The following is a 226,024-nucleotide window of genomic DNA, read 5'->3' as shown; positions in this document are numbered from 1 at the left end:
CATGAGGTAATAAGAAAATGGTCGAATATTGGGGAGAAATATCATTCGACTGTCAGGGGGTCATTAAAGTAGGCAGACGATTTTTGTATGTCTCGGCCTTCCCTTACAACACGATTTGTATAATCAGTGTTGCTTCAAGATGCCCGATTGTACTTGTGAGTGAATAGGGACAAGAGGGAAACAAACTTTACTCAAGAGTCTGGCTGGCAGAGAACCAAATTTGTGGTAGTATATTCAGTGGCCTTGGAGATCTTGCAACACCTCTTTCATAGCGATTTATTCTTCCAATTTCAGCTTTATATATATATATATATATATACCTTTTTATATTGTTGATGCAGACTGTGTCCATATTTAAAACGATACAAATAACATAAAAGAGAATGTTAAGGTGTTTTATGTAAAGTAAATCGCCAAGGAATACGTGCTCTGAAGCCACCCATTCCACTTGGAATATGGGTCTCGGGCTTTAACACGATTGCCCTGCACCACCGGCTCTCCCAGGGGCGGTGGAGATGGCAGTAAGGGAAAGGATGTTGAACCCGGGAGATCTACTGTAGGCTGGTCTGCTTGTGTGTATTCCTTCTTCCCCCGCCTTGCATCAACACAACACACACACATACCCCTCTGCTTGCTGATCCTGGAATTCCTTAGTGTGAGAGAGAGAGAGAGAGAGAGAGAGAGAGAGAGAGAGAGTACATGAGTGTACGCTTTGTTGCAGTGCACATGACTAAGGGCCGTTTTCACAGTCGTCCCTAACCTTTTGGGCCCGAACGTGTGCCGGGCCCGAACCAAAGGCACCTTTGGATTTCACAGTCGCTCTGAATGGCTTTCGGGAGCTTACTAACGAGGGGACGTCTGCCTGTGTTGATGCGGTAGGGTTGGTAGTTCTGGGTGGCGAAAACACTTTCCATATGTAGAGAATATTTAGAAATTGGAATGTAATGAATGTGATGAATAACATGGCTGGAAAATCCACTTCACACTGTTCTTACTAATATATTCAGGACTGAAGATATTCGTAAGAATGCAGCAAAAATAACGAATAGGAAACGTCATCGGAATGAAGAGCTAACTAACGGCAACTTCACAACGCTTCTACTTGAAATCGGAAGTAAGCTGAATCTCTGATGAATGCTATGTATTGCAAAAAAGGCTTAAGTAAAAATAACCATGAAGTAACATGTATAACGTCTAATGAATGATGGTGTGGTTTATTAATGGATATAGTATTAATACATGAACATTTTCTTTTCTAAGTGAGGTGTTAGCTACATCAATTTTTACATCGGGCATCAGATATTAGAATTTTCATGAAAATATGCATCAGACAACGATTCTCGTATTTCTTTCGGGTCCGATTGTTGTGGAGGCTCCACCAGTCTGCGAAAGGCTAGTATTCAGATACATAGTAGAAAGTCTCATAAAAATAAACAAACATATATATTGTTTCAATACCGGGTGTTTTTTACCCCAGAAATATTACATTGGATATATAATATTGAAATCTTAATGAAACTATGTTACATGTAATTATTCTTTTACTTTTTTACTTTCGGGACCGACTGTTGGGGAGGCTGCGGGTCCCTCAAGAATGTTCCAGTAATTTGTTCGGGCCGTCCCCAACAGAGGCCTCGGAAGGCTGGTTGGGGGCGACTGTGAAAACGAAAACGTGCGTTCGGAGGCGAGTAGGCTGGGGACTGCATTGGGGACGACTGTGAAAACGGCCCTAAGTATCGTCTCACCTTGTGTTTTTGATGGTGACCTTGTGTGTATTTGGGTGACTCAGTGTTTATTCGTGTGTGTGTGTGTGTGTGTGTGTGTGTGTGTGTGTGTGTGTGTGTGTGTGTGTGTGTGTGTGTGTGTGTGTGTGTGTGATGACGCTGAGACGCTGATAATACGCATTAGTATTTAAATTCATCCTGTTGTTGTTGAGGGACAGGTTATTATTATTATAATTATTATTATTATTATTATTTATTATTATTATTATTTTGGTAAGTACCAGACGATTTTCCAACCAAGGAAATCTTAACAGTCAGTTATTAAAAATTATCACGTTTTAATCTTTCTTCACTATGGAAGTATGTATTATGTAATATTTTGGTTGAGGGAGAGACCGAGGATGAGGTGATGGGATGCGGTGGAGAAGTAGGCTGTACGAGAGACGAGGGTGGGGTTGAGTTGGAGATGAGGCACCCTGATGATGGAGGGCAGGATGACATGTTAGCGATTCGTTTCTAGTCACACCTTCCAGGATTGATGCGCCTGGCTATAGATAGATAGATACTGTAGATAGATAGACAGACATATAGATACTGTAGATAAGATGGACATATTAGATAGATAGATGGACTGACAGATACTGTGGATTAGATGGATATGTTAGAGATTGATGGATTGATTGATTGATTGACAGACATAGAGGTTGTCATATAGACAGATAGATAGATAGGTAGATATATGAACTTTGGCTAACATTAGACTTTGATAACCTAAGTACAATCCCGTAAGACGGCACGGTGATGTCAGAGTCTGCATTTCCTCTACCCCTTAACCTGCATCGCCTCCGAGCCAGGAATCTGTGTACCCTCCATTTCAATTTGGTAATGACCCATTCCTGCATCATTACCCCCACCTCCACCCCGCTCTTAACCGCTACGCTGCTATGATGTTCATTTTTCATACGACTTTTACTACTATAAGACTTTTATCGTCAAATTTGGAAGAACTTCTCTATGCCAGGGCGTAAAGGAAGGTATTATCTGACCTCTCCAGTTCAAAAATAAATAAATAGATAAAAAGAGAAAGAACAGGAAAAACGAAAATGAAAATGAAAAACACAAATTGTATCAGTGAATAAAATCGTTTAGACAACACAAATGTAATAAAAATACGTCCTGGTATTGAAGGAGTTAATGACGGTGCTGCAGAGACAACGACTGCTGCCTGGTGGGGTGGTTGAGGCGGATGATGTGATTGGCGGGAAATTCATGAGTTCTGGTCCGTAATGACTCTGTTGGCAGGGGAATTGATCTTGTTTCCGTGCCCGGGGTCGAGAGGGAGGTAATTGTAATATGAATAATTGTAGTAAGTGAGAACACCCGCCATCGCCTCACTTGATGAAGGGTTACCTTGAAGTGACAAGACAGATTGTTTCCTGTACTCAGAAATAAAAAAAATTTTTACTACGTTAGGTAGTGACTATAATTATCACAAACAAATGGACGTCTGAGAATCTGGTCGTTACTGTAGCTCCAGACAGTTTTGACCATGCTGCTGCTGCTGCTGCTGCTGATGATGATGATGATGATGATGATGATGATGATGAGGAGGAGGAGGAGGAGGAAGAAGAAGAAGAAGGGGAGCTAAAAAGAAAAAGTTCAAAAACTAATTCCCTTTTTCAACCATTGCTATCGACGTTCTCAGGCCCACAAAATCCTACGTTGCAGGGTAAAGCGTTGCACTATAATCCATCAGTTGTCTTCATTTGTCTCTGTCGTCCATTGACCAAGCACATTTCTCGAATCATCCCTCAGTTTTCATTTTCCCGCTAGCGTTTTTTAAGAATCTGACGGGCGTTCATATGTCCCACCACCTGACACTTGTCTATCACCGTAACAGGTTCGTCGACGCTCATTTGTTTTCATTCCATCCTTCTTTCACATGTAGATACTCATTTATATTCTGTTTGCCACTCCACCGTTCTTTTAGTCTTTTATTAACGGTCATATGTTTCCTACAGGCAATTTTATCATTCTTTCACTGTTGTATAGATGCTTAATTTATTTCTTAACGACTGTTCTGTCATTACTCCATGCATATACAGTACAGATGCTCATTTTGATTCCCATTGGCTACTGGATCTATTTTGTGATATTATAGATGTTTAGGTGCTTTCTGCGTCCCTTCTGCTTTCTCTCGGTTTCATAGATGCTCATTTTCTTTTCGGCTGACTATTCTGTCCCTACTTCAGTTTGGTTGATACTCATATGGTTTTACAGGCTGTTTCATCCTTCTGTTACTGGTTCACAGATGCCCCCTATATTCCATTGGTTACCTTGTGCTTCTTGCAATTATCTTGACCCATTTCAACCACCACCATCACCCTTGTAACCACTAATCAGTACCACCACCGTTACAACCACCCACCTGTACCACCACCCATGCAACCACCCACCAGTACCACCACCCTTGCAACCTCCTACCAGTACCACCACCTTTGCAACCACCCACCAGTACCACCACCCTCACAAACACCTGTTTCACCGCCGTTGCATCTATCCATCACTGCAAGCCATACAACCACCACCCTTGCAGACAGCCACCCCTATTACCCTTGCAACCACTTCTGCAATCACCCATCACCCTTGCAGCGACCCATCACTCCCTTGTCACCACCCACATCCCCACAACCCCCCATTAACTCCATCTTTGTTTTGTGTGCAGGACCAAAGAAGTCGCATAGGGGCATCCCTCTCTCAGCACCCACGATATGCAACCACAAGGAAGGTAAGAGTCCCCCAGTAAAAACGACGGAGGAAGGAGAGAGAGAGAGAGAGAGAGAGAGAGAGAGAGAGAGTTCCTCTATGGGATTACTAAGGTTGATAACCGTATGTTGATGTATGTACTGGAGGAATCATATTTACATGGCATTTAAGGTCAGACTGAGAGAAGGGGAAGGAGAATGAAGAGAGGGAGAGAAGATTCACAAGGGAGGGGAGGCGTAATCAGTGAGAGAGTCACTGAGAAGGTTTGAGTCGTCCAGACCATTGAATAATCGGAGAACAGGATTAAGAAGGCCCTATCAAAAAGTGAAAGTTAAGTCGAAGCACCCAAAGCTTGAATTCCTAACTGTAAATACGTGTTTCGTGACCCTAATGTACAGTACGTGATATCAGGGGCAAGACAACATGTCCGACTCATACGGTAGTGAGGGGAAGGACGTCGCCTACCCCTGCCATCATTTTTTTTTTTTTTTTACGAGCCCCCAGAGATGACGTGACTACCTTGAGTCGCCACCCTACCCACAGCTCTACTCATTTTCCCTTGTCGACACATTCTCCTCCGTTATGGACAATTAGATTGACTTTGCTCTGCTTTCTAGACTTTTTCCCTGTAATTTTTCGCTTTTAATCTGCCGGTACCATTAGTTCGTATATTTTTTCGCATTATCAGTTTTTTCTGCAACATTATCTAATTTAAACTTTTGACAGATTCTTCGTCATGGACATTTCGATCCAGATCTTCTTTCCACTGCTTCCTGTATTTTTCTTTTTTCTATTTACGGTATCTGTTTTTTTATCATTTTTTCCCTTTACTTTCCAGCATTGTATGTTTAAGGGTGTTTTTCGATAGATTCATCATTAATGGCACTTTATTAGATCTCCTGTTTACGCTACTTCATTTTTTTCATTTTTTAAAATACGCATTTGTTTCCCTTGTTTTGCTTTTTTTTTTTTTTTTTTTCATTTTCCGTCATCTTTTTACTACTTCATTTTGTAATGTTAATGTTTGCATATATTTTCCCAGATGTTCGGAGTGAGTTAACAGTGGGCTTCTTTGCTGGTCTGAATTTGCTGGATAGTTTCGTGCTCAACTTTCGAAGTTCAAAAATCGCCCAAATTTGATATTGAACTACCATTTCATGTATCTTATTCCGCTAAGTCTTGTCGTTCAGAAAAGTTAATTCCTCACTGAAGTTATATCCTCAGAAGGTTAAATTCTTGGTGTAAAGCTTATTTCTCAATAAACTTTTAAGTACTTTAGAATTCTGACCTTTAGATATAGCCCTTGCATCAGGACTGTTCAGCTACTCCAGAAGTAGGGCCGCATTATCAAACTCAGATTAACAAAAGGGCCATATGTTATTTTACCTGTATTTTTTTCCCACCATCTAAACGCATACACAGAAAGAAACGAGAAATTCATGTTATTTGCGTTTACATTTTCCACTGAATATATGCATAAATGAAAAGAATAACGCAAAACTTTTTGTTTCATGCTTGTGTATTTGTTTATTTTCATTCTTCTGAGTCAGTCAAAGGGCCAAGCAAAGTGACTCAAGGGTCAAATTCGACCCGTGGGCCGCCAGTTGAATAGCCCTGCCTTACCTAGTTGTTTAGATCGCTTTTCCGCATTACAGACTCCTGAAAGAGAGAGAGAGAGAGAGAGAGAGAGAGAGAGAGAGAGACAGAGAGACAGACAGACAGACAGACAGACAGACAGACAGAGACAGAAACGGAGAGAGAAGGGGGAAGGGAATAAGAGAGTGAGAGATAATGAAAGGGAAGAAGACATGACTTTGGAGTAGTGCAAAAAAGATGAGGCATGGGTGTCAGAGGCCAGGGGAGGTGGGTTTTCCTCTTATCTTCCTCCGCTCTTCTTCTCTTCTTCCTCTTCCTTTTTTTTTTCTCCCTCTCTCTTCCTCTTCCCATTTCTTCTTTCCTTATTATTATACCCCTCTTCCTACACTTTTATTTTTCTCCCTTCTTTCTCTTATCATCGTCATTACCATTCTCCCTACAACCTCTCTTCTCTTTCTCATTTTAACTTCCTCTCTTTTACTTCTCCCTTCCTCATTTTTCTTCCTTGCCTGCCTTTCGTCCGCATTTTTCTTCTTTTACTCCTTTTCTTCCCTCGCCCTCTTCTTTATTTCCTCTTCTTCATTTCCTCTTTTTTTTCTCTTCTTTCGCTCCTCTTATTCTTCCCTCTTCTTCCTCCTCTTCATTCTCTTCTTATCCCTTCATCCTTTTCTCATTTCGCGTTATCGTTGGCCACACTGGTAACTGTTCTCCTGGTTTGGTGTTTCTCCCCTTTTTTTCCCTGCTTCTGGAGGCTGTTCACCCGATTTCTGAGGGTGGAAAACAGGGTTAGAATGATGATGATGATGATGATAATGATGATAATGATGATGATGATGACGATGACGATGGCAAAATCCACATCGACGAAGGAAAACGGATGTAGAAAATCCACCAGGGGTATCTCACTAAGCTCATCATAGCGACAACCTAAAAACTCTGTAAGTGAGGGGTGAGGGAGGAGGGGATGAAGCAGGAGAGGATGAGGAATGAGTGGAGTAAGGCAGAAGGGGGAGAAACAGGAGGGAGAGAGGCAGGAGAGAGAGAAGCACGAGAGGGTTAGACAAGGAACGGGACAAAGCGGCTGTGGGACCGTAGGAGGGCCGGTCGGCGGAAGTTGAACAGACATAGACAGACAGTGATATGCGGAAGAGAGGACAGCTGGCCTGCTAGTAAGGCAGGTGGAGGGGATGGACCGTCCCCAAACTCAAACTAGGGTCCTCTCAGGGGCGAATTGGATGTGCTGACGAATGTATAACCATAAATGAGAAGAAATGCACAAAGTCACCAAGTTGGAAGGAAAGAATGGGGTAAAGGAAGTATTAGATGACTAGGAAGTGGATTTCAGGAAGAGGACCAAGTATCGGAACTTATGCCAACATTGTGGGGCAGTATTTTGAGGGTAAGGGGCAGTCACAAACACATACAGGAGTGGCTGACAAGGAAAGCCAGCAAACATTCCCACATACCAACCGTCGATTTAGCAGTGCAGGTACCGATTTCAGTTACGGGTGCGAATAAAGCAGGGTAAAGAGACCCTGCCCAAAAGTCTCCAAATCGACTTGGGAATCAAACCCAGGACTTATTGATTTGGACATCGTGCGTGCTTCCGATTAAATTACCGGCACCCCAGGGAAGATAAGGAACTTTCAAAGTTTATCCAGTTTACGAAGGTCATCATGTTTTTTATTGTTAATATTACCGGTGGATGAGCAGAGACTAGGGAAAATAAACTCGGTGCAGCACTCATGACCGTGACGAGAATAGAACTCGCGTTCCTCATGTGACGAAATGCGTGTGCTAACCAGTGCACCAAGCGGAAGGTGACCTAGGAGGAAAATGACTAAGTAACGACTTCTTATTACCATCAAGTTGTATCTTCATAACGGGTCAAATTAGATTAACCTGAGGCTACTAGTAAGTCACGATGCATCCATAAGCACCAGAAAAAAAAAAAATTATCAGAACTCCGGACGAATTTTTGACTCGGCCATTTAAAAGTGTTATTTCGTCACGGGTCCAATTTGGCAGCATTTTTCTGCGTGAGTGTTGGGTGTTGTGGGAGTGAGTTGAGGTGTGTGTGTGTGTGTGTGTGTGTGTGTGTGTGTGTGTGTGTGTGTGTGTGTGTGTGTGTGTGTGTGTGTGTGTGTGTGTGTGTGTGTGTGTGTGTGTGTGTGTGTGTGTGTGTCCACAGTGCTACATGTGCGGAGCAAGGTCCTGGTGGAATCCTCCCTAAAGATGTCTGATCTGTACTGATCTCAGCTAACCCTCCCATACCTAACCTAATTCAGTTTCACCTAACCCAGCCCAACCTAATCATATCTAAACCGATTTAATTTAAGTCATTCGCACCGAACCTGTCTGTACATGGTCTTGATGAACTCTGCCTAACTACGAATGACCTAATACAACGTAAATTAACCTATTCTAATTTAACTTCACTTCTCCTAACAGTATAAGTATATATATTTAAACTCATATAATCTCACCTAACATCCCCATACCTAACCTAAATTACTCCAGCCTAACCTAACCTAACCTAACGCAGCCTAACCATATCTAAATCGACCTAATCTCACTCATTCTTACTTAACCTAACCATAACTAACCTAACCAAACACAGCCATGTCTAAAATTACCTGATCCAACCAAACCTAACCCAGCCTAACCTAACCTAATATAACCCAACCTAATATAACCCAATCTAAACATATCAAAATCGACGTATTTTAGCCCAGTCTAACCTAATCCGGCTGTACCAAATCTAACTGACCCCATCCCAGCCTAAAATGACCTAATCCAACCAAACCCAGCCTAAACTAACCTAACCTAACTCCATATTGGCCAGTCTTTAACATTTACGTGTGGTGTTTGAGTCTACGGAGATCACACTTAAAGTTTGGCCTGTTCTGTGTACAGCTGGTTTGTGTGTGTGTGTGTGTGTGTGTGTGTGTGTGTGTGTGTGTGTGTGTGTGTGTGTGTGTGTGTGTGTGTGTGGTGTTAACGAATATCCCTAACCTATTTACCTGTCTGCTTTCCTGTCTCTCTATTTTCCTTGTAAATGGATGCACCCCTGTCTTTCTGTCAGTCATTGTGTAATCTTAGCTATCAAACTGTGCAAAATGAACAAACAAGAGAACATATACGTGCCAGATACAAAGAAAAAGGTAAAAATAAATGCAAAATAGAGTTTTTAATCAACAAATACATATTATACAATGAATATAGATAAACTGATGAGAGGTGCCAGGGAAGATCTAAACCCATAATTAACACTCAGGCTCCTATGACTCACACGCAGCTGCATAAAATCGTCTGGCGTTAGTTGGAATACAATACTAGAGTTGTCTCGACCATTAGAGGGTTAATGGTGACCGTATGAACACCCTTAGGTTTATAATTATGACTTACCTGGTGTGTTTGAGTTCGATTCCTAGTCGTGCAGCAATGATTTTTTTCTACACATGAGCCAGCATTGTATGTTTTGTCAGTGTATAGCTTTTTTGATTTTTTTTGATTTTTTTTTTTACTGGAGAGGGACGCCTTCATGTGGTGAGACCGATATGACTGCGTTGGAGCTGCCCAGTTATGCAAACATGCCTCAGACCTCTCCCTGTCCCCCGAAAGGAAGGTGGTAAATTGCAGAAGAAGGATAATTATGGTCTGCAGTCCACCGGGTTAAGACGAGCCTGTAGTTGAGACTAGTAGTGTTACTAATATTAATACCAGTACCAGTACTAATAGTGCCTTTCTTTCATTTTGTAACGAGAACTTTTTTTATTCATATCTGAACTTGTATCTCTGCGTTTTGATCGGGTTATAAAAATATACATTTTTATGAAAATTTATAGTGTTGTAGAAATAATGTTAGGACGTAATCACGGACCGTCTGGGAATACAAAAGACACTCTTTGAATCTCTGGTATAACACTCACACACACACACACACACACACACACACACACACACACACACACACACAACCACGTCCTTCCTTCCGTAGCCACTGTTACATTCACGTCCAACACTTCCCGTTCTCATTTGCCTCGGGTCCACCACTGCCATCTTCACCACCAACTAACCAAAGAGGGAGTAACGGGTGTGTGTGTGTGTGTGTGTGTGTGTGTGTGTGTGTGTGTGTGTGTGTGTGTGTGTGTGTGTGTGTGTGTGTGTGTGTGTGTGTGTGTATGTGTGCGCGCGCGCGCGCGCGTGGAGGAGGGTGGAGAGATGTGCAAGTAGGTGGATAGATGTACGTGTGAAGGAGACTGGGGATTGGTAAGTGGGGCGTCGGTGCAAGTGGACAATCGGAAATGGGGACGTAGAAGGGTTTGGGGAAGGCGTAACGCATAGACCCCCCTTCCTAATATCAGTTATTTTCCATTATAAATGTCATATTACGTTGCATTATCTCCTCCAATACGGTGACATATTTCTCTAGTGTACTCTTCCTGTCTTTAACTGACTTTTTTCACCTTACTTTTTTTTAACTGGATTGAATTTCAGTATTACGGTGCTCGCTGCTTTTCCAGTAGACCTACTGACTTGTGATAAAAGTTCATCCCCTCCCCCTACCTCCCATATAAATACCATAACACAAGATCTGAGTGCGGTATCCCTAGCGTATCACAACAGAGACGGTGGGTATCTGCCCAGTTGCCAGGGGAAGTGTGAAGGCTGCAGAGGACTAGCCTTTTGTTGGTATGTCAGAGTTGCTGTTGGACCTCGATAACGCCATGGGTGAAAGAAAGTGACAGCAGGGGCTAGGAGAGACAGGAAAGATGCCGGAGACAGGGAAGGTAGGGGAGACAGGAAGTATGGAAAATTATGAGAGATCGGGAGAGGTAGGGAAGAGAGGGAGGAAAAATAGGGAAAGCGAGGAAGATGGGAATGGGGGAAGGAGAAGAGATAGAAATAGCAAGGGAGACAGAGAAAAGACAAGAGGGGAAATCTAAAGGAGAGAGAGAGAGAGGGGGGGGGGAGGGACATGAATCTGCATGTGCCTCTGTGCTACAGTGTTCACAGCAATGGTTGGTCATGGAGGCATTGTGTGTATGTGTCCACAAGTAATAACTACCGCAGCTTACCCTTCTTTCCTCCCTCCTTCCTTAACCTCCTCCTTTCCTAGCTTCCTTCGAGACTTACTGTCTCCCTCTCCCCTTCCCTGCTTTCTCTTCTTCCCTCCGTGACTTCCTCCGTTGTTTTCTCCTTCCCTTCCTGTCTCCCCCAATTTCCTCCCAGACTGCCTAACTACCTCCCTCCCTCTTTATCTCTCCCCTTCCCTCCATTCTTCCCTCCTTCACTTCCTCTGTCTGTCAGTCGCATCTGTCACATAGTCCTTCCAAGTTCTCCCTCTAACTTCTTTTTTTTCCCTCCTCCCGTCCTTCACCCTCTCCTTCTTTCCTTCCGTCCTTTCGTCGCACAACTGTTTTCACACACTTCTTACAATTCCTCCTTCAAACTTCCTCCCTTCTTTACTAACATCTATTCTAAGTTCCCTCCTCTATCTCTCCTTCCCTCCTTCCCTCCCCTCCCTCCCTCCGTCCCTCGGTCGCACAAGTTTTCACACACATTCTCCTTCCTACTCCACCCCCTTAGCGGTCTCACCTCGTCCCTTCCTCCAATGTCCGGGAGTTTTGGAGGATTAGGCGTGCAAGAAAATGGTTATTATTAGTGTTTTATTGTTTATGGGTTTGCGGTTGCGGCCATCGGTGTCATAACAGGATTTTGAGCAAACAAAATTTGCACAGGAGCTTTTTTTTTTTTTTTTTTTTTTTTTTTTTGGTTCATCAGATGTTTGCACGCGGTTTTATTTTTCGTTTTTTTTTTTTCACGGATTTTGTTTGTCGTTTTTCCACGACCATTTTGTCATTCGTTGTACGCATTTTTTTTTTTTTTTTTTTTTTGTATCACAGGAGTACTATTTTTTAATTTTTTACACGGATTTATTTCGTGTTTTACACGGATTTCTTTCTCGTATTTACTTGGATATTTTTTTCAGTTATTTTCTTTTTGTATTTTACACAGGGATTTCATGTTTGTTTTTAAGCGATTTTTTTTTTTTTTCGAATCGATACTTTTTTTCGCGACGATTTTATTTTTCATTATTTTTTCAGTTATTCCTTTTTTTTTTTTTTACACAACTTTTTTGCGTTTCGTTTTGCCACCCATTGAGGTAAAACTCTGCAATGACTGTTGTTTGTATGTTGTCTATTCTGTTACTGGCTCACTTACTGCGGTACTGAAAATATAATGTATATGTAGTTAGTTAGTTAGGATTTTTCTTGTCTGGATGTCGAATATTTGAATGATGTGTTAAGGATTCTGTCGCCTGTATACATCGATGGGTATGCATGTTTGATAGTTCCTTTACTTGTGAACTTTTTACTTCTTTGTTTTGGAATCCCACCTCAGCTCATCTTTTATGAGGAGCATGAGGTGTGATGATGATGATGATGTTGATGATGATGATGATGATGATGATGAGGAGGAGGAGGAGGAGGAGGAGAAGGATGCCAGTGAAGTGGAGCCAAGAATCCTGAAAGCTTTAATGAAGAGTGAGTGGATGTGTCACAACGTGTGCCGCTGGGAACTCAGTTGATAGTTTTCCTGTTTTTGTAACTTCCTGTTTCTTTTTTTTTTGGGGGGGGGTCCCTTTGCATCACATTAAATAATAAAAGAATACTGATAGGATGATGAGGGTGAGGGTTATTGTTAGGTCACAGTGAGGAAACTACGTGTACTAAATCAGCATAGTTGAATGTTAAGCACGGTGAAATTCATTAATAGTATGTATGGAGACTTCTTGTTTTATAGAAGTTACTTTTTTATAATCCGTTTGTTGTAAATGTTGATTATTGTAAAATGCAGTTTGAATTGCAGCCTTATATTAGTGTCAAAAGTGCTTCTTGTGATGATCTATGTCTCTGCGTCCCTACCTGTTTATCCGTTTGTACAGTATATCTATCAATCTTTCTCTCTGGATTGATGAGAGAGAGAGAGAGAGAGAGAGAGAGAGAGAGAGAGTTATGCAGCTAGCTGTGGCCAAACGACTGGCCCCTTTGCCCAATACAATAACCACAGAGCATTTCCATCCCTACTCAGGAACGACCACCCCACCCACGACACAGGACGTACATACTAATGTTGACACAGCAGACGCCACCACCACCCGCATGTCTAGGCAGCCCTTCCAACACCTCTACACCAATCCCAATGGCCGTAAGTCCGAGTGTAATTCAGGCGAGAGCAATTCATAGGCGAACTCCGTCATCAGGCAGTTAACACGTCCCCACCACGCACTTACTGGCGACAAGGGGAAGGGGAAGGGGGCTTAGGGGAGGAGGGGGTTATTTGTGTGTGTGTGTGTGTGTGTGTGTGTGTGTGTGTGTGTGTGTGTGTGTGTGTGTGTGTGTGGAGGCGTCACCTTTGGCTAATGATGTTAGGGTGGGGGAGGATATGATAAGGTGGGGAAACATAAGCGGGATGGGGACGTGGATGTGATTGAAATAGATGTGGTTGAGATGGTTGATTGATGTAGGACGTGATTGTGCTAGGAAAGTGGTTATTACTGAGTTAACCGTGGTGGGTAGTTATTTGACTGACTTACGACACTAAAAAGATACCGGCAGCGTAATAAGTCAGTCAGTCAACTACCAGCCACTAATATGGCTGTTGTTGATATGGTTGTGGTTGAAATGGACATGGTTGTAGTAGGGAAGTGGCTGTGGCTAATGCAGCTGAAATGGTTGTGGTTCTGGCAGGATAAGGATGGTTTTGGATATGGATGAAACTGACATGACTGGCTCTGGTATTTACATGGCTGTGGCTGACATGGGCTGTAGCTGAAATAGGTGTGGTTGAAATAGATTGTGGCTGAAATGGGTGTGGTTATGCTTAAATTGGATGTGGTTGAAAAGTTGGAGACGTGGATTGGTTAGAATAGATGTGGCTGAAATGGGTTGTGGTTGAAATGGTTTTGGTTGAAGTGGTTGTGATTGATAGGCTAATGTTGTCGTTGAGACAGTGAGGTGATTGTTCCTGAAGTGGCCATATTCACGTATGTACTATTGAGGGCCCTCGTGCACACCCTTGACTGGTACTGGTTGCTCTACCATATACGCTTGGCTGTGGTTGTTCTTATTGGTGTTTTAGCCCCAGACTCGGGTCAACGTAAGCCCAGGGTACTGCTGGCTGCGGTTACTCTTTTCCTGCAGTTCACCATTCTCCTTTGGGGGAACAGGGGAGGGGATTGAGGGACATTTGTATAGCCAAACATTGGGTCCTCCCAGTTATATGGGTGCCACTGCGTGAAGGCGTCCCTCTCCAGCACTTTGGCTGTGGTTAAAATAGTGAAATGGCTGTGGCTGAAGTAATGACGTAACTGTGACTTCCTGTGTATCAGGAGCTGTTCTGTGCATGTTTTGGAAGCTAAGGAGACTGAAAGCAGTGACGAGCTGTACTTTGCTGTGTTTTTACTTCATTCTTTGTGTTCTGTTCCTGAACTTATGGTTTATTGTACTGTGCTGAGCTGTGCTGTTATGCAGTAGCTGCTGTAACGTGATTACTTGTGTCTGTACTTTAAATGTCGATTAAAAAATAGAGAGAGAGAGAGAGAGGGGTGGGCTGGAAGCAGCGAATACGGACAAAAGAAATATGTATTTACAGTGTGTTGCTGAAATCGATGAGTAAATCTGTAAATATCTCGAAGACATACATTTCCCGTTCATCGTTGGAAGGTAAGAAGGACCGCGTTTGAAAATCCTGGACCGACCACGACAAAGAGGAATTTTTGCCGAACAAAACTGGGAAGCAAAAACACCCACATTGGCAGCAGTGAAAAAGAGCTTTAATATACACTACCAACACGGACACTAACCTGCCGTTGAAATGTACAAGTGTAGTGGTTTTATGACGGCATGGGCAAGTTGCAAGTACCTGTTAAAGAGGAATGTGGTGAGGACGAGTGAGGGTGATTTGAGGTGTGACTTGGGAATTGTTAAGACGTGAGCGGTGAGAGTAGCGGTGGTGTTGAAATAGGGACGATACTATTTGTTGGATGGAAGTGAAAATGTTTAGGTGCTAACAGAGAACGTTGATATCTCTTTGATTATTGTCTGACGCACCATCCTGTGAGGTGTGACTTGGGAAGTGTAAAGACGTGAACGGTGAGTTTTGCGCCTGTGCTAGAACTACGATAGAATAATTTTGGAAGGAAATAAAAAGTTTGCCTATGTAGACGATACGAATGAAAATTAAGTTTATATATCGCTAACCACTCACACTACCTAACGGTGCGTCCTGTGAGGTTTGCCTTGGGTATAATAAAGACGTGAGCGGTGAATGTCAAGGTTGCGAACAATGGTAGAATGTTTTGGTAAAGATATAGAGACTAATATGGATTTTAAGAATTGATAAATATGCTTAATATATCTCTGACTGCTAGCTGACGCATAAATGTAGATAGATTGATAAATAGATAGATTAATTGATTGATATAGATAATAGTTAGCAATGCTCACCCCAATAACTCCCTTCCGACACAGCAAAGACACGGTTGGCTTGAGGAACTCGAGAGCCAGATACGTCCGCTCCATGTAGAGGGGGTGGGCAGCATGGCATAGCTGGGTACTGGCTTGTAACGGGTTGTGTTGCAGGCTGGGTAGCAGGTTTCGCTAATGTGTTTCATCTGGCTCGTGTTCCTGTGCCACTGCAGTGTAGTAAGGTAGAGTGTGAGAACTTGAGTTTATTTATCTATCTAGCACTCTGTATCTATGTGGGTAACTGGCTGGCTGGCTGTTGCATATTTTATTGGTTGTTTACCACCTGTGGGTGTAGCGGGATAGTAAATGTCGCTACTATGCTCCATCTGGCTCGTATTGACTTTATTGCGGGGAAAGAAGCGGAGAGGAAATGAGTTTCAGTGTGTTACAATCTATCTAGTGACATATATCCATGCATCTTATTTCATGTAACTGCCATTCCATTATTTGTCGCAGGCGAAGTCGCAGGGTTCAATAAAAATGCTCCTTCTGACTCATGTTCTTGTTCCAGCTTACTTTCTGGAGGAGATAGAGAGAATATATGAGAGTTTCTATTCTCATTTTCCTGTACCCCTATATATATCTGTGCCTATGTCTGTTACCGTCTTACTCGGCCTTCGTTGTGTTGTAGTGGGGTATCAGTCTTACTCATGGACTCCATCTAAGCTCGTCCTTTGTCAATTCACTTTATTGTGCAGGAGATGAGAAAAGAAGGTACAGTGAGTCTGTAGTATTTACCGTAAGTATCTGTCAGTCTTTGTATTGACATTGTCCACCTTTTTTATTGGTCTATCGGTTGTATTCGTTCAACCCATCTATCTAACTACATATGCAAAGAGAGAGAGAGAGAGAGAGACGTATGTACCGGTGCTTATCAGTGTGTTTATCCATCCATTTAACGCCGTATCTCTGCCCTGACGTCATATCCTCTGTTGCTATCTACACTGGACGCCACAACAACAACACCCAAATTATAAACTCTCCTAAGTGTCTTGTGTTTAAGATTGATTGCATATACGTTTGTCTTCGCTCATAAACCTACCAAACACTTCAAGGTAAACCACACTGAAAAAATTGGGAGTATGACAAAACAAAGTGATTCATGTTAATATTTAATTGATATGAAGATGATTTAACCTTTAGAGTTATTCACGACACTTTATGAATTCTTGTACAGGTAAAGTATTTATAAAAGATGTTAACCACTGTACAAAATAAACAGATTATTTCTTTTTTTTATCAGGGGCGCAGCCAGCATTTCGTTAAGGAGGGGACCTGAAGTTTGGCTGTCGTTATTCTTGAGAAAACAGCTGCTTGGAAAGTTTTTTTTTTCTTATAGTATCTAGACTACTTATAAAAACGTATCTGTTGTTAAATACTAAAAATTACCTAGAATAACTCATTAATACGTGAATGTATAAATAAGAGTATAATTAAAAAACGAAATGGCTACCTTCCTGTTCACCTCATTCTCTTAGGAAGGAGTGGGGACAGGCCTCCCCCCCCCTCTTTCTTTCTCTCTTGGCAACGCCCTTGATTTTAATATTCTCGTTAATTTGCATGTTTATTGTTTGGTAACTTGTACGAGTGAGAATAAAAGCAGAACAGGCAATCTTACACGCAAAGTTGAGAGAGTTTATAAATGCGTACACAGTTAAGGATTTCCTGGCGCCAAGCTCACTTCATTCACCTTTAACTCATTCACTACCAGGACGATTTTATTCATTTCTTGGGAGATATCGAAGTGCATGAGGTTAAAGCATTCATTCATTCATTCATTCATTCATTAGTCATGTCATTCTTTACCAGCACGGCCAGTCATTTCATTTTAGTTACTGCCACACCATTTTTTTTTTTTTTTTTTTTTTTTTTTTTTTTTTTGAGGGGGTGGTGGTGGGGAAGACGTATCGAAATGAAGGAAGTTACAGCATTCTGTCATTCACGTGTCATTTATTCAGCACCAGCATGGCTCTTCGTTTAATTCTTGCTACTGTTATATTCATTTCAGGAAGGACGTAGCGAAGTGATAAGAATTAAAATATTCATCCATGTACTCTTTCATTCGTTCACTACTAGCACGGCTTATCATTATTCCTACTGCCAAGAGATTGCATTCATCATAGCTGAACCTCTACTAGTGAAAAGACTAACTCCTTCCCTGTGATTATTGTTATTATTATTATTGTTATTATTATTATTATTATTATTATTATTATTATTATTATTTATATTATTATTTTTATTATAGTTTATTCTTTCTACTTCCTGACGATTATAAATAGTTCAGGGCAGGTCTCTCGTTGTGAAAGGATAGACACAGCCCCAAGTGGTAACTTCACTACGATGATGTGTTTTATACTTACTGTTGCCAGATTATCATCATATCATCATCATCATCATCACCACCACCACCACCACCACCACCACCGTCATTGACAACATCATCATCATCATCAACATAATATCATCATCATCATTAACACCATCCTATTGAAAAAAACACAGATTGACTACTGTCCTCAAGGTATCCACACCTCCATTCACTCATCATTAAGGCTTCTGAAACCATGTATATGAATGATGAAAGTGAAGGATGAGATGAATATGAAGCAGTGCGGCTGGGGATGGCCCAAGGAACTATCGCTGAGTACAGATAAGACTTTTCTTTCAACAGATGAAGTCCCCTTGGAGTGACGTTGAGCAATATCGGTAGAGGATATAAAAATGTGTGTGTGTGTATGTGTGTGTGTGTGTGTGTGTGTGTGTGTGTGTGTGTGTGTGTGTGTGTGTGTGTGTGTGTGTGTATGCATGCGTAGGACGGATGTTGCTTGTGTTGCCCAAGCTTCTGGCTCTTCTGTCGTCTCTGCTTGGCATCGTCTGCCTTGCATGGTCATTGTAACTATACTCACATCCATCTCTGACCTTATGTATGTGTTTGGCAGTGTTTTGGGCAATGTGCACCCTCAAATTATCATTTTGTCCCAATGCTGTGCTAGGGAAAAGCGATTTATTAAGGAGACTTCAAGTTATATTTCGCCTAGACACGGAATTATACACATTATGATCATTTTTGTCCCATGTACAGTATGCATCAGTGTATCCATTTGTTCTCATGTACCCTTCCTGCTTGGCCTTCAGCGACGGCGTTCTCCAGCGTTGGGGCTTGTACTAAATGGTAAAGACAGTAAAATACAAGAAGCTGTGCCAAGGCACAGCAAATCCGTCCCCGGCAGTCATTTTTGTGCTGACGTATAAACAACAGGATGTCTAGTCACATATCAAATTTGGAGTAAATGGGGTGAAAATTGACGATTTTATGCTCATTTGAAATTTTAGGCCCGACCCACCTAACATTGAGTCCCCTACCGCTAACTGGGGGGTGACCCCCTCTAATGTAATGAGACATGTTATTGGATGCAGATTTGAAAGGTACACCTTTAGGCTTTGGTTTCATGTCGGTATGGCGAATTTGAAAAAAGTTATGGCTGAAAAACGATTCTTACCCGTCCATTCCGCCCCCCCCTTCCTCTTTTTTTTTTTTCTTTCTTTTTTTTTACATTTTTTGAGCTTACAGCCTGGGCCTGGGCCCAATTTGGCCCAAAATTTAATCAGGTGATCAGAAGGTCACAGCCATCATCCCTGTAATTTTAGTCAAAATCGCATGAGTAGTTTTCGCGTAAAGTTAACAGAATGACAGACAGACAGACAAACAAACAAACAAACCGAGTGAAAACAATATCCGTCCCCGACCCCCTCCGGGGCCGGGACGGGTAAAAATAAAGCACGGAACAGTAACCCAAGTAGTCCATTGGATGAATTATGCTCGCATATAGACATTAGGTTTATTTTGAGAATACAGCAGTCTCAGTCCAATTTGGAACGTCATCTGGTGGAAGATATAAATTCTTCTATCTTCACAGTGAACACCGTCTCATTATTTATCTGTCTGTTGTCAGACGCCTTAAGGAGTGGCAACAAACAAATCGCTTCCACGTCGCACTGTCCTCTGCCATTTAGCTGCCCTCCCTCCAGCTCACACACTCCTCTCTCATTCTCTCTTCACTCCATCTCTCCATATCACTGTTGGTCTCCCCCTCCTCATCTCCTCCTCCACCTCACTCACATACATTCTTCTAGTCAGTCTTTCATTCTATATCGTCTCCACATGGCCAAACCCTCTCGAAGTATTTCTCCTAACTTTTAGTCAAATTCAGATCAACACCTCATTCATTATGTGAACCTAGTTAAAGCGCATTAATATGAAACACAGCATATCCAGGAGCCCAGTTTTTGTACGTTTTAGTACTCACGTGAAAAGTTCTTGACGCAGCCAATCTGCTTCCTGAACACACATATAGGTGTCGTGCCTGAGGGAGGGAGGGAAGTAGTATCATCTTCATCATCATGATAATAGCAGTAACGGTAGCTGTAGTAATAGTAGTAGTAGCATTAGTAATAGTAGTAGTAATGTAGTGGTGGTGGTGGTGGTGGTGGTGGTGGTGGTAGTAGTAGTAAACTTTTTCGAACAAGAATATATAGGTACCATGGTGGTGCGTTTATATATATATATATATATATATATATATATATATATATATATATATATATATATATATATATATATATACAGTATATAAGCGATTAGAATGATAATTTATTTAAGTAGGCTACCAGTGTTAATTCATTTCATAACCAAGGATTCCCCAGTAAGGTTTCCAAAGCGTATTACCATTGCATAACAATACAGTGACGGAGAATAAATACAGTATGCAAGTTGGCCAATGAGAAGTACTGTAGTTAATTAGAGTACGACACTGACTTTATATAGTACAACAGTGACTCCAGTATATACAGGAAACTCGTCACTTCCATACACTTTACTCACATACACCTTCACCTCATCCTTCATACGCTTCATTCACTTCACTCTCAGACACCTCTCTCTCTCTCTCTCTCTCTCTCTCTCTCTCTCTCTCTCTCTCTCTCTCTCTCTCTCTCTCTCTCTCATACCCACACACACACACACACACACACACACACGCAGCGCCTCTGAAGTTAATATCCGTGGTGCTTTTCTCACCCGGCATGTGATCGAGTCGGGATCCACATTGCTCGATAATGGACACAATTTGATGATCTAATATACAGGCGTCGTGACAATATGGACCGGGGATGTGGCTCAGGTGGGGTTCGCCGTCCCTGAAACACCTGTGACATGCATGGATAGATTAATGATAGATAAGTAAGTAGGTAGATATGTATATATACTGGAAGATAGATGAATTTAGATTGGTAGGTAGGTACAGATGTAGGTAGGGAGGTAGGAAGATAGATTGACAGATACGTTGATAGATAGAGACAAGAGATATCTCGACTGACTGACTAATTCATTGAATGACTGGTATATATATATATATATATATATATATATATATATATATATATATATATATATATATATATATGATCATCATCAGCCGTTTGAGTATACCGGCCTATCCCGACCGAAGTCGGGACGATACAACCAATGTGTCTCTACGAAGTGGCTTGGGCTGACTGGTAGAGTTTGTATGTTGTGTGAGAAGTGCTTGTAAGTGTAAATGTAGTGTTGGAGTGGCTTTGGATGTGTGTGTAGTCTGTGAACCAAGTGTAATCGGCCCGAGCAAGCCGACTGGGTGCAAGCATACTTTATAGTAAGCGACACTGGTTCAACCACAGCACCCCTTATGTCCGCCAATGCAATGCGTGGCCGGGTGAACACTCCCAAAGTTTCTTACCCTGGCGGGGCGCGAACCCTGGCTCACCCGTGTACGAAACGTACACTCTACCACTGTACCAGAGAGGCTCCGTATATATATATATATTATATATATATATATATATATATATATATATATATATATATATATATATATATATATATATATATATAAAATTTCCCTTTCTTCCCTCTTATTTCCCCTCCTCCCCTTCCCTCCCCTTTTCCCCATGCTTTCGTCACTTTCCATTCATTCTCTGACAGTTCCCCTCTATCCCTTCTCCTCCATTTTTTCATTTCCCTTTTTGTCTCCCCTCTTTCCCGTGTATTCCCCTCTTCCCTGTCCTTCCCTTCCATTTTCCCATCCTCCTCATCCCCTCTCCCTCTGTCCTCCTCCGTTGGCCTCACCTCCTGCTGTGTGGTGGCAGAGAGAGTGCCTGTGGTGTTGTGTAGGTGGAGTGTGCCTGCATGGAGATGAACACTTCGCTGCCAGGCACCAGCATCACTCCATCGTGTCCCAGACCAATCAGGTTCCTAGGCTTCTATAGGCTGAGCTGTGAATGGCGGGTTGGAAAATATGGCAGAGCTTGTTATGGCTGAGAAGTGATGGAGATTTTTACACATATTCGTATATATATTTAGATAGATAGATTTATTGATTGAATGATTGAGAGAGAGAGAGAGAGAGAGAGAGAGAGAGAGAGAGAGAGAGAGAGAGATCCTCCTTTCCTTAATACCTAGTGAGTGGAAGGTGCTGAAGGAGTACTCGTCCACCTCAGCATCCAGCAGTACTGTCAGACCCTGCTGGAGGCCCACGCTGCTTGTACCCACAGTTTCCTGCTTTCCTCCAGTTCCTTTTTTCTCTCCTTTCTTCCCTCCTATTCCTTTTTTCTCTCCTTTCTTCTCTTGTGCTCCTTCCCTCTCGCCTTTCTTCCCTTCAGTCTCTTCCCTTTCTCCTCTATCTCCTGTCTTCCCATCTGCTCCTTTTCGTTTCTTCTTTTCCTTCTCACTCACAACTCCCTTGGTCCCTTTTGTTTCTTCCCTTTTCTCTTCTTTATCTCCCTTCGTCTGCCCTTCTCTTTCCTTCCTCTCACCCGTCTTTCCTTCACCTTCTGGGCAGTGGTTGTCCTTACTTTCCATTATGCTGTTGGAAGATTTGATTAACGTTTGGAAAATGTCTGAAGTTGCTTTGAGAACCTTATGTTTTCTTTTCCACTGCAGTTATATATTTTTACTGAATTCACTTAAAATACATAGCACTTTTCCTCTGTATTTTATTTTTATGGGGTTATATTATTTATTTGTTTTTACATTTGACATGATTCAAAATGCTGAAGGCTATTTTTAAATAAGAACAGCAAGCAGGACTTTGAAGAGGTGACCAGAGGTGATAAAATTCAATAAAACAACGAGTTTCAAACAATATAAGAGATCAGGACGTTGATATGGATAATCAGAGGTTATAAAATTAATAAAACTAACAGTCCTAACTCATGCATACTCTTAGATACCGGAAATTATATGAAACATTTTCTAAGAATCCGGAAATATTTACATCGTTACACAACTTCACTTGAACCGCGAAAGGTTTGCGGAAGGAAAACGTCGTGGCTTCATAAAATCCCTTTCACAGGATGTAACTCTACTTGGCAACCGATATTAGAGTGATAACTGCACTAGAGGGGAAAAAAAGCTGAATTTCTCAAAACTACCCGCGATATGTGTTGTATATCAATCTCTGTAGAGCATGCGTATGGTGTGTTTGATCATATACCAACAAGATCTAACTTGGATGTTGGTAGGAAAAGACAGTGGCAACAGGGGAAAGGTTTCAGGGAGTGAATGGAACAGGATCACGACTGAAGTAACTATAATACGAAAATCTTAAGTAGTCCTAGTGTATGTTAGTTGTTGTGGTTTGTAGACAGAACTGTGATGTAAAAACTTTAGTTACTCCTACTGCATTGTATTTTGAGAACGCAGACAAGTATGATGCCAAAAGCATAGTTACAGGTATATGTATATTAGGGACGTAACGTCGGCCTTGGATATTACGTGACACCTCTTCCATTGCGATTAATTCCGCTCATCACACCTTAGTAATAATGTTGTAAGTTGATAATGCATAACATATTGTTAGCATGAAAGAAGGAGATGAGTGGGGGAGGAGAGAGGGAGGGAGTGGGAAAGGAGGTAAGGGAGAGGAGTGGAGGAAAGGGATGGAAAGGGGTGAGAGGATGGAGAGGGGTGGGTTGGACAAGCAGGGGAAAATGAGGAATAGGAGTGGGAAAAAAGAAAGAAGAATGGAGAGAGAGAGAGAGAGAGAGAGAGAGAGAATCCAAACAGTAGCAGGTACACATAACGTACGAGAGAGAGAGAGAGAGTCTTCAGTGCCAACCAGAACACGGCCATGAGAGTGACTGACTTTAGATGGATAGTTACAAAGCAAACCACATCGGGATGATTACTCGTAGTGTATGTTGATGGCGTAGCAGAACCCGTCCCTGGTGGTGATCTGGGCAACGGTGTGGGTGCAGTCTTCGTAATTGCGCCATAAGCAGAACCTCACCATGTCCTGACACTGCCTCGCACTCTGACATCGTGCCATCACGAAAGAAAAATAAATAAGTGAGTAAATAAATAATAAATAAATAAATAAAAGGAAGAAGGCTTTGATACAGTGCCATCATCATCCTTCCCTCGTCTTTTCTACTCTGATGGCTCTGTAGCTATTTCTTCTACTGATAAAGCAGATCTCTCCTCTCAGACTTTCTCCTCCAATTCTACTTTAGTCGAATTAGGTGCTGTTCCTCCATCACTGCCCCCCTCTGACTTCCTCATGGCTGACATTAAAATTTCTTCAGCTGATGTATTTTCTGCCGTTGCTGGCCTCAATACTAATAAGGCATATAGGCCTGATGTTCTCAAAAACTGTGCTTCTGTGCTTACACCCTGCCTAGCCCGCCCCATCCCAACGTTTTCTGGGCAGTGGTACGCCCCAGTCCCGACATTTTTGGACCTTTTTTTTTTTTTTTTAGGCTCAAACATTCGCTTTTGGTGAGAAACATCGAAATTTCATAGAGAAATCGCTCACCTGAGGTTTAAAATACTTGATCCAGGTACGAGTACCTCCTTACCTGACTGGGTTTTCTAACAGGCTGGCACCAAAGAAAACGAGTTCTATGGGAGGGTAACTATTTTATCCACTCATAAACAGTATTTATTTATTTACTTGGTACGAATTTATATGTAGTACAAAAGTATATTGGTTTTCAAACAGTAATATAGGCATTATAAGCATTGTTTCACTCACTAACTCATCACCATTCATGACCTTTTTTTCCCACATTACCTGATCATCATTTCTGACTGCTTCTTCCTCTAATGCTATGTAAACTTTGTCCTCCACATTGTCATTGATTGAGGAATCACTCTGGCCCTGAATGTCTTTATTGGCCAGGTCACTGGTAACAGATGAATTGCCGAGACAATGGCGTGCAGGGGGGGGGTAGAGGTTATGCGGTGTAAGGCATTGTCCCTGCTTGGCATCTTGTAGAGGAATAGAGGAAGGTGTCCCGTGTATACGTGCCAAAAATCACTCGTGAAATCACTCGCGAAAATTAAAAATTGTGCAAATTAGGGACCTTGCAATGTTGCCGCGTTAATTTACGTCTCCAGGATATGAGTGCACATCATGTGAGGACGTGAATTCACGTCTCCGGGACGGGGCAGGCTAGGCAAGCTCTTTCACCTTTGTTTATTAACTTGTACCTTTCTTTCTTGCTGGAAGTTTGCTTTCATTCAGCCAGTCCCAAAGAAGGGTGACCATTCCCAACCCTCTAACTATCGTCCAATTGCTTTAACATCCTGTATCTCAATAGTTTTCGAGTCAATTCTTAATAGAAACATTTTAAAGCGTCTTTCCTGTCACAACCTTCTTTCTGATCGTCAGTATGGATTCCGTCAGGGACGCTCCACTGGCAATCTTCTCACCTACCTTTCAGACTCCTGGTCATCCTCCTTTCGGGACTTTGGCGAAAGCTTTGCCATTGCACTTGATATGTCTAAGGCTTTCGATCAAATCTGGCATAAATCTTTAATTTCCAAACTGCCGTCTTACAGCTTCTATCCTTCTATCTGTGCCTTCATCTCTAGCTTCCTTTCTGGTCGTTCTATAGCCGCTGTTGTAGACGGCCACCGTTCTTCTCCTAGATCTATCAACAGTGGTGTTCCTCAGGGCTCTGTCCTATCACCAACTCTCTTCCTTTTATTCATCAATGACCTTCTAAGCGGTACATCTAACCCTATCCACTCTTATGCTGATGACTCTACCCTTCACCTTTCCATTCAGTTCCCACAACGTCCATCTCAGCGGTTACTTCAACAAACAAGGGATGAGGCTATGGCACACCTAATGTCTGACTTGGCTCGAATCTCTGACTGGGGTAAAAATAATCTGGTTGTTTTTAATGCATCAAAGACTCAGTTTTTACACATATCAACCCGACAAAATCTTCCACAGGTATACCCACTAATGTTCAAAAATATTCAGCTTAATCCTGCATCATCCTTGAACATGCTGGGTTTCATTTACTCGGGACTTATCTTGGAAAGATCATATTACATCTCTTGTAAAATCTGCTCCCAAGAGATTAGGTGTGCTAAGCTGACTCCGTTCCATCTTTACCCCTGCACAATTGTTGACTCTATACAGGGGTTTTATCCGCCCCTATGTGGATTACAACTCTCATGTGTGAGGAGGCTCCCCACATACAGCTCTTCTCAATGGAGTGGAGTCAAAAGCTTTTCGTCTCATTAACTCTCCTCCTCTTACTGACTCCCTTCAACCTCCATCTTTTTGTCGCACTGTTGCATCTTTATCTCTTTTCTATCGCTACTTCAATGGTCACTGCTCCTCTGAACTGTCTGCATGCATTCCTCCACCTCTACGACGGGTGCATAGCACCCGTCTAGCAGCAAACTCTCATCCTTTTTCTGTCCAACTCTCTAATGCAAGAGTTAACCGTTACTCCCAGTCCTTCAATTATGCAACAGGTCAACTCTGGAACTGTCTCCCTCTGTCTGTATTTCCTGCTTCCTATGATCTCCAGTCTTTCAAACGCAATGTGTCCAAGCATCTCGAAATGATCGGATCTTGAATTTGGCTCTCTCTTGTATTTTTTTTTTTTCTCTTGGAAGGAACAACAATTGCAGTCTCGCGGCCTTAGGTTCCTTCTTCCTCGAAAAAAAAAAAATACACAAACATAAGGAGGAGAAGGCGGAAAGGTTACTCCCATCGACTTACACGAGGCCTTTTAAGAACATAAGAAGAGAGGATAGCTGCAGTAGGCCAGTTGGCCAATGCAAAGCTGCTCCCAAAAGAGTAACTGAACTACTAAAATGAGATAAGGACAGCAAAAAAGAAGGCTTTCCCCTGTCCTCCAAACCCTCCAGCCGAAGCCAGCATGAAAAAGTCAGAAGGAACTCCATGCAGTATAGAAAAACTGGCGTGGACATCTTATAGGAAAGTGTGAAAGGAGAAAAGGAGTATTATTGCGTAACCTGAAAAGGAGAAAGAGCAAATTAGTACTGGGTATAAGATTTTTTTTATACCCACCCCTTATTAGTCATATGCTTGTCTAGCGTGTGCTTGAAACTCTCAGTGGAAGGAGCAGCAACTACATCACTAGGCAGACAATTTGACACAAAAATATTATAGCCCTTTATCTGATATTCTGCCAAAAATTTTCGAGTGTCTGTGTTCATCCAAGTTGCAGTAACAATGGCATTGTCTATTTTCTCTGTACAAATTAAAGCCCTCAGTTCATCAATTTTATTACATAAAATGCTGTTTGTGTAGTACATTTTCAGATTATTACGAGTAGTTGTACTTCTGCTTTATGATTTGCTTTTTTTCTTTTTTTTAATAACTGGGAAACTCTTTAATATAACAGTTTTTTGTACTATCACTTATTGCTCATCTATCATCGTTTGTTCTGTCCTTTATCATCGTCTGCTCATTTTGAGGTGCCTGAATGGATGTATTTATTGTAATGGTTAAACCATTCTTCTTACTTTTGCAAGCCTTGATGTATCTATCCAAACCTGGTGATAATGATTTCTGAGTGGAGATGCTGCAACTTCCTGTACATCTAATTCTCAACCTCGAAAAAAAACATCTAACTCCCTACCTATCATCACAGCTAAAACATTAACTCCCTTCTTACCAAGATGAGTCCCATCCCAACTATACATGACACTCCGTCCATAAAACCGGTCCCAGCCGTCTATGTATGGTATTGCATTAACTTTGCAGTGCCTTTTAAGTCGGCAATTAAAACCTACCTCCCTGCTCAACCATCCCCCCCCAACCCGCCTCCTAGGCAAAACACCGAGCACTACAGGGGTCCCTCTCCTCTCCCTAACTTTCTCCAACATATCCTTGCACTGCTGCCACAGTACCTCACTCCTACGCCTACCAATATCGTTGCCTTCTACACTGAGGAAGACAGTGGGTATGTCTCCAGTATCCTTCACGATAATTGAAATTTTTCCTGACACATTACCCACCCTGGCCCCCAGAAGACACACATGTTTAGTGAGTGGAGTATACACTGAACAATTTAGATATCTTACCTGGGAATCTCCAACAGTGACAATATTTTCCTAAACTTTCTTCATCTGAGGATTCTTGCGGGAAGTACTTTCACCATCCTTCTCTACTTCCCACTCTGCCGTCCCTACACATTCGTCACGTAACGTGTCGAATGCTTTTGTGGTTTTTGTCTCCGCCTGTTTCTTAAGGGTGAACTTTGTCGCACCATTGTGAACAAGTGTCCAGCCTTCAGTCTTTTTTTCTCTCTCTCCTTCAGCATCTCGTCCAACAATTCCCTCATTTGTGCCTTCTGCCTGAGAACCTGTACCTCCTGCCTTAAGTTGAGAAGTTTTTCCTTTAACTGAAGATAGTCCTTTTCAAAACTTGCAACAGGGACACAACTCCATAGAGAAAGCCATCACGCACAAAGTCGCACAAGGGTATCGCTGATCTTTACAACACACTAGCTCAACACTATCACAGATCACTAGCACAACACTATCACAGGTCACTACGACACACTAGCACAACACACTAGCACAACCTTACCACAGGTCACTATAACACACTAGCACAACACTGTCACAGGACACAACACGCTAGCACAACATTATCACAGGTCACTACAACACACTAGCACAACACTATCACAGGTCACTACAACACACTAGCACAACATTAGCACAGGTCTATAGAACACATTAGCACAGCCTTATCACAGGTCACTACAACACACTAGCACAACACTATCACATGTCATTACAACACATTTTTTTCTGAGTCTCAGTCTTCCCCTAGGAAACGATCTGTGACAGTCAATATTACATCCAGGTCCATAATTATACCACTGAGTGAACAGGGAATTGAACTTTCAAACTTGAGGGGTTAGAGATAGTCTTCCTTAACCCCTTCACTACGAGAGTCTTTCCTAAGTTGAATAAAACCGTCTTTAAGCAGCAAGAACAACCTTAAGAAGACATCCGCTACTATACTTTCATTTTCACTGATTTGGCCTAAAATTGCCATCTCTCCATCATGAATACAGAATTGTACCGATAGATTAACTGTAGACCATTTTACTAGTTATGAACATGTGCCATGCAGAGGATGCAGAGTCATATCATTTTCTTTTTCTGCTATTCAGCTACATGAAATAAACTGAAAATGGACGAAAATCTGGGTCAGATTAAGTAAAAATGGAATACCAATGCTATTCTGAGTTGCCTGGCCCACTGATGGAGAATATAAATGGAGTAAGATTAATATTATTGTGTTGGTACTCATTCATTCATTCATTGCCAGACGCCAAATATCCCAGACGGGGTGGCCAAGGGCTTAGAGTTAATTGTTTTACAGGGAGGGACTCTAATCCTCCACCAACCCCACTTGACACGTAGGGATGCCAACAGCATCTGGTGTTCCCAGGCGGTCGACCATCCAAGTACTAACCAGACCCAACGTTGCTTAACTTCGCTGATCGGACGGGAAGCGGTGTACTCAACGTGGTATGGCCGTTGGCTCCATTACTTTTAATTATGTATGAGCTATTAAGAAGCATTCATCTTAATTCATTATTAGCTACTTACCACTACCCGTGTGTATGTGTGGAGGGGGTGCTTACAGTATACATACACATGAATACACACAGAAACCTTTCCACGTAAACAAACGCCTGTTCTAACATGCAGTGAGGTGTGTGTGTGTGTGTGTGTGTGTGTGTGTGTGTGTGTGTGTGTGTGTGTGTGTGTGTGTGTGTGTGTGCGCGCGCGCTCAGTACCCTTGTTGTAACTCGCTGTCACTCGCCCCATTTCTGTCCTCTCCAGTGCAAAAGATAACTGATGATCTTAGTCCTTTATATGTGCAACCGGTCATATCTGGAATTGTCTTTTTTAGTTTCTATTTCTAGCCAGTGACCTCCAGTCTTTTAAACGCAATGTGTTCAGGGATCTCGAATGAACTGATTTTTGTTTGGACTCTCATTTATTTATTAATTTTCTCTGAAGGGGCGCCCATTTACAGACTCCTAGCCTTTATTTCTTACTTTTGTATTCAAGATACGTATGTAATATACACACACCTGGTACACACCTGTTTAAGAACACAGTACACCTGCTTGTCTGTAAGCGTGAGTGTGATGTTAGACAGCAGTTCCCACAACGGCTCCACACCAAAGATGTTTTGGTAAACGCCATGAGTTAGTCGCCACCACTCACCGTCATCGTACTGCACGCTGCAAGGGCCCAAAGGAATGAAGTTAATGGGGCGATAGGGGGAAGTAACAAATTATTGTAATGAAAAAATGGGAAGAAGTATGCGGGAAATGGAGAAGTATCCGAAATGGTGAAATTTATGAGGAATGGGTGAAGGCACGAAATGTAGTGGGGTATAAGTAAAACTGAGAGGAAAAGTAGGCTACACACGGTAAAGAATGTATCGCTTAGGAAGGATACGATGATATCCGAAATTATCAGTATAGTTTGTGTAGTACATGGAAAATCAGTTGATTATCATCTGAATATGCATCCAGTAACAATATCAACCAGAAATTGTCATAAGAAACCTATCCATGACGTAATTATGTAAGCACGTTTGACAACAAGGGGGAATAATCACCAAACATGTCTAGAGTCCATCGTCCGTGGCGTCAAATTATTTCGGGCCAAATGTGCACCGATACTTCTTATCGTGTGTAAATGTAATGCGTCCTCCTTTAGAAATGCCTTTGTGCTGCCCTAGAAAAAGCAGTCGAAGGACGCGTCATCCTTTTTATAGTAGATGTGGTGATAAAGTACAGTCGGGATCAGAAGTTGTGTTTGAGAGTCTGTAATGGGGGAAGTACTTTCAGTGCCAAAAGTTGTGTCAGAGAGTCAGAGCTCGTAAAAGGTATGCGTACGTACCGCCACTGACAGTGACTCATGTGTCAGCTTTTGACTCCGACCGTATCTCTGACACAAATATTGACCCCGATAGTACAGTAGCTAAAAGATTGGAAGTGGTAATCGCCGTGTGCCAGATGCGATCCAGGCAGTATCTAGATGGCCTTGATTCGATCCAGGGATAGTTTAACATGTCTACAAACACTGTCTGTAATCGACACGGGAACAGGGCTGCTCGCTTACAGAAACTGCTTATGTCTTTCCACCTCGCTGTGGCACGATAAAATTATATGTAAACAGTTAAGAGTTCTTAGGACAAATACCGTTAGTAGTAGTAGTAGTAGTAGTAAACCCCTGGCTTACCTGTATATTAACATATGTATGTTTTGTCTATCTGTCTCTACGTTTTCTATCTGTTAATCTATCTGTCTGTCTATCTGTTTGTCTGTCTCTCTATCTATCTGTTTGTCTGTCTGTCTGTCTAAACCTTATCTAGCCATATCTCACCTTCCTAGAACGTCCAGCTGAGATGGCGGGTGTCGACTCATAGCCACATGGTTGAACTTGCACAAGACGACCACTGGGAAATCGACCTTAGAGATGGGGTAGTTGGTGATGCCTATGGAAGTGATGGTGGGGTTGCTGGTATACTCCAGGGCGTTGGTGGTGATGTAGAACGCACAGACCGAGAGGGACATTATCCAGCACAGTATCCCAAACGGCCTATAGGGAAAATGGATGCAGGTGAGTTACATAGACGTTTGTCAGGGTTTGGAGTTTAGTCACATAGATAGTGGTAGCCATCGAAACGTGAACCCAGTAGACTGCAGGATGAAGTTGACCTTTATTCCGCAAATCATCATCTTCCTTTTAGGGGGATAGGGAGAGGACTAGGGGACGTTTGTACAGTACAGCCGGGCAACTCTACTGCCTTGTCATATCAGTGCCACCGCGTGAGGCCATCTCTCTCTAGCACCTGTTACATACATACATATATATACATATTGTTACATAGCCTATGATTTCATCATCCTTTGTGTAATTCTAACGTACAGTATACTGCATGTTTGATCACGAGCGTGTTCTACCTCACTCCCCCCGTCCTCCCTTATAGTAGAGTAAGTCGTTCTTTCTGTTGTTCAGAGCAGGATTGTCAACTCTTTGTCCCCTCTGGCTTCATTTGCGCGTCCTTCTTACAAGTTGTATCAAGCTCTGCCGGCCCCTATATAATGAGCTCAGTCTCTACATTAATTGCCACTTAGATCTACTCCTCATTTTGCTCACATCTCTGTCCTCCCCTGTACAGTTATTATTGTGAGTGCTCAGGAAGTCTCCAGCCATCTAGCAGCTGTGTAATTTGAGTATAAGTGCTATTGCATTTTTTCTTGTACTGTGTAGCATAAGGTGTTAATTTGTAGGCCTAGTAACGTTTTTGTGATTAATGTTAAGTTTGGATGTCAGTCATTATTAATAATATTTTGTATCTGTAATAATATATCTTGCATTCACTGAGTATTATCTGGTATTTTCATTTTATCAGGGCTGACTTAGATAAATTTACTCTTGCTAATTTCGTGTTAATAGAGGCTATTGCAGTTAACCATATATTTAACCTGTTTTTTGCCATTACATTATCCTTATGAGTCCTGAATGTTTTGTTGTTAGTTTGAGCATTAAACTTTAACTTGTAATTTTACCTAACTCTTTGTTTTGAACCTGGAACTTTACGGGACAGTAGTGATTTTTTAGTATTCTCACTTAAAGTGTACATTATCTTTCTCTGTTCCGTAACAATATGTACATACATACACATACACACACATACATACACATACATACACACACACATACATACACACACGTACATACATATACATACACACATACATACATACAATTTCAATGTCTTTAGAACAGTTGATAATATTGCTTTACACACTACACTTATTATAAACACAGATCGCATGTCCAACAGATACTAAGTTTTTTGATAATCTGTATGTCGATACCGTTGATAATATCTAAAGCCATAATATTTTCATCACCTTAATGGGATAATTAGGGTCAACACTACAAACAAGGGGTTCAAGTATGAGTACATCGAGATATGTTTCATCTTGACGCATTAGTCGATCCTTACAACAGGGGGTGTAATTTCGACCGCCTACCTACATTGGTAATTTCTGGTCTTTTATCATGTCTTAACTACTTATCAATAGTTTGCTCCACCTCTTCCTCCTGCTCCTCTTACGTCTTCTCTTTCTTCATCTTCTTCTAGAAGAAGTAGAAGGAGGAGGAGGAGGAAAAGAAGAAGATTCTTCTTTACCTCCTCCTATTTCTTTAATACTGTTACGTCTTCTTGTAATGAAGGAGTTACTGAAGGCCGTATATCCAGTCCAAGGAGTTTCAGTGAAGTAAACAAAAATTATCTGAAGGTACCAAGAATGAAATACAGAATACGTCATAGGAGTGAAGGAATTAAATACTTCTCTTGGACCCTTTCAATATACTCGTACTTGCCCATCTGTGAGACCCATTTCTTGCCCATTAGCTCCATTAAGGCCCACCTACACCTTGTTTGAACAGTCATTTGGCTTGTTAGAGCAGCCTGGAGGGGGAGATAGGGAGAGGAGAGGGAGGGCTTGAGATGGGAGGAGGAGAGTGAGAGGGGATGGAAGGTAATAAGGGAGGGATTCAGGAGGGAAGGAAAGAGAGAGAGGGAGGGAGGAGGTAAAGGGGGAGGGAGAGGGGAGGGAAGGGAAGTGGGAAGGGGAGAGGGAGGAGGAAGGAAAGAGGAGAAAGAAGAGTTTGAGGTAGGAGGGGGAGAGGGAGTACAAAGGGGTATAAAGGAAAGCAAACAGCAATTGTCCTATTAGTCCTTTCGAGGCTGTTTGTTACAGGATACGTTATAACTAACGTAACTATTCCATTTGTCAAAGACAAAGGAAAGCAGGAAGGGAAATGGGGGGAGGGGGAAGGAAGAAGAGATGGGAAAGTTTGAGGAGGGATAGAAAAAAAAAATTTATGTTGGGATATGTGAAGAAAGGAGGGTTTGAGGAGAGAAGAAAAGAAGGGAGTGTTTGAGGAGGGAAGGGGAGTGAGTAGAGGACGGCAGCCCTAACCGCTTCATATAACCTATTCTAAACAGCTATACTCTGTCACTCAGCCTATACCAAACAGTTGTTCTCTGTCACTATTATCTGTTTCATCCTTTGTATATTATTGAGAAAATAATAATAAAAGAAGGGAATGGGGGAAGACGAAAGGAGAGTAGGACAGGGCAGCCAGTGGGAAGGGAAAGGGAGAGGGGAAGAGTAAGAAGGGTAGGGAAGGGATGGGCACACCTCTAGTATGTTGTGGGTATATAAACAAGACAACAAAGGGAAAACACTCAACCCCAACACTAACAACAACATATCACGTACACCATACATTCTGTTTCCTGTTGCACCTATATGACCATTCTGATAAAACGTCTTCTCATCCTGCTAACCACTCTGCAAATAAATATATAAATAAATAGATAAAAATAAAACAGTGAGTGGAGGGATGAGAAGTGGAAGGAATTTTGAAAAATTATGAATGCCAAGAGGAGGGGAAAAGCTTGGAAGAGGAAGGGAGAAAGAAGGGAAAGAGGGTGCTAAGGGAAAGGGAGGGTGCGTGTACAGAAGATAAGGCAACTAATGTCTCACACTTTTTCCTTATTTTACATATCTACCACAGAATCTGTGGTTCATCAAAGCACGGTCAAGAACAAAATATCGCCTGATATTCTGCAGCATCTGCGTCACATTTAGGGCATGCCCATCACTTTCTTCCTTGACATAGCATATCAAAGAAAATCATCTGAGGACAGAATAACATATCAAGCCTCCCTCAGGTTTAGAATAGTAATCAACAGAAGGAAGTGTGAAATACAGAAGTTAAAATATTACGAAGAATAAACATGTCTAACTTCCGCAGCTTAAGAATATTATCTAGCAAAGGGAAATGAGAAATGGAAAAAATCCAAATATTAGGACAGAGAAATATGCCTATCCTCCCCCAGCTTAGGAATAGTGAAAATACGTAATATTAGGGCGGAGAAGCATACCTAACCTCCGCAACATAAGAATACTACATTAGCTAGCAGAGGGAAATGAGAAGTAGAAAAGTGAAATATTAGGACAGAAACATGCCAGGCCTCTCTCAGCTTAGGAATATGAACCAGTAGAGAGACGTAAGGCGAAAAGACGTAATATAATATTAAGGCAGAGAAACATGCCCAACCTCCATAACTAATAATATTAACTTGCAGAAGGAAATAAAAAGCAGATAAAACGAAATATTAGGACAGAGAAACATGCCAGGCCTCACTCGTCATAGGAATAATCAACATGGCAGCAAGATGCAGAAGTTAAGTATTAAGCGAAAATTTATCCCCGACTGGACGTGAAAGTGGCTTACCTCCTAGCACTGGATAGATCACGCTTCACAAAGTATTTGATCCCATGGAAAGAGGTCTCCTCGCAGAACTCCCTAGCCACCTGCTCGGGAGTATATGATGTTGCTGTGGGTGTGGTGTGAATGGAGTAATGGCTACCCCACCATTGTTTCTCTAACAAGTTGGTCGCCATATTCCTGTTTGAAGATCGAGGAGAGTGAGACCGTACTGAAGATAAATTAGATAGGAACAAAATACGTCAAGTTGTGGTGGGATTGGAGCAATGGCTGCTTCACAGTTGCGGCGCTTCCATATTGGTTGCCATATTCCTATTATTCTTGTTTAAGGATCGATAAGAGTGATGTTATAAGATGGATAAATTAGATGAGACAGAAAACTACGATAAAATGCATGTGGATGGGGTGGGAAAATGGCTGCCCCACCGCTGCTTCACTTCCAGGTTGGTCGCCATAGTTTTGTTTGAGGATATAAGACTTGGACCCGCATTCACGTCGGTTAAGGAAGCTCTCTAACACCTTTTCCTAGCTATTTATTTTGGCTGTTACATTATTGCTGTCTTTCTCTGAATTATATAATTCCTTCTGGTATCGTCATACTCTGCAGAGTAACCTCCAAATGTATGCTAATCACTAATATCTATAAATAAATCGCAAAGGAAGAAGAGTTAGGGACCTTCCTTAACCGACGAGAATACGAGCCTTGGGGTAGTATTCTAAGTGGAATAGGACGTTTCGTATTAGTTTTGGGGGTAAAGCGAATATACATTATTTTACCCGAACCCCGTAACCTATACACCCTCAGACTGACATAGCATTACACTGACTCATACATCATCCAACTGACTCATACACCCTCACAACAGTTCATAATCTCGTAACAACTCATACATGCTCACAAAGACTCATACATGATCATAGCGACTCATACACCCTCACAATGACTCATACATCCTCACAACGACTCATACATTCTCAGAACGACTCATACATCCTCATAACGACTCATACATCCTCACAACGACTCATACACCCTTACAACGACTCATACACCCTCACAGCGACTCATAAATTCTCACAACGACTCATACACCCTCACAACGACTCATACACCCTCACAACGACTCATACAGCCACACAACGACTCATGCAGACACACAACGACTCATACAGCCACACAACGACTCATACACCCTCACAACAACTCTTACACCCTCACAATGACTCATACACCCTCACAACGACTCATACACCCTCACAACGACTCATACAGCCACACAACGACTCATATACTCTCACAACGCTCCATGCACTACCTCACCCTGTTTTATTTCGACTCTTCTTACTTGACCTTGCTTAAGTCTGTTTCACCCTGTCCGTTTCCCTGTCTGACCCTACATACCTCTGCCTTACCCTACCTTTTCCTCCTCACCCCGTCATGTCTCAGGTTCTCCTAGTTTGCCTCACCCTGTCTACAGTACTCAGTTTTACCCTGTCTTACCCCAGTCTTTCTCACTCTCTCCTTAACTTACCCATATATACCCTGCCTCGCTCTGTATGCTTCACTCTGTCTTCTCCCAGCTTCCCCGTCTGCCTTGTCCTCCCCATATCCCTGCCATACTTTGCTTTACCCTACTTGCCTCACCTTTCCTTACGCTGCATGCCTTACCCTTCCTTACTCTGCTCACCCTATATACCTCACCCTTCCTTACCCTGCATACCTCACCCTTCTTTACCCTGCTCACCCTGCATGCCTCATCCTTCCTTACTCTGCCTCATCCTACATACCTCATCCTTCCTTATCCCGCTTCTCACCTTGGCCCAGTCTGCCTCACCTTGCCAGTCAGCCTGCCTCACCCTCACTGACGCCGCCTCCCTCCCATGTTAGTGTGATCGATAACTCCTCGTGAAAGGCACTGGGCTGTATATTGTGGATGGCCATATTGTAAGTACCGTAACACTTCTTCCTCAGTGAGTTATTCCACATATTCCACTTCAATATCCTCTTGTATATTAATAATGTAAACTACTATATGTCGATATTAAAACAATTTAAATAATATATAAGCGAATAGTTTGGTGTAATGCTATATGAGTGGTTTGGGAGATTTCGTAACACCTCTTCCTTAGAGATTCATTCCACATATTACGCTTCAGTATCATCCTTTTTGTTAGTGATGCAAACTGATTGTATGGCGATATTAAAGCGATGTAAATAACATATATATGTGAATGGTGTAATATGCAAAACAAATAGCTAGGGCAGACTTAGAATACTGCCATCATTCTGAGTGGTAGAAGGCTTCGTAGTACCTCTTCTTCAGTGACTTATTTTAAATATTTTTTTTTTTTCCTTGTACATTACTGATGAAAATTATGTCGATACTAGAAATATATAAGTGACGTAAAGAAGAGGTTCAAAGTGTAATACCTGTATAGGAAATAAATCAAGAAAAATGTGTTACGGAGCTTCCCATGCAAACAAAAAAACAACATGCAAGTGTTCTTTACGAATCGTTTTTAATTCCTTCAGTTAGAGGGGTCCGTTGGTTACTGTATTTTTTTTCTTATTTGTTCTGCCTGTTTTTGTCGCTAAAGTTCTTTCAATTTTTCGAGAATCACTTCAGATATTCTTTTGTGTGTGTGTGTGTGTGTGGAAGGACATAAAAGAACTTTCCATGTCTGTTGTTCACCCTGCAGAAACAAATCTTACGTTGTGCTTTAATTAATTACATGTGCAGCTTACTTGGAAGGACTGCCAGATGAGACGGTGACAAAAATTAATGATGGATGCAGTAGTACCACTCCCTTCCCCGCCCGCCTTGCTGTTGTCTCTTGTAGAAATGCCTCACCTTGCACGAACGAACATCCCAGAGACGAAGACGAACAACAACAACAAAAACAACAACTATTACTACTACTACTACTACTACTACTACTATTACCATTACTATTTACTTATAGTAATTACTTACTTACCTACTTAAAGCTGTCCTTCTACAACACTAAACGACATCTGCAGTACTTTCTAAGTTGGTATGTTTCTTAGTATGTGATGTCAACGTGTGTGACTGCAGACCAGTTCTGGATCTGCAAACTTTGCCACACAGTTGGCATGTCAACTCCGGATTTGCTGTGAGAACTTGTTTTGGTTGTGTGTCTGTCGTGTACGCTCTTCTCTGGCCAGGTTCGGTGCTTCTTCGAGATGAATGGTTCCCCCGCTGCAGAGGGCTCGCCATTGTTTTCAGTCAGAGGCGTTGGTTTCAGGATCTTTTGGTATGACGTTGCATTTCTTCAGGGTTGTCCTTATATGATCTTTATATCTCTTCTTCTTTCACCGTGGGTTGCGACATGCTGCAGGAGTTGGCCATACAGAACCTGGCGGGGTAGGCGGTGCTCAGGCGTGCGAGATGACCCTACATCAGCTACTGCTTCCACTACTACTACTAATAATAATAATACTGCTGCTGCTGCTGTTGTTGTTGTTGTAATGCTGTGTTTTTAAGGCGACTTCTCGTCGTAAAAACACGAGCACTGGAACGGGGTCCTTTTACTAGACCGGATGTAATGCACTAACAAAGGAACAGGGCATAAAAAGAGACAGTACACCGTATCACATCTATTGCTTAAGTCCTACTCATTACAGTGTACATACAACGATATTTAGTACATAGGAGAACAGAGATACAAGATTACACTCAACTGCACAGAATGATCACATATATATTAACATTGTGGCACAGGGAAGTCGTGGATATTCTTTACTGTTACTTGAATGGAATATTATATCACTGTGGTTGTTAGTTTGAATTAATTATTATGTCACTTCAAGATAATAATAAACTGGGGCGTTTCACTTTAGATCACTGCGATTGGGAGTCTATGTCGGGGATATTACTATAATAAAGGTAGGGTGCGGATAGCGACACTCGACACTGTCACCAAGTCGCGGGGACACATACGCTTGTCTTTCGGCTCACTCGCGCACCTACCTCTAGTTTCACAGAAAACTCCCTGGTTCCTTGATGCAGGGGGGACTGAGTTATTTACCACTTTACACTTCTTACCCTGATTACACGAGTTTCTGTTATGCCACTGTTTGATATATCTTCTACATAAACACTGTCACTGTACTCTGGATCACTGTCACTGTCACTGTCTTACCGTTGTTTCCTGGGTTATCAAATCACTGGTACTTACTGTCAGGGAGGCTCCCCTGTCTGGGGCCTCGACCTGAGGGGCGGCTCCTTTCCTAGGGCCGCGCTGGTGGGGTGCAGGGAGGCCCTGTGGTCTGGGGGCCTCGACCTGATCGGGGGCCCTCGGGGCTAGGGCCGAACAGCCGGAGTAGTCGGGCCTGCTTCCTCTGCCTCCGGGGAGTGAGGGAGCCTGGATCTCCGTCGTTGTAGACTGCGGTGGTGGGCCTGGGCGTCCTGGGACTGCAGGTGCTCAGGGGAGAGGCGCCGTCAGGGCTGGGCTGCGGCAGCGTCTCCTGCAGGGCTCCGGCAAGGCTAAAGAACTCCCGGGTGTGGGCGGTAAGTCCGTTATCGGGCCTTGCCACCACTCTAGTGTCTCCTTCGGGCCTATAAGCCTGGATGGCGACGAAGGGCTCCCCGAAGGGAAAGAGGCTAAAGGGAGACTCACGCTCTTCGTGGTTCCCTGAGTGTGTCTATAGGTCTGAGTCGGGGCTTCACTTCCCCTATTGTGCACCTTGGCTATAGCCATGAACTTGCCCGGCGTACGGGGGACACCTATAGGGTGATCGAGGTCGCCCTTTCACCGTGGCAAGGTACCGCCGGCGTGGTGTTCCTCCCGCAGTAGGAGACAAGCCGGAGTGAGGGTCTCAGGAGCCGTACTCTCTCCAATACGGACAGATCCTACCGTCAGGGAATTCTCCACCCTGGTACGTGCCCCGGCCGAAGCCGAGTGTCTGCCCGTACGGAAAGCGACTAACGGATGAACTGGTTCACCCGTCCGTTGCGGCAAGATACCGATCCCAGGACGCCACTTCCGTAATTGGGTAGCGCTACACATACGGTAGCAGGGTCTCTCTACCCTGGACTGTATTCTGGCCGTAGCCAAAGAGCAACTGGAGAGGGATGCACACAGGCAACTCTCTCTCCTCAGCGTGTTAAGGCCGGAGCCTGGGGTCACCTTCCCCTTTAAACACTCTGTCAGGCCGTAGCCTGTGTCTATCTCTCTTTCTCTCTTTAGGCCGTAGCCTTGGGCCTCTTGCCCTTGGGCCTCCTGCCGTAGAGGGTGTAACAAGACCGTCAATATGGTGTTACCTGGGACTGACCTCTTTTCAGTCCCACCCCTGGTCTGATGATCACTACCCCGCCCGCACAGTAGTTCAGTTTGCCTGAACGCCTGGGGTTGGGGCACTTGCGGGGAATAGGGGCTCAGGGTCGGGATGCCCCGATAACCCTCTTGCCCGGAACTACTAACCTCACCAGAGTGTCCTCCTGGGGTGGTGGTGGGGTGGCGGCTCAGTGGTGGTGTGGGGGGTGGTGAGGTGGGAGGTCCTGCAGCGGGCACGGCGGGCATTTTACCACCCTCCGCATCGTTGAAGTCACGGTCCCTTGACTGGAGGTGGTAGGTGGTAGAGGTGGCTGTCTGGTAGGCTGGGGTAAGGTGTTGAGTGAAGCTGACCCAGTGAGTGGTGAATTGGTTGGGCTCCTGGTGGGGGCTGAACGTGAAGTGGAGGGAGGACGGCTGGTTGGTCCGGCGTAGGAGGCATAGCAGGTGGTCGGTGCCTCTGATTCTGTTGGTGGGTGGTTGTATGGCTGCCATCGGACTTTTGTCACCTTCATCTCGGGGAATGGTGCCTGGTGGGGAGATGAAATTTGAATGCTGGAGAGTGATGGGAGGTTGGTGCTTTTATTTGGGCTAATTTGGTGGGAGGAGCGTTGTCCTTTGGGGGATTGGGAGTTGGGAAAGTTCCAACGTGCTTGGTGGAGGGGTAGGGTTATGGGGGAGGTGTTGGGGGTGGGTGGGGATGGTGGATTTTGGGGTAGGTGTGTGCTGGGTGGAGGTGTCGGGGTGTATCTTGCGGGTGGGTGTGAGAGTCGTCCTGATCTGGTGGTGGTAGTGGTTATGGTGGGTTTGGGTGGTGAGGCTGGTTGAGTGCGTGGTGGTGGTGAGGGTGTACGGTGGTGAGGGGGGGGGTTGGTGGTGCGGTGTGGCGTGTATAATGGGAGTGGTCATGAGGAAGGGCGGTGGTGGGTGTGGGGGTGTTGTGACTTTCGGGGGGGGTGGGCGGCTGTGGTGATGAGGGCGGCCTGGGTGGAGTGGGTTGAGAGGTGGTGGGTGGTGGGGTGTTCGGTGGGTGAATGTCTGGTTGTGAAGTAGTGGTGGTGGTATGAGGCTGTGGTGATGGTGTATTGGGGGGTGGGCTGGTAGCTGGAGAGTTTGAGGAGGGGGGTGAGAAGGAGTAGTAGTAGTAGGAGTCTGGGGGGTGATGTTGAGGAAGGTCAGGGTGGCCAGGTGTGCGGGCCGGGGTGGAGGTAGGCTTAGTGCGGGGGTGGGTGGTGTCGCGTGGGTTGAAGGGGCGCACGTGGCGGTTTCTATATGTGCGGTGTTGCCCCTGTTGATCCACGGTGACTTGGTATGGGTTAGGTACTCGCACAATTTTGTAAGGTCCGTTGAATCGGGGGGAGGTCTTCGGTGGGGTAGGGAGGTTTGCAACCACAACAGACTGGCCAGGTGTGTATGGGTTGGAGTGGGTTGTGTCAGGTGCTAGGTCTTGTTTTGAGTGTAGGTGGTGGAGGCGGCGTTTGAGGTGGTGGAGAGGGTCGGTGGTGGAGGGTGGAGTGGGCGGTTGTAGGTGGTGGCGGAGTGGCAGGAGTAGGGGTGGTTCCCCGAAGACTCTCTCGTGCGGGGTTATTCCATCTTCTCTTGGGCACGTATTTAACCCCCATTGTATGATCTTGACGTGTGCAGGCCAGTCTTCATTCCCCGTTTGCATAATGCGTGTGCGGACCTGATTCATAAGGGAGCGATGGCTTCTCTCGCATATGCTGTTGCCTTGGGGCCAGTAGGGGGATGAGTGAGAGATGTTGTATCCGAATATGCTGGCTAGTTCTTCCCAGATTTTTCCCGTAAATTCTGGAGCATTATCTGAATGAAGGGCCTGTGGAATCCCAAAATAAGGGAAAACATGTCTGGTGAGGGTGTCGGCGACTGACAGTGTGGTGTGATCCTTGGCGGGGCAGGAGATGATGAACTTAGAATATACATCCACGAAGGTAATTATGTACTTGTAGCCTGCTTTTGGTGTGAGGGGGGCCGACGACGTCTAGGGAGAGTAGTTGCCACGGTTTTTGTGCTGTGACTTTTCCTGTAGGGCCTGGTGTTCGGGTGATGTCGTTCCCAAGGGCGCATGCTCGGCATGATTGTATGATCTTCTTTGCGATGGTGGATGGGTTTGGGGTCCAGTACATATCGTTAAAGATTTGTAGTAGCTTCTTCGTTCCCAGGTGGATGCCGTTGTGGGCATGGAGGTGGAGCATGGTGTCGTGGGCCGTAACTGGGCTGAGGACAATGTGTCCGTTCGGGTCAAAGAGATGTTCGCCATGTAGGTGGAGTTTAGTGAATGTGGTCTGTGGAATCCAAGTTGGGCGTTGTTTATTATTCCACATTTGGACCAGGTCGGGTTCTGTTTTGATGGCGTAGATTGGGAGACGGGATAGGGCATCGGCATTGGTGTGTAGCTTGCCTGGTCGGTATGCGATTTCGAAGTCATATTCTTCGAGGGTTTCTCGCCAGCGTATCAGTTGGGCATTGTTTGTGTTTGACTGCCGTAGCCACTGTAGGGATTGGTGATCCGTAATGACTACTACGTGGGTGCCTGAGATGTAGGACTTGAAATATTCTAGGGACCAGATGATCCCTAGGCACTCACGCTTTGTGGCCGCGTAGTTTCGCTCTGCCGTGTTCAGGGTGCGACTGGCACAGGCGTTGATGTGTTCTCTCCCATTTTGTACCTGTGCAAGGACAGCTCCTATGGCGATGAGGGACACATCAGTATACAGGCGGAATGGGAGGTTGTAGTCTGGGAACGCGACTACTGGGGCGGTGGTTAATTTTGATTTGAGGGTGGTAAAGGCCGTTTTTCTTGTTTCGGTCCACACAAAAGGCTCACCTTTTTTTGTTAGTTCGTGAAGGGGTTTTGCGATGTCAGCGAATCCTTTGATGAATCGCCTGTAGTACGATGTTAACTCCAGGAAGGCTCTGACTTCGTGCACGTCGCGGGGTAGTGGGATGTCTGCGATGGCTCGAAGCTTATCTGGGTCTGGTGAGATGCCTTCGGCATTAATGAGATGTCCCAGGAAAGACACTGATCTCTCCGCCAATACGCATTTCGTTGGTTTCAGTTTTAGTCCTGCTTGGCGTATGCGGTGAAACACTTGCTTGAGGCGGTGAAGGTGGTCGGTCCATGTACGACTAAAGACAATGACGTCGTCGAGGTATGCTAAGCAAGTCTCCCAAGTTAAACCACTAAGGACGGACTCCATTAAACGGGAGAATGTGGCAGGGGCGTTGCAGAGTCCGAAAGGGAGGACATTGAATTCATAATGTTTGCTATTCGATGTGGAGAAGGCGGTTTTGTGTTTGTCGTCGGGATGCACAGGGACTTGCCAGTAACCTGACTGCAGGTCTAAGGTGGAGAACCATGTCGAGCCATGTAACGAGTCAAGTGAGTCGTCGATGCGTGGTAGGGGTGTGGCATCTTTGATTGTGACATCATTGACTCGGCGGTAGTCAACACAGAAACGCATTGTCCCGTCTTTTTTTCTTACGAGTACCACCGGAGAGGACCATGGGCTAGTAGAGTTGGAGATTACGCCGGCATCTAGCATGTCCTGGACCTGCCGGTCTTCTTCCTCTCGTTGCTTAGGATTTTTCCGTCGTGATGGTTGGCGAATTGGAGGTCCAGTCATGTGTATCTCATGGCTGAGATAGGTGGTATGGCCAAGGTCGGTCGGGCCTGAGGAGAATAGGTCTTGAAAATCCAGGAGGAGTTGTCGGAGGCTGTTGGTTTGGGTCGGGGATAGGTGTGATGGTAGGGCGGGGAGAGTGGGTGGGTCTGGGAGTGGCGTTTGGCATGGTTCGGCTTCTTCAGTATCGCCGATGATGAGTCCTCTTGGTAGGGTTAGTGGTGTAGTAGCGAGGTTGGCGATACGGATTTCCTGGGCATGTGGGGGGAGGAAGGTGGGGCTTACTAGACAGGAAGAGAGTGGTCCGGTGTGGATGGATGGTGAGAAGAGAACGGAGGTATGGGAAGGTTTGTTCAGTTTTACCCAAGCTTCATGGTGTGGTGGAATGGTGATAGAGGAGGCGACAGTGGCAGGAAAAGATGGGGAGGGATGCAGATGATGAGTGGTGGGTGGTGGTGATGGGGGTCTAGTGGTGTGAGGGGCTGGGTTGGGTTTAGGTGTGTCTGTGGTATGGGACAGGTGAGTGTCTGATGGTAGTGTGTGGGGGTGGGTGTTCTTGTTGTGCCTTCGATGTTTTTTTTTTTTTCTTCTTCTTGACTGCTGGTTGGTTGGGGTGGGCTGGACTGAAGTGGAGGCGGCATTGATGGCAGTCAATGGTGGCGTGTAATTTCTGGAGGAGGTCCAGCCCTAAATATCCATCATATTGACTGCATGTTGAGTCGAATATGATGAATGGGTGGCTAGTGGATATTTGCTGATGGGTGTGGGTCTGAAGGGCCCGAGTTTCCCCACGGATAGGCAGGGGGCCGTCCCCCGCGTCGACGAGGTTGGCTGAGGTGGGGAAGAGGGGGCCGAATGCACCCATGTGGCGGGAGTAGAAGTGGGAGTAGAGGCACGATCTGGCTGCTCCCGTATCCACTAGTAGACGTGCCTTGACCCCGTTTAGCCAAATCTTGTCGTAAACTGGGGGTCTGTAGTTCTGTGAGGTGGCCCCCGCCACCGTGGGGAGGTGCGGGGGCGGGCCTAAAAATCCATCTGTTGTGGAGCGGTGTCTTCTTGGTCGTCGCCGTCTGTTCCCGAGAAAGCTTGCGGCGGTGCGTCGTCTTCCTGGGCGTCGTCGTCTAAGGAGGAGACTTTCTTGCGCCCTTGTTGAAAGGTTCTGCGCCTGCTAGCTTTGAGCTGCTCCCTTATGTCGTGTAGAGGGCAGGTGCGACTGCAAGCCGTGAATTCCCAGGGGTTAAGAGTGATGCTTGTTCCCTGGGGTTTGGTCGCTTCTTCTGCGGGTAAGCTCTAGGGACTGTGGGGGGCGGCTCAGTAGTTGGCTGGTGAGGTGGCAGCTTAGGTTTGGAAGGGGGGGTGTTGCCTTGTTGGAAAACGTGTCACCGCATGGAGTGGCTGTGGTGTGGGGCGGGCGGCGAGCAGACGTCGGATGAGTTGTAGGTCATTTTCCATGTCCCCTGACGGGTCGTAGATTGAGAAATGCTCCCTGACTATGCTGGGGAGGATCCTCAATAGAGCATTGAATGTATGGATATCCTGGGCATTTGGTGGTGCCTCAGGATAGGCAGCGCTGACGAGGCGCCTAGCCTGGGTGAATGTGTCATCCAGGTTTCCGTCGTAGGTGAGGGCGTCGAGTTGAGAGAGAGCGACAACTCGGCCTATTGATGGCGTGAATGCCTGTCTCACTATTTGTGAGAATTGGTCCCATGACAGTTCTGGGACGATTTTTGGTGCGACACTAGTGATTATTTTACCCAGGTTAGGTAGTGTGACTGCGATCTTTTCTCTGTCTGAGTCGAACCCTATGTCCAGGAGGGGTTTGACCATGTCCAAATATACGTCTATGTCGCACTGGTCCGGGTGAACCTCGGCAATGGGGTGCTTTCAAAGCTAGTATTCCACTAGATGGCCCTACTGTTGCAGTAAACACATGCCCCGCGCTGCTTAAAAAGCATATTTTTCTTTGTTAAATATCTATACTGTTGTGTGAAAATGTGAATCATGGTAATGTCATATGCCGAAATATAAATAATACAAATATAACACGTATATATAACGTATCGTGAAGTGTTTATATTTATCTTAAACGGAAATTAAAATATCACTGATGGCATGTGATGGCAACCCGTCCTTCCAGTGACCCTATATTATTTAATTTCTGCTAAATTTAGTGCAAATTTGGTTCTTAATACATTGTCTGTTCAGTCTGTAAAGTACGCCTAGTGGGTATCTAGACTCATCCAGTTTCTTTGTGGGCAGAAATTTAATGTTGAGTAAATACTGGCATTCAACATTTTGATCGCTTCCTTCACGCATGCGCACCACAAGACAGTCCCGTGTTTAAGTTTTTTCACGAGGAATGTCAAGTTTCCATGAAAAATTTTATTTTGATGGCGTGTAATGTCACGGATTCACTCAGAGTAGAAACGAGCTATATTCATAACATTCGTCATTGGTTCATAAGTGACTGTATAGGCAGTGTGTTTCACTGAGAGATATCTTTGTGTAATTGTCATTCCCACATCTTGCCTCTCTAGCTGTTAACTAAGCTACGCCCATTTCTCATGTCCCTGTACCCGACGTTGGTTACATTACTGTCGTAAATGGACACACCCACAAACACACGTAGTTCAGTAATGTGAGTTCCTGACTGTTGATCTGAGAGAGAGAGAGAGAGAGAGAGAGACCTTCCCCTGCAGCTTCCTTGCACCATGAGTGAGTCATATTCATATGTATCATTGTAGCTTTTTGTAATGTGTTACAGTGAAGTTTTGTCTTTTTCTGTTGAGAAATAGTGGTTATTTAAATTTTTACATTTCACCAAGTGCCTGCCAAATAAATACCTTAAGGTCATCTTATCATCAATATCACACACATTGCCCCCTCTTGGCAAGTCCCTAATGGTATGGTCATGTGAGAACTGTCTCCAGGCCACCTGTCCACACACACATGTTTGTAAGATCTTCCACTGACTGAGTCAGTAGCTTGTGCACATACCAGTCCTCTTGACCTGGATGCAATCTCACAGGGGGTAGACATTTAAGAGGATGCAGTAGTATTTACTCGTCATGTGTTCTCACGTTTGCATGTGTGTGTGTGTGTGTGAGTATATATATATATATATATATATATATATATATATATATATATATATATATATATTTATATATATATATAATATATAAATATATATATATATATATATATATATATATATATATATATATATAAAATCGTGAATACTGAACTTGACTCCGTGTGAATCTTGTGGATCGTTTGGAGGCGATGTCTTGGCTTGTCTACCTTCCACAGTCGTCTGTCTATCCTCGGTGAGACCAGGCAAAAAATGAGGCGTAAACGATCTTGGTTTTGGGACGGTTCCTCAGACCGGATGATTTATGATGGTGAATGCCAGTATTTACTCAACATTAAATTTCTGCCCACATAGAGACTGGATGAGGCAAGATACCCACTAGGCGTACTTTACACTCTGAACAAACTATGTATTAAGAATCTAACTTGCACTAAATGTAACAGAAATTAAATAATATAGGACCACTGAAATGGCGGATTGCCATCACATGCCATCAGTGATATTTTAATTTCAGTTTATGATACATATAAACAATTCATGATACGTTATATATACGTGTTCTATTTGTATTATTTATATTACGGCATATGACATTACCATGATTCACAATTTCACACAACAGTGTAAATATTTAACAAATAAAATTATGCTTTTTAAACAGCGCGGGAATGTGTTTACTGCTACAGTGGAGCCATCTGACGGAATACTAGGCTTTTCAGAAGCACCCCATTGGATGTGTGGTTTGGCTGCCATTGTAAGTTCCCTTTTGAGTTCCTCCGTGCGTTACTCGGATCTAGAACCACCGCTTGCCACCAGTGTAATGCTGTGTTTTTAAGGCGACTTCTCGTCGTAAAAACACGAGCACTGGAACGGGGTCCTTTTACTAGACCGGATGTAATGCACTAACAAAGGAACAGGGCATAAAAAGAGACCGTACACCGTATCACATCTATTGCTTAAGTCCTACTCATTACAGTGTACATACAACGATATTTAGTACATAGGAGAACAGAGATACAAGATTACACTCAACTGCACAGAATGATCACATATATATTAACATCGTGGCACAGGGAAGTCGTGGATATTCTTTACTGTTACTTGAATGGAATATTACATCACTGTGGTTGTTAGTTTGAATTAATTATTATGTCACTTCAAGATAATAATAAACTGGGGCGTTTCACTTTAGATCACTGCGATTGGGAGTCTATGTCGGGGATATTACTATAATAAAGGTAGGGTGCGGATAGCGACACTCGACACTGTCACCAAGTCGCGGGGACACATACGCTTGCCTTTCGGCTCACTCGCGCACCTACCTCTAGTTTCACAGAAAACTCCCTGGTTCCTTGATGCAGGGGGGACTGAGTTATTTACCACTTTACACTTCTTACCCTGATTACACGAGTTTCTGTTATGACACTGTTTAATATATTTTCTACATAAACACTGTCACTGTACTCTGGATCACTGTCACTGTCACTGTCTTACCGTTGTTTCCTGGGTTATCAAATCACTGGTACTTACTGTCAGGGAGGCTCCCCTGTCTGGGGCCTCGACCTGAGGGGCGGCTCCTTTCCTAGGGCCGCGCTGGTGGGGTGCAGGGAGGCCCTGTGGTCTGGGGGCCTCGACCTGATCGGGGGCCCTCGGGGCTAGGGCCGAACAGCCGGAGAAGTCGGGCCTGCTTCCTCTGCTTCCGGGGAGTGAGGGAGCCTGGATCTCCGTCGTTGTAGACTGCGGTGGTGGGCCTGGGCGTCCTGGGACTGCGGGTGCTCAGGGGAGAGGCGCCGTCAGGGCTGGGCTGCGGCAGCATCTCCTGCAGGGCTCTGGCAAGGCTAAAGAACTCCCGGGTGTGGGCGGTAAGTCCGTTATCGGGCCTTGCCACCACTCTAGTGTCTCCTCCGGGCCTATAAGCCTGGATGGCGACAAAGGGCTCCCCGAAGGGAAAGAGGCTAAAGGGAGACTCACGCTCTTCGTGGTTCCCTGAGTGTGTCTATAGGTCTGAGTCGGGGCTCCACTTCCCCTATTGTGCACCTTGGCTGTAGCCATGAACTTGCCCGGCGTACGGGGGACACCTATAGGGTGATCGAGGTCGCCCTTTCGCCATGGCAAGGTACCGCCGGCGTGGTGTTCCTCCCGCAGTAGGAGACAAGCCGGAGTGAGGGGCTCAGGAGCCGCACTCTCTCCAATACGGACAGATCCTACCATCAGGGAATTCTCCACCCTGGTACGTGCCCCGGCCGAAGCCGAGTGTCTGCCCGTACGGAAAGCGACTAACGGATGAACTGGTTCACCCGTCCGTTGTGGCAAGATACCGACCCCAGGACGCCGCTTCCGTAATTGGGTAGCGCTACACGTACGGCAACAGGGTCTCTCTACCCTGGACCGTATTCTGGCCGTAGCCAAAGAGCAGCTGGAGAAGGATGCACACAGGCAACTCTCTCTCCTCAGCGTGTTAAGGCCGGAGCCTGGGGTCACCTTCCCCTTTACACACTCTGTCAGGCCGTAGCCTGTGTCTATCTCTCTTTCTCTCTTTAGGCCGTAGCCTTGGGCCTCTTGCCCTTGTGCCTCCTGCCGTAGAGGGTGTAACAAGACCGTCAATACGGTGTTACCTGGGACTGACCTCTTTTTCAGTCCCACCCCTGGTCTGACGATCACTACCCCGCCCGCACAGTAGTTCAGTTTGCCTGAACGCCTGGGGTTGGGGCACTTGCGGGGAATAGGGGCTCAGGGTCGGGATGCCCCGATAACCCTCTTGCCCGGAACTACTAACCTCACCAGTGTGTCCTCCTGGGGTGGTGGAGGGGTGGCGGCTCTGTGGTGGTGTGGGGGGTGGTGAGGTGGGAGGTCCTGCGGCGGGCACGGCGGGCATTTTAGTTGTTGTTGCTGCTGCTGCTGCTGCTGCTGCTGCTGCTACTACTACTACTACTACTACTACTACTACTACTGTTACTACTGCTGCTGCTGCTGTTGTTGCTACTGCTGCTGCTGCTGCTACTACTACTACTACTACTACAACTACTGTTACTACTGCTGCTGCTGCTGTTGCTGCTGCTGCTGCTGCTGCTGCTACTACTACTGCTGGTGCTGCTGCTGCTGCTGCTGCTGCTGCTATAGTGCTACAACCTCCCTATCCCTCCCCACCCTCCTCCTTCCATGATCTGTTGTTGTGGAGGTGGTTCTTGAGTCATTTACATGAGCCCAGTGACTGCAGGGTTAAGTTGTCCTGCAATCTCCCATCCACCTTTCGGGGGATAGGGAGGGATCTGGGGCCTTGGGGGACGTTTGTATCTGTATATGGGTGGCACTGTGTGAAGGCATCTCTCCATGATCTGATAAGCTCATACTGGTCGCGCTAGTTAAAACATAGAATGTAATTCTCAGCGATAGGTTTGAGCATTATATGATGGCTGCAAAAACACATTCCTTGGCAGTGACTGAGTACCGCACATGCCTGGTCGAATGGGGTGCTTCTGAAAAGCCTAGTATTCCGTCAGATGGCTCCACTGTAGCAGTAAACACATTCCCGCGCTGTTTAAAAAGCATAATTTTATTTGTTAAATATTTACACTGTTGTGTGAAAATGTGAATCATGGTAATGTCATATGCCGTAATATAAATAATACAAACAGAACACGTATATATAACGTATCATGAATTGTTTATATTTATCATAAACTGAAATTAAAATATCACTGATGGCATGTGATGGCAATCCGCCATTTCAGTGGTCCTACATTATTTAATTTCTGCTACATTTAGTGCAAGTTAGATTCTTAATACATAGCTTGTTCAGAGTGTAAAGTACGCCTAGTGGGTATCTTGACTCATCCAGTCTCCATGTGGGCAGAAATTTAATGTTGAGTAAATACTGGCATTCACCATCAAAAATGATCCGGTCTGAGGAACCGTCCCAAAACCAAGATCGTGTACGCGCCATTCTTTGCCCGGTCTCACCGAGGACAGACGACTGTGGAAGGTACACAAGCCAAGACATCGCCTCCAAATGATCCACAAGATTCACACGGAGTCAAGTTCAGTATTCACGATTTTATATATATACAAATATATATATATATATATATATATATATATATATATATATATATATATATATATATACACACACATGCAAACGTGAGAACACATGATGAGTAAATACTACTGTATCCTCTTAAATGTCTACCCCGAGTGAGATTGCATCCAGGTCAAGAGGACTGGTATGTGCACAAGCTACTGACTCAGTCAGTGGAAGATCTTACAAACATATGTGTGTGGACAGGTGGCCTGGAGACAGTTCTCACATGACCATACCATTAGGGACTTGCCAAGAGGGGGCAATGTGTGTGGGATATTGATGATAAGATGACCTTAAGGTATTTATTTGGTAGGCACTTGGTGAAATGTAAAAATTAAAATAACCACTAGTTCTCAACAGAAAAAGACAAAACTTCACTGTAACACTTTATTTACAAAAAGCTACAATGATACATATATGACTCACTGATGGTGCAAGGAAGCTGCAGGGGAAGGTCTCTCTCTCTCTCTCAGCTCAACAGTCAGGAACTCACATTACTGAACTATATGTGTTTGTGGGTGTGTCCGTTTACGACAGTAATGTAACCAATGTCGGGTACAGGGACATGAGAAATGGGCGTAGCTTAGTTAACAGCTAGAGAGGCAATATGTGGGAATGACAATCACACAAAGATATCGCTCAGTGAAACACACTGCCTGTACATAGTCACTTACGAACCAATGACGAGTGTTATGAATTTAGCTTGTTTCTACTCTTAGTGAATCCGTGACATTACATGCCATCAAAATAAAATTTTTCATGGAAACTTGACATCCCTCGTGAAAAACTTAAACACGGGACTGTCTTGTGGTGCGCATGCGTGAAGGAAGCGAGCAAAATGTTGAATGCCAGTATTTACTCAACATTAAATTTCTGCCCACATAGAAACTGGATGAGTCTAGATACCCACTAGGCGTACTTTACAGTCTGAACAGACAATGTATTAAGAACCAAATTTGCACTAAATGTAGCAGAAATTAAATAATATAGGGTCACTGGAAGGACGGGTTGCCATCACATGCCATCAATGATATTTTAATTTCCGTTTATGATAAATGTAAACACTTCACGATACGTTATATATACGTGTTCTATTTGTATTATTTATATTTCGGCATATGACATTACTATGATCCACATTTTCACACAACAGTATAGATATTTACACAATGAAAAATATGCTTTTTAAACAGTGCGGGGAATGTGTTTACTGCAACAGTGGAGCCATCTAGCGGAATACTAGCTTTGAAAGCACTTCAAAGAATCCCACGAACATGATATTTAAAAAAGAAAATCAGGTTAACCCTCTCCATTCATGACCACTTCCACAGATCCCTGTCATCAAGAAGTACCGAGACTGACCCACCGTAAAGTTTCAAGACTTTTTTACGATAATTTGCTGTCATATCCTTAAGAATGTATAAGTGGTAATTAATAATCTTGATCACGTAATGATTTTTTGCAGTGATTATTATAAGCAAGAGGTACAGATCATACATGCCTTACTACCCATCAGTAAAGAATAAAGTTCAATTGATTCATTAAATCTTCTTATCGCTTACCATTTGATGTTCGTTCTGCTCTCATTTGTGAATGAATTTCCCATTTTCTGTGGCTACTACACTACTCAGCGTAGCGAGACTGCGTGTCATCAACCTCGAGTTATTTTGCTTTTTTCTTTCTCGCTTTCATTCATATGGCTACTTCGTAAAGGACTGACCATTTTCATGGAACAGATGAAAGGAAAAGCTGATGCTTAAAAAGAAAATCATCACTCTAGTACATTAACTTTGGTTTATTTCGATTTTATTATGATCATAACTAATGTGAAGCCAGAGTCGGTGATGCGGTATTGAACAATTGACTCGGGAGGGTTGGCAGCGCGTGGAAGTGTTGGCAGCCTGGTAGTGAGTGATGGAGCAAGATGGCTGTCTCGCCTGGCCAAGTCAGGCTAGAGCAGAGATTAAGGGTTAAAATAGGTATGTATTGTATTTTGGGTCATGTATATGTCTTAGAAGTGCTCTATACTAATTTGAGTCTCGATGGGAGTGAAAGATGTGGGATTGTAATAAGAGAACGGCGCAGTGGGAAGACTTCAAAACGTTTGTTTTGGATGTGATGGTCTGTTTACTGTCTCTGAATGAATCGAGGTGACGTAAATACCTGTAACCTTGTGCAACTTATTACATATCATAGCCACGCCGTGAGATTCCGAAAATCTCTGGGTAGCCTCTTAAAGGGCTGTGGATGAGTGTCGTATTAAACAAACTTTCATGAGTACCGGAGTACCGAGGTGTGACCTAGAAATGTTAGTTACTACCACCTGTTGCATTTTTGTTAACTGATAATGATTTGAGGTGTCCATTCAAAAACTGCTTTTTCTCCAGTATATGTGTTGTTGTGAAAAACACATGTACCACTGGATAGAGCCACTGACTGACATTGTCCAGTAGTTTAAGGTGTTTGTTGTGAAGGGTGATGGATGTTGATTCTTGTCTAACACCAACATTTGAAAGTTTCCCAGGCTTGCCTAGGGAGACACATGTTTGCATATTTCCATGATTTTGTAGGTTCATTTGATAGTCTATATCAGTTTAGTAGATTAGCTTAACAGGGGGCATGATTTCTCTCTAGGAAAACATTCATAGTACCATACATTCAGTATATATGGTGTGTGATCAGTTTGTGCCTTTGTACACCTATAAAATCCAGGGATATGCTTTTGCCAGTCAAGTCAGTATGTATCACTTGGCAATAATGTTTATTCTCAATGAAATATCCTCACAAATGAATCTTAACAGTAGCCTGTTGATATTTATTCTTTAGCCAGTTTCATTTGAATTAAAGGAGAAGCCATGGATGTAATTTGATAAGACAACCACATCTCACAAATTCTGGAGGGTACCATGACCTTTCCATACATCTGGTACTGTCTGTTGTCAGAACTGGTAGCTAATCAGTTTTGCAGGTATACCATGCCCGTTTTGGCTCCAACATGACCTAAAATTATCTGCTCTCCATCTTGAATTCCAAATTGTAACACTAGATTAAAATTTGTAAATGCTGTTAGTTTTGAAGTATGGTATTGCTATGTAAAGGATATAGACCAGTATCATTGTCTTTTGATGCCACTGAGCTGCATGAAACATTCGTGCAGAGTGACAAAAATGTGGCCAGATTAAGGTAAAAGAACTGTAAAAATGAACTTTAATCAGCAATTTTATGTAATTTACTAAGATTTACATCAAAAAAAAGAAAAATGCATTGAGAACTTTCTTTAGCACACTACCAGTAGCTGTACTGAACTTGGTGACTGATAGTATGATATACAGTATAGTACAGTACCATATAATATTAAACTACCCGGTACTGTATATGGTATATGCCTTTGCCATAATGCAACTGCTCTGCACCAGTGTACACCTACTCAACTTAAACACCCAGCTGTCACCATAGATAGTCATTCAACATTATCCCAGTAAAAGATCTCAGAAAGTGCCTCACTGAAGTAGCCAGTTTCCAGCAATCTTTTGGGTTTATCTCTAGATCAGCATGGGGCCACAACAATAGCATAATACAGGCCAACCTCGCATATGATTAAATGTCATGTATAATCGTTCAGGTATGTGATCTTAACATTTTGTCATTTATATATACCATATACAGTATATAAATATGACCACCACTTTCATTTATATGATCACTGTAATGACCTATGAAGCACCATTTTTTGTAAAGAAGATTGCCAGTTTCATTCACATGGTCGCAACAATCCCAGCTATCAGAATACAGTACCGTTGTTATCCACTCGTTTTCCAGAAGTATAATCTAGTCGTACAGTGAGGTTAGCCTGTACTGTTTTTTGTTAAATAAATTGCCACGTAACATAAAATTGATAGCTTTTATTTTTCCTCACAGGTGAAGCTAAAAACCTGCTGGTGAGGAATCATGGAAGCACCGGGCAGCGTGATGTGTACTGTGTTATCTCCCTTGATCAAGAAGAAATATTTCGTTCAGCAGCAGCAGAAAAGACACTTGAGCGAGTTAATGAAAGAATTAGCTGCGGTACATTACTGTATGTCACTTCTGCTCCCGTTGTTTTAGTTTTCAGTAAAATCTGTATGGCATGAAGTAAACTCCCTCTGTATATAACTAAATAAGTGCAAGGAATAGTGGGTCATTATATCTGATAGTTTGTTCAATTTTATATTAATTAGTACAGTGGTCCCTCGCATTTAGCAGTTTAATTAGTCTGGTGAAATCATCGCTAAATGCGAAGTGTACTTTATATGGGAAAAATATCAGTTAGTCTGTGCTTATCCTCCAAGTCATCCTTTTGAGCCCCGATTTCCTACTTTAAGTTCTGAAAATGAAACATAGTGTATTATTAATACATTATACAGATACTGTACTGTATGGTTATACATCCACTCACCAGCGTAAAATGCCAAATGCTGGGCAGTGTGAGAGAAAAAAAGCACCCAAGGTTGCTAGATACTCACAACAATGATAACAATAGCGGTCTGGTGGCGGATGGGCAAGGCATTATGGGACTACATCACGGGCATGGCGTGACATCATGCCCCACATCGCTAAACGTGTAAGACAGTCGCTAAATGCACAGGACTGGTACCTTTTCTAACCTATCACTAAACACGAAAGTCGCAAACTTGAAACATGCTAAATGCGAGGGACCACTGTACTTTTAATTTACAAACCTTTTATATGCCTACCCTAGCTCATTGATACATTGTGGTACTGTAAGTGTTTATATAGTGTTTTAATTTTCTTTGGTTTGAGTACAGTACTGTACAACTCTATATTGTTTACATATGTGCTCAGTATAAATTGCTAAAATCAATGACATTGTATTAAGTACAGTAAACCCTCGATGTACAGAACCCTCTTTAACGAATTTTGGTTTTAATGACCACATTTAGCTGAGCAGATGTTATGTTCATTTAACAGTTTTTGTTTGGTAAAAGAATGGACACGCAGGAAACACCGACCAGCGTGGCACACACACACATACACACAACAGTATCTGGGTGACGAGCATTGTGCGAGGAGCCAGAAATAAAGCATTTATTGAGAGGAAAGTTCCATTGAGACCTAGCTGTATGTAATTGTGTATGACTACATGGCCGAACGACGCTCTGTATTTAACAGTCTTAGTTTGGTAAAAGCCACGATGCCAAGGAAATTATCAGACAACATGGTGCTTGACTTTAAAGTACTATTGGCTTTAATGTTAAGGATCTGGTACCAATGTAGTTCATTACAGTATATCGAGGATGTATTGTATAGTAACACAGTAAAATGAGCTAGATAAGTGGCAGGTTGGTGGTGAGAGTGTTTACACAATGCCGTCACTCATTAGCATCCACAATACATACAAAACCCTTTTCAGTACTGTATATGATGAGAATATTTGGTTGGCTGGGAGATTGGCCTAAGTTGAAATTTATTAACCTGTGGATTGCGCAATTGCCTTTTTTTTTATCCCACCCCGTGGTGTGCAAAAAAACGAAGGATTTTTCTTTTTTTTTTTTTTTTTTTTCTTTTTTTTTTTTTTTTTATCCATCATCCAATCCTACGTTGCCCCATGAGGAGCATAGGAGCCCAGGGCTAGGCAGTTGGTCCTGACATTTAAGATGAGACTGACCAGCCTCACTCATCCCTGAGTTGCGTTATGTGAGTAGTAAACCCCAACCACCCCTTGGATATAAACCTTCACCGGCTTAGTCCGATTGGAGTGCATTAATTAGCCACTAAACTACCAGGCGCCAAAATTTGGATATTTGATTACCACCCAGCGTATTAAATGGTTTCCTGGTGTACAGGAAACTATTCGGCTTGTCAAAAACTCGAAGATACAGTAAACATCCAGGGCATCATCTGCTGAAAAGAAAAAAATCTCTTTGTCTCCGTCTTTGCGTAGGGCCTTGTGCAAGTTTTTGTAAGGGAGTTGTGAAAAAATGAAAAAAAAAAAAAAATTGTTTTAGTTTATTATAAGCCTGAAGATAAACATCCAGGGCATCATCTGGTGAAAAGAAAAAATCTTTCCCTCTCTGTCTCTTTCTCTGTAGTGCCATGTGTAAGTTTTCTTGGAGGTTGAGTTGTTTACAATGCTGCATGGCCAGCACAGCCTGAGCTGTGGCTCGCAGCATGACGCTACACAGCCTGAGCTGTGGCTCACAATCCACTGGTTAAATGGAAGTTCATTATCGATAAAGTTTGCTGTATACTATAGATTGTTTATCAAAGCATGTAGCTTGTGTAGCAAAGAATCATGTTTAAAAGCCTTATGTTCCACTGATATTTTTAAGCTACTGGATACAGATCTTGTGTGTAGTGTTTAATGTACCTGTTTGTAGCTGCCACATAGAAAGATTTTCCTTGTATAGGCAAGTTTTTTTTTTTTTTTTTTTTTTTTTCCATGGTACAGTGAACATTGTAACTATTTTCTTTATTATGGTAGTTTTTTTTTTAATCAGTGGATTGTGAAATGCTTTTCATTAACTGCCCTACAGCCACTCAGCCTTCTTTGGTGAGGAGTTCCAGTTTGACATACCAAGAGAATTTCGGTTCCTGAATGTCTACCTTTATGACCGAGACCGGCCTATGAAAACTGACAAGATAATGGGGAAGGTGTCGATCAAGAAGGAGGATCTGCGCAGATACCATGGCAAGGACCAGTGGTTCACCATTACTCCTGTCGATGCTGACTCAGAAGTCCAGGTGAGAGGTGGATTATTCAGGATCCCCACTTTTCACATTGAATCTGGGTCACATTAAATTTAATCTTGTTACTGGTGTGGCTTGAGGTTCATATACTGTTGGTGTGAAGTCTGTGGATTGAAGGCTGATATTGCCTTCCTCCTTTCAAGGAATAGGGAGAAGTTGAAGGAGTAATATAACAGGACAGTTATGTTGTTACTGCCACATTAAGGTTTCCCTCTCCAGCCCTCTGTTTAATTTGCTGCCACTAGATGAATATAATGAACTTGGGAGAGCTCCCTGGTAGTGATGGCGTCAAGAAAAAGAAATGTCATAAAAGGCAGTTTGGAGCAGAGATTTATTGTTTGAATTAAAAAAAAAATACAGGTTGGATATTTTCCTGAAATGTTTTACTTTTTTTTGTTTTTTTCTTCCCATGACATCACCTCATTTATGAAGGCTCCAACATGCTTGCATGTGTCAGCTTTGGTCACCTAATGGCGGCTGCCCATGCTGCTTGATCTATGGCAGCCCCCTATTCAATCCCTTATTCCTGAGTTCACACTGACTTCATCCCAGGTCTTTTTCTGTCTACCTCTTGCAGCCCTATCCCTAACTTTAACACTTCTCAGTTTCTGCACCCAGTTGTCATCCTCCATCCTCTCCACATGCCCAGACCATCTCGATCTACCTCTCCTCATCACAACACCAATACACTCCAGTCCCATCCTACCTCTTAACTCTTCCGTCGTAAACCTAGCCCCCCCCCCCTCCTCCAATTCCAGGCCTCTCATTCAAGGACACACTGCATATCCACCTAATGATTCTCATTTCTGTACATTTGAACCTGTGAGTATCCTCTTCCTTCACTGCCCAGGTCTCACTACCATACAGCATTGCACTCCAAACACATGCTGCATTTGAAGATCCTTTAGCACAGTGGGAGAGCCCTCTCAGTGTCAGGAGAGGCAATATCTCCCTGAACTTCTTCCAACTACTTCTCACACCGGCCATAGAGCTAGCTCCAGCCTCACCTCCAGCACATGACATGTCTCTCAAGTAACAAAATTCTCACACACTCAATAGACTCACCAGCAAGATCAATCTTTTCACACCTGACAATCTCCACATGCTCTCCCCAACTTACCTCACACATGAAATCAGCATTATCTCGCAGTCTACCCCTAATACCACTACATCTCTAATGTACCCCCCTTATCACAAACACTGCACAAGATGAAATTACTTCCCACACCCATGTGGTGAACCACACATAGCTACTCTCCCTATTCTTTGACAGTACTGCCACCAACCCTTGACATCATTACCTTTGTTTTATCTGCATTTACTCTCAAGTCCTTATACCTTATATCGTCTCTCCACATCCTAAATCTTGCCGCTACTCCCTTTTTATTCTCTGCAATCAGCACCAGATCATTTGCATACAACATCGCCTATGGAAGTCTATTTCTTAAGTCATGTGAGAGGGCTTCAAGCACGTTGATAAAACAACAAGATGCTCAAGACTGATCCCTGATGCACATCAACATTCACCAAAAATTCATTACACAAATCTCCGTTCGCTCTCACCTGGGTGTGAGCTCCTACATACATAACCATAGCCACTCTAACCAGCCACTCCTCGAGCCCAAGCTCTGTCATTGATCACGTCACCACCCTCCTAGGGACTCTGTTAAAGGCCGTCTCCAAATCAACAGAAACAAAGTACATTGAGGGAGGAGGCTGTAACACCGGCTGAACAGGATGGTACTCCTGAGAGGAATGGGAATGCTGGTGATAGGGAGAGCTGGAGCTCCTGTTTCACTAATTACCTAACCATCCCCCTTTGCTGACCTTTTCAGTTTGACACTAACATGGAGAGTAGACCAGCATACTCTCCCAAACATTTCCTCTAACTATCTTATGCACTACACCACATGTGCTTTACAGATCACACAGCATACCCCACTACATTACAAGGGTTGATGCCAGCAAGGGCATATGGTTAGAAAACTTTGTCCCATCTACCTAGTGGCGGACTTTGATCGTGGGTCCGGGGCCAGATGGGGCTCAAACCTGTGCTAGAGGGTACAAGGCATTGCAGTCCCCAGGCTGCCGCTTCCGCCCAATAGAGAGGGGCCCGAACCTGGGAGTTGCGCCCCAGGAGGCTGCCCTATCAGTGGATGTATAATGGCGGGGCAGTTACAGTGCCAAGGCGCACTGGGAGGGTGTCCCTGTAATGGTCCTGGCAGAGTGCCCCAAGGCCACTACACAGCAACTGGTAAGGCTGGTGAGCTAGGGGTGTCAGATCCCTTGCCTGGACCTGGGACTGTGCACTGGGTGGTGCCTGTGGCATGTCTCTCCCCCTTTATTGTTACCAGCAATGACCAGGTACAAGAATAAGTTTCAAAGCAAGCCTGAGAACATTAAATCACCCAGGGGGATGAGAGTGGGTTTGTGAAATGTTGGAAGTTTAAGGGGTAGAGCGGGGGAAGTGGTTGAGGCAATCAGTATGAGGTAAGTGGATGTGGGATGTTTGCAGGAAGTCTGGTACAGGGGTGGATCAGCCAGAAAGATTGCTATCATAAGCTGTTTTGGCAGGGGGGGACAGACGGATGTGGGTGTGTTGGTTGTGGAGAAATGGGTAGAATATGTTATTGATGTTATGAGAGTAAGTGATAGAATATTAGTCCTGTAGTGAAATTTTTGTTGGGTGAAATGATGTTTGCAATTATATTGGCATGTGCTCCACAGGCAGGCTTGAATGAGGTAGAGAAGGATAGATTTTGGAATGACTTAATACATGTAGTAGGTGGTTTGGGGGACAATGAGATAGTGGTTTTGGGAGGGGACTTAAATGGTCATGTAGGTGAAGCAGCTCAAGGATCTGGGAGTTAATGGGGGATGTGCATATGGTACAAAAATGAGGAAAGGGAAAGAATACTTGAGTTTGGGGAGACAGTGAACATGATTGTGTGCAATGCTTATTTTAGGAAAAGAGAGAGTAGTTTGATTACATACGAGTCTGGGGGAAATAGCAGTCAGATAGACTATTTCCTGGTCAGGGGGATTATAGGAGGTTAGTGAGGGATGTTAAAGTTATAGGATGCAAGGAATGTGTGCAGCAGCACAAATTATTGATATGTGACATGCTACTTAAAGAGCGAGTGATAAAAAAGAGGACTTATGCACCTAGGAGGAAAATTTGGAAGTTGGAAACCCAAGCAGTAAGGGATGCTTTCTATAGGAAGATGAGGAGAGTGGTGGTTGAACAGGGAGCCATTGACAGAGGCATTAATGAACAGTACAGAGCCCTCAAGAACAACCTCATGAAAGTTACTGATGCAGTATGCAGTTGGACAAGAGGCCCACCAAGACCTAAGTAACTTGGTGGTGGGATAAGGATGTAGAAGCTGCAGTTAAGGAGAAAAGAAGGCTTTTCCGGGAATGGAAGAAGGGTGGTAACAAAGAGGAATACTTGGCTCCTAGGTGTAGGGCTAAAAGAGGTATGCAGACAAAGTTTGAGTCACAGAGACTTTTATGTGATAACCTAAATCATGTGGAAAGGAAGAATATATTAGTGGTAGGTGGGGGTGCTCACCATCCACTCACTCAATGTAGTGTTGCTTTGGATGTCTACTCTATTCTTTCTTCCTTCCTTCCTCTTCTGTGTTTCTTTCCATCATTCTTTCCTCTTCCTTCTGTGTACAGGTGACTTTACACTCGCTCTTCTGTCTTTCCTTCACTCTTTCCTCATTTTTCCTGCCTGTGGGTGACTCAACACTGAGTGACAAGCCAAATGGTTTCCTGTACACCAGGAAACCATTTACCACGCTGGGTGGTAACCATAAAACCAAATTATGGCGTGTGTTGGTTTAGTGGGTGATTAAAATGCTCCAGTTGGATTGAGCCTGTGTAGGTTTATATCCATGGGGTGGTTGGGGTTTGTTGTTCACGTAATGCCACTCAGGGATGAGAAAAGCTGGTCACTCTCATCTTAAATGTCAGGACCAACTTGCCTAGCCCGGGGCTCCTATGCTTCTCATGGGGCAGCATAGGATCAGATGATGGATGGACGGATGAACTCAGGTGAAGAGGGAGAACCGGGATATTATGGGTGAGCAGTGTCTGAAGAATGATGAAGGAAGGGTAGTGGTGAAAAGTGGGGATATTAAAGACGCATGGAGAGGGCATTATAGCTGGTTGTCGAATGAGGAGTTTGACTGAGACAGGGAAGGTTTGGAGCCAGCAGTTCCAGTGTTTGACCCTTGGCCTTTGACTGACACTGCTACTGAGAGTGAGGCAGTAGGCAGGATGCAGGTGAGGAAGGCAGCAAGTGTGTCTGTGTTGACTGCTGAAATGTTGAAAGCCTTAGGAGATATAGGAGTGAGATTAGTCAATGACATGATAAATATGATTATATACCATATGAGTGTGTTGCCCCAGATGATTGGCTGAAGAGTGTAATTGTAAATGTGTACAAGAGGAAGGGTGATGCCTGGAAAAAGGAACTTATAGAGATATAAAGCTTTTAGATCAGATAATGAAGGTAATGGTGAGAGTTCTAGAAGGTATGATTAGAGAAGAGTGAATATTGATGAGATGTCATTTGGGTTTATGCTAGGCAGGGGAACCACTGATGCCATATTCACTGTTCAGCAGCTTCAGGAAAAATACATAGGAAAGAAAAGGGAACTGCACTTTGTTTTTGTTGATTTGGAGAAGGCCTTTGACAGTCCCTAGAGAGGTGGTGAAGTGGGCAGTGAGAAAGCTTGGGATCAAGGAGTGGCTGGTTAGAGTGGTTATGGCCATGTATGTGGGTGCTCGCACCCAGGTAAGAGTGAATGGAGATTTGAGTGATGAGTTTTCCATGAATGTTGGTGTGAATCAGGGTTGTCCATTGTTGTTTATCATGGTACTTGAAGCCCTCTTATGTGACTTCAGAAATGGACTCCCGTGGGAGAAGTTTTATGCTTATGATTTGGTGTTGAGTGCAGAGAATGAAAGGAGGCGGAGGATATGTTTAGGAAGTGAAGAGATGGTATGGGGCACAAGGGCTTAAGAGTAAATGTAGATAAAACAAAAATGATGGTATCTAGGGTTTGTGGCAGTACTGTCAAAGGAGAGGGAGGGAGGCCATACGTAATTTGTCACAGGGCATGGAAAGTAATTCCATCTTGTGCAGTGTTTGTGATATGTGGGTGCATAAGAAATGTAGTGGTATTAGAAGTAGACTGCGAGATAATGCTGATTTTATGTGTGTGGTTTGTCAGGGAGAGAACTTGGAGATTGTCAGGGGTGAAAGGATTGAGCATGCTGGTGAGTCTGTTGAGTGTGTGGAAGAGTTTTGTTATTTGGGAGACATGTTATGTGCTAGAGATGAGGCTGGAGCTAGCTCTGTGACTAGGGTGAGGAGTGGTTGGAAGAAGTTCAGGGAGCTGTTACCTCTGCTGACATTGAGAGGGCTCTCCGTATATGCTAAGGGATCTTTGTATGCAACATGTGTTAGGAGTGTAATGCTGTATGGTTATGAGACCTGGGCAGTATAGGAGGTTGTTTGCAGGCTCAAATGTACAGAAATGACAATGATTAGGTGGATGTGCAGTGCGTCCCTGAGTGCAAGGCCTGGGGGGGCTAGGTTTACGATGGAAGAGTTGAGAAGTAGGATGGGACTGGAGTGTATTGGTGTTGTGATGAGGAGAGGTAGATTGAGGTGGTTTGAGCATGTGGAGAGGATGGGGGATGATAATTGGGTGCAGAAAGCAAGAAGCGTTAATATTAGCAGTGGGGTTGTGAGGGGTACACCAAAAATGAACTGGGACGAGGCCATTAACTGTGACTTCAAGGTTAAGGGATTAAATAGAGAGGCTGCCAGAGATCAAGCTGCATGGAGAGCCGCCAGTAGGTGACTAAGGCCGACACATGCAAGCATGTTGGAGCCTTCAAAAACAAAATGAGTGGAGCCCCAAGTTTAGCGACATCTTTGTTTGCCGTTGCATGGTTAGTGGTGGCCTGGAAATATTCCTAAACACTGGGTTTTGTGCGAAAACCGCTCTTTTGCAGCGAGAATATGTAAACTAACCCTGCACGGAAAGCAATCATCATTTATTCGCCGCCATTTCCGCAGAAGAGATGCAGCACAGGATTGATGTGTTGCATGGAGAGGCAGAGGAACAGGAGGTTGGAGGTGCCAGAGGTGGCGGAGCACAGTAGCCTCACCACCTGCCCTGGAAATTACACCCCCATCCTTTCCATTAAGCATCTCTCTCCAGCCTTCAGAGTGAATTTCCTTGCCTCCTATGTACTGTGTATTAATACTATTTTCTTTTCAGGTGTGATCAGTAAATTTTACATTGCATAAGTGGGTTTTAGGGAGAGTTGGTATGGGATCTGGAACCAGTTAGCCTATTTCCCATAGGATCAGTGCCCCAACTTTAGCAGTGTCATGGTTCATGGTACTTTTCACAGAACCAATTAGGCGTGAAACGTCGGGCTTCACGTACAGATCCCTTTTCTTTCTTATATATTTTTCCTGAAGTTGTTGAACATTGAATATGGCATCAGTGGTCACTATGCCTGGCATAAACCCAAACTGCATCTCATCAGTAGTCACATTGTCTCTAATCATACCTTCGAGAACACTTTCCATTACCTTCATTATCTGGTCCAAAGTTTTATGTCTCTATAATTTCCTCTTTCCAGGGCAGCATCCCTACCCTTGTACACATTTACACTCACACTCTTCAGCCAGCCATCTGAGACAGCACACTGATATATAATTGTTATTATCAGCTCAGTAACTAACCTCACTCCTATATCTCCCGAGGCCTTCTCCAAAAATCATTTAATACTCTGAGTGGTAACCTTATAACCAACCAACACGCGTTCCCTTCATGTCAATAAATGGGCTGGCGCAGGGTTAGTGCCCCTCCCCGGAAAACAACTAACTAAAAATACAAACAAGAAACCTTGGACCAGGACTGACCAACAAGTTACAACTAGGGACCGAAAAAAAGGACACGACACAGATTGCAACATGGAATGTAAGGGGTGCGAACGATGAGGTAAAAGAGAGAGAGAGAGATTGTCCATGTGCCTGAGGGTGCAGAAGAGGACATATGTGGACTAAATGAGAAGAAATGGAGAGGTGAGAGAGTGGGAGTATGGATGGGGTATATGTGCAGGAGTATGAGAGAATGAGAGGATAAGAGAGGGAGTATGTATTGTTGTGCACAAGAGATGGAAGGAGAATATAAGAGAATATGGATCATTTGGTTCAAGGATTGTGTGGGTAAGATTGAAAGTAGGATTACAAATGTGGGTGATTGTTTGTGTGTGTATGTTCCTATGCAAGATTGTGCAAGCAGAGGGAAAAAAAAGAGCTCTGGGCAAATGTGGAAGCATACTTGGAAAAGTTTGAGAGTAATGAGAGAGTGTTTTTGACTGGAAATGTGGATGGAAAAGCATGGAATGTGAAGGTGGAGGGAATAGTTGGTGAGTGGGGTGTGCCTGCAGAAGTGGATAAGAAGGGCAGTGCTCTAGTGGACATTTGTGCAGGGAGTGGGTTAGTGATAACCAGTACCCTCTTTAGACACAAAATGATCTACAGGTATACATGGCAAGTGATCAGAAGGTTGGGTGGTGAACTGATTGAACATAAGGCAATGATTGATTATGTGTGTGTGTGGATGACTGAATGAAAAAGTAGGTAATGGATACAACAGCATAAAGAAGTTGGGGGAGTGGACTTTCGGACCACCACTTGGTGCTGGTAAAAGCAAGGTTCAGGTGCAATGGAGGAATAGAACGAGGGAAGGACAGGAGGAAGTAGTCCATACAAGGAGGGTAGAAAGGTTGCAAGGGATGGAAAAAAGGCAGAATATAAGAGAGAGGTGGAGGAGCAATTGGGTAGATATGATCTGGAGCAGGTGGAAGATTTGTGCAAGATATTCACAGAAGAAGTTTGTGAGGTGGTGTGTGGGGTGAAGAGAAGACGAAAGGGGGTGCAAGAAACGGCATGGTGGAATGAAGAGGTGAGGCAAGCTGTGGTTCAAAAGAAGAAAGCATGTAATGAGTGGATGGGAAGCAGAGGCATGGAGGAAGTAGAGAGACGGAAGAGAGAGTTATATGTAGAGAGGAAGAGGGAGGTGAAAAGATTATTAAGGAGAGAGTGGATAAGGAATTTGGAAGGAATTTGAGTGTAAAGTGGAGGGAATGTAAAAAAATGTTCTGGAAAGAGGTAAAGAGAGTTCAACAGGGTGATAAAGAAGTTAGTAGGGGAGTGAAAGATAAAAATGATAGATTGCTAGTGGAGAAGGAAGAAAAAGTGAGCAGATGGAAAGAATACTTTAAGGAACTGTTAAACATAGAGAATGAAAATCATGCAAGTGTAAGTGGCTGGGGAATGGCTGGGAGAAAGAGGGTGGTGAGAAAGAAGAGATTAGAAGGATGGAAGTAGTGGAAGCAATTAAGAAAGTCAAAATGGGGAAAGCCCCTGGAATTGATGGAGTGTGTGGCAGAATGCTGAAGCATGGGGGAGAGATAGTAGTTGAATAGATATGGAAGATGTGCAGTTTGGCCTGGGAGGAAGGTAGAGTCCTGGAGGATTGGAAGTCAAATATATTGTAGTCCCTGATAGTACGCGAATTGAACTCATTGTAAGCGAAACGGCATCGAAGAGTGGCCCAAATCCTGGGTTACTCAGAGTACGCGACATTGCCACCCCAAGAAGTGATAACAGTTGCCTATGGTCCGCCCACCTTGTCTTACAGCGAGTGGACGAGGCCAACACAGAGCAGGAGATCGCAGCAGAAAAGCCAGCAACACCAGTGATGGAGAGTGAAGATTTGTCCATGATGGAGATTAGCTGGGTACTGTGTGCCGTTGATAAATTCAAAGAAGAATTCAAAGACATCGAACACTTTCAGTTGCGATTGGAGGAGGTGATGACTTCACTGGACAGAACCTTCTGCTACTACACAGACAAGCACAACCAGGAAGTAAACAGACGGAAGCAAACCCTCATCTCCCGTTACCTGTAGCTTGAAGAAAGTGAGGAATCACTCCCTACAACATCAGAAGAGCCATATCCTGAGGAGGATCAAGAGGATGATGCGATGACTGAGGTGTCAGAAATAGACTTTGAAGGGTTTATGGACAAAGTGAGTGCATTAGCTAGTGAAAGTGTCGAAAGGTGCTGGTGACAAGAGTGGTGAGGAAGGTGGTGTGGCGGGTGATGCAGGAGATGCACGCTAAGTGCCTCATCCAGCCTCAGATCCCCTTCTTACCTCCATCAAGCCTGTTGTCCTCATGGGTTAGGGTGAGCAGCCATATTCTTGTTGGTTTAGTTAAGCCATATCCTTGTTGATTTAGTAAAGCCATAACTTGTTGGTTTACTTTATCTTAGGTAATATGTCATGGATAGTTTCCCTGTAGAGTACAATACTTAGGTCTGAAAGGAGTCTCAAGGGTTGCTCATGAAGGGGGGTGCCGCCCATATGTAATTTTTCCCATAAGTTTATGTATTCTGAGTACGCGAATTCCTAGTACGCAACGTCGTCTGCTGCCCATATACTTGCGTATTATGAGGGACTACTGTTGAAATTATTCCCCTGTACAAAGGAAAAAGGGAAAAGGAAGTGTGTGATAATCATAAGGGCATTTGTCATCTTAGTGTAATAGGAAAAGTATATGGTACTTATTGACATAGTTAGGAAAATAACAGAGGGATTAGTTGGAGAAGAACAGGGAGGTTTTAGGAAGGGAAGAGATTGTGTAGATTAGATATTCATCCTTAGGTCTTTAGAGGACAAGTTTCTAGAAAAGGGAAGGAAGTTGTATGCAGCCTTCATGGATTTGGAGAAAGCACTTAACAGTGGATAGACAAGAAATGTAGAAAATATTAAGAATATATAGAGTAAATAGGAAGTTGTTGAAGGATGTGAAAAGTATGTATGAGGGTGCTAAGGTTGCAGTGCATGTGGACAGTGAACTGAGTGACATTTTCTGTCTGGATGTTGGATTGAAACAGAGATGTTTCATGTGTTCATGGTTGTTCAGTCTGTTTGTGGATGGGATTATAAAAGAGATACAAGATAGGGCAGTGGATGTCGGAGTGACACTAATAAGAGAGGGCAGCGTTTGGAAATTCCCTGTACTGTTGTTTGCAGATGATACAGTGTTGTTAAGTGAGGACGAAGGGGAACTGCAAGGCTTGGTGAATGAGTTTGGGAGAGTGTTTAAGAAATGGAATCTAGAGGTGAATATAGGTAAGAGTAAAGTTATGGTCTTGGATAAAAATGAAGTCACTGAATGTACAGTGAGTTTGGATGATGATGAAATGGAAAATGTGAGTGGATTTAAGTATTGTACTTGGGTAGTGTGATGAGTAACGATGGAAGTTTGGAGTGCTTGAAAAGGTACAACAAGGAAGAAAGGTTCCTGGTTCTTTGAAAGCAGTGATTAGAAATAGGGAAGTGGGCATGGAAGCTGCATGATAGTATTGTGATACCAACTCTAACATATGGAAGTGAAGCTTGGATCTTGTTGGAAGGGCCCAAGTCAAGAGTGAGAGTAGTGGATATAAGTTATTTGAGAGGAGCATGTGGAGTTGCATGGAGAGACAGCCTGACAAATAAGGAAGTGAAGGAGCGTTGTTGCGTGGATGTGGATGTGACGGAAAGTGTTAGGAGGAATGCACTGAGGTGGTTTGGCCTTGTGGAGAGGATGGAAAGCAAGAGACTGATGAGGAGAGTGTTTGTGAGTGAGGTGGAAGAAGGGAGAAGGACGAGGAGGCTGAGGATGAGATGGAGGGATGGAGTGGAGAGGTATATGAGAGAGAGGTGTGTGAGCTCGGAGGAGGGCAGAGAAATGGCAGAGGACAGGGCAACATGGAGCTGTTATTTTTGTGGCTGTCACGAATTCACGAGATCGTGTTTTTTTGGCAATTCATCTATCTATCTATTTATTGCCAGAACTGTATTAATATTATTTGAACAGATGAACATTATTGAAACCCCATAGAACTTCACTCAATCAGTTAACCACTTTAATGTGCATTCAGATTTGGAACAGCTTTTTTTTTTTTTTTCGTGAGTGTCTATGTATAGACAGTAATGTTTCACTGAGCGATATATTTTGTGTAATTATCATTCCTCCACTTTGCCTCTCTAGCCATTAAGCTAGGCCATGCCTACTTCCGGTGATCATGTATTGCATTGTGGCTGGCTTGAGAACATTAGTCAGTTGGTGTAGTGCTGCCACAGGAAGAGGATGTGAGGAACAGTGCAGAGAGGCGAAGACCTTGTCTTAGCAGCTACAGCCTCTAGCAGTTCTACGACTCCTGCATCTCCTCACCGAATTGGTGATTGGCAGCAGTGGACGTCAGCAGTGCGTATCACAGCGGCCTGAGTAGCAGAGCCACCCAGTCTCTTCACAGCCACAATTCCATTTTTGCCACTGACCATTATTTTCTTTCTGTGTTTTCTAAGCTTAAGAGTATTAACAAGTTGTTTGGTTGCATGAGTGAGTGATGAATCGTTTAAGTTATCTTGTAATGTAAGAATTAATTTTGTTTGTAATTAATTAATTTACAGTTCTTTTCTTTGGGCTTGATTAAATTTAAGAGTCGTGTTTCATTTCTCCATAATGTGCTTAATTTAGTTTGCTGCTCCCAGATTGTACAAACTTCTTACATTAATCACGATTGGTAGTTAACCAGTTTTCATATTAATTCATAAATCTGTTTGTGCCAGCCAGGAGTTAGCACCAGCAAGAATCTGTCTTTATTAGTATTAATTATCAGTTATCAGGGGTAAGGACGCTTTCTCAGTGGCCAACAGTATCAGCAGTTCAGCATTCATGAGTGATTAGTCTCCACTGTGTACTGTTGAGAAAGTTTTATGAAATTCTCGTCTTTAGAGAATTGGCGAAGTAAGCCAGAATAAAGTAAAACTTCGTACTTTATTTCATAAGTTGATAGCTCTCGTGTCAGTGGTGACTTTTTTTTTTTTTTTTTTTCTCTCCCATAAGTAGTGGAGATATATTCAGTATATTTCTTTTCCCACCTTGACAACTTATGACATATTTGCAATTTATTCATAATTCACTTACCCCTTTGACAGTGGCCACCCCTTACAGGATTAAGGCATCTGGCAATAGATAGATAAATAGAGATAGAATTTCCTTTTTCCAGGACATCACCCATCCCCTTGTACTTATTTACAATTACACTCTTCAGCCAGTCATCTTGGACTACATACTCGTATATCCAGTAGAACCCCATAATTGCCAAACTCATAATTAACAACTTCACTAATTAGTGAAGGAAGAGTTCCAGAGGATTGGAAGTTAGGTATAATTATTCCCTTGTACAAAGGAAAAGGGGAAAAAGAAGTGTGTGGTAATCATAGGGGTATTTGTCTTCTTAGTATAATAGGAAAAGTGTATGGTAGGATACTTATTGATAGAGTTATGGAAATAACAGAGGAATTAGTTGGAGAAGAACAGAGAGGCTTTTGGAAGGGAAGAGGTTGTGTAGATCAGATATTCATTCTTAGATCTTTAGTGGAACAGTTTCTAGAGAAGGGAAAGAAGTTGTATGCGGCTTACATGGATTTGGAGAAAGCATATGACAGGGTGGATAGACAAGGATTGTGGAAAGTATTAAGAATATATGGAGTAGATGGGAAGTTGTTGAATGCTGTGAAGAGTATGTATGATGGTGCTAAGGCTGCAGTGCGTGTGGATGGTGAACTGAGTGAATTTTTCTCTTTGAAGGTTGGGTTGAAACAGGGATGTGTCATGTCTCCATGGTTGTTCAATCTGTACATGGATGGGGTAATAAAAGAGGTACAAGGTAGGGTAGTGGATGTTGGAGTGGCCCTGATGAGAGAGGGTAGTGTTTGGAAACTCCCTGTACTGTACTGTTGTTTGCAGATGATACTGTGTTGTTGAGTGAAGACGAAGGGGAGCTGCAAGGCCTGGTGGATGAGTTTGGGAGAGTGTGTAAGAAACAGAATCTAAAGGTGAATGTAAGGAAGAGTAAAGTGATGGTCTTTGAGAGAGGTGAAGTCAGTGAATGTACAGCGAGGTTGGATGGTGAGGAATTGGAAAATGTGAGTACGTTTAAGTACTTGGGTAGTGTGATGAGTAAGGATGGAGGTTTGGAGGGTGAAGTGCTTGAAAGGGTACAGCAGGGAAGAAAGGTTGCTGGTTCCTTGAAAGCAGTGATAAGAAACAGGGAAGTGAGCATGGAAGTGAAAAAGTTACTACATGACAGTATTGTGATACCAACTCTAACGTATGGAAGTGAAGCTTGGATGTTGTTGGAAGGGCACTAGTCAAGAGTGAGAGCAGTGGAAATGAGTTATTTAAGAGGAGCCTGTGGAGTCACATGGAGAGAGAGGCTGACAAATGAGGATATAAAGGAGCATTGTGGTGTGGATGTGGATGTGATAGGAAGCGTTATGAGGAATACACTGAGGTGGTTTGGCCATGTGGAGAGGATGGAGGGTGAGAGACTGACGAAGAGAGTGTATGTGAGTGAGGTGGAGGGGGGGGAGAGGAAGCAGGAGGCCGAGGATGAGATGGAGGGATGGAGTGGAGAGGTATATGAGACAGGGGTGTGTGAGTTGGGAGCAGGACAGTGAAATGGCGGGGGACAGGGTGACGTGGAGGCGATTTGTTTGTGGCCACCTCGAACAGGATTGAGGCGTATGGCAATAGATGGATAGATAGACTATTTAGTGATTTCTTCCTAAAAAAGTAGTTGGAAAAAATACAGAAAATGAACTGGAGGAATGCAAATAATTGGTAAGGTCTTTCTGCTGAAAGTTAAATGTACATTTAATGCTCATTCTTTTGTTCATTTTTGTGTTTATATGTGAAAGAGAGAGTATTGGTGCAATCAGTAATGTATTCCATTAACCCCTTAATAACCCCCGGCGTTGAACAACCCTTTACAGTACTGGTGTCAGTGACGTCGAGTTAGCATAAGATAAAAAAAAACTGTGAACAATTATGGGAAGGGAATGAAGGTCAGTGGTATGTTTACATGACTCTACGTTACCATCCCAAGCAGTCAGGCGGTCACTTAATCTCATATGTTTTCGTCCTTATGGCACTTGCACCGTAATTTTATGAATTCTCCTGTGAATTATAGCAAATTACAAGATGGGTTTAGGAACACATTGCTAGGTACACCAGACAATTCTCATCTTTAAGGAAAATAAACTGATTTTAGAACTCTTAAAAAATTGTTCTGGGGCCAGCCAAGGGTGAATGCAAACTTCTGAACCCATGGCCATTGAGGGGTCAAGTCGTTAAGCCATACCTACGTTTATTTGTTTCCAGCGCAATGGAAGAAACTTACTTGACATACTCAAAGATGGATTTTGATTCCCAATTTCCCAACTGTAGGTTAGGTTAGGCTTGATTGAATTATTAGGTACATTTAAACTAGGTTAGGTTAGGTTTAGTTAAACACTTAAGACAGTCCCTTCGGCCATCATAATGACGAATCAAACGAGTTTTTACAGCCGAACAGCTAAAAACAACGGGGAAACAGATTTAACAAAAAATGTTTATTTTTGGGTAATGCATTACAGTATCAGTGGTTCATAGGCTGTGCAGTTAATGGTAAATGACATTTTCAGGAAGGCGTCAAGAATTAGCGAGAGGGTTTGGAACGTAACCCTCGTTTATTTGGAGGGGTTACTGTAATCGTATTTATCAAATCGGTAGCTAACCGCACTCCTATATCTCCTAAGGCCATCTCCAGATTATTTTATTTGGTTTAAGAGAGAAGCTTGAAGTTTCAGGGGTTAGATATAGCCTTCATCTGCCCCAAACCAGTTGCTGTATAGGTCCTTCCAGACATTAAGATAATCACATAGTAGTCACCTGAGTATAATGAAAGGTGATGATATCTAGGGTTGGTGGCGGTACTGTCAAAGACGAGGGAGAGTGGCCATGTGCAGTTTGCCACAAGGGCGTGGGAAGTAATTCCATCTTGTGCGGTGTGTGTGATAAATGGGTGCATAAGAGATGTAGTGGTATCAGAGGTAGACTGCGAGATAATGCTGATTTTATGTGTACGGCGTGCCGGGGTGAGCAGGTGGAGATCGTCAGACGTGAAAGAATTGAACTTGCTGGTGAATCTCTTGAGTGTGTGGAAGAGTTTTGTTATTTAGGAGACATGTTGTGTGCTGGAGGTGGGGCTGGAGCTAGCTCTGTGGCTAGGGTGAGAAGTGGTTGGAAGAAGTTCAGGGAGCTCTTGCCTCTCCTGACATTGAGGGGGCTCTCCCTACGTGCTAAGGGGTCTTTGTATGCAGCGTGTGTTAGGAGTGTAATGCTGTATGGCAGTGAGACCTGGGCAGTGAAGGAGGAAGACATTCGCCGGCTCAGACGTGCAGAAATGACAATGATTAGGTGGATGTGCAGTGCGTCCCTGCGTCCAAGGCCTGGAGGGGCTGGGTTTACAATGGAAGAGTTGAGAGGTAGGATGGGACTGGAGTGTATTGGTGTTGTGATGAGGAGAGGTAGATTGAGGTGGTTTGGACATGTGGAGAGGATGGGGGATGATAGTTGGGTGAGGAAGGTGAGAAGTGTTAATATTGGGGGTGGGGTTATGAGGGGTAGACCGAGAAAGACATGGGACGAGGTCATTAACTGTGACCTTAGGGTTAAGGGACTGAACAGGGAGGCTGCAATGGATCGTGCAGCATGGAGAGCCGCCATTAGGTGACCAAGGCCGACACATGCAAGCATGTTGGAGCCTTTAAAAACGAAACGAAACGAAAACGAAACGTCCATCATCATGGGGAAGGGGTTTCGCTATCATTCAGTAACAAAGTAGTGAGGCTCCCTCCAGTATTATCTTGCTACTGTACTTCTTCCATCTTAACTTTGCCCAGATTTTTGTCATTTTGTAGTTTATTTAATATGACTCAGTGACAGAAAAAGGGCACTGTTGTGGTTGCACATCCTTTTCACAACATTTCTTCATGACCATTATCATATTCTAGTTTTCATTTACTATTACAACTCAGCATAATTTTAGGTCAAGTTAGAGCTTATGATACTATTGCTACAGCTATACTTGCTACTATCAACAGGGGAAGGTGCATGTTGAGGTGAGGATGCTGCTGGTGCAACAGATGAATGATGGCTCCCCTCAGCACATGGTTGAAGTCAAGTGAGTGATATGCATTCTCTTCCTCTGTCTTTGCAATTTTAACTGTTGACTGTGCACTTTGGAAGATTATTTTGATTATGTGATGAGCTTTGCATGCACAGTACAGTATGTCAGGGATGTGTTTCAAAGTATCACAGATTGTTTCAGTGCTGATGATGAAATTTGGAGAAGTGAAAATTCCCAGCCAATTCTGTGGGTGACAGTGGAAATGGATTAATCATTTTTTTCTGTAATTTATTATGAACTTAATAAAAAAAATGTAAATAGATACATAAAAAGGTGACTTGTAGCAAAGATATAGTATATTATATATTTGAGGGCATACCAGTACTTTTGTTTCTCTCTCTCTCCTCCAGGCTCCAAGAGTGTAGTGATTTGGCCATAATTAACGGTTCATGTGACCCTTATGCTGTGGTCACTGTTCATTATACCAACAAGAAGCAAGAGTCAAAAAAGACAAAGGTAAAGAAGAAAACCATCTCACCACGATTTGATGAGACTTTCATATTTGAGGTGAGAGAGATTTGCAGGTATGTTTCATTAGCCCATTCTCTTTCTACTTGGTAGTTTTTGGGGAGGAGAAATTCATACCCATGCACAGTGCATGGGGCATATGTCTTTTTAGTGTAATAGGAAAAGTATATAGTAGGATTCATATTGACAGAGTTAGGAAAATCTGTCTATTTATGTATCTATTGCCAGATGCCATAATCCCATAAGGGGTGGCCATTTGACTTTGAGTTATTTATTTTAAGGGGAGGGGCACTAGCCCTCCACCAACCCACTTGTTGACACGTAGGGAGCACGTATGGTTTGGTTATATGGTTACCACCGAGCGTTTTAAATGGTTTCTTGGCGTACAGGAAACCATTTGGCTTGTCACTCAAAGTAAAGCAGCCTGTAAAGGAAAGAAAAGTAATAATAAGTGATAGGAGAGATGGGAGAAATAGGAAGAGAGGAGGGCAGGCACAGAAGAAGTATGATAGAGGCTTAGGAAAAAGTAGGCAGCACTACATCAAGTGAGTGGATGATAGTCGCCACCACCTACAAGTATTAAGTATGAAAGAAAGGAGATTGGGAAGAATTGGGGTTGACCTCGGCACACGTATATTAGAGTTCCGGGCCACTCCACCTTATTCCATCTTGTCTCCTATAAAAAATGTTTTCCCGAGCTAGACCTTATTAGATAATATAGCCCTTCTAGGTTACTGGAGGGTGCTACCCCTCCGGGAATTGCAGCTACCAAGCATGGTTTGAACTCATAACCCCTCGGTCCCAAGTCCTAGCTCCACCACAGGGAGGTTTTAGGAAGGGAAGAGGTTGTGTAGATCAGATATTCTTAGATCTTTAGTGGAAAAGTTTCTAGAGAAATGAAGAGTTGTATACGGCCTTCATGGATTTGGAGAAATCATGCGACAGGGTGGATAGACAAGGCATGTGGAAAGTATTTAGAATACATGGGGTAGATGGGAAGTTGTTGAAGGCTGTGAAGAGTATGCACGAGGGTGCTAAGCCTGCACTGCGTGTGGATAGTGAACTGAGTGAATTTTTCTACTTGAAGATTGGATTGAAACAAGGATGTGTCATGTCTCCATGGTTGTTCAATCTGTATATGGATGGGGTTATAAAAGAAATACAAGGTAGGGCCTTAGATACTGGAGCGGCCCTAGAGAGAGAGGGCAATGTTTGGAAACTCCTTGTACTGTTATTTGCAGATGATACTGTGTTGTTAAGTGAAGATGGAGGGTAGCTGAAAGACTTGGTGGATAAGTTTGGGAGAGTGGATAATAAACGGAATCCTAATGTGAATGTAGGGAAGAGTAAAGTTATGGTCTTTGATAGAAGTGAAGTCGGTGAATGCACAGTGAGGTTGGATGAAGAGGAAATGGAAAATGTGAGTGCGTTTAAGTACTTGGGTAGTGTGATGAGTAAGGATGGAAGTTTAGAGGGTGAAGTGCTTGAAAGGGTACAACAGGGAAGAAAAGTTGCTGGTTCCTTGAAAGCAGTGATAAGAAACAGGAAAGTGAGCATGGAAATGAAAAAGTTACTATATGACAAGATTGTGATACCAACTCTAATTTATGGAAGTGAAGCTTGGACGTTGTTGGAAGGACACAAGTCAAGAGTGAGAGCAGTGGATATGAGTTATATGAGAGGAGCATGTGGAGTCACGTGGAGAGACAGGCTGACAAATGAGGAAGTGAAGGAGTGTTGTGGTGTGGACGTGGATGTGATAGGAAGCGTTAGGAGAAACACACTGAGGTGGTTTGACCATGTGGAAAGGATGGAGAGTGAGATACTGACGAGGAAAGTGTATGTGAGTGAGGTGGAGGGGGAGGCCAAAGATGAGATGGAATGGAGAGGTATATGAGAGAGGGGGATGTGAGCTGGGAGCAGGGCAGTGAAATGGCGGGGGACAGGGCGACATGGAGGCGATTTGTTTGTGGCCACCCCTTCTGGGATTAAGGCATCTGGCAATATAGAGATAGACTTGTTAACTAGTGTTAAATCCCAGTCAGCCAAACCATCTCAATTTGCACCTCTTGATCATAACACCAGGGCACTCTAGTCCCATCCTTCCTCAACTCTTCTATCTTAAACCTGGCCTCCTGAGGCCTCGCAGTCAACGACGCATTGTCCATCCATCCATCATCCAATCCTACATTGCCCCATGAGGAGCGTAGGAGCCCGCTAGGCAGATGATCTCGACATTTAAGATGAGAGTGACCTGCCTCACTCATCCCTGAGTGGCATTACATGAGCAATCAACCCCAACTATCCCTTGGATATAAACCTTCACCAGCTCAATCCGACTGGAGCTCAATAATTACCCACTAAACCACCAGGTGCCAAAAATTTGGCTATATGGTTACCACCCAGTGTAGTAAATGGTTTCCTGGTGTACAGGAAACCATTTGGCTTGTCACTAAGTGTAGAGTCACCCACAGGCAGAAGGAAAAGGAAAGAAAGACAGAAGAGGGAGTGTAAAGTCACCCATAGGCAGAAGGACAAGGAAAGAATGAAGGAAAGAAAGACAGAAGAGGATGGTAAATCAGTGTCATTTCTGTACCATTAAACCTACAAATATCCTCTTCCTTTACTGCCCAGGCCTTACTGTTATACAGCATTCAGCGTCTAAGAGTATTATCCTTCTTACTGGACAGGGTGGTCAGCGTGGGAGTGGGCAGGACCGGGAGAATACTTACAGCTTGGTGGAGGAAGCAGCCGGGTTCCAGAAGGTTCAGATATCCCTGTGGCATGATTCTCCGGGCGTGTTTGGTAATGTCTTTCTTGGGGAGGTCAAGATTTCTCTTCATGACCTGCCCACCCAGGAGCATGATGCATGGTACATCATATGTCATTTAACTTCCTCACTCCAGTGATGTATTATTATTTTACATTATTTTACATATATATATATATATATATATATATATATATATATATATATATATATATATATATGTATATCTATATATATATATATATATATATATCTATATATATATCTATATATATATATATATATATATATATACACACAGGTGGTCCCTGACTTGTAATCAGGTTATGTTCTGAGAAACTGATTGTAAGTCAGATTTTTCTTAAGTCGAAAATTCATTTTATACTCCTAACCACCCGAAGATCAAGGCCTAACCAAGCCTTTTAAACATGCTTAGAATAGTTACATAAGCCTACAGTTGGGCAGAATCATTAACACAAAGCTTTTTATATAGTAAAGTATTGAATATCTCATGTAATTAATTGAATACTGTACTGAAAGTACAAGATTTTAAAGTAAAAAATTAGTAATTTGACCGTTTGTAAAATGGGGACTGCCTGTATTTATATATAAACAATATATATATGTGTGTATATATATATATATATATATATATATATATATATATATATATGTACAGGTAGGGCCCGTTATACGACCTCTCGATGTATGAGAAACCGATGATATGACCTGGGTAATTTAGGGACTGTTTTCATTATACGATATCGAAAATTCAGTGATTACAACATTCAGTCTGGGACGAGGTGAATGGATTCAAACTCAGTCATCCCAGCAAATGCAATCACCGCCGCGTTCTCTCAACTTTGGAGAGAAATAGCGGTACTGCTCAGCTGTGGCGTTGCCAGATGTGTGATAATTATCACACAATGCGATATTTTGGCACACTTTGTGATATGCGATAGCATGCATGCGGTAGTGTGATAACTTTCATAATTTCATAATCTGAAAAATAAATCAAGGATTGCAAAATTAACAAGTCTACTGTAAGATTAGTACAACAGTAGGATTTAGTAACTCTTACAATAACCAGTATTATAATCTGGTAGGTACTTAACAGTTAAACAAATTCAGTAACGTTAATGAATCACTCCACATATAAATACATTAATTCCACAGTAATTACTGATTTATGTGAAGAAATGCCTTTGTTTATGAGTGATAATTTTGATCAAAAAGTGATAATTTTAATGTGCCGGGTACGATGATATGGGTTTGGGAGTCTGGCTGTGCTGCTCAGCTGGAGACCACAAGTTTTCCACCTCCAGCACATTACCACCTATAGATGAGTGTTATGCGTGTTTTATGTGTTTAATTAATGTGCAGTCATGTTACTTGCATACTATTTGCTCTTTCAGGTTGCTTTCTCTACAGTTCAGTATTATAGATATGATTGTTACATTTGGTATTGTATATTTTAGCTTGAAAACTTACCTTTGATGGGGTCATTGAACCCAACCAATATTTTACCATTAGTTACGTGTTTCGTTATGCGAGAATTCATTATATGACTATGCCAAATGGAACCTAACTGCTCGTATCTTCGGGACCTCCCTGTATATATACAGTGCTCGTCAGAAGTATTGAGTGCCTTGTGTCCCTCCTACGAAACAAACCTTTCAGCATTGAAAAAACATATAAATAATGCATTTTATTTACCTTTAGTGCTTCGTAGGGTATCCTTTACGCTTCTTCACGGACCTGAGACGTCTTGGAAGTGAAAGGGCGAGGTTCCTGAGGTGCTTGAGGGGTATTTTGTCCCAGGAGTCACAAATGGCGGCTTCCAGCTTAGGCAGAGAGCTCACGTCCTTCCCTTGGAGATTCTTCTTTACGAGGTACCAGAAGTTTTCAATCGGGTTGAGGTCTGGGCTATTTCCTGGCCAGTCTTTCATGAATGATACCTCGCAGTCACGAAACCAATTGGTGACCGATTTGGCCTTGTGAGCAGGTGCACCGTCCTGCTGAAACACTCGTGCACCTGTTAGTTCGAATGACTCAGGTAAATGATCACACAGAAGCTCCAGATAAACATCCTGATTCACTCTGCAGTTCTTGGGAAGCACAACAAGCTTCCCCAAACCTTTACCAGAAAAACAACCCCATACCATGAGTGAATCAGGATGTTTAACTGTGCTTTCAACATACCGTGGGTCAAGTGGGTCACTACCTTTGCGCCGGTACACACGTGCTCCTCTGTTACAGGTTACACTAAACGTTGCGTCATCAGACCACAACACTGACAACCATTGCTCCTCACCCCAGTTAAGGAATTTGTTAGCAAAGGCAAGCCTACGAAGTCGCTGGTTACTAGAGAGAAGAGGCTTTCTCACAGGCCTGTGACTTGTGTAACCAAGTTCATGGACCCTTCGAGACACTGTGCGCACAGAAACCTCACCAAACACTTCCGGGTTGGTCTCCTTTATTTTCCTTGCACTCACACGAGGATTAGACTCCACTGCACGTTTTAAAACATTAACAGACCTCGGGGAAGTTTTCCTAGGCCTACCAGACCGCGGTTTCTTTGTGGGAATGTCACCACTGTTTTCCACTCGAAAATGCGCGCACCACCTACGCACTGTCGATCGAGCCACGCCAACCAATTCACTAATTTCCTTCGTTTGGTGGCCTACCTCCTTTAGAGCAATGATCTGGGATATGATTTCACTTGATAGTTCACGGGTAGGTGCCATAACAAAGTGGCGAAAGCCAAAACACTGCGGGACACTCGGTAAAAAATGGCGCAAAAAGAGAGGGAGACGCGGCGGAGTTCCTCTCTCTCAGGCAGCCCGTAGGGAACTGAGGCAGGAACCAACCAGCACGTAGGAAGGCCCCAGGATACCGTGACGTCATGCTAGCGCTGCAAACTTCTGGCTCAGTTTTTACTACCAAAAACGGGTGATTCTTTTTTTGCCATAAGTATTGCGCGCCCGGCCATAGGCGCTCGGTACTTCTGACGAGCACTGTATACAATCTAGTGGTTAGTGGGGGTGCTCACCATCCACTCACTCAGTGTAGTGCTGCTCTCTGGTGCCTGCCCTTTCCTCTCTTCCTTCCTTATCTGTCTTTCTTTCCTTTATTCTTTCCTCTTCCATCTGCCTACGGGCGACCTTACATTTCCTCTTCTGTCTGTCTTTCCTTCATTCTCTTTTCCTTCTGCCTGTGGATGATTATACACATAGTGACAAGCCAAATGGTCTCCTGTACACCTGGATACCATTTACTACGCTGGGTGGTAACCATATAGCCAAATTATGGCGCCTGGTGATTAGTGGGTAATTAAGGCACTCCAGTCAGATTGAGCCTATGTAGGTTTACAGCATTTGCCGGTGTATAAGGCCGACCTGTGTATAAGACTACTCCCAATATTTCCATACGAAATGTGGGTTTAGAGGTATAGTCTTTGCATAAAACGAGCCCCAACTCTTCAGACACTAGGAGCTTGCTGTCCTCAGTAACCCCAGTCCCTTATCAGTCTTCCTACTGACCAGTGAAGTGTTACTATTAACATGTTGCTAAGCACAACAGCCTTTGGTTACGTTTTATTTTAACCGTTTCTTCTATGGGTTTTACAGGCTATCTAGGCTGCATATGCCACCTCACATTTAATATTCGAGGAGAAACTCATACTGTATTAAAAACGAAATCATGTTACCATGAATTTTATACAGTATACTAAAGGAAAGTTACATTTTTATTTTAGTCATCACATCAACTGTCAGTGATTAAAAACCTTCAAAATCAGTATCAGTCACATCTGACGTCATCAGTTCATCAACTTTACCCCGGGTTAAAGTTTGCAATTCTTCGTCGTAAGGATCAGACTCTGAATTCGAAGGTATAGCTTCGGCATTGGCTTCCTTTTCCACATCTGCCCACAAAATGGTGTCTTCTGTGCCATTCACTGAACTGGATATTCCACATTTCTTTAAAGAGTTGATGACTGTTTCCACTGAAATATCATTCCATGCCTTGATAATAAAATCACAGCTCATCCAGACCTGGAGCACGCATATTCCCACCACTTGTATACGACTTTTTACCACTGATCATCCACTCGTTCCATTGCTCACGGATGCAGTTTTTGAATGGTTTATTCAGACAGACATCACATGGTTGTTGGACTGAAGTTAATCCACCACAAATAACAGCAACATTACTGTTGTTTATCTGTCTATCTATTGCCAGACACCTCAATCCCGTTCGGGGTGGTCACAAACAAATCGCCTCCACGTCGCCCTGTCCCCCGCCATTTCACTGCCCTGCTCCCAACTCACACCCCCCTCTCTCATATACCTCTCCACCCCATCTCTCCATCTCATCCTCTGCCTCCCCCTCCCTCTTCCTCCACCTCACTCACATACACTCTCTTCATCAGTCTCTCACCCTCCATCCTCTCCACATGGCCAAACCACCTCAGTGGAAGATGTGCAGATTGGCCTGGGAGGAAGGTAGAGTCCCGGAGGATTGGAAGTCAGGTATAATTATTCCCTTGCACAAAGGAAAAGGGGAAAAAGAAGTGTGTGGTAATCATAGGGGCATTTGTCTTCTTAGTATAATAGAAAAAGTGTATGGTAGGATACTTATTGACAGAGTTAGAGAAAGAACAGAGAAATTAGTTGGAGAAGAACAGGGAGGTTTTAGGAAGGGAAGAGTTTGTGTAGATCAGATATTCATTCTTAGATCTTTAGTGGAAAAGTTTCTAGAGAAGGGAAAGAAGTTGTATGCGGCTTTCATGGATTTGGAGAAAGCATATGACAGGGTGGATAGACAAGGATTGTGGAAAGTGTTAAGAATATATGGAGTAGATGGGAAGTTGTTGAATGCTGTGAAGAGTATGTACGATGGTGCGAAGGCTGCAGTGCGTGTGGATGGTGAACTAAGTGAATTTTTCTCTTTGAAAGTTGGGTTGAAACAGGGATGTGTCATGTTTCCATGGTTGTTCAATCTGTACATGGATGGGGTAATAAAAGAGGTACAAGGTAGGGTAGTGGATGTTGGAGTGGCCCTGGTGAGAGAGGATAGTGTTTGGAAACTCCCTGTACTGTTGTTTCCAGATGATACTGTGTTGTTGAGTGAAGACGAAGGGGAGCTGCAAGGCTTGGTGGATGAGTTTGGAAGAGTGTGTAAGACAGGGTGAATGTAGGGAAGAGTAAAGTGATGGTCTTTGAGAGAGGTGAAGTCAGTGAATGTACAGTGAGGTTGGATGGTGAGGAATTGGAAAATGTGAGTACGTTTAAGTACTTGGGTAGTGTGATGACTAAGGATGGAGGTTTGGAGGGTGAAGTGCTTGAAAGGGTACAGCAGGGAAGAAAGGTTGCTGGTTCTTTGAAAGCAGTGATAAGAAACAGGGAAGTGAGCATGGAAGTGAAAAAGTTACTACATGACAGTATTGTGATACCAGCTCTAATGTACGGAATTGAAGCTTGGACGTTGTTGGAAGGACACAAGTCAAGAGTGAGAGCAGTGGAAATGAGTTATTTAAGAGGAGCCTGTGGAGTCACATGGAGAGAGAGGCTGACGAATGAGGATATAAAGGAGCGTTGTGGTGTTGATGTGGATGTGATAGGAAGCATTATGAGGAACACACTGAGGTGGTTTGGCCATGTGGAGAGGATGGAGGGTGAAAAACTGATGAAGAGAGTGTATGTGAGTGAGGTGGAGGGGGGAAGAGGGAGGGGGAGGCCGAGGATGAGATGGAGGGATGGGGTGGAGAGGTATATGAGAGAGGGGGATGTGAGTTGGGAGCAGGGCAGTGAAATGGCGGGGGACAGGGCGACTTGGAGGCGATTTGTTTGTGGCCACCCCAAACGGGATTGAGGTGTCTGGCAATAGATAGATATATAGATAGTATTCCTCCTAACGCTTCCTATCACATCCACATCCACACCACAATGCTCCTTTATATCCTCATTTGTTGTTTATTACCGTTGGTAATGAGCCCTGCTTCGGATCTGGCAACCCTGCGCTCAGTGGTAAACAACCCAGCCAGTTGCTCTTAGACTGAGACACATGCTGGTGTTCATGGCATGAGCTCAACAGGCTACTCACCTTTCTTATATCCTCATGGCTGTACCCATGGAGATATTTTTTATAAAAATTTGCCTTCATATAGAAAACAAGTTGTGTTTGAAGATGATGTTAGTAATTTAGATGGTTTTTGACATTATATGTACTGTATTCAGGGAAACAAGGGTCAAGGTGAGTGTTTGGCAATGTTCCCCATCACACCTATGGATCCCATAACCACAGGATGTAGACGTTAGGATTTTATACCCAGTGTTTAGGACGGCCCCCAGTTTAGGGCATCATTTTATGACATTCAAGAGTCATTCTATACACCGGCAAATACGGTACATCCAAGGGGTGGTTGGGGTTTATTGCTCACGTAATACCACTCAGGGATGAGTGAGGCTGGTCACTCTCATCTTAAATGTCAGGACCAACTTGCCTAGCCCCGAGACCTTACACTCCTCATGGGGCAACGTAGGATTGGATGATGAATGTATTGATGATATAAATACTATATATATATATATATATATATATATATATATATACAGTAAAATCTCAAATTTCAACAGTTTAGAATTAGATGATTCGTATTTAGATGCATTTTGGAGTGGTCTACCTACCTCACTTTTCAATGCAAAATCGCGAATTTCGATGCTGTCACAGGCTTCATAAGCAGAAACAGTCAAAGATCATCACCTTCAGGCCAGTTACTAGGGTGTTGCAAGATATAATCATCCAAGAGGGTGAGGAGGAAGATGTTGACACTGCAGATGTCCAGATACTCAAAGATGATTTTCATTTTGAGGAATTTGGGTTGGATACCTCCACAGAGGAGGCTACTTCAAGTAAGTGGTCCACCCCTGCCACACACCACCAACACCAGCCAGCCAAGTGATAATATTCCATAACCTAAGGTTAGTACTGTACTTTACAGTGTGCTGTAACTACCGTAATAAAAACTGTGACAGGATACTGACAAACTGTAACAAATTTTGCTGTATTCTACACTGCAGTACAGTGTGGCAATACAGTGCAGAACTACAGTTACTTAACTACATTTATAGTTCATAAAGTTTACAGGGAGTGTGGGCAAAGAATCATGATTTTACATAGTGAAGTTGGGAGGCCCTGGACCCAAATTGATTTTTCCCATAACAAGTTCAGTTTAAATTTCGATGTTTTGAATTTAGATGCGGTTTTTTGGTACATATGTCCATCGAAATTTGAGATTTTTCTGTATATTTATATTTATATATATATATATATATATATATATATATATAGATATATCTATATCTGTCTATATATATATGCAGTATATATATATATATATACAGTCAATCCTCGTAAATCGCATGTTCATAAATCACGGATTCGTAAATCATGGCTAAGTGGCCGTCAGACTGCCGGCTACCTTAAATCGCTGTTAAGTCACGAAAATCGCGGACCTAGGCACCTAAGTGGGCCTTATCTGAGGAGAACCGTAAACCGCGGCAGTCAAACTGAAAATCGCGACCCAACAACCAATCACCACACGTCCCTGGTGGCAAGTGTGCATGTTAATGCCGCCATGTTGTTGTTGTTCTTGTCCCGCCAGTCCGCGCACTACAGATTGTCGCCGTGGAGTACAAGAGCTACCTGCCTTTTTTGTGCAACTTCCCCCTGCCTCCTACCTGCCATGGCCCCTCCTGACCCCCTGATGAAGTACTCTAAGCAGTATGGCGTCAAGAAGCTGCTGCCGTTGTCATACAGTCATCGTTTGGAGCTCATTCGTCGTGTTGAGAAGGGAGAGAAGTTTTCAAAGCTGGCGAAAGAGTTTGGGAAGAACGAGTGCTGAGAGGTTCTAATTCTTCCCAACACTACCCCACTTCATTCACTTACACAACTTCGTCATAGGATTAGGATGAGATCCCTTAACATTGCTTATTTCTATTTAATACATGCACTGAATATTCCTAAATTTGTATGTTTGTGTTTGATAGTGCATAGATGGGCGTAGGTAGGGTGCTGTGGGGGCAGGTTGGCCGAAGTCCAGACCCAAATTAATTTTTCACATAAGAGCTATTATTCACGAATCATGGAATTCGTAAATCACGGCAGTGGTCCAGACCCAAATTGCCGCGATTTATGAGGATTGAGTGTGTGTGTGTATATATATATATATATATATATATAGATATAGATATGCAATATATATATATATATATAGATAGATAGATAGATATGCAATATATATATATATATATATATATATATATATATATATAGATAGATAGATAGATAGATATAGATATGCAATATATATATATATAGATAGATAGATAGATAGATATGCAATATATATATATATATATATATATATATATACATATATAGTGTATATATATACTGGTATATATATATAATGAAGAAAAAGGCCTCTGTTTTTGCTGATTGGATTAACCCCTACACCGCGGGCATGTTTACCAATGTTTTGCATGTGCCGCGGGGTTATTCTGGCTCCGACAGACTCAAAAAATATTTGCCAAAAATTAGTTATTAGTCCTAGAATATTAAAATTACATTTGCTTATGGCACATACCTTCAGCTTTCTCCTGGAATGTTTGTTGAGCCTTCGTCGGTTACCGTAGGACTTGTGGAGACCTCGGAAGTTGGGTAACAAAGTCTCCACTTTACACTTCCCGACAACCCGTAATATGATTACCACAGACAGATATTAACACTATAAACACTACTCTATGATTTTCAAGTAGTTTGGGATCCATACTCCAAAAAAAAAAAAACACTGTGAAAGCAATGAAAATTACGAGCGCGTCTGACCGTCGCACTTGCGCTAGTTCGCTCTTGGTACTCTGTCATTTATTATTCATAAAACCCCTCACACTTTATATTTCTGTCACTATATAACACTTATATATATCTACAGTCTTTATCCAAAAGTTTCCTTCAGTCGTATTAGTTTATTGTCACTGTAGGGATTCAATTTCTTTCAGTAAAATACGTAGCATTCACTTTCTCGTCCTGTATACTAGCATTGAGAGTGAATGTCACTTTCACCTTCACTCTCATAACTAATAGTATTCAGACATGCTAGAGTGAAACTTTCACTCTCATTACTTCTAGGGTATATACTGGTATTCTTATAATACTACTCATTTACATTTCTATTTACGTTCTCTATTTTATTTACGTTATTTACATTTCTATTTTATTTACACTGTGTTATGCACTGTGACTTGAAGTAACTTATAAAACTATTTTCCACTGTTCACGTATATTTACATTCATTACTTTCACTTGCTGTTTACACATTATTTACAATTCCACTTGCACTGTTTTACTCAATAGAAAGATCGTAGTCACTCTTTTATCAATTGTCGGCCCTTTACCTCTTTCCACACGAGGTTTAGTAGGGAGTAAAGGTCACAGGGCCCTTTGCATGGGGGTGAAAAGTCCCTGAAGCTAGCAAGAGCGAACAGACGTACCTCCACTTTGGAAGATGAGAGTGAACTGATAAGGGTGGGCCGGGGTGGTGGCCTACCTAGGGAAATTCATTACTGCCAACGTTAGCCTCTTGACACAGCTATATATAGCAGTGAAATGATTGGCAGGAAATCTAGACAATACATTATAAATTAGGTAGTTCTGGGTGAATGTAAATATCACTTAGGCTTCTCCCTTCCCTCCTTATGTGTATATTTATTACGAAAATAGATTATATGGCATATTTCAAGGGGAAATAAACAGCGAAAATTAGCGAACGAGTTCATGGTAGGTGTTGTCAGGTGATAATTAGCCAATTCCAGGTGTATGGCACTCTCACTTACCTTATTTCTTTCTTGTATATATTATTTGGTATAAGAATAGTGCATAGGGCTTATTTCAATGGATGAAATCAGTGAAAAATTCCAGGGAAGATTTACTTAGCATAGCACGGCCAGGCAGGCGAGAGGATAGGGTATTGGAGGGGGGATAGGGAGGGGAGTCAAGAACGGGGAGAAATGGCTAAATTGTCAACAATGGATGGGAGTACAGATGAGATTAGGAGTGCTGACTAGTGTTGGACATTGGCAGTACTGATAGATGATACAAGCCCCCACTTGGAAGCCCGGTTGAATTCAAAATAACACAGAATCACAAAAGCGACGCCCTGCGGTATGATCCCTTGCTCCTAAGCGTCACGAAAGTGACAGCCCGCGGTTAAGGGGTTAAAGAAGTCCATTTCTAACCCCTAAAGTTTGAAAAGTTGCTCCTCAGTCTGATGAAATCATCTGGAAATGAAAAGTAGCTATCATATCTCACAGGACTGAAAGTGTCAGTTTTCAGTGCATGTATTTCAACAATGGACGTGAAAGCATGCATAATTTTCATTTCCACCAGTTACAGATCTTATAATTGGCTAATAACTTCATATACTGGTAGCCTCTTGTCTCAGGAGACTTGTAGTTATCTCTTGTTGGAATCCAGTTGGTTGTCATGACTGTTTCATTGCTGTATGTTACTGTGGGCATTATTCTTGTGTCCAAAATAGGTACAGTAGAGTCGCAATTTAAGACAAAATGAAACAACGATCTTTCAATTCTATAGGCATTTAATTTCTCCCATAATTACTGAACAGCACGGTAATACCACTCAGTTGCGCGAGAGAAACTGGGAAGTGGTTGCATTCAAGTATTGGATTTCCAGATACAACTCCTGTGTCATGCTTTTGTCGGTCACTGATTGGCTTCCTCGACCTGACCCGACCCACGTGACCCATGTCCCATACCACCTGCCACAGCCTGCCTGTGTTGTGTAGACAGTCACTGTGATGGGAAGTTTATGTGCTTATTTCCTTGCTCCTCATTTCCTCTCAGAACTCTGAACATGTGGTTCCAAAGTAACTTTAGTTATGCCTAAACACCCTGAAAGTGCCATGAACACAAGAAAAGCATTTACTCTTAATGAAAATGTAAAATTGTCGGACAAAGAGGTGTGTGGTGTTGGAGCTTAAATGCAAACGATCAGACATATGAGTTGCGTGTGTTTACGATGTGGATAGTCTTCTTTGTTGGGAAAAAAAAAGTTATTGATGATGGAGCAGTAAAATACTGTACTTGTTTTCACCTTTAGTGCAACGAATGTGGAAAAAAAAAAAAAAAAAAAAAGCCTTGTGCCAGATGTTTGTTATGAACTGACGGTCTTTGGTCGAGAAAATTCGGATCTTATGATATGTGAAGACACTACGTGTTGACATACATAGTTAGGTAAGATAATTATGTGAGTTCAGTTCTTGTGAATTATACAGTACTGTCATACAAATTATACTGCATGGCTGACTTGCTTATTATTCACGATTACTGCATTCATGTGTATCTGAGAAGTGAGAAAAATGCAATCACTCCATGCTGACGACTTCTTTATAGCATTTTTTGTCAGTTATTATTGATGACTAATGGCTTTCAAAAATAGTTTCACACTGCTTTTTTTTTTTTTTTTTTTTTTTTTTTTTTTTTTAACGAGAGCTGAAAGTGATTCTTGGCAAAATATGCCTGATGGTGGGCAGCCATTATTCACGTGTTGTTTAGGTCAGAAGTTTTTTGCTTGACTGGTAATGAGGACTTTCAAGAGGCTTAGTGGCAACCTTTGGTGATTAAAATTTTCATGGGGAGTATGAGGGGGCAAAACTAATCGGTTAGGTTAGGGGGCAAAACTAATCAGTTAGGTTAGGTTAGAATGCAGTATGCACATCTGTGTCCAGTCGGTGAAATCATATCTAAACACACTGTCTTAGGTATCTTAAGGCAGACATATTTGTAATAATCTATCTATAATATATTTTCAGCGAAAAATATAAGGCTCCTAGAACCTATGTATCTATCTATTGCTTATTTTACATGTAAATATGTCATGTTTTAGCGCGAATTTGATTTTGCACGAGGTTCTGCATAACATGTCTCGTGTTGTATGAAGCCTTTACTGCATTATTGTTATTATTTTTTGTGATAGGTGAGGGCGCTCACCATCCACTCACTCGATGTAGTGCTGCTCTTGGGTGTCTGCCCTTTCCTGTCCATCCTTCTTTCCTTCCATTCTCTTCTGTCATTCTTTCCTTCATTCTTTCCTTGTCCTTCTGCCTACAGGTGACTTTACACTCCCTCGTCTGTCTTTCTTTCCCTCATTCTTTCCACTTCCTTCAGCCTGTGGGTGACTCTACACTGAGTGACAAGCCAAATGGTTTCCTGTGCACCAGGAAACCATTTACTATGCTGGGTGGTAACCATATAACCAAATTTCGGCGCCTGGTGGTTTAGTGGGTAATTATTGCGCTCCAATTGGATTGAGCCGGTGAAGGTTTATATCCAAGGGATGGTTGGGGTTGATTGCTCATTTAATGCCACTCAGGGATGAGTGAGGCTGGTCACTCTCATCTTAAATGTCGGGACCAACTGCCTAGCCCCGGGCTCCTACGCTTCTCGTGGGGCAATGTAGGATTGGATGATGATTTTTTTTTCCTTTTTTTTTCCCAGTCAAAGTTTGGTGTTTTCCTGATAGAGAAGGTTCTTGCATATTGTACTCTTTCCTCATATCATAGTCATTTAGTTATTTTGAGGGCATATTTCATCTGTATAAGTTTGTCAGTACAATGAACTTTTTGCTCCTTTTTAGGTATTTCCTACAGCCACGAGATTCGGCAGGAAAACAACAGCGAGGGGACCTTGGCACCCTGCGGCTCAATATCCACTACACTTCTGATCATGTCTTCTCTAGTCACTCCTATGATTCTCTCCGCAACCTCATCCTCCAGAGCACAGGTGTCGAGGTGAGGCTGTCAGTCTATTTAGTTTTCGGCCAAAAATTAAAGTGAAGGCTAGCATGGTTTTTATCTCTATAGCCAGATGCCTCAGTCATGTAATGGGTGGCCACAAACTAATCGCCTCCACACCATCCTGTCCCCTGCCATTTTGCTGGCCTTCCCCCAGCTCACACCCCTCTCTCTCATATACTTCTCCACTCCATTCTTTCATCACATCCTCAGTCTCCCCCTCCCTCTCCCCTCTCTACCTCAATCACATACACTCTCCTCGTTAGTCATGCCCTCCATCATGTCCATGTGGCCAAACCACCTCATTGTATTTCTCCTAACGCTTTCTGTCATATCCGCATCCACACCACAGTGCTGTTTCACTTCCTCATTTGTCAGTAGCAGCTGTGGCTCAGTGGGTTAGAGCACTCTGCCGTGACCGAAGGGTCAGAGGATCAAAGCCACCCAAGGGTCATTGGTAGACATCAGGAAGGGCATCCCATCATAAAATGCTACACGCTCCAACCGAAAGTCCTCTGCCCAGGGGCAGCGCCTTAGCCCTTCGGGGATACCAGGCATAAAACACAGTTGTCAGAGTGTCTCTCCATGTAACTCAACATGTTCCTCTCAGGTAACTGTCCACTGTCTCCACCCTTGACTTGTGTCCGCCCAACAAGGTCCACGCTTCTCTTCCATACATTAGAGTTGGTATTGCAGTAATATCTCATTTTCCTGTTCCTTGTTGCCCCTTTCAGTGAACCAGCAACCTTTCTTCCCTGTTGTACCCATTCAAGGGCTTCATCCTCGAAACTTCCATCCTTACTCATCGCACTCACATTTTCCATTTCCTCACAATCCAACCTCACTGTGCATTATGTGACCTCATACCAGTATATATTTCATCATCTCTAACCCTGCTTTCCTTTAAACAGGTGGAATGGGGAGCTCTAACAAATTGCATTGCTTGATTTTGCTTGGGGCATTCATTTTCACTTGTTTTTGTTTTTTGATGGCTCCAACATGCTTGCATGTGTCAGTCTTGGTCACTTAATGGTGGCTGTCCATGCTGCTCGATCTATGGCAGTGTCTCTGTTTAGTCCCTTAACCATGAGGTCACGCTCAGTTACCTCGTCCTGGTTCTTTTTCGGTTTACCTCTCACTACCCAACCCCCAACATTAACACTTCTCACTTTCTGCACCAGTTGTCATCCCCCATCCTCTCCATATGCCCAAACCATCTCAATCTACCTCTCCTCATCACAACATCAATACTCTCCAGTCCCATCCTACCTCTCAACTCTTCCATCATAAACCTAGCCTTTCCCAGGCAATGCACTCAAGGATGCACTGCACATCCACCTAATCATTGCCATTTCTGTATGTTTGAGCCTGCGACTATCTTTTTCCTGTACTGCGCAAGTCTCACTACGATACGGCATTACATTCCTAACCCATGCCACGTTGATCGTATTAATCACAGGAACAGTTAGTTCTACTTTCATTTCCACTCTTCCTGTATCATAATGATGAGGCTGTTTCCAGTACAGGTTGTAGATATAGGGGTTGCTAACTGAAACCATAGAGGGTTTATAGGTTGTACCTAACTATTACTCCATTTATTTTCCTTTTAGTGATTGGTGAGGCTCTCACCATCCACTCACTCGAGGTAGTGCTGCTCACGTGCCTGCCCCTTCCTCTCTTTTTCCATCCTTTCCATTCTGTCTTTCCTTCCTTTATTCATTCCTCTTCCTTCTGTCTGTGTATGACTCTACACTGAGTGACAAGCCAAGTGGTTTCCTTTACACCAGAAAACCATCAACTACACTGGGTGGTAACCTTGTAACCAAATTATGGTGCCTGGTGGTTTAGTGGGCAGTTAAGGCGCTCCAATCGGATTGAACCGATGCAGGTTTATATCCAAGGGGTGGTTGAAGTTTAATGTTCACGTAATGCTACTTAGGGATGAATGAGGCTGGTCACTCTCATCTTAAATGTCAGGGCCAACTTGCCTAGCGCAAGGCTCCTATGCACCTTATGGGGCAACAGTGGATTAGGTGATGAATGAATGAATATACTGTAGTATACAGTACTAGGAATATATAGGTAGATAGATATATAGATATAGATATATCTGTCTATATCTATCTGTTTGTCTGTCTGTCTATCTATTTATATATCTATCTATCTGTCTATATATATACTGTATTATGAGATCAGTGGAGGAAAAGAGGAAAGAGTGGCTATAGTGGATACAGGACAGGGGTTCAGTTGAAGTAACTGAATATAAGAGCAAGAAGCACATAAAGAGACTAGTGAAGAGGAAAAAGAAACAGGTGAACGATTGTCTAGGAAGAAAAATGCATGCAAATTACTATGAAAATAGGAAGTAATTCTGGAAAGAGGTGCAGAAAAGCAGCAGTGGAAAGAAATGTAAAAATGTGAAGGATTTAAGTGGTTGAATATTAACCCTTGGGGATGAAGTAAGGACCAGATGGAAAGAATAATTTGAAAGTCTGATGAATGGGAATGGAGAGAGTAAAGCAACTGTTAACATGATTGGTTTTGGGGGTGTACAGAGAAGGAATGCAGTACCAGGAGACGTGACACTCGCACAGGTGAAGAATACTGTTAAGCAGCTGAAAAATAGGAAAGCTGGTGGGGTTGATGAGGTGAATGCAGAGATGATTAAGTGTAATGGAGAGAGTGGAACGAAGTGCTTCTTGGAGGTATGTAAGAAAACATGGATGAGTGAAACTGTGCCAGTAGAGTGGAAAAAGGTAGTGATTGTACCTCTGTACAAAAATAAAGGTGAGTGAAGTGAGTGCAAGAATTATCATAAGTCTATTGAGTGTTGTAGCTAAGGTATATCTTCAATTATTATTGTGAAAATAAGACAGATATCTGAAGTCCTAGTGAGTGATGAACAGTGTGGCTTTAGGAGTGGCAGAGGATGTGTGGATCAAACATTTTCAGTGAGACAAATAATGGAGAAGGGTTGTGAGAAGGACTATAAAGTGTTTATGGCATTTATGGATGTGGAAAGGGCATACATCAAAGTAGACAGAGAAGGATTGTGGAAGTTTTTGCACATGTACAGTTTAGATAGTAAGCTGCTAGGTGCCATCAAGAGTTTTTATGATGGTAGTGAGGCATGTGTAAGGACAAATGGGCATCATAGTGAATTGTTCATGATCAGTATGGGCATGCGACAAGGTTGTGTGATGCCTCCATTGATGGGGTGATGAGAGAAGTAAAAACACGAGTAATGGAGAGAGGAATGGTGTTGGTAATGTCTTGTATGCTGATGATACAGTGCTACTTGCAGATACCAGACAAGAACTTGGTAGACTAGTGCAGTGTTTTGTAGATGTCTGTGAGCATTGTACCTTGAGAATAAATGTAGAAAAGAGTAAAGTGATGTTTATTGAGACAGGAGGTGACTCCCAGTGTGATGTGACAGTGAATGGAGAGAGACTGGAATTGGTGAGAGTTCAAATACCTGGGCACAGTGATAGAAAAAGGGAGTAAAATGTGCAAAAGAAATGGAAAGTATAGTGACACAAGGGAGGAAAGTAACTGGTGCTATGAAAGTCTTGATAAAAAAATAGAGGCTTGAGTGTTGCAGCTGCACGAGACTTACATGAAGGAGTGATAGTGCCAAGCTTAACAAATGGATGTGAGACTATGGTGTGGCATGAAACTGAAAAGTCAAGAGTAAGAGCAGTGGAGATGGGACTGCAGAGGAATGTATGTAAGTACGGAGAGTGGGTAGGATATGAAATAATATGATTCGTGAAAGATGTTGAGTGAGGAAGTCAGTGGACACCAGAATCGAAGAGAGTGTACTGAGATGGTATGGTCATGTGGAGAGAGTGGATGACAATAGAGTGGTGAAAAGAGTATATCTGAGAGAATTTGAAGGAGGAGGAGGTGAGGTATGCCAAGAAGAAGGTGGAGGGATATGGTGGATGAGTGTATGAGGAAGAGAGGTATGGAAATTGGTGACTCTAAGAGACTGACAAGAGATCGAGCTGGCTGGATGGATACTGTTCAGAGAAGTTCATCACCAGGGATTTGGCACCCCTTTTTAATGTGACGGCGTTCGGACTGGCTCTGTCAGATAGGTATATGCGAAGCCACAGAACTTAGTGAAATTTTTTTTGGCCATTAGTTGGAACCAGGATTTTGAGGGCTTGATTGATGAGTAAATGGAAATGTGGGCCCATTGAATTTGGCAAACTTAGGCTGTCAGGACGTTACTAGTCCTTATCCTGCCCTAGGGCAGGAAATGAGGTGCAGATGATGATGAGTTTTTTTTTTTTTTTTTTTTTTTTTTTTTTTTTTTTTAAAGAAGAGTGTATATTAAAGGTCAGTTACCCATTGGCATTGGCATTCCTTTACAAGCAAGTGTAATTTCCTCTACTGTGAATTATGTACAGTATTTTTGTCACCAGGACGGACCATACGTTGACGACTAAGGAATGGACAAAGGACATTCTTAGGGTGGGGACATGGAATGAGAGAGGAGTGAATGATGAAGTGAAAGAGAGAGAGATTGTTCAGGTGCGTGAGGATGCAAAAGTGGATATATGTGGATTGACTGAAACAAAATGGAGAGGTGAAAGGGTGAGAGAATGGGAATATGGTTTAGGTATATGTGCGGGAGTTAATGAGAATGAGAGGGCAAGAGAGGGAGTATGTCTGATGACAAGCAAGAAATGGAAGGAAAATATAAGAGAATATGGAATAGTGGGTACAAGGATTGTATGGGTGAGGATGGAAGTAGGTATTCAAGCATGTGCGATTGTATGTGTGTATACTCCAACAGAGGACTGAGTGGCAAGAGTGAAAGATGAGTTTTGGATGAGAGTTGAAGCATGTATGGACAAATTTGAGAGGAGCAAGAGAGAGTTTTTGATTGGAGACATGAATGGCAAAGTTGGGAATGTACGAGTGGATGAAGTGGTTGGTCAGTGAGGTGTGCCAGCTGAAGTAGATGGGAATGGTAGTGCTTTGGTGGACATCCATGCTGGAAAGGGGTTAACAATAGCCAACACCTACTTTCGGCATAAGATGATCCACTGGTATACATGGAGAGTAATGAGGAGGATGGATGGTGAACTTGTTGAACGAAAGGCAATGATAGTCTGCATGTGTGTGAATGAGCAAATGAGGAGACAAGTGTTGGATGCAAGAGTGTGGAGAGGGTGGGGGAATGGAGTCTCAGACCATCACTTAGTGATGGCCAAGATAAAGCTGCAAAGAAAATGGTTAAGGAGACGAAGTGGAAGACAGGAGGAAACAGCTCCTGTGAGGAGAGTGGAGAATTTGCAAGATAGTGAGAAAATGGCAGCGCATAAGAGTATAGTGGAAGAAAGATTGGGAAGGTATGGGCTAGAGCAGATGGAAGGGGTGGACGCCCTATGTAAGATATCCACGGAAGAGATAGGTGCAGCGTGTGAGGTGGTTTGTGGAGTGAGGAGGAGATGCAAGGGTATGCAAGGGACAGCATGGTGGAATGATGAGGTGAAACGAGCAGTGGAACAAAAGAAGAAGGCATATAGTGAATGGTTAGCGAGTAGAGGTAGGGGAGAAGATTAGAGAGAGAAGAGAGAGGTATATGTGAGCAGGAGAAGGGAGGTGAAGAGACTGGTGAAGGAGAGTAAGAAGAAAGTGGATGAAGAGTTTGGGAGGAATCCGAGTGTGAAATGGAGCGAGAGTAAGAAATTGTTTTGAAAGGAGGTAAAGAAAGTAAGGCAGTGTGAAAGGGGATATAGTAGGGGAGTGAAAGATAGGAATAATAGATTGTTGGTGGAGAAGAGAGAGAAATTGAGGAGATGGAAGGTGCATTTGAGGATTTGTTGAATGTAGAGAGTGAGAGCAATGCGAGTATAAGTGGTTGGGGAATGGCTGGGAGAAGAAGAGATGAAAGGAGGGAGGAAGAGATCAGTAGGGCGGAAGTAGTGGAAGCAATGAAGAAGATCAAGATGGGAAAGGCCCCAGGAATTGATGGAGTGTGTGGTGAAATACTGAGGTATGGGGGTGAGATTGTTGTGGAGTGGATATGGAAGTTGTGTAGATTGGCTTGGGATGAGGGAGGGGTTCCAGAGGACTGGAAATCAGGTATAATTGTTCCTTTATACAAAGGAAAAGGGGAGAGAGAAGTATGTGATAACCATAGGGGTATTTGCCTTCTTAGTGTGACTGGTAAAATATATGGTAGAATACTCATTGATAGGGTTAGGCATATGACAGAGGAGCTAGTTGGAGAAGAACAAGGGGGATTTAGGAAAGGAAAAGGGTGTGTAGATCAGATATTTGTTCTAAAATGTTTGCTGGAGAAGTATTTGGAGAAGGGAAAGAAAGTGTATGCTGCCTTCATGGACTTGGAGAAAGCTTATGACAGAATAGATAGGCAAGGTATGTGGAAGGTATTAAGAATATATGGGGTGGAGGGGAAATTGTTGAATGCTGTGAAGAGTATGTACGAAGGAGCTCGGGCTACGGTGCGAGTGGATGGTGAGCTGAGTGAGTTCTTTGATCTCAATGTGGGACTGAAACAGGGTTGTGTGATGTCTCCATGGCTGTTTAATATATACATGGATGGGGTTGTAAAGGAGGTGCAAGGTAGGGCAGTGGATGTGAGGGTGGCTCTAATGAATGAGGGTGAGATTTGGAAGATTCCGGTGTTGCTGTTTGCTGATGATACAGTATTGTTGAGTGAAGATGAATGGGAGTTGCAAGGTTTGGTGAATGAATTAGGGACAGTGTATAGGAGGAGGAAGCTGAAAGTTAATGTAAACAAAAGTAAAGTTATGGTGTTTGAGAGGAATGAAGTCACAGAATGCACGGTGAGGTTGGTTGGTGAGGATATGGAGAATGTGAGTGCATTCAAGTACTTGGGTAGTGTGATGAGTAAGGATGGAACTTTGGGGGATGAAGTGCGTGAAAGGGTACAGCAGGGAAGGAAGGTTGTTGGTTCACTGAAAGCAGTGATGAGAAATAGGGAGGTGAGTATGGAAGTTAAGAAGTTACTGCATGATAGTACTGTGATCCCTACCCTTATGTATGGAAGCGAGGCGTGGACCTTGCAAGAGGGGAACAAGTCAAGAGTGAGAGCAGTGGAAATGAGTTACTTGAGAGGAGCATGTGGAGTGACATGGAGGGACAGGTTGACGAATGAAGAAGTGACGGAACATTGTGGGGTGGATGTGGATGTGGTTAAGAAGATTAGGAGAAATACAGACGTGGTTTGGACATGTGGAGAGAATGGAGAATGAAAGACTGACTAAGAGGGTGTATGCAGGTGAGGTGGAGGGAGGGGTAGACCAAGGATGAGGTGGAGGGATGGAGTTGAGAGGTATATGAGGGAGGGGGGGGTGAGTTGGGGGGAAGGTAGTCAAATGGTGGGTGACAGAGCGACTTGGAGGCGTTTTGTCTGCGGCCACCCTTTGTGAGATTAGGGCGTCGGGCTATAGATAGATAGATAGATAGATTATTGTTTAATTATTTGTTGCAATTTTTTTTTTTTTTTTAATTACCAGGTATATTTTTGTCATTTGTTGCCATTTTGTGCATAGACTTATCAAATGTTATCTTAACAGACATGTATGAAAATGGTGCTGTGCTTCCTGTTAAGGAATACCCCTGTACTGGGGTTAGCCATGGTACAGCCGATGTTTTTATGAACTGGAAGCTTAACCAAGTGCCAAAACCAGCTTATTATTATTTTTTACCAGGTATCTCTCATCATTTGTTGCAAACACAGTATGTGCATATTTTGATCCTTGTTCTGCTTCTTTACTTCAAGCCTATCACATGGAGTCAGGATTTTGGATGCTTGAATGGTGAGTGAATTAGTGTGACTTGTTTCATTGCACATAATATTGATTGGTTCTCCTTTGGCTTTGGTTTTCTATTTTCTTGCCTTCTGGACCCTACCTTACCCTATCATTGTGTGCAAAAATCAGGTCAGAATGTTAATGGCAAAGAATGGTGGTGTAATTTATGACTAGCTTTGATCGTAGGATGATGATAGCAAATAGTAATATGATTTGTAACTAGTAGCAATCTTGGGATGATGATGTAGTTTGTAACTAGCTTTGCCTCGGGATGATCATGATGATGTACTTTGTAACTAGCTTTGATCTTGGAATGTTAATGGTGAGTGGTGATGTAATTTTCTAGCTTTGATCTTCCGAAGGCGATGATTTGACAATTTTTGATTCAGTTATGTTTGTTCCAGCCCATCACTGGTTCTGTGGCGTGGCTGCTGGGTGAGGTGGTGGGCCAGAGGCAGGATGTTGTGCAGCCGCTCACCCGGGTATTCCTTCACCATGGCCAGGTTGTCCCCTTTGTTGCTGCATTTGCCAGACACGAAATATCAAATGTTACGTAAGTTGCTGCCCTCGCATATTCTTTTGAGATATCAGATGTTTCAATAGTTGTTTTCTTTCATATTTCTGCTGGGTTCACACTCAGATGAGCCTGGTGCTATGACGACGACGACTACTGCTACTAAGGGAAGAGGTGTGGCAGAAAGTTGGTGGACGAGCACTCCTGATGTGCCTGTCGCAAAGGCAACTACTCGGGCAATAACCAGAATAAAAAGATTACAGTTGAGAAAAGAGACTTTTAACAATGTTACTTGACAGGAAGCAAAGCAATTTCAAAAGCAAACCATGATTAATACTAGTGGTGTTATACTTGGTGAGTTGCAACTTTTTGAGAGAAGACCTAGAATGAAAAGACCTCAGTTTAAAGGTGTAACAGGCTCTGTGAAGAGTGATGTGCATGATATTGAAGCAATGAAAAGAACTTTGGATGTATTCTTGGGGAGAGTAGATTAACAAGTATCTGTTGACAGTATAAAGAATTGTATTCACAGTGTTTTTAATATTTTTGTAATAAACATTGAGAAACTGCAGATCAGATCAGAGGAGTTCCATGCTTATAAGATTACTGTAAGACGTACGGATAGAGATTAATTATTTAATGGAGATTTATGGCCTGAGGACTTTGTGTTAGACAAGTTTTATGATAAGTCTAAGAGGACCTTAAACAAAGTTTCAGTCTAGATACTTATATGTTTGTTTGTTTTTGTTGTCTAAAACTTTTAATATTTTTATTACCTTGACTTCTATTTATATTTACTGACTTTTTCACCAGTCAATCAAAGCAACATGTCATAAAATCATGTATTTAATAAGATATTGGGTTTTGACCTGAGAACAAAGGTTTATATTACAACCCAGTACACCAAGGACATAACAGTCATATGAAACATAATGCCTACCATACGAAGTGGATAAGTTATAAGAAGACAGTGCCGTAACACAGCTGGGGATAAGGAACACATTCACATAATAAACTGTTGTCTGTTGCAACAGATCACAATATGAAATGAATAATGTTGCATATGATAAGAGTGCATAAAAATCATTATGAATAAAGTACTCACAGTGGTGCCTCCCAAATGATGACTGGTGAAATAATGAGAAATGGGTGCTCTCCAAATCCGAAGTCACTTACCAGCACCGATCTAAGACTGCCCCAGACACCATTCAAATCGAACCAAAGAGGTGGAAGCAGTACCCATAATTCCAAAAAAACATTGAAGACACAGTAAGCATATACACCACTTATGTACAGCAATTTATATATGTACAGTGCATACTTTGGTATATAATGCATATGATAATATACAATGACATATTTGCAGCACAAAGAACTACAGGTAAATATATACAGTTTAACTAAACACACAAAGAGAATATCTAAAACAAGCAACAAGCTTATCTTCAAACAACCACAATACCACTTATATGCAGCAGTTTATATATGTACAGAGCATACTCTGGTATATAATCCTTATGAAAATATACAGTGATATATTTGCAGCACAAAAAACTACAAATTTAACTAAACACATATAACAGAATGTCTGAAACAAGCAACAAGCATATCTTCAAACAAGCACAACAAATGAGGAAATGTAATACATTAATATTGAAAAATTCCAAATACACTAACTTTAGTATTTTTTAACATTACTGGTACTGCATATTTTTCATTCTTTTGCATTTTATTCATACACTAGGGATTTTATGATTATAGAATATCTTAGACTGTATTATTTTATTGTATATTTTTTTAATCGTTTGGTGTTTTACTATACGTGTTTGATATAGATATATATATATATATATATATATATATATATTTATACACAGTATATTTTGGCACCCCTTGTGAGCTTGGCCGCGTCCAGATCGACTCAATTGGATACGCTGTATGAAGCTGCAGAATGTGGTGAATGTTTTTGGCGTATCTGGTAGAGCCAGGATTCCTGGGGCTTGAATGATGAATGAATGGAAGTGTGACCTATTAGGATTGGGCAAGTTTGTGCTGTCTGGACATTGCTACTCCTCACCCTACCCTTGTATGGGAAAGGATGTCCAGATGATGATGATATATATATATATATATATATATATACATTACTCGTCAAAATTATTCAGCGTTGTCTGCCGGGCGCGCAATACTTATGGCCCAAAAAGAATCACCCATTTTGGGGGGTAAGAATTGAGCCACAAGTTTGAGCTCCGAGCATGACGTCATGGTAGCCTGAGGCCTTCCGACGCGCTGGTTGGTTCCCGCCTCAGTCGTCCACTGGCTGCCTGAGAGAGAGGAACTCCGCCGAGTGTCCCTCTCAAATTGCGCCATTTTCTACCGAGTGTCCAGCAGTGTTTTGGCCTTCAAAACTTTGTTATGGCACCTACCCGTGAACTATCGAGTGAAATCATATCCCAGATCATTGCTCTAAAGGAGGCAGGCCACCAGACAAAGGAAATTAGTGAATTGGTTGGTGTGGCACGATCGACAGTGCGTCATTGGTGTGCGCGGTTTCGGGAGGAAAACAGTGGTTAAGTTCCCACAAAGAAACCGAGGTCTGGTAGGCCTAGGAAAACTTCCCCAAGGTCTGTGAATGTTTTTAAACGTGCAGTGGAGTTTAATCCTCGTGTGAGTGCAAGGAAAATTAAGGAGAGCAACCCGGAAGTGTTTGGTGAGGTGTCAGTGAGAACAGTGTCTCGTAGGGTGCATGAGCTTGGTTACACCAGTCACAGGCCTGTGAAAAAGCCTCTTCTCTCTAGCAGCCACAGAATTCGTAGGCTTGCCTTTGCTAATATATATCTAAATTGGGGTGAGGAGCAATGGTTGTCAGTGTTGTGGTCTGATGAGGCAACGTTAAGTGTTACCTGTAACAGAGGAGCACGTGTGTATCGATGCAAAGGTAGTGACCCACTTGACCCACGGTATGTAGAAAGCACAGTTAAACATCCTGATTCACTCATGGTATGGGGTTGTTTCTCAGGGAAGGGTTTGGGGAAGCTTGTTGTACTTCCCAAGAACCTCAGAGTGAATCAGGATGTTTACCTGGAGCTTCTGTGTGATCATTTACCAGACTCCTTCGAGCTAACAGGTGCACGAGTGTTTCAGCAGGACGGTGCACCTGCTCACAAGGCCAAATCGGTCACCAATTGGCTTCGTGACTGCGAGGTATCATTCATAACAGACTGGCCAGGAAATAGCCCAGACCTCAACCCGATTGAAAACCTCTGGTACCTCGTAAAGAAGAGTCTCCAAGGGAAGGACGTGAGCTCTCTGCCTAAGCTGGAAGCCGCCATTCGTGACTCCTGGGACAAAATACCCCTCCAGCACCTCAGGAGCCTCGCCCTTTCACTTCCAAGACGTCTCAGGTCCGTGAAGAAACGTAAAGGCTACCCTACGAAGCACTAAAGGTAAATAAAATGCATTATTTATATGTTTTTTCAGTGTTGAAAGGTTTGTTTCTCAGGAGGGACGCAGGGCGCTCCATACTTCTGACGAGCACTGTATATATATATATATATATATATATATATATCCATCCATCCATCATCCAATCCTACGTTGCCCCATGAGGAGCTTAGGAGCCTAGGACTAGGCAGTTGGTCCTGACATTTAAGATGAGAGTGGCCAACCTCACTCATCCCTGAGTGACATTATGTGAGCAATGAACCCCAACCACCCCTTGGATATACACCTTCATCGGCTCAATCCGATTGGAGCACAATAATTACCCACTAAACCACCAGGCGCCAAAATTTGGTTATATGGTTACCACCCAGCATAGTAAATGGTTTCCTGGTGTACAGGAAACCATTTGACTTATCACTCAGTGTAGAGTCACCCACAGGCAGAAGGAAGAGGAAAGAATGAAGGAAAAAAAGACACAAGAGGGAGTGCAAAGTCACCTGCAGGCAGAAGAAAGAGGAAAGAATGAGGGAAAGAAAGACACAAGAGGATGGATGGAAAGAATATGTATATACTGTGTATATTTTATGTACTGGGCTACAGTTGATTTTAAGTTGATAATTTTGTATAGCCCGTGAATGATGTTAAAAATATCCTAATTGTCCTTAACCCCTTAACCACGGGGCATCACTTTTGTGATTCTGTGTTATTTTGAATTCAGCCGGGTTTTCAAGTGGTTGCTTGTATCATCTATCAGTACTGCCAATGTCCAACACTAGTCAGCACTCCTAATCTCATCTGTACTCCCATCCATTGTTGACAATTTAGCCATTTCTCCCCGTTCTTGACTCCCCTCCCTACCCCCCCCCTCCATTACCCTATCCTCTCGCCTGCCCGGCCGTGCTACGCTAAGTAAATCTTCCCTGGAATTTTTCACTGATTTCATCCATTGAAATAAGCCCTATGCCCTATTCTTATACCAAATAATATATACAAGAAAGAAATAAGGTAAGTGAGAGTGCCATACCTAGAATTGGCTAATTATCACCTGACAACACTTACCGTGCACTCGTTCGCTAATATTCGCCGTTTATTTCCTCTTGAAATATGCTGTATAATCTATTTTCATAATAAGAATATATATAAGATAGGAAGGGAGAAGCCTAAGTGATATTTACATTCACCTGGAACTACCTAATTATTGCAGGCCACCACACTGTATTCTACGCTAAGTAAATCTTCCCTGGAATTTTCCACTGATTTCATCCATTCAAAGAAGCCCTATGCCCTATTCTTATACCAAATAATATATACAAAAAAGAAATAAGGTAAGTGATAGTGCCATACACCTGGAATTGGCTAATTATCACCTGACAACACCTCACGTGCACTCGTTCGCTAATTTTCGCTGTTTATTTCCCCTTGAAATATGCCGTATAATCTATTTTTGTAATAAATATACATATAAGGAGGGAAGGGAGAAGCCTAAGTGATGTTTACATTCACCTGGAACTACCTAATTTATAATGTATTGTTTAGATTTCCTGCCAGTCATTTCACTGCTATATATTAGCTGCTGTCAAGAGGCTGACGTTGGCAGTAATGCATTTCCCTAGGTAGGCCACCCTGGCCCACCCCTATCAGTTCACTGTCATCTTCCAATGTGAAGGTACATCTGTTTGCTCCTGCTAACTTCAGCCACTTTTTCACCCCCATGCAAAGGGCCCTGTGACCTTTACCCCCTACTAAACCTCGTGTGGAAAGAGGTAAAGGGCTGACAATTGATAAAAGAGTGACTACGATCTTTCTATTGAGTAAAACAGTGCAAGTGGAATTGTAAATAATGTGTAAATAATGTGTAAACAGCAAGTGAAAGTAATGAATGTAAATATACGTGAACAGTGGAAAACAGTTTTATAAGTTACTTCAAGTGACAGTGCATAACACAGTGTAAATAAAATAGAAATGGATATAAAGTAAATAAAATAGAGAACGTGAATAGAAATGTAAATGAGTAGTATTATAAGAATACAAGTATATACCCTAGGAGTAATGAAAGTGAAAGTTTCACTCTAGCATGTATGAATACTATGAGTTATGAGAGTGAAGGTGAAAGTGACATTCACTCTCAGTGCTAGTATACAGGACGAGAAAGTGAATGCTACGTATTTTACTGAAAGAAATTTGAATCCCTGCAGTGACAATAAACTACTATTACTGAAGGAAACTTATGGATAAAGACTGTAGATATATATAAGTGTTATATAGTAACAGAAATATAAACTGTGAGTGTTTTTATGAATAATAGACAACACTAGCGGCGAACGATCGGAAGTGGGATGGTCATTCACCCTCGTAATTTTCATTGCTTTCACAGTGTTTTTTTGGGGGAGTATGGATTCCAAACTATTTGAGAATCATAGATTAGTGTTTCTAGTGATAATATCAGGCTGTGGTAATCATATTACTAGTTGTCGGGAAGTGTAAAGTGGAGACTTCGTTACCCAACTTCAGAGGTCTCCACAAGTCCTACGGTACTCGACGAAGGCTCAACAAACACCCAAGGAGAAAGCTGAAGGTATGTGTCATAAGTATATGTGATTTTAGTATTCTAGGACTAATAACTGATTTTTGGCAAGTATTTTTAGAGAGTCTGTCGGAGTGCGAATATGCCTGTGGGAGCCGCAAGTCAAAGCAAAACAAGCCTGCAGTGTAAGGGTTAATTGGGGAAAGTTTCCCCACCCTTGATTTAGAGGAAGATGTGAGGGAGGGCTTTTTATTGAAAACAAATGCTACTTTTAAAGTTAACGTAATATCTCTTGAAGCAAATATGATTATTTTGGAAATGTCAGTGAGAAGTTTCACAATATTACTGGTAAAAGTGTATGTAAAAAGAGATGTTTGGGAGGATACCATCCTTGAACTATATGTAGAGTCACTAAGTAAGTTGGAGCAGGTTTTAATTAATTTTAGTTATGATAATGTGTATATTTTTGGAGATTTTAATGAAGACCCTTTTATAAGTAGAGCATGGAATAATCTCAGCAGTTTTATTGGGAGAAATGACCTGAAATGTTTTGATTATGACATTCTTGATAATAACACATTTACATTTATTCATTACAACAACTCTTACACAAAATGGTTAGACCATATTATAGGTAGATATTCCAAAAATGTGATAATTTCTAATATACAGGTGGTATATTATTTTATGGGATCAGACCATTTACCTATGTCTGTATGTATGCTTGTAAATTGCCCTGAAGAGTGCTTTTGCACATTTACCCAGGAAGAAACAGGTGTTAGTGAGGACTTTTTAAATTGGAACAGCCTAAGTGCGGATGGTATTAAAACAACAGAAAAAGATGTTAGTAACGATTTGACAAGGATAATCGCGCTTGAAACATTCAGTTGCCAGGTTACTGGATGCTAACATAAGCAGCATGTAAAGGACCTTGATATTTTTTATGGCAACTGATATCTTCATTAGCATCTGCTGCTAAGATATATAAGTGTAAGAGGATAAGAAAAAAAAACATCCATCCATCCATCCATCATTCAGTCTTATTGTATGTTGCCCATGAAGAGCGTAGGAGCCCGGGGCTAAGCAAGTTGGTCCTGACATTTAAGATGGGAGCGACCTGCGTCACTCATCTCTGAATGGCATTATGTGAGCAATTAACCCCAACCATCCCTTGGATATAAACCTTCACCGGCTTAATTTGATTGGAGTGCTGCAATTACCCACTAAACCACCAGGCGCCAAAATTTGGTTGTATGGTTACCAACCAGTGCAGCATATGATTTCCTGGTGCACAGGAAACCATTTGGCTTGTCATTCACTGTAGTCACCCACAGGCAGAAGGAAGAGGAAAGAATGAAGGAAAGAAAGACAGAAGTGGGAGTGTAAAGTCACCCTTAGGCAGAAGGATGAGGAAAGAATGAAGGAAAGAAAGACAGAAGAGGATGAAGGGAAAGAAGGGTGGAGAGGAAAGGGCAGACACCCGAGAACAGCACTACGTCGGGTTAAATATAAAATTGTTCCTGGCTGGAACAGGAATGTTAAAACACTATACGAGAGATCACTCTGCGACTACATGGAATGGTTGAAAAAGGGAAAAGAAATAAATTCAGAGGAGTACATGTAGATGGTTGGTAGCAGGAAAGAATTTGAATTAGCATTCTATAAGTGCAAGAAGGAAGAAATTAGTGAAAGATCAAAGGCTGTGGAAGAAAAATTCTCAAATAAGAATATGACATCCTTTTGGAAAGAAATCAAGAAACAAATTAATAAAATAAGGTCATCAAAAGTAGTTGATGGGACCTGTAATGATAAGGAAATAATAAACATTTCAGTGGAAGAATGCTCAAAGGAGTTGATGTTAGTAGTGGTGATGAAGAGGAATCCTTTCTCACAATATTAAAAGAAAGTTTTGTATAAGCATATCTGTTGAAAGACTCTGTATGTTAATTAAGTTATTAAATAAAAGTATAGGGCATGATGGCTTACATTCTGTTTTACTAAAGCATTCATCATTGGAGTTTTTAAGTATTTTAACATTTTATCAACCGTTATTTTTCTCATTGTTATATACCTGTTGAAATGCTAAAGGGTGATATCACTTCCATATTAAAAGATCAGAAGGGTAATGCAGCAGACTCTGCTAACTATAGACCAGTAATGGTTTCATCTTGTCTTAAAAATTTTAGAACTTCATTTTTTTTAAAATATTTTAAGTGAGAAAGTATTTTTTTTACTACAAACTACTGTATTTGGTTTTTGTAATGGAATGTCTACAGGAGATGCATGTTTTTTTATTAAAAGAAACCATTAGGTCTTACACAAAAGGAGGCAGAAAATCATGTATTGCCTTTATGGATCTATCAAAGGCCTTTGATAATGTTAATCATTTTAAATTGAGTCATATTTTACTGGAAAAAGGAGTTCCTCGTGACTTAATATTAATTTTAATGAGATATTTAGGAAATCAATTTGCAAGAATTACATGGAATGGGAGTAAAGGAATGTATTACTGTATATAGTTAATAAAGGAGTGAGGCAGGAAGGAGTTCTCTCTCCTTTTTAAACTGTACATAATGTTTTAAAAATTGATGGAAACTTATATGGTTTGCTGCCTTGGGGTTGTAAGATGGAATGCAATTGCATATGCTGATGACATGGCTTTACTAGCTGATAGTGAAGAGCATATTTTATATTTGTGTGGAATATTTGAACAGAATATTAATAGTTTGAATATAAGAATTAACAGAGATAAATAAAAAAAATTTATATTCCAATATAGTAAGAAACAGGCACAAGGTGTCCGTTATTTAAATTGGTATGAAGTGGTGTTAGGCCATATAATTCAAGACAACTTCTCTGATAATCATGATATTTCTTTCAGACTGAACTCATTTTATGCTAATTTTAATTCAGCAGTTAGAAAATTTAAGAATATTAATGCACAGATGTTACTGTATTTGTTTAAAGCATACTTTGTGCCTGACTATGGTTTAAATCTGTGGAATATGAAAGATATGCTTAGGAGCAATGTATTCAGAAGCTTTGAAAATGCATTTGCAAATGCTCTCAAGAAAATATATAATGTCCCAAGATTAAACCATAGTATATCCAAGGCAGCAGGACTACTTGTACGTAGACACCATGCTGCCCTAGAACAAGGTAGATATTTTAAAGCCTTAAGTAGGAAGAATAATATAGTTTTTAGGTTATTTTATCAGTCCTCTGGCCACCATGTTCCTTGCTTATTGAAATATTTTTATGATAAATATGAGACATATATTGGATAACTCTATGGACATTATAAATGCTAGAATTCAGTGGGTACAAAACCATGAGGAAATAAGGGGTGTGGAGTTAATGTAAATTTTGAATGAGATGGTTAACAGTTAATACTGTATGTGTTGGTATGCGAAATGCATATATATATATATATATATATATATATATATATATATATATACACTATATATATATATATATATATATATATATATATATATATATATATATATATATATATATATATATACACTATATATATATATATATTTTATGAAACTGGATCCACTCCTCAGTGTGATTGTTAAGGATATATTTATTGTAAATATTTTTAAAAATTCAGTTGTTAAAAGATTATCAATAGTAGTTGTGCTGATAAAATGTGGTATATTTTTTGTATCGTGAGATACGAAATAAAGACGATTGATTGACTACTACTACTACTACCACTGCTACTGCTACTGCTGCTGCTACTACTACTACTACTACTACCTTTTTGACAGAGACACCAACACCATCTTCCGTGGCAACACCCTCATTTCCAAGTGCATAGATGAGTTAATGAAGTTGGTGGGCCATCATTACTTGCGCTCCACCCTCAAACCCACCTTGGACCTCATATTCCGCGAGCGAAAACCTTGTGAGATTGACCCCACCAAGATGCAGCAAGGGGAGAGTCGGGAAGTAAACCTCAGTAATCTTAAGGTATGTGGGGCATCATAGGACAGTTGTGTGTGTCTGTTTGTCAAGCAGTTTATCAGTCTGTATGGAACTGTGTCAGTCTCTATCTGTCTACTGTATCTATATCTGTATATCTACATTTGATATGTCTGTATATTTGTGTGACTGTCTGTATGTATGTCTCAGTCTGTCTGTAGCCATACCCCTCAAACCCATCATTTCAGTGACACACACATATATATATATATATATATATATATATGTATATATATGAGGCGTCTAGAACCAAAGGGGCATCGGCGCCAAAATGTACTTTTGAGTTATGACGCTTTAAAGTTGTGTTTATGGCAACGTCATAACCAGAAGGCAATAAACAAACCTTTTATACATCAAAATGATCATCAGCGCCAATGCTCTACATGTAAAGCCAAAAAAACAAAACAATAATAACCGTAACCACAAAATAGGCAGTAAACCAAACCCCCAATTTATAAGTGGGCATAAGAACATATTGTAGGGATTTAAAAACATAGCAGAAAAAACATCAACGAATGTATTAATGTACAAAACTTTATTAACTGAAGATTCCAGTTCACTTAATATTAATAAACGAATAATTATTACTGTAATTTCATGTTTTTGACAACAAAAACTGAAATCAATGCAGTTATTATCTTTCCTCTACCATAATAGATTGAAATAATAACACAAAAAAAAAAAAGTAGTGTAGTGCTTAAGTAAATTGAGAAGGGGTAGTGGGGGGTTAAATGGTGGGGTCGTCATCTAGGAGATCGACATCCAACTCTGCCTCCTCGGTGCCACGCCCTCCCGCTGTCTCCCCTCACCACTCTCTTTTCCTCTTCCTTTCTACCTTTTTCCACTTCTCCACACACTTCTGACACTTACGAGAGGTTATAGGCACCACCTCCTCACTGTAACTATGTGATGAACTCATCTTGTCACCCCCCCTTCAACCCCAATAACAACAGCTCATCTTGTCACCATTAATCCACGATAAATGGGGTAAAAATCCAATACGTAATAATTATACACCTCAGTGAACACGGGAAGGAAGCCTCAACGGCACACCGGGCGGGCCACACGCTTGCTGATTGGCTGCTCTGGGGGAGTGGCAGAGAGTGAGAATGCTGATTAGTTTGGGCTGTGTGGCTTAGATGCCTGCCTGCTCTGATTTGTTCGCCTGGCAGCATGAACAAACCCACATGATTTTGAGCCCCTCTATCACTGTCCAGAAGGCCGAATCTTGTATGGCAACCAGTGCTGTCACTGAGAAGAGGGTTAAGCCTGTTGTCTCCCCTACCTATCTCAAAACCAGTATATTGGTGGGGATGCCCCTTTGGTTCTAGACGCCTCATATATATATATATATATATATATATATATATATAATATACAGTAGTGCACCAACTTTCGCTACAGCAGGATTTGCGGAATCCACTTTCGCGGCATGCACCAAATATTCCCTAACTTCCACTTTCGCTTGAAAAAAATCGATTTTCGTGCACAAATTTTGGGTTTGGGACAATATTTTGAACTTTGAATTTCCTGCACCACCCGCCCGCAACCCACCACCATCTTGAATGACGTCATGTCAACACTCTGTCCACCCATTCCCGCCATTGTGTACGAGCGTGCTAGCTCCATTGTGTTGGATTCTCACGGTTCAATGGCCTCTACTATACCTGGTAGTGTGGGGAAAGGGCCTGGTGGTGTGGGGGGAGAGCCTGGTGGTGTGGGGGGAGGGCCGGGAGGCAGTGGTGGTGATAAAAAGTGGCCGGGACATTCAAAGTCAGGAGGAAAGGCCAAGGCTAAAGGAGAGTATCGTGTTGGAGTGAAGAAACGGCAGTATAATAATGAAATGAAAAGGAGGATAGTTGAGCACATGGACAAGGGCGCAAAAAACAGTGAAATCTGCCGTATATTTAACATCCCAGAATCGACAGTGCGTAGTATGAGGAAACAGCATGGTGGTAGCGAGGCAGCAAGAGGTGGCGCCAATACGTCTGGCGTGGCTAAATAAGCCCGCCATGCGCCTCGGATACTTACCCCCAACATCCATTAAACACCTCAACCTGGTCTCTGTGGAATGTTTCTCCTCATATAATGTGTACTGTACAGTTTTTATTGTTTGTATCTCACAATGCAATGTACAATAGTGATTTGATGTACTGTATTGCAAGTGAAAATGAAAATCTGATGTTACTTTAGGATAACCAGGAACCAATTAGCCTTTTTGCCATAAAGACAATGCCCCAATTTTCGCTAATTCCACTTTCGCGCATTATTTTTGGACCCAATTAGGCGCGAAAATTGGTGCCCCACTGTATATGTATATATATATATATACATATATATATATATATATATATATATAAATATATCTATATATATACACGGAGCCTCTGTGGTAGAGTGTGCGTTTCGCACGCTGGTGAGCATGGGTTCACCTCCTCCCAGAGTTGTAAAAACTTTGGGAAGCATTCACCAAGCCACTTGCTACTTTGGCGGACACAAGGGGTGCTGTGGTTGAACCAGTGTCGCATACTAGTATGCTTGCACCCAGTCGGCTTAAGGCAGGCTGATTACACTTGGTTCACAGACTACACACACATCCAAAGCCACTACAACACTACTGTCACACTCACAAGCACTTCTCACCCTACATACAGTCTCTACCAGACAGCCTAAGCCACTAGGTAGTGATACATTGGCTGTATCGTCCCTGCTTTGGTAGGGATAGGCCAGTCCTGCAGTGGACCTCAACGAATGATGATGATGATGATGATTACTGATATATATATATATATATATATATTTATGGTATTACTGTACATTGTTAAACCGGGTTATGTCTGTACAGTAATCACCCATTTATCTAGACAGTACCCAGACGTGTTCATTATGTGGATACAGGGCTTTGGCTCTGTTAAACCGTTATCCGAATTTACTTGCTATTATCTGTATGTAAAAGTCCCTGAGAACTTCGACCAACCAGCCGACATGCTCAAACACTTGGTATCATGGCCACTGGGCTCGAGCTGTGAGCGGGAAGTAGTCTGTTACCCACAACCAGAGCTAAAATGTCCGTCCATCCCTGCACTGAATGGTCAAAGTCTCGTGCTCGTCCCATCGCTCCCAACGAACCTCCAGCACCCGAGTAATACAACTGTAACCCTCAGACGATGTTAGAATGTCAGTACGCATTCCTCAACAAATGTCTAATGTCATGTGGCCATGGGACTAAGTCTTTCCCAGCTGCCACCTCCATCGAACACAGACCACAAGCCACGAGTACATGTTCGGCGACAGCGGCCGTCTGCCTCTTTACTGAAGGTCGAAAGTCTCCCGGTCATGGTGAATTGTGTTTCTGCACGGCCACACTGCGGCTAACAGACTGCAAGCCACGAGTAAATGTAGGGCAGAAGCGCCCATCCGCCTGTTGACTGAAGGGGGAGAATCCTTCAAGCAGCCTCGTTTCTCCCTCCCGCCTGTCCCTCCTCCATACCCTCCTGGCTCCCCCCTCACTCCAGCAGTCCTTACTTTCCTCTGTGGTGATGACACTGATTCATGAGTTTTCAATTTTTTTTTTTTTTTTTTTTTTGCAATTTATTCGACTGTTATTGGTCATATCGAAATTCTGCAAAGTCCACGAGAAATGCTATGAAATTCTACATCTAGACATCTGCTTAATTCTTGGAAGGTGTTGGTAAAATTTTAAACTAGGATGGTGGGAAGTTATATGAAGGTAAGTTTTACTTCCGAACACTTGATTATTGCTGCATTTCTTTAATTTTACTGATCCGTTTTACCTGTTTTTATTAACTTATCTTATAGTATAAACACCAGCGAAGATGATGGTATACGATTTATACCAATATAACCAATTTACTTCGGCATATTTGGCTGTGGAATTTTTTTTGAGCCCTGGGAGCAATCACTCGTCACAGACAACAGAGTTTCAAACTGTCGTCAGTTTTTGTGTGTGTGTGTGTGTTGTTGTTTATGCATTGTTTTCATGATGTTTAGCATTAATGTGGATAATCCTATGTGTGTTTTGGTGTCTAAAAATGGCAGAGTGACCTGAAAAATTAGGAGGGTTACTGTACATATAGTCATGTATAGATTGGGTGTTTTTTGGTTTTCATTTTTTTTTTTTTTTTTTTCATGGTTTTCTTGGTGATTTGCCTTACTTTGGATATTCCTATGTGTGTTTTGATGTCTAAATATGGTAGATCGACCTGAAACCAGTGCCAGAATTAGGAGTACTGTACATACAGTTGTGTACTGTATAGGTCAGGGTTTTTTTTTTTTTTTTTTTTTTTTTTGGTGTTAGGCATTACTTTGGATTCCTATGTGTGTTTCGATGTCTAAATATGGCAGATTGACCTGAAAACAGTGCCAGAATTAGGAGGGGTATTGTCCATACAGCGGTGTAGGGGTCGGGTGTTTTTTGGTTTTCAGTGTTTTTTTTCCATGGTTTTCTGGGTGTTTAGGATTTCTTTGGATATTCCTTTGCATGTTTTGATGTCTAAATATGGCAGATTAACCTGAAAACAGTGCCAAAATTAGGAGGGGTACTGTACATATAGTCGTATATAGGTTGGGTGTTTTTTTTTTTTTTTTTTTTTTTTTTTGTGGTGGTGGTGAAAATTATCTTGGATAATCCTATGTATGTTTTGATGTCAGAATGACAGGAAAACACTGCCAAAATAAGGAGGGGTACTGTACTGTACATACAGTAGTGTTTAGGTAGGGTATTTTTTGGTTTTTCAGTGTTTTTTCTGCATTGCTTTCTTGGTGTTTAGCATTACTTTGGATATTCCTATATGTGTTTTAATGTCTAAATATGCCTGAATAACCAGAAAACACTGCCAAATTAAGCATAAGTACTGTACAAATAAGTTAAGTATAGGTTAGAGGTGGGTATAGGTAGGGTCTGGGTGTGGTAGGGGAATAGTGTTCATTCTTTGGATGTTGCCACTACCCGGACATGCTTTTGGCTCTATTATGTCCGGATAAATGAGGCATTACTGTATAATATAAATAACACTTTCAGCTACTCTCGTATGATTTCAGTGCAATTTGGGTGCATATTATTTTGTATTGGCAATTGTTTCGGAGAGCCTCAGAGGGCCCAATACCTGCCTAGAGCCCCAATCAAATGGGCTGATTTGCATGGCCATGTGGAATGTGAGAGGTACAAATGAGGAGAGCAAGAGGGAGGAAATGGTGAATGTGTTCAAGAGTGCAAGATGTGCCGTGATGGCATTATATGAAACTAAGATGAAAGAGTGTGAAGTGGAGGAGTGGGAGGGTGTGAAATGTGTAAGATCGGGTATTAATGGGCGAGGAAGATGCAAGGAAAGAGTTGCTTTGTTGATGAATGAGGTTTGGCAGAGTTGAATGAGAGACTACAAATGCGTCAGCTCGAGGGGTATGTATTTCAGGTTTAAGTTTGAGCAGGTGAAAGTGGCTGTGATTGTTGTACAGTAATCCCGCATATTTCGCGGTAGTTACGTTCTTGTAACCCCCGCGAAAATTTAAATTCGCGAATACTCTATTAACAATTGAATCTTGCACTTGTGTCTACCATGCTGCCCATCACACAGTCCACGTCCATACTGATTGCAAGACAATTCGCCGTCAGACAATTCCCCGTCAAAACATGGACGATTCCCCTTCAAAAACAATTCGCACCCTGGACGATTCCCCGCCATTCTATAAATATACTAATCAATACTTTTATCAATACTGTATACTTATTATTAATTAATCAATACTTTAATAACTATATTTCAGGGGGATCCAGAAAAGTCTATGTTCAGTAGCGTAGGTTCTGGATATTATTTACTAGTTGCACCTTTAGTCAATAATTAACTTGTTTCTTCCTCGCTGTAGTCGCCTTTGAATTATATTCTAGCGTCACCCATAGCTATCTTCATTAATGAAGGCGAATTATCTTGTGTTTGTTGTGACTGCGAATTGTTCCGAAACCTCCATACTCATCCCGAAATACCTTCTTACAAGATTGAAAGCACATACTCCATTATGAAGGAAAAACGTAAACACCGTACTGTAATACACAATTATCTACACATTTATTCACAAAACAGTACAAAATGAAAAGATGCATTAACTGGTGATAGCAAACACTCGCACGGTCGCTTCTTAGCTTGTCCAGTAACACAATTTTCTCTGCTAAGGTCATAACTTTTCTTGATCGTTTTGTCACTTTGGAGTTCTTACTAATTGTATTATTAGCCTTTGGTGAGGCTGGCTTACGTCCTGGGGCCATGTGGAAAGCAAGTGGGAGGCAAGAGGCTCATATCATAGTACGGTTACAAGAACACCAGACACGTGAGCCAGTCAGGCGTGGACTGAGGATTATGCGGGGCAGAGAGCAGTGTTGCCATACCCAAACAACAAAATTATGCTAGGGCAGTGAAAAAATTATGCTAGATTGAGCAAATTTGTTCCAAGTAAAAAATGAATTATGCTAACTTGAAGCTAAATGATAAAATTCTATACATATTCATGCTATATATTAATTATGTACTGTTTACTATGAAAATATTAAAATAACCTACATACAGTAAGAGGGTAAATATCGGTTTTCTGCCCATACTGCTTTTTCCCACGAAACTTACGTTTTTCTGATGGATTTTGATGTGATTCATTCGATTTTGAGCATCATTTCCGTCGGAAATAACCAGATTTTGAGATATGACCCCCCCATCCCCCTGCAACAATGGGGGATCTTTGGGGAATCGGGGGTTATAGGGAGGGGGGGAAACACAGAAAATGGTCATTTCCCACTGAAATGAAGCTGAAAATCGAATGAATCACACCAAAATCCATCGGAAAAACCTAGGTTTCATGGGTAAAATACAAAGCTCAAACTTATCCTAACCGAACCTAACCTAAAACCTAACCTAACCTAACCTAACCTAATCCAACCTAACCTAACCTAATCCAACCCAACCAAGCCCAAACTGAAAGTAACCAACTATTCAAACCTTACATCTTACCTTATTCGTCTCTCTCTCTCTCTCTCTCTGATTTGTAGCTTTTATAAAATTATTCCAAAAATATTCCATTCCATTCTAAATTATGCTAGAATGATGCTAAAACTTCTAATATGCTAAAAAATATTCCAGACTCGAAAATTTTATCAAAATTATGCTAAAAGAATAAAATTATGCTAGATAAGGTAACACTGGCAGAGGGGCCGTGGGAAAGGGACAGATGGTGGCGTGAGTTTACCACGCTACAATTGGGGTGTTGCGGGAATTTCAAATTTTTTGTTTTCTGTATATTCAAGGATATTTTAGTTGAACTTATTAATGCTAAGAAAATCCGCGAGAGGGCAAAACCGTAGACAAAAAATCCGCAAAAAATGCGGGATTACTGTATATGCACTGTGTGACGACAGGAGTGAGAGAGAGAGAGATTTTGGGATGAGCTGGATGTAACAGTGGGAGAAATGCCCAGGAGCTATTAAGTGACCATAACAGGGGATATGAATGGAGGAGTAGGCACTGGTCCTGAGGATAGCATAATGGGTTGTAATGGAGTACCAGGAAAAAATGATAAAAGGAAGCGACTGAAGGATATGTGCCAGGAGAGTAGGTTGTGCATTTGTAACTTATTTCAAACACAAAGTTGCACATAAATATACAGAAATCCCTCCAAGATCCAATGTAATAGAGCCAATGGCATGTCCGGGACTTGTTTTTGTCAGGGACTTGCGAAAAATGCCCCAGGACAGGTACTTATAGACCCCTACCCAACCCAAGTTTGAAAGCCACCTAAATAACGCCCTACCGGACATGCACGGCACCTATTTAAGCACCTATTCACACAAATAAGGGACAGAAACCATAAAATAAATGAAAAGGAACCAGAGAATAAGAAATTGGAAGTGAGTATGGAAAATATTTAGCAGCGTACAGGGTACTTACGACACGTCCGTGACCATCGCGAAGATTAACCCGCCTCCTCTATGGCTCTGACAATGGTGAAAGTGCACTTGAAGCACATACAGTAATCCAGTGTTGTGCTGCACTTAATCCTTTGTGCCGTGAATTATAAATTTTTAACACTGCACGTTCTGTTCTTACCTGTGCCATGCCAGTTAACACTGCACATTCTGTTCTTACCTGTGCCATGCCAGTTGCAACATGCCAGTGTTGCATTCTGCACGTAATCCTTTGCACTCTGAATTAAATTTTGTAACATTGCACAACGCTGTAAATTCCCATGTGATCTAGTGGCAAGGTATTGTAATGTATTCACTGTTCGCCACAAAAGCGAGCACGTGGGCAGCCATGTCGACGAGCGTGCAGTCACGATGGTAGGTTGGTGGGAAGTGGGGAGGATTCAGGAGTGCTCTAGCGGACGTCATTGGAACTACGTGCCAATAGTTCGTCACTGTGCAGCAAATTTAGAGTAGAGATTAACACTTGGGGTGTCCGGAACTTGGGCATCCGGGTTTTAAAGGGATTACTGTACGTGGTATAGAGGGAATGGGGATTGTGTTGAAAGGAGCCTGATTGATTACATGCTTGTAGAGAGGCAGATGCTGGTAATGGTTGCTGATACGAGAGCCATGACCATGAGAGGACGAAGTGGAGGTCTGTCAGATCATATGACTGTGGTATGCAAGATCAGGCTGAGAGGAGTGAGATGGACCAGGAGGGAGAGGAGCAGGCAGGGAGAAAGACTGAAAGTTGAGAAGCTGAGGAACAAAGAAATGACAGATGAATACAGGACCAAAGTAGGGGAGGAGTTGGAATCAGTGAATTGGAATGAAATGGATCTGGACAGATTGTGGAATGCATATAGGGATTGCTTAGTCACAAATGCTAAAGCGGTGCATGGTGTGGCAAGAGTAACAACCAAGAAGATAGGTACGGCATGGTGGGATGAAGAGTTCAAGAGAGCAGTGGAGGAAAAGAAGAAGTGGCTAGAGTGGTTACAGGGCAGGGATTCATTTGAAATAAGAACTGAATATATTGACAGCAAGAAGCACAGAAAGGGACCTGTGAAGAGGAAAAAGGAGGAGGTAAATGATGATATAGGAAGAAAAATGAATGCAAATTCTCTGAAAATAGGAAGTTATTCTGGAAGGAGGTGTGGAAATGTAGAAGTGACAGTGGAAAGAAATGTGAAGGTGCAAAGGATGTAAGTGGTAGATTATTAACCCATAGGGATGAAGTAAGGACCAGATGGAAAGAATACTTTGAAAGCCTGATGAATGGGAATAGAGAGCTGAGCCATTGTAAACAAGATTGGTTTGGGGGATATTCAGAGAAGGAATGCACTGCCAGGAGACGTGACACTCGCACAGGTGAAGATCGCTGTGAAGCAGCTTAAAAATGGAAAAGTTGCTGGGGTTGATGAGGTGTATGCAGAGATGATTAAGTGTAGTGGAGAGAGCTGAATGAAGTGCTTGTTGGAGATAGGTAAGAAGGCATGGATGAGTGAAATTGTGCCAGCAGAGTGGAAAAAGGCTGTGATTTTACCCCTCTACGAAAATAAAGGTGAGCAAAGTGACTGCAAGAATTACCATGGCATAAGTTTATTGAGTGTGGTAGGGAAGTTATATGGAAGAATTATTATAGAGAAAGTAAGAGAGACATCAGAATTTTTAGTGAGTGATGAACAAGGTGGCTTTAGGAGTGGCAGAGGATGTATGGATCAAATATTTGCAGTAAGACAGATAATGGAGAAGGCTTGTGAGAAGGACCAAAAGGTATTTATGGCATTCATGGATCTAGAAAAAGCATATGACAAAGTAGACAGAGAGGGATTGTGGAAGGTTTTGTGCGTGTACAGTGTAGATGGTAAGCTGCTAGGTGCCATCAAGAGTTTTTGTGATGATAGTGAAGCTTTTGTGCAGATTAATGGGCATCTAAGTGAATGGTTCGTGATCAATGTGGGTGTGCAACAAGGTTGTGTGATATTCCCATGGCTGTTCAATATATATATATGGATGGTGTAATGAGAGAAGTAAAAACACAAGTAATGGAGAGGGGGATGGCATTGGTAATGAATGGTGATGGATGGAATATCTCAAATTTGTTGTATGCTCATGATGTAGTACTACTTGCAAATACCAGACAAGAACTTGGTAGACTAGTGCAGAGTTTCGCTGATGTTTTTCAGCTTTGAGCCTTGAGAGTAAATCTAGAAAAGAGTTAAGTGATAGTTATTGAGAGAGAAGGTAACTCCCATTGCGATGTTACAGTGAATGGAGAGAGAGTGGAATTGGTGAGAGAGTTCTAATACCTGGGCACAGTGATTTAAAAAAAAAAAAAAAAAAATGAGGAAAATGTGCAAAAGAAGTGGATAGTAGAGTGACACAGAGAAGGAAAGTAGGTAGTGCAATGAAGGTCTTGATAAGAGACAGAGGCTTAGATGTTGAAGGAGTGTTAGAGAGGCTTAGATGTTGAAGGAGTGTTAGTGCCAACTTTAACATATGGACGTTAAACTGCAGTGTGGCATGAAAATGAAAAGTCAAGAGTGAGAGCAGTGGAGATGGGAATGCTGGGGAATGTATGTGGAGTACAGAGAGTGGAAAGGATACGAAATAATGTGATATGTGAAAGATGTGGAGTGAGAAAGTCTGTGGACACCACATTCGAAGAGAGTGTACTGAGATGGTATGGTCATGTGGGGAGAATAAATAACAATAGAGTGGTGAAAAAAGTATATCTGAGTGAATTTGATGGAGGGAGGAGGCGAGGTAGGCCAAGAAGGTGGAGGGATGTGGTGGATGAGTATGTGAGGAAGAGAGGTTTAGAAGTCGGTGAGGCTGGGGGACCACCATGAGATTGAGCTGGCTGGGTGAATTTTGTGAAGAGAAGCGCATGATCAGGGATTTGGCACCCTTTTCAAAGTGACAGCATCCAGATTGGCTCTGTCGGAATCGTTTATGTGAAGCTACAGAACATGGTGAATGTTTTGGGGGCATTAGATAGAGCCAGGATTCCAGGGGCGTGAATGGTGAGCAAATGGAAATGTGGCCCATTGGATTGGGCAAATTTGGGCTGTCTGGACATTGCTGCTACCCACCAACCCCTAGGGTGGGAAAGGAGGTCCGGGTGACGTTGGTGATGATGATTTTTGAGAGAGAAAGAGAGGGAGAGATGCAGCACACCTGTTTAGACCAGTTCATCGAGGGTATGTGTACACACATGCGTGTATGTACATATACTGTTGTTAAGTACTAAGGAAATTATCAGTGTTCAAAAGTTTAACTCCTGAAGTTGGAGTCACTCATCCACCAAATTAATTTTTCTCCATAAGTTATGTGTATCAGTTAGTACGATATCAAATAGTGCATGCTCGCACATCCACCATAAAGAGGCGTTAATTGGGACCAAGGTGTATTTATTCATTATCATCTGGACCTCCTTTCCCTCCTTAGTGCAGGGTGAGGAGTTACAGCATCCAGGCAGCCAAAGTTTGCTCAGTTCAATGGGTCATGCTTCAATTCATTCTTCATTCAAGCCCACGAAATCCTGCTGCCATCTGAAAGACCAAGAAAATTTCACCAGGTTCTATAGCTTCACATATACCTATCTGATGGAGCCAGTCCGAACACTGTCTAGTTAAAAAGGGATGGCAAATCCCTCGTTATGTGCCTCTCCACACAAAATTCATCCAGCCAGTTTGATCTCTTGTCAGTCCCTTAGCCTCACCAACTTTCATACCTTTCTTTCTCACACTTATCCACCATATCCCTCCACCTTCTTGGCCTAACTCATCTCCTGCCTCCTTCAAGTTTTCACAGATATACCATTTTCACCACTCTATTGTCATCCATTCTCTCCACATGACCATACCATCTCAGTACACTCTCTTCGATTCCGGTGTCCACAGACTTCCTCACTCCGCATAGTTCACAAATCACATTATTCCGTATCCTATCCACTCTGTGTACTCCACATACATTCCTCAGCAGTCCCATCTCCACTGCTCTTACTCTTGACTTTTTATTTTCATGCCACACCATAGTCTCACATCCATATGTTGAAGTTGGCACTAACACTCCTTCATGTAGGCCTTGTGCGGCTGCAACACTCAAGCCTGTTTCTTATCAGTGCCTTCATAGCACCAGCTACATTCCTTCCTTGTGTCACTCTACTTTCCACTTCTGTAGCACATTTTCCTCTTTTCTATTATTGTACCCAGATATTTGAACTCTCTCACCAATTCCAGTCTCTCTGCATTCAGTGGTACATTACGCTGGGAGTCACCTTCTCACTCAGTAACCATCACTTTACTCTTTTCTACATTTACTCTCAAGGCACGACGTTCACAGATTTCTACAAAACTCTGCACTAGCCACCCAAGCTCTTATCCGGCATTTGCAAGTAACATTGCATCATCAGCATACATCAAATTTGAGATATTCCATCAGTCACAATTCATAACCAATGCCATCTCTCTCACCATCACTTGTGTTTTTACTTTTCTCATTATCCCATGCATATACTGTGTCACGGGGTTTTTATAATAACACAGCAATTTTAAAATAAATGGTTAAATATTATTTAATTTGATAATAATATTCAATAATATTGAAGAGCAGAGACAATGATTGTCTTGCTACATCAAGCAACGATTACTTTACGCTGACTTGCTAAGATTCTCAAGAACGAGAATTTATAAACTTTCTCAACAGTACACAGCAGAGACTAATTACTCACAATTGCTGAATTACTGTACTGTTAGCCTCTGGAGAAAGTTACATCACCCCTGACAATAAATAACTAATACTAATAATAATAACATCAGGTTCTTGCTGATGCATTAACTCCTGGCACAACGGATTATAAGTTAATACAACAAGACTGGTCTAAGTACCAGTTATGAAAGCAAACGTTTATGCAAGCTAGTAGCTATGTGGAAAATAAGCTTAATTATGGAGAAATGAAACCAGATTTTTACTTTACATTAAGCTCGAGAAAGGAACTGTTAAATTTATTAATTACAAAAAAATAAATTTTACGTTACATTTCAAATCAATGAGACGCACTCACTCACTCTCACACGAGCTAAATACTTACGTCTAAAAAAAAAACACCTTAATTAAACTCTTATAACTAGGAAATACACAAAAGAAATACTATAGTCGATGAATGCTGCGTATCACCAGAGGGGTGGGAGGACTGGATTAACTGTGAAGTGGAGTTTGGGTACTAGCTGACCTCTCACACTGCTAACACAGGACCTTCCTCCGTCACAACAAACACAAGACTGAATTCAAATACATTGTATGGGCAGGACGCAAGGCGTGGCTAACGGTTGAGGGAAGCAGAGGCAAACGATAAAGAAACAATTGTATCGCTCAGTAGCGCACTTAGTGACGTGCATTAAATCGGTCACTTTTTGAAAACGGTGACGAATGTTTTGAAAAGTATACTCCGAAATGGAGAGAGAAACGGTTAACTGAGCGATACACAGTGAGTTTTCCACTAATAGTTCGTGGCTTCTCACAAAAGGGAAATGTCGCGAACTGATTCGTGACATACTGTACATATTGAACAACAGTGGAGACATCACACAAGCTTGTCACACGCCCACACTGATCGTGAACCATTCACTCAGATGCCCATTAATTCTTACACATACCTCACTACCATTTATTTATTTATTTCATCATCATCATCATCATCATCTTCATCATCTAATCCTTTATTGCCCCATGAGGAGCATACAAGTAATTTGAGAGGAACATGTGGAGACACATGGAGAGACAGACTGACAAATAAGGAAGTGCAGGAGCATTGTGGTGTGGATGTGGATGTGATAAGAAGCATTAGGAGAAACACACCGAGGTGGTTTGGCCATGTGGAGAGGATGGAGAGTGAGAGACTGACAAGGAGAGTGTATGTGAATGAGGTGGAGGGGGGGAAAGGGAGGCCAAGGATGAGTTGGAGGGATGGAGCGGACAGGTATGAGAGAGAGGGGGTGTGAGCTGGGAGCAGGACAGTGAAATGGCGGGGAACAGGGCGACGTGGAGGCGATTTGTCTGTGGCCACCCCTTATGGGATTAAGGTGTCTGGCAATAGATAGATAGATAGTGAATAGCTTCACACATTCCTGAGTGACAGTACATGAGCAATAAACCCCAGCCACCCCTTGGATATAAACATGCACAGGCTCACTCCTACTGGTGTGCCTTAATTTATTTAATTTATTTTGTTTTTTCTTTTTTGGAGGGAGAGAAGGACATCTTTATGGTGGCACTGATATAACTGGACACCTCAGCTCTCCAGTTATGCAAATTTCTCTCAGATCCTGCCTATCTTGTCAAAAAGAGGAAGGTGGTCTGCAGAAGAGTAATTCAGCCTGTAGTTTACTTGGTTCTTGTTAAGTTAAACCAAGGGCCACAACAACAACAGCAGCAACTTTTCCTTTTTCTTCGTTGGATTAACTACATATACTTTTTCCCTGCAGGAATACATTAGTCACATACTCAAGACCATCATCAATTCAGCTCTCAGCTGCCCACCGGTCATGTGCCAAATATTCTCGGAACTCAAGGAGTTGGCCAATACTTACTTCCCAAGTATGTATTTTATTTTGTTTAATTAATAGGGAATGATGTAATTTGGCTTTGTGTATGTGTGTGTGTGTGTGTGTGTGTATATATATATATATATATATATATATATATATATGTGTTTTCTTACCTAATTGTTCTAGCCTAATTGTATCTTTAGGGGAATTAGCTTGTACTGTGCCATCTATTAAACCATTTTTATCATACATACTGTTAAATTTATAAATTGTTTTGGCACACGCTATTTCTTTCGGTAGTGCATTCCACTGATCAGTTGCCCTGTTTGGGAAACTGAATATCCTTGCATCTTTATCACCCCTCTTTTTATGCAGTTTTTTTTGCAGTGTCCTCATGCTGATGTTTCCCCATTGGTTATGTACTCATTAATGTCTATTGTCTCCTTCCCTGATGTGCATTTATATAGCATAATCATGTCTCTTCTTTTCCTTCTCTAATTTAGTGTTGGCAGATTCAGTTTTTCAAGTCTTTCTTCATAGGTTAGATCCCTTAAGCTTGGTACCCATATTGTAGTGGCAACTTTTACAATCTTATCCATGTGTTTCTTGAGGATTCCAGACTACTGATGCATACTCCAGGGTATGTCTGATGAATGATGTTATTATCTTTCTCAGCATGTCTTCATTTATGTACAGTATGTGAATGCTATTCTTATATTTGCATGCAGTATATACTGTACATGTTCTGTACCTTCTCACTGATGTGGTCATCCAGAGATAGTCTGTTATTGATAATCACACCTAGGTCCTTCTCTCTTTCTGATATGTAGGGTTTTACTTCCTAACTTACAATCCCACTTTGGTCTTTTTCCTTTTTTACCAAACTTAATTACATGACACTTGTCCACATTGAATTCCACTTGCCATTCATTACTCCATTCATAATGTTTGTTTAATTCTTCTTGTAGCTCCCTACAAGAGTCTGTGTTAGTAATTCTCCTTTGTATTTTTGCATCATCAGCAAACATATTTAGATAGCTTTCATTTCTAGTGTTACTATCTTTGTCATTTATATACACTAAAAACATGATTGATGCCAACACTGAGCCCTACCCTGCTAGTCACTTCCCTCCATGATGAGTAATTTCCCCGTAGTACTGTTCTCATTTCCCTTTTTCTAAGAAAATCTTGCATCAAATAGTACAGTCTGCCTTGGATTCCTCCTTGATGGTACAGTGTCCATAAAAATCTTTGGTGCGGTACTCTGTCATGTGCATTCTTGAAATCTAGATAGTTATGGTCCACCCACCCTTCCTGTTTCTGTAATGTTTCTGCAACTCTGTCATAATAGCTTAATAGATTAGTAACACATGATTTTCCCTTTCTGAAACCAATTGTCTTTCTGTTATTATATTATATTCTTCTAGATGGTTTACCCAAACTTTTCTTATCAGCTTTTCCAGTATCTTACTTACAACACTGGTTAGTGATACTGGTCAGTAGTTGAATGGATTTTGTCTCTTCCCTTTCATGAATAGGGGAACAATGTTTGCTTTCTCCCAAATATCAGGTACAGTAATCCCTTTAATATCCGTTATAATACACCCAAAGGCATGTCCAGGAAGTGGGTTTGTCCGTATACTGGGCTTCTGCCTCCTGGACTGCTACTTATGGACCCTCACCCAGCCTAACTCAGAAAACCACCTACATAACTCCCTACTGGCCATTCATAGCACCTATTTAAGACCCTATTCACACTAATAAAAGACAAAAAGCATGAAATAAATGAAAATGAACAAGAAAATGAGAATTTAGAGGTGAATATGGAAAATATTTAGCAGTAGTCAGGTACTTACACCAAGTCCGTGGCTGTCGCGATGAATAACTCGCCTTCTTTCAGACTCTGACAGTAATAAGGTGCACCTGAAGCACCTCCAGTAATCCAGTGTTGCACTGCACTTAATACTTTCTACTCTGAATTCTAATTTCTTAACACTGCGCATTCTTTTCTCACTTGCGCTCTACTGTACTTGAAACTCACCACTGTTGCACTGTGCACTTAAGCCTTTGCACTCTGAATTCTAATTTCTTAACACTGCGCATTCTTTTCTCACTTGCGCTCTGTTGTACTTTAAACAGTGTTGCACTCTGCACTTAAGTCTTTGCACTCTGACTTCTAATTTTTTAACACTGCTAATTATGTTCTTTACACTTCACAACACTGTAAATTCCCCGTGTGGTCTAGTGGCGAGTTCTTGCTGTTTATTCACTGTCAGAGTCTGAGAGTAGGTGGTGCAGGTGGCTGAGGGGTGCATTGCTGGGACGTGGTGATGGACTACCCACTGCAGACGTCTCTGAAGACAGGCGCAAACTCATGTCCAGTGGCGATTCCATCGTGGTCAATGTGCTGGGCAGTTACTTACAGGTGGAAGGCCTGTCTTGGGGAGGCAGTGGTATCTAAGGCTGGTCATGGTGGGGGTCACTGGCCTAAAGAAACTGTCAATGGTTAATTAACATAAGGAACAGCGATTGATGATGCTCTGCCTGAAAGCGCACACTTCCTCCACAGATCCCAGGGGCCCCATCTCCCTGTCGCTGGGAGAAATGCCCAGGAGCTATAAAGTGATTGTGATGGATATGAATGGAAGAGTAGGCACTGGTCCTGAGGATGATATAATGGGTTGTTTTGGAGTACCAGGAGAAAATGATAATGGGAAGAGACTAAAGGATATGTGTCAGGAGGGGATGTTGTGCATTTGTAACTTGTATTTCAAACACAGAGATGCACATAAGTATACAGGGTACAGAGGGAACGGGGATCATATTGAAAGAAGCCTGATTGATTACGTACTCGTGGAGAGGTCGATGATGGGAATGGTTGCTGATACGAGGGCCGTGAGAGGACATTGTGGAGGTCTTGTCAGATGATATGATTGTGGTATGCAAGATCAAGCTGAGAGGAGTGAGATGGATCAGGAGAGAGAGGAGCAATCAGGGAGAAAGACTGAAAGTTGAGAAGCTGAGGATCAAAGAAGTGGCAGATGATTACAGGACCAAAGTAGAGGAGGAGTTAGAATTACTGAATTGGAATGAAATGGATCTGGACAGACTGTGGAATGCATATAGGGATTGCTTAGTTAGGAATGCTAAAGCGGTGTGTGGTGTGGCAAGAGTAACAACAAAGAAGAAAGGTACGGCATGGTAGGATGAGGAGGTAAAGAGAGCGGTGGAGGAAAAGAGGAAGAAGTGGTTAAAGTGGTTACAGAACAAGGGTTCAGTCGAAATCAGAACTGAATATGTTGAGAGCAAGAAGCATGTAAAGAGACTAGTGAAGAGAAAAAAAGGAGGTAAATGAGGATCTAGGAAGAAAAAAGAATGCGAACTACTCTGAAAATAGAAAGTTATTGTGGAAAGAGGTGCGGAAATGTAGAAGTGAAAGTGGAAAGAAATGTGATGGTGTGAAGGATGCAGGTGGTAGATTAGAATTATCGTGGTATAAGCTTACTGAGTGTGGTAGGGAAGGTATATGGAAGAATTATTATAGAGAAAGTAAGAGAGATATCAGAAGTCCTAGTGAGTGATGAACAGGGTGTCTTTAGGAGTGGCAGAGGATGTGTGGACCAAATATTTGCAGTGAGACAGATAGTAGAGAAGGCTTGTGAGAAGGACCATAAGGTGTTTATGGGATTCGTGGATCTGGAAAAAGCATATGACAGAGTGGACAAGGAAGGATTGTGGAAGGTTTTGCACGTGTACAGTGTAGAGGGTAGGCTGCTGGGTGCCGTCAAGAGTTTTATGATGGTAGTGAAGCTTGTGTAAGGGTTGATGGACATCTAAGTGAATGGTTCATGATCAGTGTGGGCGTGCGACAAGGTTGTGTGATGTCCCCGTGGTTGTTCAATATATATATGGATGGGGTGATGAGAGAAGTGAAAACACAAGTAATGGGGAGAGGGATGGCATTGGTAATGAATGGTGATGGATGGAATATCTGGAATTTGTTGTATGCTAATGAAGTACTGCTTGCAAGTACCGGACAAGAACTTGGTAGGCTAGTGCAGAGTTTTGCTGATCTCTGTAAGCGTCGTGCAATTAGAGTGAATGTAGAAAAGAGTAAAGTGATGGTTATTGAGAGAGAAGGTGACTCCCAGTGCAATGTAACAGTGAATTTAGAGAGACTGGAATTGGTGAGAGAGTTCAAATACCTGGGTACTGTGATAGAAAAGAGAGGAAAATGTGCAAAAGAAGTTGAAAGTAGAGTGACACAAGGAAGAAAAGTAGCTGGTGCAATGAAGGCCTTGATGAGAAACAGGCTTGAGTGTTGCAGCTGCACGAGGTTTGCATCAAGGAGTGTTAGTGCCAACTTTAACATGTGGATGTGAGACTGTGGTGTGGCATGAAAATAAAAAGTGAAGATTAAGAGCAGTGGAGATAGGACTGCTGAGGAATGTATGTGGAGTACAGAGGGTGGATAGGATACAAAATAATGTGATTCGTGAAAGATGCGGAATGAGGAAGTTGGTGGACACCAGAATTGAAGAGAGTGAACTGAGATGGTATGGTCATGTGGAGAGAATGGATAACAACAGAGTGGTGAAAAAGGTGTATCTGAGCGAATTTTAAGGAAGGAGGAGGCGAAGTAGGCCACGAAGGTGGAGAGATATGGTGGATGAATGTGTGAGGAAGAGAGGTTTGGAAGTCATTGAGACTAGAGAACTGACAGGAGATGGAGCTGGCTGGATGAATTTTGTGAGGAGAAGTGCATGATCAGGGATTTTTGGCACCCCTTTTTAACATGGCACCGTCTGGATTGACTCGTCAGATACGATTATGTGAAGCTACAGAACGTGGTGAATGTTTTTGGCGTATCCAATAGAGCCAGGATTCCAGGGGCTTGAATGATGAGTGAATGGAAGTGTGGCCCATTGGGTTGGGCAAATTTGGGCTGTCTGGACATTGCTACTCCTCACCCTGCCCTATGGTGGAAAAGGAGGTCCAGATGATGATGATGATGATCTACATTCGTTTTTTTCGTTTTTTAAAGGCTCCAACGTGCTTGCATGTGTCGGCCTTGGTCACCTAATGGCGGCTCTCCACGCTGCACGATCCATTGCAGCCTCCCTGTTCAGTCCCTTAACCCTAAGGTCACACTTAATGACCTCGTCCCATGTCTTTCTCGGTCTACCCCTCAAAACCCCACCCCCAATATTAACACTTCTCACCTTCCTCACCCAATTATCATCCCCCATCCTCTCCACATGTCTAAACCACCTCAATCTACCTCTCCTCATCACAACACCAATACACTCCAGTCCCATCCTACCTCTCAACTCTTTCATTGTAAACCCAACCCCTCCAGGCCTTGGACGCAGGGACACACTGCACATCCACCTAATCATTGTCATTTCTGTACGTCTGAGCCGGTGAATATCTTCCTCCTTCATATATATATATATATATATATATATATATATATATATATTGAGTAGAAAGCACTTCCAGTATGGAAAGTATGAATGTGGCATGTGTTTGCAAGTGAATGACCTCTGCATGCATTTAAATGGGAATCAGTGTTAAAATGGTGATGATGTGGAGGAATGTAATAGTTTCACTGATGATTATGATGATGATGATGATATACATGAAGATAATCAACATACTACTTCTCTCCCCAACTCAGATGAGCGTGAGGTGAGGTATTCGGTCATCTCTGGCTTTGTGTTTCTCAGGTTCTTTGCTCCCGCCATCCTTCACCCTAAGCTGTTTGACCTCACCACCGAGCAGATTGTAAGACATAGGGTTGTGTTTTAAGTGTCTGTGGATATCATGTATCACCTCTTCATTAGCAGTGTATTCTCAACACGATCCCTCAGTATTCTCATTTTGTTATTGATGCTAACTATATCAGTCTTGAAAAGATACAAATGCCTTACCCCATCTTTGGATGGGAAAAGAGGCCAAGATGATGATGATGATGTGCTGATGTTGGCCTGAATAGCGTTGATGAGAAAGTAAAGTTTAATATGGAAAATAAATAGCTAAGGGTAAGGTGCTACAAAGTCCCCTCTGCCACCTAGAATACAGGTCATACTCTTATTTTTAATATTTTTAAACTTATAGATGGTTGGTGGGGGCGCTCACCATCCACTCACTCAATGTAGTGCTGCTCTTGCTCTTGGGTGCCTGCCCTTTCCTCTCTTCCATCTTTCCATCCTTCCTCTTCTGTCTTTCTTTCCTTCATGCTTTCCTCTTCCTTCTGTTAATGGGTGGCTTTACACTGAGTGACAAGCCAAATGGTTTCCTGTACACCAGGAAACCATTTACAACGCTAGCTGGTAACCATATAACCAAATTATGGCGCCTGGTGGTTTAGTGGGCAATTAAGGTGCTCGGATTGAGCTGGTGCACGTTTATGTCCAAGGGATGGTTGAGGTTTATTGCTCCCATAATGTCACTAAGGGATGAGTGAGGCTGGTCACAAAAATTTTAAATGTCAGGACCAACTTGCCTAGCCCTGGGCTCCTACTCTCCTCATGGGGCAACACTAGATTAGATGATGATTGAATTAAACCCTTATATCAAGAAGACACTTATCATGATGCCAGATGATATGTAGCTTTTTTGAGGCCTTTTTGTAATTATTTAATATGAGAGAGTCTCCATTATCCCGTTCCATACCATCATACATGTTCTATTTTGTTCGTGTTAATAGCATGCCACTCTATTTAGCTTGAGGGAGGTCTCTTGCAGTGAAGAGATTGGAAACAGTCTCCACTACACCCTTAAAGAAAACAGTACTTGTTTCATTGTAGTAAAGCTCATGTGCTTGTACACTGGATGCCCTTAACAATATAAGAGTACAGAAAAGATTTATGTCAGTAATTTTTCGAAATATCACAACTGTTTTCATACAGCTAATAATTTAACCCACAGAGATTGGGGATGTCTTTTCAATTTTTTCTTGCCATCTCTTGACTTTTTTTATTCAGCCTGTGAAAAAATTTCTTAGCTGAAGGGGTTTGAGAAACCCTTATTCATCCCCTTCAGTATGAGAGGCCTTTCCTAAATTGAATAAGATCATCCACTGTCAGCAAGAGTAAACTGAATAGGGTGTCACCCATGTTCAAGAAGTTAAAGTGGGGGAATCTGTCATATTAAATTTGTAGTTATCAGTGAAGCATTAATAAGTTTTTTTTTTTAATTGACTTCCCAAATAGGATACGATGAAAGTGGCATATAACAAGAACATACTCTATTCCTTCACTCAGGACCCATCTACCCAGAGGACCCTAACCTTACTGAGCAAAACAGTACAGAGTGTTGGCAACCTGGTCAGTTCACGCACCTCACATCCGAACTTCCGTGAAAGCTATATGAGGGAGGTGTTTGCACACTGTGTCACTGATAAGCATGTTGAGGGCATGCGCACGGTAAGTTGATTGATTGATTAATTGATTACATTAAAAAAGTTACGGTAGCATATCAGCCAGGGCTGTGGAGTTTCATCCAATGTCTCCACAGGACCAAACCATCTCAGTACACTCTCTTCGATTCTGGTACCCACAGACTTCCTCACTCCGCATCTTTCACGGATCACATTATTCTGTATCCCATCCAATCTCTGTACAGCAAGCTCACACCAAAAGCATTCTTGCCGAACATGCTCGCTATTATACACGGTAAATGCTGAGATACGTATAAGACAACATAAGATTAACCCATCCCATCCGGGTGGCATGTATACATGATGACCTGGGGACGTCCTGGTGACATGTATACATGATGTAGTGTTTTGGAGTATTATTGTTACTGTATTATTATTATGATTGTAGCATTGTATTATAATACCTGTATTATATTATACTATAATATTATATTATAGTTTTAGCTGAGAAGTTATCATTTAAATAACGGTGAGTTTTAAGAAAACACCTCTTGGTGGTTTGGGTGGTGAAAACAACCCCCAGACATGATGGGTTAAAGAACCATTATGAAATCTATAAATTTACGCAAGAGGGGCCTTTGAAAGGCCAAACTCTCGAACATCAGCACAGCGCGCACAGTTTATTTTAATCACGTGATCACCTGGGGGGCCATCTTAAGTTATTGAGTGAGTGAGACATTCCTGAGTACAGTAGGACGTCATCCCGTGCTCCAACTCCTTTGCTCCGAAGCAGGCGTCGGAATGTTGACTATTTTCCACAGTATTTGTAAGTTAAATACTTACAGTACTGTTATGGTAAGTTTATGTGCAAGTTAAAGTACTATTACATAACATTAAAGTGATAAGTAAAGTCTTATAACCAGTTTACCTGATAGGTGTCAGAATATTGCCCTTTTTATTTGTTCGTTAAAGATTTGCTGTACTGCTTCTCCACAGTCCTGTGTTTGTAAGTTAAATATTAACTGTTCTGGTATGTACTTGTAAGTTAAAGCACTTACATAAAGTTAAAGCATTAAATTAAGCCTTGTAACCAGTTAACCTGATTTATATGATTACTGATGATTGGCATTGGAATGTTGCCATGTGTTTACGTATTTGTATGTTGAAATTTTGCTGTGCAGTACTGTATTTGTAAGTTCTACATTAAATAAACCTTCTAACCACTTAAAGTGCTTTATATGGATTACCAATGACAAATAACATCAAAACACCACATTTACAGGGTCTAGGGAGCAAAATAAGGAGTAGTACAAACTTACGTGGTTTCGCGCTGAATGCACCGTGGTTGGAACAAAATCCACTTGTTCGGGGCGAGCTTACTGTACTCCACTTACATTCCTCAGCAGTCCCACCTCTACTGCTCTTACTCTTGACTTTTCATTTTCGTGCTACATCATAGTCTCAAATCCGTATGTTAAAGTTGGCACTAACACTCCTTCATGTAAGCCTCGTGCAGTTGCAGCACTCAAGCCTCTGTTTTTTTATCAGGGCCTTCATAGCACCAACTACTTTCCTTCCTTGTGTCACTGTACTTTCCACTTCATTTGCACACCTTCGTCTCTTTTCTGTCACTGTACCCAGGTATTTGAATTCTCCCACCAAATTCAGTCTCTCTCCATTCTCTGTAACATCACACTGGGAGTCACCTCCTCTCAGTAACCATCACTTTACTCATTTCTACATTTACTTTCAAAGCACGATGCTCACAGACATCAGCAAAACTCTGCACAAGTCTACCAAGCTCTTGTCTGGTATTTGCAAGTAGTACCGCATCATCAGCATTGAACAAATTTCAGATAGTCCATCCATCACCATTCATTACCAGTGTCATCCCGTTCTCCATTACTTATGTTTTTACTTCTCTGATCTCTCTATCCATATGTATATATATATATACAGTGCCTTTGCACAGTGAACGAGTTTATGGGCGGCAGATGAGCTCGTTCAAAGTTAATTCATTCACTGTGAACAATGTATCTTATGGAAAAAAATAGAATTTGGGCGGCACGTCTCCCTCAAAGTCCACTTTTTGAGCCACAGAGATGTACTGAAACGCATACAGTTCAGATGTATAAAATATAAAACACATGGTTATGTGCCTTAAATGAAGCAGATGGCAGTCCTGATTGGCTTGAATACAGGTGGTTCCGAGGCAGGGAGATACACTTAATTTGTCCTCCCCTCATCACCTTCCACTCCCTCGTTCCCGTCACCAGTCTCGCCGTCATCACTGAACCTCTTCCCCACATGCCTCTACCTCATTCACCTCTCCCATAAAACCTTCAAAGTCCAAAGGTGACACCACTGACATCACATCATCATCATCTTCCCCAGGAAATGTAGCAGACAATGTAGAGGCTACTAGTTCCTGTTGTTCTTGAGTTCGATAGTAGCGTGTGATAAGTGTTTGTTTTCTTCTCATGACTTCCATATTGTGCTTTTCAATATAACGACGAAAAGTGGTTTCTACCCCACTGAGCACTTCTTGTGTCCTAAGGTAGCTAGTGTCAAATTGCCTTGACTTCTTCTCTCAGAACATACATTGCCACTAGAATTTTTCTGATCTTAGGCAAATCTTTGTCCTCCTTTGGATTCTGCTCAAAAGGATACTCAGATCTGGCCTTTTGTGCAGTGTCTACTTGGGGGGGGGGTATTCATTATGAGAGATGGCGGTTATGGCCTACTCTTTCCCCCAATTTTGTTCACTCAGGGTTCAAATCGTTCATTATGGTTTTTTTGGACCTGATTACCCCCTGCCTGTTCACTAGGCAAATCATTTACTCTGAATACGTTAACTGTGCAAGGACACTGTGTATAAATATATATATATATATATATATATATATATATATATATATATATATATACAGTATATATATATATTTATATATATGTATGTATGTATTGAACAACCATGGGGACATCACACAATCTTGTTGCATGCCCACATTGATTGTGAACCAGTCACTGAGATGCCCATTTACCCTTACACATGCCTCGCTACCATCATAAAAACTCTTGATGGCACCCAGCAGCTTACTATCAACACCGTACATGTGCAAAGCCTTCCACAATCCTTCTCTGTCTGTCTTGTCGTATGCTTTTTCCAGATCCATAAGTGCCATAAACACCTTATAGTCCTTCTCACTTGCCTTCTCCACTATCTCTTACAGCAGATATTTAATCCAAACATCCTCTGCCACTCCTAAAGCCACCATGTTCATCACTTACTAGGACTTCTGATCTCTCTCTTACTTTATAATAATTCTTCCATATACCTTCTTCCCCTCAGCACTCAATAGAGTTATGCCACGATAATCCTTGCACTCACTTTGCACTTTTTTTTTTTTTTTTTTTTTTTTTTTTTTTTTTTTTTAACAAGAGTACAAGCACCGTGTTCTTCCACTCTGCTGGCACAGTTCCACTCATCCATGCCTTCTTACATATCTCCAACAAGCACTTCATTCGGGTCTTTCCATTACACTTAATCATCTCTGCATACACCTCATCAGCTGCAGCTGCTTTCCCATTTTTCAACTGCTTCACAGTAATATCCACTCGCTCGATGTAGGGCTGCTCTCAAGTGACTGCCCCTTCCTCTCTTCCTTTCTTCTTTCCTTCCTTCCTCTTCTGTCTTTCTTTCCTTCATTCTTTCCTCTTCCCTCTGTCAACGGGTGACTCTACAGTGAGCGTCAAGCCAAATGGTTTCCTGTACATGAGGAAGTCATTTACTGCGCTGGTTGGTAACCATATAACAGAATTATGGCACCTGTTGCTTTAGTGGGTAATTAAGGCGCTCCGATCGGATTGAGCTGCTTCAGGTTTATATGCAAGGGGTGGTTGGGGTTTATAGCTCAAGTAATGCCACTCAGGGATGAGTGAAACTGGTTACTATGTCTTAAATGTCAGGACCAACTTGCCTAGCCCTGGACTCCTACACTCCTTATGGGACAACACAGGATTAGATGATGATGATATGTATATACTGTGTATATATATAGTTACAGTAGATGCTTGATTTAACAAACACTAATTAGTGGAAGCCCTAGATAATGGAATCATATTTTTTCCGGTACAGTAAACTCCCGATATAACGAACTAATTGGGGGAAGGGGTGGGTCGCTATATCCAAAAGTTCACTGTGTATGGGGGGGTCAGTATTTCCGAGGGATTACCGAACTCAGTTCACTGTATAAGGGGAGTTGTTCCATCCTGTGTGCTCAGACATAACCTAAACTAACTCTGTGAAGTTGTACATGGAGAATTCAATGGTTTATGAAGTTGTACGTAAAAATACAGTACCTATAATAAGAATGCAGTATAATATAGTACTGTTACAGTACACTTACTGTGCCGGGAAGGGATGCTGTTGAAGTACACTTACTGTGCCAGGAAGGGCTGCTGTTGAAGTACACTTACTGTGCCAGGAAGGGATGCTGTTGAAGTACACTTACTTTGCTGGTAAGGGATGCTGTTGAAGTACACTTATTGTGTCATGAAGGGTTCTGTTGAAGTACACTTACTGTGCCATGAAGGGTTCTGTTGAAGTACACTTACTGTGCCATGAAGGGTTCTGTTGAAGTACACTTACTGTGCCAGGAAGGGATGCTGTTGTCACTGTGGGCTGATTCCCAGATTTCCCCCTCATTTAGCAACCTTTGTTTGCAAAATCTGGGGGAAGTGCGGTCGCGGCCGTTCGTTATATCCAAACTTCTCAATACCGGGATTCGTTATATCAAGGGTTCACTTTTTTTTTTTTTTTTTTTTTTTTTTTTTTTTTTTTTAAAGGAAAATTTCCATTAAAATGAGTACAATTCTATTAAGGAAATTCCTTTCCAAAAACCACCTAATTACCACTGTAGATCAGGTGCATTATCAAGCCCATACCAGAAACACTCCCCTGACGGACGGTGTGTGGTGTTGCCAAATGTCCCTGCCAAACATGCAGTCTTCACGTGATCCACCAACTGTAAAACAACTGCTCTGTGTGTGTGTGGCTTTGCCTAGGTATTGCAGCTCTTTTTTTTTTTTTTTTCCCAGTGAACCAAAATTATTTTGAACAATGTCTAAGGTTCAGGAAAAGAAGAAGAGGATGAGACTTTCTCTTGGCCAGAAACTGGAAATAATTGAGAAGATGGAGCTCCATCTCTCATGTTCCCCAGCCCCTCTGTCACCACTGTACCACCTGGAGTGCTGATGGAGGGAGACTTTGACAGAGGGTAAACAACACCCAACCCTGAAACAGGTTTGGGGGGGGGGGGTCAGTATGGCTACCTGTGTCAGGCATATTTCTGCAACAAGTGCAGAACCCCTACTTTTAGAGGTATGCCTTACTGTAGTTTACTATCCTTATTTACCATAAATACAGTACTACAGTATTTGGTACACTACTATCCCCTCCATATTCTTTGTGTTTGCATATTTTATAACTAAGTCAGTACTGTATGTATCACTATGAACATGCACACAATAATGTAATGCATTATAGTGGGGGTATTAACCCCTTAACCGCGGGGCGTTACTTTCGTGACGCTTGGGAGCAAGGGATCATACCGCAGGGCGTCACTTTTGTGATTCTATGTTATTTTGCATTCGCCCGGGCTTTCAAGTGGTGGCTTGTATCATCTATCAGCACTGCCAATATCCAACAGTGGTCAGCACTCCTAATCTCATCGGTACTCCCATCCATTGTTGACAATTTAGCCATTTCTCCCCGTTCTTGACACCCCTCCCTACCTCCCCTCCATTACCCTCTCCTCTCGCCTGCCTGGCCACGCTGCACTAAGTAAATCTTCCCCAGAATTTTCCACTGATTTCATCCATTGAAATAAGCCCTATGCCCTATTCTTATACCAAATAATATATACAAAAAAGAAATAAGGTAAGTGATAGTGCCATACACCTGGAATTGGCTAATTATCACCTGACAACACCTACCGTGCACTCATTCGCTAATTTTCCCTGTTTATTTCCCCATGAAATATGCCGTATAATCTATTCTGGTAATAAAAATACTGTATATATAAGAAAGGAAGGGAGAAGCCTAAGTGATATTTACATTCACCTGGAACTACCTAATTTATTATGTATTGTCTAGATTTCCTGCCAATCATTTCATAGCGTACATATTAGCAGCTGTCACCACGCTGACATTGACAGCGTTGCACTCCCCCTAGGCCACCACAGCATTCAGTTTACTGTCGTCTTTCAAGGTGGAACCACGTCGGATTCGCGCCTGTCCAATTCCACCGCTTTTTAGCCCCATGCAAAGGGCCCTGTGACCTCTACCCCTACTAAACCTCGTGTGGAAAGGGGTAAAGGGCTAAGTGACTGCTGTGGAATGTGAACTGGCTAATTTATCAACGAAAATGACGGACAATGACTACAATCTTTCTGGTGACCAAAACAGTGCAAGTGAAAATGTAAATAATGTGTAAACAGCAAGTGAAAACAATGAATGTAAATATAAGTGAACAGTGGAAAATAGTTTTATAAGTTACTGCAAGTGACAGTGCATAACACAGTGTAAATAAAATAGAAATGTAAATAATGTAAATAAAATAGAGAATGTAAATAGAAATGTAAATGAGTAGTAATATAAGAATACGAGTATATATACTAGGAGTAATGAAAGTGAAAGTTTCACTCTAGCATGTATGAATACTATGAATTATGAAAGTGGAAGTGAAATTGACAGATTTGCTCTCAACGCTAATATACTGGATGAGAAAGTGAATGCTATGTATATTACTGAAAGAGAAATTGAATGCCTACAGTGACAATAAACTACTAATACTGAAGGAAACTTATGGATAAAGACTGCAGATATATATAAGTGTTATATAGTAATAGAAATATAAAGTGTGAGTGTTTTTATGAAAAATAAATGACAGAATACCAGCGGCAAACGAGCACAAGTGGGAAGCTGGTACGCACTCGTAATTTTCATTGCTTTCACAGTGTTTTTTATTTTTTTTAGAGTATGGATTCCAAACTCTTTGAAAATCATAAAACAGTGTTTCTAGTGATAATATCAGGCTGTGGTAATCATATTACGGGGTGTCGGGAAGTGTAAAGTGGAGACTTCTTTACCCAACTTCAGAAGTCTCCACAAGTCCTACGGTACTCGACGAAGGCTCAGCAAACATCCCAGGAGAAAGCTAAAGGTATGTGCCATAAGCATATTTAATTATAATATTGTAGGACTAATAACTGATTTTTGGCAAATACTTTTACAAAGTCTGTCAGAGCACGAATATCCTAGTGGGACATGCAAGTCGAGCCAAAACAACTCTGCGGTTTAGGGGTTAATTATGGGCTTAGACTGCTGTGTTTAACATGGAGAGTTAGCGTAGTTTGCTAGGCTTATGTGCGCATTGTCAGGAACTCAGCATGATCATTGGCATCAATGATTAAGCCGAAAATAGCTTGAAATACTGGAAAAATTTCCTTTATATTGAGCCTTGGTTACAGAACTTGATTTAGTGGAATATTCAAGATAACGGATTGGGTGTTGGCTGAATTAGTTCGTTAAATCGAGCATCTACTGTGTGTGTGTGTGTGTGTGTGTGTGTGTCAGTTGTTTCCTTATGCTGATTTTCAAATCATTATGGTTTAATTATAGTGTATACAGTGCTTCTAACTTTTTCTTTCTTGATATTAAGATTTACAATATGAAAGATCAAGCACAGTATAAATGTGGATGGATATAGAACCAGCTGATGGCTAGTTGATGTGGATCATTGTTGGTAATATAGCTTGTCTCTACAGTTCTTGGAGATAATATCATCCATTCCCAATGGAAGTCAAAAAGCATATGACACTCCAGTTATACTTAAGGAAGGGTAAGTCCATTGGCTTTTTTGTTAAAAAATTTCAGTCAGTCAGTATATTGGTACTTAGTGTTCTGTTGTATTTCATGATCTGGTATATTCAAAGTATAGGAAGTTCATAATGCATTCTGTGTAAAATATTCATAAAAAATACTAGTTGTAATGAAATTACAGTGAATTGTGGCACTGAAATTGATGTATTTTTTTATGCTATCATAGGATTTCAAAGGTTGGTTTTTATTTACTAAATGTTTATCTGGGTGAGGGTTTGCATGTGTGTGATTTCTATCAAACTACACTTAGTTACTCCTGTACAGTATCTGAGACAGTACATTTTACTACTTTCACAGTACTTTTAGACATTACTCACTATTGAAATAATGTAAACATCTGGCCTTCGTAAATTTCTACAAGACCACTTACCAGTATGGAGTAAAATGACTGCACTCCATATCAAAGAATTGAATATATTTTCCTCATTTGGGCTTAGAAAATACTCTTCCCTCAGCCATCATCAAGAAAACAAAACTGTCCATGAATTAGGTGTATATTTTATCTCTCTCTCTCTCTCTCTCTCTTGCTACCAGGATGATGATCAAGAGAGCTCAGGGAAGGAAAAAATTTGGCATCAAAAATTTCAAGACACGTTTCTTCAGATTAACCACTCACAATCTGTCATATTCAAAGACAGAAGGTAAGTCATAGAGTCTAATGCAAATAGAAGCATTATGTAATGGTGGATGTAGTGAGAAGTTAATCCAATATGTTGTGCTGAGTAAATGGTGACTTATCCATTTTATCTGTAATATTGTTGTTGTAATTGTAATCTCAATCCCAGGCTCATTTGGATATAAACCCAGTGCACAACAGGATGCCATCGGCTTCAGGTGGTTACCATATACAGACCTAAGTCTTAGTATAGGTCGTGTTTATTACAGTACATGATATTTAGACTCCAGCAACCATGCTGACTTTGTGTTGGTCTTTTCTTTTTATGTCAGCCCTGTGTTTCGTTGTTCTTGAACTGTTTTCCTACTGAAGCCCATATCTCAAAGGTCTCTCTACAGGACCACATCCCATATCTTCATTGGTCCACCTGTGAGCAATTCCTCCCTTCACAGTCATACTTTTGACCCCTCTCAACTAGTCACCTTCTCTCTTCCTTTCAGAATATCCAAACCATCATAACTTGCCAATTCACTCCACTTCTTTGTTATCATTTAGGCCAGGTTCCTCGTAATTCACTGTTCTCGGTTCCATCGTGTGTGAAAACTATTTAATTGAATATCCAGCTCCTCAATCAGTCCACCCAATGTATTGCAGATGGTGACAACATCAGTTTTTATTGAGGTATATAATTCAGTGTTGAATTCTGCAGTATACAGTATAAATTTGGTTATCTGAAATGTCATTGACTGTGTATGCAGATGAAGCCTGAAAATTTTCATACATATACTATATATATATATATATATATATACAGTGCTCGTCAGAAGTATTCAGCGTTGTCCGCCGGGCGCGCAATACTTATGGCCCAAAAAGAATCACCCATTTTTGGGGGTAAGAATTGAGCCATAAGTTTGAGCTCCGAGCATGACGTCACGGTAGCCTGAGGCCTTCTGACGCGCTGGTTGGTTCCCGCCTCAGTCGCCCACGGGCTGCCTGAGAGAGAGGAACTCCGCCGAGTGTCCCTCTCAAATTGCGCCATTTTTTACCGAGTGTCCCGCAGTGTTTTGGCCTTCAAAACTTTGTTATGGCACCTACCCGTGAACTATCGAGTGAAATCATATCCCAGATCATTGCTCTAAAGGAGGCAGGCCACCACACAAAGGAAATTAGTGAATTGGTTGGTGTGGCACGATCGACAGTGCGTCGTTGGTGTGCGCGGTTTTGGGAGGAAAACAGTGGCGAAGTTCCCACAAAGAAACCGAGGTCTGGTAGGCCTAGGAAAACTTCCCCAAGGTCTGTTAATGTTTTAAAACGTGCAGTGGAGTTTAATCCTTGTGTGAGTGCAAGGAAAATTAAGGAGAGCAACCCGGAAGTGTTTGGTGAGGTGTCAGTGAGAACAGTGTCTCGTAGGGTGCATGAGCTTGGTTACACAAGTCACAGGCCTGTGAAAAAGCCTCTTCTCTCTAGCAGCCAGAGAATTCGTAGGCTTGCCTTTGCTAATAAATATCTAAATTGAGGTGAAGAGCAATGGTTGTCAGTGTTGTGGTCTGATGAGGCAACATTTAGTGTTACCTGTAACAGAGGAGCATGCAAAGGTAGTGACCCACTTGACCCACGGTATGTAGAAAGCACAGTTAAACATCCTGATTCACTCATGGTATGGGGTTGTTTCTCAGGGAAGGGTTTGGGGAAGCTTGTTGTACTTTCCAAGAACCTCAGAGTGAATCAGGATGTTTACCTGGAGCTTCTGTGTGATCATTTACCAGACTCCTTCGAGCTAACAGGTGCACGAGTGTTTCAGCAGGACAGTGCACCTGCTCACAAGGCCAAATCGGTCACCAATTGACTTCGTGACTGCGAGGTATCATTCATGACAGACTGGCCAGGAAATAGCCCAGACCTCAACCCGATTGAAAACCTTTGGTACGTCGTAAAGAAGAGTCTCCAAGGGAAGGACGTGAGCTCTCTGCCTAAGCTGGAAGCCGCCATTCGTGACTCCTGGGACAAAATACCCCTCCAGCACCTCAGGAGCCTCGTCCTTTCATTTCCAAGATGTCTCAGGTCCGTGAAGAAACGTAAAGGCTACCCTACGAAGCACTAAAGGTAAATAAAATGCATTATTTATATGTTTTTTCAATGTTGAAAGGTTTGTTTCTCAGGAGGGACGCAGGGCGCCCCATACTTCTGACGAGCACTGTAAATGTATATACACAGTGAGCGCTCACATAACGTGGGAATATTGTCCCCTGAAGTTCCCGCTTTATGAGAATTTTGCATTGTTGGGCCATATGTTTACATGTTAAAGGGTTTTATGGTAGGTAAGCCAGCCCCAAGTTCACCTTTTGGGGCCATGGGTTTGAAACGAGCAAATCGGAACAGATGTGGTAGCGTACACAGCTCTTCCGGTCCTCCCTCCATCCCAACTCTGCTCCCTCCATCTCTCCTCCATCCCAACTCTGCTTCCCCCATCCCTCCTCCATCCCTGCTATGGCTGTTTCTGCCTGGGCACAAAGAAAAAAATTTCCACTGCCAAATTTGCCCTCAGAAATTCATTATTATTGGTATAAATTATATATCATCATCTTTCCTGGTGTTTACACTATAAGATAAACTAATAAAAACACACAAAACTGATGAGTATAAGTGCAGAAATGCAGTGAGAATAAAATTGTTCAAGGATGAAAATAGCTTCAATTTTTTTTTTTTTTTTTTTTTTTTTTTAAATAACAGAACAGAGGAAGGAAAAACAAATAAGTAAAAAAAAATAATCCATACACCAGATTACTAATGTCCTCTGTTCATAAAATATCTGTAACAGTTAGACTTGAACAGTTGTGGGTTGAAATTTGGAGGGAAACAACTCTGGGGAAGCGTGTTCCAGAGAGATGCAGTTCTGAGAATGAAAGAATTCTGATAGGCAGAAGTTCTGCAATATGGCTGAGTGACATTCCAGTCATAAGCGCTACCAGATGCCCGTGTAGCACGAGGGAAGGCATGGAGAAGTGGCACCATGGATGCAAGGGAGGCAACATTCCTTCTTACTTGCAGAGGAGGTAGTTTATATGTAATGGCAGGGTTTTGATTCTAACAGCTTTATTCTGAATTTTGTCTAGTTGTCTTAATGCAACCTCTCCACAACCATTCCACAAGGGTGAGCAATATTCAAGCTGAGAGCGCACATGACTCTTATAAATTATAGCTAACTGCTCATCGGCGAAGAAGTTACGGACTCTGTACAATAATCCAAGTTTCTTTGAGGCAGTTTTAGCAAGTAATCTGACATAAGAGGTCCAGCTGAGGGCACTGTTAAGTGAGACACCAAGAATTTCAATACTTTTGGAGATGGGAATATTAGTAGCTCTGAAGGTAATGTACGAATCTGGCAATATCTGTCTATTAGTAAACTGTATATATTTAGTTTTACTAGCATTAAAAGAGACAAGGTTGTTTTGTCCCCATTCACTGATTGTAGATAGATCTTCATTTATGGAGATGGCTGTACTGAGTTGAGAGGTAGAGATATTAGACTTTGTAAATGGATATCTGAGTGTGATTGAACTATGTAGTGTTGAGTCATCTGCATATGCGTGAATGGGATTGTGGGTGACAGATAAGAGATCATTATTATGAACCAGAAATAAGGTTGGCGCCAGAACTGATCCCTTCGGCATGCCGACATTAATTGAGTGGAAATTGGAATGTACATCATCTACTTTTACCCTTATTTTCCTGTCACTAAGATATGAAGAAATCAAAGGAACAAAAGATGTTAGTCCATAGCAAGGGAGTTTGGACAGCAGGGAACGGTGCCATACTCTGTCGAAAGCTTTAGAGATATCAAGAGCTACTGCATGAGTTTCTCCAAAAAGATCAATTGATTGATGGATGGTATGAGTTGAGATTGAGTATGTCAATGGTGGATCTTTTGTGGCAAAAACCATATTGTCTATCACTAATTAAGTTGTTGGATTCAAGATGTTTAACAATGTGCTTATTAATTAAAGTTTCAAATACCTTACCAAGAGGAGATGTGACAGCTATTGGTCTGTAATTGGAGGGGTCAGACAAACTTCCTTTCTTTGGAACTGGGTGGATATTGGCTTCTTTGCATGAATTTGGGAATAAAGATGTACGTATGCATAGTCTGAATAATTTAGCTAGGACAGAGGCAAGTTCAGGGGAACACTTTTTCAAAACAATTGGCAGAATTCCATCTGGGCCTGGAGCTTTGTTGGTAGGTAAATTGTTTAGGATACGTATCTTGTCTGTATTTTAAGTGGGACAATTTTGGGAGAGTCAAGTTCCAGTACTGTGACATTCTGGCTGGTATCGTCTATGGTAGAGTTTCTGGCAAAGATATCTGCTTTCCCACGTGGGTCATTTGTAACGTTGCCATCTGAAGATTTTAGTGGGGGAATGGAAGATGACTTGTTAAAGTTTTTATTGAAAGAATTAAGAGTTGACCAGAATATTTTATTGTCATTAGGGTTGTTAAGTAATTTTGATGCTTACTTTTGAAGAAAGTTTGATTTAGATAGATTTAATACACCTTTTGCATGATTTCTAGTAATTTTAAATCAAGAGAGTGATTCAGATATTTTTGATTTTAGGTAAGAGTTATATGCTAATGACTTTTGGTCTGTTGCTCTGGCACAGTTGCCATCAAACCATTTTGGAGAGTTCGATCTTTTAGTGAACTGTTGACTTGGTATGAATAAATCCATACCAGCTAGTATTAAGTCGCAAATGTGGGACTGGGTAGAATTGGGATCACTAGAGAAGAAAGACTGCCATGGAACATCAGCAAGATAATTTCTAAATCCATCCCAGTCTGCCCTATCAAAGTGCCATCGGGTCACCCTGACAGGTTCAGAACGGGGAGATGTGGGAGGGTTAACTAATGAGGCTTTGATGAGATTTTGGTCAGAGGATCCAAGTGGTGACAGTACCTCTATCCTGTATTGATCTGGATTATTTGTCAAGAATAAGTCCAAGAGATGGGCATTATGGTCAGGATTATCAGGTATTCTGGTTGGTTGCTTTACCAACTGGGTGAGATTAAACGATTCCGCAAACAGCTCGCACTCTAGACCAGCGTCGTTAGTCCGGGCAGAATCCAATAACCATTCAACATTGTGTATGTTAAAATCACCCAAAATGATAATTTCGGTGCCAAGGGCAGGGTCAAGGTTACTCAACTGAGTGGATATGGAATCAAATACAATGGGTTCCAAAGAAGCATTGGGGGAACGATAAACTACACAAATATATTTGGTAATGTTTTGACAGTTTAATTTATATAATGAGTAATCAAAACTGGATGAAGTGAAGTTTAACATAGTGTCAACTGCATATTGGGATTTGATATAACAACAGGTGCCGCCCTTGTTACGGAAGTTTGTAAGGAGATGGTAACCGGGAAAACAAAATGGAGATATATCAGTAGAGGGTGAGATTTGTGGTTCTGTGAGGAAAAGGGCCAAAGGGGATATGGACTGAAGGAAAAAATGAACTGAGTTTAAATTTGTGGTAAGGCCGCGGATGTTGGTAAAGAATAAGGCCGCACTGTCACTGCTTCGCTGTCGAGCATTCCCGGAAATAGCAACAGTCGCTTGATGGCGACAGGGAGGACCCTGTGCCGCCAGACCTACCCTACAGGTGGTGGCAATCCGAGGTACCACCTTATTTGATAGTAAGATTGCAGTGGCCATTACTAAAGACGTGAATAGAAGGTGTGATATGTTATGCTCATGTAGTGTGGTGTAGACATTTGAAGGTAGAGGTATTATGAGAGCATGCTGGCCTACTCTCTGTGTAAATGAATGCACTGAAAATGTTCAGCAAAGGGAGATAGTCAGTATCAAGTCCTGAGGGCTGGTGAAACGGGAGCTCCATCTCTCCCTATCACCAGCTTGCCATCAACCTCGGGAGTACTGCCCTGTTCGACTGGTGCTACAGTCTACTCCACATAATAATTTCCCAAAATCCTTTCGCAAAATTTTTCCTGCATTGAGCAAGAGCAAAACATATGTCGAGATGCAGAATTTCATGAGGTTTGTTGTGTTTTTTTCAGAATTTTGATACAACCAATAAAATTTGAGTAAGTCCTCAAAAACTAAAAAAATAAAATCACTGGGTGTGACGGGGGATGGAGAGGGACGGGGGGTGAATTGGGGATGAGGGAAGAAGAGGGGGGATGGAGGAAATGTGTGTGTGTGTGTGTGTGTGTGAGATAGAGAGAGAGAGAGAGAGAGAGAGAGAGAGAGAGTGAGTGAGTGAAAACTAAAAAAAAAAAAAAATTCTAGGCATGGACGAGGATGGAGGAGTGACAGGGGAGGGGAAAGAAGAGGGAGGATGGAGGGGATATTATGTATGTGTGTGTTTGTGAGAGAGAGAGAGAGAGAGTGAGTGAGTGCATGAGAGAATGAGTGAGTGAGTGAGTGAAAGAATGAGTGAGGAAGAAAATGAATGAGTGAGTGAGACAGGGTGGGGGGGTTGTAGTTCTTGTCTCTCTCCTTGTCCCCTCCCCCTCCCTCATCCCTACTTGTCTCTCTCCCCTTCCCCCCACACTTGCTTACCCCCACTTGTCTCCCTCCCCTTCCCCCCACCCACCCCTGCCCCCTGCTTATCTCACTGCCTGCGTGTTGTCAGTTGCCCTCAACCACACCTCCCACCGCTTCTTCTTACTGCATGTGATGTTTGATGTCTCATTTTTTAGCTGATGCAATCAGCCCTCTGTTTATTACCTGCCATGTTGTGCGATTTCCAACCATAATTTTATGCCTCGCACTGCGTTCTGTCTATCATTGGCCGCGTAGTATGACTTTGAAACATAAATTGGGGCCTCCCGCCACATTAGGTCCATCATCACCACTTAGTCAAGTCCTGTAAAAATTGAGCAACATCCTCCAACCTCATTATATCTATTTTTTCTGCATTTTGGCTATACAGTAATCCCTCCAATATCCGACATAATAGAGCCATAGGCAGGTCCGGATAGTGGTCCTGTCCGGATATTGGGCCCCAGCTTATGGACTTGTACTTATGGACCCTAACTCTGAAAAACACCTATACAACTCCCTCTGGACATGCATTGCACCTATTTAAGACCCAAATCACACCAATAAGGGACATAAGAGACTGAAATAAATGCAAAAGAACCATAAAATGAGGTTTTAGAGGTGAGTTTATACAATATTAAACATTCTGGGTACTTTTTTTTTTTTTTTTTTTTTTTTTTTTTTTTTTTAATGCAAGGAAGAAGGAACCAAAGGCCATGAGCCCGCAGTAACAGTTCCCTCCAAGAGAAAAACAAAATACAATAGAGAGCCAAATTCAAGATCCGATCATTTTGAGATGCCTGGACACACTGCGTTTGAAAGACTGGAGATCATAGGCAGGAGGAAATACAGACAGAGGGAGACAGTTCCAGAGCTGACCTGTTGCATGAATGAAAGACTGGGAGTAACGGTTAACTCTTGCATTAGAGAGTTGGACAGAAAAGGGATGAGAGTTTGCTGCCAGACGGGTGCTACGCGCCCGTCGTAGAGGTGGAGGAATGCAAGCAGACAGTTCAGAGGAGCAGTGACCATTAAAGTAGCGATAGAAAAGAGATAAAGATGCAACAGTGCGGCGAAGAGACAGAGGTTGAAGGGAGTCAGTAAGAGGAGGAGAGTTAATGAGACGAAAAGCCTTTGACTCCACCCTATTGAGAAGAGCTGTATGTGGGGAGCCTCCCCACACATGAGAGTTGTACTCCACACAGGGGCGGATAAAACCCCTGTATAGAGTCAACAATTGTGCAGGGGTAAAGAAAGAGCGGAGTCGGCTTAGCACACCCAATCTCTTGGAAGCAGATTTTACAAGAGATGCAATATGATCTTTCCAAGATAAGTCCCGAGTAAATGAAACCCCAAGCATGTTCAAGGATGATGCAGGATTAATCTGAATATTATTAAACATTAGTGGGTATACCTGTGGAAGATTTTGTCGGGTTGATAGGTGTAAGAACTGAGTCTTAGAAGCATTAAAGACAACCATATTATTTTTACCCCAGTCAGAGATATGAGCCAAGTCAGACATTAGGTGTGCCATAGCCTCATCCCTTGTTTCTTGAAGTAACTGTTGAGATGGGCGTTGCGGGAACCGAATGGAAAGGTGAAGGGTGGAGTCATCAGCGTATGAGTGGATAGAGTTAGATGTACAGCTTAGAAGATCATTGATGAATAAAAGGAAGAGAGTTGGTGATAGGACAGAGCCCTGAGGAACACCACTGTTGATAGATCTAGGAGAAGAACGATGGCCGTCTACGACAGCAGCTATAGAACGACCAGAAAGGAAGCTAGCGATGAAGGTACAGATAGAAGGATAGAAACCGTAGGAGGGCAGTTTGGAAATTAAAGATTTATGCCAGACTCGATCGAAAGCCTTTGAGATGTCAAGTGCAATGGCAAAGCTTTCGCCAAAGTCCCGAAAGGAGGATGACCAGGAGTCTGAAAGGTAGGTGAGAAGATCGCCAGTGGAGCGTCCCTGACGGAACCCATACTGACGATCGGAAAGAAGGTTGTGATAGGAAAGATGCCTTAAAATTTTTTTATTAAGAATTGACTCGAAAACTTTTGAGATACAGGATGTTAAAGCAATTGGACGATAGTTGGAGGGTTGGGAGTGGTCACCCTTCTTTGGGACTGGCTGAATGAGAGCAAACTTCCAGCAAGAAGGAAAGGTACAAGTTGACAGACAAAGGCGAAATAGTTTGCCTAGGCAGGGTGTAAGCACAGAAGCACAGTTTTTGAGAACAACAGGAGGGACCCCATCAGGCCCATATGCCTTGTTAGTACTGAGGCCAGTAATGGCAGAAAATACATCAACTGAAGACATTTTAATGTCAGCCATGAGGAAGTCAGAGGGGGGAAGTGATGGAGGAACAGCACCGGAATCGTCTAAGGTGGAATTGGAGGAGAAAGTCTGTGCGAAGAGATCTGCTTTATCAGTAGAAGAAATAGCTACAGAACCATCAGAGTAGAAAAGAGGAGGGAAGGATGATGAGGTAAAGTTGTTAGAAAGATTTTTGGCAAGGTGCCAGAAGGAGCGGGAAGAATTCGAGTTGGAGAGTTGAGAGCATTTAGTATGGATGAAATTATTTTTAGTAGAGCGAAGAACAGACTTAGCACGATTCCGGGCAGAAACGTAAAGATTATGTGATTCAGGGGTGGGTTGGCTCCGGTACCTTTTGTAGGCCTTCTCCTTGTTGCGGACAGCATTAGAACAAGCGTGATTAAACCAAGGCTTTCTTGCGTTAGTCAAAGGATATGAGAAAGGAATGTATGCTTCCATGCCCGAGAGAATAACCTCCGTAATGCGCAAGGCACACTCAGATGGCTCACGGCCATGGAAGCAATAATCATTCCAGGGAAAATCAAAGAAGTACTGCCTGAGGGCCTCCCAGTCCGCAGCTCCAAAATGCCAGAGACGACGTTTCCCTGGAGGGTCCGCAGGCCGTACTGGAGCGATAGGACAGGTTAAGGTAATAAGGTTGTGATCGGAGGAGCCCAACGGAGAGAAAAGATTAACAGAGTAAGCTGAAGGATTAGTTGTGAGGAAGAGGTCAAGTATGTTGGAGCTCTCTCCAAGGCGGTCAGGGATACGGGTAGGGTGCTGTACAAGCTGCTCTAGGTCATTAAGGATAGAAAAGATGTAGGCTTGTTCACCAGGTGGATCCGTGAAAGGAGAGGAGAGCCAAAGGTGGTGGTGAACATTGAAATCTCCAAGAATGGAGATTTCAGAGAAAGGAGAAATGGACAGAATGTGTTCCATCGTAGAAGTAAGATAGTCGAAGAATTTTTGATAGTCAGTAGAATTAGGGGATAAGTAAACAGCACAGATATATTTAGTCAGAGAATGACAGGAAAGCCGAAGCCAGAGAGTGGAGAATTCAGAAGAATCAAGTTCAGGAACACGAGAGCAAGATAAGTCGTTGCGTATGTATACACAACAGCCACCTTTGGCTTTGAAATGAGTATAAAGAAAGTAGGAGGATACAGAAAAGGGTTTGCTGTCAGTTGCCTCAGACAGCTGAGTCTCCGTTAGAAAAAGAAGGTGAGGTTTAGAGGAGGAGAGGTGGTGCTCAGCAGAGCGAAAGTTAGATGAAAGGCCGCGAATGTTGCAGAAATGAAGAAGAAGAGAGTCAGACAGTGGTTCCAGGCACCTCGAGTCGTCACCGGGAGAGGGGCAGATGGCGGGGGCATTTATGGTCCCCCCCCCTGGGGACTCCGAGGCTAGGTGAATTGACGCCATTTTGGTAAATTTTGAATAGGAAGTGTAGTGTGTACTGTGCATGTAGTTTGGTGAAGATAGATAGAGAAATTTGTACTGGAGAGCATGCTGGCCTACTCTCTGTGTAACTGAGACACTGAAAAAGTTCAGCAAAGGGGGATGGTCAGGAACTAGTCCTGAGGGCTGATGAAACGGGAGCTCCAGCACTCCCTGTCATCAGCTTTCCATCCACCTCGGGAGTACTGCCCTGCTCGACTGGTGCTACAGTCTACTCCACTTACAAGTCCCTTGCTCCTGGACTGGTTTGAACCGCCAGTTTGCAGTCCACAGTTAATCCTCTGCACTCTAAATTCTAATTTCTTAACACTGCACAACACTGTAAATTCCTGTGTGTTCTAGTGGCAAGGTATTGCAGTTTATTCACTGTTTATTCACAAAAAACAAGCACCTGTGGCTTGCACTGTTATGAGTATCTGCTCTCCATCGGAGTTAAGCTGTGACTGTTGATGTTGGTGGGGTAACAGAGTTGCCAGATCACAACAGCCACATTACCAATCTCCTCAACTTTCATTGTCAAATATAACTTTTCATTACCAAATTCGTAAAGCTAGCATATATTCTTCACTAATTATATATACAAGTGGAAATACATGTAATCACTCTCCTTATAACTAACACCATGTTGATTATTTTCACACTATGTAGGGTAGCAGATTAATCAGAGAGAGCAAACAATCCACCATCTCCATCCTGTGTATCCTCATACATGTGAAAAATCCATTTGGTAATGCATTATTCTAATTCATTACCAAACGAATTTTTCATTACCAAATTGGCCCACACTTGGTAATGAAAAATACCAAATGGCAACCTGACAGGGGAGGGGGGAGGGGGAGGAAGGAAGGGGTGAAGGGACCATGGTGTAACAGCTGTTTGGCGCCAGGCGGGAATTTCAAATTATGGGAGGGAAAAAAGTCAGATTTTTTTCGAATTTTTTGCGGTTTTTGGCCCATTTTGGGAATATTGGATCCCAGGAGGATGTCCGGTTAGTGGGGATGTTCGGATTTTGGGCGTTCGGATATTAGAGGGATTACTGTATTTGGACATCAGAGTTTCGCTATAGGATCGTGCGTTATGTGAGCACCCACTTATATAGATAGATAGATAGATAAATTTGTATGTATGCATACAGGCAGTCCCCAGCTTACGAAAATAATTGGTTAAAGGTCTCTCGTAAGTTTTTTTTCGTAAGTCCATCTCATTCTATACTCTCTCTCTCTCTCTCTCTCTCTCTCTCCAACCCAACCCTGATCCCATAATTACTGAGGTCAAAGTTCTTTTCCTCTTCCCCATTGCTTTTCTACATGATACTTACTTCTGTGCTATCCTCTCTCTCTCTCTCTCTCTCTCTCTCTCTCTCTCTCTCTCCTTCATGTCATGAGTCATTTCATAGCATAGCTGCACAATTTACAACCGCAAAAATGTTTGCTAGCTAATGCACTTCGCATATAACTTTTCTGATTATTGCCAAAAATCACTAAATCATTTGTATCTCTTGGAGTGGGTGAGAATGAGAGGGCAAAAGAAAGTGTGTGTTTTGTTGTGAGTAACAGATAGAAGGAGAATGTAAGAGAGTATGGATCAGTTGGCTCAAGGATTGTGTGGGTATGATTGAAAGTTGGAATAGAAATGTGGGCGATTGTGTGCGTGTATGCGCCAACACAAGATGGTGCAAGCAGAGTGAGAGAAGAGTTCTGGACAAATGCATGCATGGAAATGTTTGAATGGAATGGGATAGTTTTTTTATTTTTTTTTTATTTTTATTTTTTATTTTTTTTTTTAGATAAAGAATGGAGGAAGGAAAAACAAAGGGGAAAAAAATAAGTTCATGTGCCTAAAGGCATCCTCTATTCATAAAATACCCATAACAACTGGACATGAACTGAAGTGAATCAAATGTTTGTGGGAAACAACTCCCAGGAAGCGAATTCCAGAGAAGCAGAACCTCTGCTTTTGATAAGCTGAGGTTCTGCATTGCGAGGGAGAGAGTGTGAATTCATGGGCGCTCCCAGCTGCCCGAGTATTTCGGGAGAAAATCTGAAGCAGAGGAACAATTGAAGCCAGTTCGTCTGAACACTTATGGTGAAAATATCAGTAAAATAATGCTAAAGAAGCAACATCTCTATGTACTGATAATGGAGGAAGGTCTTGCGTGATGGCAGGATGATTGATTAATCTAATGGCTTTATTTTGAATTTTGTCCAACTGCCTCAATGCAACCGCTCCACATCCACTCCACAGTGGTGAACAGTATTCGATCTGAGAACACACATGACTTTTGTATATTGTGGACATCTGAGTGTCAGTGAAGAACTCACAAACTTTGTACATAAGTCCCAGTTTTTTAGAAGCATTTTTAGCAAGGGATTTAACATAAACTGTCTAGCTTAGGTTAAGGTTTAGAGTAACACCTAGGATATCAATTGTAGTGGATATGGGAATATTGACATCATTTAAAATTATGTGAGAGTCTGAGGGATTCTTTCTGTTGGAGAAATTAATGTATTTAGTTTTCTGAGCATTAAGGGAGACCAGATTTGTTTGTCCCCATTGATTAATTTTAGAAAGGTCCTGGTTCAGAGAAATAGCTGTGTTTATTTGGGAATTTATAATATCAAATTGTGTATAGGAGGTACTAAATGTGAAAGAACTATGAAGGGTCGAGTCATCAGCATACGAGTGTATTGGGTTGTGAGTGACAGACAGGAGGTCATTTATATGAATGAGAAAGAGGGTTGGCACCAAAACTGATCCCTGAGGTACGCCAGCATTTATGGAATGAAACTGAGAATAAATACCGTCTACCATGACCAGTATTTTACTATTATGAAGGTAAGAAGAAATTGGAGAAGCCAGTGATGCAAGGCCATAGTGTGACATCTTAGACAATAAGGCCCGGTACCATACTCTGTCAGATGCTTTTGATATTTTTAGTGCCATTGTGTGTGTTTCACTGTGTTGGTCTATTGTTTTGTTGATCTGATGGGTAAGAAGGCAAAGAATGTCTACGGTTGAACATTCTTGTCTAAATCCATATTGCCAATCATTGATTAATTTATTGATTTCTAGATGCTTGCTTATGTGTTTGTTAATTAGCGTCTCAAAAACTTTGCCAAGAATGGAAGTTTTTGCAATTGATCTATAGTTTGATGGATCAGAAGTTGCCCCCTTTTTAGGAACAGGATGGATATTTGCTTCTTTCCAAGAGGCTGGAAAACTTAAGGTACGGATGCATAAGCGGAAAAATTTTGCCAATACAGGAGCCAACACTGAGGAGCAATTTTTAAGTACTATTGAAGGAATTTCATCTGGACCAGTAGCTTTGTCTACTGAAAGATTCTGTAATACAGCTTGTACGTATCTGGTGTGAATCATGAATGGAGGTATTTGAGGGGAATCAAAATCAAGTACAGGAATATTGTAATTTTCTGTATTTAGGGTTGAGTTTGTAGAAAAAATGTCAACAAGAAGTTTGGCTTTTCCACATGGGTCACTTACTAGATTTCCATTGAGGGACTGTAAAGGTGGAATGGAAGAGGAGGTAATGAAGTTAGTTTTGAATGAATTAAGGGTTGACCTGAATATTTTATCATCATTTGGGTTGTTTAGTACAGTAATCACTCCAATATCCAACGTAATAGAGCCATAGGTTAGGTCTGGTTATTGGTTTTGTCCACATATTGGGCCCCAGCTTATGGACTTGTACTTATGGACCCTAACTCAGAGAAACACCTATACAACTCCCTCTGGACATGCATAGCACCTATTTAAGACCCAAATCACACCAATAAGGCACATAAATGACTGAAATAAATGCAAAAGAATCATAAAATGAGGGTTTAGAAGTATGTTCATACATTAATAAACATTCTGGTACTTATGGACCCTAACCTAGCCTAACTCAGAAAAACACATTCCTTCTGCACATGCATAGCTACTAACACCCTATTCACACCAATAAAGGACATTAAAGAGTGAAATGAGGTAAGTATAGTAGGGAAAAAGTACAGTATGAAACATTCTGGCTACTTACAGCAAGTCCCTGGCCACCTCGATGAATAACCGCCTCCTCTCGGACTCTGACAGTAAGAACGATTTCCTGAAGCACTTGCAGTACACTGTTCCTGAAGTCTTGCACTGAACTTAGTCAATAACACACAGAAGTCCGTTCTCTTCACAGTGTTCACTTTTGTCCAAATAATGCTCCATTGTAACTTAGTGTTGCACTTTAACTTTTCCTATTTTTTTTTAATTTTCCAAAGGCAAAACAAACAAGTCTATTTACGTTACATTTTTTTTCTGTTGAGTCTTTTCTCTCACAACTTTAAATCCTTAACACAACACACTGTTTTTTTCACTGCACAACACTCAAAATTCCCGTGTGGTGTAGTGGAGAAGTTCTTGCTGTTTATTCACTGTCAGAGTCCGAGAGTATCAATGGCAGGCGACCTAGGGGTGCATCGCTGGGTCGTGGTGATGGCATACCCACTGCAGAGGACTCTGAAGACAGCCACAAACTCACGTCGAGCGGTGACTCCACCGTGGCTGATGTGCTGGGCTGTGGCTCGGAGCATGAGGGCCTGTCTTGGGGAGGCAACGGAATGGAGCCAGGGCTGGGCACAGCGGGGGTCACGGGCCTGAAAAAACTGTCAATGGTTGATTGACGCGATGACCGATGATTCTGACGATTGATGATGCGCTGCCTGAAAGCACGCACTTCCTCCACGAGTCCCAAGGGCCCCATCTCCCTGTTGCAGTCCGGGTGTTCCAGGTAGTCTAGGACGAACTCTAGATGTTCCCGGAGTGCACTCAGCTTGGGGATGGCTGGAGTAGTGTCCTGGTGAGAGGAGTCCGCATCATCGTCGCCTTCAGCGTCGGAATCATCAAGTTCGGTACTGACACCTGCAACCGAAGACGCGATCTCGATATCAGACAACGTCTGATACCCAGGATTGCCCTCGTCGTCATCCAACCACTCACGAACATCGTCCACATCTACATCGTCGCCGTGTGTATGTAGCCGTGCATGGAAGTCATCCACGTCAAACCCTAGAAAATCGTACTCCACATCCGTTCCGAGAAGCAGACGAGACCAACCATTTTCAAGAGTTTTCACAGGGACTTCCTTCCATGCACTAGCCCAGTTGTACAGCGCAGACTTGATGTTGTAGCGGCGAAGGTTTTCCAAAGTCCGCTTGCCTCGTGTGTCCCGTCCCTCCCTGCGCTCGTCCTCGTCCTTGAGAACAACCATCACCTCGTCCAGGAACTTCCGACGGTATAGGCGCTTTGTTGCCACGATCACTCCTTGGTCCATTGGTTGAATGAGAGCAGTCGTATTAGGTGGCAGAAACATGCACCTAATACGGCCATTTTCAGCAGCCAAGGCCTTGTCGCATGGGTGGGCAGGTGCATTGTCGAGTAGAAGGAGAGCCTTTACCTGGTCGCGCGGGATTCCCAGTGTCTTCGTCTGGTAATGGATGACCTCCTTGATGAAGTGACGGTGAAACCAGTCTTTGAAGATCACAGCTGTGAACCATGCCTTCAAAGAATGGTACCAGATGACAGGAAGGACATCCATCACCCCACGAAGGCACCGAGGCTGCTTTGCGCGGCCAACAACAACGGGCTTAAGCCGGTGCATGCCGTTAGCACTGGCGCAACACAAAGCAGATATCCGTTCCTTGGAAAGCTTGCGGCCAGGTACACGCTTCTCCGTCTCCTCGGCTAGAGTGTTCGTTGGCAGCGAGCGATAGAATAGGCCAGTTTCGTCAGCATTGTAGACTTGACCGAGAGTTAGGCCCTCCCTGTCGATCAAGCCTTTCACCTTGTGCTGAAATTCGTCAACTCCATCCTCGTTAGCGTCCAATGCTTCGCCATGTGCTTTACGGTTGGTAAGGCCATGTCGCAACTTGAACGCGAAGAGCCAACCCTCGGATGCCTTGAAGTCTAGGGCGTCGTGAAGCCTGGCGAACTTCTCAGCAGCAGCCTTCAGCTCCGTTCCACGTACCATCACACCAGCAGCACGTTGCTGTCAATACCAAATCAACGTGGATCGGTCGATTTCTGCAAACTTGGGGGTAAACATAACCTTCCTTTCCACATTGCGTTTGCTTCTCGACGAGAAGTCAGCCGTGTACTGCATGAGTTTGTCTCGGGACCTCTTGATATCAAACAAAGTAGACCGGGCCAGGTTGAACTCGCGAAGAATGCGGGAAGAAGACCAACCCACATCCACTTTCTCCAATATCTCCCTCTTCTTCTCCAGAGTCAGCATCACTCTCTTCCTTTTCTCAGGTGGCAGGGCCATCATCACACACACTAAGAGGAGGTCCGAGAGCAGCAGGAGGCCCTGCAGCAGGTAGGGCACCACCACAAAAGCGATCACGTGGGCAGCCATTACAATGAGCGTACACTCGCGGTGAGAGACAGGCGGGAAGTGGGGAGGATGCAGCGGCGCCCTATCGGACATTGGAGGAATGACGTGCCAAAACAATGCTCTCCCGCGGCGCGCGCGGTAAGTTCAAATTACGGACGGGAAATCCCCCCCCCCCCCCCCCAGGACGATTATGTCCGGGTAGTGGGGATGTTCGGTTATTGGGCGTCCAGATATTAGAGTGATTACTGTAGTTTGTTAGCCTGTCTATGCAGAAAGTTTGATTTAGAAAGATTGATGATAGTTTTAGCATGGTTTCTGATATTTCTGTAATAGTTAAAGGCTTTTTTGGTTTTGGTCCTTGTATAAGTGTTATAGGCTACTGTTTTATGTTCTGTTACTCTAGCACAATTGTGGTCAAACCATTTAGTAGAATTACATCTTTTTCTGTAACTATGATGGGGAATGAATGTTTCCATATCGACTTTAATGAAATCCTGTATGTGGCCCGATGTGGAATTTGCATCTTGGGACAAAAAGGAGGTCCAAGGAACATCCATGAAAAAATTATGGAGTCCCTCCCAGTCTGCCCAGTCGTAGTGCCATTTAGTCACCACGACCTGTTCAGAGCAGGAGGGTGTGGTAGGTGTTAAACTGGTGTCTTGAATCAGACAATGATCCGAGGATCCGAGGGAGGACTTCTTTTCAACACTATAATTATCTGAATTGGTTGTTAGAAACAAGTCCAATAGGTGGGGATTTTGATCGGGGTTGTCTGGTACACGGGTGGGTTGACTGACTAACTGGGTGAGATTAAATGAGTCTGCAAATAGCTCACATTCAAGACCAGAGTCATCAGTTCTGGCTGAATAAGTGAGCCATTCAACCTTATGGACATTAAAATCACCCAGAAGAGTAATTTCTGATGCAGTATTAATGCTGAGGACACTATAGTTGTGAAGACAAAGAGTCAAATAAACTCTGCTCTGGAGGGGCATTAGGGGAACGATAAACACAACAGAAATACTTAATTTTACCAAAAGAATTTAATTTGTATATGGAATAGTCGAAATAAGGACAATTAAATTTAGTAATCTCCTCCAGGGCAATTTCTGAATTAGCAAGGCAACATACGCCTCCATTGGGTCTGAAATTTTGAATCAAGATTTATCCAGGAAAATTCAGTCTAGCTAAATCAGAGGTGGAGCTTACTTGTGTGTCTGTCAAAAATAGCAGATCAGGGGATTCAAACTGGAGGAAATATTGAACAGATTTGATGTTGAAGTCCCCTAATATTGCAAAAAATAATTTTACTGCACTGATGAGCAGATTTAGGGCGCCGCAACACTAGAGGTGGCACAGTCGCTTGATGACGACCGGGAGGGCCCTGTGCAAATGACCCAGCCCTGCCGGTGGCGGTCACCCGAGAAACCACCGCACTAATTCCCAGTATAGCAGCAGCCATGGTTCATTTTTTGGGGGGGAGAGCAGGGATGTGTTGTGAAATGTGTATGATATGTAATGAGAAGATTGGTATTTTATGGAGAGAGGATAGCTGGTTTAAGGCAATGTGGATGTGTGTGTTGTGTAAAGAGGGCAGCCTGATTCCCGCTGATGTTTGAGGCAGAAAGATGTGTAACCAGCTACCAAGACCTAGGAGAGAAAATGGAATCCAGGCTATTCCCTGAGTCTCCCATTACCTTGGCGGTAGTACTTCCCTGGGCGGTGCTGCCTATCCCTGCTGCTAGTGTTTTTGATTGGAGAGGTGAATGGAAAAGTAGGGAATGTGAAGGTGGATGGAATAGTTGGTGAATGGGGTGTGCCTGCAGAGATGGATGAGAATGGCAGTGCCGTAGGGGGTTGGTGATAGCCAGTAGCCTCTTCAGGCACAAAATGATCCATGGCGAGTGATGAGAAGGGTGGGTGTAGAACTGAATGAATGGAAGACACTGATTGATTATGTGTGTGTGGATGGAAGGATGAGAATGTTTGTAATGGATGCAAGAGTAAATAGAGGTTGAGGGAGTGGACTTTCTGACCACCACTTTGTGGTGGTCAAAGTCCAAATGAAATGGAGAAATAGAAGAAGGGATGGACAGGAGGAAGTAGTTCATACAAGGAGGGTGGAAAAAAGGCAGAATATAAGAGGGAATTGGAGGAATGATTGGTTAAATATGTTTTGGAGCAGATGGGGGACATGGAAGGTGTGTGCAAGATATTCACGGAAGAAATCTGTGCAGCATGTGAGGTGGTGTGTGGGGTGAAGAGAAGACGAAAAGGGGTGCAAGGAACAGCATGATGGAATGAAGAGGTGAGAGAGGCTGTGGCACAAAAGAAGAAAGCATATAGTGAGTGGATGAGAAACGGCAGCATGGAAGAAGTTTAGAGAGACGGAAGAGAGATTTATTATGTAGAGAGCAAGAGAGAGGTGAAAAGATTAGTAAGAAGAGAGTGGATGAGAACTTTGGAAGGAATTTGAGTGTAAAGTGGAAGGAATGTAAGAAAATGTTCTGGAAAGAGGTAAAGAGAGTTAGACAAGGTGCAAAAGTAGTTAGTAGGGGAGTGAAAGATAAAAATGGTAGATTGCTAATGGAGAAGGGAGAAAAAGTGACTAGATGGAGAGAACACTTTAAGGAATTGTTGAACATAGAGAATGAAAGTAATGCGAGTATAAGTGGCTGGGGAATGGCTGGGAGAAGGAGGGATGTGAGAAGAGAGGAAGAAATCAGTAGGATGAAAGTCGTGGAAATAATGAAGAAAGTTAAAATGGGGATAGCCCCAGGAATTGATGAAGTGTGGTGAAATGCTGAAGTATGGGGGAGAGACAGTAGTAGAATGGATGTAGATAATGTGCAGATTGGCCTGGGAGGAAGGCACAGTCCCGAAGGATTGGAAGTCAAGTATAATTATTCCCCAGTACAAAGGAAAAGGGGGAAATGAAGTGTGTTGTAATCATAGGGGCATTTGTCTTCTTAGTGTAATAGGAAAAGTATATGGTAGGATACGTATTGACAGAATTGGGGAAATAACAGAGGCATTAGTTGGAGAAGAACAGGGAGGTTTTAGGAAGGGAAGAGGTTGCATAGATCAGATATTCATTCTTAGATCTTTGATAGAAGTTTCTAGAGAAGGGAAAGAAGTTGCATGCAGCCTTCATGGATTTGGAGAAAGCATATGACAGAATGTATAGACAAGGATTGTGGTAAGGACCTGTATTAAGAACATATGGAGTAGATGGGAAATGTATGAGGGTGTTAAGGCTGCAGTGTGTGTGGATAGTGAACTGACTGAATTTTTCTGTTTGAAGGTTGGATTGAAACAAGGATGTGTCATGTCTCCATGGTTGTTCAGTCTGTATATAGATGGGGTTATAAAAACGATACAAGTTAAGGCAGTGGATGTTGGAGCAACCCTGGTGAGAGCGGGCAGTGTTTGGAAACTCCCTGTACTGTTTGCAGATGATACTGTGCTGTTAAATGAAGACAAAGAGGAGCTGCAAGGCATGATGGATGAGTTTGGGAGAGTGTGTAAGAAACGGACTCTAAAGGTGAATGTAGGGAAGAGTAAAGTTATGGTCTTGGAGAGAAGTGGAGTCAGTGAATGTACAGTGAGGTTGGATGAGGAAGAAATGGGAAATGCGATGCGTTTAAGTACTTGGGTAGTATGATGTGTAAGGATGAAAGTTTAGAGTGTGAATTGCTTGAAGGGATACATCAAGGAAGAAAGGTTGCTGGTTCCTTGAAAGCAGTGATAAGAAACAGGGAAATGAGCATGGTAGTGAGAAAGCTACTACAGGACAGTATTGTGATACCAACTCTAACGTAAGGAAGTGAAGCTTGGACCTTGTCAGAGGGACAGAAGTCGAGAGTGAGAGCAGTGGAAATGAGTTATTTGAGAGGAGCATGTGGAGTCGCATGGAGAGACAGACTGACAAATGAGAAGATGAAGGAGTGTTGTGGTGTGGGTGCGGATGTGATAGGAAGCGTTAGGAGAAACACATTGAGGTGGTTTGGGCACGTGTAAAGGATGGAGAGTGAGAGACTGATGAAGAGAGTGTATGTGAGTGAGGTGGAGGAGGGGAGAGGGAGGGAGGCCAAGGATGAGATGGAGGGACCGAGTGGAGAGGTATATGAGAGAGGAGGGTGTGAGCTGGGAGCACGGCAGTGAAAGGGTGAGGGACAGGGCAACATGAAGGTGATTTGTTTGTGGCCATCCCTTACGGGATTCAGGCGTCTGGCAGTAGATAGATAGACAGACTTGCATTTTACCAGAGTAGTTCACAATATATAATAAAATAACACTTTCAGCCACTCTCGTATGATTTCAGTGCGATTTGGGTGCGAATTGCTTTGTACAGTATTATTTAAGAGAGAGAGAGGCAGCAAACCAGTTTAGACCAGCTCACCGAGGGCATGTGTAAACGTGTGCATGTTTGTACGTATACTGTTATTTAATACAGTACTAGGGTAATTATTAGTGTTTAAAAGTTTAACCCCCTAAAGTTGGAGTCACTCATCCACCAAAAGAATTTTTTCCCATAAGTTATGTGTATACAATTAGTGCGATATCAAATAGCGCACACTTGCACATCCACCATATAGGCGCATTAAATGGGACCAAGGTGTTTATACACACACGCACACACTTATCCCCCATTATTCAACAGGGATGCGTTCCATAAAAAGCGGTTGAATAACGAATTGGTTGAATAATGAACCAATCTTTCCCATAAGATTGTTAAAAAGTAGGGGGGTTAGGTTCCTGACCACCTTCGTCACTCAAAAAATATTCAATAAAGATGGAAAAAATACCAGTATAAATGAAGGAAAGTGACATGGATTTGAGGTGATTTCTTATAGACCTACATTCTCAAGGAAAATTATTTTAGTACTACATACATCTCAGATTATTGACATTTGATTTTCGATGAAAAAAATATTGGAGAACAAACGAAATATACCTACTTAGCGGTATTAAAGAAAGCCACTGAAATGCCTTCGATAGCATGTTTATAGACGATCTCGTCGACTGAACTTGACGTCACTGCACCAAACTTAAATGTGTTCAATTTAAAACCTTAAATAGCAGTGGAAGCCTAACTGGAGGCGCTGAAACCTAACTGAGGAGCTTCGCTCTAGGACCCCCCAGTGATCATAACCTACCTAACCTAGTGCAAACTAAGATGTCTATCTATCTATCTATCGCCAGACGCCTCAATCCCGTTTGGGGTGGCCACAAACAAATCGCCTCCAAGTCGCCCTGTCCCCCGCCATTTCACTCCCCTGCTCCCAACTCACGCCCCCCTCTCTCATATACCTCTCCACCCCATCCCTCCATCTCATCCTCGGCCTCCCCCTCCCTCTTTCCCCCTCCACCTCACTCACATACACTCTCTTCGTCAGTCTTTCACCCTCCATCCTCTCCACATGGCCAAACCACCTCAGTGTGTTCCTCATAACACTTCCTATCACATCCACATCAACACCACAACGCTCCTTTATATCCTCATTTGTCAGCCTGTCTCTCCATGTGACTCCACAGGCTCCTCTTAAATAACTCATTTCTACTGCTCTCACTCTTGACTTGTGTCCTTCCAACAACGTCCAAGCTTCACTTCCTTACGTTAGAGTTGGTATCACAATACTGTCATGTAGTAACTTTTTCACTTCCATGCTCACTTTCCTGTTTCTTATCACTGCTTTCAAAGAACCAGCAACCTTTCTTCCCTGCTGTACCCTTTCAAGCACTTCACCCTCCAAACCTCCATCCTAACTCATCACACTACCCAAGTACTTAAACGTACTCACATTTTCCAATTCCTCACCATCCAACCTCGCTATACATTCACTGACTTCACCTCTCTCAAAGACCATCACTTTACACTTCCCTACATTCACCTTTAGATTCCGTTTCTTACACACTCTCTTAAACTCATCCACCAAGCCTTGCAGCTCCCCTTCGTCTTCACTCAACAACACAGTATCATCTGCAAACAACAGTACAGGGAGTTTCCAAACACTATCCTCTCTCACCAGGGCCACTCCAACATCCACTACCCTACCTTGTACCTCTTTTATTACCCCATCCATGTACAGATTGAACAACCATGGAGACATGACACATCCCTGTTTCAACCCAACTTTCAAAGAGAAAAATTCACTTAGTTCACTAAGATGTACATTCCGTAAAACTGGCACCAAAACAGTATTGTGCATTAAGAGCATTCATTAATCATTGGCACAGTCATCACCAGGGTTGTCATTTGGTATTTTTCATTACCAAATGTGGGCCAATTTGGTAATGAAAAATTTATTTGGTAATGAATTAGCATGATCCATTACCAAACAGATTTTTCACATACCTGTATATGAAGATACAGAGGATGGAGACATTGGATTGTCTGCTCTCTTTGATTAATCTGCTAGTCTACATAGCATGAAAATAACATGCTGCTAATTACAAGGAGAGTGCTTATTTCCATTTGTATATGTAATTAGTGAAGAATAAATGCTTGCTTTAAGAATTTAGTAATGAAAAATTAAAATTAGTAATGAAGATTGAGGAGTTTGGTAATGTAACTGAGTTCAGTTCATGCAACCCTGATCGTCACCCGACCATGCAATGGCGAAACACTCATTCAGGTTGGTGAGCACATGACTAAGCTTGACAGGGGTAATAGTAGGGGTCTTGGGTGGAGCCATGGTGGTGCTTTAGTATTCCATAAGGCCAAAAAGAAATGCAGACGGTTGAAGAGGCAACTGATCAGCAGGGATTAGTGCAGGAGACTGGCAGCTCTGCCGGTCTGTCTGGCGGCACGCAGTTTGAATTGTTGAAATGGTGGGGATAACCATGTCGAACAACGAAAAAGGGTAAAGATTTATAAATGTCAAAACAATGAATTGTTGAATAATGATCGTTCGTAAAACGAGGGTTTGGTGTATATGTATATGCTGTATGTATGTATGTATATGTATATATGAGATGGTTAGGCATGTGGAGAGGATGGGGGATGATAATTGGGTGCAGAAAATGAGAAGTGTTACATTAGGGGTAGGGTTGCGAGAGGTAGACCTAAAAAGATCTGGGATGAAGTCATTGTGTGTGACCTCATGGATAAGGGACTGAATAGGGAAGCTGCCAGAGGTCAATCAGCATGGAGAGCCGCCATTAGGTGACCAAAGCCGATGCATGCAGGCATGTTGGAGCCTTGAAAAATGAAACGATTTGTATATTTTCTGTATATTTTCTTTCTGGACCCATCCTCACACCATCTTTAGGTGGGAAAAGTTGCCTGAATGATGCTGATAATGGTGTTGCTGATGATGAAATTTTTTTAGGTGGGGCTTCCTTGTGTGAGATTCCAGTGGATGAGATTCTTGCAGTAGAGAGGGTGGAAGAGTCTTCTTTCAAGATTAAAAATATGTTCCAGCTTGTTCAGCCAAACAGAACACTCTACATCCAGGTCAGATTTTGTGCTGGTTTTGTTCTAGTGTTATTGGCAGTATTGTAGTTGTTGGAAGAATTATGTATGTATAGTCCTTCCAAAATATCCAGATCGTTTAGGCGTTGTCCTTCACGGGAATTCCCCTTCCCTCGATGCTGCCGAATCTGTACCAAAACACACCTCTCTGACTCATGTCAGCTATTTACCACTTCTAAATGAAATTTATTTACAGTATATATATATATATATATATATATATAATTCTCTAATAAGGCTATATAGTGTAAGAAAATGCCAATTGTTTTTAATAAAAACAATGACTTTTTATAAATATCACAACACTTGGCAACGTTGCTTTCCAACACTGTCATGCTTGTAGGTGAGTCAGTGAGGGTAGGTCAGGTGTCAATCCGCAGGTCACTTCCTCTCTAACTGCCATCAAAGATGGAAGCTTTTCCTCAAATTATAATTATTCATAAAACCCTATAGACTTTTTATAGAAATAAATCTCCATAAACTGTAGATTTTCTATGCAGAGAGACAGAGACAGACAGACAGACAGACAAAGTCAGGAGGTTTTTCCTCAAATTCTAATCATTCATAAAACCGTATAGACTTTTTATAGAAATAAATCTCCATAAAATGTTGATTTTATATCCAGAGAGAGAGAGAGAGGTAGTGAGCTGGGAGTGAGGGTTAACCCTTGTCTCCAATCCGAAAATTGGCCCAGTAGAAACTGTGGCAACATTTCATGTAGGGGAATTCCCATGAGGGACAACACCTAAATGATCTGGATATTTTGGAAGGACTAAAGGTGGGCGTGACAAGGGTGTGGCTCCTCTTTTTGAACTTGGTAGTTTACAAATTGAGTGTATATGGCAGGCAAAATGTGTGCTGTTAGTTAGGCTTGTGTGCTTGTACCAGGATTCTGGGGGCTTGAATTATATGTGAATGAGTGTTATGTCTTTAGACTTGTGTGATTTAATGCCATAACTGTGCTTTGATTCATATCGTTATGATATGGGCATGAAGAATGAGATACATATTACACTCTGGTAATACACTACCTTACATGAAGTTGTCAGTATAATGAAAGGATGTGTTCTAAAATTTCATGACTACATCCAGGTGATGATGTAAATTGGGGGAAACTGTCGGGTTCCATATACAGGTAGCAGTGGTCATTTTTTTCTGTAATTTAGTGAGGACTGAGGAAAAAAAGAACATCATAAAAGGTGACCTAGCTATTATGAGAACTAACTGCATTGTGCCCTGTGCAGGCAACCAACTGTGTGGAAGAGAAGGAGTGGCTAGATCTGCTGACGAAGGTGTGCCAGTACAACAGCCATCGCCTCAAACAGTACCACCCGGGTGCATACATCAACTCTGTCTGGGTCTGGTGAGTCTTGGACCCCTATTCTTGTAGGTGGAGGAGGTTCAGGTGGGTGGGTGTCTGCTGTCAACCCTGGGGGAAATACCATAGGGGTGATGTATGGCTACAAGCCTTGTAACTGTCCATGCAGTCATCACAGTTAAGCAGGAAACATTCAGCTACAAGTAAGCTGAGTCCAAATCCAAGCTGAAATTCACATTATGACAAATTGTATTACACATTTCCACCCCCGAGTAGCTTTCACCCATTGTTGGGAGGTGAATAGCTGGTTTTGGTACTTACAGTATTTAAGCATCCAGTCCATAGAAAACAAATCTAACCCCCAATATGTAGATTCCTCAAAAGGAAGCATGGTGTTATTCTTATGTATTTGTGAATCAGTATATGAAGGAGGCTTCCAACACACCATCCTTACAAGTTTATTTCTTCTTATGGTATTTTCTAACCCCTCCAGTTTGAAAGTCTTTAATGCTGTTCCATAGCAGTGTACATCCACTTATGGTAGTTCCGTTTATTTATAAAACTCCTCTGTTTTGAGAAATCAACCCTAAGCAAAAGAATATCATCAGGAGGAAAGAACAAAGTGAAAAAGATCTCAATGCTCAGTTGGTCAAGGAATTACAGTACTGTAATTGGCATCTAATATTTCTTCGTGCTTTTTCCTCAGCAATATATTTTGCACATGATAACCTTAATAATTCTCATGTATATTCCTGATACATACAGTGTCTCAGCAGGATATACAGTACCTGTGTAACATAAATAAAAGGTAAAGTGTAAGATGGAAAATATGTTAGTAAGTAAAATTTCTGTGAATCCTACTATCCTTCTTAAAATACAGCCCTCATGCAGTACTATTGAAATTTATTGTAAAGATTAGCTAAGTAAGAAGTGCTATAAAATCTCCCATGCCTCCCCAAAATAATCCCCTGATATAAAATCTGTATGGTGTGATCCTATAGCTGCAAGAGCACCAGCGAGAGTGCACCAGGATGTAGTGCTGTCTCCAACTACCTTGAATGTGAGCTGAAGGTGCACATCGACAGTGATAGAGAGATGGAACGCCTCTGGTCTTTGTTGATGGAGAATATGTCCAAACTTAAGAAACTCCACAGTATGTATATTTTACTCTAAATCTCCATGTAATACTATATTCCCATTGATTTTTTTTCTCACCTTTGAAAAGGGTACCAGGAGAGAGGTGAAAAAATTAGTAAGAGTAAGAAGAGTGGATGAGAAATTTGGAAGGAATTTGAGTGTAAAGTGGAGGGAATGTAAGAACATGTTCTGGAAAGAGGTAAAGGGAGTTAGACAGGGTGATGAAGAAGTAAGTCTGGGAGTGAAAGATAAAAATGGTATATTGCAGGTGGAGAAGGGAGAAGAAGTGAGCAGATGGACAGAACACTTTAAGGAATTGTTGAACATAGAGAATGAAAGTAATGTGAATATAAGTGGCTGGCTGGGAGGAGGAGGGAGGTGAGAAGAGAGCAAAAAATCAGCAGGATGGAAGTAGTGGAAGCAATGAGGAAAGTCATAATGGGAAAAGCCCCAGGAATTGATGGAGTGTGTGGTGAAATGCTGAAGCATGGGGGAGAGACAGTAGTAAGATGAATATGGAAGATGTGCAGATTGGCCTGAGAGGAAGGTAGAGTCTTGGAAGATTGGAAGTCAGGTATACTTTATCCCCAGTATGAAGGATGTCTCCATGGTTGTTCAGTATATATATATGGATGGGGTGATGAGAGAAGTAAAGACATTGGTAATGGAGAAAGGGATGGTGTTGGTAATGAACGGTGATGGATGGAATATCTCAAATTTGTTGTATGCTGATGATGCAGTATTACTTACAAATGCCAGACAAGAAATTGGTAGACTAGTGCAGTTTTGCTGATGTCTGTGAGTGTTGTACCTTGAGAGTAATTGTAGAAAAGAGTAAAGTGATGGTTATTGAGAGAGAAGGTGACTCCCAGTGTGATGGTAGAGTGAATGGAGAGAGACTAGAATTGGTGAGAGAGTTCAAATACCTGGGTACTGAGATAGAAAAGAGAGGGAAATGTGTAAAAGAAGTGGAAAGTAGAGTGACACAAGGAAGGAAAGTAGCTGGTGCTATGAAGGCCTTGATGAAAAACGGAGACTTGAGTGTTGCAGCTGCACGAGGCTTACTTGAAAGAGTGTTAGTTCCAACTTTAAGAAATGGATATGAGACTATGGTGTGGCATGAAATGAAAAGTCAAGAGTGAGAGCTGTGGAGATGGGACTGCTGAGGAATGTATATAGAGTACAAAGAGTGGATAGTATACAGACATAATGTGATTCGTGAAAGATGCGGAATGAGGAAGTCTGTGGACACCAGAAGCAAACAGGGTGTACTGTACTGAGATGGTATAGTTATGTGGATAACAATCGAGTGGTGAAAAAGGTCCACCTTGATCCCAATTAATGCACCTATATGGTGAATGTGCAAGCGTGCACTGTTTGATACCGCTTTAATTGAAACATAACTTATGGGGGAAAATTCATTTGGTGGATGAGTGACTCCAGCTTTAGGGGTTAAACATTTAAACACTGATAATTACCCCAGTATTAAATATCAGTATACGTACATACACGCATACATATGTACACACACCCTCAATGAGCTGGTCTAAACTGGTTTGCTGCCCCCCCCTCTTATAAATAATACGAAGTAATACGTACCCAAATTGCGCTAAAATCATGAGAGAGTGGCTGAAAGTGTCATTTTATATTATACTATGAGTTACTGTGATAAAATACAAGTGATTTAGTGATATTTTTGCTGTAATAAAAAAAGTCATATGCTAAGTGCATCAGCTAGCGAACATTTTTGCAGATGCAAACTGCGCAGCTATGCTATGAAATTACTCATGACTTTATATCAGTAAGTTTCATAGAAGTAAGTGGCAATAAGTCATTCATGAGGTTTTATAAAGTTTGTAATGATTTTCCTCTTATTGCTACTGTTTCGCTAAATTTTAGCATAAATGCTGTGGAAGATCGTAATAAAACCATACAAGACTGGCTTGATGTGTTTGTTTTTAATTATTACTTTGATTTTTATTGTAAATATTGTGATGAGGTAACTTAGCAGCAACCCTGGTTTGTACGGAAAAAATCATGCGGTTTTGTGGAAATTTCTGCCTCACTGGGCTATTTCCTTCATCAGACAGTCAAAAAAAACTTGTATTCCCTCAAATTGTTCTCCGGGCTTGGAGTGCATACGGACATGCAGTTTGTTGCAAATGATAGTAGAAAGAGTGAAGTTTGTCTGACAAAAAGATTAGCTCTTAAGATTAAGGATAAATGGGGTAAAGCACGAGTTGAAAGCACACCATTTTTTTTCCTATTTCTTCGCACTAAGCACAGTCAGTAGGTTGTTGTCATGGCCGCTGCAGCAAAAGGACCATTAAGTCATCTACAGCAGCCAAGATTCAGCTGATCTGCCTTGTGGAGAGCTCGCCTGGTGTTTCTAGTGTTGTTGGCACCAGTGTAACCTCCTCTTGTGTCACCTCCTGTAATGCATCCTCGATAGATGCTGCAGTAATCACATCTGTGGTGGCCTCACCACCATCGTTAATTTAAGACATTTTGTATATTAAGAGACAGCTCACACTATTTGATCATGCGCTAATTGGGACCTAAGTGTATATCTGAGCGAATTTGAAGGAGAGAGGAGGGGAGGTAGGCCAAGAAGAAGGTGGAGGGATATGGTGGATGAGTGTGTGAGGAAGAGAGGTGTGGAAGTCAGTGAGGCTAGGGAACTAACGCAAGATCGAGCTGTCTAGATGAATGCTGTGAGTACATGATCAGGGATTTGGCACCCCTTTTTAACGTGGCAGCATCCGGATTGACTCTGTCAGATATATTTACGTGAAGCAACAGAATGTGGTGAATGTTTTTGGTGTATCAGATGGAGCCAGGATTCCTGGAGCTTGAATGATGAGTGAATGGGGCCCATTGGATTGGGCAGACTTGGGTTGGCTGGACGTTGCTACTCCTTACCCTGCCCTAGGGTGGGAAAGGAGGTCCGGATGATGATGATGATGATGATGATGATGATGTTGATGACAAAGGAAAAGGGGAAAAAGAAGTGTGTGGTAATCATAGGGACATTTGTCTTCTTGGTGTAATAGGGAAGGTATATGGTAGGATACTTATTGACCAAGTTAGGAAAATAACTGAGGAATTAGTTGGAGAAGAATAGGGAAGTTTTAGGAAGGGAAGAGATTGTGTAGATCAGATATTCATTCTTAGGTCTTTAGTGGAAAAGTTTCTAGAGAAGGGAAAGAAGTTGTGTGCGGCCTTCTTGGATTTGGAAAAAGCATGTGACAGGGTGGATAGACAAAGAATGTGGAAAGTTTTAAGGATATATGGAGTAAATGGGAAGTTGCTGAATGCCATGAAGAGTATGTATGAGGACGTTGAGGCTGCAGTGCAGGCGAATAAGGAACTGAGTGAATTTTTCTATCTGAATGTTTGATTGAAACAGGAATGTGTCATGTCCCTATGGTTGTTTCTGTATATGGATTGGGTCATAAAAGAGATACAAGGTAGGGCTGTGGATGTTGGAGCAACCCTAACAAGAGAGGGCAGTGTTTGGAAACTCAATGCATTGTTGCTGGCAGATGATACTATATTGTTAAGTGAAGATGAATGGGAACTGCAAGGTTTGGTGAATGAATTTAGGACTATGTGTAAGAAACGGAATCTGAAGGTGAATGTAGGAAAGAGGAAAGTTATGGCCTTTGAGAGAAGTAAAGTCACTGAATGTACATTGAGGCTGGATGAGGAGGAAATGGGAAATATGAGTGTATTTAAAGTCCTTGGGTAGTGTGATGAGCAACAGTGGAAATTTAGAGGATGAATTGCTTGAAAGGGTCCAACAGGGAAGAAAGGTTGCTGGTTCTTTGAAAGCAATGATAAGGAACAGGGAAGTGAGCATGGAAGTAAAAAAGTAACTGCATGAAAGTACTATATTGTGATACCAACTTTGATGTATGGAAGTGAAGCTTGGACCTTGTTGGAAGGACATAAGTCAAGAGTGAGTGCAGTGGAAATGAGTTATTTGAGAGGAGCATGTGGAATTACATGGAGAGACAGATTGGCAAATGAGGAAATGAAGGAGCACTGTGGTGTGGATATGGATGTGATGGAAGGTGTTGGGAGAAATACATTGAGGTGGTTTGGCCATTTGGAGAGGATGAAGAGCGAGAGACTAGTGAGGAGAGTGTATGTGAGTGAGGTGGAGGGGGGGGTTGGAAAGGGGTGGGAAGGTCAAGGATGAGGTGGAGGGATGGGGTAGAGAGGTACAGCCAAGTCACCTAAGGTGTGGCTGGTTGGTTCTGGGCCAAGCCTGTGCCATAGAAAACCATGCCATACAAATAACTAAACCTATGGAAAAAAAATGGAATTTGGTTCTGGACATTTGCTCAAAGTCCCCCTTGTCACCCCTTTTTTCCCCATTTTCCCTCACTTTACACAGGGACACAATCAAGCAGTCAGTCAGTGCATGTATTACACACAAATTAAACACTAAATAATAAAGGACTGTAAGGGCATAAAATACTGAACGTACCTAACTCCGACAATGATATTGCTAAAGTGGACGGGGTAAGGTTGGGGGTTCTTAGGCAAGAGGCATGTTTCAAACCTTGCCATGCCCCCGCGCCATAGGTATTATATGTGCGTGGTTCTTCTTCTTCCCCACCCCCCCAGAAAACCGCGGCATAGAAGTCCGCACCATAGGCGACTTGACTGTACATGAGAGAGAGGGGTGTGAGCTGGGAGTAAGGCAGTCAAGTGGTATTGGACAGGGCGACTTGGAGGCGATTTGTTAGTGGCCACCCCATATGGGATTGAGGCGTCTGGTAGTAGATAGATAGAAAAGGTATTGATGTATGTGAATGAGTTTGAAGGTGGGAGGAGATGTGGTAGGTCAGGAAGGTGGATAGATACTAATATGATTAATTATATGAGAGAGATGTATGGAGGCCCGCAAGGTTAGGGAACTGACAAGGGATTGAGTTGGTTGAATGAATTTTGTATGGAGGAGTGCATGGTCAGGTTGGGATCCCTTTTTCAAGTTGGTGGTTTTTGACGTGACTTAGTCTGATAGGTACTGGTAATTATGAAACTTCATGTGGAACGTGTATGGTACCTGTGAGGTAGGATGAGCATGCTGTTGATTAGTTCTCCCACTATCATATTCTTTTCTTTTCCATTGTTTTTGGACACTACACTTTGTTTTTGGACACTACACCCCATCCTTATCTGGGAAAAAGAGACAGGATGATGAAGATGCTCTGAATATGTCTTTATCATTAGTCTGTGCATAGGACTGAAATGAGTTTTTCAGTACAGTAATCCCTCTTTATGGTTTATTATTAGGTCTGTGTGAGAGTGCAACATTATATGATAGAGGTGGTGAAGTCGTGTTAGGTGGGATTGTGGTGGAGAACCCAAGAGTGTCATACCAATCTCTCACTGCCGTCATCAGCTCTGTAATACAACTGCAACAGGAGCACCGCAACCACCAGAGACGTATCCTGCGATCACTCAGATATGGTTCAGAGTATGTATATTATGTTCGTGTGTTTGTTTTTGGTTGTTGTTTTTCCAGTCTCAGCTGAGCATTTGGTGGTCTGAAGGCCAAAGTTGCTTTTTTTTTTTTATTTTTTTTTTTTATTTTTTTTTTTTTTTAAAGGGGGATACAGAGGGAACTGAGAAATATTTGCATAGCTGAAGAGTATACTCACTTGGTTATTTGATGCCATTGTATGATGATTGACTACTTATTTGAGAAGCTACCATCAGACACTTTAATTCAGTTTCCAATGAATATATATACTTTCAAGTGCATAAAAGGGTACAACTGGGAAGAAGGGTTGCTGGTTCTTTGAAAGCATTGACAAGAAATAGGGAAGTGAGCATGGAAGTAAAAAAGTCGCTGCAGTGTAGTACTGTATTGTGATACCAACTCTAACGTATGGAAGCGAAGCTTGGACCTTGTTGGAAGGACATAAGTCAAGAGTGAGAGTGGAAAAAGAGTTATGTGAGAGGAGCATGTGGAGTTACATGGAGGGACAGACTGACAATTGTGGAAGTGGAGGAGCTTTGTGGCTTGGATGTGGATGTGATAGAAAGTGTTAGGAGAATTATGTTGAGGTGGTTCGACCATGTGGAGAGGATGGAGAGCGAGAGACTAACCAGGAGAGTGTATGTGAGTGAGGTGCAAGAGGGAAGAGGGAGGTTGAAGCCGAGGATGAGATGGAGGGTTGGAGTGGAGAGATGTGTTAGAGAGGAGGGTGTGGACTTGGGGAAGGGCAGTGAATTGGCGGGGGACAAAGCGACATGGAGGCAGTTTGTTTGTGGCCATCCATTACGGGATTAAGGCATCTTGTCGTAGATAGATAGAGATAGATAGATTAAATAGTTTAACCAAACCACTGAGTAAACAAGTTAATCTGTCTATCTGTTGCCAGATGCCTAAATCCCTTATACAGGGTGGCCACAAACAAATCACCTCCACATCACCCTGTACCCTGCCATTTCACTGTCCTGCTCTCAGTTCACACCCCCTCTCTCATATACCTCTCCACTCCATCCCTCAATCTCATCCTTGGCCTTCCCCTCCCTCTCTCCCCCTCCACCTCACTCACAGACACTCTTCTCATCAGTCTCTCACTCTCCATCCTCTCCACATGGCCAAACCACCTCAGTGTGTTTCTCCTAATGCTTCCTGTCACATCCACATCCACACCACAACGCACCTTCACATCCTCATTTGTCGGCCTGTCTTTCTATGTGTCTCCATAGGCTCCTCTCAAATAACTCATTTCCACAGCTCTCACTCTTGACTTGCGTCCCTCCAACAACGTCCAAGCTTCACTTCCATATGTTAGAGTTGGTAATACAATACTGTCATGTAATAACTTTTTCATTTCCATGCTCACTTCCCTGTTTCTTATCACAGCCTTCAAGGAACCAGTAACCTTTCTTCCTTGTTGTACCCTTTCAAGCACTTCACCCTCCAAACTTCCATCCTTACTCATCACACTACCCAAGTACTTAAATGTACTCACATTTTCCTTTTTCCTCATCATCCAGGGTCACTGTACATTCACTGACTTTACCTCTCTCGAAGACCATAACTTTACTCTTCCCTACATTCACCTTTAGATTCCGTTTCATACACACTCTCCCAAACTATATCTAACCCCTCCAGTTCATAAATATATCCTAAGCTAAAGAAAAAACAAAAAAAAGTTGTGTGTGGTTATAGCAGTAATAAAATTTAAAATATGTCACCAGGTTGAATGGTTAAATATTTATGCTTATGGTTTATTCTTTTAATTCAAGGTACCACCAGACCGTATGCTCAAGTTAGATCTTCTAGTATTAAAGGGGTTAGTAAAGGCCATATCTCACCCCTGCGGCTCAGGAATTTTGTAAGCTGAATAATATTGTCAATAGATCACAAGAATGAAATAAGAAAAAAAAGATGTTGCCATGTAGTAAGAGTGTCATCTCATCCTAGGATGGGAAAAGAGATATGAACGATGATGATGATAACCTTTGGGCCAGGTCCTGGTTTACACCAAATGTTTGCTGGCACAGGCAGTTGCAGGCAGGACTTTTGCATCACTATAGTCCATACAAGTGGCCGTTCTTGACACAGGCAGGTGCAAGCAAAATTTTCTTGAACTCCTGACCATAACTACAAGCATTTGGTGTTGATGCAATCTTAGAAATCTTAAGGGATTGGTGAGTCCCTAATTTTTCATGAGCATTTATGAAATGCTGTGGTGATTGGTGTGTATCCCATATTGAGTGCTGTTAGCTTTAATGCAAAGAGACCGGACATGTTTTAAATTCGTCACCTTTCTGAAATTTATCGAAAATTTTATGGGTATGCATTCCCCTGTATCATTTGATATAGTTATTATATTTACTTGTTTATTATCCTTTTATACCCAAGAATAATCTCCCAGTTATGAATATGGCATGTTACCATTTTAGCTCATTAACTTATATTGTTTTTCTAAGTGAACTGTAAATATCATGATAAATATCTTCATCATCATGACCTTTACTCCTATCAAAGATGGGGCACGGTAAGATCCAGAAAATGAATATCTTGGTAGATAGGGTTGTGAAATGGGTATGAGTGAGTGAGTTTGAAGGTGAGAACAGACAAGCATGGTAGGTCAAGAGGAAGGTGGATGTGTTATGGTAACTGAGTGTGAGAAAGTGAGGTATGGATATTAAGGTGGCTAGGGAATGGATATGAGATCAAGTTGGTTGGGTGAGGAATGTGCAGAGAAGCACAAAATCCCCCCCCCCCCCCCCTCAACAGATAGATTGACTTTTGTGGCAGGTGTATGTAAAAGACAACCTTCAGAGAAGGAAAGGAGGTTGTGAGTTGGAGGCAGTATTCCAGGCACTTGAATTATATGTAAATGATTTGTTGTCCCATTTTACTGAGCATGCATGTGGCATTCAGTCTTCCTCAGTGGTAAGTTCTCTGTGTTTTCTGGATGATGCTTCATGTTTAGATGGAAAAAAAGGTCAGTTTGGAATTGATGATGTTAGTTCTCCCATGTTTCCTTGTTTTCTGTTTCTTACCTCTTCCCATCTTTGCCCTAGAGAAGGGACAGGATAGTGATGATGATGATAATGATTTCTGAAGTTAGTATATCAGTATATTATTATTATTTATTTATTTTTATTTTATTTTTATTTTTTTACCAGACAAGCACCCATAGGTGATGACAACTACTTACTCTTGGCATCCAGCTTTAGTAAGGTTGAGACCTCTGGAACCAGTGACCCTACCACGCCAGTGAGGAAAACATCAAGTAACCCCTGCTGACTAGTGCATTCTCTTAATGCAAGATTAATACATTGCTCACCACCATGAATTTATTTATTTTTATTTGTATTTTTTTAACAGTCGAAAATTCAGTGCCTGGAAGCTAAAGGAAAACAGATTCCTGATCCTTTGATTTTGAGATACCTGGACATATTGCATTTGGAGAATTAGCAGTCAAAAGCTGGATGGGGAAAGACAGACTGAGAAAGACTTTCAGAATTGTTCAGTTCTCGCCATGATAGGCTGAGCATGCTGCAGTCTGTATGATATCCCTTCTCACAGCTCAAAACTACACATTGTGTTGTTCTGATGTCCAGTTGCAGCATTGCCTGTAAGGATAGGCAGTGGATAATTTGCATTTGTGGGCCAATCTAATTTGGTGATCAAATCAGTGATGCTAGTGCCTTATTTTGAACGTTGATCTTGATGTTTTTGGAATGCCGCCAGTGGGGAGGTCTTTTAAAACTGTGGCCTAGCCTCAGGCTCTTGCACCTTAAAGGGAGTAATGTTGAACTTTTATTATTATTACTGTACTATAATTATTGTTATTATTATTACTGTATGTGATTCTTGTGTTCCCTTGGGCATGTTGAGAAGAAATGGTATTTTTTGTCAAGAAATGTAAGTAAGGTTTGTAAAAAGGCAAGTATCAGACCTATACGAGTAGCAGTAATATTCACCTGCATACTAACTGATGTTGCTTTTAGGTCACAGAAACATGCGTGAGCAGCATTTCTCGTAGTATTATCTGTGTATATGTGTGTGTTTTAGGTAGTTTGTCGATCCTGTTATGAAGAGGAGTTATAGTGTAGGTAAGAGTTGGAAAGCTTACCATCTTATTTTGAAGTAATGAAGACATTAATGAGGGTGTTAAGCCAGAATGATGATAATGTGCAAGTTGTTGGTCAGGTCTTACCCTTAGTTTAATCATCAGTATATATTTTAATGTTGCCATAGGTTTTTCCTTGATGTGGAACTATAGGCACAAGGAAGAATGTTATGTGAATTAACTAAAAAGTTGTGCAAAACCGAAGAACTTAATTAAAAGCACACAAAGTCTGCATTGTTCTACGTACATTATTCATTGAGGCTATGACCAAGAATATTTTGTATTTTAGCTGGTAGTTTAGTTTTGTTGTTAATATGTTATTTTTATTTCCTAGAAAAGTAGCTGTAGTAGAATTGTGCCACATAGCCAGTTTTAAAGTGGGGATGAAAGTTCAAGACCAAGGGTCATGTTATGAGTGGCTTTGGAGATTTTGTAATGCCTCTTACTTATTTATTCTCCACATTACACCTCAGTCCTCCTGAATGTTTATTAATGTGGATTGTATTGAGTTGCTTAGGCCAGGGCCCTTACACTCCTGTTTATACAGGACAGATGGGAATTGGATGATAAATGGATGGTGTTTATATTAAAACAATATAAATATACATCAGAATGGTAAGGTGTAATATGCAAAATAAATTAATGAAGAAGAGTTGCTACAAACTCGACAATACCACCTCAAGTATGGTCTTAGGATTCACAAACAAACTTATGATCAGCGTGCCCTTGTAACTCAGATCTGATTTTGCAGGAAGGGTGAGAAGAGCATAGAATCTTTGCATAGCTCCTCTTCTTTGTGCAGAAACAAATCTTAGTAATGAGAGTAGAATAATCCTGAACTATCTATTGGTTTTGCAGGAAGGATAAGGAAAGGAGAGTGTAGTAATTTCCACTTTCATTCTTCCTGCAAATCAGAGTCTGAGTTATGGTAGGAAAGTAGTTGTAAGAGTGTTCATGAATCTGTCCCCAGAAGTATAAGAGGCTGGACAGCTCTCACGGGTTGGGTATAGATACACTGACTTCCCTCAGGTGTGTGCTTTTTATTTTATTGTTTATAAGATTATGCCCTGTAGCAACCATTGCTAATTAACCTGTGGAATGCAAGTCACAGCTCAGGTTTTGCCAAACAAACCTGCATAGTACAGGTTAATCAAAAATTTTATATTGAGTCAGGAACAATAACAGGAGGGCGACTTATAGAAACTAGTTCCCCCCCCCTCCAGTTTTCCTATTGAGCGTTTGAATAATGACAAAACTAGTCAGGGAAAAAAATAATATCCAAAACTTGAGAGTCTCCTTGCACCTCCCAAAAATTATATATTAAAAATGAAACATTAATGTATACCTACTGCACGTCTTGAAAGAAATTGGTGGCTATGCATCCCAGATGATGGAGTTGTCCAGCCTTGTGTACAAGGTCTACACAGTCCAGGGTGGATGCTGTTGACTCAGCCAAAGTCATTAGCAAGTAGATGCTTCCATGTGGGTACACTGACTCAGCCAGAGTCATGTATTCAAGCAGTCTGTGTCGAGTCTCCTTGAGCACACCCTGGGCTGGACCCCTGGATTGTAAACCTTGTGGTGTGTGATGCTTTCGACTCATGTGCAGTTTCTCCATCTATATTCCGTTTCAGTCTAGTGATTTTTTTTTTTTTTTTTTTTTTTTTTTTTACTGCTAGGCAATTTTATTCAGTTAACCCCTAAAGACTGCAAATTTCTCAGAGCAGTTAGGGTCCAATTTTTTGACTTTCTTAGATTGTAATTTTTTTCTTACAGATTTCTATTTATCTATCTATTGCCAGATGCCATAATCCCATAAGGGGTGGCCATTTGACTTTGAGTTATTTGTTTTACAGGGAGGGGCACTAACCCCCCACCAACTCACTTGTTGACACATAGGGAACACGTATGGTTTGGTTATATGGTTACCACCCAGCGTTGTAGATGGTTTCTTGGCTTACAAGAAACCATTAGGCTTGTCACTCATGTAATGCCACCTGTAGAGGAAAGAAGAGTAATAAAAAGTGACAGGAAAGATGGGAGAAATATATTTCAAGAGCTTGAATTTACACACCTGAAAATGTGTATCTCATGCACATATGTTCAATGGTTACCGTACTAGTGACCATCAAAAATGAAAATAAAATACTACCCCTGAATCTGCCAGAGAATGGCTAGTAACCATACAAACATAACTGTAAACAGTATAATATATATTCCTACGTATAAAACAAGGTGAAATAATGATCATGAAATGAAAGGAAAGTTTATAGTGGTGCATAGCAAAGGAAAGCCCCACATGCCTGGAAACAAAGGGAAAGGATGAAGGTGGAGGAAGTGTGGTGGTGGATGAAGTAAGGAAGGGAGGTGTTAGGGGTAAGGAGGAAGGGAGGAAGTATGCTTGCTCTGCACACCAGCTATGGTATCCAGGGGGTATATGAGGGTATGGGTGGTTGGGGGAGCATAATGAGGAGAGGACCCAGTGGGGCAAAGGTGGGCTGAGAGATGGCAGGGGGCATCACCCCCTCTTCTAGAGACCCAGTCTGGCCATACCCCACCAGATACTGTAGTTCCCATTGGCTTGGTCCCATATATGCCTTAAAAGAGGCAGTGCCACATACTGCCAGTTTTTGGTAGACAATATACCATCGTCAGACATAGGACTTAATGCTACATTTTCCAAAAGTGTCATTCAGCATACATAGGTCTTTAGGGGTTAATGGGTGATGTCTTGAATTGGAGAGGTTGAATTAAGCCTTTGTTAACCTATTTACAGCTAGAAATCCTCCCTGAGGTGGATAAAATTGTCTGGTGGTACAAAAAAAAAAAAGTTGGTGTGAAGGGGTTGAGATTACATAAATTGAATTTGTTTCTTGCCCTCAGATACATTTTTGTGGTTTGAGGAGTTATCGAGTGGTATGAAAAGTTATCCAGTTACACTGTTTTGTATCCTACCACGAGAAAGCTTCATTTTGCTGATTTGTGTAATTGATATGAACTGAGATATGCAGTGAGTTCATCCATGCAGCACATAATTAGTTTTACAGTCTTGGGATATTTTTATATATTTCTTTCAGCCTGTCATAGTCCTCTTCTTATCCTTAGCTCTCTACACATTCAGAGCCCAGTTATTTATTGTGAAGAGCTGACATTGTGTTGTATAAGGATTTAGGATTATGTTGCAAGGCTGACCATGGATGCCAAAGACCAAGGCCGAGTTTCACAGACAAAGCTACAATGAGTTTACTGTCATAAATATGATAACTATATGCCAGAAGAACAAAGAGAGGAGAGTGCAGAAGCTGACCATGTTCCTTGTTGTTCTGCCTGCAGAGAATTCTTAGTAGTGACAGAGAATCACTTGTAAGTTTGTTTGTGAATCTACGTCCAAATTTACATTATGTACAGTTAGTCCTTCTTTAAAGTTGTCATTTGGCCCATTGAGCTCAGGGATGTCTTTTTCATCTCATTCTTGCCTTTTGATGATGTATTAAGCCTAGGATTGCCTTCAAACCTGAGGGATTAGATATGGCATAATTCTTTCAGTATGAGAGGCCATTCCTGAGATTAATTAAAATTATCTGGAAGCAGTAAGAATAAATTGAAAATTATTTACCTGGGATTCAAGTGGCTAAAGTTGTTTTAATTGATATATGTACCCCAATTCATTACTAAAAGGTGTTGGTGATAGTATAAAGTTGCACTGGTCAGAAATGAATGATTTTTATGCTTTTAACTTGTCAAGTTGTGAACTAGATGTTTGTTATTTGATTCCCTCCTCCCCCCACTTAATGTAGTGTATTGGCTACATACATCCCAGACTTTAAGTGAGGACTGACTGTGCTCTGAGGAACAAGGATTGTGTAGTGTTGCCCTGTTGTACTTAACACAGGGATGTGATGCAATGAAGACTCAGGCTTTGTTGTGCATATTTTGTATTGAGTCTTTCTGAGTTAACATTCAGTGAGAAAGCATAATATTACACTCTACCTAAAGTGATACAAGTGCTCCATTATAGAGTAATTCTTCATTATATGTCCCCTTTTTGTTCCTGTTAATTTCACAGTATTTTAAAGAAACATTTGTTGAAGTTTTGAGAGTGTTCTGTGCCATCCTTTTCTAAATCTTGTACTCTAGTCTCACTCATGTAGGAGTTGCTTAGCATTGGCCATCATACCTTTTGCAGTTAATTGTTGTCTTTTCTTATATATGTTTATTGCTACCTGTAATATTGATTTACCAGTTTTCTCCAGTGTACAGCACAAAATTTGCGGGAAAAAGTCTTGGGGGTGAGATTCTCAACATATTTACGAATCGTTTCCTGTCATAACTGATTTGTTTTCCCATGGACAAGGAAAGGAGACAGTAGACTCTTCCCATGTTCCTTGTTCCTTCTACCAAAACATATCTTAGATACAAGAGAAGTTATAAAGTGTTTGTAATGGGCAACATGAATGGGAGAGGAGGCAGTGGTCCTGTGAATGATATAATGGGTAATAATGGAGTACTAGGAGAGAATGATAATGGGAGCGACTGAAGGACATTCGTCAGGAAAGAAGGTTGTGCATTTGTTATGCTTATTTCAGACACAAAGTGCACATAAATAATCATGGTATAGAGGGAATGGAGATGATGTTGAAAGGAGCCTGATTGATTACATGCTTGTGGAGAAATCGGTATTGGAAAGTGTTGCTGATACGAGGGCAGTGAGTTTGTCAGATTATATGATTGTGGTATGCAAGATCAAGCTTAGAGGAGTGAGGTGGACCAAGAGACGGAGGAGCAGTCAGGGAGAGAGACTGAAAGTCGAGAAGCTGAGGATCAAAGAAATGGCAGATGAATACAGGGCCAAAGTAGAGGAGGAGTTAGAATCAGTGAATTGGAATGAAATGGATCCGGACAGCTTGTGGAATGCATATAGGGATTGCTTAGTTAGGAATGCTAAAGCAGTGTGTGGTGTGGCAAGAGTATTAACAAAGAAGACAGGTCCGGCATGGTGGGATGAAGAGGTTAAGAGCGCAGTGGAGGAAAAGAGGGAGAAGTGGCTAGAGTAGATACTGGACAAGGGTTCAGTTGAAATAAGAACTGAATATATTAAGAGCAAGAAGCACGTAAAGAGACAAGTGAAGAGCAAAAAAGGAGGAGGTAAATGATGATATAGGAAGTAAAATGAATTCAAATTACTCTGAAAATAGGAATTTATTCTGAAAAGAGGAGCAGAAATATCGAAGTGCCAGTGGAAAGAAATGTGAAAATGTGAAAGATGTAAGTGGTAGATTATTAATCCATAGAGATGAAGTAAGGACCAGATGGAAGGTTATATTTTGAAAGTCTGATGAATGGCAGTGGAGAGAGCAAAGCAACTGTTAACCCTTCATACACCAGGTGAAGTCAGATGGACCCCAACACATTTTTTAGATGATGCCATGTAGTCCCTTATTGATTTAGGGATCTATAGGGATCTAACAAACCATGGCTTTGTCACAGCCGATTTTATAAACAGATATTTTGGGTGGAAAAGCTCATATAGTTCAGGATTTAAGAGGATGCAACATTCATTAGGAGTCATTTGGTACCCCACCTAGCATTCTCTGTACCTTTTTTTTATTTATTTATTTATTTATTTTTTCCCCTCAGATTCTTGATATTGACCATGTCACTGAATGTTGACATGTTCTACAGTCATTGGGAGAGAATCGAAGAAAATCCTTTCATTTCTGATCCTGATAATGACAGTATTACTGAATGTTTACCGTATTTGTAAATCATTCAAAGAGTTTTCCGAATGTACTGTAAATGTCAATCTTTTTCTATATACAGTATACTGTGAATGTCAGTCTAGTTTACATGATCTGTAAATCATTCAGGGGTTTTTTGAATATAAATGTCAGTCTTGTCTATGTTCTGAACATTGATTTAACCTAATTTTTCAGGTCATTTTATTTTCAAGATTTTTTTTCTTTTCTTTCTATGGTATTATAACTGATAATACATTTATTTTAATATGTTAAGAGCATGGTGAATGAATAAGAATGATGTAACCTAAAAGTATTGCTACATTGTTCGTTACATGTGCATACTTTAAAAGTTTTGAAGAAACAAAAAAATTGTACTAAGAAAAGGGGGGAGGGGGACATATGGTGGATTGGCTGCATGTGCTGTGTCCCAGGCAATGTATGTGGAAATTTTAACATTTGTAACTTGTGTGCATATGGCAGAAAAACACCAATTAAGTTGGGGGTCTGTCAAGACTCCACATGGCGTTCAGGGTTACGAATTTTCACATGGCGTACGAAGGGTTAACATGATTGGTTTGGGGGGATGTACAGAGAAGGAGTGCAGTACCAGAAAACATGACACTTGCAGAGGTGAAGAACGTTGTGAAGCGGCTGAAAAATGTGAATGCAGCTGGGGTTGATGAGGTGTATGCAGAGATGATTAAGTGTAGTGGAGAGAGCAGAATTAAGTGCTTGTTGGAGATATGTAAGAAGCCATGGATGAGTGAAACTGTTCCAGTAGAGTGGAAAAATGCAGTAATTGTACTCCTGTACAAAAATAAAGGTGAGCGAGATGAGTGCAAGAATTATCGTGGCAAGTCTATTGAATGTTGCAGGGGATGTACATGGAACAATAATTGTTGTAGAGAAAGTATGAGAGATATCAGAAGTCCTAGTGAGCGACGAACAGGGTGGCTTTAGGAGTGGCAGAGGATGTGTGGATCAAATATTTTCAGTGAGACAGATAGTGGTGAAGGCCTGTGAGAAGGACTATAAGGTGTTTAAGGCATTTATGGATCTGGAAAAATCATATGACAAAGTAGACAGAGAGGGACTGTGGAAGGTTTTGCACATGTATGCTTTAGATGGAAAGCTGTTAGGTGCCGTCAAGAGTTTTTATGATGGTAGTGAGGCATGTGTAAGGGTAAATGGGCATCTAAGTGAATGGTTCATGATCACTGTGGCCATGCAACAAGGTTGTGTGATGTCCCCATGGTTGTTCAGAGTATACTGTATATGGATGGGGTGATGAGAGAAGTAAAAACAAGAGTAATGGAGAAAGGGGTGGCATTGGTAATAAATGGTGACGGGTGGAATATCTCATATTCGATGTATGCTGATGGTGCTGTGCTACTTTAAAATACCAGAGAAGAACTTGGAAGACTAGTGCAAAGTTTTTAGATGTCTGTGAGTGTCATGCTTTGAGAGTAAATGTAGAAAAGAGTAAAGTGATGGTTATTGAGAGAGAAGGTGACTCCCAGTGTGATGTTGCAGTGAATGGAGAGAGACTGGTATTGGTGAGAGAGTTCAAATACCTGGGTACAGTGATACAAAAGAGAGGAAAATGTGCAAAAGAAGTGGAAAGTAGAGTGACACAAGGAAGGAACGTAGCTGGTGCTATGAAGGCCTTGATAAGAAACAGAGGCTTGAGTATTGCAGCTGCGCAAGGCTTACATGAAGGAGTGTTAGTGCCAGCTTTAACGTACAGGTGTGAGACTGGCGTGGCATGAAAATGAAAAGTCAAGAGTAAGAGCTGCGGAGATGGGACTGCTGAGGAATGTACATGGAGTAGAGAATGGATAGGATATGGAATAATGTGATTCATGAAAGATGTGGAGCGAGGAAGTCTGTGGACTCTAGAATCGTAGAGAGTGTGCTGAGGCGGTATGGTCATGTGGAGAGAATGGATGACAATAGAGTGGTGAAAACGGTATATCTGAGTGAATTTGAAGGAGGGAGGAGGTGAGGTAGGCCAAGAAGAATGTGGAGGGATATGGTGGATGAGTGTGTGAAGAAGAGATATGGAAGTTGGTGAGGCTAAGGGACTTACGTGAGATTGAGCTGGCCAGACGAATTTTGTACAAAACACATAACCAGTGATTTTGCACCCCCTTTTAATGTGACAGCGTTCAGATTGACTCTATCAGATAGGTATATGTGAAGCTACAAAACTTGGTTAAATTTTTTTTGCCTATCAGATGGTGCCAGGATTTTGAGGGCTTGAATGATGAGTAAATGGAAGTGTGGCACTTTGATTTGGGCAAGCTTTCACTGTCTGGACATTGCTACACCTCACCCCGCCCTAGGGTGGGAAAGGATGTCCGGATGATGATTTTTTTTTCCCCTCCCCCTCCAGAAAGGAGGAAAGGAGTGTGCAGAATCTTCCCTTGTTTCTAGCTCTTCCTGTAAAAACTAATATGTTACGAGAGAGAGAATTAATTGGAAACGTGTTCCAGAATCCCACCCCTTATAGCTTAGAATGCATCCCTGATGTAACGAGGACCAGTTGTACTGTCATTGGTAAGTCTTTGTTGAGATGTTCACTTTCTGGAGTGAAGCAACTAGGGGATACTGTAACTAGTGTAGTGTGTGTGTGTGTGTGTGTGTGTGTGTGTGTATTTACCTATTTGTATTTACCTATTTGTAGTATACAGGAATTGAGCAATGCTCGTGTTGTCCTGTCTCCATATCCACATTTATCAAGTCTACCTTTACACACATGAATGTTTTTCTCATGCACCACCTCTTTGTCTAAGTCGTTCCAAATATTTAAGAATATACCTAATTGTGATATACACGGAATGTACTATGCTCGTGGGTTTCCGTCGCTGTTTCTCAATAAGTCGAATTTAACTTTAAACTCGTTTATGTTTTTAGACTGGACGATCTCTTTGTCCAGGCTATTCCATAAGTCTATACTTCTGTAAGGAAAGCTATATTTCTTGATATCCTTCAAGCAGCTTGACTTTTTCAATTTCATTCCATGTCCTCTTGTTGCTCTCTTATCCCATACAAACAGATCTTCTTTGTCAATTTTATCTACTCCCACCATGGTCCTGAACACCGCAATCATGTCTCCCCTCTTTCTCCTTTCCTCTAACGAAGGCAAATCCAGTTTTTCCAGCCTCTCTCTGTATGACAGGTCTGTCAGACTGGGGACCATCTTGGTTGCTGTTCTTTGTATTCTCTCAATCTTGTTTATATCTTTCTTTTTGTGTGGGGACCACACTACCGCTGCATATTCTAACCTGGGGCGGATCATGGCCACTATCAATTTTTTCATCATTTCCTCATCCATATAATGAAATGCTACTCTTATGTTAGTCAAGAGCTTATAAGTCTCTCCAACTATCTTGTTAATGTGCTTTTCTGGTGACAAACTATCTTGGACCAGCACTCCCAAATCTTTCTCTTCTCTCCTTTTTGTGATTAATTCATTACCCAAAAAATAATTCAGTGATGGTCTCCTGGTACTTTTACCCATTTCCAATATTTTACATTTCTTTACATTAAATTTCATTTCCCACGTCCGGCTCCAATTGTGTATCCTATCCAAATCCTCCTGCAGTATTTTACAATCCTCCTCAACCTCTATCTTCCTCAAGATCTTTACATCATCAGCAAACAGATTCGCATAACTGTTCACTCCATCTACCATATCATTTACATAAATCAGGAACATTACTGGCGCCAACACTGAGCCTTGAGGGACTCCACTTGTTACTTCCCTCCATCCAGACATCTTTTCCTTTATTACTGTCCTCATTTGTCTGTCTCTCAAAAAGTCTCTCATCCATTCCAGAAGTTTCCCCTTTAGTCCTCCTATATATTCTAGTTTCCACATTAGTCTCTTATGAGGTACCTTGTCAAAGGCCTTCTCTAAGTCTAAGTACACACAATCCACCCAACCATCTCTCTCCTGTACCACATCAATCGCTCTTGAGTAAAAGCTCAACAAGTTTGAAACACATGACCTTCCACTTCTGAATCCAAACTGACATTCAGCCAAAATATTCATCTCTTCCAGATATTTTATCCATCTGTCTCTCAGGATTCTCTCACACAATTTTGCGACCATGCTGGTTAGAGACACTGGTCTATAATTCAGGGGTTCTTCCCTGTTTCCTCCCTTGTAAATTGGTACCACATTTGCCCTCTTCCATTCTTTTGGCACTTTCCCCTCTTCCAGTGAGCATACAATTAAGCTGTGAATTTTATCCGCCAGTTGTTCTCTGCATTCCTTCAGTACCCAATTAGAAATTCCATCAGGTCCTGGGGCTTTCCTTACATCTTGAGTTTCCAGTAATTTATACACTTCCTGCACCTCCACTTTTATATCTTTCATCACCGGAACATTTCTAATCACTCCCTCCTCTTCCACAAGCTCCTTTTCTTTAGTGAAAACTGACTGGAAACGTTTGTTCATTATTTCTGCTTGCATTGCCGCATCATTAAAGACCTCTCCATCTACTTTCAGCTTGGTGATTCCTTCCTTTTGTTTCAGTTTGCCATTAACAAATCTATAAAACAGTTTGGGTTCATCCTTGCATTTGTCAATTATACCTTTTTCAAAATTCCTTTCTTCTTCCCTACGTATTCTTGTGTATTCGTTTCTTGTTCTTTTATATTCTTCCTTTGTTCTGTCGTTACCTCTCTTTCTCCAATTGTTCCACGCCTTATCTCTCTCTTTTTTGGCTATCATACACCTTCTATTAAACCACTCCTTTTTCCTGTTTTCTTTCCCTCTTACTCTTGGTACAAATTTTTCCACTCCCAAATTATAGAGGTCTAGAAAGATATCCCACTTCCTCTGTATCTCTCTTGTTTCTCTGAATTTTCTCCAATCCGCATTTTCAAAAAGTTTCTCAATCCTGTAAAATTTGCTTTGCCAAAGTTGTATCTTCCCTGTCTATGAAGCTCGTCTCTTGGCTCGACGTTTCCTATTAACATCTGGAACTCAATGACCACGTGATCACTTTTTCCCAAAGGACAGAGATATTCCAATGATTCTATTACATCAGGTTCTTTGGTGAACAGTAAATCTAACCTTGCTGGTGTGTCCTCACCTCGAAACCGTGTCTCTTCTTTGACCCACTGCGTCATCACATTATTCATTATTATATTTAATAACATAGTACCCCACGAATCTCGCCACCTCCCGAGTACCATTCCTCCCAGTTCACCTCTTTACAATTAAAGTCACCCACCAAAATTATATTATTGCTTTTCTCAATTATTTTTTGCAAGTAGCTAGCCATATCTGACAACATCTCATGGTATTCGTCATCCTTCCATGCTCTCGTCTTTGGGGGAACATACACTACCGCCATATCTCTCTTAACATTCTCTCCAGTTTTTAATTTCATATATATCACTTCAGCCCTGCCTTCTCCCATTTCCACAGTATCTACATTTATGTTGTTCTTCACTGCTATCATCACTCCTCCTCCCTTTTTTTCTTTTCTGTCTTTTCTCCACAGTTTGTATTTACCATCTCCCAAATGAACATCAATATCTTCTCTTAATTTGGTCTCTACAAAGCACATGACATCAGGTTCATGTTCTCTCAAGAAATCATTAATTTCGATCCTTGTCGATATGAAACCATCAACATTAGTATATATCACCTTCAAATTATTTTTGACATTATTAATACCCTCTTCTCTCCTACTCTCTGTCCGTACCACTTCCTCAACTTCTGATCTTTCACAACCATCCATCCTAATTTCCTTCACTTCTATTTACTTAAATACCATTTCCTTACTTTCATATCCAATACTCTCCAAAAAAAGTATTACGTTCTTCCTCTGTCCTCTTATCATTTTTTTCCTTTACTTCTTCCTTTAATGATTTTAAAGCTTCTCTTTCTTCTTCATTCAGATCTTTTCTTATTATAATATTTTCCATCCCCCGCCTCTTTGCTTAATTTCCAGGTCACTTTAAGTATCTCATTTATTACACTTTCTGATGTAAACTTGACTCTCATTGGTCTTGTTTCCCCTTTCTTATAAGGCCCTATCCTCCTTACTTCCTCAATTTCTTTTACCCACTTGTTTCCTTCGGGGTCAATCTTGCCTAATATTCCTCTCACCATGTTCGTGTCTCTCTCGAGTCTTGCGAACCTAACCTTTTCTTCCTCTTCCCTGTTTCCAAATACTATCACACATCTGTTCCTTTCTACAGTTTCTCTCACTATTTTCTCTTTTTTCTTCAGTATTTTCACTACATTTTCTTCCATTTCTTTCTTGTTCATTTCCCTTTCTTCCTGGATGATCTCTCTTAAGCTGACCACTTCTTTCTGTTCTTCCTCTACGTGTGCCCACTTTGCTTTGTGTTCTTCTAGTACATTACTCACCTTCTCCGTTTTATTAGTACTCTCTTCAAGTTTCCTCCTCAGTTCAACATTTTCCCGCTTCAAATTCTTAATCTCTTCATTGGCTGTTTCGTTGGACTGGATTAGACTCTGTATGGTGGTTTCCGTATTTCCTGACACATCCTTTATCACTAGATTCTCTACTTTTTTTTCGAGTTCACTAATCCTCATAATTAATGTTTTCACTAGGTCCATGACATTAGTATTAGCATCAAATCCTTGAAATTCCATTCCCTCATTGTTTACATTTTCGGCCATCTTTAACGTACCGATCAAGTACCTAAACAGCTGTTACCGAATAAGCCACAAACATTCATGTATACTATTGCCAACAAATCTTTACATTTTTGGTAGTCTACCAACTTTCATTATTTTAAATTTAAAGAAAGACCCTAGGAGACAGGACAGACAAAATTCCTGAAACTACTCAAGGTCAGGAGCGATGCCTGGGACGTCCTCTCTCTCCGGCTGTTCGTGTGTGTGTGTGTGTGTGTGTGTTTTAATAGCTTAGAGCAGATGGACACACACACAGTGTATTTATCATCTGCAATATGACTTATATCAGTGTCAGAATGTTTTTTACAGCTTGTTGTAGGTTTAAGATGTTTGTGCAATTTTTTATTTCTTTTATTAGAAATTTATGAGTGACTGATCTGAGTGTATATTGTGTTAGTAAGCTCACCTTGATGCACAGACAGTTCACCATTGGCATTAATTTTCCACTTTGCAGAAATATTTACCATATTCAGGAATAGCTTGCCCAAACACAACCAAGTCTTTCATAGCTTAAGCCAGTTGAATGTAATTTGATCCGGTGTACAGTAACTTAATTCATTCGTCAGTAATACTGGAAGTACCCTGTTGTGGGGAAAGACAATTATTGAAGATGTTGAACAGTCTAGATCACACACACTGTGTTGTGGTATGAATTCCAGCATTTAGATATGGGGAAGATGTTACATAGTGAAGAGGGATTTGTCTGTAGAATTTGTTGAGCCTGTGTTTTGTGGTAGGTGAGGACACTCACCATCCTTTCCCTCGATGTAGTACTGCTCTCATGTGTCTGCCCTTTCCTATCCTCCAGCCTTCTTTCCTTCCATGCACTTCTATCTTTCTTTCCTTCATTCTTTCCTCGTCGTTCTGCCTACAGGTGATTTTACACTCCCTCTTCTGTCTATCTTTCCTTCATTCTTTCCTCTTCCTTCTGCCTGTGGGTGACTGTACACCGAGTGACAGGCCAAATGGTTTCCTGTACACAAGGAAACCATTTACTACACTGGGTGGTAGCCATATAACCAAATTTTGGCGCCTGGTGGTGTAGTGGGTAATTGAGGTTCTCCAGTCGGATTGAGCCGGTGAAGGTCTACATCCAAGGAGTGGTTGGGGTTTATTGCTCATGTAATGCCACTCAGGGATGAGTGAGGCTGGTCACTCTCATCTTAAATGTCAGGACCAACTTGCCTAGCCTCGGGCTCCTACGCTCCTCGTGGGGCAATGTAGGATTGGATGATGGATGGAGTGGATGGATGGTGTTTTACTTAAATACCCAGTACAGTAAACCCTCAGTATCCCAAACCCTCTTTTAACGAATTTCAGTATTAACGACCACCATGAGCTGGCCAGACATTGTGTTCACTTAATGAATTTTGTTCAATGAAAGAATGGACGCATGGGAAACACCAACGAGCGCTGCATCCCTAATGCATGCTCGAGCATCTTGGCATCCCATAGAACACCGCATCAATCTTTGAGTGACCAGCATCATGAGAGGAGCCAGAAATAGAGCATTTGCAGTAAAAATCATTCAATCTGACCACCAGTAATCTAATTGTTTCAAGGCGGTGCCAAAATCTAGCTAGCGGAGGGGAGTGGCACCAAGCTTGGGAAGGACGGTCATTTCCAGTTTATACCTGTGCCCAGTTTGACACTCTTTTGATAATTCCACCTGATTTTCAGACCAATAAGTGACTACAACATAGTAGCAATGGCTTCCACACCTACTAGTTTTGGTGGGAAGAAAATTGATAAACAAAAGCATGTCACATGGTAGTAAGTGGTAAACTCGAGGTCTAACCCTCCCGCCAGCCAGCTGAACCCTTGTGCTATCCCCCTTTTCCTGCTCTCCCTCCCTCCTACCTTGGTGTGTTTGAGTTTTTTTCACCCCAAAATATTTGCATTAGCAGATTTGTTTTTATACCATTAGAAAGCTGAGGCTTTGTAGAATAAGATGAAAAAAAAAAATATATAAACCATAAAGTGCCCTAAAGTAGTCGTGAGGAGTATAAGTTGAAGCTGCATAAAAATGTTTATCTCATTTTTTTTCTAAGCATTTTTTGGTCGTTTTCAAATTTTCCCGTGAATGAAATAGTATCACCAAATTGGAAAGTGTTAATGATCATGTATATATTTTTAATGTTTTCAGAGGTCCCTTCCAATAGTCCGAAAAAACTACAGTCAATCCTCGTAAATCGCCGCAATTTGGGTCTGGACCACTGCCGTGATTTGTGACTAATAACTCTTATGTGAAAAATTAATTTGGGTCTGGACTTTGGCCAACTCGCCCCCACAGCACCCTACCTACACCTACAGCATCTAGGCATCATCAAACACAATCATACAAATTTAGGAATATTCAGTGCATGTATTAAGGTATCACACCTTAATCCTATGATGAAATTGCTAAAGTGAATGGAGTGGGGTGGTGTTGGGAAGAACTTAGAACCTCTCAGCACTTGTTCTTCCCAAACTCTTTCACCAGATTTGAAAACTTCTCTCCCCTCTCAACACGACAAATGAGCTCTAAACATTGACTGTACGACAACTGCGGCAGCTTCTTGACGCCATACTGCTTAGAGGACTTCACTGGGGGGTTGGGAGGGGCCATGGCAAGTAGGAGGCGGGGGGAAGTTGCATAAAAAAGGCAGGGAACTCTCATACTCCACAGCGACGGTCTGTAGTGTGCGGACTGGCGGGACAAGAACAGCAACAACATGGTGGCATTAGTATGCACATATGTCACCAGGGACGTGCGGTGATTGGTTGTTGGGTCATGATTTTCAGTTTGAATGCTGCAGTTTACGTTTCTCCTTGGAAAAGGCCCACTTCGGTGCCTAGATCCACAATTTTTGTGACTTAATAGTGATTTAAGGTAGCCAGCAGTCTGACGGCTACCTAGCCGTGATTTATGAACACGCGATTTACGAGGATTGAGTGTAATTCGAAAGACCTTTGGTCCTCTGCCATTCGAATTACAGGATTTTAATTTGTTGTGAAAAAGAGCCATTTAGACCTAGCTGTATGTTTTTATGTACAACTGTATGACCGAATTACGCTCTGTATTTAACAATCGATAAATACCACAATGCCTGGGAAATTACTGAACTGCTTGGCATTTGGCTGTAACGGACTATCGGCTTTGATGTCAAGGGTCTTGTGCCAGTTAGTCTGCTATATCAAGGATGTACTGTATATGGTAGCCAGCAAGAACTTTTGGTGTGTGAATTGCCATCATAGTACTGTTGTTATTTTGATCATCATCTCAAGCAAATCACTGGTCTGCCTTATAGTGAAACTGTGGTATTGAGTCCTAGCCCATGTTTTGCACCCTCAGGGAAAAGTGACTTTTGTTTTCCTGGTGACCGTGGAGACAAACTAGTAGCCTTACATGATGGTTTCTTAAATACGTCTTTCAATTTACTTATGCAGTTCCTAGAAATTGTAAGCTATGTTAAATAGGTTTGTGGAGGAAAATATTCCTCAGATCTGAAAGAAGTGCCACATATAAACTTATTTTTCTTCAACTGATTTTTTTGTCTGACTTAGTGAAGACTTGTGTCGTGTAAGCTGGATTGTTCAGCATCCTCCATCCTTATTTCATTGTCAGTTTGGTGTTGTGTTAATGGGAATATAGTTAAATTTGTTTCATTAGTGTATGCATCAAGTTTTGGATTAATAAATACTGTACTGTATAGTGATGGGTGATTGCTTTGGTAAGCTAGGTTTATATATATATATATATATATATATATATATATATATATATATATATATATATATATATATATATATATATATATATATATATATATATATATATATATATATATATATATATATATATATATATATATATATATATATATATATATATATATATATATATATATATATATATATATATATATATATATATATATATATATATATATATATATATATATATATATATATATATATATATATATATATATATATATATATATATATGACAGGTTAACAGTTATCGTTAATGAATGGTCTTGGCTCCAGGTTGAGTATGATTAACACAGGTATACTCATAACTTGCTGCTGCTGTTGCTGCTGTTGCAAGATGTGGTATAATAACAAATCACCTACTGAAGGTATCAAAGCATTTTTTGTTGTATATGTAAAGGCAGGCTGTGTAGACACGCCCAGTGTTTTCACAGGCTGTCATGAATTGCATTTTTCTTTATATTGTATTGGGCTAATGAATGTTGTTTATGATAAGGTTGATTTTATAGCATACTGTAGTTGTCATCAAAAGTGTTACCTTTCATCCACCTTTTCTGTATGGTTGTACATCTTTGTTAATGTTTGATAACTCAGAAATACCTGGCCATTAAGGGGATAATATATACTGAAAAATGATATTCAGGTAATACATGCAGTGATAATAAAGTACAATGTATGGTTTTAAGCATGTTATGCTGCATCATTTGCAGTAAGAGTTCTTCTGTCACAGTACAGTTAATGAATAGTAATTATCATGAAGCTGTAAGGCAGATGTACTTTCATTGAACATGACAACAAAAAATCACAAATGTCAAGTGTACTTAAATAACCATAATTATAATATACATATTTTTAAAAGGAATTGATGAGCATTGACAGCTAAACTCTGCTTATTTTACACAGATGAAATTTGTACATAGATATTTACAGTCGTGGTGATCAGACACATAGCTCCTCTTGTTATGTTATTGTTAGATATACCTAGATATACCCCTTGGTAAATGAAATGATGCATAATGTGAGCCAAAGTATTGTCTTGATGTTGGAAAGCAAAGTTGATTGACTCCCCCAAGAACTTCCCACAATCCCGCTCCTCCCTTTGTTTAAAGTTTCTTTGTCTTCCATCTGCTACATCTTCGTAGGTAATTCCTTTATGAGTGTGTACAGTACTCTGTGAGTTTTATGTGTCCATTTCTGTCTTTTTGTGTGTTTATCCCTTTCTCTAATTTGTAATTTCATATTAGTTTTGAGCCATTTATATTTTCTTGTGAATGTTATTACTTTGATCTCTTGGGTAGTACTGTACAGTACTGCCTTCTGAATACTGTACTTTCATTTTTCTTCCTACTCCCCCCCCCCTCCCTCCAAAATCCCACAACACAAACAGCAGTATGATATTAGTGTGATATCACTGCCATGCTGGTCAAATATTCAAACATCATTACAATGTGCCAAGATTTTATGAAAGTACTAAATGTTTGTACAAAAACATTTAAGGAAGCCTATTAGTTTGTTGAGTACTTTTCTTTGCATTTGTTTTGCTTATTACATAGGTCTCATAGTTCTGTATCATCTTCTCACTGCTGCTTTGAAAGACAGAATGGCCACCAGATTTTGTATGGTTACTATAGCTGCATGTAAAAGATAAAAGGTGGAGGGCAGCAGTTGAGAAGAAATTTCCTGTTTCCCTGACCCAGCTTTTATACTGTGGTTACATTTTTGCTCATCTCCATAAATCACAGTCTTCTGCTATCAGCTGACTGCATAGTGACATACTTTATTGCTAGAATATGTAATCATATTTTTATACACTTTTCATTTTCATAGCCTTGTATGTCATATGCCTTTGTTTGTGTGTGTGTATATGTATATGTATAAATATATATATATATATATATATATATATATATATATATATATATATATACTGTATATATATGTACAGTATACTGTATACACACACGCACACGCACACAGTCACCGCTCGCATAGTGTTGGAATATTGTACCCTGAAGCTCCCGCTTTATGAAAATTCCCCGTTATAGGGTCATATGTATATATTTTAAAGGGTTTCATGCCACCCAAGCCTGCCTGAAGTTTGCCTTTTGGGGCAATTTTCATTTTTCATTTTTTTTTTTTTTTTTCCCCCCCCAAGACAGTTACATACCAAATCAAGACTTCATTACATATAGATGATTCCCTACCCTGAATGGAAGAGGTTATGGGCTTGCTGTGAGGAGGTGGAGTGGTGTTCCGTGTCCAAAAAAAAAAAAGGAGCAAAGATCATACAGAGCGCGTGTGCAGCCAGATCGAGGGGAGAGGGTAGGCTGAACTGGGGCAGGAATGCTCAATGGACCGTGATGACACCCCACGCAGACACGTGACAGCCATACATCATTGGTGATGCAGCCCATGCTGTGACTATCACTGGCTGCGTTATGTCTGTTCCCACTGCATTATGATCCTATTTTTCCGCATTATGACTGTTTGAACCATAATTACGGGCCTCTGGCTGCGTTATCTCTATCGTCGCAGCGTAGTACGGTTTTAAAAAAATGGCCAGCTTCCTCCACCCACGTTATGTCTGTCATTTTAGCGTTGTTACAATTTTTTGGCCTCAGATTTTGCCTTCTGTATTATGTGAGTTTTACGCACTACGATCGCGCATTGTGTGAGTGGTGACTGTATGTATATATATATATATATATATATATATATATATATATATATATATATATATATGCTGAATCAAAGGACTCTGTTTTGTGATATTTGTGTGTTTGTGCATAAAACAAGAGTTTAGTGCATGATCTCAAGGAGCACTGTAAATTTGTTAATTTTGTGCTGATTATCTTCTTTTTTTGGGTCATATAAGTATGAATTTTATTTTATATGAAAATGATTTTGTATACCTGCATACATAATAGTCAGTGTCAGTAAGTTATGAGGGATTAGCAAGTTCCCTTTGTGTAAAAGTACATTAGTTGATTCATGTGTTGAACCTCCTGTACATTTTTTTGACAGTGAAGCATCGCATACGGTATTATTATAGCTTAGAGAGAGAGAGAGAGAGAAAGATCCTATTTATCAGAAGTTATTCAGACAGTAAGAAACATCATTTAGCAAAAAATATAAATAAATTGTTAAAACACATCATTTAACTATAATGAGTAGATCCCTAATGGAATGAACAGAGGAGGTAAATTGAAGATAATGTCCTGTGACTTGGGATATGCTTAGTTGAAAAAGTACACCACCATGAACCCTTTAGTCCAGTGATGAATTTTTTATTTTAATCAGTCCAACACCAGATATTGAGTGAAGGAGTTAATGATGGTTATATATAAAACCCCTTCAGCTTGAAAACCTCTCATAAACTAAGTAAAATCATCTGGTGAAAGCAAGAATTAAAGTAAAAACACATCACCATGTTGAAATGGTAGGATTGTGGATACATCAGATGCTGACAGTGCTGATTTTGCTGTGAAATTGGGGATATTAATAATTAAAGGGTATCTTCACCTTGATCTGTTGTCGTGGTATTACAGTACCGTATTATTATCATCATCATCGTTATTATTGTTTTGTAATGATGACAGGTACTTATTCATTCATTCATCATCTAATCCAGTGTTGCCCCATGAGGAGCGTAGGAGCCTGGGGTTAGGCAAGTTAGTCCTGACATGTAAGATGAGAGTGACCAGCCTCACTTATCCCTGAGTGGCATTATGAGAGCATTAAACCTCAACCACCCCTTGGATATAAACCTGCACTGGCTCAATCCAGTTGGAGCTCCTTAATTACCCACTAAACCACCAGGTTCCATAATTTGGTTATATGGTTTCCACCCACTGTAGTAAATGGTTTCCAGGTGTGCAGGAAACCATTTGGCTTGCCACTCAGGATATAGTCACCTGTAGACAGAAGGAAGAAGAAAGAATGAAGGAAAGAAAGAAGAGGAGGGAAGGAAAGAATAGAGGAAAGGGCAGGCACCCGAGAGCAGCACCACATCGAGTGAGTGGAGCATCTCCACCTACCACCAACTGCTGTACCTACGAAAATATGAGTTATGTAAAATTTGGAGATACATAAAAACTAATTTCAAAGATACTAATATAAAAATATGTATTCTACTTAAAATGTGCACCAAATCTTACTTTGTTAGTCAGGCACCAAGTGGCGTCTGTGCGGTTCCTGCCTCTCAGTTTGCTTTGTCAGTGCACTTGCAGTTATTTTTGTAGCAGGTGGTATACGGTTGTCTTTTTTGTTATTTTGACCCTCAGCATGTCTCAAAAACAGAAGAGTAATGGTGGTGGTGAGAGCCGCAGCAGGAAACAACGCTTTATGACAGTGGAAACAAGAGTGGACATCATTAAGAGAAAGGAGAGAGGAAGAGTGATGTGGCACATGTGTTTGGCATGAAGGACGTATATAAAGAATCTTCTTACATAAGAGCTGCAGGAATAATTACATTAGTTGAGGAGTACTTGTATTATCTTTTAGCTCATTTTCTTGATGTTGTGAAATTGTTGATTAATGCTATTTGTCTTACTGAATTTCATTGTTGTTTGATATCAAAATCGGTGACAGTGCATGAAGATGCCAGTGTTTTTGTACAGTGCTTAAGTTCTTGTTGATTCTGTATATGAGAGTAATTACCGGCAAGAAAAAATGCGTCGTGTGTACCCGTATCATCTGTGTTATTATTAGTATTATTTTGTTATCATTATTGTTATTATCATTATTATTATTATTATTATTATTATTATTATTATTGTTTTATAATTATTTGTTACCACTTTTGTTGGCCATGTTGCAGTACCCTTTATCATCCATGCGCTGGAGTGGATGATGAATACATGCTGTTTTTAATATATGATTTTGTTTTTCAGCCAAATCTAACATTTTACATGCAGAATTTCTAGTAATGAATTAGGAGTAGGTGTTGGGTGGAGTTGACCCCTTAATTTTTTTTTTTTTTTTTTTTTTTTTTTTTTTTTTTTTCAGGTGCTTCAGGAAGATCACTCATGCTGGAAGAGTTAATGAAAGCTTATCTAACCCTTCCAGTTCCAAGATCTCTCATAAGCTGAACTAAATTGTCTGGAAATAGCAAGAACAAAATATAAAAGCTGTTACCTTATGGGGTTAAAATGATGTCTTTATCCAGTTTATTCTATCCCTGGACAATTTTAAACTTGGAAATGGTCTGGTATTGAAAAGACTAATGAAAGCTGTATCTAGACATTCAGATTGAAAAGTCTCTCCTTAGCTGAGTACCATCTTCTGCGAGTGGGAAGAATAATGTGGAAAATAACCATTTACTGTGCTGGGTGATAACCATATAACCTAATTATGGCACCTGGTGGTTTAGTGGGTAATTAAGTGCTTCAGTTGGATTGAGCTTGTGTAGGTTTATATCCAAGAGATGGTTGGGGTTTATTGCTCATGTAATGCCACTCAGGGATGAGTGAGACTGGTCACTCTCATCTTAAATGTCAGCACCAACTTGCCTAGCCCCGGGTTCCTACGCTCCTTATGGGGTGACATAGGATTGGATGATGGATGGATGGATACATTGCATCATATGGAAAGGGTTAGTGTTCCTTGTTTTAACACTCCAGGGTATAACATTTGCTTGTCTCAGTTCAGTGCAGGTAACCAGGAGTGAAACATTTAATGCTGTAGATAAACAGTTACTGAGGATTGTGATGATAGGGCCATACTGTAAGTGGCTTTGTAGATTTTGTGACACCTCATCATTAGCAGTTTGTTCTTTATATCTCACCTCAGTATCCAGAGGATTGGAAGTCAAGTATAACTATTCCCCTGTACAAAGGAAAAGGAGAAAAAGAAGTGTATGGTAATCATAGGGACATTAATTTTGTCTTCTTAGTTTACTGGGAAAAGTATATGGTAGGATACTGACAGAGTTAGGGAAGTAACAAGAATTAGTTCGAGAAAAACAGGGAGGATTTAGGAAGGGAAGAGGTTGTGTAGATCAAATATTCATCTTTTGGTGTCTAGTGGAAAAGTTTTTAGAGAAGGAAAAGATGTTGTATGCGGCCTTTGTGGATTTGGAGAAAACATATGACAGTGGATTGGCAAGGAATGTGGAAAATACTAAGAATATACGAAACAAATGGGAAGTTGTTAAATGCCGTGAAGAGTATGTATGAGGGTGCTAAGGCTGCAGTGCGTGTGGATAGTGAACTGAGTGAATTTTCCTATCTGAATGTTGGATTGAAACAGGGATGTGTCATGTCTCCAAGATTCTTTAGTCTGTACACGGATGGGGTTATAAAAGAGATATGAAGTAGGGCATTGGATGTTGGAGCAGCCCTAATGAGAGAGGGCAGCATTTGAAAACTTCCTGTATTGTTGTTTGCAGATGATACTGTGTTGCTAAGTGAGGACAGAGGGAAACTGCAAGGCTTGGTGAATGAGTTTGGGAGAGTGTGTAAGAAATGGAATCTAAAGGTGAATGTAGGGAAGAGTAAATTTATGGGCTTTGAGAGAATTGAAGCCACTGAATGTACAGTGAGGTTGGATGATGAGGAAATGGAAGATGTGAGTGTATTTACGTACCTGGGTAGTGTGATGAGTAAGGATGTAAGTTTGGAGGTTGGAGTGCTTGAAAGAGTACAGCAAGGAAGAAAGGTTGCTGGCTTTTTGAAAGCAGTGATAAGAAGTAGGGAAGTGAACATGAAAGTAAAAAAGTCAGTGCGTGATAATACTGTACTGTATTGTGATACCAACTCTGACATATGGAAGTGAAGCTTGGACTTTTGGAAGGACACAAGTCAAGAGTGGGAGCAGTGGACATGGAGAGAGAGAGAGAGACTGACAAGTGAGGAAGTAAAGGAGCATTGTGGTGTGGATGTGGATGCGATAGAAAGTGTTAGGAGGAATACATTGAGGTATGTTGGCCATGTGGAGAGGATGTAGAGCAAGACTGATGAGGAGAGGCTATGTGAGTGAGGTGGAGGGGTGTGAAGGAGGGGAAGGCCTAGTATGAGATGCAGGGATGGAGTGGAGAGGTATTTGAGAGAGGGGGTTGTGAGCTGGAGGGAGGGGAGTGAAATGATGGGTGACAGGGTGACATGAGCTGTTATGTTTGTGGCCACTTCTTACCAGATAAAGGCTTCTGCCAATAGTTAGGTAGATAGATTATTTGTTACATATGCAAACTTTGTCGAAATTAGATTGTTTTAAATAACATACAAGAGCATGTTGAGGTATAGTATGCAATATTAGTCTAAGAATGAAGAGACACAAAGCTTCCCATGCCACTTAGAATGCAGCCATAAGTTCTACTTGCAATCTCTAGCCAAGAATTGGATATACAGTACTTAACCACCCTCACTGGTGTTTGTAATACTGCTTAGTTGGGGACAAAAGTTCACTTCATATTTTCACCTCTTTCTACTTACCTCTGCTGCCTGGTACTTTTAAGCTGAGAGAGGCTTGATATGTTTCTCTGCCCATAGATAATTTTTAAAATGACTTGTATGGAAGGAGAGCAACAAACGTGTCCCAGGTGTAAAGTAGAGGCAGTGAAATACTGTGCAAATTTCTCTCACACTACACTGATTTGGTGTACTGTATTTCTTTGACAATTAGTTCCATGTTATTGTATGCAACAAAAACTAGCTTGCCTATTGTTGCCTGGCATTTTCTTATATGAAGGCATGGTTCAGACCAATAAATATATAACCTAGGGATGTGGTATGCTTAAGTGTACAGTCATTCACAAAAGTCATGTTATTAATCCTGGCCTCATATCCACCTCCTAAATGCTTAACCCCTTGAATCAAATGACATATTTTCAGTATATTCTCCAGCAGTGACTGCTATTGTTAAGCTGCTATGATTCTTTAAATATAGTAATTCTTTTTATATTCTTGCTCCTTTTCATGGTAGATGGGGGCACTCACCATCCACTCACTGAATGTAGTGCTGCTTTTGGATGGCTGCCCCTTCCTCTCTTCCTTCCTTCTTCTTATGTCCTTCTTTCTTTCTTCTTCCTTCTATCTACAGGTGACTCTACATAGATTGACAAGCTAAATGGTTTCCTGTACACCAGGAAACCATTTACTACACTGAGTGGTAACCATATCACCAAACTATGGTGCCTGGTAGTTTAGTGGGTAATAAAGACACTCCAACAAGATTGAGCCTGTGTCGGTTTATATCCAAGAAGTGGTTGGGGTTTATTGCTCATGTACTGCCACTCAGGGATGAGTGAGGCTGGTCACTCTAATCATAAATATCAGGATAAACTTGCCTAACCCTGGGCTGTTATGCTCCTCTTGGGGCAACACAGGATGTTACTACCAGTTGATTTTAAATGGTGTAGATGATGTCTTTAAGTGTAGTGGTTGATGGAGACTGTATTTGACCCATTCAGTTCAAGAAGTGTCTCCTAAGCTTAGTCAAGTTGTGTGGTGATAGCATGAATAAAGCAAAAACTGCATCCTTAGGTTCAGCAGGTTAATCCTTGTCATTCTTGGCATCTAACTAACCCAGTAATGTAGTTCTGTTTGTCAGCAATTAAATTCTCTCTCTCTCTCTCTCTCTCTCTCTCTCTCTCTCTCTCTCTCTCTCCAAGCTGTCGTCTTGAATGATAATTATTTAAAAGTATATTGTTGTCATCTGTAGACTTTTATACAGTTTAGGCAGAGATGTCAGGTTATGAAGGGCTTATTGGACTGTTGCTAGCCCCATCACGACAAATATGTGTCTCCAAAGCTTAAAATTGTCAGGAGGTGGCAGGAGTAAAATATAAACTACCATACATCAGACTGAGGGGTTAACTTGCAATATCAGGGATTTTGGCTGGTCAGGATTAATTACATGACTTTGTAGATGACTGTATGTTGTCTGGGGTCCCTTTTGTGAGTTGTGATGTTATGCATACTTAGTTTTGAAAAAATATTTTTCTTTATAACGTTCTATCATGTGTCAAAAAGGTTCTGTTATTATCTTACTGGTTTTTGAAAGATTTTTGTCAGTCATTTGTACTGGATATAATTGAAAATGGAGTATTCACTATTACCTTCTTTGTTTTGCAACATGGAAAATTGAGATAGAATGAAAACTAAGTATTAGATTGAGGTTAATGTCGTAATGAATTTGGAGACTTTGCTTTTAAAGGAAGTTTCTGGTGCTATGCAATGATATGGATTTAGACAGTAAGCCTTTGTTTTTAGTCACTTTTTAAATGCTTTTTTTTTTTTTCCATAAAGCTCATAAAGTACAGAAAAATTGCTTAGTTAAAGTTCTGTTGCTACTTATAAATCTGTGTTGCCAGTTTCCTCCCAATGTACAGTACCAGTTGTTTGGTTAGAAGTGTGATATTAATGAACACATTCAGGAATTATAACAAGGACTGAGTGTACTATACTGGCACAAAGACTGAATGGGTAAGAAGTTGATGTTATGTGTTTTGTTATGTGCAGGGATAGTGAGATTGTCTTTTTTAGGGAGTCAAGGGTTAGTTCATAGAGTTGTTTTATTAGAAAAGAGCACAGTGGTGTAGAAAAGATTTTACTTATTGACTTATTTCCAAAGCATGTGAATGATGAAAGAACAAATCTTTTTTTCCTCTCTCAGTGTTGACTACACGCTGTTAAGTGGGATGCAGATTGATGACATCCAACAGTTACGTGTATTTAACAAATGACTCCCTGTAATTAGAGGATTGTGTTGCCATTACCTACTCACTTTTACTAATATGGACAATATTTAAAAAACAAGAAGCAGTGTATGCTGGTGGTGACTTCAGCCTGTGTTCTTGTGAATTCAGGAGACTTTCTAGCACCCCATTTTTTAGCTGTTTATTTTGCACATTACACCTTAACCCTTTCACTATATTGGTGGGTTTGATACATTTTTCCTGCTACCACCAGACACTTTTACACAGCTTGAAAGATGCTGTGAATTTGAGAGGTTAGATATAGCTTTCAATAACCCTTCACTCTACAAAGTCTCACTTTAATTGCAAAAAATAATAGTGTTAAGAGATAGCAAGAATAATGCTATTGTTGTGGCCCAAGGCGTATCTGAATGTGAACCTAGTGGACTGCAGACTGAAGTTACCCTTCTCCAGCAGTCCATCATCCCCCTTTTGAGGAACAGGGAGTTCAAGTTGCCACCACATAAAGGTATCCCTCTGTATCTCATAGGAAGAATCAACACAGAAATAAAGAAATCAGAAGGGTTGATATTTTTTTGTACAGTATATATATTTTTAATTTAGACCAGTTTATTTGGTTTATGGTGAAATTAACTGATAATGACAAGGTGCTGGGGAGCCTCTTGGAAAAAATAAATAAATAAATAAAACAGGCCATCAAGACCTTTTAGTGCCGATTATCATGGATACCTCTAATTATCATTTATTCATCACTAACCTTTCCCTAAGTGATTTATTTTGCTTATTACTGGGGGAGAGTAACAAGTTTGATATTTACTGTACAATAAACCCAATATAAAGCCAGTCATACATCCCTAATGCCTTTCCCTGTGCGAATTGTTCTACTCTGTAACATTATACAAGGAGGTCAGGCCTGGTATTACATACCTACCTTTAAAACTGTGGCAGCTCCCTGACACCTTTTCCTAAGTGGTTTATTCTGATCGTCGGTTAAGGAAGCTCCTTAACACCTTTTCCTGAGCGATTTGTTTTGCTTATTATATCGTACTGTCCTGTTGTTACATAAATCCTTCCAGTATCGCCTAACACCTTTCCTTAGCGATTTATTTTGTTTATCACACCTTACTGTCCTCTTCTGTGTAACATAAATCCTTCCAGTATTACCTAACAACTTTTCCTAAGTGATTTATTACACCTTACCTTCCTCTTCTGTTACATAAATCCTTCCAGTATCGTGTAACACCTTTTCCTGACTTATTTTGTTTATTGCACCTTACTGTCCTCTGCTGTGTTACATAAATCCTTCCAATATCACGTAACACGTTTTCCCAAGTGATTTATTTTATTACCCCTGACTTCTGTGTTACATAAATCCTTCCAATGTGGCCTGACACCTTTTTGTAAGTGATTTATTTTGTTTATTACACCTTACTGACCTGTTCTTTGTTACATAAAACCTTCCAATGTTGTCTAACACCATTTCCTAAGCGATTCATTTTCCCTTACACCTTACTGCCGTTTCATAAATACATATTGGCTAACACCATTCCCTAAGCGATTTATTTAGCTTATTACATCATACTTCTGTTGCATAAATCCTTCCAGTATCACCATACTCTGCATAATATACAGAAGGATATTAACCAGCCATATCAAAAAATAAATCGCTAAGGAAGACGTGTTACGGTGCTTCCTAACCACACAAGAATACTGTATAGTAACGGAGCAGAATCGTAAATAAATCGCTGAGGAAGAGGTATTAGTAACCTTCCTAACTGCACAAAAATATATTAACAGCAGAATCAAATAAATCGCTAATGAAAAGGTGTTAAGCTTCATATTGACACTAGAATTCAGTCCAGTTTTATAAGATGCTTGGGAAAAAAAAAAAAAAAAAAAAAGGAAGAGAAGTTAGTAAGCTTCCAAACTGCATAAGAATATAGTAACAGCAGAATCTGAAATAAATCGCTAAGGAGGAGGAGTTAGTAAGCTTCTTAACCTCACGAGAATGCCGTCTAGTTTATAAAATGCATCTTAACGTGGATCCATTATTGATTTATTTTTATTTCCCGTATTGTGAGCGATAATGGAAGGATTTACGCAACAGGAGTAATCTGTATCAAGCGAAATAAATCGCTTACGGAACGGTGTTAGCTAACAAGGTTTTATGTTGCAGGACAGTATGGTGTAATAAGCAAAATTAATCGCCTAGGAAATGGGTTTAGAGAACACTAGAAGGATATATGTAAGGAAGGATACGATAGTAAGATGTAACAGGCAAAATAAATCGCTTAGGAAAATGTTACGTGATAAGCAAAATAAATCGCATAGGAAAAGGTGTTAGATAATAGAAGAAATTTTATTGGGGGGGGGGGAGAATATATTAGTTAGACCTTAAATAACAAGCGAAGTCGTTTTCTCTAATGGAATTTCATAATTATATAGAACGCCAATTTATTATCCCACTGTGCCTTTATAGTTTGAGAATCAACATATTATTGAGAATTGATGTAATTGTGAAGATATCAAAAACTTGTACAGAATTTTCAAAATGTTTGTGTATTGTGGTGTTGGAACCAGCGATAGTAATATATAATTACATAATGCATTTCGATCTTCCCGACGCCTATAGATAAATTATTTTCTACAATTTTTATACGATTTTTACTGTTTAAAGGAATAAAATAACTTTGAACGTAAAAAAAAAAAAAGTTTTAAAAGACCCGCACAAACAACGACGCTCTCTGTCGCGTCAATATATTGAGAGTGATTGGGTTGAATGAAGGGCGGAGAAAATCGCACATTTTCGCGATGGTAAGTGTGTTTTCGACATTTGGAGTATATATTGGGAATTTCAGGATTTTTTGGAGGTGGAGAGGAGTAGGGAAAAATGCGAGAGGAGAGATGAATGGAGGAAAGAGAAGGGTTAGGGTGGACGGAGTGGGTTAGGGTAAGGGTTGTGAAAATCTCAAAATATTCACGATAATAAGTTTGTTTTGGATATTTTGCTTACATAGAGAATTTTTATGATGCATAGATTGCCCATATAAAGAGAATATTTGATATAGATTATATAGAGGTGGAGGGAAGGTGGAGGAATGAGAGAGAGAAGGGAAGAGGGAGATAATACTGGTATGGTGACAACGCCGGGGCAAATTTTACCTCGTAAAATGAAGAAAGTTAAATCAGGGAAAGCCCCAGGAATTGATGGAGTGTGTGGTGAAATGCTGAAGCATGGGGGAGAGATAGTAGTAGAATGGATGTGGAAGATGTGCAGATTGGCTTGGGAGGAAGGTAGAGTCCCGGAGGATTGGAAGTCAGGTATAATTATTCCCTTGTACAAAGGAAAAAGGGGAAAAGAAGTGTGTGGTAATCATAGGGGCATTTGTCTTCTTAGTATAATAGGAAAAGTGTATGGTAGGATACTTATTGACAGAGTTAGAGAAAGAACAGAGAAATTAGTTGGAGAAGAACAGGGAGGCTTTAGGAAGGGAAGAGGTTGTGTAGATCAGATATTCATTCTCAGATCTTTAGTGGAAAAGTTTCTAGAGAAGGGAAAGAAGTTGTATGCAGCTTTCATGGATTTGGAGACAGCATATGACAGGGTGGATAGACTAGTAAAATGCCCGCCGTGCCCGCCGCAGGACCTCCCACCACACCACCCCCCACACCACCACCGAGCCGCCACCCCACCACCACACCGGGAGGACACACCGGTGAGGTTAGTGACCCCAGGCAAGAGGGTCATCGGGGCATCCCGACCCTGAGCCCCTATTCCCCGCAAGTGCCCCAACCCCAGGCGTTCAGGCAAACTGAACTACTGTGCGGGCGGGGTAGTGACCGTCAGACCAGGGGTGGGACTGAAAAGAGGTCAGTCCCAGGTAACACCGTCTTGACGGTCTTGTTACACCCTCTAGGGCAGGAAGAGGCCCAAGGGCAGGAAGAGGCCCAAGGCCACGGCCATAAGAGAGAAATAGACACAGGCTATGGCCTGACAGAGTGTGTAAAGGGGAAGGTGACCCCAGGCTCCGGCCTTAACACGCTGAGGAGAGTTGCCTGTGTGCATCCCTCTCCAGTTGTACTTTGGCTTCGGTACGTGTAGCGCTACCCAATTACGGAAGCGGCGACTCGGGGCCAGCCTCTCGCTGGAGCAGACGGGTGATCCCGTTTCTCCGTTAGTCGTTTCCCGTACGGGCAGACACTCGGCTACGGCCGGGGCACGTACCAGGGTGGAGAATTCCCTGACGGTAGGATCTGTCCGTATTGGAGAGAGTGCGGCTCTTGAGCCCCTCACTCCAGCTTGTCTCCTACTGCGGGAGGAACACCACGTTGACAGCCTCTTGCCTCGGCGAAAGGGCGACCTCGATCACCCTATAGGTGTCCCTCGCACGCCGGGCAAGTTCACGGCTCCAGCCAAAGTCCACACTAGGGGAAGTAGAGCCCCAACTCAGCCCTATGAACACACTCAGGGAACCACGAAGAGCGTGAGTCTCCCTCTAGCCTCTTTCCCTTCGGGGAGCCCTTCGTCGCCATCCAGGCTTCTTGGCCAAGCGGAGGCGTTAGAGTGGTGGCAAGGCCCGATAGCGGATTTACCGCCCACACCCGGACGCTCCTTAACACTGTCGGAGCCCTACAGGAGACGCTGCCGCAGCCCAGCCCTGACGGCGCCTCTTCCCCTGAGCACCTGCAGTCCCCGGACGCCCAGGCCTTCCACCGCGGTCCCCGACGACGGAGACCCAGGCTCCCTCACGCCCCGGCAGCAGAGGAAGCAGGCCCGAATCCTCCGACTGTTCAGTCCTAGTCCCGAGGGCCCCCGATCAGGTCGAGGCCCCCAGACCACAGGGCCTCCCTGCACCCCACCAGCGCAGCTCTAGGAAGGAGCCACCCCTCAGGTCGAGGCCCTAAACAAGGGAGCCTCCCTGACAGTAAGTACCAGTGACTTAACCACCCAAGAAACAAAGGTAAAACAGTGACAGTGACAGTGACCCCGAATACAGTGACAGTGATCCAATGCACAGTGGCAGTGTCTAATAAAAGTTATATTGAACGGTGGTATCATAGTAAATCGTGCGTAAACGTTAAACAGTTCAGTCCCCCTCTATAGGAAGGAAGCGGGGAGTTTTCTATGGAACTAGAGGTAGGTGCGTGAGTGAGCCGAAAGGCAAGTGAAGTGCTCCCTCACGACTAGGTAGCACAGTCGGATGTCGCCATACGCACCCTACCTCTATTATAGTAATATCTCCCCCACAGACTCCCGATCACAGTGAACCAAAGTGAGACTCCCCCGTTTATTATTATCCACCAGTGGCACGACAATTAATCCCAACTGACAACCGCAGTGAAGTGATATCTCCTCTAAGTAACAGTAACACATATCCATGACTGCCCTGTGCCCTGTGTTAATGCATATTGGATCAAGTTATGTAAACGAGTGTATTATTGTATCTCTGTTCTATTATGTGTCAAATATTGTTGTATGTACACTGTAAGGAGTAGAACTTAAGCAATAGATGTGATTCGGTGTACTGTCTCTTTTTATGCCCTGTTCCTTTGTTAGTGCATTACATCCGGTCTAGTAAAAGGACCCCGTTCCAGTGCTAGTGTTTTTACGACGAGAAGTCGCCTGAAAAACACAGCATTACACTGGTGGCAAGCGGTGGTTCTAGATCCGAGTAACGCATGGAGGAACGCAAAAGAGAACTACAATGGCAGCCAAACCACACATCCAATTGCCAAGGTTCAACCCGGACCAGTGCGACATAGACGTATATTTGGACATGGTCAAACCCCTCCTGGACATAGGGTTCGACTCAGACAGAGAAAAGATCAGTGTCACACTACCTATCCTGGGTAAAATAATCACTAGTGTCACTCCCAAAATCGTCCCGAGACTAAAATGGGATCAATTCAAACAAATTGTGAAACAGGCGACGACACCATCTCTGGGCACAGTTGTAGCCTTGTCGGAACTAGACGCCCTCACATACGACGGAATCCTCGATGACACCTTCATCCAGGCTAGGCGGCTCGTCACCGCTGCGTACCTGGGCACAGACGCAAAAACCCGGGAACAACTCATATTCCACAAACTCCTCAGGATCCTCCCCGATTTCATTAAAAACCACTTCATAATACATGAACCGACGGGAGACCTGGATAAACAAATCAACTTAATAAGGCGCCTTCTAACCGTCCACTCCTCCCCCAAACGCATCGGCATCATCAACCACTTCCCCACGGATCTCATCCCTGTAAATCCTTGGGAATTTACTCCTTGCTGCACTGAGTGCCCAATCCACGACATTCGTGAGCAGCTAAAAGCTGCCCAGGGCAGCAAAACAAACCAAGAGCACCCACAAGCCTCCCCACCATACGCCGATCGCCCCAAGCCTCAAAGAAGAAAAGCGAAACGAGGAAGTCACAGAAGGCACCCCCCTACTGCCCCCGCATCTCACCGTAATGACGGGGGCCACCTCACGTCTCCCCCAGTCGATGACAGGGGAAAACGTGATCTTTCCATTTCCTCTCCTCCCACTATCTCTTCTATTTTGCCCTCCTACTACTATTCCTAACCCTTCCACCTCACACACCACACTCTCCACTACTACCGCCTCCCCCCTTCCTATTCCTCCCCAACACAAAGCCTGCCTCCCCCTTCGCAGGCCTCCTAGAACCTTTACCCCATCTTCCCCAAACCCACTTCCCAAAACTGCCTCCTCCTGTCTACTCCCTCCCACCTACCACCCCACACCACCCACCACCACCACATCCCCGCCACCCATTTTTCCCACCTACACACCCTCTCTTTCCTCGCTCACTTCCCCCACCCCACCCTCAACCTCACCATACCCACAAACCCCTTCCCCCACGTCACCCTTGCCTGACCCACCACCACCTTCCTCCGATTCTGATCCTTCACCAACCAACCCACCTCCAACCCGCCACTCTCAATCACCGCCCGCTACGCCCGCCACCAACACCTTACAACCAGAAACAAAAATTGAGAGAGTGCTATGGCGCCGCCACGACCGCCCACCTGTCAGAATCCGAGGGACCCACCACCTTCTCTGACTCCTACGCCGGACCAACCATCCATCCTCCCTCCGGCTCACTTTCAATCCCCATCAGGAGGCTAACACCTTCACCACCCACTGGGTCAGCCTCACCCAACACCTCACCCCGGCCTACCAGACTTCCACCTCCACCACCTACCACCTCCAGTCACGGGGCCGTAACTTCAACAATGCGGAAGGTGGTAAAATGCCCGCCGTGCCCGCCGCAGGACCTCCCACCTCACCACCCCCCACACCACCACCGAGCCGCCACCCCACCACCACCCCGGGAGGACACACCAGTGAGGTTAGTGACCCCGGGCAAGAGGGTCATCGGGGCATCCCGACCCTGAGCCCCTATTCCCCGCAAGTGCCCCAACCCCAGGCATTCAGGCAAACTGAACTACTGTGCGGGCGGGGTAGTGACCGTCAGACCAGGGGTGGGACTGAAAAGAGGTCAGTCCCAGGTAACACCGTCTTGACGGTCTTGTTACACCCTCTAGGGCAGGAAGAGGCCCAAGGGCAGGAAGAGACCTAAGGCTACGGCCATAAGAGAGAAATAGACACAGGCTACGGCCTGACAGAGTGTGTAAAGGGGAAGGTGACCCCAGGCTCCGGCCTTAACACGCTGAGGAGAGAGAGTTGCCTGTGTGCATCCCTCTCCAGTTGTACTTTGGCTACAGCCAGAATACGGTCCAGGGTAGAGAGATCCTGCTCCCGTACGTGTAGCGCTACCCAATTACGGAAGCGGCGACTCGGGGCCGGCCTCTCGCCGGAGCAGACGGGTGATCCCGTTTCTCCGTTAGTCGTTTCCCATACGGGCAGACACTCGGCTACGGCCGGGGCACGTACCAGGGTGGAGAATTCCCTGATGGTAGGATCTGTCCGTATTGGAGAGAGTGCGGCTCTTGAGCCCCTCACTCCGGCTTGTCTCCTACTGTGGGAGGAACACCACGTTGACGGCCTCTTGCCTCGGCGAAAGGGCGACCTTGATCACCCTATAGGTGTCCCTCGCACGCCGGGCAAGTTCACGGCTCCAGCCAAAGTCCACACTAGGGGAAGTAGAGCCCCAACTCAGCCCTATGAACACACTCAGGGAACCACGAAGAGCGTGAGTCTCCCTCTAGCCTCTTTCCCTTCGGGGAGCCCTTCATCGCCATCCAGGCTTCTTGGCCAAGTGGAGGCGTTAGAGTGGTGGCAAGGCCCGATAGCGGATTTACCGCCCACACCTGGACGCTCCTTAACACTGTCGGAGCCCTACAGGAGACGCTGCCGCAGCCCAGCCCTGACGGTGCCTCTCCCCCTGAGCACCTGCAGTCCCCGGACGCTCAGGCCTTCCACCGCGGTCCCCGACGACGGAGACCCAGGCTCCCTCACGCCCCGGCAGCAGAGGAAGCAGGCCCGAATCCTCCGACTGTTCAGTCCTAGTCCCAAGGGCCCCCGATCAGGTCGAGGCCCCCAGACCACAGGGCCTCCCTGCACCCCACCAGCGCGGCCCTAGGAAGGAGCTGCCCCTCAGGTCGAGGCCCTAAACAAGGGAGCCTCCCTGACAGTAAGTACCAGTGACTTAACCACCCAAGAAACAAAGGTAAAACAGTGACAGTGACAGTGACCCCGAATACAGTGACAGTGATCCAATGCACAGTGGCAGTGTCTAATAAAAGTTATACTGAACGGTGGTATCATAGTAAATCGTGCGTAAACGTTAAACAGTTAGTCCCCCTCTATAGGAAGGAAGCGGGGAGTTTTCTGTGGAACTAGAGGTAGGTGCGTGAGTGAGCCGAAAGGCAAGTGAAGTGCTCCCCCGCGACTAGGTAGCACTGTCGGATGTCGCCATACGCACCCTACCTCTATTATAGTAATATCTCCCCCACAGACTCCCGATCACAGTGAACCAAAGTGAGACTCCCCCGTTTATTATTATCCACCAGTGGCACGACAATTAATCCCAACTGACAACCGTAGTGAAGTGATATCTCCTCTAAGTAACAGTAACACATATCCATGACTGCCCTGTGCCCTGTGTTAATGCATATTGGATCAAGTTATGTAAACGAGTGTATTATTGTATCTCTGTTCTATTATGTGTCAAATATTGTTGTATGTACACTGTAAGGAGTAGAACTTAAGCAATAGATGTGATTCGGTGTACTGTCTCTTTTTATGCCCTGTTCCTTTGTTAGTGCATTACATCCGGTCTAGTAAAAGGACCCCGTTCCAGTGCTCGTGTTTTTACGACGAGAAGTCGCCTTAAAAACACAGCATTACAACTAGGATTGTGGAAAGTGTTAAGAATATATGGAGTAGATGGGAAGTTGCTGAATGCTGTGAAGAGTATGTACGATGGTGTGAAGGCTGCAGTGCGTGTGGATGGTGAACTAAGTGAATTTTTCTCTTTGAAAGTTGGGTTGAAACAGGGATGTGTCATGTCTCCATGGTTGTTCAATCTGTACATGGATGGGGTAATAAAAGAGGTACAAGGTAGGGTAGTGGATGTTGGAGTGGCCCTGGTGAGAGAGGATAGTGTTTGGAAACTCCCTGTACTGTTGTTTGCAGATGATACTGTGTTGTTGAGTGAAGACGAAGGGGAGCTGCAAGGCTTGGTGGATGAGTTTGAGAGAGTGTGTAAGAAACGGAATCTAAAGGTGAATGTAGGGAAGAGTAAAGTGATGGTCTTTGAGAGAGGTGAAGTCAGTGAATGTACAGCGAGGTTGGATGGTGAGGAATTGGAAAATGTGAGTACGTTTAAGTACTTGGGTAGTGTGATGAGTAAGGATGGAGGTTTGGAGGATGAAGTGCTTGAAAGGGTACAGCAGGGAAGAAAGGTTGCTGGTTCTTTGAAAGCAGTGATAAGAAACAGGGAAGTGAGCATGGAAGTGAAAAAGTTACTACATGACAGTATTGTGATACCAACTCTAACGTACGGAAGTGAAGCTTGGACGTTGTTGGAAGGACACAAGTCAAGAGTGAGGGCAGTGGAAATGAGTTATTGACGAGGAGCCTGTTTGAGTCACGTGGAGAGACAGGCTGACGAATGAGGATATAAAGGAGCGTTGTGGTGTTGATGTGGATGGGATAGGAAGCGTTATGAGGAACACACTGAGGTGGTTTGGCCATGTGGAGAGGATGGAGGGTGAAAGACTGACGAAGAGAGTGTATGTGAGTGAGGTGGAGGGGGGAAGAGGGAGGGGGAGGCCGAGGATGAGATGGAGGGATGGGGTGGAGAGGTATATGAGAGAGGGGGGTGTGAGTTGGGAGCAGGGGAGTGAAATGGCGGGGGACAGGGCGACTTGGAGGCGATTTGTTTGTGGCCACCCCAAACGGGATTGAGGCGTCTGGCGATAGATAGATAGATAGATTTTTTCACTCGTTTTTTTACCTCTTTATTTTTCCACTTAACGATTTTTTACGTATTTTGAATGGTTTTGGATTGATTTTTTTTGTAACTGACCTCTGCCTTCTATTGGGGTGAGAGAAAAAAAAAAAAAAAAAAAGCCAGACAATAAAATATGATCGATACCAATACCTCCCCTGAAGTCATGTATGGAATAAAAGCAATAATATAAAAAGAAATCACCAGAAGGTAGGGAATGAAATCAATTAAATTTTAAGCATACGTTGCTTGAAGATATGGAATAAAGTTATGGATATAGATTGAAAAAAAAAAAAGTCATTGAAGTTTTTTAAGCATACGTTGCTTGAAGATATGGAATAAAGTTATGGATATAGATTGAAAAAAAAAAAAAAAAAAGTCACTGAAGTTAGATAAGGAATAAAATCAAAATAGTAAAGAAAATGAAGATGGGTAATAGTCAATAAATACATGAAATTGCTTGACATGTGAAATAAAGTCAAGGAAATAAGCCGAAAAAAATCCATGAAGTTAGATGAAGAAAATCCAAATCGCTTGAATTACATTATAACTCTAACCCCATTCAGCTTAAATATTTTGACCACGTAGCATAGCGACCTAATGATTGAACCTAATGTGACCTCCACATGGGAAATGAGAAGGGAAATCGGCCTTTGAGCATGTTTAAGCGTCGTTCATTACGCCGAAAAACAAACAGGTGTATGAATTTAATCGGCATGGTCGTTCTGAACCCCAAAGCTGCTGCGACCCTAAACCTGTGTCGGTAGTTTGGGAAAACTGGCTAAAATTAAAGTGTTTTCTTGCTGTGTGTTGAGATGCAGGGCAGTGATATGGCGGGGGACAGGGTGACATGTTTGTGACCAAACAATGATTATAACCTACCTAACCTATGGCAGACTAAGATGTCTTATCTATCTATCTATTGCCAGACGCCTCAATCCCGTTTGGGGTGGCCACAACCAAATCGCCTCCAAGTCGCCCTGTCCCCCGCCATTTCACTGCCCTGCTCCCAACTCACACCCTCCTCTCTCATATACCTCTCCACCCCATCCCTCCATCTCATCCTCGGCCTCCCCCTCCCTCTTCCCCCCTCCACCTCACTCACATACACTCTCTTCGTCAGTCTTTCACCCTCCATCCTCTCCACATGGCCAAACCACCTCAGTGTATTCCTCATAACGCTTCCTATCACATCCACACCACAACGCTCCTTTATATCCTCATTCGTCAGCCTGTCTCTCCATGTGACCCCACAGGCTCCTCTTACTCGTAAATAACTCATTTCCACTGCTCTCACTCTTGACTTGTGTCCTTCCAACAACGTCCAAGCTTCACTTCCATACGTTAGAGTTGGTATCACAATACTGTCATGTAGTAACTTTTTCAATTCCATGCTCACTTCCCTGTTTCTTATCACTGCTTTCAAAGAACCAGCAACCTTTCTTCCCTGCTGTACCCTTTCAAGGACTTCACCCTCCATCCTTACTCATCACACTACCCAAGTACTTAAACGTACTCACATTTTCCAATTCCTCACCATCCAACCTCGCTTCACCTCTCTCAAAGACCATCACTTTACTCTTCCCTACATTCACCTTTAGTTTCCGTTTCCTACTAAGATGTTCTTTCATTCATTGCCAGATGCCATGTGTCCCAAACGGGGTGGCCAAGGGCTTAGAGTTAATTGTTTTACAGGGAGGGACACTAATCCTCCACCAACCCCACTTGACACGTAGGGAGAACGTTATGCCAACAGCATCTGGTGTTCCCGGGCGGTCACCCATCCAAATACTAACCAGACCCAACGTTGCTTAACTTCGCTGATCGGATGGGAAGCGGTGTACTCAACGTGGTATGGCCGTTGCATTTCATAAAAGTGCATTAAGAGCGTTCACCAGTCATTGGTGCAATAGTCATCCGACCTCTGCTGTGTTACATAAATCCTTCCAATATCACGTAACACGTTTTCCTAAGTGGTTTATTTTATTACACTTTACTGTCTTCTGTGTTACATAAATCCTTCCAATATCGCACCGTTTTCCAAGTGACCTGAGTGAGTGTTCTGCAATGGCAGAACACTCACTCAGGTTGGACTGCACTTGACAGGGGTAGTAGTAGGGGTGTTGGGTGGAGCCATGGCGGTGCTGTAGTATTCCATGAGGCCAAAAAAAGATACAGACCGATGAAGAGGCAACCAATCAGCAGAGGCAGTGTGCAGGAGACTAGCTCAGCCGGTGTGTCTGGTAGCGTGCAGTTTGAGTTGTCGAAATGGCAGGGATAACCATGTCGAAGAACAAATAAAGGTATAGATTTATAAATGTCGAGACAGTTAATTGCATAACGATCGGTTGAAAACGAGACTTGGTGTATATATAGCGCTAACCTAACCTAACGTTGTCAATGTTAGGCCAAGTTTGAGTGAATAGAGTACAGTATAGCACAATGATGGAGAAATTACATACAGTGCAGGACATCAGTAATTTTACCAGGTTACAGTGAATGGACTAGGGATTATGTGACTGATTTTTATTTTTGATTTTGTTGTTTTTTTATTTTTAATAAAATTTTACCAGGTCAGAGTGAACAGTATGGATTGACTGATTTTTTTATTAGTGATTTTTTTTTTTTTTTTTTTACATCAGAGAGAACAGTATGGATTGTGACTGATTTTTATTAATGATTTTGTTGTTTGCTTTTTTTTATGTATATATTTTTATATATTCTACCAGGTGAGAGTGAACAGACTATAAATTTTGAGACTAGCCTCAGCCCCCTACTAACCAAAAATTTCTTCCAGAGTGAGGTCATCCCCCCAGTGACCTCGAAGCCCCCCCCCCTTCCAAGCCATAGAGGTCAAGCTGGTATGGGGTCACGAAACAGTAGTGGATTTGTTTGCGCCGATGGATAGCAGAGAATTATAAAGGTTAGTTCTGTGTGTGTGTGTGTGTGTGAGAGAGAGTTTGCATGGGTGTGAATTGTGAAAGTTCATATATGTGTGTGTGTGTGGTGGATAGAAAATTATTAGTCAGTTCCGTGTTGTGTGTGTGTATTTACCTAGTTGTGATAATCAGGAAATGAGCTATGCTCGTGGGGTCCTCTCTCTCTCATTAAGTCAAATTTTGCTTTGAACTCATTTAAGTTTTTAGACTGGACGATCACTGTCCAGGCTGTTCCACATGTCAGTGCATCTATATGGAAAGCTATATTTCTTGATATCCTTCTAACAACTTAGCTTTTTCAGTTTCACTCCATGTCCTCTTGTTACTCTCCCATCCCATACAATCAGTTCATTTTTATCAATTCTATCTAGTCCCATCATGGCCCTGACCACTGCAATCATGTCCTCTCCTTTGTTTTAGTATAGACAGTTCCAGCTTTTCCAGCCTTTCTCCGTAAGGCAGATCTGCCAGGCTGGGGACCATCTTGGCTGCTGTTCTTTGTATTCTTTCAATCTTATTTATCTCTCTCTTCTTGTGTGGGGACCACACTACTGCCACATATTCCAACCTGGGGCGGATCATGGCCATCAATTTTTTCATCATCCACATAATGGAATGCCACTCGTACGTTAGTCAGGAGATTGTACGTCTTTAACTATCTTGTTAATGTGTTTTTCTGGTGACAAACCATCCTGGACCAGCACTCCCAAATCTTTCTCATTTCTCACTTTATTATTGGTTCATTACCCATCATATAATTCAGTGATGGCCTCTTGGTACTCTTACCCTTTCCAATATCTTACATTTTTTTGCATTAAATTTCCCACATCTGGTTCCAATCTTGGATCATATTCAGGTCTTCCTGCAGCATTTTTTAGTCTTCCTCGACTTCTACTTTCCTCAAGATCTTTACATCATCAGCAAACAGACTTGTGTATCTGTTCACTCCATCTGCCATATCATTTACGTAAATCAGGAACATTATTGAAGCAAACACTGAGCCCTGTGAGACTCCACTTGTTAGTTCCCTCCATCCAGACATCTTGGCTTTACTACTGTCCTCATTTGTCTGTCTCAAGAAGCCACACATCCACTCCAGGACATTTACCTTCAGTCCTCCTATGTGTTCCAATTTCCACATTAGTTGCATGTGGGGTACCTTGTCAGAGGCTTTCTCCAGATCTAGATACACACAATCCACCCAGCTGTCTTTCTCCTGTAACACTTCAATCACTCTCTAGTAAAAGCTCAACAAGTTGGAAACACATGACCTTCCACTTCTGAATCTAAACTGGCTCTCGGCCAATATGTTCGTCTCCTCCAGATATTTGATCCATCTGTCTTTCAGGATTTTCTCACACAATTTTGCAAGTACGCTGGTCAGGGACGCTGGTCTATAATTCAGGGGTTCTTCCTTGTTTCTTCCCTTATAAATTGGTACCACATTGGCCCTCTTCCATTCCCGAGGCACTTTCCCTTCTTCCAGAGAACACACAATTAAATCGTGAATCTTATCTGCCAGTTCTTCTCTGCATTCTTTCAGTACCCTGGTAGAGATTCCATCTGGTCCTGGGGCTTTCCTTACATCTTGAGTTTCCAGTAATTTATACACTTCCTGCACTTCCACTTTTGTCTTTCATCACTACATTTCTAGTCACACCGTCCCCCTCCGAAAAGTCCCTTTCTTTAGTGAAAACCGATTGGAAACATTTGTTCATTATTTCATCTTGCATTGCTGCATCTTTATAGACCTCTCCATTTATTTTCAGTTGGGTGATTCTTTCCTTTTGTTTCAGTTTGCCATTAATAAATCTATAAAACATTTCTTTCTTCCTCTCTTCGTACTCTTGTATATTCATTTCCAGTTCTTTTATATTCTTCCCGTCAATTATACCTTTTTCAAAGTTTCATTCTTCCTCTCTGCGTATTCTTGTATATTCATTTCTAGTTCTTTTATATTCTTCCTTTGATTTATTATTACCTCTCTTTCTCCATTTGTTCCATGCCATGTCCCTTTCTTTTTTGCTATGATGCACCTTCTGTTAAACCAGTCCTTTTTCCTGTTTTCTTTCCCACTTACTCCTGGAACATGCTTCTCCACTCCCGAATTATTGAGATCTAGAAAGATATCCCACTTCCTCTGCGTCTCTCTCGTTTCTATGAATTTTCTCCAATCCACATTTTCGAAAAATTTCCTCAATCCTGTAAAGTTTGCTTTCCTACAGCTGTATCTTCCCTGTCTATAAAACTCATCTCTTGGCACCGCGTTCCCTTTTATCATCTGGAACTCAATGACCACATGATCACTTTTTCCTGCGGGACACTGATATTATCAATTTTCAACTACATCAGGTTCTTTAGTTAGTGGTAAATCTAATCTTGCTGGCGTGTCGTCTCCTCTGAATCTAGTCTCCTCTTTGACCCATTGGGTCATTACATTACTCATTGCAATATTAAACAATATAGTGCCCCATGAATCTTCATTGCTTCCCGAGTCCTTTTCCTCCCAGTTCACCTCTTTACAGTTGAAATCCCCCATCATAATTATGTTACTGCATTTCCCAGTATCCCTGCTTGTCGTAAAAGGCGACTAAAAGGGTTGGCGGAGGGTTAGTGCCCCTCCCCGGAAAACAACTAACTAAAAAAACAAACAAGAAGCCTCGGACAAGGACTGACCAAACGATGACGACCCAGGACCGGACAAAGGACTTGGTAATGAGTACATGGAATGTAAGAGGAGCGAATGATGAGGTGAAAGAGAGAGAGATTGTCCAGGTGCTTGAGGGTGCGAAAGTGGATGTATGTGGAATAACTGAAACAAAATGGAGAGGAGAAAGTGTGAGAGAATGGGAGTATGGATGGGGTATATGTGCAGGAGTAGATGAGAATGAGAGGGCAAAGGAAGGAGTGTGTATAGTTGTGAGTAAAAGATGGAAGAAGAGCATAAGACAGTATGGATCAGTTGGGTCAAGGATTGTGTGGGTAAAGTTGAAAGTTGGCATACAAATGTGGGCGATTGTGTGTGTGTATGCGCCAACGCAAGATCGTGCTAGAAGAGTGAGAGAAGAGTTCTGGACAAATGTGGAAATGTGCATGGAAAAGTTTGGAAGGAATGAGAGAGTGTTTTTGATTGGTGATATGAATGGTAAAGTTGGTAATGTGAAGGCGGATGGAATAGTTGGTGAGTGGGGTGTGCCTGCCGAGATAGATGAGAATGGGAGTGCGTTAGTGGACATTTGTGCTGGGAGGGGGTTGGTGATAGCCAATACCCTCTTCAGGCATAAAATGATCCACAGGTATACATGGCGAGTGATGAGAAGGGTGGGTGGTGAACTGAATGAAAGGAAGGCAATGATTGATTATGTGTGTGTGGATGAAAGGATGCGAAGATGTGTAAAGGATGCAAGAGTGTATAGAGGTTGGGGGAGTGGACTTTCTGACCACTACTTGGTGGTGGCCAGAATTAGGATGCAAGTGAGATGGAGGAATAGAAGAAGGGAAAGACGAGAGGAAGGAGTAGTTGCAAGGAGAGTGGAAAGGTTACAAGAGGATGAGAAAAAGGCAGAGTATAAGAGAGAAGTGGAGGAACGATTGGACAAATATGAATTGGAGCAGATGGGAGATGTGGAAGGTGTGTGTAAGATATTTACAGAAGAAATATGTGCAGCATGTGATGTGGTGTGTGGAAGGAAGAGAAGACAGAGGGGGGTGCAAGGAACAGCGTGGTGGACTGAAGAGGTGAGACAGGCTGTGGCACAAAAGAAGAAAGCATACAATGAATGGGTGAGAAATAGGGGCGTGGAAGAAGTTGAGAGGCGGAAGAGAGAGTTATATGTGGAAAGGAAGAGAGAGGTGAAAAGATTAGTAAGAGAGAGTAAGAAGAGAGTGGATGAGGAATTTGGAAGGAATTTGAGTGTAAAGTGGAGGGACTGTAAGAAAATGTTCTGGAGAGAAGTGAAAAGAGTAAGACAGGGTGGAAGAGAAGTTAGCAGGGGAGTGAAAGATAAAAATGGTAGATTACTAGTGGAGAAGGGAGAAAAAGTGAGCAGATGGAGAGAACACTTTAAGGAATTGTTGAACGTAGAGGATGGAAGTAATGCAAGTATAAGTGGCTGGGGAATGGCTGGGAGAAGGAGGGAGGTGAGAAGACAGGAAGAAATCAGTAGGATAGAAGTTGTGGAAGCAATGAAGAAAGTTAAATCGGGGAAAGCCCCAGGAATTGATGGAGTGTGTGGTGAAATGCTGAAGCATGGGGGAGAGATAGTAGTAGAATGGATGTGGAAAATGTGCAGATTGGCCTGGGAGGAAGGTAGAGTCCCGGAGGATTGGAAGTCAGGTATAATTATTCCCTTGTACAAAGGAAAAGGGAAAAAGAAGTGTGCGGTAATCATAGGGGTATTTGTCTTCTTAGTATAATAGGAAAAGTGTATGGTAGGATACTTATAGACAGAGTTAGAGAAAGAACAGAGAAATTAGTTGGAGAAGAACAGGGAGGCTTTAGGAAGGGAAGAGGTTATGTAGATCAGATATTCATTCTTAGATCTTTAGTGGAAAAGTTTCTAGAGAAGGGAAAGAAGTTGTATGCGGCTTTCATGGATTTGGAGAAAGCATATGACAGGGTGGATAGACAAGGATTGTGGAAAGTGTTAAGAATATATGGAGTAGATGGGAAGTTGTTGAATGCTGTGAAGAGTATGTACGATGGTGCGAAGGCTGCAGTGCGTGTGGATGGTGAACTAAGTGAATTTTTCTCTTTGAAAGTTGGTTTGAAACAAGGATGTGTCATGTCTCCATGGTTGTTCAATCTGTACATGGATGGGGTAATAAAAGAGGTACAAGGTAGGATAGTGGATGTTGGAGTGGCCCTGGTGAGAGAGGAGAGTGTTTGGAAACTCCCTGTACTGTTGTTTCCAGATGATACTGTGTTGTTGAGTGAAGACGAAGGGGAGCTGCAAGGCTTGGTGGATGAGTTTGAGAGAGTGTGTAAGAAACGGAACCTAAAGGTGAATGTAGGGAAGAGTAAAGTGATGGTCTTTGAGAGAGGTGAAGTTAGTGAATGTACAGCGAGGTTAGATGGTGAGGAATTGGAAAATGTGAGTACGTTTAAGTATTTGGGTGGTGTGATGAGTAAGGATGGAGGTTTGGAGGGTGAAGTGCTTGAAAGGGTACAGCAGGGAAGAAAGGTTGCTGGTTCCTTGAAAGCAGTGATAAGAAACAGGGAAGTGAGCATGGAAGTGAAAAAGTTACTACATGACAGTATTGTGATACCAACTCTAACGTACGGAAGTGAAGCTTGGACATTGTTGGAAGGACACAAGTCAAGAGTGAGAGCAGTGGAAATGAGTTATTTAAGAGGAGCCTGTGGAGTCACGTGGAGAGACAGGCTGACGAATGAGGATATAAAGGAGCGTTGTGGTGTGGATGTGGATGTGATAGGAAGCGTTATGAGGAATACACTGAGGTGGTTTGGCCATGTGGAGAGGATGGAGGGCGAAAGACTGACGAAGAGAGTGTATGTGAGTGAGGTGGAGGGGGGAAGAGGGAGGGAGAGGCCGAGGATGAGATGGAGGGATGGGGTGGAGAGGTATATGAGAGAGGAGGGTGTGAGTTGGGAGCAGGGCAGTGAAATGGCGGGGGACAGGGCGACTTGGAGGCGATTTGTTTGTGGCCACCCCAAACGGGATTGAGGCGTCTGGCAATAGATAGATAGATTTCTCAGTCACTTTCTTGAGACAGATAACCATCTCTAACAACATCTGATATTCATCGTCCTTCCATGCCCTTGTCTTAGGGGTAACGTATACCGTACCACTGCGGTCTCTCTTGCTATTCTCTCTGGTTTCTAGTAAGCCATCAACATTAGTATATGTCACTTTCCAACTTTTTTCACTGTTCCTTATTTCCTCTTCTTTCACTCTCCCCGTCGGTACCACTTCCTCAATTTCTGATCCATAACTCTCCAATAAAACACTGTCTTCTCTTCCTCCGTTCTCGGTTCGTTTTTTGCCTTCGCTTCCTTTAATAGCTCCTTTATATTAGCTCTTTCTTCCTCGTTTGTGTCTCTCCTTATCCAAACATTCTTCAGCTCTTCCTTTTCTGATCATTTCCTTATTCTGTTTATAATTTTGTTTATTATTGCCTGAGACTTAAACTTTAAGTGGCCTCGCCCCTCCCTCCTCGTACTTTCCTAGCCTAAACACTTCTTCAGTCTCTTCTTGAGCTTCATTGTTACCCTCCATAACTACTGATACTGTCTCTTTTGCCATATTAAGTTCTTCTCTTTCCCTTTCTGGCCTTACTGTCATCCGTTTTTCTTTTAGTCCTGAAATTATCAAGCATTTTTTCTTGTCTGATACATCTCTGACTAAAGATTCTCTACTTCTTAGTACCCTAACCACTTCCTTTTCCATCTTTTCCCTGTTTTGTTGTTCTATAATCTTCAAATTTATATTTCCTTCCTTCCAGGATTTTCTTCCTCCCCTTGTGCTGCACCTTGATTTCCTTAATATGTTCATCATACATTCTTGACTTTGATTCATGGTCATCTAGTTTACTTTTCATCCTGTCCCTTTCTTCTTCCAACCTCTTATTTTCCTTCTTGGGCTGTTTTATTTCATTAGAGGCAGATTCATTACTCAATTTTAATTCCGTAACTTGCCTTTCTTGGTCAGCACTGCGTGTACAGACGTTATCGAACTTGGCGTGAAGTATCTTAATCTCTTTATCCTGTTCTAAGGTCTGTTCTTGTAACTCTAATTATTAACCATACCTGCTTTAGTTCCTGGACATTCATCTCTGCCATTTTCTCCACTCCTGCAACTCTTGTTAGATTCAGTTGAACACTTCCTTCACCCATATCCTTGTCGGTAAAGCCCTTAAATTCTCCGCCATCGAGTGTAAATACAGAGCTACCTCCTTCCGCCATCATGCAAATGGGAGAAATGGAGTTCCCCCAAGCTAAGCCCTGTATTGGACTATATAGCCCCGCTAGGGTTACAGGAGCGAGCTACCACTCCCGGCACGGCAGCCCGGGCGAGGCTCGAACTCGCAATCCCCCGATTACGAGTCCAGCGCGCTACCACTGTGCTACCGCGCCCCCTCCGCCATCATGCAGCCTATGAAAACTTTACAATTTCACTGTATTTTATACTCTTGTTGGACCAAAATCTGCACTTTTTTCACCATTATCAGACAGGACCACCATTCACGTATTCATTTTCATAATCACAATAGGGTGGGTTCCTTTTCGTCACTGGTTCGGCGATTAATTCCCCACGATCCACAAAGAGCTCCATCTCCATCGTTGACCTGTGTGTGTGTTTGTGTGAGAGAAGGGATAACAACTCACACGTGGAAGGTATAATATTCACTTACTATAAACATCATCCCTGAGTTGATTTTACTATTTACCTTATGACCAGGGACAAACACAACAAAAGAAATATTGCTGAATTCTGAGCGTCTGTTGATGCTTTATGTTACACTTACAACACGAATATACCTTGAAAAAAAAAAAAAAAAAAAAAAAAGTTCATAAGTCTCCCTCACCTTCCGCCAGCTCTCATGAAATCCGCAAAGCCTTTTGTTGCATTCCCCCCTCACTTATCAATGCTAAAATTTGCCAACTAGATCTCATTTTTGGTATCCGTCTCCTCTAATGGGTTGATACAGTACTATGAAACCTTGTATTTAAACCTAACAAACAATAACACAGCGGTTTAATTATCTTATTTATCTGGCCGCTTCAAGTCTTCTTTGCATATATCTCACCCATTATCTATCTCTGACCTTTCGTGTTCTGTCATTTTTAACCAATCGATATTTCACCTACTTCATCTGCACTCCTCTCCATTCCCCATCCTCTAGCTTTCTCTGCTGCATTCCACGCTTCCTGTGCCCTCACTGCTTGATGCTTATGCTAGAGAGTTCTGTATTCATCTTTTGTATACGATTAATTATACTGTTCATTTCTTTTATATATGCTTTCTTTCTTCGGCAGCTTCATCCTGTTCTCCATTCCCTTCTTCACTTCCTCCTACTTTACCTTCCTCTATACTTCTTTCTTCATTTTCCTCTATACTTCCTCCTTCCTTCACCATCTTCTATACTTCCCCCTCCTTTACCTTCTATACTTCCTCCTTCACATTCTATACATCCTCCTCCTTCGCCTTCTGTACTTCCTCCTCCTTCACCTTCTATACTGTACATCCTCCTCTTTCACCACCTACATTTCCTCCTCCTCCGTTTTCTCTTCTTTCTTCATCTTCCTTAGCCTGTTGCATGGCAGCTATTTTTAGTCCCATGGGTCGCCTCCATGCCAGCCATTTTTCTATTTTTTTTTTTTTTTTTTGGGGGGGGGGGCTAAAATGATAGATTTTGTGAAAACAACAAATTTCACCTTTAAAATACTCACCGTAGCTTGGAAATGGGTTTTATTGAGTCCTGCATACTCGTATACAGGTATTCCCGCTCTCTCACAGTCACTACATAGGTGAGAGAGCCGTTTTCTATGTAAGGTAAACTCAGGTATTTATGCTGGGAAGGTATAGCAATGTTCACTACACTTTTCTGATTACTGTACTTATTACTTCAACATGTCACAATTTGCGTCTCTCTCTCTCTCTCTCTCACTGTGAATGCATTGCCTTGCTTGAAGATAGGTAGCTACAACGTGAATTCACTATGTACAGTCCTTGCACTTACAAGAAAATATTTACAACTTGCATTCACTATGTATAGTCCTTTCACTTATGCGAAAATATTTACAACATCCCATCACTATGTACAGCACTGGGTGAGGCACAGAGGCAGAGTGAGTGTGAGAGGGGGAGCGAGTGGTTGTATGGCCTTGACCACCTGAGGATTGGTAGAGGAACATTTACCATAAATGCCTGTCAATTTTTACCTGCAAATCTTGAAAAAGGCAGTCACAGTGAATTTTCTAATTTTAAGCCGTCTTAAAACAGCACTGGCACTGACCACAGATTTTCGTCACACCATTTTAAAACGGCATTGGCACGTGGCGGGTTAATACGTCCTCCTTCCATCACCTTTTATACTTCCTCCTCCTTTTTTCAGCTTCTATACTTCCTCCTTCCTTCTTCACCTTCTGTACTTACTCCTTCCTTCTTCACCTTCTGGACTTACTCCTTCCTTCTTCACCTTCTGTACTTCCTCCTTCCTTCTTCACCATCTGTATTTCCTCCTTGCCCAGACCTCTCTCCAAGGGAGCCAGATGGATAGGATGATATGTGGATCGGACTGGTGTGTGTGTGTGTGTGTGTGTTCTTACCTTACCTAATTGTTCTTACCTAATTGTATCTTTACAGGAAGGTGTCAAGCTCGTACTGTCCCGTGTCTTAAACCATATTTATCGTACATATCCTTAAATTTGTGAATTGTTTTGGCACACACTATTTCATTCGGTAGTGCATTCCATTGGTCAATTGCGCTGTTTGGGAAACTGAATTTCCTTACGTCTTTATCACCTCTCTTCTTATGCAGTTTTTTGCAGTGTCCTCTTGCTGATGCTTCTCCATGTGTTAAGTAATCATTTATGTCTATTTTCTCCTTCCCTGATATGCACTTATATAGCATTATCATGTCACCTCTTTTCCTTCGCTCCTGTAGTGTTGGTAGATTCAGTTTATTTAGTCTTTCTTCGTAGCTTAGGTCCCTTAAGCTTGGTATCCATCTTGTAGCGGCCCTTTGAACTTTTTCAATCTTGTCTATGTGCTTTTTGAGATGAGGACTCCAGACTACTGATGCATATTCCAGGGTTGGTCTAATGAATGATGTTATTATCCTTCTTAGCATGTCTTCATTTATGTATGTGAATGCTATTCTCATATTTGCAAGCATTGTATACATGTCCCGTACCTTCTCGCTGATGTGGTCAGCCGGAGATAGTCTGTTATTGATGATCACACCTAAGTCTTTCTCTCTTTCTGATGTGTATAGGGTTTTATTTCCTAACTTATAATCCCAATCAGGTCTTTTTCCACTTTTACCAAACTTGATTACATGACACTTGTCCACATTGAATTCCATTTGCCATGTACTACTCCATTCATGAAGTTTATTTAATTCTTCTTGTAGCTCTTTACAAGAGTCTGTGTTAGTAATTCTCCTTTGTATTTTTGCATCATCTGCAAACATATTCAGATAGCTCTCATTTCCAGTGTTACTGTTTATATCATTTATATACACTAAAAACATGATTGGTGCCAGCACTGAACCCTGTGGTACTCCACTAGTCACTTCTTTCCATGATGAATAGTTTCCTCTTAGTACTGTTCTCATTTCTATTTTTATGAGAAAGTCTTGCATCCAACAAAACAGTTTGCCTCGAATTCCTCCTTGATGGTACAGTTTCCATAAAAGTCTTTGATGTGGTACTGTGTCAAAAGCTTTCTTGAAATGTAAATAGATACTGTCCACCCATCCTTCCCTTTCCTGTATTGTGTTTCTTACTCTGTCATAGTAGCTCAGCAGATTAGTAACACATGATTTTCCTTTTCTGAAACCAAACTGTCTTTCTGTTATCATACTGTGTTCTTCTAGATGGTTTACCCAAGCTTTTCTTATAAGCTTTTCTAATACCTTGCTTACAACACTGGTCAGTGATACTGGTCGGTAGTTGAGTGGATTTTGTCTATTTCCTTTCTTGAATAAGGGGACAATATTTGCTTTTTTCCAAATATCAGGTAGTTTACCTTGACTCAAGGATTTCTTGAAAATTAAAAATAATGGTTTACTTAACTCCTTTGCACATTCTCGTAGTACCCAACATGAAATATCATCAGGACCACTTGCTTTTCCTCTGTCTAATCTACTTAGCTCCTCCTGTATTACTTTTTCTGCTATTTGTATATCTGGTAGTATGTGTGGACATGCATGTTCCACATAGTCCCTCTCAAAATTTTCTTCTTCTGTAAAAACTAATTGGAAATTCTTATTTAGTGCTTCACAAATATCCTTCTCTTGTGTGTAAGTGATTCCCTCGTCCGTAATTGATTGTATTATATCTTTTACTTTGGTTTTGCTTCTGATATAACTGTAAAACAGCTTTGGTTGATCACTACTTTTATTTATTATATCCTCCTCAAACTGTTTTTGGGCTTCCCTCCTTATTCTTGTATAATCGTTTTTTGCCTGTTTGTAATTATTACACGCCCTTTCACTATTATGTCTTCTGTATCTATTCCACAACAAATCTCTTCTTTCTTTTGATTTTTTACATTCTGTATTGAACCATTTCTGTATTTTCTTATCTGCTTCTTTGTGCTGTGGGATGTACTTCTGGACTCCTATTTCATAAAATTCACAGAATTTTTTATATACAGCATTTAAATCTTGTCCTCTA

The 226,024-nt window shown here is 42.0% G+C and overlaps 2 protein-coding genes and 2 non-coding genes across 4 annotated transcripts in view; 1 reads left to right on the top strand and 3 right to left on the bottom strand.

Moving 5' to 3' along the window:
- LOC145408785 (pickpocket protein 28-like) overlaps positions 1-35,467 on the bottom strand; it is a 69,136-nt gene extending 33,669 nt beyond the window's left edge. Inside the window, 8 exon segments of the mRNA XM_080279434.1 lie at positions 15,602-15,679; positions 15,682-15,781; positions 21,789-21,922; positions 22,095-22,197; positions 23,849-23,973; positions 30,064-30,205; positions 31,359-31,574; positions 35,298-35,467. Of these exon segments, the coding sequence (XP_080135560.1) occupies positions 15,602-15,679; positions 15,682-15,781; positions 21,789-21,922; positions 22,095-22,197; positions 23,849-23,973; positions 30,064-30,205; positions 31,359-31,574; positions 35,298-35,467 (1,068 nt within the window).
- Positions 29,376-29,494, bottom strand: LOC145408870 (5S ribosomal RNA). The gene has a single exon (XR_013898988.1). It is a non-coding gene; the product is annotated as a 5S ribosomal RNA (ribosomal RNA).
- Positions 35,468-53,310: 17,843 nt separating the features above from the next.
- On the top strand, positions 53,311-174,638 carry RasGAP1 (Ras GTPase activating protein 1). The gene is made up of 19 exons (XM_080279293.1): positions 53,311-53,381; positions 55,321-55,441; positions 57,936-58,143; positions 74,238-74,317; positions 74,674-74,830; positions 77,482-77,663; positions 90,279-90,432; positions 98,660-98,808; positions 108,520-108,721; positions 123,188-123,299; positions 128,931-129,037; positions 130,519-130,680; positions 138,465-138,538; positions 139,114-139,220; positions 163,241-163,365; positions 164,628-164,746; positions 165,703-165,854; positions 171,146-171,329; positions 174,509-174,638. The coding sequence occupies exons 1-19, from the start codon at positions 53,327-53,329 to the stop codon at positions 174,627-174,629; spliced, it is 2,571 nt and encodes an 856-aa protein (XP_080135419.1). The 5' UTR covers positions 53,311-53,326; the 3' UTR covers positions 174,630-174,638.
- A 38,829-nt stretch (positions 174,639-213,467) lies between these two features.
- Positions 213,468-213,586, bottom strand: LOC145408880 (5S ribosomal RNA). Its single transcript, XR_013898998.1, has one exon. It is a non-coding gene; the product is annotated as a 5S ribosomal RNA (ribosomal RNA).
- Positions 213,587-226,024: the final 12,438 nt, after the last annotated feature.

This window comes from Coenobita brevimanus, chromosome 78 (genome assembly GCF_032717465.1).
Source record: "Coenobita brevimanus isolate Jiangsu-jjx chromosome 78, ASM3271746v2, whole genome shotgun sequence".
In the NCBI taxonomy this organism is placed as follows: domain Eukaryota; kingdom Metazoa; phylum Arthropoda; class Malacostraca; order Decapoda; family Coenobitidae; genus Coenobita; species Coenobita brevimanus.
Note: the sequence above shows the minus strand (reverse complement) of the source record. Positions and strands in the feature narration are given on the sequence as shown.

Excerpts from the sequence above, each read along its gene's own strand:
- RasGAP1 (XM_080279293.1), top strand. The coding sequence starts at position 53,327 with ATGGCTGTCTCGCCTGGCCAAGTCAGGCTAGAGCAGAGATTAAGGGTT. Across the intron at positions 130,681-138,464 it reads ATGTTGAGGGCATGCGCACG|TTCTTGGAGATAATATCATC; the intron begins GTAAGTTGATTG and ends TTGTCTCTACAG. Across the intron at positions 165,855-171,145 it reads CAAACTTAAGAAACTCCACA|GTCTGTGTGAGAGTGCAACA; the intron begins GTATGTATATTT and ends GTTTATTATTAG.